The sequence below is a fragment of the Pelobates fuscus genome, chromosome 1, assembly GCF_036172605.1.
Source record: "Pelobates fuscus isolate aPelFus1 chromosome 1, aPelFus1.pri, whole genome shotgun sequence".
Classification (NCBI taxonomy): Eukaryota; Metazoa; Chordata; class Amphibia; order Anura; family Pelobatidae; genus Pelobates; species Pelobates fuscus.
The window spans coordinates 36463071-36751428 of record NC_086317.1 but is presented as its reverse complement, the minus strand read 5'-3'; the positions used below and the strand labels follow the sequence as shown (position 1 = coordinate 36751428).

The 288358-nt window shown below is 42.1% G+C and overlaps 2 protein-coding genes across 2 annotated transcripts; both read left to right on the top strand.

Annotated features, from left to right (window-relative positions):
* Positions 1-182895: 182895 nt before the first annotated feature.
* Positions 182896-186185, top strand: OLIG2 (oligodendrocyte transcription factor 2). The gene is made up of 2 exons (XM_063442766.1): positions 182896-182957; positions 184754-186185. Exon 2 carries the CDS (start codon positions 184769-184771, stop codon positions 185654-185656), a length of 888 nt encoding a protein of 295 aa, XP_063298836.1. The 5' UTR covers positions 182896-182957; positions 184754-184768; the 3' UTR covers positions 185657-186185.
* A 78829-nt stretch (positions 186186-265014) lies between these two features.
* On the top strand, positions 265015-267314 carry OLIG1 (oligodendrocyte transcription factor 1). Its single transcript, XM_063447848.1, has one exon. It carries the CDS (start codon positions 265147-265149, stop codon positions 265711-265713), a length of 567 nt encoding a protein of 188 aa, XP_063303918.1. The 5' UTR covers positions 265015-265146; the 3' UTR covers positions 265714-267314.
* Positions 267315-288358: the final 21044 nt, after the last annotated feature.

The following is a 288358-nucleotide window of genomic DNA, read 5'->3' as shown; positions in this document are numbered from 1 at the left end:
GCGGCGCAGCACTGCTGCATGGAGGGCGGCCGGGTTTGTGACCGGCAGGAGGGAAGCGCAGAGCGCTCCCTCCTGCCGGTCTCTCCATGTAGCGTGGCCGGGCGGCGCGGAACGCGAGACAGGAACCTTTGTTTCCTGTACCCGGCCGCCGACGGAATGACAGGAAGTGCTCACTCAGTGAGCATTTCCTGTCATTCCGCCGGCGGCCGGGTACAGGAAACAGAGGTTCCTGTCCCGCGTTCCGCGCCGCCCGGCCACGCTACATGGGCAGGAGGGGAGGGTAAGGACCACTAAGGGAGGGGGGGGGGTTAAGGACCACTAAGGGAGAGAGGGGTTAAGGACCACTAAGGGAGGGGGAGGGGGGGTTAAGGACCACTAAGGGAGAGGGGGGGGGGTTTAAAGGACCACTAAGGGAGAGGGGGGCCTATAAGGACCACTAAGGGAGGAGGGGTGGTTTAAGGACCACTAAGGGAGGGGGGGGGGTATAAGGACCACTAAGGGAGGGGGGTTAAGGACCACTAAGGGAGGGGGGTTAAGGACCACTAAGGGGGGGGGGGGGGTTAAGGACCACTAAGGGAGAGGGGGGGGGGGTTAAGGACCACTAAGGGAGAGGGGGGGTATAAGGACCACTAAGGGAGGAGGGGTGGTTTAAGGACCACTAAGGGAGGGGGGTATAAGGACCACTAAGGGAGGGGGGGGGTATAAGGACCACTAAGGGAGAGGGGGGGGGGGTATAAGGACCACTAAGGGAGAGGGGGGGTTAAGGACCACTAAGGGAGGGGGGGGTATAAGGACCACTAAGGGAGGGGGGTATAAGGACCACTAGGGGAGGGGGGGTATAAGGACCACTAGGGGAGGGGGGGTATAAGGACCACTAGGGGAGGGATGGGGGGATAAGGACCACTAGGGGAGGGATGGGGGGATAAGGACCACTAGGGGAGGGATGGGGGGATAAGGACCACTAGGGGAGGGATGGGGGGGATAAGGACCACTATGGGAGGGATGGGGGGGATAAGGACCACTATGGGAGGGAGGGGGGATAAGGACCACTATGGGAGGGAGGGGGGGATAAGGACCACTATGGGAGGGAGGGGGGGATAAGGACCACTATGGGAGGTTGGGGGGGATAAGGACCACTATGGGAGGTTGGGGGGGATAAGGACCACTATGGGAGGTTGGGGGGGATAAGGACCACTAGGGGAGGGGGACAAGGACCACTAGGGGAGGGAGGGAGGGGGGACAAGGACCACTAGGGGAGGGGGGGGGGATAAGGACCACTAGGGGAGGGGGGATAAGGACCACTAAGGGGGGGAAGGACCACCAAAGGGGGGTAAGGAGGGAGGACTACTAAGGAGAGGGGAGGAGGGTGATTACCACTAAGGGGGTGGGGGGAGTAGGGGAAGGACCACTAAGGGGTTTGTGAGAGGGAGGACCACTAAGGGGGGAGGGGGGAGTGAGAAGACCACCAAGGGGGACTGCAGAGGGACAGGGGGCTAAGAGAGAGCACTAAGTGACAGAAGGGGAGAACACGGAGGGACAGAAGGGAAGGGGAAATCAATAATTGAGGGGAGAGCACTATGACTTTTTTAAAAAAAAAGAAAGAGCTGTTCCCATCTCAGTCCCTATCCTACCCCACAAACCCTCTCTTTTACACTACACACATACACAATGCACCCCCCCCACACACACAGAAACATACAATGCATTCCTACTCACACACAGACACACCCGAAACACACAATTCATCCCTTACGTTCTCTTACATAATTAATGCACCCCTTACAGACACACACTGCATTCAATTACATACACAGAAACAAACCTTGCACCCCTTACACACACACACACACACACAGAAACATACAATGCATTCCTTACACGCAAACACACACTACATCCCCTATAAACACACTACATCCCTTACACAAATTGCACACATAAAACATCCCCAACTCATGGATGGGCCATGTAGGTGGATTTATGGGTGGGCATTGTAGGCGTATGCCCCCTGGGGGCCCAGACCTTGAGCTGTGTAAGGGGCCCTAAAAAATGGAGCTGCTTCCTGTTCGTTAATTGTTGTGAGCACTGTTAAAAACAGTCTCCAGAGAGCCTCTTCTACACCAGACCTGTGGAGCCAGACTGAGCCCATCATCAGCCTCTTGTCCTCATCTGGTGGTAAGTAGGCAATCCAATATATTATTAGTGGCACTAATCTCTAATTTACCTCACATTAAATGGATACTATAGTCACCAGAAGCACTACAGCATAATGTAGTGGTTCTGGTGTCTATAGCCTGTGCATGTAGGCTTTTTAATGTAAACACACTGTCTTTTCAGATAAGACACTTTGTGAAGACTGGCGTTGGCCCATATGGCAGAGCATATGGGCGGGGCATTGTGATGTCACATGGTGGGCTGGACATATGGGGGGGGCGGCAAATTTTTTTTTGCCTAGGGCGGCAAAAATCCTTGCACCGGCCCTGGATATGCAAAGCAAATTCCAACCAGAATTAGTATAGTAAAAGGGTACGAAATGAGCCTGTACTGTACTGCAATATATGCATATATACATAAAGATATGATGTATGTATTTAGTAATACAGCGATAGACATTGTCATGCATTGTTGGCCTTTGATGATACATATATCATTTTACATGATGTTGTGTATAGCGTGACAAACACATTTTAAATAATCAACAAAATGTAGTAATTATGCATTTTATATTATTTTTTTTTAAATTCCTGTGATGTTCCCTGTGTTTTTCTTATAATTACAAGTGACACAGTTTAGAAATGTTTGCTTAAAATGCATCAACAATTGACATTATTTTATGATTATCTTTATTATTATAATTTTTTTTTAACTGTAACTTTTTAAATTTAAGTCATGCATTCAGACATCTATTATTATAGTTTCTTTTTTTTTTTAGATAAAAAAATGAAACCAGTTTGGTTGCCTTTGTCATGCAAAGACTAAATATAAAATATACATTGACACGTCCTACATCTTGGAATTGGCTTTGATGTCGAAAGCAGCCAAGGACCCTAGAAATAAAGCGCGTTTCTTCAACGAAGGTGTCACAAAGGAATCTGAGACATATGTCACCAGTGGTCATTAAGAGTAAGGCTTGAAAATGTGTCCCCCGCTTTCTGACCATTTCATCTCAAGGACACTTGTGGAAGGAATTCTTCTGTGAAGTACACTGAGGAGGGGTATCCTTGAACGATGGACAAAAGATATCTGGAGGTGTCAAATGGAATCAAGAATAAGGAGCCTAGAGGAGAAATCCATTGTCCCCGGCCAGCTCTATGAAACACGGGATTGAAAGACGAAGCCGTCACCCAGCTCACTGGCTCCATTCAAGAGAAGCATGCTCTAAAAAACTTTGGAAGGGGTGATTCTATTCTTCTTCTCTAACTGAAATCACAACCCCACAAAGAGACTTCAGAAGGTTAATTAAAATCAGGTATTGGAAGGAATCAAGTGCTAGCACTTCAACATTGCAACCATGGCCAAGCGGAAAGAAATTGGGGAAAAATAATTATTTGGTTTACAACCTGTGATATATTTTCTGTAAATCAAACTATGCTTAAAAGCAACAGCATAGGAACTCTCAAAAAACTTGAGGTGACATCCTTTTATGAAGTAATCTTAATGACTTATTTTATAGCATTCACAAAACACATAGTTTGGTGCAGACAGAAATCATTTACTACCACTGAGGAGGTTGTAAGCAGCATATTAAGGGAAACAGCAAGGCATGTTTTTGCATGTACCTGGTCTGAGGTGAGAATACTGTTTTTGTATTAAAGGGTTACTCCAACCACCATGGCCACTTCTGCTTTTATAAGTGTCCATAGAAGTATGAGTCTTTGTGTGCAGTATTTCTGTTTGGATATGTGTGCACTTTTGTCCCGGGGGCCTAGTTGCACCCCTGGCACATGTGATGTTGGCAGGCCAGAACTTTTTTACTGGCTGCGTAATATCCATTCTGTGGAAAAAATACATCTATCGTTAGCACGTGCTGGTGACAGATGTGGCCTGATTCTCCCTTTGGAACCGAGGGGAGGCTTGCTCTAACCTTTCTCCCTCCCTGCCTCTCTCCATTTTGCAGAGTGTATTTTATTCTATACAAATGGATCCCTTCTCCCCCACCTCTGTCCACCCTCCAATTCCTCCCTCCCCTCACTGGTTCCAAGTGCTCAAATGCACTCAGAGCCAGTAAATATGGTCCGATCAAGTCCTGTATTGTATTGATACCGAAACACTTACTATACACATTTTGTCTAATCAAAATAATGTACTTTTTCCGTTGCTGACTTCAAATATAATTTTTTTTAAATGGTCCAATCAAATGCTTCTCTTTAAGAAACATTTGATTGAATCGCACAAGAGAGCCTGTAACATAGAGGCATGGGACCTTCACCTGGTACTGGATGTCAGAAAAGTTTAACTTTTTCTTTGCTGATTTTTAAGGAATGACCCCATATGAACAATAGGGCATGCTTTGAAAAAAAACAAAAAAAAAAAAAACAAAGAGTTGGAGTAACGCTTTAGGTTTTTCAGAGTTTTTGCCTTTTTTCAGTTTTCCCAAACTATTTAAATGTCATTCTGCACTGCAAGCTTACCAGATGTTGGGTGCGTGAATGCAGGGTTGAAATGCACATATGGATTGTTTTGAGTGCAAAATGTTACTTTACAGAAGACAACCTCACAGAAAAAGCAGTAACAAACAAAAAGAATATTAACTGGCCTCAGACAGCTATAGTTACCACAGCCTTAAACCATCACTATACAGCGGAAACATCCCACGAGAGTGTGACAAACGCTCCTTACCCTGGACATTTGTAACGAGCTCCTGGAGGAGCCTGCTAGCTAGCCTCCTGCCTCCTAAATAAGGACTATGGGCCGTATCTAAAGACCCCGTTTGGGAGTTAAACCTCCCCAGCCACCATTAGAAGCTTTCCCTGGGTGCCCCAGTTCGGCACTTTCCCTTCATTCGAATAGAACCGAACACTAGCTCCCTGGCGGCCGGTCGCATGAAGAAACCCACAAATTGTCCTCAACGGTACTTAGCCGCGATCTTTATAGAACTAATTTCGGCATGAGTACTTTGTGGATTCCCGGTCACCTCAGTGGGACTTAGCCGCAAATGCTTTGGAACTGTTTTATGCATGAAGTGACTGTGCGGCTCCTGGACAACTTGGTCCAGGGTTTTAAACGACTTTGAAATCTGCCAGGAGAGCGCTTTTTGGTAGCTGAGACTAAGGGGAATAAACGCTAACTGAGACTCAGGCGGAGCACCCCATTTGCGGTCATAGGAACTCCCGAAAGTTAAAGTCAGAACTTTAACACGTTGGCGTTTCCCCTACAATGCATGGATCTGAGCGCTATTTGGAGAACTTGGGCGCTCAGATCAGGGCTATTTGGGGATATATTATTTGTGGGGTTATTATACATTTTTATGATGTTTTTGAGTATTTTTACGTTTTATATTTTTATGTTTGCCTATCTGTTCTTGGTCTTTAACACATTTATCACACAGATAAGATTTTTGGGAGGGGCTTGCATTGTATTGCGTGGAGACCCCCTGCTGGGGGTTGTGTATAAAAGGAGGCAACTTGGCCATAATAAAGCAGTTCATTTGTACCCTTCATCAAGTCTAGGCTGATGTTTGGGGTAGCTGAGAGTTATAATCACTGCTTCACTTCGGGACCTTGGGAGAACTACAGCAGATATACTCAGTCGGACTATAGGGGATCCGTTACAGAGAGCTCTAAATTTAATCTTTTCTGTGCTACATCAAAGCACAGTCCTCCTCTTCAAAAATTTTGTTTTGCCCCAGTGGATCGTAATTCTGGTTACAGTAAGCAAAATGAGTAAAAAAAATGCAAATTTTAAGAAAAAAAAACGAAATCTCATGTAAAGTTTACTTCATTCCGTGTGAACTTTTGTGCTTCCATGTGTCTCACTACAGACTCTAAATTCTAAGATTACTTTCCAGTGGTTTAGGAATATTTCCATCTGAGTTTGTACATTTGGGATTTTGTCAGATTGTTTTACTTGGCTCATTTAAGGCAGTATACCAATTAAAATTATACAATGCAAAGGTATCTGTAGTTCAGAAAACACTTTAGGCATTGTATCCTGAGACATTTCATGTGCCCATTCCACCACAACCTTTAATTGTGCTAGTGGCTTTCAAGCACTGGTTGTGTAGCAGTGTAGAGAAATGTCCTCATTTATGTTCAGGTTCATCCCATGAATACGGACACATTCTCTGCACATATATGTTCATCATATGTTTTCTACATTGCAGGCGCAACTTTAAGGAATTCTATAGTGTAAGAAACATAGAATGTGACAGCAGATAAGAACCATTCGGCCCATCTAGTCTGCCCAATTTTCTAAATACTTTCATTAGTCCCTGGCCTTATCTTATAGTTAGGACAGCCTTATGTCTATCCCACGCATGCTTAAACTCCTTCACTGAGTTAACCTCTACCACTTCAGCTGGAAGGCTATTCCATGCATCCACTACCCTCTCAGTAAAGTAATACTTCCTGATATTATTTGTAAACCTTTTCCCCTCTAATTTAAGACTAAGGTATTTGTAAGAAATATAAATCTGCATTCCTTACACTAAAGAGCCTTCTGCCCCCTCTCTCCTCCCCCCCCCCCTCGGGTTGCTAAAGGGGTAAAAAAATCCTTTACTCACTTACCCAATTTCAGCGCCGATGTCTCTTGATGCTCCGCCTCCTCCTCTGACGTCATCTGACGGGAGGAGCTAATGCGCATGTGCGACGCACTCTGCGAGCGCATAAGGCCCTTTCCGTTACTTCAATGGGAATGGGAATTTTACTGAGGTGGGATGTCCTTGTGCAGAGCTTGAGGACGCCCAGAGCCAGTTAGACGATGTATTATAATCACTATCCATGGGTTCTGAAAGAGTTTGGACTTTTGATACTGATGTTTAGTTCCATATTGAGGAATTCATCTTGTGTTCTGCTTTATTGTTCAAAAGCTGTAGAAAATCACGCAGGGTTATTCACTAACCTCGAAATTGGACCAAATTAAAACCTTTCTAGACAAACACAGGAAATGTTACTGTTTATATTTCATTAAAATATAGTCAAGCTTTGAATTGTGTTCAGTAGGTAGTATGTTGTGGTTTACATGATGGTGCAATCAGGGATCCAAATTTCAAGTCCTAGGCTACTAGACAGACCTAAACTCTACCGATCGAGTGCTTCAATTATCTATAATTCTATATATTATATAAGGGTTTAGCAGGAATTCCATTTTACGAAATTTAAAAATGATTTTCTGTCTAAATCTTGACTGTCTAAAACCATAGTAAAGTATTTATTTTTTTGATTCACTTAATTATTTTCAAAAATAATAAAAATTACAATTAGATTGGGTAATCTGTCCAAATGCGTTACCCACAAACCATGGGCAATTAGTAGACAGTTTGAAACGAATGATGGGGTGGACACACGTGCACGTTAACTGTCATTAATTTTGTTTGTCCAAAAGCCAAAACTCAATATATGGTAGTAAATATAGCTTAACCAATTAGGACATATGTGAGTGTCCCTTTAAATCATTCATCACACTACAAATTGCCATTTGACTTATTTAGCAAATAATCAGCAATACATTCTTTCTTTGTGTTTCCTATACTTACTCTTTGTGTATGAAAATCCTTAACATTTTGACCTTAATAAATTGTCCTTTTCTGATTCTGACCAGTGGTCTGCGACAGCAACACACTTATACCAAAACGCATGCCCCAATGCGCCTCAACCTCTTTTTTGTAGTTTCCAATCTCTCTGTGGTAGAGATGAACTATCTGTTGCATGGACACAGTTTGTATTAGATCTAAGGCTCGAAATTGTTCACATAAATAGGATTAGTCATACTTGTGAGGAAATAGAATGACAGGCCAAATGAAACTAAGTCCATATGGTTTAATGCATCTTTTAACATTGATTAACCACTTCCTTGTAAAACAGGCATTTCATGGATTGACCCTTACTAAATAATTGTTTTATTCAGCAATTTGTCATGGTGATTATACTTAAAGGAGAAAAACGTTTCATTCAATTGTTCTTTGGGAGACTGTGTCATTGTAATCCAGTTAAGGCATCGTTTTTTTTCTGTGCTCAGCTATGAGGAGTTAGATACTCTGATCTGAAAGACTTTAAAAATGAAATCACAATTTATTTATATATATATATATATATATATATATATATCATGATGAAGGCAACGTAGAAGAACTCTGACTTAAGCTTCAATTTAATATTTTCGGATAAGCTTTTTAAATTATCGCAATCTGTTCACAAAAAATTCAAACAATTTATTTAGAAAAAGTGCCATAAACGTGAATGGTGACTTCTATAGATAAATCATTTGAAAGTTTTTTCTAACAAATTGTGATCATTTGAACAGCTTATTCAAAGTATTGAATTGAGGCCTTAATTTTAAATATAATAAAAAAATTAAAGTAAAATGTTGGGTTTTCTAAGAGTCAATTGTAAATCTTTACATCAAATCAATTTAATATTATTATAAATATTATTATTATTAAATCTACTATAATTATAATCATATTTATTTCACCATATGCTGTTTAATAAAAGGGAGAGACATTAAATACCATTATTTAATACATCGTCAACAAGATATTTATTTTTATTTGTCAACCTAAAATGTACTTAAGCTTACATGTATTTTTTAATCCACATTTATAATACTTACTTGCATTAAAAACTGCATTGTATAACTGTCACATTACAAATTGTGATGCAATGTTTCATTTGTAAAATAACATTTATAAATAAATCATTTTAAAAATATACAATATTTAGTTAACAGTGGAACTGTACACGTAGTAACCTACAGGGTATTTCTGCTTGTAGTGTCCCTTTGAGCCACTGTTTTAAAATCCACCACTAGATGGCATCTTAACACCAAAGTGGTGAAAGCCATATTGCGTTTTATATAATTAAAATAATTTCCTGTAGTTAAAATTCATGATTTAGATTATCCGAATTTTGTTTCTGTTTAAATGACACAGAACAAACAAGCTTCCACCCCTGGCCCCCCCTACACAATGAGATTTAGCGCTGAGGTCTAAAGACAAACATGAATCCCTTTTGTTTGTGTTACTGCTTATAAACAACTTTGTGATGGAATAAAATCTTGTTTATGTTGTTGATCATAATTAAGCGTGTATTTAGAATCTTTCTTTGAAATAATACGTTTTAGAATTTTATTTTTTTAAATTAACATTTTTAATTAAAACAACTTACTTTCATTTGCAATCCGTAGTGTTATATAGTGTTTATGTACAACTTTTTTTTTTGTATCCAAAACTAGTATTGAATTAGCAAACACACACATATATTAAAACTCTGATTTTTTTTTTTTTTATTGTTTTGTTTTATTATGTATAGCGAATTTAAATTGGAAATATTTGCCAACTCTGCCATAGTCACAAAAATGGCTATTTTTTTTTTTTATCCCATTTGCTCTATGGTTTCCAATACTTTCAGTTTGGAAATAACCCCAGTATGAATGTCTATCTTGCCTCCATAATGCTAGACTCTCTTACAAAACACCTGCGAAATGTAACATTCCAAACGCAACACAGAAATTCCTAAAACATTTTCGTAAACAGAAGAATATGATAAATATATGGAACTATATGTTGAGTTTGTTTTAGTAACACACAGGGGAAGATTAATGGTCTGTTATCAGCCATTTGATAATTACATACATGGACAAACCAACAGACAAACGTGGCCAGTGGGATTCACACTGAGAAGTCATTTCATAGTAAAGTAAAGGCCAAAATAGTCAAACTAAAAAACAGAATTTTTCTAATCTGCTAATTTGTTCTAGATTTTGACATTCTCTTTCAATTCACTTTGATTTCCTCACATTTCTTACTTTAGTGAATAACCTGATGTGTAAAACTAGATCACATTTTAAAAATCTCTCAGTCTGTCGTTTTCAAACTGATTGGTAGTTTAATTCTAAGTTAGATCTTAAGTGTTTAATGACTTCTGTTTATCTATCTATCTTTATTATTATTATTATTGGTATTTCTATCTATCTATCTATCTATCTATCTATCGTTCTATCTATCTATCTATCTATCTATCTATCGTTCTATCTATCTATTGATTGTTCTATCTCTCTCTCTATCTCTCTATCTTTATTATTATTATTGGTATTTTATCTATCTATCTATCTATCTATCTATCTATCAATTGTTCTATCTATCTACCTATCATTCTATTGTTCTATCTATCTATCTATCTACCTATCGTTCTATTGTTCTATCTATCTATCCAATATATCTAATTTATCTAATTTATCTATCTATCTATCTATCTATCTATCTATCTATCGATTGTTCTATCTATCATTCTATCTATCTATCTATCTATCTATCTATCGGTCTATCTATCTATCTATCTATCTATCTATCGATTGTTCTATCTATCATTCTATCTATCTATATATCATTCTATCTATCTATCATTCTATCTATCTATCTATCTATCTATCTATCTATCATTCTATCTATCTATCATTCTATCTATCTATATATCATTCTATCTATCTATCTATCTATCTATCTATCTATCATTATATCGATCTATCTATCTATCTATCTATCTATCTATCTATCTATCTATCTATCATTATATCTATCTATCTATCTATCTATCTATCTATCTATCTATCTATCTATCTATCTATCTATTCCTTCATGCTACAATAGTGCATTGAATAATTTAAATCAAATGCTCATTAAAATGACAGATTGCTGTTAAATGCAAACATCATAGCAGTTTTAAAGCAGTTAACAGAGAAAGGTATGTACACAAGATGATATTTCTAACTTTCATCCATTTTACCCCAGAAAAAAAAAACGCCTGTTCTATCTCTGAAAGTAATACGAAAACAATTCTTAGAGGACGCGCTGAAAATCCGAGATGTGAGAACAATTTGTCAGGCATCGGTTCTTTACATTTTCTTTATTTCTGGAATATGTTACGAAGACACAAGATAAACAATTAGCACCTGACAAATGAAACAGCGGCGATGACGTATTAAAGGGAATTTTATCTGTGAACATCTGTTTTAAACAATAATTTCTAAAGATTTAAACTCGTCTTTCAGGTTTGTTGCATTATGAATATTTTATTTTATCTATCATTTCCAAACATAATAATAGATTTATTTTAAAGGCCACTTGCATATTGTCCTAATATTACCATTATTAAAAAAATATACACTCACAAAATAGTAGACTATTATTGTGTCTTGAAATATATATTTTTTGTCCTATGTGTCATATTTATGGATTTATGACACAGTCTCTATAATACAAAATACTTAAGGATGGTACCTACGTTGGCAATCATGAGTCTTGCAGGACTCGCTAAAGCCAAACCTTAAAGTAGTTTTGCACCACAATATTTACAAGAAAACAGTATGAGCTTCCAAAGAGTCCCAGAAACATGTTAGCAACCACATCTGGTCAACTACAGAGTCAGGGGTGGAGTAGAGATAGGAGAGAATAGTTTGGAGAGAAAAAAAAGTGTGTTGAAGAGTCGGTAGTAAACCTCAGAATCCTCATTATAAAAGGGAGGGATGAACGATCCCTCTATGATATCACTCTGAAAACCAGTCTCCCCATGCCTCTGAAAAACGTCTAAAGTTTCCTGAGAGTTTAAGTTACATCTCCTCATATCTCCTAGTGGTTCGGAGTTTTGTATGAATTGCGTGAGTGGTAGGTAGTTGTGGTTTTTATTTTTTTTCAACCTTGAGTTATAGGGATGATTGCTGCTGTTATGATATATAATGCCAAAGCTTTTCCCGACCCCCATACATTGAAATCAAACATGTTTAATAACAAGACTGAGTACTTGCAGGGTGTAGAAGCGTCAGTGCCCAGAGTGTGCTGGGGTGGGTCAAGAACACAGTTGAAATTGCCATATAATACTGTTGCGATTCCAATTTCCTTGGCATTTTCCTATAAATGCTATTTGTGTGAGTGAGGAGCATACAAGTTTGCAGCAGTGAGTAGCTCATTGTTTAATGTGCCCACCACAATAACTAATCTGCTATCCTTGTCTGCGTATTCCTTCTTAAGGGAGAATGCTAAGTCTTTATGGAATAAGATGGCCGCCCCTTTAACCCCTTAAGGACACATGACATATGTGACATGTCATGATTCCCTTTTATTCCAGAAGTTTGGTCCTTAAGGGGTTAAACTTGGATTCAGCAGAGATATTACAAACCAAAGGGTATTTGTTAGATTTAAACATGGGCGGGTTCCATTTTAGTATCGAGGGCTTTGACGCTGCTACTGTGTGGAAGAGAAGCCTCCACTAACAAGGAGAGTTCAAGCCCTTTACATTATGACAGTATACAGAGCAAGTTGTATTCTGTGCCATAGTGACAGAATAAGGTATATCAGCAGGTCTTAACCAGCCCCAAGCCACCACCCACAGAAACCGAGGCACAACACCCGATTCCCCAGAGTATGCGGATCAGCTACAGTGGGGCAGAGGGATCTCAAACAGACATGTATATATGTACATGTAGTATGGAAGTAGGATGAAAGGGAAGTGAGACACACATGAGAGTGTATGAAGAAAAGGTATTAAGAGAGAACTCTGTAACAGCATATTGTAAATAAAAAGGAATATAGATCACATTTCCGATGTGCTGGAGTAACAAGTCTGAAACTTAAGAACAAACAAGGATAGGAAAACATCGCCAGAGTAGAAAAAAGCACTACCCCTCACACTGTACGCTTGGGGGATGTACAAGAAATGGATTTAGCATGTAATACAGGCACTTCGGTATCATAAAAGAAAATATAAAAGATACTATCCCTCTTTTTTTCTTTTCAGTTTCTTTTTCTCACATCCAATTTATATTATGCTATGTTTGATTTGTACCCTCTATTTTATATAGCCCATCCTGAACATACTGAAATGGCAACAGTCCTCTTATATCTAACTTATACAATAACATAAAATATAGCTTAAACACCCTGTTATGTTGGCAGCAGATCAGCTTTTCGTAGGATAAGTATAACTAACAATGTACTGTCTTCCATATTGCTCTGTACACTATTTACGATTCTATACTCCAGATTACTCAGTTACAATTTTATTTTCAAAGTGGGATAGGATGTACCTCTAAACAAGGTAATATACAATATACAATATACAATATAAATTGTTAGCACCGGTCTTTGGTCGACCATCCAAGGGTCATACTGTAAGCTATGTGTACTTCAATGCAAAGGTGACCCACTAACTGCTGTCTATGAACAATAATATGGTAACAAAACCTTATAGAAACACAAACTGGGATTAATGGAGCATACAACTGAATACTCCAGAAACTATGATCACGGAAAAGCGATCCCAGGTTGACAGTCTTAGTTCAACGGGACTCTCTGTGCTGGAACAGCCAGATCAGGAGACCTCTGCAGATGGGTGATGATGTCTTGCTTGAAATTTACCTTGGATGTTGCAGAGGAAGGCAACCAATCTGGCGCCATTTTCCTAGGGGTGTGTATGATCTTTTGGCCCTCCACCGGTGAAGATATGAAATGCATTGATCCTTTCCACCATAATAAAATAATATATTTAGACAAATGGAGGTCATTTAGTTACTCCTATTGCCATTGGAGGGAATGCCCGCCTGCCAACGTCAAGGCAGACCCCCCTAAGCGCATCCTAAAAGACCTCCATTTGTCTAAATATACATTAAGGCATTAAGGAAAGAGCGCAGGTAATTTTTTTTCCCTTTGGTTTTTACTATATATTGGGGCTGATGTGTACTGTGGTCGTTGCTGCCGCCCAGGAGTGATAAGAGTGAGCTCAGGACTTATCTTTTTCTATTTATAAAAAATAATATGGTTGAATAACCCAAGCGGTATGATATTGCCTGCTATCCGAGGCATTTAGTGACTTTAGAGAAACCTCTCCTCTATATAGCCAATAGATCAGCATAAATAGAGAGCTTGGCATATAGTTCAGGGAGTGACCTCTGCTTTCTAGTCATTGCCATCAATAACTCCTTAGTTTGATGATAGTGTAAATGGAAAATCGTGTCCTTAGGAGCTCCATTGGTTAAGCCCCTAGGCCACCGAAGCCTATGGAGTCTGTCAGCTCGCAAATCCTCCATAGTGCCTGAAGCATATCCATCACATAAATAGGCAGTCCCTCATTCGTGATGGAGTCAGGGACGCCGTGGATTATCACGTTATTGCAGCGGGCCATGTCCTCTATGTCTGCAAGTTTCAGCCACGACTTGGCCTGATCCTCCTCCACTGTCTTGAAGCGATCAATGAGCACAGAAAGGGTGACACATAACTCTTCCAAATGTCCCACCACATGTGTTCTGCAGTCACCTAGATCTTAAAGCTCCTTATAAAGGTTTGCTGTTGTGGACTTAAAGCCTGCAGGGATTGAAGCATTTCATTGAGTTTGCATTCTGAAATGGGGGAGCCATCAGACAGGTGAGTTCACCATCTTGTCTAATAGTAGTAGTGCGTCCTGATAGCCAGAAAGTATGTCTATCAAAGACTGAGTAAGAGGGAATAGGACAATGAGTGAGTAGATAAAAGCTCAGAAACTGGAAAAAGTGGGGTTCCACCAAATCCCAAAGTAGTAGACAAATATAGAAGTAAAGTAATCCAGGAGTTTAAAAGTAGAATGTTAGAAAATAATAAATAGTATAGTTATAAATTATCAGACAAATACTGTAATATAGATCATTAGAAATGTCAACATAAACACAGAATATAAAACAACGGCTGAAAAACTCTTGCAAGATAACAAGAGTAATCAAAATATCAAGCCTCAGTCCTGTGTAGCAGCACTGTATGGAAATCTAAATGTGAAGTCCAGATAATGAATAAATCAGTCCAGGCATATAAGCAGATAAATATTGCACATCTTGTCTGTTGGTCCCTTTGCATTTCCCTGATACACATGTGGGGCCTTGTTCCCCTGCGGTTTTGAGAGGCTTCTGTGGGGACATCAAGGGACTGATGGGTGAGTAAGTGGTGGTGGCGAAGGATGCCTCTGGATTAGGATGCTTGGCCTTATCTATGAGCTGAGAAGGCCCTGTCTACGAGCTGAGATCTAGCCATTGAAACTCTTTTATACATAGTTCTTAGTTTACAATCTAGAGGATGCATGAATTCCAATTATGAATTGCGATATATGGGTTAAAGAGGCACTCTTAGCACCATAAGCACTGCAGCTTCATAAAGGGATTATGGTAAATAAAGAGACTTTGGGTGCCACCGCTTTTGAGTAGTTTGACAAACTCATGGCTCTCCGTGCACCAAATGCTCGGCCTGTTGCCTGCCACTCATGGGCAGACTACAAACAAGTTGTAAGCCATTCTCATCCCTCGCAGACTTAGTTTCAGGGGTCAGGGTTTTCGGTGCCTGGAGAGCACCCACAGGTTTTTGCACATTTACCACTACATTGAGTCATAGTGTCTTCTTAGAGTGCCCCTTTAGAACAACAGCAGGACAGAAAAGAGATGTCTAGTCAAGGAACACTGTAGCGTTAGCAATATATATCTGTATTCCTAACGCTACTGTCCTGATGTGGCTGTTTAGTTTATGTTCCCCTCCCTCCAGGTAAAAAACAAACAAAAGAATCCCGAAATAAATTAAAATAAAATGAATTAAATTTTCTCCAGCGCTGAGCCTCTCTCCCCGAGTGCCTCCAAAATTAACATCCAAATGGAACTCCTTTAAAAGATGCCATCTTCCGTACCTCATCAAACAAATCTCCATACGTTCAGCATTCATTGTATTTACTATAATTGAAATTTGTTCATTAATAAAAAGGTTATTGACTCCTCAATCCCGACCCTAAATTTTGTTCCACCCTGTACATAGAGCGAGTGGCAGAAGACATTAATTGGTCCCATTGGACAGCAGCAAAATTGGGCTTTAAGACTAATAGCAGCGTTGGCCAAGTCCAATGCTGCTATTACTCTGAAAGCCCAACTCCGTTGCTGTCCAATGGGACCAATTAATGTCTCCTGCCTCTGTCTCTCTTCATATATTTACACTTTAACAAAATAAAGTTATTTAAAAATTCCATTAAAAAATATATATTCTATTTGTTATGGTATTGGTGTTAGTGGCGATTTAACTCCTAAATGGCAGAGAATTGAGCAGTGAGATTGCAGGATATGATCTATACTCTAAAACTGCTTAATTAATATAAAGTTGTGTTGGTGTCTATTGTGTCCCTTTAACTTTCACCACTGAACCCATTCTGTAGAATTAGAGAGGGCTTTATGGGTGCAGCAAATGTTACTGGGAGTTGTGCTTCATTTACAACCATCAGAAACCAAAATGTAGACATCTTGCACAGTAGTAATTGTAATGAATATAAGATAATCAGTGCAGGTTGGCAGGAAAGGGCATGAATTCATAATTATTTAAAATTAAATAAAATAATAAAAAAAAACTCTCAGCATAACTAACTGTACCATACTGTACATCAAGCATGTCAAACCTGCGGCCAACAGTGGATATATTTGCGGTCTGCCTGCCCTGGGGCCACTTTGTGTTTTGGCTGTTACCAGCCGCAAGACATGAAAGATATTTCCTGTCTGATTCTTTTCTTCCCTCCCACGGCCAATCGCATGCTCCTGCAAGTCAATCACTCCCCCTTCCCTCCCACTGCTGATCGCGTGCCCCTGCACGCCAGCCACTCCCACTTCCCTTCCACAGCCGATCGCGTGCTCCTGCACGCCAGCCACTCCCCATTACCTCCCACGGCCGATCGCATGCTCCTAAAGGCCAGCTACTCCCCCTTCCTTCCCACTTCCGATCGCATGCTCCTGAAGGCCAGCTACTCCCCCTTATCTCCCACGGCCGATCACATGCTCCTGCAGGCCAGCTGCTCCCCCTTACCACCTACGGCCAATCGCATTCTTCTGCAGGCCAGCCACTCCCTCTTCCTTCCCACGGCTGATCGCATGCTCCCGCAGGCCAGCCACTCCCCCTTCCCTACCAGGGAGGAGGGGAAGTGTTTTAGATTCAGGGTTATTGTATTAAAATGGGTGGAGGGGGCAATGCATTAAAGTGGAGGGGGCAGTGTATTGGATTTAGGGGCAATGTATTGGATTTGTGGGCAGTAGGGGCAGGGGGCAGTGTATTAGATTGGGTCTGCATGGAGGCGCTGAAAGCTCCCCATGGAGAGGCTGTTTGGCCGTGCACCTTTTTGCCACACATGCACAATAACCTCCCAATGCTTTCCTATGGGAAAACATTGCATTGGCTGAGATCATCAAGTTTGATGATCTCAGCCAAAGTGAAGAACACACTCATAGGACTTCAAATTTAACAAGATAATGTCATTTATTTTTTACAGCTGTGCAACAGCATACATTCACCATTTCAGACCCATTACCAAACTTTTCTTAATATGTCTAAGTAGTTGGAATGAAACATTGGTTATATACAAATGCGTCTCCTTAAAAAAATAATTGTTCTTTTGTTAACTTTGAAGCCCTCGTAGCGTGAGGACATCCAGTGTCATTTAGGCAACTTTTTTAATACTGTACTTTTCTAACTAAGCCTAGGTTTCTATAAAAACGTAAGTTTTTGTTTTTTGCGGCCCACATAAACGTAAACATTGTTTATTTGGCCTGTGCTAGCCTTTGAGTTTGACATGCTTGCTTTACATATTGCATCGTGTTGGTGCCTTGAGTTCCCCGTTAATGATGGGATGTTCTCCAATAGTGCTGCATGTATAGAAGTAAGAGGATCTTGATTTACTATTTTGCTACATTTGCTGCCCTAAGTCCTCTTATTAATTGTAGTCAGAGAGGGGGCAGAGAGCATGGTGGGAAACATGTTCCAGCTATCTTTGCATATTTAGTGCTTCCCTCACTGGTTTCTATAAGAGGTGGAGAATAGGCTGAGATATCAAAGACACTTTCTGGTTAAATTAGACTTCAGAGAATCGAGATCGACATCCAGGGTGAATCTGCAATAGAAAAAACATCCATTAGAGTGCGCAAACATGGCATTTATCTTTACTTTGACCTTTATTGTAGTTTCTATTAATCAAACAAGCTAATAGTTGAATTAAACAAGCAAACAAAAAATAACACTAATTTAAATCTAAAAGTAAACAACTGTTTACTCATTATTTTAAATTGGCACGTAACGTACGTGCAGTAAGGCCAAAGTAACCGTACTGGAAGCCAAGCTGAATTGAGGTGTTTTACAGTTTTACACGTTAAATTCACAGTAAATGACTGATAATTCTCACTTTAGTGGATGATCCTGCTGGTGTTTAGTGATTTGTATATACTTTGAGCAAAATTAAACATTGGTGACATTTCGACACAGTATAAGGTAGGTTTTTTTTTATTTTATTTTTTCTGATTTTTTTTTTTTTAGATTCTATATTTGTGAAAAAGAAGTCCACTTGAAGCTCTGATACACGCGTTAACACAATTTGAAGTACAGTATTTTAATGATTGTATGTTATTGTAGACTCCCCAAGTCTACTCTGCAGTCATTTTCAGCATTCTTCTAATGTTTAAAAATGTATTTATTTATTTACAGGTCAATGTTTTAGCATTAACAATTTGTCTAGAATTTGGCAACTTAAAGGAACACCCTAAACACCAGAAGCACTTTAGCTTGCTGAAATGCTTTGTGTGAAAAGTGTGTGCTATTTTTTTATTTAACAAAAAAGCGCTGATTTTAATAGAAATTGTCCCTTTTATAAAGTTACCTTGTAACACCCCTCAGGCTGTCAATAAGACATTATGAATTGTTACTTCCTGGTTGTTTAGTTCAGTGGAAGGGACACTGTAGGCATTTTTTCTGCTTAATCTCATTAGTCTAGAGTCCCCTGCTACTGTCATTTCATTCAGCATTAAACAGTTTTTAATATGTTATGCTAAACGAGAGTCCGCGGCAACCAATCCCCTCTGTGCTGCTTTGGCCAATGAAGAAGTATTAGCCTGAGAATTAATTGGCAGCTGTGATTGGCTGAGATTGTAAGCTCTCTGCTTTTAGCCAATCAGAGCTCCAACTGGTGGTATGAACGGGTATGACTACAAGGAAATGTGTAATCACTGCCTTAGCCACACCCCCAGAATTTTTGAGAAACTAAGACAGCCTCTAGAGAAGAAGTGGTGAATCCTTTGAAACAAGGTGGTCCCGTGTTGAAACTCTGGAGGAACAGAGATAGATCCCTGTCTAGAACTAGGAACACATAAGGAGGGGGGAGAGGGATATATACAAAGGAAGGGTAAAGGGATGAAAACGGCTGTGGAAAAAAACACAGACAAGGAGTAACTCCACACTAGGATGTCCCTGCCTGGAAAAGAAAACTTATATAAACTAAGGAATAAACTAATAAAGCATGGTGATATCAAAGTGCTACCAAGTAAAAAAATGAAGACAGCTCGACACGCATTTCGTCGTGTCTACACGCCGTCGCCAGACAGGGACATTTTGGTCTAGGTAGGTACTAGTGGATTTATCCACAGTACTGAAGTATTTTTAGGGTCAGCTTCTTGTTATTTAGCCTGCCCCTAGGATACCAGCATCGTTTTAGGGGATTGCCTCTCTTTGGGGGGTTTGTGTTTGTGCTTAGGAGGTCATATTATTATTTTTAGGGTCTAGTGTGTAGTTACTCCTTACAAATAACTGTGATAATACAATTACCACATCAATACCACACCCAATGTGACCTAATGTGGGTGTGGTATTGATGTGGTAATTGAATTATCACGGTTATTTGTTATTTGTATTTTTAAGGTGATTGGGAACACCTATATATACATACACCCTACATATCACCTGAAGCGCCTATACACCTTCTAACTCTTTCAGTGTTTGTTTTGTACTTGGAGTTACTCCTTGTCTGTGTTTTTTTCCACAGCCGTTTTCATCCCTTTACCCTTCCTTTGTATATATCCCTCTCCCCCTCCTTATGTGTTTCTAGTTTCTGGCTACTGTGTAGATCCCTCCCTTGTTTCAAGGGATTCCCGACTTCTTCTCTATATTTTACCTAGGGTTACCCCCTTTTTGCAACCCTGGTATAGGCTGCATTAGGACCTAGTTATAGACTCCCACTGTCTCCCACTGTCTCTTTGGGTATCTAGACTTGGTCCTTAATTTTTAAGACAGCCTCTAGTGTCTACCAGACAGCCACTAGAGGTGCTTCCGGGAGTTTAACCTTTAGCTGTTTAGTTTTCTTGTGATGCTTCTTTTTGTTTTAAATGAAAATCAGAAATTAGGAAATTTCTATTAAAATCACATTCCACTTTAGACTATAAACGACCAAGGTACACAAAGTGAATTCAAATGAAATTTCAGATTTGAGGCCAGAATAGCTGAACTCAAAGCAGAACTGACTGACAGTTAATTTTTAACATAAAGGGACAGTACAGGAACCATAACTACATCAGAATAAAGTTGTTATAATGCGAGTAGGTCCTTGGCTTACCTCAAGGTAATGACTGGTTTACCGTCAAAATCTTCAGTTTGGCCTCCATTAGCTCTGCCAGTTCACTTCCTTTCTTCGCCCGAGGCTTCAAACTAGAATCCCTGGGATCCCTATTCACAAAATCGTATTGGCCTGGAATAAAGAATATATAAAAGGGCATCACGGCCTGACCGCCATGCAGACAAGTCGCACGTGAAGGGAGCTCCTGCAAAGGGAAAGCAAACTAATTGAAAAATACGACTTCTCACCCGAGAAACAGGGCTCTTTTCCGACTATAACCACTCTGCAACTCTAAGAGACACCTTGTAAGACGTCCCGTCACTCGACAGGTGGTCGGAACCCGAAGCTTCCCTTGGGACCTGCATGCGGGCACAGCGGAGGAGATACGGCCGGTCTCCCTGCAACCAGCAGCGCGGCACTAGGGAGGTGGAAGGGGCTCCGGTACCCCCCCTTTTTTGCCAGTGAGGGAAATCACGGCACCCACACACAGACAAAAGCTTCCCACCAAGAGGGTCTTTAACACAAGCGACCTGGATTTCGAGGCCTACCTGGGCACACCGATCAAAATGGTGGACGCCAAGAACGACTCCCCACGAGACCCGCTGGACATCGACGGGGGCCATCCTGGTCCCCACATGCAAAGCAGATTGCGGCAGCAGACGACACACTCACCGGCGTCTCCACCCGCGGGAAAACCGCGCCTTCAAGGCCCGGCCAAGATGGCGGCTCAACAGCATCCCAACTCAAAAGCCAAACACACCAGGTCAAGAGCCGGGTCCCAGGACACTTTTGAGCAGCTCTGTGAGAGCTTCTGGGCACTACTCTGTCAACGGGGGCTAACCCACGACCAAGCAGTGAGAACGGTGGCCACCTGGATCCGCCCCACAACCCGGCGCAGCCACTATAGGCCCCTGCCACGAGCCCACAAAGCCGCCACCCGGCAGGGCAAAAGGCGGCAACCAAGCACCCGCTCCCACGTCTTTGCAAGCGGGAACACCGGGCAGCCACAAAGCCCCAGCAATGCAACGAAACACAGCATCTTTGGCCAGCAAGCCAAAACTCTGCAATCCAGAGCTAACGAATCCTACCAAGGTACAGCAGACTACCAGGAGAACCTACGCCGGAGAGGGGCCCATAACCTCGCCAGTCACAGAGACTATCCATCCCAAGTGGCCCATGTGTGGGGTCGGCTGATCGGGGACAGGAGCTGATACCACCGTAAGGGGCTAGGCGGACATTCCAGTTCAAAGAGTGGACTCAAACTGTTACATTTTCTTTTTTTTTTTGCTTTTTTTTGTCCGCACTAATTGCCTATTAATACCCCATTGCTGGATGGCCCATCACCACGCCACCACGTCCCTGCCACTGTAAGGGATTTTGCCCCACATTGGTATAGCACCGCAAGATTAACTCATAACAACGTTATTTTCAACAGCATAAATGTGTTCAAGCACACCTCTCCAGGTCTCACTAATCGCAAGCTCCCACACTGTAAGCGTATAATTTCTGCTCTAACTCCTAGCTCATAATCTAGACGGAGTCACTCACATAAGGCTTACTTAAACTAGTATGACATGTCAGCACTAAGATATAGCTAGGGGTACGAGTCCACTGTCTGTTAAGTAACTCTGTTAGCCTATCGACCCCTGCATTACTTTAGCTGAGTAAAATTCTGTGGCTAGCATCTCGTTTAACTGTTAGTCGGCTCTATTTAGCCTGTACATGGTTACTAGCCATCTCCTACATTGTTGAAAGCATGCTTATCTTTTATTCTTGTTCTTCTATCGCTCTATGTGCATATTCTGCCTAAGCATACCTCATACATCTCATAGCTATGACCAGTGGCGTACTAAGGGGGGGGCGGGGGGGGCGGCCCGCCCCGGGTGCCACTGACTAGGGGGGTGCCATGACGTCCGGTGTCATGTGTCACCCCCCGGCCCCCATCATTACGCTGCGCACAGCCGCAGCACCTTTGCGGCCCGGCAGGACTTACTACAAGGATGAGAAGGGGAGGAGTGTTGCGGGCCGCGGCGTCGCGCAACGTGATGACGTCGTGCGCAGCGCCGTCAGCCCGCCTTCACGGATCTTCAGCGGAAGGATCCGGGCGGTGAGGCACCCAGTCGTCAAGGCATCAATAAAATGTAAGTAGTAATTTTATGTGATGGGGCTAAATTAATTAAGGGGGGGGGGGGTGGATAATGGATTAAAGAATTAAAGGGGAGGGAGGTTTAATTAAGGGGGGGGTGTATTAATTAAGGGGGGTGTATTAATTAAGGGGGCTGTATTAATTAAGGGGGCTGTATTAATTAAGGGGGAGTGAGTATTAATTAAGGGGGTATATTAATTAAGGGGGTGTATTAATTAAGGGGGGTGTATTAAGGTTTCAGTGAGTATTAATTAAGGGGGGTGTATTAATTAAGGGGGGTGTATTAATTAAGGTTTGAGTGAGTATTAATTAAGGGGGTGTATTAATTAAGGGGGGTGTATTAATTAAGGGGGGGTATTGATTAATTAAGGGGGAGGATTAATTAAGGTTTGAGTGAGTATTAATTAAGGGGGTGTATTAATTAAGGGGGGTGTATTAATTAAGGGGGGAGTGAGTATTAAGGGGGGTGTATTAATTAAGGGGGTGTATTAATTAAGGGGTGTATTAATTAAGGGGGGTGTATTGATTAATTAAGGGGGAGTATTAATTAAGGGGGGGAGTGAGTATTAATTAAGGGGGGTGTACTAAGGGGGTGTGGGTTAATTAAGGGGGTGTATTAATTAAGGGGGTGTGGATTAATTAAGGGGGTGTGGATTAATTAAGGGGAGAGTGAGTATTAATTAAGGGTGGTGTATTAAGGGGGAGTGAGGATTAATTAAGGGGTGATTTGATTAATTAAGGGGTGAGTGGATTAATTAAGGGGTGTAATAATTAAGGGGTGTGTGGATTAATTAAGGGGGGTGTATTAAGGGGGAGTGAGGATTAATTAAGGGGTGAGTGAATTAATTAAGGGGTGAGTGGATTAATTAAGGGGGTGTAATAATTAAGGGGTGTGTGGATTAATTAAGGGGGGTGTATTAATTAAGGGGGTGTGGATTAATTAAGGGGGTGTGGATTAATTAAGTGGGGTGTATTAAGGGGGAGTGAGAATTAATTAAGGGGGTGTATTAATTAAGGGGTGTGTGGATTAATTAAGGGGGGTGTATTAATTAAGGGGTGTGTTGATTGATTAAGGGGGTGTATTAATTAAGGGGGAGTGAGGATTAATTAAGGGGGTGTATTAATTAAGGGGGGGTGAGGATTTATTAAGGGGGGTGTATTAATTAAGGGGGGTGTGGATTAATTAAAGGGGGCTGTGGATTAAAGAATTAAAGGGGGAGGTTTAAATAATGGGGGTGCAGGGTTTTTTTGATTAAGGGGGTTGCAGTATTCTATTTATTAAGGGAGGATGTGCACTGCAGATTTTTGTTTTTTTGTTAAGGGGGTGTGCAGGGTTTTTATAAGGGGAGTGTGCAGGTTTTTGTTATTAAGAGGGGTTGTGCACGTTTTTGTTTTTTATTAAGGGGGTGTGCAGGGTTTTTTATTAAGGGGGTGTGCAGGATTTTTATGTGTAGGGAGTGAATGAAATTTATGTGATCGGGGTGCAGGGTTTTTATATGAAGGGCGAGACCAGGGGCTTTGTAGAAAGGGGCAGGGCAGGAGTTTTCTAGAAGGTTCTCACCAGCCCTTTTCTACAAAAGCACTGGTATTGAAAATATTGAAAAAATATGTGGGTGTTTTTTTACATTTTTATTATGGGGGGGGGGGGGTGCCACACTCAGGGTCCGCCCCGGGTGCCAAATGCTCTAGGTACGCCCCTGGCTATGACCCATCCAAAGTACGATTTCACGTAAACTGACATACTCAACATCAGCATGTGAACCATTTAAAATGAAGAATGCTTAGTCTAACTTGTCTATATTAACTATAAAATGTGCAGCCTTGTTTAAAACAACCATGAAAATTTAATGCTTATCCTTGTTCGTGCTATCGTGGCACACCATGCATGATTGTAATTCCCTGCACGCTATAAATAAAGAATTAAAAAAAAAAGGGCATCACGACATGGGTTGTCAGTCATCACAACACACCTTGTCAATCATTTCCAGTGTCCAGTAAGGACATGGCAGGGGCTGGCCAGTATCTCAATAAGGGTCTGGGCTTGGGCTATATATTGTTATGCATAAAATGCACACTTCCTCTTCCTACCTCTTTTTTTCTGTCTTGTGCGCAGGGGTCCCCGAGATTTGGTTCCAGTGCAGGGGTTGTCCGTCATGGTGTATGGCCAACTCAGGTGGCAGTAGCTGTGACAGCTATCTGCACGGGCTCCCCATGGGCTCGTCCCTGGGAGGGTGAAGTACAGCTACTGAGCAAAATATCAATGCCAGTAGCTGCAAGGACATGGATTACACCTATGTTACGCCTTATATTACTTAAATATATTTATCATTATATGTTACTGATACCTGGTTGTTATATAAAGTTTTGGTTTATATACTATTACCTATTCATGTTTACAGCTTTTTTAAATTGTTAGTTTTATGTTGCAGCATTTTTCTAATAAATAAACACTGCGACCCTTCTAGCCACTCCTGTGTCTGTGTAATTTATTGGTGTGGGGGATGTTATATCTGTCATATCACTGAGAAAGGCACTTATAGATTACTAACAGCACCACAAGAATTTAATCCCAGCGAAGTTGTTATGGTGCCCAGAGTGTTCATTTAAATTTGAAATTCACTTTGAACTTACTTTAGTAAATAGCCAATGTGTCTCACTATACTCTCTCTGCTGACTTCCAGGTACAATAATTGTCAAAGAGCCGTTCCAGGATAGAGGAACACACAGCAGTGTGTATTTCTAAATTTCTCTAAATTTTTTAAAACCTCATTTACATAAGTATTCAATAACATACATGTAGCTGACTTCTTTCCCTTGTATTAGGTTGTCCGTACCCCCTTGTTTGTCTCCCGAATGACTGGTGTGTGGTCCCCCTTTTTATACCTCAGCGAACACCGACCTCCCCTGGCTGTTAAACACAAATTAATAACTTGACACATTAGCTCTAGTGCTTTCCCTGGGTGGCCAACATAGGCAGCAGTTGTTGAGCGCCTGGAACTATTTTCGGCCACGCTAGTCCGCGAATCTGGGCGGACTTCGTACTGCTACCCATTCCATGCCCCGACCACCTAGACGAACAACATTTGGGAGATATGATTGGGGAGAGCATTCGTCAGTGTTCGCACAGGAATCCCCGAAAGCCGACCTGCCGTCCTGACCAAATTTCTGGAACTGTTTAGAGCCATCACCTCGTGGCTGTTCCGTTAGAACTTTACCCGAATAGCAATTCCGTTCTACCGTACTGATCTGAGTGCTTTATGGATTTGGTGGGCACTCAGATCAGAGCTATTCGGGGATATGATTTTTGTGGGATTACTACATTATTTTAATGTATTTTGGGGGTATTTTATACAATGTGTATAAGTTTCTGTATTTGAGAGATAATTGAGTTATCCTAATTTGAGCTCAACTATCTCTCAAAGACAAAGGCTCTTGGTAAGAAACCCCTGTATTCTTGCTATGTAGACCCCATGCTAGGGGTCAGTGCATAAAAGCCATGTGTGGCAGAATAAAGTTCAGTTGTACTCCCAGAACTGTGTGTCGTCCAGTTACTGGGGAGGAAGTTGGCTATTCTCTTGGCAGTGTCTTGTTCCTGAGTTCCAGTATTGAGGATCCAGAGGAGGAACGTCCGGGTCTGGGCTAGTGCTCCACCACAATACATAATATCAAAACTCCTGTGGCAGTGACTAAAGTCACCCAGGCCATTTTATCGCAATGTCTTTTAACCAGGCAATGTAATGTGTTTTTTATATAGAAACTGCAATGTTTACATTGCAGAGTTAGATCCACCTTTAGTGACAGTCTTTCTGATAGCCACTAGAGGTGCTTCTGCAGCTCAGACTGAGTAGAACCGAGTCACATAGCGCAGGAGCCCCCATAGGAAGGTATTGATTCAAGGTGTTAAGATGTAGGTATTATGAATGACTTTTTGAAATACAGTACTGCTCAGTCCTGGTAACCAGAGGATCACCGTGCAGAGGGGAAACAAAGTTTTAATTTGTTGGCTAGTGTGTAACTATTTGTCAGATCAGTTCTGCAAAAAGTTTCACAGCTAAATGTGTAACTAAACTCAATCACTTTAGGAAATGATTGATTTGGAGTGTGAGAAGTTAATAAAATCACTCTGTACCAGTTAATTAACCTGGGAATAGTTTTAAGCAGATCACAGTTTTGCTCAGTCTATGACGATTATCCATTGCTAACCAAAACTCTCTCCTTGATCAATATTTGTAGAGATGGGTCTATATAATTGCTAGGCTATTGCCTGCTCCTCTTCATTCTGTGTCCACGTGGCTTCTATAATTCCACGATCTCAAATTGATTTCCTTTAACGTAGACACTGAAAGAGATACAGCTTGTAATTATGTCTGCTAATGTGTCTTCTCGCACTGAATGTACAGATATCTGGCTCTGTTCCGTGTGCATCATTTAGGTTTTACTTCAACTTCGAGAAAATATTTAAAAAGTATTAAATATACTATCTCTGGTTGTTTAATTTTTTTTTTTCAAGGAACGTTTATTTCCCTTTATTTCCCTGATGATCAATATATAGCATAAACAATATTTATGAGGTATCGTGACAGTCAATTAATACGTTTTGCCAACAGTTTTTTTAATCGCTGGTACAGTTAACACTTCTTTACAGAGTGGCCACATCAACACCAATAAATTTAGTTCTCAAATATATATATCCATTTATTTGAGATATGGAAAGCACATTTAAACTTTGTTTGTGGTGTTAGGGGGGTAGTATTCCATTGTTACCGGTACTTATTTTATAATATGTATATGTATGAGTTATGTTTTAAGCTGCAATTGTCCTGATGAAAGTTTTTAGTTAAAACTGAAATGCTGACAATACAAGTTATGTTAGAATGTGTGAAGACCCAGGAGTTCTGTCCATATTGGGTGGGATTCTGTCTCCAGTCTGCTGGATTTAAGCACTGGGCATAGAGACTTGTTTAGTCCTTGAGTCAAGGAGCTTGGGGACTTTTATATAATAAACAGCTATATTTGTTTGAGATCTGTGCATACAATGGGCTTCTCTGCTATTGAGAGCTCTACCACCACTGCCTGGGGGGCTGGGGAGGGGACACAAAGATCCTCCCCTTTAATATTTAATAGCTCCCACCCGCTGTCCACCAGTACAGGCAGGGAGGTGGACAGAAGGGGCACAGGGTTAACTATGTCCCCCCATTATATCCCAGGTCCCATGCCCATGTGATGAGGCTTTTATAGTGACCTGGCAGCAATGGCTGACAGTCGCTTGTTTAACATATTTAGTCAAAATGCCACACCTGTCACATGGCAGATGGGGGTATAGGGAGTTTAAACCTTTCATACAGTAATATTGGGGACTTTTTGAACCCCATAGGGCAATTTATTTATTTTATTTTATTTTTTAATGAGGGTAATGGCTATAAAGCTCTCCAGACGCCACATAATTACTGGCTGCTAGTGCTGTTAGCGGGCAAATAGTTGCATAAAAGCAAGTGAGCAATAATTTTTGTATAGGATTTGTATGTCAAAGCACCGATTTTTGCATCTGGGTTATTCATCAGGTTTCTTTGTCAGGGATTCAATACAAGTCAAGCAGTAAATGGACATTTGCAGATATATTACCCTAGGAGATGGTGTATTTGATTGGTGACACTGTTTGTGTTTTAGTCTCTAAAACCATCATAACGACTACAGCCTGGACTGGCTCCCTGGTAATAAGGCCAACCATTGGTCACTTTTGCAGCTCTGCAGTAGCCGGGTGGTGAGGCCATCTTAATTCATTGGCTGAGCAAAATAGCTGTTAATAAATACGTGCTGTTGAGTTAAAAACAGCAAATATGATACTTTTAGTGTTATTTAGTGACTGTCACTCTGTTCAGACGCCGGCACACCGGCAGCGAAGCCCGCGTGTCAGCATCATTGGCAGGTTTACCATGCTTGGGGAAGTGCTCCCAAGCTGGGCAAATAAACGAAGGGCAGAGGAGGAGTGATAAATCCGGGCGGGCCGGGTAATGTCAACCGCTGGTCTTGACATTACCCACATCATTTCTATATCAACTTTTTAAACAGGGGGCCAGTTCACTGTCCATCAGACACTGTTGGGGGCCGGACTATAGTTTGAAAAAAAATATTAACGAATTCCTATGCACACTGCAGATATTTTATTTGTAGTGCACAAAAAACAGGAAAAACAATGCAATATTTAAAATGAAGAACAATTTTAATCAACATAAACGTATAATATTTCAATGGGAAGTATGAGTCTGCTTTTGGCTAATGAGATGGTCAATATCCTCTTCCATATTTGTCACTACTATTCGTAGCAAGTGATGCAAGTGTTCATCAGTTAGTCTGGATCTGGTTGGAGATTTCAGATGTTTCATTTGGGAAAAACTCTGCTCACAGACATAGGTGCTGCCAAAGATGGTTGCAATTTTGAGTGCATGGTTCCTGAGATTAAGATATATCTCAGAGGAGAGAGATGCATAGAAATTAGTAAGGCTGCTTGATTTGAATGCTTCTTTCAGAGAGTCACAATTCTGTAGTTCATCCAATTCTAATTGGTAAATCGGATTAACAATTTTAATATCAACAGAAAATGGGTTCCGGAAAAGCTGTATGTCCTGTTCATGGAGATGGAGCTCTTTACATCTAATTAGAAACTCCTTTTGCAACATTTCTAGTAAATCCACATATTTTGTCTAGGAATGCAACTGTTGATTTTTCCGTCAACAGGTTTTGAGCTGTGGGGTAGTGATATACCAAACTGTTCGCCAGCGAATAGTTCCCGGCGAACATAGCGTGTTCGCGTTCGCCACGGTGAGCGAACACATGCGCGGTTCGATCCGCCCCCTATTCGTCATCATTGACTAAACTTTGACCGTGTGCCTCACAGTCAGCAGACACATTCCAGCCAATCAGCAGCAGACCCTCCCTTCCAGACCCTCCCACCTCCTTTACAGCATTCATTTTAGATTCATTCTGAAGCTGCATTCTTAGATAGAGGAGGGAAAGTGTAGCTGCTGCTCATTTGATAGGGAAATGTATAGCTAGGCTAATGTATTCAATGTCCACTACAGTCCTGAAGGACTGATCTGATCTCTGCTGTAAGGACAGCACCCCAAAAAGCCCTTTTTAGGGCTAGAACATCAGTTTGCTTTTTTTTTTCTTTGTGTAATCTAATTGCAGTTGCCTGCCTGCCTGCCAGCTTCTGTGTCAGGCTCACAGTGGATACTGTGCCCACTTGCCCAGTGCCACCACTCATATCTGGTGTCACAATAGCTTGCATTTAAAAACAAAAACATTTTTTTCACTGTAGTAGATTAATTAGCAGTTAGTTGTCTGCAAGCGTCTGTGTGTCAGGCCAACAGCGTGTACTCTGCCAGTGCACAGTGCCACTCATATCTGGTGGCACAATAGCGTGCATTTAAAAACCCCAAAACTTTTTTTCACTGTAATAGATTGAATAGCAGTTAGTTGTCTGCAAGCGTCTGTGTGTCAGGCTCACAGTGGATACTGTGCCCACTTGCCCAGTGCCACCACTCATATCTGGTGTCACAATAGCTTGCATTTAAAAACAAAAATTTTTTTTTTACTGTAATAGATTAATTAGCAGTTAGTTGTCTGCAAGCGTCTGTGTGTCAGGCCAACAGCGTGTACTCTGCCAGTGCACAGTGCCACTCATATCTGGTGGCACAAGGGGGCGGGGCCTGACTGCCGAGCAGACTGGTCGCACTGAACCAGCGCTCCGCGAGAAAACTGGCAAAAAGCGACATTTAATTATAATCACCTATCTGAACCCTCTAAAACACAGCAGTGGAGCTGTGGGGTGATCCCCGAGACTCCACATGCCGGATCGATACCCTCGAAGAGGCGACCAGAAGCAGACTGAGGATTGCGGCCTACCAACGCATGCAGGCGCGAGAGAGGCGGCCGACCTCCGCACCAGCAGACCAACGAGACAACGCTACAGTCCTCAAGACCCCGTCTCCCCCCCGTGGCCGGTGAGGGATATCCCGGCTACACCAAGCGACAGGCACAATCCTCACATACCTGACCCAGGCAAACTGAAGATATGGGCGAGAAACACCGACCGCGCAACTCACAAACTAGACAGGGCCTCAGGGGTCCAGCTAAGATGGCGGCTCCGGCGCGATCGGCGCCAAACTACAACCTCACCAAGCCACCTGAACGGATCGGGGAATTCCTTGACCGTCTCTGCACTCATATGCAGACTAAACTTCTCATTAGAGGACGGTCCCTACACGTGGCGATAAGAGGACTGGCGGCATGGATACATCCGGCATTCTGGCACCGCCTGGGCAGACACCTACCCTATCCCCAGAGCAGCCTCGGACCCGAAAAACCGCAGGAGTCCCAGACCTGCCTATCAACAAGCGGTCCCAGCAACAGCCGCACCGCAAAGCGCAACCAGACACGGTAGACCTAGCAGAACGGACAGCACAAAAACTTGCCCTGCGGCAGCGTTGGTGACTGACCGGGAGCACACGTACCGGCGATCAACTGGAACGAGAGCACCAAGGAGGCAGGTGAATAACCGCAACAACACGACTACCGTCACCCCACTTAACGAGCAAACCGACCTAGGACACCAGCCCTGCACGTGGCTCACCCACCCAGCCTCCAGAGTCGGCATCGGATAACCAGCACAGCCTACGCTGACAGTGGACTTTGCTCCTGCACGGAGGAAAAGCTCAGTCCTCTCGAACGAACTGTAAATATTATCCTTTCACTACATAAGCATGGCTTGAACATTCTACCTAGTATTCATAGTTCCACGTTCACATAACGCCCTCAAGAGACAAGCATGTAGGCCTAGCACATGATATGTTTAAGCATTCTGCAATAATCCTGCACCACACAGGCACAAAATGTATCCGATAGCTGCTTAGGTCTCTCACATAATGTACCCACTTATCGCTTTGTTCAGGGGTTGGCTATTATTACTCCTAAAGCATATAGTTCCTAACTGCCTCCCTACCTGGCCTGTTTAGTACCACTCATACTGTTATTAATATACACAGCACAGTCGAGGTATTATAGCCATTCTCAGAATCAGTTTGTCATGCATACTGTAACCTTGCCAAGTCAATCACTCTTGTTACCCTTAACATTTAATGTTTGCCTGTTCAGCAAGTACTTGTTTTATCGTCTTATTTTATACTTATAAGCAATGGTGTAGCTTATGTTTAACGTAAAATTTTAAAAAATTGAGGCATCAATATTCTGAAACTGTACTGTTCTGACAATACCGATGTAACTACCCTTTGATGTAACTCTCTGGTACGTTTCCCATATTTTTCCTTCTGTACCCCATCATATATGCCTTAAATAAAAGAAAGATTGACCATATCTGGTGGCACAATAGCGTGCATTTAAAAACAAAAAACAGTTTTCACTGTTATAGATTGAATAGCAGTCATAGGCGTGCGCAGCCTATTGCATTAGGGTGTGCACCCTAAAGCACAAGCACACGCCGCATGTGTATGTGTGTGTATATATATATATATATATATATATACACACACTGCTGTGTGTGTGTGTGTGCTGTTAGTGTGCTGTGTGTAAGGGTGCTGCTGTGTGTGTGTTTGTTAGGGTCCTGTTAGTGTGCTGTGTGTGTGTGAGGGTGCTATTTGTGTGATGTGTGTGTGATGTGTGTGTGATGGTGCTGTGTGTGTTATGTGTGTGGGTGTCGTGTATTTGTGAGGGTGCTGTTAGTGTGCTGTGTGTGAGGGTGTTGTGTGTTTGTGAAAGTGTGGTTAGTGTACTGTGTGTGAGCGTGCTGTGTGTGGGTGCTGTATGTGTACTGTATGTGTATGGGTGATGTGTGTGTGCTGTTTGTGTGAGGGTGCTGTATTTCTGTAGGTGCTGTTTGTGTGTGGGTGCTGTATGTGTGTGTGTTCTGTATGTTTGGAGGGATTGTGGAGGTGGGGGCAGATTAGTAAATATCCCCCCTCCCTTCGTACCTTATGTAGGGAGGGGGATCCTTGCTGCTATGTGCCATCCCTGGTGGTCCAGTGGAGAGTTAACTCTAGCCTGCGGGGCTAGAGTTAACTCTCGCGAGATCTGAGCGTTGCCATGGCAACGCTAAGATATCGCGAGAGGAACCTGGCGGAGCTGCTGTCTGGAGTTCCCCGGGTCCTCTCCTGCCTCCCTCCATGCTGCTGTGGGCCGGTGAGGTAGATCTTTGATATCCCCGCCGGCCCATGGAGGCTTAGAGCAGAGCCGGCACTCAGATAGCGCCGGTTCTGTGTGAGCCGACAGGGGAGAATAAAGTCCTGGGGAATAAAGTGTGGGAACTCTCCCAAGATTCCCCCCACCCAAAAAAATAATATACACTCCAATGTGTTTGTGTGTGTGTGTATATATATATATATATATATATATGTGCACACACACACACTGACACGCATACTCAGACACACACACATTCAGACACACACACTCATACATTCACAGACAAACATACACACACACACATTCACATACACTGACACACACTCATACATTCACAGACACCCATACATACATTCACAGACACACATATACACACACATTCATATACACACACACACATTCACAGACACATACACTGACACACACTCATACATTCACAGACACACATATAAACACACATTCATATACACACACATTCACAGACACATACACTGACACACACTCATACATTCACAGACACCCATACATACATTCACAGACACACATATACACACATATTCACAGACACTGACACACACTCATACATTCACAGACACCCATACATACATTCACAGACACACATTCATATACACACACACATTCACAGACACATACACTGACACACACTCATACATTCACAGACACCCATACATACATTCACAGACACACATATACACACACATTCATATACACACATACACACAAATTATTATTTTTTTATTAAAAACTGTCCACCCAGCCTCCCTACCTGGAGTGCTGGCGTGGACTTGTCCCTGGGGTCCAGTGGGTCGGGCGCCTGTCTTTATCTCAGCCGCGGCGAGGGAGCTGTGTGCTCTCTGCTCCCTCTCACCGCGCAGGCTGTCTGCTGTAGCTGGGAGCCGGAATATGACGTCATATTCCGGCTCCGGCATCAGCAAACGGCGCGCGGCGAGAGGAAGCAGAGAGCACACAGCTCCCTCGCCGCGGCTGAGATAAAGACAGGCGCCCGACCGGGGGGGGGGGGGGGGGGGGTTTGGGGTCCATCACCTCTTGCCCCCCCATGACAGGTGGAGGAAGGGGGGCATTTGGGGGCGCTGAGTGCCTGCAGGAACGGTGTTCCTGCTCATAAAAAGTGCAGGAACTCCGTTCCTGCAGGACTTAATCCATAGGCGTGCCGCGGGGATTAGGGTGTGCCCAGGCACACCCGGCACACCCCGTGCGCACGCCTATGATAGCAGTTAGTTGTCTTCAAGCGGGTGTGTCAGGCCAACAGCGTGTACTCTGCCAACCTCTGCCAGTGCACATTGCCACTCATATCTGGTGTCACAATAGCATGCATTTAAAACCAAAAAACTTTTTCCACTGTTATAGATTGAATAGCAGTTAGTTGTCTTCAAGCGGGTGTGTCAGGCCTACAGCGTGTACTCTGCCAATCTCTGCAAGTGCACATTGCCACTCATATCTGGTGTCACAATAGCGTGCATTTAAAACCCAAAAACTTTTTCCACTGTTATAGACTGAATAGCAGTTAGTTGTCTTCAAGCGGGTGTCAGGCCTACAGCGTGTACTTTGCCAACCTCAGCCAGTGCACATTGCCACTCATATCTGGTGTCACAATAGCGTGCATTTAAAACCCAAAAACTTTTTTCACTGTTATAGATTGAATAGCAGTTAGTTGTCTTCAAGCGGGTGTGTCAGGCCTACAGCGTGTACTCTGCCAACCTCTGCAAGTGCACATTGCCACTCATATCTGGTGTCACAATAGCGTGCATTTAAAACCCAAAAACTTTTTTCACTGTTATAGATTGAATAGCAGTTAGTTGTCTTCAAGCGGGTGCATCAGGCCTACAGCGTGTACTCTGCCAACCTCTGCAAGTGCACATTGCCACTCATATCTGGTGTCACAATAGCGTGCATTTAAAACCCCAAAACTTTTTTCACTGTTATAGATTGAATAGCAGTTAGTTGTCTTCAAGCGGGTGTGTCAGGCCTACAGCGTGTACTCTGCCAACCTCTGCAAGTGCACATTGCCACTCATAGCTGGTGTCACAATAGTGTGCATTTAAAACCAAAAAACTTTTTTCACTGTTATAGATTGAATAGCAGTTAGTTGTCCTCAAGCGGGTGTGTCAGGCCTACAGCGTGTACTCTGCCAACCTCTGCATGTGCACATTGCCACTCATAGCTGGTGTCACAATAGCTTGCATTTAAAAACAAAAAATTTGTTTTCACTGTAATAGATTAATTAGCAGTTAGTTGTCTGCAAGCGTCTGTGTGTCAGGCCAACAGCGTGTACTCTGCCAGTGCACATTGCCACTCATATCTGGTGGCACAATAGCGTGCATTTAAAAACCCAAAATCTTTTTTTCACTGTAATAGATTGAATAGCAGTTAGTTGTCTGCAAGCATCTGTGTGTCAGGCTCACAGTGGATGCTGTGCCCACTTGCCCAGTGCCACCACTCATATCTGGTGTCACAATAGCTTGCATTTAAAAACAAAAAAAAATTTTTCACTGTAGAAGATTAATTAGCAGTTAGTTGTCTGCAAGCGTCTGTGTGTCAGGCCAACATCGTGTACTCTGCCAGTGCCCGGTGCCACTCATATCTGGTAGCACAATAGCGTGCATTTAAAAACCCCAAAACTTTTTTCACTGTAATAGATTGAATAGCAGTTAGTTGTCTGCAAGCGTCTGTGTGTCAGGCTCACAGTGGATGCTGTGCCCACTTGCCCAGTGCCACCACTCATATCTGGTGTCACAATAGCTTGCATTTAAAAACAAAAAAATATTTTTCACTGTAGAAGATTAATTAGCAGTTAGTTGTCTGCAAGCGTCTGTGTGTCAGGCCAACATCGTGTACTCTGCCAGTGCCCAGTGCCACTCATATCTGGTGGCACAATAGCGTGCATTTAAAAACCCCAAAACTTTTTTCACTGTAATAGATTGAATAGCAGTTAGTTGTCTGCAAGCGTCTGTGTGTCAGGCTCACAGTGGATACTGTGCCCACTTGCCCAGTGCCACCACTCATATCTGGTGTCACAATAGCTTGCATTTAAAAACAAAAAAATGTTTTCACTGTAATAGATTGAATAGCAGTTAGTTGTCTGCAAGCGTCTGTGTGTCAGGCCAACAGCGTGTACTCTGCCAGTGCACATTGCCACTCATATCTGGTGGCACAATAGCGTGCATTTAAAAACCCAAAATCTTTTTTTCACTGTAATAGATTGAATAGCAGTTAGTTGTCTGCAAGCGTCTGTGTGTCAGGCCAACAGCTTTTACTCTGCCAACCTCTGCCAGTGCACATTGCCACTTATATCTGGTGTCACAATAGCGTGCATATAAAAACCCAAAATCTTTTTTTTCACTGTAATAGATTGAATAGTAGTTAGTTGTCTGCAAGCGTCTGTGTGTCAGGCTCACAGTGGATACTGTGCCCACTTGCCCAGTGCCACCACTCATATCTGGTGTCACAATAGCTTGCATTTAAAAACAAAACATTTTTTTTCACTGTAATAGATTAATGAGCAGTTAGTTGTCTGCAAGCGTCTGTGTGTCAGGCCAACAGCGTGTACTCTGCCAGTGCACAGTGCCACTCATATCTGGTGGCACAATAGCGTGCATTTAAAAACAAAAAACAGTTTTCACTGTTATAGATTGAATAGCAGTTAGTTGTCTTCAAGCGGGTGTGTCAGGCCTACAGCGTGTACTCTGCCAACCTCTGCAAGTGCACATTGCCACTCATATCTGGTGTCACAATAGCGTGCATTTAAAACCCCAAAACTTTTTTCACTGTTATAGATTGAATAGCAGTTAGTTGTCTTCAAGCGGGTGTGTCAGGCCTACAGCGTGTACTCTGCCAACCTCTGCAAGTGCACATTGCCACTCATAGCTGGTGTCACAATAGTGTGCATTTAAAACCAAAAAACTTTTTTCACTGTTATAGATTGAATAGCAGTTAGTTGTCCTCAAGCGGGTGTGTCAGGCCTACAGCGTGTACTCTGCCAACCTCTGCATGTGCACATTGCCACTCATAGCTGGTGTCACAATAGCTTGCATTTAAAAACAAAAAATTTGTTTTCACTGTAATAGATTAATTAGCAGTTAGTTGTCTGCAAGCGTCTGTGTGTCAGGCCAACAGCGTGTACTCTGCCAGTGCACATTGCCACTCATATCTGGTGGCACAATAGCGTGCATTTAAAAACCCAAAATCTTTTTTTCACTGTAATAGATTGAATAGCAGTTAGTTGTCTGCAAGCATCTGTGTGTCAGGCTCACAGTGGATGCTGTGCCCACTTGCCCAGTGCCACCACTCATATCTGGTGTCACAATAGCTTGCATTTAAAAACAAAAAATTTTTTTTCACTGTAGAAGATTAATTAGCAGTTAGTTGTCTGCAAGCGTCTGTGTGTCAGGCCAACATCGTGTACTCTGCCAGTGCCCGGTGCCACTCATATCTGGTAGCACAATAGCGTGCATTTAAAAACCCCAAAACTTTTTTCACTGTAATAGATTGAATAGCAGTTAGTTGTCTGCAAGCGTCTGTGTGTCAGGCTCACAGTGGATGCTGTGCCCACTTGCCCAGTGCCACCACTCATATCTGGTGTCACAATAGCTTGCATTTAAAAACAAAAAAATATTTTTCACTGTAGAAGATTAATTAGCAGTTAGTTGTCTGCAAGCGTCTGTGTGTCAGGCCAACATCGTGTACTCTGCCAGTGCCCAGTGCCACTCATATCTGGTGGCACAATAGCGTGCATTTAAAAACCCCAAAACTTTTTTCACTGTAATAGATTGAATAGCAGTTAGTTGTCTGCAAGCGTCTGTGTGTCAGGCTCACAGTGGATACTGTGCCCACTTGCCCAGTGCCACCACTCATATCTGGTGTCACAATAGCTTGCATTTAAAAACAAAACATTTTTTTGCACTGTAATAGATTAATGAGCAGTTAGTTGTCTGCAAGCGTCTGTGTGTCAGGCCAACAGCGTGTACTCTGCCAGTGCACAGTGCCACTCATATCTGGTGGCACAATAGCGTGCATTTAAAAACAAAAAACTGTTTTCACTGTTATAGATTGAATAGCAGTTAGTTGTCTTCAAGCGGGTGTGTCAGGCCAACAGCGTGTACTCTGCCAACCTATGCCAGTGCACATTGCCACTCAAATCTGGTGTTACAATAGCGTGCATTTAAAACCCAAAAACTTTTTCTAGTGTTATAGATTGAATAACAGTTAGTTGTCTTCAAGCGGGTGTCAGGCCTACAGCGTGTACTCTGCCAACCTCAGCCAGTGCAAATTGCCACTCATATCTGGTGTCACAATAGCGTGCATTTAAAACCCAAAAACTTTTTTCACTGTTATAGATTGAATAGCAGTTAGTTGTCTTCAAGCGGGTGTGTCAGGCCTACAGCGTGTACTCTGCCAACCTCTGCAAGTGCACATTGCCACTCATATCTGGTGTCACAATAGCGTGCATTTAAAACCCAAAAACTGTTTTCACTGTTATAGATTGAATAGCAGTTAGTTGTCCTCAAGCGGGTGTGTCAGGCCTACAGCGCGTACTCTGCCAACCTCTGCATGTGCACATTGCCACTCATAGCTGGTGTCACAATAGCGTGCATTTAAAACCAAAAAACTTTTTTCACTGTTATAGATTGAATAGCAGTTAGTTGTCCTCAAGCGGGTGTGTCAGGCCTACAGCGTGTACTCTGCCAACCTCTGCATGTGCACATTCCCACTCATAGCTGGTGTCACAATAGCGTGCATTTAAAAACAAAAAAAATTTTTTTTCACTGTAATAGATTAATTAGCAGTTAGTTGTCTGCAAGCGTCTGTGTGTCAGGCCAACAGCGTGTACTCTGCCAACCTCTGCAAGTGCACATTGCCACTCATATCTGGTGTCACAATACCGTGCATTTAAAACCAAAAAACTTTTTTCACTGTTATAGATTGAATAGCAGTTAGTTGTCTTCAAGCGGGTGTGTCAGGCCTACAGCGTGTACTCTGCCAACCTCTGCAAGTGCACATTGCCACTAATATCTGGTGTCACAATAGGGTGCATTTAAAACCAAAAAACTTTTTCACTGTTATAGATTGAATAGCAGTTACTTGTCTTCAAGCAGGTGTGTCAGGCCTACAGCGTGTACTCTGTCAACCTCTGCCTGTGCACATTGCCACTCATATCTGGTCTCACAGTAGCTTGCACGCATAGTACCACTAATCCCAAAAAAAATGACAGGCAGAGGCAAGCCACCCCGCAGGGGCCGTCGTGGTCGTGGTGCTGTGATTCCCTTTTGCCCTAGAATAATGCCCAATTTTCAGAGGCCACGTACCCTGAACTTGAAAAGTTCTGAGGACATAGTTGACTGGCTAACACAGGACACCCAATCTTCTACAGCTTCCGCTCGGAACCTTGACGCACCATCCTCCTCCAGCTTAGCTTCGGGCACCTCTCAAGATACCACTCACCCGCCTGCCGCCACCACCAACATTAGCACCACAGCCGCTTCACTTTATCTGTCAGAGGAGTTATTTACACATCCGTTTGAAGAAATGAGTGATGCGCAACCATTATTGCCAGAGGATGTAGAGAACAGGGATATGTCTCAGTCAGGCAGCATTACACACATGGACGTACGGTGTGATGATGATGATGTTGTACCCGCTGCTGCTTCCTTTGCCGAGTTGTCAGATACAAGTGAAGCGGTTGATGATGACGATGCGTCCATGGATGTCAGGTGGGTGCCCGCTCAGCAACAAGAAGAACAGGGCGAAAGTTCAGATGGGGAGACAGAGAGGAGGAGGAGACGAGTTGGAAGAAAGGGGAGGTCGTCGCAAGGAGCTAGTGGCACAGTCAGACAGCATGCATCGGCACCCGGGGTCAGCCCGACAGCACGCCAATCAAGGCATGCTGTGTCCACCACCAGAATGCCGTCATTGCAGAGCTCAGCACTGTGGCATTTTTTTTGTGTGTCTGCCTCTGACAACAGCTATGCCATTTGCAACCTGTGCCAAAAGAAACCGAGTCGTGGGAAGTCCAACACCCACCTAGGTACAACTGCTTTGCGTAGGCACATGATCGCACATCACAAACGCCTATGGGATAAATACATGAGTACAAGCAGCACACAAACTCAAAGCCGCCATCCTCCTCCTGGTCCAGCATCTTCAGCCACGTCAACCACTGCTGTCCTCCTTGCCCCCTCTCAACCATCCGCCACTCCGTCTCTCGCCTTGAGCAGTTCCCGCTCTTCTGCCCACAGTCAGGTGTCTGTCAAGGACATGTTTGAGCGTAAGAAGCCAATGTCAGAAAGTCACCCCCTTGCCCAGCGCCTGACAGCTGGCGTGTCTGAACTATTAGCCCGCCAGCTTTTACCATACAAGCTGGTGGAGTCTGAGGCGTTCAAAAAATTTGTGGCTATTGGGATACCGCAGTGGAAGGTACCCGGACGAAATTTCTTTGCACAAAAGGCAATCCCCAACCTGTACTCGATTGTGCAAAAGGAAGTAATGGCATGTCTGGCACACAGTGTTGTGGCAAGGGTCCATCTGACCACTGATACCTGATCTGCAAAGCATGGTCAGGGCAGGTATATCACCTACACTGCGCATTGGGTAAACCTGCTGACGGCTGCCAAGCATGGAATGCGTGGCTCTGCAGAGGAGTTGGTGACACCGCTACGACTTGCAGGCAGGCCTGCTGCCACCTCCTCTACTCCTCCTACTCCATCCTCTTCCATAACCTCCTTGGCTGAGTCCTCTTCTGCTGCTGTGTCTTGCTCCTCATCAACGGCACCCCCCCAGCTCCCCAGGTACTATTCCACATCCCGGATACGGCAGTGTCACACCGTGTTGGGTTTGACTTGCTTGAAAGCAGAGAGTCACACCGGACAAGCACTCCTGTCCGCCCTGAACGCACAGGTGGAAAAGTGGCTGACTCCGCAGCAACTGGATATCGGCAAAGTGGTTTGTGACAACGGAACAAATTTGTTGGCGGCATTGAAGTTGGGCAAGTTAACACATGTGCCGTGCATGGCAGATGTGTGTAATCTGATTGTACAGCGCTTTGTGCATAAGTACACAGGCTTACAGGATGTCCTGAAGCAGGCCAGGAAGGTGTGTGGCCATTTCAGGCGTTCCTACTCGGCCATGGTGAACTTTGCAGATATCCAGCGGCGAAACAACATGCCAGTGAGGCGCTTGATTTGCGACAGCCCGACACGTTGGAATTCAACACTCCTAATGTTCGACCGCCTGCTCCAACAAAAAAAGCCGTTAATGAATATTTGTATGACCGGGGTGCTAGGACAGCCTCTGGGGAGCTGGGAATTTTTTTGCCACGTTACTGGACGCTCATGCGCAATGCCTGTAGGCTCATGCGTCCTTTTGAGGAGGTGACAAACCTAGTCAGTCGCACCGAAGGCACCATCAGCAACATCATACCATTTGTTTTCTTCCTGGAGCGTGCCCTGCGAAGAGTGCTGGATCAGGCCGTAGATGAGCATGAAGAGGAAGAGGAAGAGTTGTGGTCACCAATACCACGAGAAACAGCCTTATCAGCATCGCTTGCTGGACCTGCGGCAGCGCTGGAAGAGGATTGTGAGGAAGAGGAGTCAGAGGAGGAATGTGGCTTTGAGGAGGAGGTGGAAGACCAACCACAACAGGCATCCCAGGGTGCTCGTTGTCACCTATCTGGTACCCGTGGTGTTGTACGTGGCTGGGGGGAAGAACATACCTTCATTGAGATCACTGAGGAGGAGGAACGTGAAATGAGTAGCTCGGCATCCAACCTTGTGCAGATGGGGTCTTTCATGCTGTCGTGCCTGTTGAGGGACCCTTGTATAAAAAGGCTGAAGGAGAACGACCTGTACTGGGTGCCCATGCTACTAGACCCCCGGTATAAGCAGAAAGTGGCTGAAATGTTACCAAATTACAACAAGTCGGAAAGGATGCAGAATTTGCAAAATAAATGAAAACGTATGCTTTACACAGCGTATAAGGGTGATGTCACAGCACAACGAGAATCTAACAGGGGAAGAGGTGAAAGTAATCCTCCTCCTCCCACGACCACGCCGGCAAGGACAGGACGCTTTAAAGACGTGTTGTTGATGGAGGACATGCAGAGCTTTTTAAGTCCTACGCATCGCCACAGCCCTTTGGGATCCACCCTCAGAGAACGACTCGACCGACAGGTAGCAGACTACCTCGCCATAACTGCAGATATCGACACTCTGAGGAGCGATGAACCCCTTGACTACTGGGTGTACAGGCTTGACCTGTGGCCTGAGCTATCCCAATTTGCGATAGAACTTCTGGCCTGCCCCGCTTCAAGTGTCCTGTCAGAAAGGACCTTCAGTGCAGCAGGAGGTATTGTCACTGAGAAAAGAAGTCGCCTAGGTCAAAAAAGTCTAGATTACCTCACCTTTATTAAGATGAATGAGGGATGGATCTCAAAGGGACTGACACTGGGCGATACATTCGACTAAAAAAGGCCTGATGAGATGAGCTGCCTTGGGCTAAAAATGGTGACCCTATGTAGGAGGAACAGTCCCTATTTTGCTCTGTGTCAGTGTGTATAAGGGTTTCTGAGGACAGGTGTCAATCCATACCTGCCAAGTGACCCTATGTAGGGGGAACAGTCCCTATTCTGCTCTGTGTCAGTGTGTATCAGGGTCCCTGAGGACAGGTGCCAATCCATATCTGCCAAGTGACCCTATGTAGGGGGAACAGTCCCTATTCTGCTCTGTGTCAGTGTGTATCAGGGTCTCTGAGAACAGGTGTCAATCCATATGTCAAGGTGTCAATATGTCATATGTCAGGTGTCAATCCATATCCATTGTGATTTAGGAATGTTAGGTGATTTATGCCCTTTATGGATTAAAACCAGACTCTGCATCAACTGTGTAATTTTCCATGGGAGTTTTGCCATGGATCCCCCTCCGGCATGCCACAGTCCAGGTGTCAGTCCCCTTGAAACAACTTTTCCATCACTATTGTGGCCAGAAAGAGTCCCTGTGGGTTTTAAAATTCGCCTGCCTATTAAAGTTTATGGCGGTTCGCCCGGTTCGCCGGTTCGCAAACGTTTTGCGGAAGTTCGCGTTCGCCGTTCGCGAACCGAAAATTTTATATTCGCGACATCACTTTTGTGGGGAGATGGCAGAAGTTCTCCTCCTTCACTTTTTTAATGAGGATGTCTAATGTAAATGCATATCACAGATGAGCTTCCCCTTTCCTTGAAGTTGAACATTGAAACTGTTGATTAGCTCTGTTACATCTTTTAGAAAGGCAAGGTTCCATTTCCATTCTGTATCTTTGAGCTCTGGTACTTCTTTGTTTTTCGAAAGCATAAAAGCAGAAACCTGTGGAAGTAAGTCATAAAAACGTTTCAAAACTCTCCCTCGACTCAGCCAACAGAAGTCTGTGTGGTAAAGAATATCTTCATATGCAACATTTAGCCCAGACAGAAATTCCTGAAACTGTCTGTGGTTTAGCGCATGAGCTCTAATAAAACACAAGATACCACAATTTTCATTTCATGAGTCCAACTTCAGTGATTTACAACACAGTGCTTGTTGGTGGATGAGGCAGTGTGTGGCTATTGGATGTGAATGCTTGTGTTTGTCCATCTCTTTGTTAATGCGTGCAACGTCTCCTTTCATAGACCCCACCATGCTAGGAGCATTATCAGTTGTCACACTGGCTAGTTTAGCCCAGTCCAGCTCCATGTCATTCACAGTTTGGCAAACCTTTTCATAGATATTGTCATGATCTGCTCTGCTCTATTCTGATGTCTGGACTTGGCTTCTGCTATCCAGTACTCTTTTTGCTATTCTTGCTTAGTTTTCCTTGTTTTTTTGGTTTTCTTTATGCTGGGATTTCTGGGTTCATTCCTATAGTTCGTCCCAGGATTTCCCAGTCTCCAGGTTTCCTTTAAATGTTTGTTTTATGTTGTTATGTTGCTGTTTCAGAGTCCTGCAGGCAGCTGCTCAAAGCTTCTGCCCTTTCTTGCAGGTAAGTGCTATATATGTCTACTTAGGATGTTTTAGTATACATTAGGCAGTGTAGGACCTGCCAGATAGGGGGTACATTGGCGTTGTTGGCAGGCTTATGCAATGTATGATCATATAGTGTGACTAAATCCCCATAATTTCCATATGTAGTACTTAGTTATTTCTCCTCTTGTTTTGCCTATGTTATCCTGTCTTGTTTTAGTTTGTATACCCAGTCCATGTCAGTCCTGTCCAGTCATGCCCATGTTATGTTCATGTTTTCCTCATGTCTTGTGTATATGTTCTGGGTTTAGCTTACTATCCTTCTCTGGTTCTGGGTTCTATTAGTTCTGTTTTGTTTTCATGTTTGGTGCCTATCTCTAGTCTTGCCTTGTTTCTAGTACTGGATACAATCCTGCTGCAGAGCCTCCCTATTAAGCTCCTGGGAGGTCTGCTTAATTTCCAAGCTCCTAGTTCCTGTTATCCGCATAAGCTGAATCAGGGTCTTGGTATGTGGCTGCACAAACGCTGGTACTCAACACCAGGGGGCGTGCGGTTACCCTGCACCAGACCCTGCTAATCCACCTCCACGCTGAAGACTCCCACTTAACATCAGGCATATTGGGTCCCGGTCCACGCACCGCCGCCTGGACACTGTCTGGGTTCCCGGCACCGGACTGCCACCCTGACAGATATCCTCTCCTGTTGTTGTTCCTTTGATGCTTTGCAGTGCAGCAAGCTCCTCTGTGACTTTGAAAGAATCATTTGTCCCACGAATGAAAATTAGAAGTTGTGCAGAATCACGAACATCATTGCTTTCGTCGAGTGTCAATGAAAAATGAAAAAACTTTTTTTGAGGAGTTTTGCAAATGCAGATGCAAATTTTCCCCCATTTCTTCAATCCTTCGTGTAATTGTAGGTCCTGAAAGACTCACTGTACTAAATAAATCGCCCTTCTCTGGACACACCTCTTAGGTAAAGAAAGAAGGCATTCTTTAACAAATTCTCCTTCTACGAATGGTCAGTGCGCGCTATGAACTTGGCAACTTGAAAACTTGCTTGCAATGATGATATATTTAGCTGCTTTTGCTTCCCAAAAGTATTTCGCTGAGTTGTCAATCCATTTTTCAGTTTTAAAATTTTTACTTCTACCTGTACTTCAACATGCAGACAGGGCAGCTCAGCTCAGTTGGAGGGAAGGGATGCCACCACTGTGCAGCCGCCGGATATGACGTCACGTCGTCATATGCCTCTCACATCCAGCAGCTGGTGTAGGAAAAATCTTTGCACTCTTCTGACCATCAGCCGCAGAAGGACTAACAGGAAAAAAATATTTTCTTGTCTTGTGGCTGAGTGCAGCCACATCTCAAAGTGGCACCAGGGCCAGTGGCCTACCGGGAAATATCCCGGTATCCCAGTAGGCCAGTCTGTCCCTGCTATTGTGGCAAAACAGCGGTGGGTTCTGCAATCGCCGGGCAGGCCGGGTTCAGGACACTGGCAGGCCGGATCTGGCCCGCAGGTCGTAGTTTGAGGACCCCTGCCTTAGATTTAGAGTGTGACGGGTTTCTATAGATCTGTCTACATTTTGGGGCTATTATTTTTTTGGGATGGGGATGGGGTAATCATATTGACTCATGTTTATTTATTTATATAGATTATCTAAAATGATTTGGCAGATTCTAAAAGCTTAGTTTAAAAAACATAGAAATGCATTTTAATTTATTATTTTACTCCAATCGTAACCATTCCTTCACCCAGGGTTTAGAAATATGAAGGATAATATGTATATGGCTGGCCCCAGTGCCCCTTATCCTTATACACATGAAAGGACTAATGGACAACCAGTGTGTAAGTGCCATGAGGTTTTTCTCAGTACATAAGGTAGGATTAACTGATACCCAGTCCAATACATAACAAATACCACCAGGCCCCAAAATTACAATAATTAATTACATTTCTATCCATTCCTTTTTTTTCTAGGAAAATGGGGGTCTTACTTAACTATGACTTAAATTAAAAATAAAAATGTGAAAATATTTTGTATGATAAACACGTGAAATTTGGATCAAAATAACCCTTTGGAATTTTTACTGTCTGATGCATTTTCATTAATACAAAATTAATTTGTAAGAATCATTTTCCAAGTACTTTTTTTTTTTTTTTTTTTATTAGTTTCTCAAATACTTGTCACCAAGTATTCCAGCTTTAATTAGTCTGATCCTGATTTAATAGCACCCTCCAGTGATAAATCACTGATAAACAAAAGCTGTTTTCCACAGCTTATAAAACTCAAACTGTTTTCTATTTCATCAAGTGTGTAATTATCAGATGGCTGATTACAGAACACTAATCTTTCATTGTTAGTGATTAAAACAAATTAGACACCTTTTTTTTTTTTTTTTTTACCGTAAACATGCAATTATATATGTGATTGTGTATTTATATTTCTAAATATCCATCTACTCACTCATAATTTGTCTGTCTCTCTTTCTGTCAATCTAACTTTCTATACATCCGTCTATTGTACAAATTCTTTGCTAGTATATCTTTCTGTCTGTACATACACACACACACACACACACACACACACTACACACACACACACACACACACACATATTCTGTGGTGTAACGTCAGCAAAGAAGGAAGGATTGCTATGAAAATAACTCAAATCTAGCACATCATACTTAATGTGTTAATGTGTTGCTAGTCAACAAAATGCAAAACTACTTTAGATTTTTCGGGGCTGCATAAAACATATAAGAAAAAGCAAGTTAGTTCCGTTTCTTATCCATATCACGATTGAGTTGCTACAATGTATAGACACCTTAGAATGGAGAATCATTTTACTTTTTCTTATTGTCACTGCATAAATAAATTAGTTTTGTACCTTTATTTAAATTGATAGCGAATATAATAAACATACAATTGATTAATTTCCTGATTAGAATAGAACAATCAAATGTCAAACTCTCTTTAGTCCTGATGTCTTTGAGAAAGAACAGATGAAGCCTAGACTACATTTATTTAGTTTCTTTTACAAACATATTCAGAGCTGGTCAATTTGTACTTACAAATCTATTGCTTTAGGAAAATGAGGGTAGCAAATCCACATGCACACAAACAGTAACTGTTTGTATGCCAAGCTGTTTGTCAGCCTGATATTCACAGTGTCGGCTTATTAAGTCCTTTGTCAACCGATAGCCTAAAAATGTTAACCTGCCTACAGCTTGGGATGTGGGAGTTTGAAATCTTACTTGCTACAATAGTATAATGAACAGACTGTTTCATTAAAGGGACAATTCTCTCAGCAAATCCAGCCCAAACAACTTATTTCCCAATTTGGGAGCAGTATTGAGTTTGAGAGGGGGGTTGATTTAGGAAAGGAGGGGAGGATAGGAAGAGAGAATGGGAAACTGGGTAGGTGAGTGGCTTACAATGTGCAAAGGGATCAACACAAGTGGTCCAGTCAAATTCATCAGAAGCTGTGGGCAAGACTATCAGCATGCAGATCAGAGGATTAGGGGGTCCACGACATAGGGTCAAGTGTCCAGAGGCTAGCTGATAAACACCCCAGATCTGAGAACAGATTTTTCTCTCTTTCTTGCAGCACTTGTTAAGTGTCGGAGCAAATCTTGTGAATGGCAATGAAGTTTACATAGTGTTCTTTTCAACGAGAAGTGACTCTATCCCATTTTCTGTATCTTGAATGCATTCGTCATGCATTTCTTCGACAATTTTTTTTCTCTTTAACATCTTAACCATAGTCTTTGTTTCAAGGTGTGTGAACCAGGAAGAAAATGCACAGCGAGAGAAGCTTAGTTTTTGCTTTAAAAGCCTTAGATCTGATGCAAATTAAGAACGTTTGAAATAATTTGTTCAATTAATTGTTTTGTTTTTTTTGTTGGGGGGGGAGGCAATAATTACACTTTATGTGAAAGCAGCTGTCACTGTGTAAGCCGAAAACCTAAAACAATGCCTTTCCAAATGAAACAACCAAAAGTAGAAATTACGAAAATAAGTATAGACTTAGGAATGAGATGTTAGTTTTTTCTCATGTGTAACGTGTTAATCTATCAGTCATTAAGTGGCTACCCTGTGTGTGGTCAGTATCTTAGTGAAAATACCAACAAGGTTGGAAACCAGGTTGGATACAAACTATCGCCTGATAATGGTAACCCTATATATTTAAAGGGACACTATAGTCACCAGAGCAACTACAGCTTAATGTATATGTTCTAGTGAGTAGTGAATCCCTGCAGGCATTTTCATGCAAACACTTTCTTTTCAGAGAAAAGGCGGTGTTTACATTGACCTCTAGGGACACCTCCAGTGACCACTGCTCAGATAGCTATTAGAGATGCTTCCTGGGGCAGTGCTGCACAGTGTGACTGGCATTCAGTGTCTACACGCATGGAGATGCTGTATTTTCCTCATAGAGATGCATTGATTCAATGCATCTCTATGAGGAGGTGATGATAAGCCAAGCCAGTGTTTGGCCCTGCCCAGTCCAGCCTCCTTGCTAATATCAGTCAATCCCTATGGGAAAGCATTGGCTTGGCTAAAAATCTTAAATTCTGATGATGTCAACAAGGAGGCAGATTGGGGGAAGGGCCATCGCCGGCTGACCTGCACTGCACTGGAAATAAGGTGAGTTGTATTACCTTTTAAGGAGCCCCCTAAATGGTGGTTTTAACACTATAAGGTCAGGAATACATGTTTGTGTTCCTGACCCTATAGTGTACCTTTAATAGTATGTAGTTTGATATCCTTTTACCAATTAACTCTTAACTTTATTACTCTTTTATGTTGCCCTTATCTTAAACAGGATTAAACAGCTAAACCCAGATATGTGGCCACTCGTTCTGAGTGCACTGGTCCAGTATTAAGAAAAACTAAGACCTACGGAACCAGATCTGGACCTTTAATAGGAAGGAATCTGTTAGCAGGCTTCATCTTACATTGGTGCAAACCTAAAGGCTTGTTGTTTATTTTATAATTTATTACCATTGTCGCTTACTTTCTTATTTATAGTGATGCTTGGAAAAATCACATCACAATCATGTCACAGTCCAGAAAGGAGTACATATCTGTAACATGATGCTCCTAGATATGTGGCAATGTGTAAATGATTACAGTAAAAAAAAAAAAACCAAAAAAAACCCTGGGGCATCACCACCCGTGAGCGTCATATAAAGATGGCGTGTGAATGAACTAAACTCTAACACTAGTCACCTCTGCTTGAACTTGGCAGCCATGCTCAGTAGAGAAGGAAATAGCTCAGTTAGGTACCATGGCAAAGGCACTGAAGATAATCACTAAGTAATATATAGCTGGGTATAGTTCCTGCACTTTAACGCTCACACCAGACAATCGTGACGCTTTATAATTTAACAAAAAATCGACTGTAAGTGATATGCATTATAGAATATATAACAACAACCCAATACAATGACTAGTATGTTGCCTTGCATACAGCATAGAGAAATAGTTGCTTGTAAATGAATTTCGCATAATGACATTGTTCAATTCTATAAATGTATTTGACATAGATTTATACTATGGGATCGCTTTATGCTTGGCCATCATTAATATTTCCTGTCCTGGGGGCGGGGCCGGGCCGCCAAGCCGAGCGGTCGCAGGGAAGAATAGCTCCTGCACAATCAGCCCCATATACGCCATAATCTGCAATTTTATTAAACATCCAGCGACCAACAACCCTGACCCGCAACGTATGCGGGCTACCGGAGCCGGGGAGAGGCTCGCTCTTGAAGTTCCAGTCCCCCGGAGGTGGGATCCCTGCAATACCAGCGGGACCCGACCTGGCGGTGAGCGAGGCGGACGGCCGCCGCTTCGCTATCCCGCCCGAAGGAGCCGAACATGCAAGTGCTACATCGGCTGGCCCGGTCCTGTTCCCCCCCCACCGGACCGGGGGGGTGATCCCGGTCCATGTCCCACGACAAACTCCCTGGGGCTCAGAACGCTGAGACAAAACCGAGCCTAGCGACATTATCAAACTGCGATGCGGCCCAGGCGCGTCAATCAAAATGGCAGATGCCAGGAGAACGTGCAGCAAGCAAGGTGGCACCCGGGCACAAGACGGCTCGATGCCTGCCACCGCAAACAACATGCACTCATCCAGACAAGCTGCCTACCCCTCCAGACACAACGCAAGACCGCGGCTCCAAAACAGGAGCAGGCCCAAAGCGGAAGGATGGGTCGGAGGCACAGCAGGCCAGAGCGTACATCAAAACACAGGCTACAGATACCCAAAAAACGATTTACCCTCAAGATGCAGTGGGGAGCAGGATCCTCAAGCGAGATACAGCACTGTCCACGTGGGATGCCTATTGCCGACAAAGCACACAGCGACATCCTCTCCAAAATGGAGGGACACTTCTCTGACTTCTGGCAGAAATTAACATGCCTCTTGCTCCAGCCCTCTCTACCGCATAAAGAAGCCTACTTACCCAAAAGCTCTCCACCTAAGCACACATCCCCGGCTGCGCGATTCCCATCATGGCGGCGGAGAAGGAGAAGATCAGTACCGAGCCTCAAAATGGCGTCGAAGAAATCACCCAAGCGCACTCAAGCAGGACCACAACCACGACCTAAAGCGCTGAACAGCGCGACATACAAGCTACGAACCCCAACCTACCGGAGCATATCGTGGCAAGATGACAGGCAGTGGGCCCCTGCACTAAGAGACTGTGTTGTGTCCCCTGCTGGCACTGCTGTCCCTGAGACGGATCCGCGAGGGGTAAATCCTGAGTAGCACACCGCAGCGGACCAGCTAACAGACTGTAATGTTATGCACACATATTTAATAGCCTGTGTGGTTAATACACATGATCCGTATTCAATAGTCTCTTTGCCCACTGGCCCTCATGGCGTTATTTTACTTATCATTTCGTTTGCATTTTTATTAAGCGTTATTTTACTTATTCTGTGAAACGTTAACCCAGAGGCAGACTAGGAGAGATCCCCTCTAGCGCAAAATCACAGCAACTGCTTAGCTAAATATCCTTAGAGCAGTTAGCTCGACCCCAGTAGTTTGCAAAACTACTCTTGTCTCCTCAGAATGCCACTAGACAACTAATATTTCAAGCTTAACAAATAACATAACACCGAACAGCAACTAAATAACCAACCACAGCAGTGACTTAGCTTGCATGTAACTTAACGTATGGTTCATCCCTAAGCAGTCATATCCGTGTTATACCCATTTATCTGGTCTATGCATGTTTGTCGTGGCACTATATATAATCGACAATACATTGAGAATAAGCCTATAAAACTGTATATTAAACATAAAATTGTGCACGCAAGAACATAACCCTTACTGTTATAAATGTATGAAAAGCATGAGGAACGCCGTTGGGGTACCCCATGCACGTTGTTGTATCATATGCACTACAAAAATAAAGAATTAAAAAAAAAAATATTTCCTGTCCTTAGTCACTTATACATTATTAACGGTACACTCTAGGCACTATAACCATCTCATCTCATTAAATTGGTTATAGTGCCTTAAGGCACTCGGCGCTGTCTCTCCATTTAGTGGTAAACCATTTTGGAGCTGTTTGTTACTAAATAAATGTTTAAAACTGATTGTGCCAGGGTATTAGATTGATGAAGCAGTTACAGTGCCTACAAAGGTCCATATGCAGGTATTCGATGTATGGTCTTTGACGTAGGCATAATTATTTGACCACAGTGAGTGAGCATAACTAACTGCAAAATTAACTTCTTTCCTAAATGACAGTGTCATCGATTCTGCCCTCCATAGACCTTGTCATTATAATGCACATTACCCTCATGTTAAATATTGCTAAAATGTAGCAAATATTACTTATGACACCTACCATACTTTACATGGATAAATGTTCACTGTTAACTTAAATCTCCTTCTGTTTTGGGGAGAAAAAATATTACCTTGGTCAAATATTTTTTCTCTTGGAGAAAACCCAAAACTATAAACACACACACTTAGTAGAACAATGTAACATCATGTGCAGAACCACTGAAAGCAGCCCAATATTGAAGATCATAATTCAATTTGCTGTCATCTTAATGAATTATAACATACCGAAATGTGTCTAATTGTTCAGATTGCCACCATTACATATTCCATTTTATATTTGAATTAATCTTTTGTTAATAAATACCAAAGTTCGTTGCTGGGATTACTTTTTCAGCAATCAAAGTGTTTCGGATTAATTGGGAAAGTGTATCTATTCCAGTATTCTGTGCAATCGCACCAAAATAAAGATGCAGATTTGGGTTTACATTTTTACATATCTTCCCAACAATGCGTGATTTAAGGTAGAAATTCATCCCTATTATCCCGATCACAGCTGCATAGTGTTCAGTAATGTGTGGGTGATTGAAGGAACAATGGTGGGAGGGAGAAAGGGGGTAGGGAGGATGAGTTAAAAAAAGAGCACAAGAGGGCTTTAAATTCTCACAAGTGTAACTGCCTGCCCACTGCTTGTATGCTGTCAAAAGGACTTGGAGTCCAAGTCTCTGACCTTACCACCAGAGCCTCGTAAAGCAAGATTTACTGCTTAATGACCTGAGACCCAGGTCCTTGCACCAGGCCCAAACCTAGGACATGAAGCAGTAAATCTTGTTTTAGGAGGCAACCATCGAGGTCAGCGAAAAGGACCTCCCTGACTTATTTGACATCTAAACATGTAATGGGTGGGCAAATACCCTGTATCACGACTTTACCATTATTAGCAGCATTGATAAAGCCCCTTCTTATTCATTCAAAGACCCTCCTTTTCCTATTCATTACACAGCCCATATACACGGCTCTGCTGAATGTCCCAGTTCAAATAAAATACATTGAAGACCAAAAAGACTTCCTCTGACCATTCAGCTCAAGATCCACCTCCTCTCAATATCTCATCTAATGACGAGAGGTTGCATGGATTTTAATGCATAACTCATTTCAGATACTTTTGTCGAAAGTGATTCTGACATCAAAAAATGTGTCTGTGTGTTTCATGATTATTGATGGGTCCATGCACATTTCTTGGTGGTGGGTAGGGCACATGGTTTTGGGACTGCATGTGATTACATACACAATGAAAGAGCAAACAAAAAAAATTATAGAATATATTTCATTCCAAAAATTCAACAAAATATTGAAGTTTTTCACAGTACATCAAGAGGTCGATTTACAAACAAAATGTTAACTGCTCAGTCAGACCACACTAGATAGCCTGACTTTCATTATGTGTTTAGTGGGAGCCCATACTTGGTCCTATTAGGAGTAAAACAAAGACATTTTTTACATAATTCTCCTGGGATATCTAAGCCTTTAATTCAACACCTCTTTCCAGTTCTTCATGTAATAAGGAAATACTCGGGGATATAAGAATAACCGTTGGTAGATCATACTGTTGGTACAATATATATTTACAGTTATTACTGGATTTAAAGGGCTATAATACTTCAAAGTTCCAGTTTACACTTAAATATAGTTCTAAAACAAAGCAAAACAAAACTTACATCCTAACATAAGAAGACCAGAGATTGTATTACTTTAATTTATTAATGATAGTAAAACTTCTCAATTGGGGCTATTCTTTTCTGACGTGAAGGGCATGCATTAGAATCACTAGATAACCAGCTGAATAAGATATATAAACTTCATAATGGGATACTTAATAACACGTCATAAAGGGAATCAACACAGTAAAGGAGGAGACTATATTTAAAAGAAGAAAAACTACCACAAGTCTTAAATTAGAGGGGCAAAGGTTTAAAAATAATATCCGGAAGTATTACATTACTGAGAGGGTAGTGGATGCATGGAATAGCCTTCCAGCTGAAGTGGTAGAGGTTAACACAGTAAAGGAGTTTAAGCATGCGTGGGATAGGCATAAGGCTACCCTAGCTATAAGATAAGGCCAGGGACTAATTAAAAGTATTTCGAAAATTGGGCAAACTAGATGGGCCGAATGGTTCTTATCTGCCGTCACATTCTATGTTTCTGCACTAATGAGTTTTAAGGTCAGCTCATATAGAAGGTTTTAGGAAGAACCAATGATCATTGGCCAGCCTTTACGTGAGTGGGTGGTTAGCCCCATGATTCTTCATCACATATATGGCTGAAGTCCAATCACCAAAGTTGATTGATGAGGCCAATATGTTATCTTCATCAACTTAAAGGCATATGATAAGAAGCAAAATATTTCTAAGTGGGTCATTTTTACATGGGTATTTAATCTGATTACAGAGGATGTTAGGTATCTATCAGAGCAGTGTATGACCACAGATGTTCTAGAGATAGCTCTAGAAATGTAGGTAACAAAAAATAAATAATTGAGTAACATTAACCCTTGCTGTTTACAAGGAATGTGCTGTGCATTCCCCTACTGCTCAGTGCTTATGGAGAATGCTAAAAAATGTATGTATCCCTTTAAATGTATGGAATATATGACCACTAGTCCTTCCTGCCTGGCATGTGTTCTATGTTTAGTTACTGTTTCCTATTTATGTTACTGTGCCTGATAATGTTCACTTTTCTTCTTACCATTATTATAATCAATTGTTACAATTTAATAATTTATGTAGTCCTAAAATGTCCTAAAATGTTTTACAAGGCAAATTGAGTCTTTTGCAAACTTGTAAAATTCGATGTATTTCAGCTTAATTCAATTCAATTACAATTCAGTTTTATCCTACATTTATTTGCTAGCTCTGCATCTTATTTAAAAATAAATTAAATATTAGTCTAACCATGTTTTAAATAGCACTTGGTTGTGAAGGGGTTAAACTGATGGTTTAACCCCACCCATGACTCCGTGCCTGGGAGGACTGCTATGGCTGCTTTTGGCCCTGTGCTTAGAGGGTGCCCACAAGCATAGGAGCCATGATTGCATCTCTGGGAGCTGGACAGTAGACAAACAGATGAATAATGAAGAAAATGGATGAGCCGTTTTGTTCGTTTCGAAATTCGTAGTTGCGTCTGTGGTACCAAAAAAAAGAGATGATTCATGGAGGAAAAAAATATGATTATTATTTACGGTGATCAAGTGAGAACTGACCAATAGAGGGGAAAATAGGAGGGGCAGTAAAAATATATATTTATATGTTATATAATAATTTGTATAATATATAAATGTAGATTTTTTTTTTTTACTGCTCCGATTCCCCCATCTTTTGACACTTGTCACTCAATCTGACTGTGAAACAAATTGTGAGAAAATGCTCCTATCATTGCAATGCTAAATATATACATAATATTTAGTTTGTTTGCATGGTCAGCATTCGTCAGAATCAAATGCCACATGGTAAGATTTCGGACATGAAGTCATGTCACTGCACATGCCAATGTATGTGTTATGGTGTGTGATCAGTTCCTAATTGGTGTATGTGACAAGTTATGCATGGATAATTGTATGCCTGTGTGTCTAATTAAATTTAGCAATTGGCTACTTATATATGTTATATAATCAAGCACAGCCTGGTGTTGGATACAAATCCAAATGTATTAATGGTGGAGGTTCTGGGTGGGTCCATTTTGATTTTTTTTTTTTAATTCTTTATTTTTATCTCAGGTCAAAGCTCTGATATAAAACATTTCACGATAACATCATGTGTGAGACAGTTTAAACAATTGGTGTTGCAGTACAAACAGGTCGGCTGACACACTTAATCGATGAACCACAAGGTTTTTTTATAATGAGGGTGCTACCGCTTCGTCTGGGACCTCTCTCACCTGGGTTATGGTATTGTAGCAGATGGCTCAATTATAGTGGGTGTGCTATAGGTGAGGAGGTTGGGGCGCTAGTGGTAGAGAATATTCATGGTCGGATAACCATAAACTGCTAGACAAAGTGTCGGCTTTGGATGAGGTATGTAGACTGTGAACTTAAGTGGTGAAAGAGTACCCCATGACCCTGGGGGAGGGGGCAGTAGGGCCTATCAGGGCCTGGTATGTGTAGAGCAACTGAATCTCTTAGCCAATAAGATATAGGGCCTGGATATGCACTCTGCACTTTCCGCCCATGCAGAGGGAGGGTAAGCAGGATGCAGCCTGTGGTTCCTAATACTGAGAAAATATGTAAAATTATATAGTAGAACATACAAAATAAATCTTATTTTAGCGCTGGCTAAAAACATCATGTAATGCACATTTTTTTAAACTTTAAACTGTGGAACTTTTGGTGTCCTCGTGCAAGAACAGCTGGGAATAGCCCTTGAAACAGGAGGTCTAGGAAGAGGTGAACTTGGCCTCTCTTGCTGTTAGAGTCCCTTAAAGTCATGACTGCTGCACAGTTTTCCATCACTGGCCGTTGTGGGACAAACGGGATGACTGTTGCAGGGTCCCAGATACTGGATGGTGCAGAGGTGGCACACAGTCCCGTCGGAGGCAGGGAGTCTTCCCGAAGCCCCAAGATGGTAAACGATTAGTCGCCATGATGTACCAGCAATGTGTGATGTCCCCTCCACCTATATTTGATATTGTTGATATTATTCAGAGGAGGCATGTGCAGGGGTGGAGTGAGCATCGCCAGGCCAATGTGGTCTCGGACAGGTCTGTGTAGATCGATAACGACATGTTCTCAAATAGATAAGGTGAGTGATTTTGTGTTGCGTTTATCATTGCTGTTTTGTCCCTGTGACTCAGGAAGCGCACCAGGAGATCCCTTGGCAGTGTGGCCGGAGCCTTGGCAGGTCTTGGGAGACGGAACATCCCCTCCATGGTCACTTGTTTTGCATGCATGCGAGATAGGAGGGCGATCAGGAGTCGCCTCACAAGGTGTGGTATTTCTGCCTCAGGTATCTCCTCAGTGATCCCCCTGATCTTGATATTTAGGTTTCGCCTCTGATCTTCTATAGCTGCAAACCACTGGGCATACTTAAGATTTTGCTACTGCAGGTCTTGTACTGCTTGCTGCAGGTGCTTCGTTTGTTGTGCATTTTTGCTGGAGTTTTGCTCCAGGACGCTCATGCGGCCTGTCAGACCTTATAGGTCTTTGGGGATTTGAGCCATGTCAGTCTATATGGTAAGTTGTAACCCAGCCAGCAATTCTTTCATAATCGCCATGGTAACTGGGGAGGAATCCGGCTGTGGATGAGTCAACTGAGGGGCCTGTGAGGCAGGAGGGTGCTCCATCTCTATGCCTGGTGTGAAATCACCTGAGATATCGGAGCATGCGTTTGTAAAGTCGCCAATATTCATGTTTTGCCGTGGCTTGTCTGGTTTGGGCTTCTTTGTCTTTCGACCCATATTGCAGCCAGCAGCCTGGGGATCAGTGTGATATCCAGTAAAAGGGGTAATATTGGCTGTTTGGGACAGAGCTCATTCGACATGCGGCCATTTCAATAAAAATACACTTAAAATGGGTGATAAAAACTATTTGCATTGTCCCTTCCAGGCAGTCAGTGGTGTTTTACGCGCTTCTCATGCAAGCATGTATCACATCTTCACTCATAACTCCCTAAATGTACTGTCATAGGATGCTTATGTTGAACGATATTTGCCTTAGATGCCAGACCATGCCAGCACTCCCTAATATTTGATACGAATCCATCTAGCATGTAAGCTCATCGAGCAGGGCCCTCAACCCCCTCTGTTCATGTACGTCCAGAGGTCTGATCTCAATTATGTGTCTGTTAGTCCACCCATTGTACAGCGCTACGGAATTTGTTGGCGCTATATAAATAATAAAATAATAATAATAATAATAAAAGAGGTTTTGTAAAAACGAAACAAACTATTATTAAATGTTACTCAGCTATTACAATGTGCCATTCCATCAAGGTGAGAGATACTCTTAAATTATTTACAGTGTTATCCACTAAAGTGAGAATTCAAAGTGAATTTCACATTTAAGGCCAAAGTAGCCGAACGGAAAGCATTCCAAACGGAACTCATCTGAACATATTGCCATTAAAGGACCATTAAAGTCACCAAGGCCTCTACATCTCAATGAAGTAGTCTGGGTGCAGTGCTCCTGTCCTTTTAACCATCTAAGTGAAACGTTGCCATTTCGTTTTGCAGAAATGGCAACGTTTACCTTGAAGGTTTAAACTTTCCACTGGAGGCACTTCCACTGCAACAACAAGTTAAAAAATGTCATTTTAATAATAAGCCCAATAGGAAAGCACATAATACAATGCTTTAGTATTGTGAAGCTTGGATGTATGTGGGGCACTCGGCTCGCGTGTCCATCTGGTTCCCAATGACGTTAAGAGTGGAGGAAAGGCGAGCAGTACTGAGTGAGCCTCAGCTGGAAAAATGTGAGTAAAAAGCTTTATTTTATAATTTTTATTGCAAATTGGGGAGGAGGGTCCACTATTACTACTATTAACCCTATACCGGGATCTCCCCCACCAGTCCATGGGGAGGGGGGGGGGGAGTGTTTCATTGTCGCTTGCGGCTGTTTGCACTCGGCGTGGAAGCGGCCGTCTTCTCTCGCCACCTCCCAAGGTAGGCCCCATGCTGCCGTTTTGGTGTCCGGTCTTCCCGGTCATCGGGTTTGGTCTCACCGGGTTCCAGTAGGTGACCCCCATGTCATGGGCTCCTTTGTAGGAGTATTGTGGCATTACAGCTCGAGTAATTGGCAGATTTTTGGTTCTTGTGGCAGGAGCTCCTATAGAGCACGTCCAGCCAGCTTGCCAGTCAGGCTCCGCCCCCTTGTTGTTATTTTTATTGCCATAGCTCTCTAGATACAGTTTGATCACCTGCTAAGTTCCAAGTCAAGACAGACAGGTGGCATTAGTATGTCAAAAGCTTAATTTGCATAATGTGTGATGTCACCAATATTTTACGTCTAATAACTGAAAAGTGCCTCAGTTTGAGGTTTACTTTTAATAAATCTGTTAGACGTTTTATAATCATCTACAAAATGCTGGCGGGAAATTATGACAGCGGGAAACCACAATGGGTCCATTGTGAAATAATACTAGTACCAAGGGGCCATAAGGTTTTTAATGAGTTATATTTAAAAATGGGTAAAAAACAATCACTATAGATTGCTCTTTTATGTAACCGTTATTTCAAATGAATTCAATCAATCAATTTAATTATTTTCATAAAACTTTCACAGTAAAATAATCCCATCCTGATTATTTTATTTAATAATATCCTCCATGGATTTTTTTTAATTATATCACATTTTACTACTTTCATACCTTATTTGTATTGGACTATTAACTCCCAATTGTGGAGATTAAATACAGAGTGTGGTCATGTGACAAGAACAATTGGCCCTTATAGGGCGAAATAAATGATAAGCCTCAGGAATATTTTCCTAGACATTATATGGTTGTTTTATCTGTTAAATCCTAATGAAGTATTTCCCATTATTAAAAAACTAGTAAGAAGCCCTCATTGTTTAAGTACGGTCTTTATGAAGTCTACTGCAGGAACATCTTAGAAGAATCCCTATAAGTAATTGATACATTTTTAATGAAAATATCATTTTTAATGAAAGTAAAATGTACACTATAACTTTGTTTTACTATGTTTAATGTGTGTTTAATGGGTTTTATTATTAGGAAGAAACTATTATGTAACATTTAGAAAAAGACCATCTTAATCATAGGCTTTACCTGTGTGCGTATAGATAGATATAGATGTATAAAATATAATATGGCTGTGTAGTGTTGCACTGTCTCAGCAGTTGAAGGGGTTAATGAGGGACCATTACTTTTATCCTTCTGTATACCTTCCTCTTTTATTACGTTTGTCAATGGGTCTGCGTGTCTATTGAAGGCCGTTCTTCTTCTAGGAAGCAATTATTCAGAGGTGTGGCTTATTCCAGTCATTTAATCTCTGCTGAATGGGAGCTGTGTTACCCATTTTCTTGTTGTGTTTAGAGCAGAGATCGCAGGCAGCTGGTCAGTGGGAACTAACAATGACCATGAGGGTAGAATAGGGGCAAGTGCTTGTCTGCAGATGCCAGCATCCCTCTGCCATTGACCTGTGTTTTTTCCCCTTCACAGGGTGCCGTTTTTCTCCCAACAGGAAGCCAGCTTTCTTAACTGGTTCTTTTGTAAGTAGGGGAGAGACTACCTGAGGATCCTTTGTCTTAGCTTAGTAACATTTGGACCTGATAGACAGGCTTCACAAGGGAAGCGGGCTTGGGCCAATATGTAGGAGCCCAGAGAAAGCAAAACATCTAAACATAGACCTTCATTTTGTGGATAGGATTTCGAATGGTGATTAGCCTGTTACATGGTGTGCTACAGACGTATGGCGGGGCCCTGGCCTTCTCATTGCTGAATGCCTCCATATTTTGACTGACTGGGTATTTGACGTTTCATTGAAGCTGTTCTCTGAGGATTTTTAATCTATTCAAAACTTTTTTCCAGAACCTTTCTCAGGAGGATAATGATTTCTCCTATTTCCACAGACCTTCCAGAATGTATGCGTTTTAAAATGTATTTCCGTTTGACGTCAAACAACCAGTTGCATATAAAGAGCAATTCTATGTCAACATTCTAAAAGTAGAGCAATTGGCGGGCACATTCCGATAGTTTCCTTGTTCATTGCTCCACATTTGCAACTAATCCCTAGAATTACTCTTTTTACATAGCCACCGTCATATTTTCCTAGCTCACTCGCCTGAGCAAGATAAAAACCTACAGTACATGAATCAGAAGGAATTAGATACCCAGCTTGGGTACAAATAAAAATGATACAGTGCATCAAACCTAAAGATGCCATGACTAAAGCAAATACAGCAGAAAAACAAGGGTGATCAATCCTATGTTTCAATATCTCATATATCACTTCAAATATCACTAGACAAACAACAACATCACAACATTTAAAGGAAACATATAAAGGTACTGATGACTGAAATATGTGTCATATAGCACATCAGCTATACCATGATAATATCAATACTCTCATAACATTGCCAGCACAGATATGGTTCTACTATGAATACTACATTATATGTGGGGCATGTTCACTATTCGAATAGATTGACCAGTCAAGGCTGAGGACCAAGCCCTACAGCATCTTGGAGAAGACAGATAATGTCTAAGAAGTGTGCTTTTCAAAAAATCATAAAGTAAATCTAATACACCATTGTTGCATCATTAAAAGGAAAGAGAAGGACAGCCATACCTCTGAAGAACTCGAGAAACTACTCTGGATTCCCACCAATTGCACATCTTTTGACATCTTCAATGTCACCACCATGGCACCTTCTTTTCTAAATTTCTACCATAGTCCAGAGAGCACTCCACTACACTGTATCTCCATAATATAAGTGGACCACTGTATCTCCATAATATAAGTACCTTCCAGCTCTTGTGAGGGTTAAGTGAATGAAAAAAAACAAAGTGAGACAGATCACTGGCAATCCATGGTGTGGAGCTCTGGAACACCCCAAAGAACATTCCCTATCAGCAATAAACTCTTTTTTTAATCCTCATTCTTATTTTCCTTTATCTTTCCAGTGCTTTTCTCTGTAACACTGCTGACAAGGACCTAGCACATAGAAACAGTATCTGCTCTGTTTTTGTACAATACAAAGACTTGCATAGACAAATAGCAATTCTTACATAATATAACCAATTCAATGACAAAATTACCACAGTTGATAAGAATCCTTTGTTGGTAAATTCCAGACTGCACATATAGGTAAAGGTCAAGTTCCTGAACAAGGTCATCTCTTCTCCCCTACTCAAGTGGTTCCCAACCTGGTACTCAAGGCACACCAACGGTCCAGATTTGGACAGTATCCATGTTGGAACAGAATTGAGATCTTTTGAATTCCTGGAACGTGGATGTGCCTTGAGGACTGCAACTGGAAGTATATTCTATTCTGTGTATTAAATATGAGTGAGAAGAATAAAACATGAGTAGATCACAGGAGGCCATTAAACTATGCTTGTCCAAGACATTTACCCATCTCATCCATGGCACATCATGCAAGGAGGAAGCAAAGGACAAACAAGCTTAGGCATATGAAGGTCATTTGATCCTAATTCAATTCCACAATGTAGGGGATGGGGTAAGAGTGGATTGACAGCCAGGTTGAATTTATTAATGAAGGGAATCCATAATTTTATGGGTAGAAAGGCTTGGTTTAAAGAACCCATAAAGATATTTTACACACAATATTTTTTTAGAATCGGTTTACATCAGACTGATCTACCTGTATAATTCTTAGTAGTAAAGCCTTTTTGTCAGTCATAGGGTTTTATTGTAGGTGACTATGCAGACAAAATAATGTATTCAATAAAATAATTCATATAAAAAAAAAAACATTTTGCGGTGGCAATAGATCAATAAAGCAGCTGTTACTGTACCACTACCGCTGTCTGCTTACAAAGCAATATGGCACTACATGTGATAGTAATTTACAGGATTATTCAGTAAATTGAGAATGCTAAATGAATTCAAAGTATATTTCAAAAATAAGGCAAAAGTAGCTAACATTGTGGCCTTAATTTTGAAATTTGCTTTGGATTTTCACTTTAGTGAATAACAATGTTTTTATTTATAAATCATTTACATATTAGAGTACATTATAATAAGTATGGGATAGATTTTTGGCTTTTGCCCATAACTGCTATATAACAGCCTTGATTTAACCACAAAGACTATGAAGTGAATTTTCTGTTACAGCTGGGAAGAATTAACTTAATCTGGGATTAATTCTGGATTCAATTTATAAGACATTTGGTTATTTTCTACACATGTCAAATGTATTCTCATAATTTGGATTAATGTAAGCTATCAAAACCATTGTTAGTCTGTTTATCAAAAGACCCTGCGGAATAATGATATGGGATAAAGCAAACAATTAATGTGATATGGAAATATGTAGCATGTCCCATGATACCAGATAGAGAGAGAGAGATAGACAGACAGACAGACAGATCAATATAAATATAGACAGACAGATAGAAAGGTGAGTAAATAGATAGATAGACAAATGGTTTTATAGAATATAGGACAGACAGTCCGAAGTATGGAAGAATTGATGGATAGTGAATGGAAACATGGATTAATAAATGGATATTTGTATAAAAGAAGGATACAGAAAGATAGACAGAGAAACATAAAGATTTATAGATGGAAGGATAGATGGACAGACAGATGGATGGTAGCTGTATAGGTTAATAGTAACTGGAAATCACGGAGCCCTGGTGCTAAAATTGCCGTGGCCCCTTCCAGCCCTTCAATGTGTCCCATTCACTTCCCCCAGCCTCTCCATGTGTCTCATTTCCTCTCTCCCCAGTCCCTCTATGTGTTCCCTTCCCCCAGCCCATCCATGTGTATCCATTCCCTCTCCCCTCCAGCTACTCCTTGTGTCTCCATTCCATCTCCCCCCTCCCCTTCTGTACCTTTCAGTCGAAGCGAGGTACTACTACTGACAGGAAGTGCTCTCTCAGAGAGCACTTCCTGTCAGATGCCGTCCACTCAGTAGACACAGCGGTAGGAGGGAAGCAGCACAGCGCTTCCCTCCTGCCATTAACATGGCAACTGCGTGCCCTCGGCCAGTCCAGCTGTGCACCGGCTCTGAAAGTATGCTGGTGGACATAGGCTCAGGGATGCAGCTGCAGCCGGGCCACCTGGAGTGACGGCACTGTTGCAGCTGCAACCCCTACGACCATGGTATGTACGCCACTAGATACAATGAATAGGAAAATGGCTAAATGGACAAATATGGAAGGTGATTGGATAGATAAAAATAAATATATTTAATCCACTTTGATAAACTAAATTGAACAATTTAGCATCCATAACCATACATGTATATATGTTTGGTGACCTGAGAAGACCCACCAAAGTGAATTTTTAAATTTGCTTCAAAAAAATGAATTTGGAATTCTCAAATAGGACAAAGAGGCTGGCAACGTGTATTCCAGGTAGACGTGCCAATTGTTTCATTCTGAATAAAATTTCGCAATTTGGAAAGCAGCTGGACTTCGGTATTGCCAAAAGTAAATGAAAATTACAGGATACGTAACTAATCAAATTAATTTATTTCAGATCCAGTCGTTTTGATAAGGATAGCAAATAGGGAATTATCTACTAAACAACTGAAATATCCAAAATTAAGAAGAAGGCTTTTCTTAATATTGATCATTCAGCTATTTACTAGAATTTGCCCTAATTTGGTATCCTTAAAGGACCACTCTAGGCACCCAGACGACTTCAGCTTAATGAAGTGGTCTGGGTGCCAGGTACCTCTAGGATTAACCCTTTTTTTTATAAACATAGCAGTTTCAGAGAAACTGCTATGTTTATAATGAGGGTTAATCCAGCCTCCAAATCCTCTAGTGGCTGTCTCATTGACAGCCGCTAGAGGCGCTTGCGTGCTTCTCACTGTGAAAATCACAGTGAGAGCACGCAAGCGTCCATAGGAAAGCATTGTAAATGCTTTCCTATGCGACCGGCTGAATGCGAGCGCGGCTCCTGCCGCGCATGCGCATTCAGCCGATGACGTCGCGATCAAGATGGGGAGGAGGAGGAAAGCTCCCCGCCCGGCGCTAGAAAAAGAGGTAAGTTTAACCCCTTCCTCTCTCCAGAGCCCGGCGGGAGGGGGTCCCTGAGGGTGGGGGCACCCTCAGGGTACTCTAGTGCCAGGAAAACAAGTATGTTTTCCTGGCACTAGAGTGGTCCTTTAATATGACATTCCCATGTAAGGATAGCAAATAATCTACTAAACAACGGAAAGTTCAAAATTAAGAAAAGGGATTTTCGTATTTTTCATCTTTCCGCTGTATAGTACACAGTTACCTAATTTGATATCCTAAAAGGAATTACAAAAAACACGCAACTTGGGTCCGACAGTGTTTGAAAATTGATAGTCTCTATGGTCTTTACTGCTTCACTCCCAGCACAAACACAGGAAAGACCATAGAGACTAACTGTAAGATCTCAAGCACTGTCTGAGCAAAGGTGTATGTAAATGGCTGAATAATCCTTTTATATACTAAATGTAGGGATGAGCTTTTCTAATTTAATACATTATACGCCATACATCATTAATAAAATGTATTTCCTTCCACTCCACACCCTAGAGCCCTTTGTATCCGTAATTGGAGGTACAAAGGGTAAACCGCTACACCACTAGCACTATCCAATTGGTATTCACTCATCCATCTTGACAATCATTGTTATTCTTTGTTATTATTTATTCTATCTGTATAATAATCTGTTTTATGTAATGTCCAATACTACACATACTACAAACTCTGGCCCTCCCGATGTTGGCCCTCCCGATGTTGCTGAACTACAACTCCCATGATTCTATGAATGAAATAGATAGGCTGAGCATCATGGGAGTTGTAGTTCAGCAACATCTGGAGGGCCGGAGTTTGGGGTAGCCTGGCCTAGACTAACTGCAAAGTTTTCTCTCATGTAATTTATATGTCCGGATGGTTGCTTGACGTGTGATACAACAATGTACTCAAAATGGACCTTGTATTGTGTATCATCAATATATTTATACTCTGTAATTTGACACTGTACTAAATGTGTTCATTGTGTATTACCCGCGCAAAAAATCTAATAAAAATGAGATATTGGAAAAAAAAATGTATTTCCTTTCAAAATTTCATGTAAGGACTCATTAATTAAAACATCGCTTTGAGGTGATATTTTGTTTTTTTAATAAATACTTGCATTTTATATACTTTGGCACCCCCTATATATATATATATATATATATATATATATATATATATATATATATATATATATATATATATATATATATATATTTCTTTACTATATCTACAAAGTTTCCTATATTTAGTGCTGTGGAAGCCAGAATTGTTTATTTTATATTTTCTGTTTACTATCGACTTGTTTGTAATTTTATATTTGCAGATATTTAAATGAACAGAAATCACGAGTTAATACTCTGGAAACATTAGTCCCAATGTGCGTGTTTTTTTTCATTATTTTACATGTACTTCATTTAAAAAAAAAATTGTAATTTAGAGTGAATTTTTAAATTTAAGGTCAAAGCAGACGTACGAGAAGCATAGCTAACGTCGATAATTTTTCCAAATAAGCTATTTTGACCTTAAGTATGAAATTCACTTTGAATTCTCACGTTAGTGAATAACCCTGTAAATGCAAGTTAGAAGTGACCGGTTGAAGGAAAAAATGATACAGAAAAAAATCCCGATATATTATATAGTCAAGAAATATATAATTTATAAATATAGATTTATGTTTTTTTACTGCACCTCCTTTACATCCCTCTATTGGTTACTTGATCTGTGAACTGATTGGTGGGAAAATGCACCTATCACTGTAATGAAAAATATATACATTATATTGTAAATATATTTTGTACTATGCCATTCCTGGCTCATCCAAATAGTTTTTCCCAAATCATTGCATGGGTGAAATTAAAACGACACACGGACAAAGCTGAACCGCAAAACTCATTTTTTTAAAATAAAAAATTGACAAATCGAATCAGCCAAACCAAATTTTTCCACTGTGCACACGTCTATTTAAAAGTTTCTAATCTCCCCAATTTTATACCGTTAACAAAAATCTTCATACAGTTAATTTTTCTTGGTGTTAAAGACATATTTTAATCACAGTCAGAAGACAGTGGATGTAAACGTTTGTTTTTTAATTATTCCTTGTCTTATCTCCCAATTACAATACAATAATCTGACCAAGCATGGAGAAGTATTTTAGAACACACGGGAAAGACTGGTTGGACTCCACTAGAGACATTAAATCCCACCATTGTGTTCACCCTTGACATATGCTCTGTCACTGACAGTCTGATCGGAAAGATAGGTGCAAACTGATAAAGTCATCTTGAATGGATTCTGGGTCCCTGGGGCCACATTGTATCTTTACTTAAACAGAGATTCTGACGGCTAAGTGCATGACATCAGTCACAGGTCAATGTAAAGGCACAAGTCTGTGCTATAACCCTTGGGAGAATATTGGGTTTTCATATGCCATAACGTTATCTAGTACATCACAGATACCCTCCTGCCAACATGTTTTTAGTAACAAGTACAAAATGTTGGTGTAAATAGCTGTCATGGGTTTTTCTGACAATGACTGATTACAGGCTCTGTACATATAGATTTCCAGATCTTATTTCTAAAGCTATTGCTGGTTTCAGGTCACAGGCTAAAGAGAGAGTCATTCGTCATCTGAAGGATATAAAAATGTGATGTTTTGTCAGCGTGGATTGTGATTCTGACACACAGACAATGCGTAAAACAATTTATCCGATTAAAAAATAAATGATGAATCTGCATAGCTGTTCTAACACTTTTTCAGAAATAAATGGCAGATTTTCATATATACTAGAAAATATGCAAACATGCAGTTGCACAGGTTTTTTTTTTCCTATTTCAGTCTGACTTTTGTTCAAATCACTCAACAGTTATCTTGAAAGAGAATTTATTGAGCTGTTTCCCTTGACTTTTCCAAAGCTTTTCTGCCTGTTGATGATTGTATCCTGTTAAAAAAAACCTGAAGAAATTAGGAAAACTAAACTGGTTTTGATCATATTTTATTTTGTAGTGGTTATAGTACCCTGGTGCCATCCTATGGAATGTAGTCAATCTATATTTGTATAGTTTGACAGCACCTCATACTTGAAGCTGGAGAAGCTATTTGTCTTTACAGAATAAAACACAGTCAATCTAGAGCGCTCGGCAGACAGCATTCCTGCATGGTCATGTTTGGCTCTTCTGCTCAGATAGGGTCTGCTCTGACGCCCTATGGACCCAAGGTAAGTTGTCAGACTGTACCGTGGAACTGCGCCAGAGCACTCCATAACCACTAATGTGGATTAGGTGAGACTAGGTGTTAGGTAGTTCCTGCCTTTACCCAGGGCTGGCGCAAGGATTTTCCTTGTTTTCCTGACACTAAAGCATCCCCCTCTGTCAATCGCCCCTATCTCGTGATGCAAAAGCGGTAAAAAAAAAACGTCCGTCACTTACCCGGGTCCAGCGTTGATGTCCCTCGGTTCTGGCTCGGTTGAACCTTCACTCCTCAATGGCCGCATTAGGATTTCGCCATAGGAAAGTATTATACAATGTATATAGAGAGGAGCCATGTTTACACTGTATATAGAGGGGAGCCATGTTACTCTGTATATAGAGGGAGCCATGTTATTCTGTATATAGAGGGAGCCATGTTTACTCTGTATATAGAGGGAGCCATGTTACTCTGTATATAGAGAGGAGCCATGTTTACACTGTATATAGAGGGAGCCATGTTACTCTGTATATAGAGAGGAGCCATGTTTACACTGTATATAGAGGGGAGCCATGTTACTCTGTATATAGAGGGAGCCATGTTATTCTGTATATAGAGGGAGCCATGTTTACTCTGTATATAGAGGGAGCCATGTTACTATCTGAGCTGGTTAACTATGATTGGCCCTGGCATGTTTGTTAGTCTGGCCTGCATGGTTGTCTGGCATGAATAAAAGTAGCATGTTTCAACTATATCAGTAGTTAGACTAGTTTGCACTAAAACATGTGCAAATGGGGAGTTTGCGGTTCTGCAAATGGACTGTTTGCGGTTGTTTGCGGTGCGTTAAACAGGGAGTTTGGTCTGTCACTGTGAAGCGGGCGTAACTCTTACACTACCTGATCGATACAACATCATACCTGAAGCACGTTATTCCAAACAATTTAGGAATGTTAGGTGATTTATGCCCTTTATGGATTAAAACCAGACTCTGCATCAACTATGTAATTTTCCATGGGAGTTTTGCCATGGATCCCCCTCCGGCATGCCACATGCCACAGTCCAGGTGTTAGTCCCCTTGAAACAACTTTTCCATCACTATTGTGGCCAGAGAGAGTCCCTGTGGGTTTTAAAAATCGCCTGCCCATTGAAGTCTATGGCGGTTCGCCTGGTTCGCCCGTTCGCGAACATTTGCGGAAGTTCGCGTTCGCCGTTCGCGAACCGAAAATTTTATGTTCGTGACATCACTATCACTGACATACACACACAGTGTCACTTGCACACTCTCACTAACACACACACAGTGTTAATTGCACACTCTCACTAACCCACACAGTGTCACTTACACACTCTCACTAACACACCCAAACTGTCTCTTACACTTTGGCACTTTGGAGATACAGAATTTAGACACCACAGATCGGCCTCGATTTGGACAAATTGCAATTTTGCTGAATCCGAATACACGCGTTAAGATTTGAACAAGTAGGGGAACACTCTAATTTTAGCAGAGTGTTACATTCAGGGGGTGGTGTACAGTCCAGGTATTGGAAAACGTATAACAATAGCAAGAATGTAAGACATTTATATTGTAAGGCACTTCTGCAAATATTTTCTGAAAAATGCTATGCCTATCACTCTCAGCCAGCTTCCAAGTGGTATAAATTTTAGTTAGACAAGTGCTCTGTGAACACAAGCTGTGTTTTTTCCTACTGAAAATCCATAGGCCCATACAACAGTGCTGTGCATGAATTAAGATAGCCTAAGAAATGTTCAGGGTTCTCTTTATGGGAGAGCCTTATTAACCCCTTAAGGACCAAACTTCTGGAATAAAAGGGAATCATGACATTTCACACATGTCCTGTGTCCTTAAGGGGTTAAATCTTACTTGCAGATATTGTAGGGTGTGTTTACTAAACAGTGAATAGCAGGAGTTGAAATTCATATTGGAAAATTCACTCTAAAAAAAGACAAACTATTACTATACTCGAGTCAGAGAATTTTTACAAATCACTTATTTTTGCCTAAATGTTGCATTTCGGTTTTATATTCACTGCAATTCAGTATTTAGTAAATAAACCCCAGATAATAAAAACATATACTTTAAAATATAAAATATACTTGTATACAATGTAATTAATGCTCTTTAACTGCAATTAATCATCAGCAGAAAAATAATATAAAATGATCTTTATTTTGTAAGCACCATTTGTATTGTAGCCTATTTTAACAGATCGCCAACGTATTCCACAACGTTGTACAATTGGTAAACAAAACAAACATTTCATTGTAATAAAACATGATTGACATACTGTAACAGTAACGTAAGAGGGTCCTGCTCAATCAAGTTTACAATCTAAAGGGAATTTGAGTCAATAAAGGTATTCAGCATTGTTGCTGACCAAATATGTTTCAGGTTTAACCCCTTAAGGACACATGACATGTGTTACATGTCATGATTCCCTTTTATTCCAGAAGTTTGGTCCTTAAGGGGTTAAGGGTATAATTAACGAGGGTTTAAATGGACTAAAAGATATTCCTATTTGTCATCTTTCTAGAAAGTGTCTGATAGTATGCGAGATATACAGAACAGCCTATGTCAAGTACAGCCCAGTCATTATTTATATTAACACATTTACCATGATGGTAACATACAATGTATTCATCACATTATATGGCAAGAAGTTTAGTTATCATGATAATCTCAGTTCCTTAGCTCAGCCTGAACAGATGTCAAGGATATTGAACTATGTTAGTTAATGATTATCTTATCGGCTCTGTCAGATAGTCCGCCAAAGATTAATGATGTATCTCCTGATTTTCCTCTTTTTTTTTTCAATTACCCAGGGAAAAGGAAACCACTGGCCTTCTGCCATTACCTTTGAAATGTAGGGGGGTATATTTGAGGGGGGCTAGATGTGCTAGCACAGACAAAAAGACTGTTCTCCCGGAGGACTAGAAGTTACTACAAAGAAATGTAAGTGATCTTAATTGACCTGCACTGTGCCTGGCTTGCAACAAAAAACGTCTTAAAAGGGGAATACTAACATATCGGTCCAGGAGCGTCAGTCTCTTCGGCCAGCCTTATTTCATAGTCATATGGCTCAAGCCATGTTCATTTTCCAGACCATATTTGAAAATGAGATGTAAATCATGGTGGCCTTTTTAAGGCTAGAAAAAAAAATGAAAAAAAATTATTATGTTGCTGCTATGACAGAAAAGAAAAAAAAATATTTTTTTTCTAAATTATAAGGATTGACAGAAGGGAAACAACTAATGTTGGATCTTTGGAATTTCATGATTTCCATTGTAAAATCAGTCTATGGATACAAAACTGATATTGTAATATAAGCAGCGACAATAAACGTTGGATCAGATTAGGAATTTTATAACATGACAGGAGGCTTCCTATTTTGCATTAACTCTCTTTACTAAACTCCACAGCAGTAAAGAAAAAACGTAAAGTAACAAGTAAATCACTGAGCAGCACAGTATATAAGGGTCATACAGTCTGCATAACTTCCTCTTTCTTTACTGCTCCATCGCAGACAGGTCAGACCTTTTGCTCCCCTGGAGCTTTATTTACTTTATTTACTTATTGTACATTAACCCCTTCAGGACCGGCCTGTTTTTGCGATGTTTGTACGTTAAGGACCAGAGCAGTTTTAACACTTTTGTGGTGTTTGTGTTTAGCTGTAATTTTCCGCTCTCTCATTTACGGTTCCCATACAAGTTATATATTGTTTTTTTCACGACAAGAAGGGCTTTCTTTACATACCAGTATTTATATTATGTCATATATTGTATTTAAAAAAAATAATAAAATATGGTGAAAAATAAAAAAAAAAACATGTTTTTGGACTTTTACTTGAAAAATCTTTTACTTATCTACAAAAGCTAATGAAAAAAACTGCTAAATAGATTCAAAATTTTGTCCCGAGTTTAAAAACACCCAGTGTTTACATGCTTTATTGCTTTTTTTTGCAAGTTATAGGCCTATAAATACAAGTAGGAAATTGCTGTTTCAATATATATATATTTTAAATGTATCAATAGTGACATTGTTACACCGTTATCTGTCATAAATCCCCGAAACACACCTAACATGTACATATTTTTTAAAGTAGACAACACAGGGTATTTAAAATGGGGTATGTCCAGTCTTTTTTAGTAGCCACCTAGTCACAAACACTGGCCAAAGTTAGCATTTATATTTGTTTGTGTGTTAAAAATTCAAAAAACGCTAACTTTGGCCGGTGTTTGTGACTAAGTGGCTACTAAAAAAGGCTGAACATACCCCATTTGCAATACCTTGGGTTGTCTTCTTTTGCAAATGGTATGCCATCATGGGGCTAATTCTCATTCCTTGGCTACCATACGCTCTCAAAGGCAACCTAACCAATCTGACAAATTTCAATAAAAAAAAAAAAGTAAAATCAAGCCTTATATTTGACCCTGTAACTTTCACAAACACTATAAAACCTCTACATGTGGGGTACTGTTATACTCAGGAGACTTCGCTGAACACAAATATTAGTGTATCAGAACAGTAAAATATATCACAGCAATAATATCCTCAGTGAAAGAGCTGTTTGTGTGTGAAAAATGCAAAAAACTTCACTTTCACTGACAATATCATCGCTGTGATATGTTTTACTGTTTTGAAACACTAATATTTGTGTTCAGCGAAGTCTCCCGAGTAAAACAGTACCCCCATGTACAGGATTTAGGGTGTCATAGAAAGTTACAGGGTTAAGCACAGTGCTAGCAAATTAAATTATCTGGACTTTTGGCCTGGGTTGGCAGGCAGGTCCCTCAAATTGCAATCATTAAAATTACTTAATTAGGTAAAAATATTACATAAATATGCACGTAGAATTTTAATATATATACATATTTATATATTTGACGTCTACGTGTATATTTATGAAATTATTAATGTAATTTTGTATGTGGACATATGTATATTTCGTATTATTTTTATTTATTTATTTATACATAGATATATATATCATTACATTCTAAGTGTATTTTGATATAAATATATATATATCAATATCAAAATACTGTTAGAATAAAATTGAATATATATATATAATTTTTTTTTAATTATTACAAATTATTTTTATTTTTTGTTATTTATTTTTATTAACATATTATTTGTATTTTATAATAATATATATATACCATATATATAGTTATTATATATATTGTATATATTCGTGTGTAATTTAAATATAAGTGTATTTTTATATTAATATACGTATATATAAATATAAAAATACACTTAGTGTGACATTATATATATGATATATATACATATATTATATATAGGTATATATAGATATAATACATGTATATATATCATATATATATATACACATATTATAATTTTTTTTACACTGATTTTTTTGTTTTACACTTTATTTTATGATTTTTCACTTGCAGGGAGACTGCCTGTCAGCACAGACAGTCCCCCTGCAGGCAGATACAAAGACCCCTATTGCGGTCATGTGATCGAGTGATCACATGGCCGTGGGGTCCTGATCTGCCGAGGGGGGACTGCCCGGGCAGACAGGCAGTCCCCCTGGACCGGGAGGAGAGCTGATCGCCGCCGTGGGACCGACGGCGATCAGGTAAGTTGCCCAAAACCGTTATGACGGTTCAGGACCGTCAGCGGTCCAAACGCACGTTTTACCGCTGACGGTCCTGAACCGTCAGCGGTCCTTAAGGGGTTAATCATGTTATTATTCTACTATTATCCTTGTTTGCTTTGATTATTATTATTATTGCTTTCTTTTACCTGTTTTTGTTCTGGGCTGTGGGACTAGGGGCTCTCTGTGGGTTTCCACCCTTCTTTCCTGCCCCTATAGTCTTTCTGGGACCCCCCTTGGCTTCCCCTCGGTTTCCCCAGGTCCCCCCACTGCCCTCCTAGCCTGGAGTGCCCTCCTGGGCTTCCTCCTTGCGGCCGAAACCATTCGCGGCCGTTTTCGCGCCAGCCCGCTTCCAAACGCGGCCGGCCTCCAAAATTTAGTCCCCGGCTTGCGGCCTACACTCGCGGCCGCCATTTTGGATCGCGGACATCGCGAGATTTCGCGGCCATCTTCATTTTACCTCGTGCATCTCATTGGGGACTCAGTGTTACTGTGCTAACTTGCTGTTACCCCTACATTGCTGGTTTTTCACCTCCTTTGTGTCTGGCACCCCTGTGCCTGTCTAGGATTACCTGCTCAGCATTCCATCTGCTTCTAACAGACTGCTATTCAGTGTGACTGTCCAGGATTACCTGCTCAGCATTCCATCTGCTTCAAACAGACTGCTACTCATATCAAGCTCTATCCTGTGGCTGGGTCAGTCAGGTCAGTGCTGCTGCCTGTTTATTATTATGACCTGCACTTAAGGGTTCCAACCCTGTGCAACCGGGGTGAGCCCCCATTACTAATACGCTGCTTACTGGGAGACTGCTGTTGCAGTTCTCTCTAACTGGGTGAGCCCCAGTTTATAAGGTCACTATCATACCCTGCTGGGGTTATTCTGGGTTTGTTCCCACCATCATACTAAATCTGACCCTACGCCTACTACTATTGTTATAAGACCTGGGTGCCCGTTTATTGCTGTGCCTCCAGTGACATACTTGCCTACCCTTAACATGGAAGAATCCCAGAACCTCCCTGTGGACTTCCAGGCCATGATTAACGCAGCTGTCGCTGCCTCTGTGGAGAAGGCACTCTCCAAGACCCGAGCCGCGGCTCCTGACGTGCCCAAACGCAGACGTCCCCGCCACGAATCGGAATCTGAATTGTCCGACCACCATTCAAGGGATGACTCCCGCCCTAGAAAGCGCCATGACAAAGGCGAAGATTTCACACCTAAACCGACTAAGGGTAAGGCACCTGCCAAACGCAAGCCCTCAAAGTCACACACCCCGGCCCCGCGTCAGGAATACTCTTCGGAGGAAGAGCAGGACCCTGCACAGTCCATGTCGGTCCTGGATGAGTGGCAAGCTGATGCTTCTGACTCGGACTACGACGCATGGGGCTCGGATGAGAAGTCTGTCTCCGCTTTCATGCGAGAGACCCTTCTGGGTGCTGCCCAGTCTGGAGGTATCGAGGACACTGCGGACGCAGAACCTCGTGACTCAGACACTATATTGGACCCCTCGGGTCAAGCAATGTACGGCACCCCAGATCGGGTGATTGGTCGCCTCCAGAACACCTTGCCAGGTTCATGCACCTGTGGCTTCGCAAACCTCTTGAGAAAGAGGTCCGCAGCCGACTCAGGTCTGAATGCCCACGCCCTTCCCTGCCGGATAAAGTCGCTCAGACCCCGGAATTCGATAAGGTCATGTCGACCTTCATGATGCGTAGTGGTAGAGACCCCCGCCGTGGGTTGGAGAAAGGCCTATGGGGTGCCCAAGATAACCTGCTGGATTCCGTAGGCCCCCTGGCACGCATTATGTATCTGGCGGATGACGCCTACGCAAAAGCTGACTCCTTCTCTTCCGAGGACATCAGGGAATGGGCACATGATGTTCGTGAATGGGCACAACGGTGTTTTTGTTTCATCGGAAACACCAATGTTACGCTCTCTTCGGAGAGGCGAAAAGCAGCGTTGTACCGTATTAACGGCAAACTGGCAGACCTTGGCACAAAGGAGATTGGGCCCCAAGCACAAGGAAAACTTTTCGGTGAACCGTTCCTCAAGGAACTCAATAAACACGTGAACGTGTTCACCTCCCTCAATAAGGCGCAGTCATCCATGCGCAAAGTTTTCCGAAGCAACCCCACCAGAGGGGTTTTTGGAAGGGCTGGCCGGCAACGGGGCCGTGCCGCCAGCCGATTTTGGCCTTCAGGCCCCCGCATCCAGCCAACACCATTTTACCCGACAAGGGACTACCGGCAACAACCCTTCTCAAGAGGCTCAGATAGGGGTCGTGGACCCCGCGGACGCGGACGTTCCCGCTTTGCCGCAGGTAAGGACCCATATTCCTCCACTGTTACCTTGTACCCGCACTGCGGGCCGTATTTCCCTTTCTTTCCAGAATTGGGCCGCCCTTTGCTCAGACACATGGATTCTACAGACTGTACAGGGTTATATCATAGACCTAGCGGGGACTCCCTTTCAGGTTCAGCCCCCTCGCCCCATCCACATGTCAGCCTCCGACCACAACCTTGTCAACGCGGAGCTACGCGAGCTCCGAGACAAAGGGGCTATCCAGCCGGCCCACGACAGGGGTGGCTTCTTCAGCAACATCTTCCTGGTTCGGAAGAAGTCAGGAGAATACCGCCCCGTCATCAATCTACGCGCCCTCAACGCATATGTGGTCTACCGCCACTTCAAGATGGAAGGCATCCACCTCCTACGAGACCTCCTTCGAAGTCACGACTGGTTCACCAGGCTCGATCTAAAAGACGCCTACCTGTCAGTCCCGGTACACCCGAACTGTCGAGCACTCCTGCGTTTCCTCTGGCACGGGCGCCCTTGGCAGTTCACTTGCCTCCCTTTCGGGCTCAGCTCAGCCCCGTGGTGCTTCACCAAACTCCTGAAGCCTGTGGTGGCCCACCTAAGATCCAGAGGCGTGAGATGCATCATCTATTTAGACGACCTTCTCCTCTTTTGCTCCGACGAACACAGGCTACGCCAACACACTCGCCTGTCAGTATCCCTCCTGGAATCGTTGGGTTTCGTGGTAAACCAACAGAAGTCGGAGCTGACCCCTGCCCAAACTATACAATTCCTCGGCTTCGAGATCGACTCGACGACTTGCACTCTGAGACTACCAGCCTCAAAGATCACAGCCATTCGCAAGGAGATTTGCAGGGTTCTCCGACTCGACTCCATTCCACTACGCAACCTGGCCAGGATTGTGGGTCTCCTATCCGCCTCCATCCAGGCCATATTTCCGGGTCCCCTGCACTACAGGGCCATGCAACGTCTCAAGACCAAGTACCTACGCCACAGGCCTACCTACGACCAACCCGTCCCGGTGACGACGGAGGTTCGCGAGGAACTCTCATGGTGGCTGGACAGCATGCAAGCCTGGAACGGCAAGGCCATATTCGGAGACACCCCAGACTTCGTATTGGAATCGGATGCCAGTCTGTGGGGGTGGGGTGCCACCAACGGATCCATCTCCACGGGAGGAACGTGGACGGCGCAAGAGCTCTCCATGCACATCAACTGCCTCGAGCTCTTGGCAGGATCATTCGCGATCCGCAGCTTAGCCCGGGAAAGCACCAACTGTTGCATCCTCCTACGCATGGACAACGTGTCCGCAGTCCAGTACATCAACCGCCTGGGAGGCGCTCGCTCACGCCTGCTGTCGGATATCACGAGGGACATCTTCGAATACTGCCTTCCTCGCAACATCACTCTACAAGCGGAATACTTACCGGGAGAGATCAATCTCACAGCCGACTGGTTCTCTCGCCACTGGAGAGACGTCAGCGACTGGAAGCTGAACACGAGAGTTTTCAGGGCCCTGGCAGCCCAGAGGGGTCCATTTCACCTGGATCTGTTCGCTTCTCGCAACAATCACCAGACGCCGGAATTCTTCAGCTGGCTCCCGGACCCGGAGAGCAAGGCGACGGACGCCTTTCTCCAACAATGGCCGACGACGGGAGCCTACGCCTTTCCCCCTTTCTCCATGATTGCGAGAACACTACACCAGATGCGGACGCAACGGATCAAGCTGGTTGTCATAACACCCTTGTGGCAGAGCCAACCATGGTTCCCGGACCTCCTGGCCTCCTCCTACAGGGACCCTCTCCTCCTACCATCCTTCCCGGACCTTCTCACGGATCCCAAAGGGTATTTCCACCCTCTCCTCCTGGAAGACCGGCTACCCCTGGTGGCCTGGTCTCTTTCCGGGGTTCCTGGCGAGTCAGCGGACTATCGCAGGCAGCTAGGGACCTCTTATGGGACTCATGGGCCCCGGGAACTAGACGCTGCTACCTTTCAGCTTGGGCCTCCTGGTCTACTTGGTGCATGGAACGGGACTCCGATCCATTTACAGCACCTATTCCGATGATTCTTAATTTTCTCTCCTCCTTGTTCTTAGCTGGCCGCTCCTACCGTTCGGTCAACGTCGTTCGTTCCGCGATTTCGGCGGCTCACACCCCCGTCGGGGATCTCCCGGTCGGCAAAGACCCTCTGGTCTGCCGTCTACTCCGCGGTATGCGGCTCCGCCGCCCCCCGGCCCCCAAATACCCTCACCTATGGGATGTGGGTCTAGTCCTTCGTTTTCTCAGGGATTGGCTTCCAAATGACCGCCTCTCCCTACGCCAACTATCCGCTAAGTTTGCTTTTCTCCTTTGCCTAGTGTCCTTTCGACGGGTTTCCGATGTTCGGGCCTTCGATGTCGACGCCTTCGAGGTGGCCCCTGAAGGGGTCACTTTCCGCATTTCTCGTCGCACTAAGTCGGGATCGACTTCGGTTTTTTACCCATCCTTCCCCGACGATCCGCAGCTCTGCGTCGTGTCCACCCTCCGCAGGTATGTTTCGGTCACCTCCTCTCTCCGCCCCTCTACGTCGGGTCAACTCCTAGTCTCCTACGTACGCCCCCATGCACCAGTCTCGGTCACCACACTGGCCCGATGGATCCGCTGGATCCTTTCCCTTGCAGGTATAGACCCCGTTTTCGGCGCCCACTCCGTCCGCGGTGCGGCGGCATCATCAGCCTTCACGGCAGGGGCGTCCCTTTCGGATATTCTCCGGACAGCGGACTGGTCTCGGGAATCCACCTTCCGTACATTTTATTTTCGCACTCCCCCTTCTGCTGGGATGTCTCTTCTTCAGCGTTAAAATTGCAAAATAGGAAGCCTCCTGTCATGTTATAAAATTTAAGATTATGCTAGCTTTAGTGTACTAATAATCTTAATTTTAATAAGGACAGGAGGCGAGTATTTTCCCTCCCTTCTGTTCCCTACCCTGACTCTTCGGGGGAGTGGATCTGAAGGTGACGGATATTGGGAGTTATTTAGTGATTACTTACCAACTAGACACTTTCAGTATCAGACACTCTAGTCGTACAACATACTTACATCTCACACCCCTTCTTTACTCTGTAATCAGTTTACTATCAGTCTTTATTGAATTGACTTACTCCATTCTGTTACAACACACAGGTGTGAACAGTTACGGTTCAGTACCTAACCGATTTTATACTCTCCTTTCAGTGTAACCCTCTTCAGGACCTCCACTGATCGCTGGTTGATTAACCTCACGACTCCGTAAGATGGGATGACGACTTCGTTTTGGTCTTATCTCCTACCTCGTTATCAGGAGTCTACTCAAGTTCCGCTCGCCAGAGACCACTGTTACAGTTTCGTTGAGTTTCTGGACGTTCGAGCTTCTATCTGGACTTGGATGTCGCTTCAAGAAAGAGGAAGTTATGCAGACTGTATGACCCTTATATACTGTGCTGCTCAGTGATTTACTTGTTACTTTACGTTTTTTCTTTACTGCTGTGGAGTTTAGTAAAGAGAGTTAATGCAAAATACTCGCCTCCTGTCCTTATTAAAATTAAGATTATTAGTACACTAAAGCTAGCATAATCTTAAATTGTTGGCTACCATCCAGCAAACTGGATTCTAAATCTACCAGGGGAGGGCACGATATGTCACCATAATATACTTACTAGTGAACAGGACTTCACACTCAGTACTTTACTTGAAACATTGATTTAAAAAATAAGTGAAAGTTGCTTATGCAAGCTATTTTAATGAATTTATTCTTTTTAATGGTTAATAAACCATGAGCAAAAATTTATTTGATATTTTTTTTTTGTTATCCATAAACCTTTGCTTTCTGGAAGTTGCAAGAAACAAATAGTGCTCACATATTAAAGAGTAAATCTATGCACCAAAACCACTTCTGCTTAAGTGTCACACTAAGCACCAGCACAACTTTAGCCTAATGAAGCAGTCTTGGTGTACAGATCATGCTCCATGCAGTCTCACTGCTCAATTCTCTGCCATTTAGGAGTTAAATCACTTTGTTTCTGCAGCCCTAGGCACACCTCCCCTGCACATGGCTTACACAGTAATTTTTAAACTTCTAGCATATACCTATTATGCTGTAAGATCTGATAAAATAAAACATTTTTAATGTTGGCTGTGTGAGTCACAGTCAGGAGAGAGACCAGCGGGGGAGGCCTAATTCACATGCTTGGCAATAGCCGCGCGTGTGCATTAGACCTCCCCATAGGAAAGCATTATTAAATGCTTTTATATAAGGATTCCGGCGACGCTGGAGGTCCTCATGCATAGCGTGAGGACGTCCAGCATCGTTTAAGCGACCAAAAATTTGTTTAAGAACTCGGAGCGTGGGAGGATCCTGACCTCGCTCCGAGGGACATCGGCACTGGATTCAGGTAAGTGTATGAAGGTGTTTTAACCCCTTCAGCAACATGGGATGGGGGGCAGGAGGGAGGGGGGCACTGTAGGATTCTCAAGTGCCAAAAAAATGGGTTTGTTTTCCTGGCACTGGAGAGTCCCTTTAGTAATGTTTTTACTAAAATCTATTTTTTTTTTTTTTTAATTTTGTCAACAAATATGAAGTGGGACTCGCAGATCCCCAACAAATGGAAAGAGTCAAGGAGACACGCAGATCTCGACTGAAGTGTTATATAGTACATAATTGAAACAATTCTGTCAGCGTGCCGTTTATCCATAGCTCGTGCGTGTACCGTGCCCCCTGTCTCCAGAGATCCCCCTGTGTAGAACAGGCTGTTTGCTCCAAGCTCTTACCCTCCACCAATGTAAGTGTTTGTTGACCAGCATCCCTGTGTCTGTGGGGAATTAAGTAAGGAACCGGCGATGATTGTATGTGCACTTTTTTTTTCTGCACTGCCCAGCATGTAGGTCGATAGGGAAGTGGGGAAGAGAGCATGGCAGTATAAGAAAGGAAGGTGGAGAAAAGAAAAGAAGAAGAAGAAGAAAAAAACACCTCCATAGCCGCAAGCGCCCCCATGCTTCAGGTGTCTACCCCTGCAACCCATCAGTCTCCTTAATGTGTTGGTTGTGAAACTTGGGGGACAGAGCTGTAGCTAGCCATGGCGCCCATATATCTGTGAATTATTATTATTATTATTGCCATTTATATAGCGCCAACAGATTCCGTAGCGCTATATTAAATGCTATATTGAATACCTGTGTCCTATCCTGTGTGGTGTGCCAGAGCTCCTCCAGAACCCTCAGTTTATCCATATTTGTGATCCATAGTGTTAGCAATGCAGGAGTATCAGTTGTTTGCCAATTTTTAGGATGCGAACGGTCAGGGAGTGTTTTTATATGGTTTGCGAGTGTGGTACTATGGTGGGGCAGATAGCGGCTGGGTGGCAGTGAGGAGGTTTATCATTAAACTTGTTAACAATGGACGCGATGCATTTCCAAAACCGTGCTATTAACGGGCATTCCCACCAAGTGTGGAGGAAAGAGCCCAGAGACCAATTGTAGTGGGCAAAAAGGGGGCGGGTCATCACACCTACAGAGACACTTTCTAAAAGCAGTTCAGAAAAGGAATTAAAAAAAAAAAATAATGATCATATATATATATATTATTATTATTAACTGCATTTTTTTATACTCAGGCCATCCTGTGCTCCCATAGAGAGATCTTCCTGGTTGTCAATCAATGACTGACATTTCAAATTTTGGGGCAAAATAGTTCCTCTGACTGGGAGACCTGTTCTAATCTTGCTATTTAAACATTTGAATTTTACTTTTGATTTATTGACAATTCACACTTTAGTGACTAACCCTGATAGTGAAACACTGATCATGTTAATGTTATTATGCATTGCATATAGTCATTATATTACTGATACTCTTCAAGATACCCTACTGGGCCGGCAAGGGAATAGGCTTTCAGCTTGCCGTAAGGCACATTACACAGTCATGTTCCCGGAGATTTCGGTCATGTAAGACAAACACTACTGAGCAGCACACATAAATACTGTTTTCACATGTATGTTTGCATTAACCATAAAATCTGGAATAAATAGAGCGGAGCTGTTGACAGAGGGGGGTTGTAACAGGAGAACGCAGAAGGAGTAATTGGTGACCACAGGCCACCGTGCAGGTATCATTTATCTCCAATCTATTGTTTCTTGTTACCCACTTGTTATGTGGTTAAAAATGACAGTTTGGACTTCGTGAAACACCTGTCTAGCTCTGCAAGGAAAAATGTTAATGAAATTATTATTATGTTTTCTTCTGGATTTAACCCCTTAATGACCTAAGTACTACTCGTAAAGGAAGATTGATTAAAAGACATCTACCTTTTCATTGTGGCTACTGGCCAATATTTGAGATAGTCACTGACAGCTGACTTGAGCTGATTGACGTCTTTTCACACCTGTTCTACATCATTCCAGGATTTTACATCCCTACAGTGTTAGTAAGGTGCAATCTTGACATTTCATCTGATACTATGTATCAATGGAGATTCAGGACTATAATGACACAGGTTTGGACCAGTTCTGCATGAAAGAAAAAAAAAACAACAGATGCTGACTGAGCATGGTTAGAGTTGTGTAGTCCACAGCAGTCTGTGTGTAAAACCGTTTTCTGTGCCTCTGCCAAGTGATAAAGTAAACACAGACTTAAAATAAGGATGCACCCATTCAAACCCATGAACACCATTGTACATGGATATTAAAATATGGATTGCCCTGTGTGGGATCAATACATAGAAACATAAAATGTGACGGCAGGTAAGAACCATTTGGCCCATCTAGTCTTCCCAATTTTCTAAATACTTTCATTAGTCCCTGGCCTTATCTTATAGTTAGGATAGCCTTATGCCTATCCCATGGACTCACTGTGTTAACCTCTACCACATCAGCTGGAAGGCTATTCCATGCATCCACTACCCTCTCAGTAAAGTAATACTTCCTGATATTATTTCTAAACCTTTGCCCATCTAAATATCTGGCATAGTGTTACTTTGTCACTTTTCATTTGTTAATATGAGGTATGAGGGATTCTATTCATCATAATAATTCTCTTTAGGATGTCGCCAATTATCTCTATAATGTATATATTTAATACATATCATAGGTCCGATTTCATTCCTAATTTCTTTAATAGTTGTTGTATGGGGAGAATGAAAATTGAACATGTCTTTTTGCTGTTTTTGTACATAACATCTAATGTAAAAAAACACTTTTTCTTTGTTCTCAGCTTTTAACTTTGCATTATAATCATATTCACTCATGTTAATTAAATGTCACTTTTGTTTGGGTGTCTCATTTTTAAATATGGGACAACAAGGGGTTGGCTGCACTCACCAAGTGAGTAGCTCATTTAGTAGACAGTTTGGTTGTAAGAGTAGGACCTGCCAAAGATGGGGTACATTGACGTTGTGGCAGGCTTATGTTTTTAATAAAACTAGCAAAATCTGTCAGCACCAGTAGTAGATAAAGGAGTGCGCTGGATTTTCATTCATTTTTTCATTTTGAAATATGGACTGTTTTGAAGATACGAAACTCACTGAAACACAATAAGAGAAGTGATGTGCATAGCTATGGTCCTGAACCTTTAATTTGATATGCTGATACATAATTTATTTTTTTGAATAATGTTACAAACTAACGTTAAACATTAGTATTTTTTTTTGTTTTGCAACATCTTTTTTCAACAATAAGTGCAACTTGTTTCAGCAATATTGAAATATTCTTTCCAGCAATAAACACATGTGTAATGCGGCACCTCAATTGCACATTATCTCTCTTCCAATAATACACATTTATGCAAAAGCAATAGAATACCTTTCCTTACAATGAGCTTTAGAAAATATAAGCAGATTTAACAATAAAGCTCTTATAAATATACACACTTATATTTAACAATGTACTGCTAAAAATGTTCCAAACTTAAGACATCATATCAATGCAATAACTGACTCGGTAATATTGGAACAGGGAGCTGGATATTACATAGGAACTTCTGTTCTGGGAACTACTCTCCAGTGCATAATACTGATTCACTCCGATATTTATCTTAGTTCCTATTCATTCATTACTTACGCAACGATGTTAGTGTTCACATCATCAAGCAGCCACGTTGTGGACATACTCAGAGTATATATCTCCAACGCTCTCCAATTTCATTCATGTTGAGAAAGCACCAGGGGGGTGCGAAACGCGTCTACGGTTACACTCTCTCATTTTTGGACGTGTAGTGGTGATAATGGTCTCCCTCATGTTTGACAACTACAAGGTATTATCTAGGGGGTGGAAGGGGTTAAATCTTACCTGTTTTCCCCCGCCAGGCTCCCTCGGTGCGGGGAACTCTCTTCCTCCTTTTTGCCATCATCGGCTGAATGAGCACGCACAGCAAGAGCCGCGCGCTCATTCAGCCAGTCCATAGGAAAGCATTCTCAATGGTTTCCTATGGACACTGGCGTCTTCTCACTGTGAAAATCAATAAGAAAGCCACTTGAGGCTGGATTAACCCATAGGTAAACATAGCAGTTTCTCTGAAACTGCAATGTTTACAGAAAAAAGGGTTAAACCTAGCTGGACCTGGCACCCAGACCACTTCATTAAGCTGAAGTGGTCTGGGTGCCTATAGTGGTCCTTTAAGTGCATCCATACTTACATTATTGTTTAAAGGAGAAATATGACTTTCTTTTAATACCATCTATATGTATATGTATCCTAATAAATCCTAATAAAATATTAGCAAATGGGGGGGGGGGGGGGGGGGAATCCACAGTTTTTACATTTAATACATTCTACACACCAAGTGCAAATAAAGAAAGCTTCTCGAAATAGATTCACAATTATTCCTGACTGTTAAAATGCCTGTTATGTCTAAGATTTCAATAACATTTTAGACGTTAAAACTTTGCAAAATGCAGCATGCTGAGATTACAACTTCAATAGCAGGACCAGATTTACAGTCAGGTGCCTGATAGTCTCCCTGACACAGAACGTGGACAGTGACATGCTTGGGGGTGGGGGGCGACTAGCATGCCACAGCATTTAAATCCCTTTAAAGAGCTATGAGCAGGCTCACTTTGAGCTCTGTTTATAGATCTCCTGTAAGTCTGGAGCCATTAAGTGTGACCCCAGCTGACGGAGGGGACCCTCAGGTATCGAAAGATACTGGCATGACATGGTACGAGCAGGTACTTAACCCCTTCTGGTACCTTTACTGCATGACAATCTATGCCCCAACAGGAGTTAAAACCCTGTCCTGCATGACGGCATAGAACGTCATGTGGTTCTTAAGTTGTTAGTCACATTCATTCCTTTAAGAAAACACAAAGAAAAGAGTTACTTGCGCAAATCCTTATGCATATTTAAATAAATTGAGGTTTTCAGTTTCACTCCAATGGATGTAAGACCTCCTGCCATGTCAAGGCAAACCTCTTAGGTGAGTCCTACACAAACTATTCACCTTGCTTCCTTCAGCTTCAGGTAAAACATATCTCTAATGAGAGAGAGATGGGTATTTTTCTAAACCCCTACATACTTATTAACCCTTTATAGGGAACACAAGGGGTGGGCGGCAGCATTGTAAAATGGCTGTGTAATACAAATATACAATGACAAGTCCTGCGCTTAAACTCCCACTACTCCTGGGCAGCAGCAATGACTATAGTACTCATCAGCCCCAATATATACAATAAAACCAAAGAAAAGCATAACTTGCGCAATGCACACTATCCCAAACCCCTATGCATAGTTAAATAACTGGAGGTTGTTAGTATCACTCCAATGGCCATTAGGTAGAAGCCCACCTGCCACAAATGACTGATCTGATTCCCTATTGAATAAATTACACCCAAAAAATAATTAGTAAAGGATTTATAGATGATATATGTAATAAAATGACACAAAGTGCAAGAGGTAGCTCAAGCTATGAATTATAACATCTATACGCAATGATACACTGCACCTTAACAATTACCAATCTCTCGATCCTATCAGAAAACACCAAACTAGAAGCAAACAATTCCCTCAATTTAATATAGGCGGACGTTAGAATTTTATAGCAAGTGGCAAAAGTTCAGAGAAAATGGCATTCGCTAACACCCAAACGTAGTTTTGCTGGCATAGAAAACTCTCAGAGCGAGTTGAAAAGCTCCCGTAGAGAAACATAGGAATAGCAATGTGAATGGTATTTATTAGACTAAGTAACCTACGCGTGAAAATTGGATACATTTACACCAGGAATCCTATGTCTGCCCTGGGCAGGAATAAGGCTGGCGCATCTCAATAAAATCTGCCAACGTTATCAAATAGCAACAGGGAGTTACTAGAAGCTGCTACGAAAAGGCCAGTCACAATCAACTCCCATTATTGTCTATGGGAAGAACTTAGACATTGGTTCCAACTCTGTCACTATGTTTACCCACTGTCGAAAAGCCTCCAAATTATTCATTAATAATATGTGTATATGTAGTGATGGTGGATTGTCACTTTGATCAGAATAGAGTCGGTTTTGGAGTATCTAATATCATTGCTAGTTTTAAGGCTATACGCCAGAGCTGTACATTTTACAGTACTTTCCGATACTGCGAGCCAGACTAGCGAATCACACACTCTGGCAGGCAGGCAACTGCAATTAGCCAGGAGCAGCTACTTCCCGGCAGGAGCTCCGTTACCCCCCCCCCCCTCGGACCGGTGGGGGTTATCCCGGTCCACCCCTGAGAGGCTGCCTTTACCTTAACCGTTCATGTATTATGTTATTCACTAGTCTCATTTTATGGGGCGACTCACACTTGATTTATAACTAGTGGTGGAGCTGCTGATATAAATACACAGTTGATAACGTGCAAGCTACACCCTAAACATGACAGCCATCTTTCACAACAATGTACTGCTATATACTCATACCCTAAGTGCAACTAGCCATGATATACGCACGTTCAGCCTAGCATGCTCAAATATAACACACTTCTGTCTAAAAAAAAAAAAAAAGAATGCAGCTTCCGATTGGCTGGAATGTGTCTGCTGACTGTGAGGTACAGGGTCAAAGTTTACTCAATGATGACGAATAGGGGGCGGACCGAACATTGCATATGTTCGCCATCCGTGGCGAACGTGAACAAGCTATGTTCACCAGGAACGATTCGCCAGCGAACTATTCGGGACATCTCTATCCCCAGGCTCATATATCGAACATTCTAGGGATGTGCATGGGCAAAAAATTTGGTTTGGTTCGGCACTTTGGAATTTCTGGACTTTGGCAATTCCCTAACCCTACGTCTAACTCTAGGTATAGTATACACTGCAATCATATAACAGACTATTATTCGCTGTACAAAAAAGAAGAAATAAAAACAAGATAGTGTAAACTGTATGAAGCCAATAAACTAATAAATGAATATTAGTGTCAACTCATGTGTAGAACAAGCCTGTCCTCTAATAGAGCAGTTAAAAAAGAGGGATTCCCTTTGCTGTATGTACATTTCTTATATTTTTGCACTGTCCAGTTTCGACACAATTACCTGTAATTTTTTTTTTCTGGCTTTTGTATTGTGTAAAGGGTTTAAGAAACGTGTAGGACGTATATTTGTCAGTAAAGATATTATAATATCACTGATTGCAACCAAGTAAATTGATGCTAATGGATCGAAGTGTTTTCAGCACTAGTTGCAGCCTGATATGCCCTGCTTAGAGGAGGGGCATTGACCTGCGCTTACTAAATTTGGGTTTTCCCACTGGTTTCTTGTGTCTGGAATGAAACACCCTCTGTATTAAAATAAAGGGCTATGTCTATAAACTGTTAAACTGTAAAATAATGTATAATGTTCCAAAAGAGAGCCCCCCAAAAAACAACAGACTAAAGTCAATTTTAAAATACATAATTTGATCTTTAATTTAAAAATCTAATCTGTAAATGCTGATTAACTGTTCTATCAATTTTTTTTTTGGTTCTCTAAGAGCCTGGGTCTGCAGTACCTCTTAATTCTTTGACTTATCATAGTGTCTCTCTGTGTACATTATACGTAATTCTGATAAATGTAGAACATAATCCAGTATATTATGTTTTGGCCGTAATCCTGAAATTAGAGAAGATTAGCTAAAGCGAGCAATGCTGCCAACTCTGGTTGATGTTGGCCATATTTCAAATCTTACATATGCTTCTTTCTCTAATTGCTATCCAAGATCATACCACTTGGTGATTGTTTTGATTTCACTGAAATTAGTTTTTTTTCCACCCAGTTAGAAACCATAATTAATTTATGAAAATAACATTTTCATTTTCAATTAATATTTCATCTTTAAATGGTCTATTGCACAGAACACCTTTACTGGTTTTAAACTCTTCAAAGGTTATTTACTAAGTTCAACAAGTATCTATAAATCACACATTTTACAAATAATGTATAAATGTGTTCAAAATTGCAATACAGTTAGTGACTATTTGGAGAGTAAATTAAATTCTGCTTCAGAATGGTTTAGCATCTTCAAATTTTTTTTTTTTAATTCCAAATATTAGAGTATGGACTTTTACAACTGAATTTGTCAGATTATTAGATTTCATTACATAATTAGGGGCAGTCATATTTGGGAAAATCATACAAATATAAAGAAAGTCTTTAGGACTGGGTATATTACAACAAAGCTCTGTTTAATTCATGATCAGCAGAATATGGGTAATGCCAAGAGGCAAAACTCCCATGCGTCAATTCATGTTTCTTTTAATAAATGCGCTGTTAAAGGGTTATTCCAAACTCCATTACTGCTTCAGTGATGTAGTCCTGGTGCCTGGAGTCTGTATATGCAGTGTTTTGCTATAAAACGCTGCACTGACAGATTTGAACCCCTTTGATGAAGTTAAACATCTAGTAACACCTGGGGTCTCATTAGCCAGTCCGTTATAAGAGGTCAAGGCTGGCTAAAGGTGCTAATATATCTACTGCAGAAGCCGGATGCACATCACAACATCACATGCTGCCCACGTGCAGTGCAGACCACGTAAGATGGCAAATCTTCCCACAATGGTTTTACCCATTAACGGAAAACTGGGCCAGGGCACTCCTGACACCAAACCACTCTAGGGGGCTGTAGTGGTTAAAATGCGTGGAATAATCATTTAAGATTATGATCCTCTTACTTGCTGTAGACCCTGGATTTTATAAGCATAAAAAAATATTTTGTACTAGCCATAAGAATTAGACACTCCCACATCTGATAAATGCGGCACGTAGCCTTATTCCGACATACTGGAAAAATACTTTAGTCCCAACGATTAGTGACTGAATAAACAGAGTCGAAGATATCAAAGGCATAAACGAGCTGATCATAGTGGCGGCTGGTAAGAGCCAAACATACCAGAAGATTTGGTTCGATTGGCTCCAATGGCTATCAGCTAGGTGAATGCACATTGGGCCTGAACTGCTACTGCCTGTTCCATAGGCGTGCGCAGCCTATTGCATTAGGGTGTGCACCCTAAGGCACAAGCACACGCCGCATATATATATGTATGTATGTATGTATATATATATATGTATATATACATATCCACATATATACACACACACACACACACATACACTGCTGTGTGTGTGCTGTTAGTGTGATGTGTGTGTAAGGGTGCTGGTAGTGTACTATGTAGGTGAGGGTGTTTGTGTGTGCGCCCTTGTGAGGGTGCTGTTAATGTACTGTGTGTGAGGGTACTGGTAGTGTGCTCTGTGTGTTTGTTAGGGTCCTGTTTGTGTTTGTGAGGGTACTGTTTGTGTGCTGTGTGTTAGGGTGCTGTTTGTGTAATGTGTGTAAGGGTGCTGTGTGTTTTTGTGAGGGTGCTGTATGTGTGGGTGCTGTATGTGTGTAGGTGCTGTGTATGTCTGTGGGTGCTGTATGTGTGTAAGTGCTGTGTATGTCTGTGGGTGCTGTATGTCTGTAGGTGCTGTATGTCTGTGGGTGCTGTGTATGTCTGTGGGTGCTGTGTATGTCTGTGGGTGCTGTATGTGTGTATGTGCTGTGTATGTCTGTGGGTGCTGTATGTGTGTTGGTGCTGTATGTGTGTGGGTGCTGTATGTGTGTGGGTGCTGTGTATGTCTGTGGGTGCTGTATGTGTGTGGGTGCTGTATGTGTGTGGGTGCTGTATGTGTGTGGGTGCTGTATGTGTGTGGGTGCTGTGTGGGTGCTGTATGTGTGTGTGGATGCTGTGTATGTCTGTGGGTGCTGTATGTGTGTAGATGCTTTATGTGTGTGGGTGATTGGGGGGGGGGTGGAGGTGGGGGTACATTACTCAATATCCCCCCTCCCTTCTTACTTTATGTGGGGAGGGGGGATTCTTGTTCCTTGTCCCTGGTGGTCCAGTGGAGGTGGGGGCAGATCAGTTAATATCCCCCCTCCCTTGTTACCTTATGCCTGGGAGGGGGGATCCTTGTTCTGCTGCTGCCATCCCTGGTGGTCCAGTGGAGAGTGAACTCTAGCCCCGCAGGGCTAGAGTTCACTCACGCGAGATCTGAGCGTTGCCGCGGCAACGCTCAGATCTCGCGAGAGGAACCCGGCGGAGCTGCTGGCAATAGCTCCGCCGGCCCTCTCCTGCCTCCCTCACTGCCTGTGAGCCGGTGAGGGGAGGCTGAGAGCAGAGCCGGCGTTTGGATAGCGCCGGCTCTGCATGAGCCGACAGGGGGGATCCTGAGATCTCCCCTGCCGGTCTCAATACATAGGCGTGCCGCGGGGATTAGGGTGTGCCCAGGCACACCCGGACACCCCGTGCGCACGCCTATGGCCTGTTCTAAAGGAAACAAGACCATGCCTGCAAACCCTAGCTGGTTCAACTCTTTCTCTGATGAGCCTAATGACCACTGGGGAGGGCATTGGAGGGGTGGATGAGCCGTCTTTTCTTGTCTGCCCCAATTCTACCCTTTGTATGCATGGTTGTGTGGCAGTTTGTAAAGGGGTGGCTTTTTTTGTTTTGCTTTTTCTTTCCTCTCCCTCTCCTGCTCTTCCCTACCTCCCTCCTCTTCTGTCTATTCTCCGTCTTCTCTACTATCTTCTACGTCCCACTTTCTCTTGCTCTTCTAATAGGTGGATACAGCTGCCACAAAGTACTCACTGAGGGGGACATCTGATTCTCACTACTAAACTTCCTAAGAGCAAATGCCCCATTTGAAAAATTGAACTGGTTCCTTAGTGACTATGACTAATTGTTACGACCATGTAGCTGACCACCCGACTGGTTACCTCCACTAATTCCTTCTCTCAGCCAGACTGGAACCATTGACACAAGCAGACATCCACTCCCCCAGTAACCAGACAAAACATAGTTCTGGGAGTCAACTGATTTATTTCAGGCCACACTCGGGTTTTATGCACAGACCCCTAAATCGGGTCTCCAACACAAGAACACAGGGTTTTCATTCTCAGGATCCTTTGAGCCTGAGAGATAATTGCGTGAGAAAAACCTATAATTCAATTATTTCTTAGGTACAAAAAATATATACAAAATATACAGTACCCCACAAGTTCCCCCACCATAACTAGAAACCCCACAAAAAGTATCTCCCCGATCTGAGTATATAACATATCCAAAGATCACTCAGATTGGTTCGGTGGAACTGGAATGCCACCAAGGTAAAGTTTTGACCAAGGGATTCTCTTAATTTCAGGGTACAAATGCTCCCCCTGTTCGGTAGTTCCCATCTCATGAACAACGTTCGCATTTTTGGTCAGGAAGTAGAACGGGCAGCAGTCTAATCTTTACCGGAGTTCATCTGAGTGCCTAGCCGAAAAGTGTTCCAGGCACTTGACGACCAAGTACCGCTGCCCACGCTCGGGAGACAAAATGGCTGCCATTCTTTTGTCGACCACGTGCATTCGGTGATACGAAATGGCTGCCACCCAGTGGAAGGATTCATTAATTACTTCCCTTGTGGTTTCCCACTTATATTACTAGGTGAGAACATTCTAATGGGGTACCAGGGTGGTCCTCGTTCAGGAGTTAAATGCAAAGTGTTCGTATATTATAACTGCCGAAAAATATAAAACATACGAATCCATACGAATTTGACAGTAGATTCCGCCACAGACCACTGTTATACTATCTGTAATTTGACTTATCCGTAACTCATCTTTCATTGTTTGTTCTCTCATCTAACTGATACTCATGAGATGTTCCATGTATACTGATACACAAAGATATGTACCTTTACAGTATACAGCAATTTCATGCCAATAAACATGGTCCAGCCATGCCCATATGTATTTAGGGGCTGTTGTGTAAGTTGTAAAAATATGAAGCCCATGGAGCAGCGCAGTGGGGGAGTGGGCCTTGACAGGGCCAGAGAGTGGGCAGGTGAAGTTAGGGTCAAGGGGTGTGGAAAAAATTTATATTTAGTTTGGGGGGAGGAGAGTAGGGGTTTAAATAAAGTGGCCATCTTAATCAAAAACCTCACTTACTTGTAGCAGGTCTGTGTGGTTTGTTCTTTCTCTTTCAGGTATGGCTTCTTCTGAAGAGATCCTGGCTGATGTCCAAAGAATGGTGGAGGAGAAGGGGATGTCTTGGCTGCAGGACCAATTGGGGATCCCGAGCACGTCTGATACCCTCCCCCCCCCGCGGTGATGGAGAAGAGGCTGAAGAGAAGGGCACGACCGCCCCAATGGCTCAACCCAGGAGCAGCAACTACGGCGCGGAGGTGCTGAAGTCCGTCGTCGGGCGGGCCAGGAAGGGAGGCCCAGGTGGATGGACGGGCCGTGGGAGTGAGAGCGCGCCGGTTGGGCGCTGGTCAGGCGCGGAGGCCTGCAACGTGGAAGGCGCCTCGCCGCAGGTCCGCGGACGGGAGAGCACACCGGGATTCTGGATCCGGCCCGGCAGAGGAGGTGGCTGGACAGCATGGCGGTGGGGGACCAGATAAGCAGCGCCCCAGTGAGTCCGCCCCCGGTGGCGATGCTGGAGGGCAGGGAGAGGGGACGCAGGCAGACAGCTCTGCGCTAGCGCCCCTGCAGGTGGCAGGGGGGGATGCAGATGACAGGGCATGGACAGGTTAACCCTTGCAGGGACCAGGCACAGAGGTGAAGACAGGGATGAGGTTCAGGGGAGGGGCGCTCAGGAGACTAGTGGATCAGCGGTGGGGGGGGAAATCATAGCCCCCAGGAGGTCGTCAGGGGATCCAGTATGGACACAGCAGGAGACAGGAGGATGGGTACAGGGGACGTGGAAGGGATGCAGAGTCCGAGGAGGAGGGAACACGGCAGGGGAAGCAGAGACGAGCGGGAGCCCCCCCAGGGGTTGCTCCCAGGGACAGTGGGTCTGGAGCAGGAGGTGGAGAGAGAGTGGAGAACAGTGCAGTGACAGCGACAAGTGCAACATACAGAGAAGGTCAGCGGAGGGAGGGAGACACAGGAGCAGGAGCCGGTCCAGGAGTCAGTGGGGGAGGCGGAGGTCCAGCACCAGAGAAAGGAGGGGGAGATTTCGACGCAGTGCATCAGTGTCGTCAGACAGTTCACGGGGAGGGCAGAGGAGCGCATACGGCCGGGATAGTCAGGTGGCAAAACAACGAAGGGACGGGGACCACAGAAGGGAACGCAGGGAGGATGGGCGGGTAGGGCAGCATGTGGGCAGAATACCCAGGTTATCTTCTCCCAGCAGGTCAAGGCAAGTCTCACCTACGGCCTCGAGGAGGGGCCAGGCAGACAGGAGCCAGCGACAACAGGATTTTCCAGAGCCTAGCAAGGCGGACGGATGGACGGACAGCAACCCCGCAGCCGGCCACGGTCGGGGGCACTGGTGAGTCACGACTTACACCACATACTGGGAGTTTACTGGGTTTGCTTGAAAACGTTCTTAGAGTCATGGACGGGTGAAGAGGGGTCATCTCCGCGGTTTGTAAGGGTATGGTCACCAGAGGGCGGAAAAGAAAAGGAGCAAGGGGCAGTGTGAGGTGGCAGTGGCGCGCAGGTTGAGCATAGGCGAAGTAGATGAGGGGGCGGCAATAGCCGTGAGAGTGGAAGGGTTGGGAGACCAAGTAGTAGGGCGTGGCGAGATAGCGGACGTGGCGTGGCAAAACGTGCACGTGTCTTTTGCCGGGCCGCTGGGGTGTCACTTGAAAGCTGAAGTAAAAGATAAAATTTGGAGAGGTGAATTCATGGAAATCTTCTCCTCGCTCCCACTCGAGGAATTCCTCGATATAAAGGAGGAGGATAAGAAAGACGCCAAGAAAGAAGAGGAGGAGAAAAAGCGGCGGTATCGAAAGATACCAAAGACTTTTGGGAATTGGCTCAGGGCTTTTTGTATTTTGGCGAGCGTAATCGGAGAAAAGTCCCTAGACCGATGCTCGCAGCTCTTTTGCTATCTAGATGGGATAGGTGACACTTACAGGACTTATGGTGGTTTGACATGGTGGCGGTATGATGAACAGTTCCGCCAGCGGTTAGCAGCAAACCCTAGCATGAGGTGGGACCAAATGGACCTACCGTTATGGATGAAACTAATGATGGCGCAGAAAAATGCACCCTTTCAGGGGACGGCCAGTACGGCCTCAGGAAGCGCTGTGTCGGCCGGACAGAAAAAAGGGTTCTGCTGGCTCTACAACGAGGGGCAGTGTAAGTGGGGGGCTTTGTGTAGATTTAAACATGAATGTTCTGGATGCGGGGGCAATCACGGAGTCAACAGGTGCTTTAAGAAAGGGAAAGCTAACTTCGGGGGTACAGAAGGGTCAACAGCTGCGGCGGTTGCACCTTGGAATGTCGCCGGTGAAGGCTATACGGTAACCAGGAAGACGCATGATTGTTGTGGCAAGGGTTTACGGAAGGCTTCATTATCCCATTTAGGGTTAAGGGACCGGGAACCATGTGCGCAAGCCTTACATCAGTCCAGGAACACCCGGGGATAGTGCAGGAGAAATTAATGAAGGAAGTCCAATTGGGGAGGATGGCGGGGCCATTTCTGTTCCCACCATTAGACGATTTGCGAGTGTCTCCGCTAGGGGTAGTCCCAAAAAAGGAGGCGGGCAAATTTCACTTGATACATCACTTATCGCACCCACAAAGGGCTTCGGTGAATGATGATGGCCCTGTGTTCTGTATCCTATGCATCATTCGACCAGGCAGTCGAGTTGGTTCGGAAAGCAGGACACAGGTCATTGATGGCGAAGGTGTATGTGGAAGCAGCATTTCGGCTGCTTCCCATACATCCGGAATGTCACCACCTACTATGGTGTTACTTCGAAGGGGGTTTCTTCGTAGACCTGTGTTTACCTTTCCATAGCACTTTTTTGGAATGGGTGGTGCGGTGAGAGTCGACCGGGGGGCCAATCGTGCATTAACTCGACGATTTCTTGTGCGTGGGGACGGCGGGAGTGTGGTCAGTAGTGATGTAGCGAACATAAAATTTTCGGTTCGCGAACGCGAACTTCCGCAAACGTTCGCGAACCAGCGAACCGGGCGAACCGCCATAGACTAAAATGGGCAGGCGAATTTTAAAACCCACAGGGACTCTTTCTGGCCACAATAGTGATGGAAAAGTTGTTTCAAGGAGACTAACACCTGGACTGTGGCATGCCGGAGGGGGATCCATGGCAAAACTCCCATGGAAAATTACACAGTTGATGCAGAGTCTGGTTTTAATCCATAAAGGGCATAAATCACCTAACATTCCTAAATCACAATGGATATGGATTGACACCTGACATATGACATATTGACACCTTGACTATGGATTGTCCTCAGAGACCCTGATACACACTGACACAGAGCAGAATAGGGACTGTTCCCCCTACATAGGGTCACTTGGCAGATATGGATTGACACCTATCCTAAGGATTACTGATACACACTGACAAAGAGCTGAATAGAGACTGTTCCCCCTACATAGGGTCACTTGGCAGATATGGATTGACACCTGTCCTCAGGGACCCTGATACACACTGACTCAGAGCAGAATAGGGACTGTTCCCCCTACATAGGGTAACTTGGCAGATATGTATTGACACCTGTCCTCAGAGACCCTGATACACACGGACACAGAGCAGAATAGGGGCTGTTCCCCCTACATAGGGTCACTTGGCAGATATGGATTGACACCTGTCCTCAGGGACCCTGATACACACTGACACAGAGCAGAATAGGGACTGTTTCCCCTACATAGGGTCACTTGGCAGATATAGATTGACACCTATCCTAAGGATCCCTGATACACACTGACACAGAGCAGAATAGGGACTGTTCCACCTACATAGGGTCACTTGGCAGATATGGATTGACACCTATCCTAAGGATCCCTGATACACACTGACACAGAGCAGAATAGGGACTGTTCCCCCTACATAGGGTCACTTGGCAGATATGGATTGACACCTATCCTAAGGATCCCTGATACACACTGACACAGAGCAGAATAGGGACTGTTCCCCCTACATAGGGTGGAGGGGGCCATAAATCACTACTGTCCTCCCCCCGCCCCTGCGTGTGGCTGGGGGCCATAAGAGTATCTGCAGTAACACAGAGTGTCTGGAGGGAGTATCTGCAGTAACACAGAGTGTCTGGGGGGAGTATCTGCAGTAACACCGGGTGTCTGGAGGGAGTATCTGCAGTAACACCAGGTGTCTGGAGGGAGTATCTGCAGTAACACAGAGTGTCTGGGGGGAGTATCTGCAGTAACAAAGAGTGTCTGGAGGGAGTATCTGCAGTAACACAGAGTGTCTGGAGGGAGTATCTGCAGTAACACAGAGTGTCTGGGGGGGGAGTACCTGCAGTAACACAGAGTGTCTGGAGGGAGTATCTGCAGTAACACGGAGTATCTGCAGTAACAGTGTCTGGGGGGAGTATCTGCAGTAATACAGAGTGTCTGGTGGGAGTATCTGCTTGTAACATTTATATGCACTGAAAAAAAAAAATAATAATAAATTGAAAAAAAAAATGAATGCAGCTTCTGAATGAATCTTAAATGGATGCTGTCCAGGAGGTGGGAGGGTCTGGAAGGGAGGGTCTGCTGCTGATTGGCTGGAATGTGTCTGCTGAATGTGAGGTACAGGGTCAAAGTTTACTCAATGATGACAAATAGGGGGCGGACTGAACATCGCATATCTTCGCCTGCTGCCGCGAACGCGAACACGCTATGTTCGCCAGGAACTATTCTCCAGCGAACCGTCCGGGACATCACTAGTGGTCAGATATTGTAGGTATTTCAATGGGTGGCACACTCTTTTGGGTTTCCACTGGCAGGGGATAAGACGGTCGGCCTCACCTCATGCCTCAGTTTCCTTGGTTTGGAGATTGACTCGGTGAAAGGGGAATGTAGACTGCCCGCGTAGACGTACGCTTTGTTAGCTAGTAGACACAGTGAAGGGTGCGAGAAAGGTGACCTTACGGGGCTGCAGTCCCTATTGGGGAGCCTAATTTTTGCTTGCCGGGTGATCCCTATGGGCAGAGTTTTTTGCAGGCAGCTAGCTCGGGCGACTCATTACGTTAAGGTTTCGGCGGATATGAGAGCGGATCTGGAAGTATGGGGCAGGTTTCTGAGGGATTTTAACGGTACAGTGTTTTTTAGGGAGCCAGGGGTATCGTCTGAGGACATAGGCCTTTTCACGGACGCTTCGGGTAGCGTAGGTTTCGGGGCTTATTTGTCGGGACAATGGTGCGCCGAAGAGTGGCCGGCGGAATGGAAAGCGATCAGGAATCTAGCGTTCAGGAATCTAGCGTTCCCGGTGGAAGTTGCAATGGCATTATGGGGGAGGCAGCTCACGAACAGAAAAATAGTCTTTTATTCAGATAATATGGCAATAGTCCAGGCTATCAACGGATTGTTGGCACCATCGCCGGTAGTGATACTGGTATTAAGGCATTTGGTACTGCTCTGTATGTCTAGCAATATCGTGTTTAGGGCAAGGCATGTACCGGGGTTCTTGAACATAGTGGCTGACGCACTGTCTCGTTCACAGTGGGAACGTTTTCGGGAAGCGGCTCCAGAAGCAGAGGAGGAGGGTCTGGCATGTCCGGAGGAAATGTGGCAGCTCGGGACATCATGCTTGGGGAGTTCGTAAGGAGTTCCTTGGCACCGGGCACTTGGGCGGCATATGAAAAGGTTTGGCACGAGTGGGATGAGACAGTGGCACAAGTTGGAGGGGACCTTTCGGCAGGTCATCGGCTAGATGTGTTGTTATGGGTACTGTGTCGACTATTCGCTAAAAAGGTGTCTCCAGCTATGATAGACAGGCACATGTCAGCGCTGGCTTTCCTATTCAAGTTTAACGGATGGGAGGACATAACCAAACACTTTATGGTGAGGCAAGCAGTACGTGGTTTTCGGAGGGACACAAAAACAGTGGATACGAGGAGGCCGGTGTCATTTGCAGTGCTGCAAGGGCTAGTGGAGGCGCTACCTACCTTATATTCCTCAACCTACGAGGTGGTGTTATTTTCCGGGGCGTTTGCTTGGGCCTTCTTCAGGGCTTTCCGAATCGGCAAATTAATCAGCATCAGCAAAGTGGGGGTCGATGGTCTGCAGTGGGGGGACGTGGTAGTCAGCGAGGACAGGGTGCTGATTAAGTTAGGTCATTCAAAAACGGACATTTTGGGGAAAGGATGCTCGGTGACATTGTTCGATCTGCCAGGGTCCAAGGTTTGCCCAGTGGCTTGTGGGGCCAGGTTCTTGGAAATCCGCCCCAAAAAGGAAGGCTGTTTTTTCATCCATGCGGATGGGATGGCGTTATTCCGTTTTCAGTTTGTTAGGATATTTCGCTCGGGCCTACTTAAGTTGGGCCTGGACCCAGCGCAGTTCGGGACATATTCTTTTCGAATTGGGGCAGTGACGGAGGCGGCACGCCTAGGTTTGGGTGACGAGCAGATTAAGCGAATTGGGAGGTGGGAATCTATTCGGTTCCACTCATATGTGAGGCCTGATAGGTTGGTGTGATGGGGGGCTGGGGCTTTTTTCTGTTTCATATTACTCTGCTGTTCACTGTTCTATTTATTTCAGGTCAATTGGTATGGCTGATCGGACATTCATATGTGTATTGGGCACAGAAGGCGGCCGCAGTGAGAAGAAACGGAACGCAACTGGGCTTTCTTAGGGAAACGGTGGTTCTATCTTGGTTTGGATTCAGGGGTTTCAGCTGGCAGAGTATCAGTATGGAATTTTTTGCAGGATAGGTAAGGGGTTAATCCCAAATGTAGTATTGGTTCACGGTGGGGGGAATGACTTAGGTTTAATCCCTCAGCGCGAACTGTTGAGGAGGATGAAGAAAGATTTGGATCGGCTGCGGGAGCTGGTCCCTGGAGTGGTAGTTGTATGTTCGGAAATGGTGCCTCGTTTTACTTGGAGACACGCCAGGGATCCAGCTGCTGTAGCGCGATGTAGGGGCAAGGTCAATAAGACCATGGCGGTTTTCGTTAGAACGATAGGTGGCGTGGTTGTGCGGCCCCGAGAGTTGAAGGGCATGCTGCCCGGGTATTTTAGGAAGGATGGGGTGCATTTGTCGGACGTGGGCTCTGATTTGCTTAATTTGGGTTTCCAGGATGGTATTACCCAAGCCCTATTTATGTGTGGTGGGGGTCGCACATGAGCTTAAGGGGGTCATGTCATGTGCTGTAACGGAATAGGGCATGGGTTAAATAGGATTAAGGTGGACTAGGAAGGGGGTAGGCCAATGTCTAGGCTGGAGTAGGCCGGAGTGGAAAAGTGGTTGGTAGGTTCTAGCTTGTTGGTTTCTACGAACCTGGGGTGTAGGGGTGTCTGGGTACACACCTACAGTTAAACATATGGTTATAGGGCCTCTTTGGTAGGCCATGTGTAAAACGTTATGCATTATTGGAATGTTCATTATTGATATTTGGTAGGGTCATTGTCAGGGGTATTGGGCATGAAGGTCGGAAGTAATTATTACTTGTGACAATGACCCTAAATTGTTAAATTATATATATTTATAATTAATAAAGCTGTGGACTTTATACTCCAACAGAAATTGGTGTCCGAGTGTCATTTAATCAAGGAGTTAGCACATGCCGAATAACCACTGTGCACATGTCAAGATATTTGTTTGTTTATTGACCATATGACAACTCAATGCCCAGGAGGATTTATAAATATTTAGTGGGGAGGAGGATGTATGGGTGGGATTACTGTGATTCCATGTTGCAAAAAAAAGTAAAACACAATTTTTAAAGAAAAAATACCTACATTCCAATACACTCCAAAGACTGTATGTGAATCAAATTTGCCCAATATATGCAATTAGGGTTAAGGACAAACAAGACAAACACTTGTTTTTTTCAGACATATTTAGATTATTTTTAATATTTTGTCTCACAGTTATCCATACTATCCTTCTAGAGTAGACTGTAAGCTTGTTTGAGCAGGGTCCTTATCTACCTATTCTTCCTGTAAAAGTTTGTAATTGTCTAATTTATTGCTGTATTTTCCCCTTCATAACATTGTAAAGTTGACGCTGTATAAATACCAATATGCATCCGTATGTCATCTGTCACAGACAATGCTAGTTAAAAAGAGGTCCCGGGGATCGAAGAATAACTTAATTATCACTTCTTCCTACTGCACAGACTGGGGAGAAGAAGTGCTCATAAAGCTTTGCTTGATTTGACATTATTTTGACATGGATTTTAGAGATGCTAGACTGTAAAAAAAAAATTACCACCATTTTGGATGCAGTCACAACTTTACACCACAAATTCTCAATGCATAACTAATTTAAAATATAGTTTCTCAATATTTTTAGAACACTTAAGGGATCCTTTGGTAGTGTCCTGGTATTTAGGTAACAGCAAAGAGTTTCCAGGATCCCGCTAGTATGGCTATAACAGCACTTTGGTGTTTTGGTGTTGCTATAGCAAGTCTACCAGAACATTATAAATATGTAGGTGTTGCCATAACTACACTAGGACACCCTAAACGTTATAGTGTCATAGGGTAAACATACTATGGCTATATATATATATTTATAGTATGCTGGTAGACTATCAATGGAATCACTAACGCGTTTTGGTGTTGCCATAGCAGACAACCATGTTATACACATGTGGGTGTTGCCATTGCAGTTTTTTCAACACACTATAAACAAGTAGGCATTGCCATAGCAAATCTACCTGGACACTATAAACATGTAGATGTAGCCTTAGCAACTCTACAAGGACACTATCCATATGTCGGTGTTGCCACCAGAACAATATAAACTGTTAGTGTCCTGGTAAAAATGGCTATGGCCTCACAAACACATATATAGTATCTTCGCAGAGTTGCTATGGCAATACCAACGTTTTGATGTTGCCATGGCATATCTACTAGGAGACTGTAAACATTGAGGTGTTGCCTTGACAACTTTACAAGGACACAGAAAATATGTTGATGTTTCCATAGAAACTCTACTAGGTCAATATAAACTCATATAGTGTCCTGATAAAGTTGTTATGGTAATTTTTGCTTGCCGGGTGATCCCTATGGGCAGAGTTTTTTGCAGGCAGCTAGCTCGGGCGACTCATTACGTTAAGGTTTCGGCGGATATGAGAGCGGATCTCCTGGTAGTGTTTGTGATGAAAGCACCTTCGTCCCTGGGATTTAGAGAGGCCTGCTTGCCAGCCTCTTGCCCCAAGGCTATGGGCCCTGCAAAAAGACAGGCTAAAAAATTACTTCCATGGGAAAATGTGCCTCTTCCCCTCCCCCTTTTTCCTATTGTTCTCCAGCAGGGCGTTGTCCCGGGGACACTGCCAGACCAGTTAAAACTGGTTGCTTTGTCCCTCCTCAATCTCTCATCAGCCCTTGCTATTGTTTAACCCCATGGCGATCCAACTGTATTCGTGAGATCTGAGCGCTTTTCAGACCCAAGCTATCTGGGGATATGTTGGACATATAGCTTAAACATTGTATTATAAGAGTTATGTATTTTTATGTGGTTTTTGTAACAGTTTTTGGACTTAGAGATATTTCCTGTACCTGGAGATAATTGGCTTACCACAGCCACTTAAACCAATTATCTCCAGGATAGAGGAGAAGGTAGACCGGTACAGATGTCGCGAACATAACATTTTCCGTTCGCGAATGGCGAACGAGAATTTCCGCAAATGTTCGCGAACAGGCGAACCGCCATAGACTTCAATGGGCAGGCGAATTCTAAAACCCACAGGGACTCTTTCTGGCCACAATAGTGATGGAAAAGTTGTTTCAAGGGGACTAACACCTGGACTGTGGCATGCCGGAGGGGGATCCATGGCAAAACTCCCATGGAAAATTACATAGTTGATGCAGAGTCTGGTTTTAATCCATGAAGGGCATAAATCACCTAACATTCCTAAATTGTTTGTAATAACATGCTTTAAAACATCAGGTATGATGTTGTATTGATCAGGTAGTGTAAGGGTTACACCCGCTTCACAGTGACAGACCAAACTCCCCGTTTAACGCACCGCAAACACCGCAAACACCGCAAACTGTTGTCAGAGGCAGACACACCCAAAAAATGCCACACTGCTGAGCTCTGCGATGACGGCATTCTGGTGGTGGCAACAGCATGCGTTGATTGGCGTGCTGTCTGGCTGACCCCGGGTTCCAATGCATGCTGTCTGACTGTGCCACTAGCTCCTTGCGACGACCTCCCCCTGCTTCCAACTCGTCTCCTCCTCCTCTCTGTCTCCCCATCTGAACTCTCCCCCTGTTCTTCTTCTCTTCTAGCGGGCATCCACGTGACATCCACGGACGCATCGTCATCATCAACCGCTTCACTTGTATCTGACAACTCAGCAAAGGAAGCAGCAGCGGGTACAACATCATCATCATCACACCGTATGTCCATGTGTGTAATGCTGCCTGACTGAGACATATCCCTGTTATCTACATCCTCTGGCAATAATGGTTGCGCATCACTCATTTCTTCTAACTGATGTGTAAATAACTCCTCTGACAGATCAAGTGAAGCGGCTGTGGGGCTAGTGTTGGTGGTGGCGGCAGGCGGGCGAGTGGTAACTTGAGAGGAGCCCGAAGCTAAGCTGGAGGAGTATGGTGCGTCAAGGTTCCGAGCGGAAGCTGTAGAAGATTGGGTGTCCTGTATTAGCCAGTCAACTATGCCCTCAGAACTTTTCGAGTTCAGGGTACGTGACCTCTGAACACTGGGCATTATTCTAGGGCCAAAGGGAATCACAGTACCACGACCACGACGGCCCCTGCGGGGTGGCCTGCCTCTGCCTGTCATTTTTTTTTTTTCGATTAGTGGTACTATGCGTGCAAGCTACTGTGACAACAGATATGAGTGGCACTGTGCACTGGCAGAAGTTGGCAGAGTAGACGCTGTAGGCCTGACACACACGCTTGCAGACAACTAACTGCTATTCAATCTATTACAGTCAAAAAAATTTTTTTAAATGTACACTACTGTTACACCAGATATGAGTTGCACTGGTGTGACACTGTGCTCTGGCAGGCCCTGAAACGCACACGTGTGAAGGAAACTGACTGCTATTATTTCACAGTCAAATTTCTAGTTTTTTTTTAATGTACACTACTGTTACACCAGATATGAGTTGCACTGGTGTGACACTGTGCCCTGGCAGGCCCTGAAACGCACACGTGTGAAGGAAACTGACTGCTATTATTTCACAGTCAAATTTCTAGTTTTTTTTTAATGTACACTACTGTTACACCAGATATGAGTTGCACTGGTGTGACACTGTGCCCTGGCAGGCCCTGAAACGCACACGTGTGAAGGAAACTGACTGCTATTATATTACAGTCAAAAAAGTTTTTTGTTTTTTTTTAAATGCAAGCTATTGTGACACCAGATATGGTGGCACTGGGCAAGTGGGCACAGTATACGCTGTAAGCCTGACACACACGCTGGCAGGCAGGCAACTGCAATTAGATTACATAGGAAAAAAAAAAAAGCAGACTTATGTTCTCGCCCTAAAAAGGGCTTTTTGGGGTGCTGTCCTTACAGCAGAGATCAGATGAGTCCTTCAGGACTGTAGTGGACACTGAATACACTAACCTAGCTATCTGTCTTTCAGCAAGTGTTTTTGTCTGTCAGTGTGCCTGTCTGTCAGTGTGTGTGTGTGTGTTTGTCAGTGTGTGTGTGTGGTTTGTCAGTGTGTGTGTGTGTGTGTGTGTCTGTCACTGTATGTGTATCTGAGAGTGTGTGTCTGTCAGGTAGTGGGTGTGTTGGTTATACAGTGTGTGCCAATGACTGTGTATCAGTTAGTGAGTGTATGTCAGTGCATGTGTCCGTGAGAACGTGTGTCTGTCAAAGTGTGTGTTGGTCTTAAATAGGAAGGGGTGGCAAAATTAGATTAGGGGGGTGCCCTTGTTTAGTCCTGCCTAGGACAGCACAAATTCAGGATACACAAGGGGGGGCACTGCATGATGTAGGACGGGGCTATGGTACCCTCTGCCCTCTCCCCCTCCCCCCCCCAGCGACACCACTGCCAGTCTGTAATTCTGACTCCTGTTCGTCAACCAGACCCGGCTTGTTCATCTACCTGTTCCAGTCTGTAATCCTAAATTTGGCCTGTTACAGTATGCTTGTTCCTATACTAGCCTGTATTTTTGCCCCCTGGTACACAGTTTTATTTATTCTCTGTTTATTTACGTTCCTCTCAGGTATGAGCTATTTGTCTAGTTATGTCCTGTTATTTCCTGAGTCCTGCTTTACAGTAGTAAAAACCAAAGAAAAAAAGTGACCTGCACTCTTTCCACATCCCTATGTATTTTTAAACAAATGGAGGTTTTTAGTTACCTCCAATGGCCATGAGAGGGTATGCCCACCTGCCACATCAAGGCAGACCTCTTAGGTGGGCCCCACACACACAGACTGACCCATACACACACACACACAGAGACTGAACCCACACACACAGACTGACCCATACACAGACTGAGCCCCCCATACACACAGACTGACCCCCACACACAGACTGATCCATACACACACATACACACACACGCACACACTGACTCACACCAGCAGCTTCCTGGATGCCTCTGTGGAGTGGGGGTGATTTATTTCGCTCTTAACAAAAAATATTCTTGTTAATCTGTGATTTGCACAATTATTACCACACTTGAACCAACTGTTATCAACAAGTTCTTTTTTTGCGTGGAGACCAAAATTGTTCATGTCACTCTGTAAAGAGAAATGAAGCTTATAGGAAGCTCAGGTGACCATTTTAGAATGTCATTGCTATTTGTGCCTTGTGTAATTTATAGGTAAGTAGGACTGTGAGCTGTAAAGACTTACTCTGTGGCCAAGTATTTTATACAAAAAAAAGATACCTTTTTAATCTGATGCTTTATTTTACCCACAAGATTGTCAAAGGGACACTATAGTCACCAAAAGAACTTTAGATTAATGAAGCAATCTGTGTGTATAGATCATGCTCCTGCAGTCTCACTGCTCAATTCTCTGCTACTTAGCAGTTAAGTCACTTTTGGTTCTGTTTATGCAGCCTTTGCCACATCTTCCCTGGCTGTGACTGACACAGCCTGCATGAAAAAAAATGGATGTTTACTTGCTCTAGAACATGGGTCCTCAAATAGCAGGCTATTTACAGTGCAGGAAATAAGAAATTTTAAATTAAACAGACTGTGCAATAAAGGAAGTTTAAACATTAGATCTCAATTTACAGGAAGTGTTTAGGAAAGCTGTGTAAGTCACCTGCAGAGAGGTGTGCCTGGGGTTCCATAAAGAGAGTGATCTAACTCCTAAATGGCAGAGAATTGAGCAGTGAGACTGCAGTGACATGGTCTATACTCTAAAACTGCTTAATTAAGCTAAAATTGTTTTGGTGACTAGAGTGTTATTTTAAATAGAAACATACTCCACTGAATACTGTGGACTAAAAAGCCCATCATGTTTCTCCAATCAATATTTGTCTGAGCATGATAGGGATTGTATTTCCTAGAAGCTGAAGTGATAGAGGTTACTTGCCCTGTTAGAAATGAGACCATCACACTTGAAAAAAATTCCCTTCAGGTAGTTTGAAAGAATCAATTAACACAATCCCATTACCTTCATCATTGAAGTAAAGGAATACCCAGCCAACATTGAGACTAGGGTTAAGTACAGTTCAATGGACCAAGATATCAACATCCTAAAAACACATATAAATATGACATCTACAAGCTTGATGTTCAAGCCTGGTAAACACAGTACACTAGCCCTTCTCATACTGTCATAGCCCTTGGAAAGAAGCTGAAAAAATCATATCCAGTTAGGTTTGAAAGCCAGCCTAAGTCTGACAGTAAATTATTCCTATACTAATATGTTTAATTTTATGATTAAAACAAAAAGGCATGTAGAGTATCTGTTTTTGTAACAGGGCACCCTAATAAAAAAAATCCTCCCCCATCGTTATAGTAAATCCTCCCCCCAATAAACCCATGTGGTTGTAAAAATCATTCAATGTTATACTGAAGACATTTCGCTCTTGCGAAACATTCTTCTGCAATTTATTACAAACTTACAGACCTCCGTCTCTAATTCAGAATTTGTTTAAATAATTAGCCTGACATTCAAATAATTGAGTCCTAGACTATATCTCGGCCACAAGCCTCTTGCATTAAAGGTACATTATCTCTGCTTCGCCTTATTAGAGCTGAGCCTCACAACACAAAGGTTAATGGTCTCTGACGGGTGGAAATAAACTGCTGTTTTTTGGGTGGAGGGGGGATTCTCTGACATTACCACGGAACATTTGCAGTTCCCGTGTGTGAGCTATTCCTCTCCCCACCTAGACATATTGTGGGCTGCTGAAGGCTCTTAAAGGAATTGATATAAACTGGTCTCCAGCTTTGCTCTCCCTCCCTGCTGTGCTGCAACCGTCCACAAAGAATCCAAAATGCATAAGAACATAAGAGTTAACTTTGCATTTTTTAAACCTCCTTTCCAATATCCCCTCTCGTTCCTGCATAAAATCCCCATGTCCAGACATCAAATCAGCAAACCCTGTTGCCTGTCAGAGAATACAATGTCAAGCCATTAATATGTTAATAAGTCTAGAGGGTGACAGGTGGCCTACTAGACAGCTCAATTAAGCTGCTCATTAAACACAAGCTAACGAACAGCCAAGACAGGGCCTGAACAGCACCATTCTGTAATGACATGATGTCAGAGCGAACAAATGAGGAAAAATAACAAAAACATTACAGCAATGACAGACGCCACTAATAAGGGACCCTTTGCACTACATCAGCCCGCAAATCAATGAGTATCAGGGATCAAAAAGGTCGACCTAACATTCTCAAGGAACTCGACGCTGCAGGCTGTATTTTTTTTTTTTTTTTCTGGTCATGTTTTTTTTCAACAAAAATTACTGGAGAATGCAACAAATTAACAGTAGAAAAAAAACAAAAAAAAAACCAACAGTCCTGGCGTTTATAGTTTACACATGTACTGGCAGAACCGCCTCACACCGCGATGATCGCCTGTGTGCTCAGGATGAATGCGGTTCATTATTTGATGGGATAGTCATTGCACTCGTGATTGGCAGTTTTTACTTTCTTTTTGAAGTCTACAAGTTGGAATGGTTTGTCGGCTCAGCCTATCCCATATGGCGTGCGGTTTAAGTAGCATAAACTGTGTGTTCATTTTATCAGCAGAGGGTTTTTAAAAAAATAAAAAAAAAATGTCTTCTCCCGTGCAGAAGCCATTATTTGAGCGGAGCGTTAGCAGCTGGGTAGGAGTTCTGACATTCGTAAATTAGGGGGTTTATCCATAATGACTTAATACATTCAAGTAATGGGAAGCAGGTGAAATACTAACACGATACAACACTACACGTAGGTCATGACATTAGGAGATAAGATATTTTTATCTCCAAATTCCTCCATAGATTGCCACTGGAAATATTGAGCTGTAAATACGTGATACATTTTGACACATTGCAAGGTTTTGTTTATTGAAGTGTCATATTGGCCAAGAGATGTGATAATTTACTTGTACCAACCCAACAATTACCTCCTCGGAATTCAATAAAGTCTTCTTGTGCCCACATCGGCTCCCGACTTTCTAAAAGAACTGAGTTTATTAGCAATCGTGTTGTGAATGGATCTGAGGTTATGAGCTTTGGAAGTGCTTGTGTTTGCTGCCTAAGTCAAAATGTTATTGTCAGTGGGACGTCAATGGGAAATAAGTTAAGAGCACAACCCAAGTTGCATTATATCTGAATTAAATTTATGATAATTAATTAGTTTAGTTAATATGGTATCAAAATCCCATGTAAGTAAGGCACAGATGGAAAAGTATAAGATTTTATTTTTTCCATCATGCAAATGTTTGGGTCCTGGCCTTATAAGTATAATTAGAGGTATTTGTATCTAAATTTCTGCTTCCCTATATTATTGTGTTATCATTAACCCACCTATTTTGCAGTAAGAACACATGTTAATATGTAATAATAGAGCTAACTCTAAACACATGTAGTGACAGTTAGCTAGTAAAGGCATCTCCCTTATTGCCTCTTCCAGTCTTTGGTGTCAGTTTAATTCCTCTATTACTTGTTTGTTTCTTTATCTACCGAGTCAAAAATAAAAAACTCAAACAGTATTTATTTAATTCCGAGATACTAGACTTTCTGATCTAAGTTCTTAATCACTACTATAGAGTATTGACGCTGGCTGTTGGTTCCGTGCTTCACCCATTTGGTCCTGGGTTACCTTAGAGTCCTTGCCTAGATAACTCCAGCAAGGTCTTATTGCTAAAATTGTCTCAAGTGCTCCAGGTTGAAATGTACCCATAGTAAGTCGACCCAAGTTGCACCAGTACTAACATAGCAATTAACCTCCATAATTACACTTTAGGAACCAGATAAGCATAACTAAGAGTTTGGTCTCTGACATTCTTGGGCTGAGCTGTCAATATTGGGGTTCCAAATCAGAGAAATTTAGGTGGTCCAGACCATTTGTCCATCAGTGTTCATTGATTTTACCATAAGATAAACTTGAACCAACTTGAGGTTGAGGGAATTAACCACAGAGGGAAAACAGGACAAATAAGGGAAATATTTAACAAAGTTAAACCCTGTTAGTCTAAATGACACTAACAAGAATAGTATCAATCCACCATTCATACATAGACCAGTTCCATCTTCATATAATTAAATGTCTTTAAACGGTGACAACAATTAGCTAGAGAGAAAGTTCTCACTCTTTCTAATCAATAAACTCTTATTATGTAGGGAGGCAAGAAAATGTAAACCAAATTAGTAAAGACAGAATGCACACGAATTACACATTATGTTACTTAGTTACTACATGTTTAATTGTCATAATCAAGCTGTGTTCAAATTGGTGCCTATTCAATGGGAATTGCTTCAGCTCCACCTATAACTTCTTGACCTTTGTAATTCAGCTGAAATTCTCACCCTACATGTGAATAGCGAGCTTCCACTGCAAGTTATGCATGAGGCTTGTGTGTCAGCATGAGGCCATGTCTGCAAGGTTCCAGAGCTCATTCTGAGTTCTAGTTAGAATTCCATTGTACAACATTGTAGAATAGGATCGAGCATTAAAAAAAGGCAATAATATCACAATGCTTATAATGAAAACAATTTTTATTGTATATAAATTGTACAAAGCAGTAACACATAATTAAAGAAAAATATTAACAAATGTCAAAAATTTATAATAATAATAATTACAAAAGATAAAATTGAAATATAACTGAGAAGAGAATAGAAATGACCAGTGGAAGAGGTTGGTTGGTTAGTTAGTTATTATTTAAAATGCCCCAAGCTTGGCCCTTCAGTTACTGACCTGCTCATTTCTGAGTTCTCTGCCAGCCAATGGGCAATGTAACATGACCACAATAGAAGACCCAACGTTGGGCATCAGATTTGTACTATGGCGAAATAGATACAAATTGCAGCAATTATTATCAGTCTAATGACTGTAGCTTGAAACATTGCGTCAGTTATCACATAGTGAATATTTTCTGCTAATGGTGTCGTAAAAATGTTAATGTTTTACAAACAGCCATACCAGGGGTAAGTGATAACATATCAAATTGTGCATGTGGTACTATATTATCAAATAGCGCAAGTTAGTACATTATCAGTTAGCATGAACCTGTGTTTACAGGAAATTAATAGGCAGTCTAAGAACCATAACTTCTACAGTTCAGTAGAGGACACACAGTTTTAAAACAGTTTAGCAGAAACTGGTGCTCCACCCAACACCCTTTAACCTACCCCCTCTCCAGCTGCATTTATAATGTGGAATTTATACTTTCACCTTACCAACATCAATTCCATCCAACCTGGACAGCATTGATTGGCTGAGCGGGCTGGACTTGAGTTATCCCACCAATCTACTTTTCTATTCTCTACCCTTACCGTTTGTGTCACTTTACCCCACTCCCTCTAGCATGTAAGCTCATTGAGCAGGGCCCTCAACCCCTCTGTTCCTGTGTGTCCAACTTGTCTGGTTACAACTACATATCTGTTCGTCCACCCACTGTAAAGCGCTGCAGAATTTGTTGGCGCTATATAAATAATAACATGATAATAATGTAAATCTGTACATTTACATAATGCTGGTATTCATATTATCGCAACCAAATAAGTAGTTAAATGTATATGTTATTGCTTTTTATTGTATTTGCAAAAGTTACTTGTATTATATATCTCATGTATTATTTAAAATCGGTTGTTCTGTATATTTGAATTTTAAATGGTTTTCACCACATGCTTAGGGACAAGTCACCAACGATTAGACCTCCAAAATAAAGAGTTCCAAGCGGGATTTATGTGTTCTGTCTGGTTTGTTCAGGGATTCCAGTATCAGAGTTTTCGGATCTGCTTGCTGTCTGCACTAGTCCCTGGTCCTCGGGACATGTAAAATAAGAGCTAGGCTTGAGAGACGCAAGGGCCTTTGCAAAGGCAGAGGTTTGAAGCAGGACAGGCAGAGGGATCAATGCCTGTCTGGAAGAAACAGGACATGCGTAAGGGGGCCATACCTGCCTGGGAGGACAAGTACTTCTCGGAGGTCAGCCTAGCTGGGGTAGCTGTGGCTGCTAACTTCTAACTCTCGGTAGACCCACAATAAACATCATCACAATAAACTCCAAAATCACATAAATATATAGATATAACAATTAAAATACATTCATCCATATATCAATCACATAATACACAACATATGTGTAATGGGGGCTTCCCACAACGTCACTCAGTTTTTTTCCCTGGTGACAATATTTAAAAAAATATATCCAATGTAAAGCATGCATAGGTCTTCGAGATAAAATATAAATTCATACAGTCATGATGTAACAGCATACAGTCAACATTTCAGTCCCATTACCAGACCTTCTTTTCAAGAAGTCAAGGCTGAAACATTAACTGTATACTGCTATACATGTCTGGTTGAAATAAATCAGTTCTTTTGTTCATTTTGAAATCCTGGTAGTTCGCATTAGAGAAAATTTTTGCATTTTAAGGTCTTTATCCGCCTATATAACTGCACACTATTTTGACGCAGTTCATTATAAGGCTGGTAAAAATTCCAGGGGAGCCTCCCAAAAATTATTGTTATGCGCCTCTTTGTCCATTAGTTCTTCTACAACTCCTGGAGAAGAGCTTCTGGTATAAGATCATCCCTTGTAGGTTAGAGAGAAGAAGGAGTATGTCTTTAAGTACAGCTAGCCTCTTTTTATGCAAAACCAAAAAGGATTAGTGGACCTTCTTACAACAAAAAATTTGTAGCATACACTACAACAGGGATAGGCAACCTTCAGCACTCCAGATGTTGTGGACTACATCCCCCATAATGCTCTCGTCCCCCATAATGCTGGCAAAGCATCATAGGAGGTGTAGTCCAAAACATCTGCGGTGCCGAAGGTTGCTCGTGCCTGCACTATGACATCATTGCAAATACAAAGGTGAGATGTTAAATCCAATATGACAGAGTAAAAGGGTGAGTCGAAAACTAAAAAGAGAAAATTGCGTCCTAGCAGAATTTGAGCAATTCTGAGATCAATTTGTGATGGACTAGATTACGTTAAGAACAAAATGTAGGTCTGCTGAAATCTGAAATGGATGTTAGTTATTGATGATCAAGAAATTGTTGATTATTTAGCAAGATAAATCCAATAATTGTAGATATGAAAATCAGTCACTGCTACAAAACTCCTGCAACAAACAAGTGCTTGGTTAACAGAGGCTAAACCGCAACAGCCATTTAAAAAAAGTTAAAGTAAATAAAGTCCCATGGCTCGTTTTCATCGTGGCTGTTTTTAATCTTCTAGGAATCTTTCCTTTCTGGAATTATGAAAAAAAAAAAAAAGAATTGGTGTAAAACAGATTTTCTATTTAAAATCGGATGCTTGTAAACACTACAGTTTCTGCAACCTTTGCAAGCCCTCCCCTTATAACCACGTCCAGACTTTCTGTGACTCCGTGGCGTCACGGGGCGGTGGGGGGGAGGGGCGGGCTACATCAATTGGAATTGAAGTCGGGAGCACTGCATCTCCCTACATAAGCTGCAGCAGCACTGTCACTGCCCTTTATCCATGTGGGACCAGAGAGGGCACTGTGCTGGGAGGACTTCCTCCTGGGTCATAGAGAGCAGCGCAGGGGAGAGACAGGGAGAGGAAGCTCAGCTCTGCACAGAGACATCCAGGCAGCTGCTGGTAAGTGGGAGTCAGTGTGTGTGTGGTTCAGTCTGTGTGTGTGGGGGGGAGGGTCAGTCTGTGTGTGTGAGGGGGGGAGGGTCAGTCTGAGGGTGGGTATGGGGTGGGTCAGTCTGTGTGTGGGGAGGGTCAGTCTTTGTGTGTGTGTGTGGGTCAGTCTGTGTGTGTGTGTGGAGGGTCAGTCTGTGTGTGTGTGTGTGTGTGTGTGGGTCAGTCTGTGTGTGTGTGGGGGGTGGGTCAGTCTGAGGGTGTGTGTGGGGAGGGTCAGTCTGTGTGTGTGTGTGGGGGGGGTCAGTCTGTGTGTGTGTGGGGAGGGTCAGTCTGTGTGTGGGTCAGTCTGTGTGTGTTTGGGGAGGGTCAGTCTGTGTGTGTGTGTGTGTGTGTGTGGGTCAGTCTGTGTGTGGGGGGGGTCAGTCTGAGGGTGGGTATGGGGTGGGTCAGTCTGTGTGTGGGGAGGGTCAGTCTGTGTGTGTGTGTGGGTCAGTCTGTGTGTGTGTGGGGAGGGTCAGTCTGTGTGTGTGTGGGGGGGGAGGGTCAGTCTGTGTGTGTGTATGGGTCAGTCTGTGTGTGTATGGGTCAGTCTGTGTGTGTGTATGGGTCAGTCTGTGTGTGTTTGGGGAGGGTCAGTCTGTGTGTGTGTGTGTGTATGGGTCAGTCTGTGTATGTGTATGGGTCAGTCTGTGTGTGTGTGGGCAGGGTCAGTCAGTGTGTGTGTGTGTGGGTCAGTCTTTGTGTGTGTTGGGAGGGTCAGTCTGTGTGTGTGTATGGGTCAGTCTGTGTGTGTGGGGGAGGGTCAGTCTGTGTGTGTGTATGGGTCAGTCTGTGTGTGTTGGAAGGGTCAGTCTGTATGTGTGTATGGGTCAGTCTGTGTGTGTGTGTATGGGTCAGTCTGTGTATGTGTATGGGTCAGTCTGTGTGTGGGGGGGAGGGCCAGTCTGTGTGTGTGTGTGTGTGTGTGTGTGGGGGGAGGGTCAGTCTGAGGGTGGGTATGGGGGCGTCAGTCTGTGTATGTGTCAGTGTGTGTGTATGGGTCAGTCTGTGCGTGGGGGGTTTAGTATGTGTGTGGGGGGTCAATCTGTGTGTGTGTGTGGGAAGGGTCAGTCTGTGTGTGTGTATGGGTCAGTCTGTGTGTGTGTATGGGTCAGTCTGTGTGTGTGGGGGGAGGGTCAGTCCGTGTGTGTGTATGGGTCAGTCTGTGTATGTGTATGGGTCAGTCTGTGGGTGTGTGGGCCGGGTCAGTCAGTGTGTGTGTGTGTGTGTGGGGGGGTCAGTCTGTGTTGGGAGGGTCAGTCTGTGTGTGTGTATGGGTCAGTATTTGTGTGTGTATGGGTCAGTCTGTGTGTGTGTGTGGGGGGGGAGGGTCAGTCTGATGGTGGGTATGGGGGGTCAGTCAGTGTGTGTCAGTGTGTGTGTCGGTCAGTCTGTGTGGGGGTTCAGTATGTGTGTGGGGGGTCAGTTTGTGTGGGGGGGTCATTCTGTGTGTGGGGGTCAGTCTGTGTGTGTGGGGGGTCAGTTTGTGTGTGTGGGGGTCAGTTTGTGTGTATGGATCAGTCTGTGTGGGTGGGGGTCAGTTTGTGTGTGTGGGGGTCAGCTTGTGTGTGGGGGTCAGACTGTGTGGGGGGTCAGTCAGTATGTGAGGGGTCAGTCTGTGTGTGGGGGGGTCAATCTGTGTGTGTATGGGGATCTGTCTGTGTGTGTGGGGGTCAGTTTGTGTGTGTGGGGGTCAGTTTGTGTGTATGGGTCAGTCTGTGTGTGTATGGGGATCAGTCTGTGTGTGTGGGTGGGGGGGTCAGTCTGTGTATGTATGGGTCAGTCTGTGTGGGGGAGCAGTCTGTGTATGTGTATGGGTCAGTCTGTGGGTTTGTGTGTGTGTGTGTGTGTATGGGTCAGTCTGTGGGTTTGTGTGTCTGTGTATGGGTCAGTCTGTGGGTTTGTATGGGTCAGTCTGTGTATGGTCAGTCTGTGTAAGCTTGAGCTCCAATAGAGATAACTCTCATCTCGTGACCTCCCTTGTACCCGATGGATAGGGAGCCTTCTCAACCACCACGGATCTGATTGTGCCACCCCCTCCCTGCAAGGTAAGTTCAGGTAGATGGGAATATTCTTTTTTGTTTTTAAACAATTATTAAAGTACAAATTGTAAAGCTCTTCCCTATCCCACTCTCTACACCCCCTGAACACAGTACGCCCTCACAGACAGTGATCCCCCCACATACAGTACACTCCCACCAACACAGAGTACATCTTTGCATACACACACAGTGCACCCCTCACACACATCATCTCTTCACCAACCTACACACTTCTTCCCCAAATACCTTCACCCCCACACACACACATACATATATACATACTCCACCCCACTACACAAATATATATAATATCTACAGCTCCTTTGATAAGCAAACAATGCAACCCCAATACACATACACTCACAATGCAGCCCCTAGATGCACACGCACACACTTTACAAGCCCTTTCAGTACACACACATGTTTTCTCTCACACACACAAATTGCTATTTTTATTTTTATTTAAATCCGCCCAGCCTTTGGAAGAGCTGATTGGATCTTTCCCTGGCGTCCAGTGTGTCTCCTCTCAGTCTTCCTGCAGTTTATCTCTGCTCCTCTGCGCGCTTTCTGTAGTGATGCCGTGGCCGGAGTGACTTCATGTCACTAAACAGCGCACAAGGGAGCAGAGAGGAACTGCAGGAAGGTTACTGCTTCCTCACACGCCGCCTCCATGCTCCTGTGCTTTAATGTTTCTTGTGCGGCTTAGCAAAGGGCTGACAAATGGCAGGCACCAGGGCGAAATGTCTAGTCGCCATGGCAACCTGGCGAATGGAATTTGTCGAGCCCTGTGTATGTATGTATGTATATACACACACACACACATATATATACACACATTTTATAACTGCCCCCCTATTTTTGTCCCTGGCCCCTTATGTGCCCCCCCCCAAGTATGAATCCTGGAGACGCCGCTGCTGTGGCTGTCCAATCACAGGCTTCCTACTGCAGCTCAGTGAGAAGTATTTGCAAGGCAGGTGATCTGGGTTTTTGCTGCCTTTTGGGTTTAGCTCCACTGAGATAACTAAACCAGGAAGTAACATGATTGGATGTCTCATTGACAGCCTGGGGTGTAACAAGGTTATTATTATTATTATTATTATTATTATTGCCATTTAAATAGCGCCAACAGATTCCGTAGCGCTTTACAATATTATGAGAGGGGATTTAACTATAAATAGGACAATTACAAATAAACTTACAGGAACAATAGGTTGAAGACGACCCTGCTCAATCAAGCTTACATTCTATAGTTAATTTATACATGTGCCAATTTCTATTTGTAAAATGAAAAAAGTGGACACACTCCTCACACATAAAGCACTTCAGCAAGCTAATGGGCTTTACGGATCTGGAGAGTCCATTGAATACAGGATTGTATTAATAAATATGTTATGAACAATTCAATACTAGTGTAGCTTGCAGGCATAGAAACAAAAAAAAGAAACAAACCAAAAATACCATAGCTGCTAGGAATGCAACCTATCAATATGAACACATTTGCATAATAATTGTAATACATATAATGATTACATTGTTTTTAGCAAGTTTTGACAATGACAAATCTACCTGTGGCCTGAAATGTGCCTGCAGTGTCCTTGTAAATACTAAGTTTGCGTCTAATGATAAACAGCGGTATTGTTATGGCAGTGCTGAAAGAGTTAAAATTGATTTAGCCCATCAGATCTCTGCTAATCCATGTAAATATTTACTTAAAGTGAAACCTCTGCATTATCACTTTGGGAAAAGATCTTGATAGATATACCAGTTATTCTGTTTGGAGCGTCCCTTTAAAAAAAAAATTAATCTCAGATTATTCATACAAAACTGAAACAATTTCTAAAAAATAATACCAAGGTGACAAAAAAATATGTTATTTCTTTTTATGTATTGTTCCTATGTATTCTCCTATAAAATTATTCTTTATTTTTTTTAATGTAGTTTTAAGCAGAAAATTAAAGTCATAATTTTCTCAGTATTTAAATAACAGATGTATTCATGTTCACTGTGTCTCTATTTATATATCACAGCAATAACGTATACATTCTGCCCAATATGTTTTTTTATTATTAAATTATTTCACCCTTTCAATTTAAAACACTGAAAATGTGGGAGAGGTCATATTTCTGCTCCAGTTTCTGAAAGAGGTGTTTCACAGGTCACGGTTTGGCAGATAATTCCAAGCAGAGAATTATTGATAGAAACGCGGAGTACAACGTAAGTCGCTTGATGCTAAAGAAATGTCACGGCTTCTGAACCCGAGCTGACCATAAGAACGTGGATTCTGAGTCACGACAGAGGATTATAAAAAATAAGAAGTAAAAGAACGAAGAAATGCATAACAGCAGGTTTTCTTGTTCTTATATCATTATATAAAAAAATTTTTAAATGTACTTTATTTTGTATCCTTAAGAAAAAGTAAGGACATGTAGAGCATAATTTTTTGGCAATCTTTGGCAATGGGCAGAACGTAAGCAAAGTTCACTTTTAGTTGCCATGGTAATCCAACAATCACAAGAATCCAACAAAAGAACATCATAGACAGAGACGAACAAAATGATGGAGATCTGATATTGAGAATAGATATGAAATACATGTAATTAGAATAAATCAATAAGTAGAAAACTTAACAAAGCAAAAAAATTAAATAATAATAATTAGCATATTCTCCTAAAAAATACATTTAAAAAAATTAAAACTATTGAGAGTTGATCATTGGGTAGGGTTGCTGGCATAGCAGTAGACAGGGAATTTGGTGTCAAGTCCTCCTGTTATATGTTAGGAAGAAGCAGGGTCCAATGACGTCGCTTCTGCTTTATAAGTGTTCTAGAGTATTGAAAGAAGGGGCAGTGATCGCTGCTTATTATTAATTTGTTAGGGTCTTGGGGAAGCCCAGATATGGTTTTAATATTTTTCTTAGCTGGTGGTCTGCAAAATGATTTCCCCAGTTATCAAGCTGCCAAAATGTAATACTCTGAAAAAAAAAAAAAAACTAAAGTCGAAACTGTCATAAATAAGCAATTAATTTGGTAAAATTATTCTGCGCAAATTGTAATAGATTCTAAAGGGTTTACCCACTGATTTGTTGGAACTATTTATATGTCTAAGACTACTCTCAAATACACATTAGGAAAACCAACAAAAACATTTCCATTTCTCTGTTATGTAATATTATTATCTGTTTTATGATATTTCAGAGTTTAGATTGTTGCATTTTTGGTCCGATAGCATTGTGTGACTCTAAATGGTTCATTTTGCTTCACATCACATTCTGATGACAAATAATTCAAATTCTAGAAGAACAATACAACATGTTTTTAAACTATACGTACGATGTGTAGAATGTTGTAATGTAGAAAAAAAAAAAGTTATAATATATTGTTAGTTTAATTTTTTTTCCTCCGAATAACAAATTTAAACCAAATAACAAGTGTCTATAATTCCTAAATCCAAAGAGCTGCCTTCATTTCCTCTTTTTCATACAGAAGGAAAGCCGCCTGTTTGAAAAACAACATCGTCCTGGTTATACTCTCTTCTGCGTCTGTTTCATTCGAGCTATTAAGCAAAGAATGGAAGTGGCTTCTTGTGATATTTATGTTTGATGTGGGTGATCTCGCGTCGTTTGGTTCCCTTGGAGGAGGTACAGAACCGGAAATAAGTCAGACAGAATATTAAAAAGGCAACTTCCAATCCTTCGAAAAGACACTTAATGCACCGAAATGCCAGTTTGTTTTTTGATTTTCCACGGTCCAGACCTGTGTTTAGCACAAAAAGGCACTAATAACCACTATTAAATAATAACACAGAGAAGCACACGCCTTGTCTGGCATTTGTTTTGTCCATGAAAGGCAAGTTGTGCTGTGAGTGTTCTGTTAACACTATTGTTGTGTTTGTTTATTGCACGGCTGTAATTCCCAATGAGATAGATCCTTGTTCACAAAGCTCTAAACCAACATGTCTTTCACTTCTGCAGTGAACGGATTCTGAGATTTTTTACTGCATAGTGCATAGTGAAAATATCCTGTGTTCAACGATATCTTATCGAAAATGACTTTAATTACTTATTCAGGTGTCAAAATCATAGCTGTCAATTACTTGGTATAGTATAATAAACAATACAAAACAAAACCCCATAAATATGCAAAACTAGAAAGGCAGGTAGACAAACAAAAATGTTTATGAAAAACAAGGAGAAATGTTCACAGGGATATAAATGGTTATCTCGAAAGACAGAGATGGGTGGATAGTCAAATGGATGGACAGACGGATGGAGGGATCATGGGGTTCCACTGCTGGTAATTTACACGAAGTCCGAAGAATCCTGTGTACTCACAGAATTCCTATGATTATTTTATTAAGGAATATTTGAAACTAGCACACTTTAAATATCCCTGAATCAAAGCTATGCGTGCACTGTTTAACATAGAAACATAGAATGTGACGGCTGATAAGAACCATTCGACCCATCTAGTCTGCCCAATTTAAAAAAAAACAAATCTTAGTTGCTAAATATGTTTCTCTTTTTTTCTCTATGTGTCTTGTACGCTCTGTTTATGTATATTTCTGTCTCAAAATCTGTCGTAACAATAAGCCATCAGAGATATGTCAGATCAGGAATTCCTCGTATTATTAGTTAATTATTAGTTAACGTGCAGCATATGATCTTCAGTTCATTTTTATTGTTGGGGTGTCTCAGGCCCAGAGCCGTCTGGGAACATTCAGACAGTGTTAGTCCCAAACAATGATTCTAAAATGACGTTATAATAAGAAATAGAAAGCTCAGTGATCTGATTCACGCTTACAAATACTATTTAAATGTTTATGCTTTTTGTCCTCTTTGCTTTCACTTTTCTAATCTTTACATTACAATATATCATACTTTATTCACGCATCCCTATGATATTCCATTCTATGCGTGCCAGTGTATTTTAGGTTACAGTCAGTGAATAGAAAGCACACACCTTAACTATTTATCTGCCAGAGTGTTTGTGCGACACAAATCACTGACAATGCTTCGCTAAAACAATTTTCATCTTCGTACGGAAACAGAATGTCAGCTGTTAATAGCATAAACCCATTAAACATGTAAATCTATATCAGCTATCGGTTCAATTACATTCTCTGCTGTTTGCAATGTGTTCCAAAAAATAAAGACTTTTTTCTTTCCTTTTTTTTTTCTACCAAAATACATCCCATTCTGGGATTAGAGAGACTGAAGCCCACCATCAAGTTCTTAGTGCCGTTCGACCATCATTAGCCTAAATCCGTCATCATTCCAGATTCATTTTTCCCATATTCATCTGTCTAACTAATTCCTGCTGCATTCAGCAGGCTTACATTTTAATCTTTTCTGTTACATAGAGAATACATTATGAAAAGCTGAATTTTCTGGGTACATGCACACATTTGGAGTGGTTGAACCATAGGCGAATGGACATACAATGCTGAATAGAATCTGAATGGTATCCAGTGCTAAAAACAGTGTGGGCCCCAAGAACAGAAACTAAGGAACAAGGGCTCAGTGCTGAGTCCTGCTAGATCTAACAACAGGGGATTCTACACTAAAACATGGGTATAATCTCACTGTTTTCACTCATACAAGCTGTGGGAACAGAGTTACCATCTGATGTTTGATTGTGCTGTTATATATTTTTTGGCAGCGGCCTTGTATTCCTTATTGAAGAGTGAAAGAAAAAAAAAAGATAAAACAAAAAAAGATTTAAAAAAAAAAAAAAAAAGAGGAAGAAAAGGAAAGCTACGCTGCCGTGTCAGATCCGGCGCCTGGCAGCGAGTCTCGGGGGCAAGCGATGAAAGTGATAGAATTTTTTTTTCCCCCAATGGGATGAGATGCGACAGAAGCATATATTACAAGTTCGAGAGACAATCTTTTTTTTTTCCAAATACGCTTTGAATTCACTAGTTTAGAAAAAGAGAGACATTCACAATACCATAAATGTGAGGGACACATTGTTTCAGATTAAGTCCTTAAGGACCAAACTTCTGGAATAAAAGGGAATCATAACATGTCACACATGTCATGTGTCCTTAAGGGGTTAAAGGAATATTTAAAGTGGTATGGAGAGACAACGACTTGGAAAATGTAAAATTAGATGAGTTGTAATATTTCTGCAAATCAGCTAAGGGGAATTATGTTTTCAAAATCTGCTATTTTGACCTAATTTGTGCAGTTGATTATCAGCTCACAAGAATTAACTGTTTAGTAAACAAATCCACTGAAGCAAGGCTTAGGAAATGAAAGAGAGAGAGAGATAGAAAGAGTGAAAGGGCAGAGGGTAAAAGAGGAAATGAAAGAGAGGGACTGAGCTCATGTGATGGTTATAGAGAAACCTGGACAGGAAACAGGATTAAACCTTTTATAGGATCTTGTCCTGAGAAAAATTTAAAGAAGACAATTTTGTAAAAGGTTTTTTTTTTTTTTTTTAAATGCATTTGTCGATTATGCTCTCAGTTTAGCTACTTTGGCCTTAAAGGGACACCATATTCACCAAAACAACTTTAGCCTAGTGAAGCAGTTTTGGTGTATAGATCATGCCCCTGTAGAATAACTGCTCAATTCTCTGCCATTTCCAACTTTAACCACTTTGTTTGCAGCCTTAGTCACACCTCCCTGCATGTGGCTTACACAGCCTTCATAAACACTTCCTGTAAATAGAGATATAATGTTTATACTTCCTTTATTGTACAGTCTGTTTCATTTAGAATGTTGTATCTCCTGCTCTGTGAATAGTTTGCTAGACCTTGCAGGAACCTCCTGTGTGTGATTAAAATTCAGTTTACAGAGCAGGAGATAAAAACTTCCAAAGTAAGTAAACATCTGGGGAGGTGCAGCTAGAGCTGCATGGACAGCAACAAACATGACGAGGCATGATCTATACAGAAAAGCTGCTTCATTAGGCTTTGGTGACAATAGCGTTGTTTTAAATTTTAAATTCACTTTGAAATGTATACTTTTCTCTCCGCTCCATGGGAAGCGACAAGGAAGTGTCAGAGCAATTTCAGCCAATCAGAGCTCGTCCATACATACACATGGAACTTGCAATGACCATGAGCCAAGTTCAATGCAGCTGATGTCAGCATAGTTAAAGTGAATGAGCTTTTGTAATATTTGCATACGTGCATATACTTTCTTTTATTGTAATGCAGCCAAAATGAAACATTTGTAGAATAATTACATATATATATATACTTAAAAAATATACATACACTTCATAACTACTACACTTACTGTACCTCCCTCTACTGTAACATAACCTGCAAAGTTCTAAGAAATAACTATAGAAATATAGAAATAAATAACAATACATAAATAAAAATAGAGACTGTAACTTCATGCTGTTACCTCCCCTCTGCTGCATTACATACAGGGGAGGTTAAGATCTTTTAAATGTCTTGTAGCAGATGGATACCCTGGTGTCATCACTGTATACACCTGATGGCAATGTCCGTTAAAATGTTACTTCAATCCTACTCAGATGCCTATTGTATGTCATCCTTGTCATCACATCCTTAGCAGCTATCAGATACGCATGAGCGTTCTCTGTAATGCAAGACATGGGAGGGGCCCAACACTTCAGCTATGTCAATATGAAGCCAATAAATACAATAGGAAAATACAGGAAGACTAGGAGAGAGATCATTGAACTTTGCAGTAACTTTGAAGTTCAATAACACCTCTGCAGGTGCAAAATACATTTCGGTATAGGGCGGGGGCAGACTCAGGAAAACATCTAAAACTAAAAGTTTTTTAAAGCCATCATGTCCTCATGCACTTTGCACAAACCCTTTGTGATTAAAGGGATACGATAGGCACCCAGCCCACTTCAGCCCATTGAAGTGGTCTGTGGGTACTGTCTATCCGACAGCCAATAAAGTCACTTCTTGGAGCTTACTGGATGCCAGACCCTAAAAATCATGGATCACCAACAGTCCAGGATTTATGTATTTCCCTGTTTTATTCCAATCAAGAAAATGACAAAACCTGGACTGGTGGTGGTCCATGAGGACTGGGTTAGGGAACTACTGCCCTAAATGATGCCTCACACTCTGCATGAGGACATCCAGCATCAGTGAAGACCCCATAGGAATGCATTAAAGCAATTTTTTTATGGGGAGGGCCTACTACGCTCGCAGTGCTCACCGCACATTCGCCTTAGGTCACCCAAGCGGATGACATTGGAAGAGGCGGAGTGCAAACCAGCGCTGATGTCCATCAAGTCGGGTGAGTACATAAAGTTTTTTTTTAACCCTTTATATGCTGCAAGAGGAACCTGGGAGGGAGGGGGGACCAGAGGGCACTATAGTGTTAGGAATACAAATTTGAAGGATCCCTTTAAGTAAAATAAAAATGGCAGATTGTGTAAAAATATTAATAAATGAAACGAAAAGTGAAAGGATAGGGAAAGGTATGTTCCCTTTGCTTACGGCTTAGAGACCATCTTTTTCTCAGAATTTGGCCTTGATAACAATCTAGGTCCAACATTTGATAAATAATGTTTCCTGAGCTTCGCTCAAGTTTGTGTGAGTGTTTTCATTTGCAAACACAACCTAATAATGCTGTTGAAATAAAATTTAAAAAAAAAAACGTTATCAACCTAAAACCAAGTTCAAGTTTTGTCATCGTAATTAATAATGGAATCTCAAGCTTCAAGATAAACTTCACAGGTTGAAGATTATAGAGTCTAGACAGCAATTGTGATATTATCACCTTTTGTGTTCCAAATTGATGTTGATGTGTGTGCTTGTTTTGTAATGTTTTTCGAAGCAGACATTCAGGGTATAGTACATGTGGTTTTTGTTGTGTTATTAATTGGAATTCGATTTTAAGTAATTTTACTGTGACAGAGCTTATTTGTACTATATTTGCTTTAATTGATCATGCCGGGATCATTAGAATAAATCAGCTTACATTGCTTCAAAACTAATCAACTCAGGGAAATGTTTGTTCTTCCCGTGCACAAAAACAGTTTGCTAATTGTGGGTTTTTTGACTAATTAACTTAAAAGTGTTTTGTGTGATTTATCAAGTCCTTTTTTCCTATTAAATTCGATAACGGTAAAATGGTTCTGTTTCGATAAATCTTATTTAACATGTCAATAATGATCTAATGACAGTTTGTGATTGTACCCAATATTTTAATGAATAATAAAATTCTAGAGCTTTGATGATACAATATTCACATTTTTTTTCTTCTGCTGAATGCTCTTTAACAGACCATTTTAAACATATGATTTGTGGAAATGTTCCTGACCTTTAAGGCAAATTATTTAATTTCAGCTTAAACCTCTAATTTTTTACATGATAATGTGAAGATGAATTTTAATTGAATACATTATAGCACCAAGAAATGAAATCTGCCTTGCAATTAGCTTAATTAGCACAGTTGCCAAGCCAAATGGCATATGTGCTCATTAAATAATTTGTCACTTGATTGTTTAACCAACAAAAACAGGCACTTTGTATTGTAAACCACAGCAGCACAGTGACCCGAGAGCAGAAAAGACAAAAACAGACTATCTGCTAGCACTTCCCTGCCAAAGACTGTAATGCAGAGGAAGCAAGTTATCAAGTTTAATAAAGATTCATTAGTAGTCTGGCCACTAGCTGTTGTTTCTAAAGGCTGTGTTGGACGATCTAGAGCATGGGTGTCCAACCTTTTGGCTTCCCTGGGCCACATTGAGCGCAGAGAGATTGTCTTGGGCCACGCAGGAAAACTCAAATATAATTAATTTATATAATTAACATTTAAAAACACCTTTAATTAATTTTGTTTAGTAGATAACTCCCTTATTTGTTATCCTTATGTAGAATTACCATATTTAAGGATACCAAATTAGGGAGCTATCTACTAAATACATACACATGTATATGCATATGCACACATAACCACAGATATACACACACACACACACAATCACAAACCTATACACACATAACCACAGACACACAGATACAGTCACAGACCTATGTGCACAATAACAAATGTACACACATAATCACAGATCCACACACAAACACACAATCACAAACCTATACACAGTCACATATGCACACATAATCACAGATGTACACACACAGACATACACATACAATCACAGACCTATACACATAATCACACACACACACACACAAACATACACACACACAATCACAGACCCACGCACATCCAATCATGTAACTATACACACAATTACAAATAAACACAAACACACACACACAATTACATATTTACATACAAACAAAGATACACAACCCAATCACAGACCCACACACATACAATCATGTACCTATACACACAATTACAAATATACACAAACACACACAGAATCATAGATTTCCATACACACACAATCAGATCCCCACACGCACACATACAATCACATACATACACAAACAATCACAGACCCACATAGCCACACACAATCGCAGACACACACACACAATCACAGTCCTATATGCACAATCGCATACATGCACACACAATCAGACCCACGCACACATGTAATCACCTACCTATACACACAACCACTTACATTCACACACATAATCCCAAATATACATACAATCACAGATGCATACACACATAGTGAGAAATCTATACACACAATCACATACCTACAAACACATAATCATACACACACACACACACACAAACACAGAGATATACACACACAATCACAGACCCACACACATAATCACTGACTTACACAAACACAATCACAGACATACACACAATCACTGACACATCATACACAAAAATTACATTCATCACTGTGCCATGTAGTTTGTGTGTGTGTGTATATATATATATATATATATATATATATATATATATATATATATACATACCAATAAAGTTGTGATGGGAAAAAAGTGTGGATGATGTGCACTACAGACAAGCTCACTGACACGCAAACATACAAGCTCACTCACTAGCAAGTACATACACACAAAGTCACTGACATGCGGGTGTGGAGCATCGACCCGGAATTGCCTGAAAAATGTGAAGGGAGCCTCACAGTGCTCCCTCTGGCCGCCAGCACCCTAAACGTAGCTGCAGCAGCCCCAGCCCCCAATTCATTAATCCCCTCAAACAGTCCAAGGGGAAAATTATTTAAATAGTATTTTTTAACATTTTTAGAGCTGTCTGCCTGGGTGGGCCAATCCCTCTCCACCCAGACTAGAACCGGGCGACACTGCTAGTCGGTCTGTGCTGCATGTTGCCCGCAGGCCGTGGGTTGGGCAACCCTGATCTAGAGCCAGATTACATAAATTCAATTTAGCACTAATGAACAGCTTTGCAGACTTCAGCAATAAAGGTTTTATTCTAGCGTGATCGATACATTTTATAACTTTTTCTAGAGTCAGTTTACAGAGCAGAGATATGTTACCCTTTCATGAGTTTCCTGGATTTTTTTTCAAGTTTTGGTGGGTGGTATTAATTTTGAACCATGTTTCCCCTTCCCATTGCCTGCCATGGCTGATCGTTTGCTGAGAGCGCAGTGCTTGCGACAGACTTCTAAAGCTCTATTTGGCCTTCACATTTCTCAGTGGAAAACTATAGTCACCCAGATTGCTTTATCTCAATAATGTGGTCTCGGCGCAGTGGTCTGGTCAGTTTAAGCCTGCAATGTAAACCACTACAGTTTTTTTTTTTTTTTTCATAATTGGCAATGCTTACATTGCAGGGTTAAATCCAGTTCTAGAGGTTGTCTTCCTGAAAACCACTAGAGGTTCTTTATCTCAAGACCAAGTTAAAATTGGCCTGGAAATTAAATCCTGCAAAACAGGTGACATCGGGCCAACACAGTGTTTCTGTGCATGTAGGGCAATCACTGTGCTCATCCTATATAATGCTTCTCATAGTGAAGAACTAAATCCAATGCTTCTCATAGAGAAGAACTAAATCCAATGCTTTTCATAGAGAAGAACTGAATCAAATGCTTCTCATAGAGAAGCACTGAGGACCTATTGTGCATGCAGGGCAATCACTGTGCCCAGCCTACCCAATGCTTCTCATAGAGAAGAACTAAATCCAATGCTTCTCATAGAGAAAGACAAAATCCAATGCGTCTCATAGTTAAGAACTAAATCCAACGCTTCTCATTTGGAAGAACTAAATCCAATACAGAAGCATTAAAGGGACACATCCAGACCACTTCAGCTAATTGAAGTGGTCTGAGTGCATGGCCCTTTTGCACTTCCATAGAAAATGCAAAGTTTACATTGCAGCTCTAAGTCTGCCCTACCAGACAGCCACTAGAGGGTTTCCTGAATTGAAACGGACCTTTGATCTGGTACCTAACACTGGACGTCCTCACACTCTGCATGAAGACCTCCAGCATTAGATTTTTCCCCACAGGAAAGCATTGATTCAATAGTTTCCTATGGTGAGGTCTAATACGTGCATTTGCCACGCATGTGCATTAGACCCCGCTCGTCATGGGACGGAGGAGGGGCAGAGCATCAATCTAGTGCTGAGGGACACCGGCACTGGGAAAAGGTAAGTAAATAATAGGTTTTTAGGCCTTTATTTAACTAGGAGGGCAGGAAAGGGATGTGAGGGAGGCAAGGGGAGTGATAGTGCCAGGAATACAGCTTTATATTCCTGGCTCTATAGTATCCCTTTAACAGTGTTCTGCATCATCATGCTAAAACTTTAACCCCTTAAGGACCAAACTTCTGGAATAAAAGGGAATCATGACGTGTCACACACGTCATGTGTCCTTAAGGGGTTAAGGGGTTAAAGGCATCTTTTTTTTTTTTTTTTTTTTTACTTTTTCTTAAAATAATGTTTTATTGTTGCGGTGTGTTACAGTGATTTTTTTTTTATTTTGTGCAAAAACTAAATTACTGAAGATTTTGTCACAAAAAGTATAATATTGTGTGCACCCTAAATACAGATAATAGTATGTATGGGTGAGAAATCAGTTCATTTATTTATTTGTTTTCAATTTTGAATTCTGCAGTAATCTTCGAAGTACATTATCTTTCATAACGTGCATGTATTAACCTTTTCCCTATTGTTAAATTACCCGGAACAGAGAAAGACAGTCCTTTTCTTAAAATTAGGTTAAATGTCATCTCCTATAATTATACATAAAAAAATGTTGGTTAAGGAAGACAGATTTCTATGCATTGCATACCGTGTGATATGTTTCCGTTTTAGTAAATGGCTTATACGTACATTGAAAAAAAACAGTTTGCTGTGCTTCTAAAAGTCTGTCTGGTTTTGATAATATAATTCTTTGTTAAGCTGGCTGTAGAGACCTACCTTGTATTATGCCGTGCCATGGCTAAATAGGGAATGAACAGAACAACATGACAATAATACCGGAAGTTATAGTTTGTTTATCGATAGTCCATACAGCTGAATTAATACAAGGGTGTTGGACCATTGCACACAACATGTGTGTTGGACCATTTCACAGACCTCTCTTCTTGTTAAGAGAGGATCCCGGGGATCCCTTCCAGCTATATTATTATTATTATTATTATTATTATTATTATGGTATTTATATAGCGCCATCAAATTCCGCAGCGCTTTACAATGGGTGGACGAACAGACATGTAGTTATAACCAGGCAAGTTGGACACACAGGAACAGAGGGGTTTAGGGCCCTGCTCAATGAGCTTACATGCTAGCATTGGCGGATCCAGGGGGGGGGCAACGGGGCAATTGCCCCCCCCGAGATTCTCCCCTGCCGGCTAGTGCAGGGCTGGCATTGCCCAAGTGCCAGCCCTGCAATGTGCCTGCGGACCGGGGAGGGAAATCAGTGATCTCCCTCCCCGGTGCGCAGGCACATTACTGACAGCCGACCGGAAGGGGAGGGAGAGAGGACCCGGGAGCTGTTACCAGCAGCTCCTCCGGGTCCTCCTCTCGCGAGATTTGGAGCGTTGCCGCGGTTACCACGGCAACGCTCCAAATCTCGCGAGAGTGAACTCTAGCCCTGGAGCGCGGGCTAGAGTTCACTGGAACCACTGGACCACCAGGGATTCCCCACTGGGACCACCAGGGATCCATAAATGTCCCCCCTCCTCCTCAATAAAGGTAAGAAGGGAGGGGGGACATAAATATATTTTATTAAATACATTTTTTTTTTTTTAATTAAAAAGCCTCCCTTCCCTCCTCCCCTTCCCCCCATACACACTGCCCCACATACACTGCCCCCATACACACACTGACCCCATACACACACTGACCCCATACACACACTGACCCCATACACACACTACACACACTGACCCCATACACACTCTAAACACACTGACCCCATACACACACTGACCCCATACACACACTGACCCCATACACACACTGATCCCATACACACACTGACCCCATACACACACTGACCCCATACACACACTGACCCCATACACACACTACACACACTGACCCCATACACACACTGACCCCATACACACACTACACACACTGACCCCATACACACACTACACACACTGACCCCATACACACACTACACACACTGACCCCATACACACACTGACCCCATACACACACTAAACACACTGACCCCATACACACACTGTCCCCATATAAACACTGTCCCATACACACACTTCCCCCTTACACACACTGACCCCATACACACACTGACCCACAAACACTGCCCCACATACAAACACTACACACACTGACCCCATACACACACTGACCCCATACACACACTGACCCCATACACACACTGACCCCATGCACACACTGACCCCATACACACACTGACCCCATACACACACTGACCCCATACACACACTGACCCCATACACACACTGACCCCATACACACACTGACCCCATGCACACACTGACCCCATACACACACTGACCCCATACACACACTACACACACTGACCCCATACACACTCTAAACACACTGACCCCATACACACACTGACCCCATACACACACTGACCCCATACACACACTGACCCCATACACACACTACACACACTGACCCCATACACACACTACACACACTGACCCCATACACACACTGACCCCATACACACACTGACCCCATACACACACTGACCCACAAACACTGCCCCACATACAAACACTACACACACTGACCCCATACACACACTGACCCCATACACACACTGACCCCATGCACACACTGACCCCATACACACACTGACCCCATACACACACTGACCCCATACACACACTGACCCCATACACACACTGACCCCATACACACACTGACCCCATGCACACACTGACCCCATACACACACTGACCCCATACACACACTACACACACTGACCCCATACACACTCTAAACACACTGACCCCATACACACACTGACCCCATACACACACTGACCCCATACACACACTGACCCCATACACACACTGACCCCATACACACACTGACCCCATACACACACTACACACACTGACCCCATACACACACTACACACACTGACCCCATACACACACTGACCCCATACACACACTAAACACACTGACCCCATACACACACTGTCCCCATATAAACACTGTCCCATACACACACTTCCCCCTTACACACACTGACCCCATACACACACTGACCCACAAACACTGCCCCACATACAAACACTACACACACTGACCCCATACACACACTGCCCCCATACACACACAGCCCCCACATACAAACACTGCCCCCCATACACACACTGCCCCACAAACACTGCCCCCATACACACACTGCCCCACAAACACTGTCCCACAAACACTGTCCCCATACACACACTGCCCCACAAACACTGCCCCCATACACACACTGCCCCACAAACACTGTCCCACAAACACTGTCCCCATACAACACTGTCCCACAAACACTGTCCCCATACACACTGCCCCACAAACACTGCCCCATACACATACTGCCCCGCACACACTGCACACCTATACACACACAGTGCCCTACACACACTGCTGCCCCCCCATACACACATTGCCCCAAACACACACACACGACCCCCCCATACACACAGTGCCCCCCATACACACACTGCCCCACACATACATACAGTGCCCCCCATACACACACTGCCCCACACAGACATACAGTGCCCCCATACACACACTGCCACCCTTACGCACTCACACTCACTTCACCGCTCACACACACACTGCACCTTTCACACACACTTCACCCCTAACACACACCACTTCTCCTATGCCCTATATCCCAGCAGACCCCAGGTAAGTTGTCAAACTGTTCTTAAACGGTATGACTACTTACTCTGGGGTGGGATCCTGGCACTACTGGCACCATAACTACTACACTGAGCTGTAGTGGTTATTGTGCTAGGATTATTTTTTTAAAATAATCTACAAGTGCCCCTCCCGAGATCAGGCTCTGGATCCGCCACTGCATGCTAGAGGGAGTGGGGTAAAATGACACAAAAAGGTAAGGATAGTATTAGACTAGTGACAGTTGCAGAAGAGGAATCAGTCAGGAGCTATTAACAGTTTAATTGATACGCTTTTATGAAGAAGTGGGTTTTTAACAATTTTTTGAAGGAGTGGAGACTGGGTGAGGGAAGCGAGTTCCACAGGAACAGTGCAGCCCTCGAGAAATCTTGAAGGCGAGCATCAGAGGTGGGAGTACGGACAGAAGATAGATGTAAGTCTTCAGCAGATCGTAAGGGCCTAGAGGGGACATACTTGTGTATAAGGGAGGATAGATAGGTGGGAGCAGCATTATGTAGAGATTTGGAAGCAAGAACCAGAATTTTAAATTGAGCTCTATATTTTATAGGAAGCCAATGTAGGGACTGACAGAAGGGTGAGGCATGGGAGGTGCGGGCGGACAGGAAGATGAGCCTCGCCGCCGCATTCATTATGGACTGTAACGGCGCAAGTTGGGAGCACGTAAGACCACTGAGAAGCGGATTACAGTAGTCAAGGCGAGAAAGGACAGTGGAATGGACCAACACCTTAGTCGCATCTTTCGTTAAGTAGTGGCGTATGCGCGCAATGTTTTTGAGATGGAAATGACAGGATTTGGCAATAGATTGAAGATGAGGCTTGAAGGAGAGGTCGGAGTCAAAGAGAACACTTAGGCAGCGAGCCTGCGTGGTGGAGCTGATGGTAGCACTGTTGACTTGGAGGGAGACAGACACAGGAGTAACAACACTTGAGGGAGGAAAGACCAGAATTTCAGTTTTGGTCAAGTTTAGTTTAAGGAAGTGGGCAGCCATCCAGTTAGAAACAGCAGAGAGGCAGTCAGAGACACTAGTCAAGAGGGACAGGGAGAGATCAGGAGAGGACAGGTAGATTTGTGTGTCATCTGCATAGAAATGATATTGGAAGCCAAAGGAGCTAATGAGTTTACCAAGGGAGGCAGTATAGATGGAGAACAGTAGTGGACCAAGGACTGAACCTTGGGGACACCAACAGAGAGGAGTTGGGGAGAAGAAGCAGAGCCAGAGAAAGAAACATTAAAAGAGCACTGGGAGAGGTAGGAGGAGCACCAGGAGAGAGCAATATCTTGTAGACCGATATTGCGGAGGATGAGAAGAAGCTGTTGATGATCAACAGTGTTAAAAGTTGCAGACAGGTCAAGGAGAATTAGGATAGAGTAGTGACCACGAGATTTTGCAGTGAGTAGATCATTACTATATTACCCAGAGTTCACAGGACATGTGTTCTAGGAATATAAAGAAGACCAGGAGTCCCTTCTGGTTTACAGGGGATCCTGGGTACCCCAGACTTTCATAAGGCCACCAAATGATTGGCCATATTTGGTCTATAATTCTCCATCCTTTAAATACGGAACTTTTTATTAACATTCATTCATTGTATGTTTTGAGAATGTTGCCATAGAAGAATGGATTGTAGAAGCCATCAAGAAGAAAAATCCATCGACAAAAGGCACTTGTTTTTTTGTTCTAAAGAAAGAAGATGGTCTAATAATGTGTATTCACTCCAGGGAGCAGAAACATTAATTGCCAAGGTCAAGGAGGTACATTTAATTGAAAAGAGATTCCATGATTCCATGATTTGGGAAGATTCGTATAGAAATTACAGCAGAACGGTCCTAGTTTAAAATTGAATCACTGGATGTTTGCTGAATATAGCTGGACATACTAACTCCACATAGGATCCACAGGAAAGAGTTTTCAACTGATCTCAGCAGCTTCCAAAACAGGAAACCCAGGTTAAAAAATACCATCCAACATTAGGAAGTATAAAAAAGGGATGAGTGGGCGGGCCTTCAATGACGAAACTTGCATCACTGGTGACACCCATAAATGAGTACGGCATGTCTGGGAGATGATGGTCTGAACCAACTGACGCACAGCTTCCTGTCCAGCCCCCGACATACAAAACGCTCAGAGAGCACTGCTGGAGCACACCCCAAAATCGGGACAGTCACGCTGAAAGCAGCACAGTTGTGAGTTTTGGCTTAAAAGAACTCTCAAACCACCATAACCACGACAGAGCAGTACAAAGTGTGGACAGATGGGAATTCAAAGTGATGTAAAAGTGAATTTCAAACTTTTGGAAGCAATAGTTTTTATAGTTTTCAGTTTGGCAATTATGACCCAATTTTTTTAATTGATTTTAAATTAGTACCTAAAATTTCACATTTTTGATTTTAAATTCCTAACAATTTTCCCTTTAGTGAATAATCCAGTGAAAATAAATAGATTATTTTAAACTCATGTTTTTCGTATTCTGTATATAATGCGGCTGGTTCTATATAGGGTCCTCACGAACATTACCTTTTGTACCTTTGTTCGTTTTATGTATAATAATTCTCAATGCAATTAAATGTTCTTATTGCACAGACAGAAAACAAATTAAGGCATCCATTCAATATTGTTGAGTTGTAGATCGTAAAGGTGAAAAATGTATTCCAACAGTCATTCTTTAAGCAGGACAGTCCAATATTGGGGTCCTCCATCCTTGTTTAGTTCCTGGGTATGTTAGTCATGTCAGTGGGGTCAAGATCACACCTTTCTGAAGTTTCTCAACAACACTTTTGACATTATGAATTCAGCACGCAAGAGTGCTTTGAATTACTATAAGTGGCTTAAGTTATCACAACAACTTCACCAGCTAGGGCACAGTGACAAAGTATTATTCAGTAACGAGATAACCTTATCTTATCTGATAGAATATAGCCCAAAGTGTTATTTAATTGGAATATTTTCCTTGCTATGAAAAAGAAAAAAGAGAAAAGTTGCTTATTTTTAATTCTGATCTATTGCCATTAAAACCCCTTGTTATCATCATCAAGCCTCTGTAGACAGCTGTTTTCTAATTTGTATCGTTTTCTTTGGACCAAGTTCACTTCTTTTTAAAGTTTTCACAATTTGACTTTTTTCCCCCATAAATATGCACAAGAACACCCCAAAGAAAAATGTAGCACTAAGTTATTGAATCTGTCATCTTGATTGGCAAAAAAAATCCGCCCATTCCAATCGGGCTGAACTCGTCTTGCTCCTCGCCCACTCATCCTAAATGAAATGCCTAGGTGGCCAAATGGGGCTTCACTGACCCTTTATATCCTGTTTCTTTCTGTATGCTTTTCTGCCAGATTCCCTAATGAAAGGAGAGAGTGAGAGATAATTAACAAAAAAACATGGGCTCACCACAATACATCCAATGGCCTTAGACAGCCAGAAATGTATCCTGATTTTCTAGGTGAACTTTGGCTCATCAATCTTTCCTTTTAACCTCCAAGTTGGTGGAAGCAATAGGAACACCCCTTCACTCCCCTGAGCAAATGCTTTCTTTTCACCGAACAAAACAACCAGGGGATCGTAGCTTTTCGGAGATAAAAATCTGGGTGGTATAGTGCTTCTTAGAACAATGCCAGCAGTGTTTAACTGGAAATAGCTTGTGTTTTACAACAGGGGAGGCTTGGCTCTGAATAGACTGATGATGTGAAACATTGTTAACAGATTCAGGCCTACAGACCCATCTTCTGTTCCTTAGGGAGTTAAGATAAAAAGAGAGAAAGAGAGAGACAGAAGAAAGGAAAAGAATGAAAACGTAAATGGGTTAATCTAGAAATCTTCTCTCATCCAGGAAAACACTTCTCTCTATGTCCCTGATCCAACTTCGAATTTTATTGCAGTAGGCTTTAAGATATTGACAGAGCTTAAGAGATGCGTGAAGAAAAAGCTCTCTGTGTCTTTGTCTGAAGGATTGAGTTTTACAATAGTTTTGTTGGTGATTGGATCTCACAAGCTGTACTATCTCTCTCCTCTCTCTCTGAAACCCAATGTAGCTGTAAAAATGATTGTCGGCGTGACTGGAAGAGCGTGTGACAATATGCGACCACTTCAGATCCCCCTTAAGAGGGTATTATAAGCAGCGAAAATATTTGTGTTGTGTGGATGACACTCTAAATTTAGTTAATGGCTCTCATCTGCTTCAAATAATCACCCCAAATGCACAGCTCTTACTTCTGAACTGTTCTCCAATTAACTGGGCCTCGCAAAAAAGCATCCTTTTAATGTTTGTGCGACATTGACACTGACACTTTACCTACAGTAAAAGTTAGGCAACAGGAACAGAAGGTGGAGAGTATCACAGCAAAAGCTATAAAGTGTATAATAAAAAGTTGCCGAGAAAACATTCTGGACGTGGAAACCTCAAAGTGAAATTTACCACTAGCAGCTTGACCTTAATGGATAAACAAGGGAAGTTAAAGCTTGTTTGTTTGTTTCTGGTTTATTCCTTCAAATGATGAAATTCATGTGTATATAATGTGGGTTTTTAAATAAGATGTGTATTAAAAAAAAAGTAAAATTTTTGCCAGTGCAAATAAAATCAACTTGGCTTTGCAAGATAGGTAATGTGCATTGCGACATCGTTGGTACTTATTGGAATTAGTGAGGGTGTTACAATTCTTTTATTTTTTTATCTGTTTTATTGTTGCTTTTTTCTGCATCAGGCTTATCTTTAAAATTGGGAAACATCTAAATCAATTAAATAGTTTTCAAATGAGAGTGAAAAGATTTTTATATCCATATACAAAGCCGACCTTTTCTGCACCATTGGGGATTGCCCTTTCTGATTGTTGCCGATGTCACTTGACAACTATTTTCCTTAGCAATTCAATTGACCATTTTCCTTATTAGAGGAATGAAAGGTAAGATTTTTTGATATTTATGGACACTAGTGCACAAGGGACTGGGTTTGTGTTATTATTGTGTTGTCACACTAGGACTGAATTAGGGTGGGATTTAAGTCACAAATATGCCAGTGAGACTGGGCAACTGCCTGGCACCATAACTACCCGGGGGGTGCACACCTGCAAAGTTAGGGGAGTCCCTGTTACTATATTTAGGAAAGGTTTGGCACATCTAATGGCCCAGGGGATTTGACACCATCTTACCACCCAGGGTGGGGATATGTTTGATGGATCCCATACATATTGTTTTCATTCTCTGTCTCAGAAGCCAAGGGATGGAAGGAGGAGCAAAGGCACACACATGGTTCTCAATCTTATACTAACTATCCAGAGGAATAGCAACCGTTACATAGTGACAGTTCAGCACAGGCTTCCCTAAACTCTGGCCCTCCAGATGTTGCTGAACTACAACTTCCATGATTCTATGAATGAAATTGATAGGCTGAGAATCATGGGAGTTGCAGTTCAGCAACATCTGTAGGGCCCGAGTTTGGGGAAGCCTGGTTTAGCGTATCTTGCAGATGTTTTTGCTTGATGCAGAGACACATAGGTCTTGATTACAATCCAGCCAAAAACATTTATCAACTCCCGATAAACTTTTTATTGGTTCAGATCTATTCGATTCCTACAGTGAAAGGCTTAGTGGAAGCTGATAAATATTGCTTTTAATAATATCATTTTTTAACAAAAATATCACATAAAAAAAAATCTGTTGACAAATTATTTTTTACTATTTGCCATTGGGACTTCTAGCAGTTAGCAGGCAAATATTTTTTTTAAAAGCCTGTGCGGTCAATATGACATTCACATTAGTACAAGGGAGGTTTAACATTTCCCCCATGCTCCTAGTCTCCATGAGTGGGGTCATGCCCACTAAACAACGAGCAGCCAGTGGCTGTTCTCTGTAATAAAAGACTATTGACTCAGCATTTTCCCATTTGGTTCACAGATGAAGTGACAAAAAGTAACCAAAAGAGGGAAAAAGAGAAGGAGCAGTAAAATGATTAATAAATATATAATAAATAAATATAGATTTTTTTTTTTTTTTACTACTTCTCCTTTTTCTCCCCCCTATTTATCACTTTTCCCTTGATCTGAAAGCAAAGTCAACCTTTAGAGGCTGCCCCCTAATCATCAATCATCTCTTTTTTGGCACCATGGGCAGAACTCCGAATCCTGAAGCAAATGAACATGCTCGTCCATTTCCCTGGTTATATGTCCGTATGGAGCTTCCGAGATAAAGATTGTGGCCGAACCAGCAATCAGCCTAAAATTGGACAAATTGCCATTTCAGCTGCAACTGTCGTACTGGAGTGTAAACATTACATTTTACCAAGTGAGCCAAATACAACTGCACCAGATCAGTCCCAATAGATAATTACACTTCCCCAGAAGCAACATCACAAATGGAATGTTTTAACCTATATTGCATAAAATGGAAATATCGTAATCATTAGGGAGTCATCCAACCCCCACTACGTCTGTCAATTTAGAAAAAAAACATAGTGATTCCACTGGGATATCAAAATACCGTGGATAACAGAAGCAGAGTACAGGAAACAGATCGTTATCACAGGTATCTCTGGCAAGTCAAAGAGAAAAAAAATGATGCTACAAATAAAGACTACAACAACATAGTAATGCATCTTAAAGGCAGACTGTATTGGTTTACGAGCTGCTGGGGGAAAAAAATCAATTGATGACTTAAATAAAAATGTAAAATTACGAGTTTTAAAAACCAAAATAGTCGATTCTAATCTCTTTCCAATGTTGTCAGAAAATGTTATGTTCCTTTCTGGTTTTTATAGTTATTATATCTAAATATAAACATTTATATGAATTGATCAGTGAAGCTATAGGAGTAAAATAAATTGTTCGGTTCTGGTTCTTAGGATTATGTGGTTCCCAAACCGGTCCTCATGGCCCACCAACAGTCCAGGATTTATGTATTTCCCTGTTTTATTCCAATGGAGATACTAACAAAACCTGGACTGTTGGTGGGTCTTGAGGACTGGTTTGGGAAACGCTGCATCAATCTTAGAACAGCGTATATATACAGGGCAGACTAGAAGTTATACTCCTGGGCATGTGTTCTTAAATCCTTCACTGCCAAACACTTTTTGATTGAAAATAATATTAGCACACCATTATTTAGATGCAAAGATAGCATATAAACTTATCTTCACACAGCAATTTTGTGTTTAGATTTGCTTTGCAGACAAACTCAAAAATTTAAATTAACAAAACTTGTATTTGTCACCTATTCGTTAATCCTTTATAAAAAATATTCCGAAAATTAAAAGCTTTAGACACAATACCGTGTCCTTTTATCTTGCATTATGTGACACAGGGTCTGAAATGTTTGTATAAAAGCAAAAATGCATAACACTCAGAATGACAGGCGGATGCGTATTAGGGACTTTAACTTGTGGCTTGGTGAATGGTGTCGGGAGCAAGGATTTGGCTTTATTGCTCATGGTAGCTCTGTTTGGAACGGAAATAAACTGTACAAAAAAGATGGTTTGCATCTTTCTCAAAAGGGAACAAATGTTCTCAGTGAGCAGTTCAGAGGTTTTGCTAAGATGTATTTAAACTAGGAGGGGGGGGCAAAAGGGTGATAAAACATCAATCCAATTGTCCCCCAAAACAAGGACAGAAGGTGCCTGTAGCAAGTGTGTTAAAAAATGATAAGCTTAGAGTCATGTCTACAAATGCTCACAGTTTAGGGAATAAGATCCATGAACTTGTGGCAATAATGGCAACTGATAGTGTAGATTTAGTCGCTGTTACTGAGACATGGTATAATGAAAAAAATGACTGGGACATAGCAATACCAGGGTACTCTTTATATAGAAAAGACAGGGAAGGCAAGAAAGGGGGAGGGGTGGCCCTGTATGTGAAGGATAGCATAAAATCTAGCCTAATAAAGGTTAGTGAGACGAACATAGAGTCCATTTGGGTTACGTTAGAATTTGGTAATCACACAGTAGTTCGTGTAGGTGTGATTTATAGGCCCCCAGGACAAATTGAAGAGTTAGATAATCTACTAGTTGAAGAAATAACTAAAATGACAATGAAGGGGGAAGTTATCACCATGGGTGACTTTAATCTTCCTGATGTGAATTGGAAAACAAAAATAGCTACTTGTGCCAGAAGCACAGAAATTCTAAACTCCCTACTGGGATTGTCTCTAAAACAAGTCGTTGAGGAGCCAACTCGTAAAGAGGCCATACTAGATTTAGTGTTAACAAATGGAGATTTGGTATCAGATATTACTGTAGGTGAAAGTTTAGGATCCAGTGATCATCAGTCAGTGTGGTTTAATATAAGAACAGTGACTGAGTCACACCACACAAAAACAAAAGTTTTAGACTTTAGAAAAACAGACTTTTCTAAAATTAGAATATGTGTAAAGGAGTCATTATCAGACTGGAGCAACTTAAATGGAGTCCAAAATAAATGGGATTATTTAAAAGCTGCACTACTGAAGGCAACAGAAAATTGCATTAGGCTTGTCAGTAAAAGCAAAAAATTCAAGAAACCACTGTGGTACTCCGCAGATGTGGCCAAAATAGTAAAAAACAAAAAGTTAGCTTTTAGTAATTATAAAAAAAACCAGAGTGAGGAAGACAGAATGACCTATAAGATTAGGCAGAAAGAGGCTAAGCAATTTATAAGAGCTTCCAAATCACACACAGAAGAGAAAATAGCACAGTCAGTAAAAAAGGGGGACAAAACTTTTTTTAGATACATAAATGAGAAAAGAAAAGTAAAACAAGGATTAGTTAGATTAAAAACAAAAGAAGGAAGGTATGTAGATGAGGATAAAGGTCTAGCTGACTGCCTCAATGAATATTTTTGTTCGGTATTTACAGCTGAAAATGAAGGAAAGGGACCTCTGTTAAAAAAAAGGATAAATGAGTCATTTATTACACGTGAGTTTACAGAGGAAGAGGTTCTATTTCAACTGTCAAAAGTAAAGACAAATAAGTCAATGGGACCTGATGGAATACACCCAAAGCTATTAAAAGAGCTTAGTGGTGTACTAGCAAAACCATTAACAGATTTATTTAACCAATCATTGTTAACAGGAGTAGTCCCAGAAGATTGGAAGTTAGCGAATGTTGTGCCCATTCACAAGAAAGGTAATAGGGAGGAGTCGGGCAACTATAGGCCAGTAAGCCTTACTTCAGTAGTGGGGAAAGTGATGGAAACCATGTTAAAGGATAGGATTGTTAAACATCTAAAAACACATGGATTTCAAGATCAGAGACAACATGGGTTTACTTCAGGGAGATCATGCCAAACTAATCTTATTGATTTTTTTGATTGGGTAACTAAAATTATAGATCAGGGTGGTGCAGTAGACATTGCTTACCTAGATTTCAGTAAGGCTTTTGACACTGTTGCACATAGAAGGCTTATCAATAAACTGCAATCTTTGAGTTTGGATTCCAATATTGTTGAATGGGTAAGGCAGTGGCTGAGTGACAGGCAACAGAGGGTTGTAGTCAATGGAGTATATTCGAAGCTTGGGCTTGTCACCAGTGGGGTACCTCAGGGATCTGTACTTGGACCCATTCTCTTTAATATTTTTATTAGTGATATTGCAGAAGGTCTTGATGGTAAGGTGTGTCTTTTTGCGGATGATACTAAGATATGTAGCAGGGTTGATGTTCCAGGAGGGATAAGCCAAATGGCAAATGATTTAGGTAAACTAGAAAAATGGTCAGAGTTGTGGCAACTGACATTTAATGTGGATAAGTGCAAGATAATGCATCTTGGACGTAAAAACCCAAGGGCAGAGTACAGAATATTTGATAGAGTCCTAACCTCAACATCTGAGGAAAGGGATTTAGGGGTGATTATTTCTGAGGACTTAAAGGTAGGCAGACAATGTAATAGAGCAGCAGGAAATGCTAGCAGAATGCTTGGTTGTATAGGGAGAGGTATTAGCAGTAGAAAGAGGGAAGTGCTCATGCCATTGTACAGAACACTGGTGAGACCTCACTTGGAGTACTGTACACAGTACTGGAGACCATATCTTCAGAAGGATATTGATACCTTAGAGAGAGTTCAAAGAAGGGCTACTAAACTGGTTCATGGATTGCAGGATAAAACTTACCAGGAAAGGTTAAAGGATCTTAACATGTATAGCTTGGTGGAAAGACGAGACAGGGGGAATATGATAGAAACCTTTAAATACATAAAGGGAATCGACACAGTAAAAGAGGAGACTATATTTAAAAGAAGAAAAACTACCACAACCAGAGGACATAGTCTTAAATTAGAAGGACAAAGGTTTAAAAATAATATCAGGAAGTATTACTTTACTGAGAGGGTAGTGGATGCATGGAATAGCCTTCCAGCTGAAGTGGTAGAGGTTAACACAGTAAAGGAGTTTAAGCATGCGTGGGATAGGCATAAGGCTATCCTAACTATAAGATAATGCCAGGGACTAATGAAAGTATTTAGAAAACTGGGCAGACTAGATGGGCCGAATGGTTCTTATCTGCCGTCACATTCTATGTTTCTATGTTTCTATGTCCTACCTAACCCATTCATGCATTTCTCTGAAATCGATTCTTATATTTCCTTTACAACTAAAATGATTTTTCCTCTTGATCCAGATGCTTTACCTTGCTATCATTCAATCTCTCCTCTTTCCTCTGCCTCCAAGCTCTTTGAAAGACTTCTTTATACAGACCATCTGAACTCCAATTCTTTCTTTACGTGTCCCACTTTAGTTTGGCTTCTGTTATCAACATTAAAATGAGACCGTCCTAACCACAATGACTAATGGCATCTCCTCTTCATCTTTTGAGACCTTGGCTTTGGTGACACAATCTTTCCTGGTTCTCCTTCTTCTTCTCTGACCACTCTTTAAGTGTTCCTACTTTGATTCCCCCTACTCTTCTGTACCTCTCTTTGTTGGAGTTCCTCGGGGCTGTGTACTAGGTATTCCTCATTTATCAATTTACACTACCTTACTTGGTGAGCTAATATCATCATATGGCTCTCAATATCACCTGTACACTGATGATACCTGGATCTACCTCTTCCCACCTAATCTTTCTCCCAGTCTACTGCGCCTTGTCACTATCTGCCTATCACCAGTTTCTGGACTGAATGATCCCTAAAACCCAACTTCTCCAACACCAATTTCCTTTTTGTTTCTGCCTCAAAGCTTATGTTTGTCACTTCAGTTAAACAGAGATATTATAATCTCTTCCCTGCAGGTGTGTTGTTTTGGTGTGCTCTTTGACTGTGACCTTTCCTTCACACCTTATATAAAAGCTATCACCAAAAAAAAAAAAAAAATTTTGTTTATTTTGTTCACCACTTTCTCACTCAGAATGTGACAAACTTGCTTGTTCATGCTCTTCCTGTTTCTTTCATTATTGTAACCCTCTGCTTTTTAGCGTGGAAAAGGCTCAGATCGTCCCTCTATAGTCCGTTATGACTGCCTCTGCCAGACCTTACATTCCATAACTCTCAAACCTCCTCCCTCTCTCTACACTGACATCCAGTTCTCTTCCATACCTTCCTGTCCTTCAATGTTTTCAAAAATTGTTATCCGGCTTATTTCTCCTCTCCTGTAAGCATGCAACATAGCCTCTTCACTCCACCTACGTGTTACTATCCCGTTTTCACACCTGCACCTCAGATTCTCGTTTGCAGAACTTTTTCAGGGTTGCTCCCGCTTTACAGAATGCCCACCCACGGGACTCTCCCCCGTCTCTGCAGTCCTTAAGTAAACAAAATTTCTAATAACACACTTCTTTAGAGAAGCCGAGCAGCTCGCCACTTAACTCTTCACCCCCTTACAACCTTCCTCTGCTGTCTCCCATCTATTGTAACCCCTTCTCCCAATCACCTAACCTCGGATATATCCAAACCATTTGATTCATTCACCTCCCTCTTTGTATTTGTCCCTCATCCTTTCAGATTGTGAGTTGGTTTGGGCTGGTTCCTCTTCATCTACTGTTCTTATATGTCGTATGTGTTTTTTCATAATTAAGTTTTTGTCTAGATTTTTCTATTGTACAGCATTGGAATATGTTGGCGCTACATAAATAATTGCAATGTATTCCTGTTTCTACCTGTCTATTTATTTCCATGGATGTACACCTGATTATTTGTTAATTATGATCTGTCTGTCTATTTAATCTTTCGAGTTGCTGAGTCCATGACATTCAGTGGGTAATTTGCTTTTGACTTTGGGCATGGTGCAAAGGTTGGATTATGGGTCTAATACCCATTGTGAGAGCTTAGTAAGCATTCCCATTTAAATTGAATCCTGATCTATTTTGCAATAAACCCTTTCAAGAGCAAAGAGTGTGTATAAGCCTCATTATTCACTTCTGGATTGATGAGATTGACACTAACTACTCATCCAAACAGACCTTGCCTCTATAAAGCACAAGCAAGTTTCATTGTGAGTTGAGCAATGTAAGCATAGTAACATATTGAACTGGATGATGAACTAAGAATGTGGGTCATTCTAATATTTGCCAGGATCTAAGATGGAAAAGGTTCCAAAACCTTCATTATCAAGAAAATCAAGTTATTGATAGAGCAACATAATGTCAGCTATGAACAGTGTGATATAGAGGGAGAAAAATAACAAACCTACTAAAAAAAATACTATCAAGCAGATAAGAAAGAGTAGGGCTGATCTTTGCCTCCAGAGCATTGGACACAGTGGATCCTTCTTGTAGTGGAGCTGAATACTGCATCTAGTGTGATACCACTTTAATCTTTTAAAAGAAGGACCTTCAGGTTTTTGAGGTATGAATGAGGTGGAAAATTATTTTACATACTGTGCTATGAAATATCCCACAAAATTACAATAATGTGGGGGGCGTGGCCTGGACGCTAATGGCAATGGATATGTAAGCTCCGGCGTACTAGGGAGACACACAGTGTGCTCACAACAAGTATGAACAAGTATCACAGCGAAACACTGAAATTGAGTGGATATCTCCATTCCACCGAGCATGAAAAACTGCTCCTCGAAAAAGCACAAGGGAGCAACTACCTTCTTACAAGTCACTGCTCTCACATTCTCAGCAGAGGCGATTTGAGATGAAGCTCCATCTTTATCAGCAGGTAGCAATGACACTTGCATCTCCTAGCGAGACACAATCCATGCCACAGATCTATCAGTGAGGAACATGCTGACTGAAATGCAGGCCTCAAGTAAAGCTGACCTCACACTTCCACAGAAGTTAAAGCTGAGATTCAAACTTTAGGTTGTTGCATAGCACATTTAGAGGAGATATGGAGGAAATAATAGAAACTCATAAATCTGGCGTGGATTCGAAGAATCCAATTAGAGCAAAAAATGGCAGACCATGAGGAGAGAAAAAAGCATAACATGTGCACATTCACGGCATCGGAAAAGAGATGAGACTTTAAGAACTAGCAGAATATTTCACAGAGATGTTCCAGCCTATACTAACAGAGGCCTTCACACAAGATCGCCACCTAGATCACACTCATCGGCTGATGAAACCACAACACCTTCCATCTACCGTACCAAGACACCATCAGAAGACACCACTATTATGCTGTTAAAAAGAAACTCATGCAACAGGCCACACACTCTGACCTCCTCAAGACCCTCTTCCCACCCATCCATCTAGTTATTTACAGACCTTTCGCCTGACACCAAGATAAAGCGAAGGGTGTTTGGTGCAATCACCAAAACCCTTAGAGAAGCTAACATCCCCTATTAATGTGGATTACCCACTAATCTAATCATCAAGAGAAATAGAGTGGAGAAATCACTGTTAACCCCGGAGGATGGCTTAAGGATGCTGGGGCAATGGCAGCTTCCCACCCCTCAACTCTACCAGCCGCAAAACCTGTGTAACCTGCCAAAAGGACACTTGAAACAATGATGTATGTTGTCTTAAAGTACCTCCTCCTCGAGAATTAGATGAAAGATGTATGCTTCTGGTTACCGAATGGGCGACCTTGGAATACCTATTGATACCATTTGGTTGTTATATTATTGTCACGTTCTGTTACAGTCTGCGGATCATTTCTGGCCATGGCTTCTGATATCCAGTACTCATTTTACAATTCTTGTTTAGTTTTTCTTGTTTTTTCTGGTTATCTATTCTATGTCTGATTTTCTTTATGCTGGCTTTTCTGGGTTCATTCCTTTATTCACAGTCTCCTGGATTCCTTTAAATGTTTGTTTTTTGTTGCCACACCCGTTCCTTTGCCATTTATCCTTTTGTTTCATTGTGTTCCTGTCTCATTCGTCTGCTTCTTTCCCTGCCGGTAAGTACTGTGTGTTTTTTTTTATTATTGTACTTTTAGTCATGCATATCTAGGCAGTAAGGACCCACTGTAATTGGAGTACTTTGGCGCAGTGGTGGGCTGCATACATCTTGGCCATTTATGTAAGTCTAAATCTCCAATGTTTATTACATATATAGTACTTAGTTATTTCTCCTCTTGTTTTGCCTTGTATCTCTTGTCTTGTTTTGTTTTGTCTTGTATTCCCAGTTAAGTACAGTTCTGTCCTGACCTGTCCATGTCCTGTTCTTGTTTCACTCATGTCTTGTGTACATTTTCTAAGTTCTGCTTTCTGTCCTGCTCTGGTTCTGGGTTGTTCTAGTCTTGTCTTGTTATCTTGTTTGGTGCCTGTTCTAGTCTTACCTTGTTTCTAGTACTGGATACATATCTGCATAATATCAAGCTCCTGGGATCCGCAGAAGCTGCATCAGGGCCCTGGTATGTAGCCCCACAAACCCTGGTGCTTAACACCAGGGGGCGTGTGGTTACCCTGCACCAGACCCTGATAATTCATTTCCACGCTGTGACTCCTATCATCATCAGGAATACAGGGGTCCCGGTCTTTGGAGTGCCACCCGTGACAATTACATAACTTATTTAAAATGGTTTTGTACCTTATATTACCTATTTATTCAACTACCCACTGCCCCACGGGGCACTAAAAGTTGAGGCTGCTGAGCCTGTTTTATCACAAATCATATATACACGTATTTCATACTTGCTGGTTTAACGTTTGAATATTGTTCCCCCGAATTAGCAGAGATATTATATTCTTTGCCCCGATAAACCTCACTTTAAACCTCAACGCTCCTCGGAACTGAGGCCAACCTGCGCTATGCTGCGCGATGACCTGGATATTCTTGAACCATTCTCTGTTCTGTATAGAAGAAAAATCAATAAACTTCAAGATAGATGACTACCCACTCCATTATAGATCCTTCCCCATGTTTGGGAGTTAGAAAGAAACATTGTAGAGTGAAGACATCCTTTGACATAAGGATGGAGAAAATATGATGGAAGACAACTCAAACGATATTGCGTTTTCCCGTAGCTCTTGTTACGTTGTGTCACTTGTCTTTGTTTGTTGGCCTTGGATACCAGAGGCTTTCAAATAGCCAACTTGCCATAAATTCCAGCTGTATAAGTTTTATTTAGACTGGGCCACAGAGGGATATGAGGCTTTTTTTGACAGATGTTGCTTAAAAACCACACATACCAAAGTGGTGATTGTCGAAATATTGCTATACTGACATATATGCTAAAAAAAAACTTACTAATATCACTCACCTCTGCAGCCACTTTGTAATTATGAATTAGTTACTTTAAATGACTTTAAATTTGTACCAACCTTCACAAAATAAGATGTTTTACTATCTCTTTCTGATTGAAAAAAAATCTATTACACCCTATTGTGTTGCACTATGTTATGTTCTCATTGTATCTATGAGTTGCATGTACCTCCCTCTATGCATTAAGCCAACCCAATCATCATTAATCACAGATGTTTGTATCATGGGATGCCCTTAGGGGCAATGATTCACAAATAAATGTAAGAATATGAGATTTGATCACTAAAACTGTACAAATTTAGGGTAAAGTATGTGAGTTATTCCAAAATTTATATCTATCGGACAAAGTTTTAAAGGTTATGTTGAACTGACCACAGTTCCTTTTTAGTTATAACATACCTTAGTTTTATCACAAATTACCTCTAGAATATTTTTTTTACCATTTAGTACAAAAAAAATATTAGTGACATTTTATTTTAAATGTATCAATATCAATAGATATGATAAAGCTATTGAATCACATACTCTGTTTTCAACGAAAAGAGATATACCACAGTATTTTACGTGGAGCTGTGCCTGTATTTTTAACATGTTTAGATCGATTAAACAGAAGAAATAAAACATACAAAGTAAAAAAAAGAAAAAAAAAATAACATAAAATTGTTATACTTTATTGTACAATTAAAATAAAGCATTATAATTCTATAAATATTCAACACTTTTGTATTGCAGAGAGTATGTATTACAAAATATATGTACTTGATAATACAGCAATGTAACTCTAAAGCTAGTTCATTTAACTTTAACAATATCTCGACAATTGTGCTGAAAATATTTTATTAGATTCTTTAGATATAATATAAAATGAAATGCGTTCATGAAAAATAAAAATGATGATTATATACAGCCTTCAATGAACTGCATTTTATTGTCAGCTTTTAATTTACGGTAAAGCAGATTAAGGGATAAAATCCTAATCTCAAATGAAATAATAAAGAACCAATCTTACTAATTATCAAATGCAAAGCTTTAAATTGTAATCACTGTGTGTTGAGCAATTACGAACGATTAAACTATAAAATAAAGATTTGTTTTTATGCAAACTTAATTTTTTTTCCACTTTTGCATATATTTAGTCTCAATGTTCTATTTGAAATATTTTTTGTATATTTACATTTCATGCGAACACAAGATTCTACAAATCCATCAATAAGTGTTTCTTTACTAAATATTAGAACATACTAAGTATTATTTTTTTAAGCAAGTGTCACAACTGGCATAGAATTCATTGCAGGCCGTGGAAGGGTTAAGGGTCATTGTTTGCATGGTGGCATATGCTAGTAGCCTGTGTTTATTTCATCAGTTTATTCACCAAATGATAGACATATGCAGTCTTTTGGCCAAAGCTGAATGATTTCATTAGCTCTCGTTTTCCCTTACGGGGAGCCGTTCTTCTCAAAGAACTACAGTCCTCGTGCAAGCGCACAAGTCATACGAACAATGTCTCAGCTAATGAGATGAAGTAAAAGAAAGCAAGAAAAAAAAATGGCTCGCTCACCAATGGAGACTGAGAACGCGTGGTTTCAATCTATGAGGATGGTGATTTTTATTGATACTTTATATTCCCATGAGTTTGAAATCTGTCCTCCATCAGGCCTGCACAGGGAGAGAATAGTTTTAGAATCCTTGTGTTGGTACCCAGTCCTGACATGCACTGGTCATCGAATATCTCACAAAATATGTGACCAACACTCCTATATTTAAACATCACATCTCATATGTAATTAATTTTTTAAAATGCATTTTTGATGGATATGGGAAATATGTAGACCAACAAAACATGATGACTAATCACAAAACATGTTTTGTGTGTACAAGGGTGTGCAAATCTAATGCAGGGCCAAATTGTCATCCTCATCCATTGGTTAGCTCTCTTTGTGTGCATTTGCGTTAGTGTTGTGTAGTTTGTTATGTTTTCAAAGAAAAGAATGTGGACATCTGTGTATGCATGGGGTTTTGGTTACTGGAGCAAAATTATGTATGTTGTACCTTTTTTGTTAAATGTGTATTTTTTAAGTATAGATGCTGATTTTTTTTTTTTTTTTTTTTTATAAGTGCACACCCTAACGCAATGTGTGAGAGTAAAAGAAACCCAATTAAAACGTAAATATCTAAAACACATCGCCACGTGGAGATAATTAACTAAAATAACTCTAGAACACACACACACACTCAGTTGCAATAGGTCCAATGGCACTTTAAGGGTTAAAGCCGAAAAATAAGAGAAAAAAAAAGCAAGAACTTTCTATTCACCCTGTCTAATCAATTTCAAAGGCGTTCGGGGACGGTTTACCATTGTACATTTCGTGATTGTATGTCACAACTAATTACTGGCTAATAGTGGTTGCACAGACAAAGCTCCCAGTTTAAAGAAAGAATTCCATCCCTTCTAGAATTCAGGCATAATCTGACCCTGAATGGTGGAGATTACATGAGGTAATACAGTAAGTAGTTCTTTTTACCTGCTGTATATCATAAGCTCCCACTCCAGCTGTGGTAAGTCTCCTTTCACTTTTTTTTTTTCTCCCAAAAGATTGTCATTAAAATTCTCAGTAGCTTTTTTTTTTTTTTTTCTAAATTGGATGTTGCCTACATTTTCAGAATTTTTTTTTTTTTTTTTGAAGGAAGATTAGCAGGATTAGAAAAGTTTCACATATGTTCATCTCGACTATTGGTATTCAAGACGTCGCGGCTTTCTCGCCACCCAGGAAGCTGAGGAAATCTGTGTAGAGCAGGGAGACGGAGGAAGAATTTTTGGCATCTACGCACTCACTAGTCCCTCTGAAACACGGGTCAATTTTGTATTACCTGTCAAAAATATGTGGCGCTTTTTATTTTTTGTTTTATCGTTATTTTTATATTTATTGTAGTGTATTGGCAAATTATAAAACTTCAAACTGTTTGATATATTTATCATCAGTGAATAAAATTTGGCTCACAGTACAAGTTTTATTATACATTTTTAATACTGTACTATCATAAATTAAATTATTTTCACATTTTTATTCTTTTATTTTTTTTAACTGGACTCATCGTAATACTAGTAAAGATTATAGTAAAATAATGTATAGGTTACTATTTATCTCAGATTTATATAATATATTTATAAAAATATATTTATATATATTATTATTGCCGAAAAGTTGACTTTTGGAGATGTGTAAGAAGTAGTTTGTTAACATATAAGAAAATTGGGAATGTATATAACTTTTGTTAATATAATTTATTAATTTACGAACATAGCTTGTTCGCGGTCACCGCGGCAGGCGAACATATGCGATGTTCGGTCCGCCCCCTATTCGTCATGAAGGTAGGAGGGTCTGGGAGGGATGGTCTGCTACTGATTGGCTGGAATGTGTCTGCTGACTGTGAGGTACAGGGTCAAAGTTTACTCAATGATGATGAATAGGGGGCAGACCGAACATCGCATATGTTCGCCCACCGCGGCGACCGCAAACAAACTATGTTCGCTGGCGAATTGTTCCTGGCGAACTGTTCGAGACATCTCTAATTCTGTCTGTTGTATCAGTTGGTCCCAGCATCATCCTTATAATGTCTGCATGTTTAGGTGAGTACAGCTCTTGTTACTGTGTCTCTCAATGTGTGCTCAGTGATAAGCTGAGGGAGTCAGCTGACACTCTCAACCAATCAGTGCATCTCTGGGTAACCCTTCCACAGATTGTAGGAAACTGGGGAGGCAGAAGGGACAGGCGCCCCGAGCCCAAGCTTTAGCGGTAAATTATTGCCAAATGGTTTAAGCCTTAACAGCAACGAGGCGCCCAGACACTCCTGCTACCATAACAACTTAAATTAGTTTATTGTTATTGGGCTGGGAGTGTTCTTAACTGTGGGGTAGCTTTTATCATTAACCACAGTTCTCAAAGGGTTAATGCTGGAATCTCACAGATACCAAATGTCCTTTATTTTTCTTATTTGGACTTATTTTGCCATTTCAGCACCGCGGCGGCAAGCAGCGCAATGTGCTGCGTACCTCCACTGTGGCATTGAAAGGGTTCATTTTGGGGACACACATATCCAGAATTTTACCAGATCAACATAAACATTTTGCATAAAATTTCCTATTCAGATTTCAATTCAGCGAGAGCTAGTATACCTTAACGCTCCCGTTATAGAAACAAATAATGGTATCCATTTAATATATATTATATAATATGAGAGGTGCAGGAATAAGATTGCACACAATGTGGAGGTTTAATAAATAAAGCCATTGCATTGTCTAGGACTGATTTGGTCTTAAAATACATGTAGCCAGTTTGATCCACTATGATCCATCATATTTCCATGGGAGCGTCATATAGTGAGTATCGTGTGAAGCTTCTGAAATGCACGCCATTTTTCCTAGGAAGGAAATCTGACTGAGAATGTTGAATTTCCATAAATGGTAACAGTGACAAAATGTAACATTTCATAGTCTTTACACTCTGGCCCCTATACCCTAACATGGGTTATCCTGTTTATTTAGATTTGCTTTCTCAATGCATCCTTGCAGTCATTAACTGAATGGGACATTCCATTTTGTAATTGGATCCAACAGGACAGATTGTTCTGGCAGCATACGATGTCTTCAGTCCATATTGGGTTAATCATTTTAAAATAAGACAGTCTGTTCCGCTTGAGATACACCAAGCCCAAAATCTGTAGGACTGAACCGGCAATGTGTTTACCTACCCCTGTCTCAGGCTTATAGCTCCTACTAATGAAATGCTCTTCTGAGTCATTGTGTCTTTTGTGAGTAACATCAGAGCACCTTGTGCCACATTATCATCTCACAAGGAACTGACATTAATCCTCCGGGAGCAGAAATGGCTAAACCTCGCCTAATGGTGACAAACACAGCACCCTCCTTACGTCCGACAGCTAGTCAGATTAACTAAAAAAAAAAAACCCACCTGGGTCACTCATTGGACTGGTACCCAGAAACACTGTACAAAGCAAAATGCAGGTCTTAAAATAAAGTTAGTTTAAATGGGGACTCACAGATCGACTATGCTGTAGAAAAATTCATAGAAATACTCTGTGTAACGCAGGTATTAATCCAGTCTTTCTCTTATCGATTTTCTCTGATCCCAAATTTAGTAAATAACCCTCCCTCCCCTCCCCCTATGGCATTGTTTGAAATAGGCAGATTTAATCTTTCTGCTGTCTTTAGTAAATTAAATCCACTTTCATACTCTTCACAAGTTCAAGAACAATTTATCTCATTATTATTATTATTATTATTATTATTATATAGGAATAACAAATTCCGCAGCGCTTTACAATGGATGGACTAACAAATATGTAATTAAAGGACCACTATAGTGCCAGGAAAACATACTCGTTTTCCTGGCGCTATAGGGTCTCTAGGTCCCCCCCTACCCTTAGGGTCCCCCTCCTGCCGGGCTCTAGGGTGAGGAAGGGGTTAAACACTCACCTTTTCTCCACCGCAGGGCTCCCTCGGCGGTGGGGACTCTCCGCCTTCTTTCCCCGTCATCGGCTGAATGCGCATGCGCGGCACGAGCCACGCATGCATTCTGCCAGTCTCATAGGAAAGCATTCTCAATGCTTTCCTATGGATGCTGGCATCTTCTCACTGTGAAAATCACAGTGAGAAGCGCAGAAGCGCCTCTAGTGGCTGTCAATGAGACAGCCACTAGAGGCTGGATTAACCCTCTCTGAAACTGCTATGTTTACAGAAGGCAGGGTTAATCCCAGATGGACCTGGCACCCAGACGACTTCATTGAGCTGAAGTGGTCTGGGTCCCTATATAATCTACAAGAGTTAGTCTAGTAAAATGTTACCTTTTATTTTGGATACAATATATAGATAATGCATTCTAAAATATAGTGAAACAGTGAAATAAAAAAACATATAAAAGTTACATACTTTTGAAAAAAAAATTAATTCTTTATTTTGGTCCACACTGCGTGTAAGGTATACAAAACATGTCAAAATGAAAATGTCATCACAGATATACACCCTTTAGGGTGACATAGCATCAAACAGTAAGCAACATGTAGTGTGAGTTTTTATGTATCATGAATGATCCAACTATTCCGATATTCTTTGTAGAAAATGACAACCTTAAGTGCTATCAGTTAAATAGTCTAAACTTTGTTTTAAGATACCTACACAGCCGTCCAACCTCACCGTCTATCTTGCAGCACCCATCTTCGCTCTGACTCTTAATGTATGGCTGTGAGGTGACTATAGCCATCATTACTGGGGACTCTCATTCACTCTTTTAATTTCATTTGATCTACATGAGGTAGTGACTCTCTCCCTGTTGTAATCTCAAGGGTACCTCTGTGCAGCTGTAGGCAGACACAAATGAAACCAGGATAAGGTGCTCCAACCAGGAGTATCTCCTTCCGGACTATTGGGTCTTATCTTATTCCACAAACACCTGCACAGCAGACGTTTTTGGGATAAGTAGCTGAGCCTCTACTGACAGTTACAATGATCACATAGGATGATTGGAACTGCTCAATAAAAGCATAAATTAGAAAAATGGTCAGAGCTGTGGCAACTGACATTTAATGTGGATAAATTAGCTAATTTCCAATCTACTGGGACTACTCCTGCTAACAATGATTGGTTAAACTGATTTATTTAACCAATCATTGTTAACAGGAGTAGTCCCAGACGATTGGAAGTTGGCGAATGTTGTGCCCAATCACAAGAAAGGTAATAGGGAGAAGTCGGGCAACTATAGGCCAGTAAGCCTTACTTCAGTAGTGGGGAAAGTGATGGAAACCATGTTAAAGGATAGGATTGTTGAACATCTTAAATCACATGGATTTCAAGATCAGAGACAACATGGGTTTACTTCAGGGAGATCATGCCAAACTAATCTTATTGATTTTGACTTTTTATTGGGTAACTCAAATTATACATCACTGTGGTGCAGTAGACATTGCTTACCTCGATTTCAGTAAGGCTTTTGACACTGTTGCACATAGAAGGCTCATCAATAAACTGCAATCTTTAAGTTTGGATTCCAATATTGTTGAATGGATAAGGCAGTGGTTGAGTGACAAGCAACAGAGGGTTGTAGTCAATGTAGTATATTCAAAGCAAGGTCTAGTTACCAGTGGGGTACCTCAGGGATTGGTACTTGAACCCTTTCTCTTTAATATTTTTATTAGTGATATTGCAGAAGGTCTTGATGGTAAGGTATGTCTTTTTGCTGATCATACTAAAATTAGCAACAGGGTTGATGTTCCAGGAGGGATAAGTCAAATGGCAAATTATTTATAAAAAATTTAAAAATGGTCAGAGTTGTGGCAACTGACATTTAATGTGGATAAGTGCAAGATAATGCACCTTGGACGTAAAAACTCAAGGGCAGAGGGATTTAGAAGTAATTATTTCTGATGACTTAAAGGTAGGCAGACAATGTAATAGAGCAGCAGGGTTTAAGCATGCGTGGGATAGGCACAAGGCTATCCTAGCTATAAGATAAGGCCAGGGACTAATTAAAAGTATTTTTAAATATTGGGCAGACTAGATGGGCCAAATGGTTCTTATCTGCCGTCACATTCTATGTTTCTATAACAAAGCGCTTTGTTTTGCTATCTGGAGAAATGTGGGCTCACTCTCTGTAGGGGGAACCTTCCCTATAAAGCATGCGGTGAGCATGCTGCCACATTGTACGGACAAATTTATATAATTCAGGGATCTAAGTTATATGAAGTGCTTATGGTGCTTAAGTTGACCTTTAAGTCTGTCTTAGCATGATTATATTTTTTCAATGAATGAAAGCAGAACTGTTTCAAAAAGGTGCACCACTAAAAGATTCTCTTCATAGGGAACGCCATGCAAGGGCTGGATTATTCCCACAAACCATTTTGCAGAGGATTATGGGTAATGCATACCGCAACTTTTCTAACGGTTTTATCTCGCTCTTTGTGTTAGCTATGGTCAGAGCCTTTCAGTTGTATCTAAAGCAACAGACTAAGATGTGTTTGACACGTACATCACCTTTCATCCATAAATGGGTTGAAATAAAATTTCTACAAACATGTAATATTCGGGGGCAAACTGTTCCATCACGATACTGTCCATTTACAAATAATATGTATAGTAACTTTCTAATAGCAATGGCTAGCCTTTACTCAGGAGATATTATGCAATTCCAATGTTAGTCATCACTGCCTTATAATAACTAATTGAGGTATGCTTATACAGAATCCATACTTAGCATTAGTATCTTTATGTTCCATTGGCCATGACTAGATCCAGAAAGATGTCACTCACCGGGGTCAACGAAATGTAACAAAGACGCAACCAATATGAAAGAGAAGTGGTTGGACCTCAAAATGTCTAAATACTTTGTAATCTGTCAGTTAATAGCCCTATTCTAATGAATGAGAAGGAACTACCCATTATTCTACTGAATAGGAATTAGCATTAGAACACATTTTGTATAATGCTAAACCGCACTAAAACGAGTCTGACAGTTTTCTCTAATTGGGCCTTTACATCCCAAGAAAGCTTTCTGCCTGCTTGCGGCTACAGAAAGTTTTAATGCAAATAAATCCTTTTCAGAATAAAGTTATAAATGTTACCACATTAGAAATTGGTCTTTGGGGGTCATTATATCAAAACAAAACTAAACAACAAAACACAAAAAAAATGTGTAAAAGTTTTATAAGGAAGGTTTTGGTTTGTTTTTTTTCTGGAGTGATAATGAGTTAAATTATAATTAATGAGAAATCAGCTGCTAACTTCTTAAAGAAGAAAAAGTACTTATTTTTCTTTGTGAATTGGAGAGCTGTCACTTGGGTGTATTAATTTACAATTGCAAGCTCTTCAAACAAACAATTACGTATGGTAATATTATAAGCCTTTCCCTGAGAACTTGCTGCTATGTCACATTTATATACCATGAAGTGGCCCCATGAAGGGAGGCAATGAGGTCTTGTGTTCAGCACTATGTTAGGGGATAACTATGAGTGGTCCAGTGAATTGTGGAAGTCTCTGGCAATACAGAAGTCACCAGAGACAGGCTCTGGTTTCCATGACAATTGTTCCTTACTTGTCATTTTGCCACCAAGAAGGCTTGATTGCCTTGATACAGTTCACCTAATCTCTAGATCTCTAGGGTTTTAGACACATCTGTCTTCACTTAGACACATCTTTCTTCAAGTAAGCAGTAGTGCTAACCCATGCAATATGACAATGCTGCATTACATGTTAATTGGCTATCCCTTAAAAAAAAAAAAAGTGGTACAGGTTGGTTTGAGGAACACTGAGGGTGAGTTTGGTTTCAGGAACACTGATAATCAGGTTGGTTTGATGATCATTGAGAATCAGGTTGGTTGGAGGAATATTGAGGACCAGATTGGTTTGAGGAACACTGGCAACCAGGATGGTTTCAGGAAAAGTGAGTGCCAGGTGGGTTAAAGGAACACTGAGGGTCAGGTTGGTTGGAAGAACAATGAGAGCTAGGATGATACAAGAACATTAAAGAGCAGGTTTCTTCAATTAACCCTGAGGGCCAGGTTTTTTTTTTAATGAATACTGAGGACCAGATTGGTTGGAGGACCACTAAGAGCTGGGTTGGTTCGACAAACAATGAGGATAGGTTTGTTTCATGGAACACTCAGAATCAGGTTGATTTGAGGAACACTGAGGGCCAGGTTTGTTGACAGTACACCAAGGACTAGGTTGGTTCAAGGAACACTGTGGGCCAGGTTGGTTGAAGGGACACTGAGGGCTAGGTTGGTTTGAGGAACACTGTGAGCCCAATTTGGTTTAAGGAACACTGAGGACCTGGTTGCTTCCAAGAACAGAGAGGACCAGGTTTGTTTGATTAACAAAGAGGGTCAGGTTGGTTTGCGTAACTATGAGGACCTGGTTGGTTTGACACCTTGGTTTATAGTAAACCTGTCATGCCAAGTTCAACTTTTTTTAATGCTATGTGTTGTGACATTCTCTGATGGGTATCATCATTCTTGTTTTATGGCTAGTTCCCCTTCCTTCCTAACACCCACCCACTGTCTGTTTGATTAAACTTATATCTGAAGCACTATAGTAAAGTATAATAACTGAAACACCTCTGCCTAAAACTCCATACAATCAATACAAATATACACACATACGCATTCTGTTTATATGTATCTTTTTAAAAACACCAAAACCTTTGAGAGTTGATCAGCACTCAGACCAGAATCCAAATTCACATGAAGCCTTGCCAAAGGTTTGGTTTCACTGTATTCACCCCTTAACCCCTTAAGGACACATGGCATGTGTGACACGTCATGATTCCCTTTTATTCCAGAAGTTGGGTCCTTAAGGGGTTAAATAAATCCTAAAATACATATCAGACATCATGAACATTATAAAATGCTAGTAATAAAATTATTATTTTGAACTCTGGCAAAAAATGTAAAAGTGAGGGGAAAGAAGAAAAAAACATGGAAAATTGATGGATGTTTGACATTTAAGTGGTCGGTTTTCTCTTTGTTTTGTAATGCAATGAGCACAACTCTGGCGCTGAAATTACCTAAAATCAAACTCCACGGAGAATACACACAAGGTTTCTTACAATGGATTAACAACATGGGCATCTTGATGTTCTCTTTTGCACTGATTGTGCAAGAAGCGAGTCTAAAAATTATTTCCATGTATTTTTAAGTATGAAATCCAATCCTTGAAAAAGCCTCACCCGCGTTTATACTCTAGGAATGATTACCAGCCAGAATCCACCAGTCACTGATAAAATGAATTTAAGGTTGCTAAAAATGTCTGCTCATCGCCTGCTTTTAAATAGTACAGGATGTTTCCATTGGTGATATCATTCCTACAGTCACGGAGGTCCAGAAATGGACCATTTCACTGTCAGAATTACATTAGTGTAAAATAGAGTTATAAAGATTGATTTAACAGTTTTGCATTTACTGTATAAGGCCAGTAAGCTGTATTACTAGTAATGCGTCCTTGCAGACACCTATAACCATAAGTGAAAACTAAAAATGGAATAAATTTAAATAATTGTTATTTTTGCATTTGTTTCCAAAGCAATGTATACACAAAATTACTGTTTTATGGTTTGTTTCTATGCTAGCTATGCATCCCTTGCTTCGAGTAAATATTTTGCAAAGATTTTTTTAAATCAAAAAGTGCTCAGTATTTCACTGGATTGTTTCTTTTCCATATTTATAGTTCTCACAACGGCACTTTTTAAAATTGGCATAAATTACAACTTGAAGTGTTAGCCACTAACATCTTAAGGACAGCTGGAGAATTGCAGAAGTTGGTGAAGTTGGTTGCGTCTTGAGGTCAAAAAGTCCTACATCATTTCAAGTTCTTTAAAAGGGTTTCAAGAAAAAAAGCCTCTACTCTTATCTCATCTTCAGTTTACCAGACACTACTCAAACTTCGTATGGGATTGGAAACCAAAATAGCACCTTTTGGCAGTAAACATCAGAGGTGGGTTTGGTGCACACAGATAGGTAGCCATATGGAAAAGTACCTCATGCCCACGGTTAAATATGGTGGTTGCAATGTTTTGGTGCTGGACATTTTGGTAGGATACATGTCATTATGGCCTCTTTCAAATATCAATAGATATTAAATGTACACCTGACTGCCTCTGCCAGAAAGCTTAAATGGTCCATGGTTGCATCTTCAAGCAGGACAATGATCCAAAACATACTTCAAAATCAACATGACATTGGTTTACTGACCACTAAATCAAGGTCCCTCAATTGCCATCCCAGTCCCCTGACTTGAACCCCATAGAAAACCTGCGGGGTGAACCGAAGAGAAGAGTCCACCAGAGTCGACCAACCACATTAGGTATTATAGGGGAAAAGGGATGTAGCGAAAAGTATTGACTAAAAGGGTGCCAGTAATTGCAACACACATATATTTAACAAAACTATTTTTGTTTAGAAATCTGTGTTGTGTTTGCAATTGTTCGATATCCACAAGAGCTATTTTCTGTGTGTAGTTTTTGAACAAAAAGTTGAGGTTAAACAATGAAGACAATTTTCCACAGCCTTTTTTGCTCTTATTTTCCGAGGGTGCCAATACCAGTGGAGGGAACTGTATGGGCAGATCTGTATGTGGGGCAATAGTTCCAGCAGATGGCCTAAAAAAACACGCAACTCAATCTGGCAGACAGAGCTGCAGAAATAAAATGTTTCTCTGGACTAATAGAAAGACTTAAGAAAAACAAACAAATGGAAATGGAAGATTTGAGATTAAAAAATATAGAAGGTATACTCTGGAATACGAAACCATTAGAGAAGATGAGGATTGATATTAAAAATAATATTATATGGGCTCAACTGCAGCCCGTTTGGGAAGAAATTAAAAAGAAAATGGGTCTTAAATATACAATTTTAGATACAGCAAATCTGCGCGTAATTGAAGTCAATATGAGTGATCTGTGTTTGGACAGCTGGCGTACTCATGGAATACACAAAGTCTCGCAGATATTAGGTTCAGTCAATATATTGTCTTTTGATATTATTTTACAAAAGTTTCATTTATCGCAGCGAGAGGCATTTACTTATTTGAGACTTAAACATTTTTTGCAAAAACATCTTAATAAAGATTCCGGAAAAGCTCCCATAATGATAAAACGTATATTCTCACATCAGAACGTACTGAAAGTTCTATCCAAAGCAATAGAGGTGGTAAGAAATATCAATGAGGTAGTTAGTTTTCCTCAGAAGATCAAGTGGGAAATGGATCTGAAATGTCTTCTAGAACAAGAGGAATGGTGTAAAGCTATAAATAATACCTGTCGACAGGTGCAATGTCTAAATTTGATAGAATGTTACTATAAGGTCATCTATAGATGGTATTTAGTTCCCAATAAGCTATCCCTGATGTATCCAGGGGTCTCTCCTAAGTGCTGGAGATGTGACAAAGAGGTGGGCTCATTTATCCACATTTGGTGGAGTTGTCCAAACATCCAGAGTCCTATCAAGACTATGCTAAGATTTATAAAAGCTAATACTGGGATAGATCTAGATATGAAAGCAGAGGTAGTTCTGTTACATATGCATTGGCCAAAGATGTCATATAGCAACAGTTGCTTTATTATTCACTGTTTTATAGACTACCTCCCAGTGCCCGACCTTGCAGTTAACGGTGTAATTGTGTTTATGTATTGTAATTGTGTGGACTATGTATAGTATGTACTGGACATGTCTGGTCCTACTGTTATATGTATTTTTGTAAAAAAACGAAATAAAGAAAAAGTAAAAAAAAAAAAAAAAAAGAAAAACAAACAAAAAAATCATGCAAATCTCGGGATAAGGAGATAAGATAAAAAGTATATAAGGCTTTTACATATTTACCTTGTGCGGATCTAATTTCCATATCTACTCTAGCTGTAGTGTGAGTGAGCCTGCATCCCTCCTTCTGTTTGTATGTTTACTTGTGCTAAATAGCTTAGGATAATCAGGTATATAAATTCATGCAACTGTTATTACGGCATTTTAATCAGAGAGTCTACCACTGCTGCAAGCCTTCATTAGAATTCCCCTAATCTCACTTGTTAGTGTAACAAACAGCAATAAATGCCGAAGGAACTTGGATTAAGTCTGAGACACTGAGACATTAAAGGAGAAATATGGAAATGTCTAAAAATGTTTGCATTATTTATCTAAATGTCACATAAACAGTTCAGGGATATCCTGCTCATTATAAGAATAGGAATCAGGGAAGTCTAAAACAAAAAAGTAATTAGTTGTTCTATCGTCTGCTCCAACAATATGTTCCTCGTAGAAAACAGAGCAACATTAAGAAGAAATCGGGGAGAATGTGCACGAATAGCCGCTAATAATTTAATATATAGCTTGTCGTATCGTTTAAGCGGTCATATTAAACAGGGGTTGGTAATGGCAGAGGCAAGCAAGATCTTCATGTATTCTTCATCGCTTCTCGGAATTATTGGAATTAATTGATCATCAAATTTAACTTTTTACTGAAGTTCTTACCCCAAAATCAAGGTGTATCGGACGATTAAAGGTACCTTACATGGAACAAAAATTATAGATCAAAAAAATCAACAACAAGGAAAACTATAGAACTGCAGATATTTGTTTTTTTTTTAGAAATGTGCTCACTTGTCAATCTATTGTTGACACGACATAAGCCAATAACTGAGTGACAGGGGAAAGCAGACAAAGCAATTCTCCTGCTCTCCATCACAGAACCTACGTGCAATGTAGATGCTGTGATATTGCTCTAAAAAGGTGTGTGTTCCGAATCCTAGTGGAATACAGGCAGGGCCGGCCTTAGGCATTTAGACGCCCTGGGCGAAAAATCTTCACAGCGCCCCCCCGTCATCCATGTATGCTGTAATGTTTGTGTTGTCTGTGTATGTGATAGTAGGTGTGATGACTGTGTGTGATATGTATGCTATGTGTGATATTTGTAATGGGTGTATTAACAGTGTGTGATATGCGTGTATTGGTTGTATGTGACACACACACACACACACAGAGTCAGATGGCCATACACACACACAGGAAGACATACACACACACAGGCAGACAGTCATACACACACACACAGATACACAAAGGCAGACAGTCACACACACACACAGTTACACACAGGCAGACAATCAGTCATACACACAGTAATACACACAGACACACACAGAGGCAGACAGTAATACACACAGACACACACACAGTCATACACACAGACGCACACAGAGGCAGACAGTCATACACACAGACACAGACACAGTCATACACACAGACACACAGAGGCAGACAGTCATACACACAGACACACACACAGTCATACACACAGACACACACAGAGGCAGACAGTCATACACACACACACACAGACAGTCATACACACAGACACACACAGGCAGACAGTCATACACACAGACACACAGAGCCAGACAGTCATACACACAGACACACAGAGGCAGACAGTCCTAAACACAGACACACAGAGGCAGACAGTCATACACACACAGTCATACACACAGAGGCAGACAGTAACACACACAGACACACACACAGAGGCAGACAGTAATACACACAGACACACAGTGGCAGACAGTCATACACACACACACACAGGCAGACAGTCATACACACACACACAGACACACACAGGCAGACAGTCATACATACACACACACACACACACAGGCAGACAGTCATACACACACACACACACAGGCAGACAGTCATACACACAGACACACAGAGGCAGACAGTCATACACACACACACAGACAGTAATACACACAGGCAGACGTCAGACACACAGACACACAGAGGTAGACAGTCATACACACACACACACAGACAGTAATACACACAGGCAGACAGTCATACACACACACACAGGCAGACAGTCATACACACACACACATACACAGATACACACAGGCAGACAGTCATACACACAGACACACAGAGGCAGACAGTCATACACACACACACACAGACAGTAATACACACAGGCAGACAGTCAGACAAACAGAGGTAGACAGTCATACACACACACACACAGACAGTAATACACGCAGGCAGACAGTCATACACAAACACACAGGCAGTCATACACACACACACAGACACACACAGGCAGACAGTCATACACACAGAAACACAGAGGCAGACAGTCATACACACACACACACACACACAGACAGTAATACACACAGGCAGACAGTCATACACACAGACACACAGAGGCAGACAGTCATACACACACACACACACACACACAGACATTAATACACACAGGCAGACAGTCATACACACACACACACACAGACATTAATACACACAGGCAGACAGTAATACACACACACACAGACAGTAATACACACAGGCAAACAGTCATAAACACACACAGACACACACAGGCAGACAGTCATACACACAGACACACAGAGGCAGACAGTCATACACACACACACACACACACAGACAGTAATACACACAGGCAGACAGTCATACACACAGACACACAGAGGCAGACAGTCATACACACACACACACACACACACAGACATTAATACACACAGGCAGACAGTCATACACACACACAGACATTAATACACACAGGCAGACAGTCATACACACAGACACACAGAGGCAGACAGTCATACACACACAGTCATACACACAGAGGCAGACAGTAATACACACAAACACACACACAGAGACAGACAGTAATACACACAGACACACAGTGGCAGAAGTCATACACACACACACACACACACAGGCAGACAGTCATACACACACACAGGCAGACAGTCACACACACACACACACAGGCAGACAGTCATACACACACACACACAGGCAGATAGTCATACACACACACACACACACACACACACACAGACACACACAGGCAGACAGTCATACACACACACACACAGTAATACACACAGGCAGACAGTCAGACACACAGAGGTAGACAGTCATACACACACACACAGACAGTAATACACACAGGCAGACAGTCATACACACACACACAGGCAGACAGTCATACACACACACAGACACAGGCAGACAGTCATACACACAGACACACAGAGGCAGACAGTCATACACACACACACACACAGTAATACACACAGGCAGACAGTCATACACACAGACACACAGAGGCAGACAGTCATACACACACACACACACACACAGACATTAATACACACAGGCAGACAGTCATACACACACACACACACACACACACAGACATTAATACACACAGGCAGACAGTCATACACACAGACACACAGAGGCAGACAGTCATACACACACACAGACAGCAATACACACAGGCAGACAGTCATACACACACACACACACACAGACAGTCATACACACAGACACACAGAGGCAGACAGTCATACACACACACAGACAGTAATACACACAGGCAGACAGTCATACACACAGACACACAGAGGCAGACAGTCATACACACACACACACACACACACACAGACAGTAATACACACAGGCAGAGAGTCACACTCACCTGACAATCACACAGTTACCTGTGGAGTTCATTGTGGAGGCAGTGCAGCTCCTGGTGACTGTTTGGTGGGGAAGCAGGGACTCCTTCCTGCTTCCCCTGCAGCAGTTTTCCGGCGCTTTTAGCTCCGCCCCCGCCGCAAATTTAAAAAAAAAAACATTTTTTTTTTATTCCGGCCGGCTGTGCTCCATGGCGCCCTGTGCGGCCGCACAGCTCGCACACCCCTAAGGCCGGCCCTGAATACAGGAGCAGTGTCAAATGTTGCTCCGTTCTGACGCCAATGCATTGGCAATGATATTAATGTGTCAGCAAAATGACTGAAGAATGGAAGATCAGCAAAAAGGGAATTGTGGTGAATTTCAAAAGGGAATTGGACATGTAAGTAAAAATAGTCAAGCCAAAAAAAAATCACACATCTCAGCTATTTATTTATTTAAAGGAACACAATAGTGTCAGGAATACAAACATGTATTTCTGATCCTATAGTGTTAAACCACCATCTAGCCCCCCTGACTCCCTCTTGCCTCCCTAAATATAATCTAACCTTACTTGTATTCAAGTCTACAGCATCTGGCTCTGTGCCTGATCTGCCTGCTTGGCTGACATCATCAGAAGTGATTCTCTGAGCCAATCACAATGGCTTTCACATAGGATTGGCTGAGACAAGTCAATGAGGCAGATCAGGGGCAGAGCCAGCACAAGTCAAACACAGCCCTGGCCAATTAGCATCTCCTCATAGAGATGTATTGAATCAATGCATCTCTATGAGGAAAGATCAGTGTCTCCATGCAGATAGTGAACAGAGTTAAAAAAATGTTCTGTTGTGTTCTGTCATGAACTTTTTGCACCAACATTTACATAACTGCAAATGGCTGTTTAGTATATCAGCCCCACATGTAAAAACCCCATAGATTTTTAGTGATATGCATCTAACATTACAGGATACAAGCAGCCTAATAAGTGATGAATTTATATAAAAGAAGTATGCAGGGGCAGGCTTGAGCTCCTTGACAATTTTGACCTAAATGTCAATTAAGGGCTATAATAATCAAGGCCAATCAACTTCAGTCTACTGGCACCTGAGTCTAGTACCTACTCGGCATCCTTAGTGTGTGTTCCAGCTCTCACAAAATCTGCTGTAGGAAAGCTGCAGTCTCCAGTTTATTGCGGCTTGGTGTATTGCCTTGACTGGGGAAGTGCCCGATCTCTATGATTGGGACTTTTCTGGCTTTTCTGCTCAGCTTTTAAACCCCACACTTCCCCCCTCTGGGCTGGTGGGGGTTATCCTGGTTCCCACTAATCAAGATCTTACCTTTCAATCGCTCCTGGGTGAAATCGGTGATGACGGCTCCCACACGGTCTCACTAAAAAGGCACATGGCTGTGCTGCTGTTATGCATGCAGAGAATGCGTCTGCCCGGCGGTGGGAAGAGGGCTTTCTGATAGTATTCAAAGCCCTCTGCCAGTGGTTCCGTAAAAGCCTGAAGGATTGGGTGAATCAGTCTAACCCACCTACTATGCTACCACTTAAAGGCAGAGCTTCAGTTCATTCGGGGTTACCCTGCTAAGTGGGGAACAAAGAAGGTTCATACGACCAAGCACAGCCTACGTACCTGGTGATACATTGCAGCCCAGGAAATTTTCAAGGCTTTACCCTGGTTATGGGGGATGGGGCTTGTGGACATTGGGTGTGGGTTCTTCTCAATGCCTGGGGCTCGATTTGTGCAGTTTAATGGCAACACGGCATCATGGACTGCTCCTTTATACTTTATACCTGTCTGGAAACTATTTGACAATTTTTACAAGCACAGGAATAGAGTGAATGGATTGAATTCATAGGGTCACAAGTTCATGGGGTCATGACTGAGTAGCCAGGCGATAGCCTTTAGTTTCTTAACACTATATGTACTACTATATAGCCGATGATTGATATTTCCTTTATGCTTTATTTCTTTTAAGTCATGGCTGCCACCTTGAGCCCAGCAAATAGTCTACTTGGTGGTTTTCTTACTCTAAAAGCATTGTTATATGTCGCTGTTACTTATCTCTTAAAAACTAAATGTAAAGTCCATTATACAATAAACAAATTAAACAAAAACAATTAAAGTGGCTCAACACAACGAAAACTTGGTCTCCCCAAATTCAACTGAAAATGCAACGTATAACGGCTTTTCCAGTCTCAAAATTGTTTAACCCCCTAAATAGAATCCATCACAACAGCACAAATATGCAAAACAGGTGTTGTCTCAAGCTCATCTGATGCAACTAATCAAGGACTTGTTGCTCTGGGACTGCTTTTCTTCCTCTGGCACTGGAAACCTGCATTGTGTTGAAGGTAAGATGGATTCATTGAACTATCAGCAAATCCTAGGAGAAAATGTTATGCCGTCTGTGAGGAAGCTGAAGCTTGGACCTTCCAACGAGACAATGTTTCCAAGCATACCTCAAATTCCACCCAGGCTTGGTTGCAGAAGAAGTCCTGGAAAATTCTACAGTTGCCATCACAGTCACCTGAGTCGAATCCAATTAAAAATCTCTGGTGGGTTCTTAACGAAGGTGGTTGCAGCACACAAACCCAAGAATATTACTGAACTGGGGGCCATTGCTCATAAGCAATAGGATAAGAATCCTCAATGTCTTGCTATGCATCTTGTTTGCAGGGTGCATTACTAAGTACTAACGGTGCTTGCCATGAAGGTGTTGAATAATTTTTAGAATGAAGAAGTCATTATAAGTTGCATTTTCAGTTAAATTTGGGAAGCCACTTGATGCGTTCGTTGTGTTGAGCTATTTCAATTAATTGTGCATGATTTGTTCATTGCAAACAGCTGAAAGTCTGTAAATTTTCACAATAAACCTGATTTTCAATGGGGGTTGAGTAACGGGACACTGTAGGCACCCAGACCACTTCAGATAATTGAAGTTGTCTGTATGCTGTGTCCCTTTTCCACTTAGTGCTGCTATGTAAAACATCTCAGTTCCAGAGAAACTGCAATGTTCACATTGTAGCTCTAAGCCTGCCTCCAGTGACTGTCTACCAGACAGCTACTAGAGGGCTTCCTGGATTGAAACAGATCTTTGGTCCGATATCTGACGCTGGACGTCCTGACGCTCTGCATGAGGACATCCAGTGTCAGAAAGCATTGATTCAATACTTTCCTATGGGAAAGTCTAATGCAACCATGGCATTTGCCACGCATATGCATTGGAGCCCACTCATCGCAGGACATCGGAAGGGGTAGGGCATCAAGTGCTTGGCACCAATTGATAAATGCATGCCACAAAAACAGTCACAAAAAGCACAAAGAATCAGAAACCTCAGTCCTCACAGGCCTCAGAGCACACATCAAGATCGCAGACAAGCCAGCATGTTCCTTCCTTTCTGTGGGGTTCAGAAGATCTAATGTCTAATGAAGATAGATACCAGACAGGTATAATCCAAACTATCTGAAGTTAAGATACTACCTAGGCCAAGGAAATAAAGCGGAACAAGCGGGAGGTGAAAGACAAGATTCATGCCTTTGGCACAAGAACAGCACAACTCGAACAGAAGTTGGAAAAGGTGGTAGTGGTTCATTATGTGGTGATGGAACATACCAACTTCCCTTTAAGATGGTGGGATTTAAGGGTGGTAGAGGATACACGGTACTACCTGAAGAGGATCCACAAACATTTCTGCAGGATTTGTGAGTGACAATTCCTGAACAGGTTCCTCTCCCATGGAATGAGGCCTTTGCACTGCTGACACGTCCAGGTGACTGGCAGTCGGTGGGTACACCGCAGCATGACACATATTTCTCTAGAGAGCGTTACACCCTCAAAAAAAACAAAAATGGCCCAGCAGTTATCAGGTCTGGTATTGAGGGGACAGGATCATCTGCGGACTGCTGATGACTATTGAGGGGATGAATGGGTACAGGATTCATGCTAGCTATCGGTACCAGCAGTCAATTTTTTACGCCACTGCTACCTTTTCACTAGATGCTGGTGAGGGGAGCTGGCTGTGCCCCAATGACATGGATCTCCATGTTGCTTGTCCTTCCTGTCTTTGGGGGAGGTGAGGTAAGAGGATTGCTTCAAATGCTTGTATTTCAGGGTTGGAAATTGCTTCAATGCAAAGCTGGCAACAACATCGTTTGGGGTGTAGAGGGCTTGGGATTGCTGCAAAGACACTAGCCATGGTTGCATCGTTGTATGTGTTTTTGATTTCTATTATTATTTATGTTCAACCAATGTATATAGTTACCTTTTTGTCAATGCTTGTTATATATTAGCCATTTATCGGAGTCGGAGATCCTGGAGTCTAGATTTAAGGGTCTTGGTAGGGACAGGTAGCCTAAAGAGGTGGGGACCTGAAAACCAGAGATGGTCTGGAAGTGAGGTTTTTTTCTTCCCCAGAGTATAACTCTAGAGACTTGAGCCTCTATTACTTATGAAATAGAATACCAAATGTTACACCACAAAGCTAACTACAGACTTTTTATTTTGATACTTGTATATAGTTACCTTAAATTTTTTCCGCTCAAGTTACGAATATGCTCTTGTCCTTTGCCAAAATCTGGCTTACTTGGGAAAAAATTTCAAGACAATAAGTTTTTTAAGTCAGCTCTTTTTTTAAATTCCTTTTCCTATCCTAAACCCTTTTTTAATGTTCTTCCGTATGTGAAGCTATTAATATGTGCGGGATTGTGACGGAGCTTATGTACTCCAACTGAGCACCTCCGCCCAGTCCGCTTCCTATCTGCTGTTTAGGACCTTTAAATGCCTCAGTCCGAAGCTTCATGGGAGTATCTCTGGAGCTCTTTCCTTCCAGACAGGTATTGTCCCCTCTGCCTATTCCTCTGCAGCTTTCCTTCCAGGCAGGTATCCACCTCTGCCTGCAATGTGATAGCTTTTGTCTTTATAAAGATACACGTAGCTCTCAGGCCTAGCTCTGTTTCGACTTGTCCCCAGGGTAAAGCGATCGTGAGGCCAGCCAACAGGTGCTAAGACTTTGTTACTGAGATACCTTAAAATTCACATAGGACACACTGTTCCAAAAGGAACTAACATACTCGTCTTTATTTTACTTGTGACTAGCCCATATGATCATTACATGTAACTCATGGTGACTACTCAATAAAAATACAAACAATCAAATCATATCAGACAATATACAGGAACTTATAATAACATAATTACATATTTTAAAAATGGCATGGAAGGAAATAATTAACACAAAATATCACTCCTGCCTGCAGAATTAGCAATATGTAAACCTGCCTGAATATGCAAATTAACAAGACCTTTAGACATTTTAAAGACATTTAGAAGATGGACAAAAGACATCACAAAACGTGGGATAAAGTCTCAAAAGGATAAAAAGAATGACAAACAGGGGGATGTAATTTGCAAAAAAGGAGAAAAAACAAACAAAAAGGCAGCAAGATGCACAAAGGGGGAAAAAGGCTGGGTAAGATGGGAAATAGGGGGGTTAATAGACACACACGTGCAGACAAACGTTGGGGGCGGCAAAATGCGTATTCGACTGTGTAGACAAAAATCCTTGCACCGGCCCTGTGAACACCATGCTGCTCACGATCTCTCTTATCTCCATGAAATCATTACAGTAACAAATACAAGCTGCACAGGCAGGGACAGAGTGATTCCACCACGCTACCTAACTAATAGAGCTACCAGGATGCCATGACACTCTCCCCTACATAGCCTGACAAAGCACTATACGACTTACGTCTTTCTTTTTATCGTAGGAAGCTTAGAAAACCCCAAAAAAACGTAAACACTCTTGTCTCCTCCACCAAGTGTAGACCTCTAAGGCTGAGGAGTCCTATATCTGGAGCTTTAAGCCCCGAAATCCCTCCCTAGCAATGCCTAAGGCACTTACCATGTAATCTTCCATTATTCTAGTCCCCACATCCTATGTCCTTCTTTATTCAACCTCCCACTAGATTGTAAATTCACAAAACCTTCTTCTGTATCATTCATCCTCTAAAGTGGATAATCAAGATTCTTGCTAAGGCATGCCACTCATGTGCCCACAGTGCTGGAGATATACAAGTGGTATGGGTACACACATGTGGGCTGATGCAGGCACCTTTGAACAAAGCTGTTCCTATACCTCTGGTGCTCCCTAAACATTTTCCCAGTCAGAATAAGTGCGATTGTGCCATTTCGTCTTAGCTTTAGTCTTCAGTCTCAGCCAAATATTGGAAATCTCTGAATCAGCACTATACACCCTGTTCCAAATTATTATGCAAATGATATTTTTCTAATTTACCTAAATAATTGATGTAAATAACAGTCAGCATAATTCTCATGTTATCAACTATTATGAGTACAATTCAAATTTTATTGAACAAACCTCCTAATGATAACAGTATTTTTTTTTTTAAACACTTACAATGCACTGTTCCAAATTATTACGCACAGTAAGTTTCAAAACACTTTATAGGTTGCAAAGAACTGAAAATTGTCATTTGTTGTGTTTGCAGCATATTTACTGAAATCAAAAGCTATTTCAATCAAACTTATAACAACATTTTAACTTTTTAAACATTTTAACAGGTCACGTTACATTTTAACATAGGACCCCTTATTTGATAGCAGCTTCACAAGTCTTGCATCCCTTGAACTTGTGAGTTTTTGGACAGTTTCTGCTTGAATTTGTTTGCAAGATGTCAGAATAGCCTCCCAGAGCTGCTGTTTGGATGTAAGCTGCCTCCCACCCTCATAGATCTTTTGCCTGAGGATGATCCAAAGGTGCTCAATAGGATTGAGGTCAGGGGAGGATGGAGGCCACACCATGACTTTCTCTCCTTTTATCCCCATAGCAGCCATTGATGCAGAGGTATTCTTTGCAGCATGAGATGGTGCATTGTCATGCATGAAGAGGATTTTATTACGGAAAGCATAGTTCTTCCTTCTGTACCAGGGAAGAAAGTGGTCAGTCAGAAACCCTACTTTGCAGAGGTCATCTTTACACCTTCGGGGACCCTAAAGGAGCCGACCAGCTATCTTCCCATGATTCCTGCCCAAAACATGACTCCACCACCGCCTTGCTGACATCGCAGCCTTGTTGGAACAGGGTGGCCGTCCACCAACCATCCACTACTCCATCCATCTGGACCATCCAGGGTTGCACGGCACTCATCTGCGAACAGGACTGTTTGAAAATGAGTCTTCATGTATTTTTCTGCCCAATGCAGCTGTTTCTGCTTGTGAGCATTGGTTAGTGGTGGCCGAATAAAAGGTTTATGCACAGTTGCAAGACTCTGGAGGACTACACCTTGATGTCCGTGGGACTCCAGAGGCACCAGCAGCTTCAAATATCTGTTTGCTGCTATGTAATGGTATTTTAGCAGCTGCTCTCTTGATCCGATGCATGGATCTGGCAGAAATCTTCCTCAATGTGCCTTTATCTGCACAAACCCGTCTGTGCTCTGAATCAGCCACAAATCTCTTAATAGTGCGATGATCACGCCTAAGTTTTCGTGAAATATCTAATGTTTTCATACCTCGTCCAAGGCATTGAACTATTTCATTCTTTTCGGCAGCAGAGATATTCTTTTTCTTCCCCATATTGCATGAAAATGGTGCTCTGCTTAATAATGTGGAACACTCTCCTTTAGTAGTTTTTCCTTAAATTGGGCTCACCTGGCAACCTAATTATCACAGGTGTCCGAGATTGTTTTCAGTGATCAAAAGAGCCCTGAGACATAATGCCATCCATGAGTTAAACTGAAAAACACAATATTTAATCTTTGTGATACTTAAATAGAATTTGCATAATAATTTGGAACAGGGTGTATATTAGAGGGTTGGATCTCCTATGAGTGAATTATTTGTAGTACATATATTGCCCTCACTGCATACTCTCACATTTGGAAATTCTAATTTATGTATTGATCTTACTGTTAGGATATCTTGGAACACAAATATATCTTGTTTTGTGGTGTAACCAAATATACAAATATATATATAAATTTATGCTGCGCTCCTACAGCATGGCTCTTTCCTCTGCAAAAGTAAACTACTTCAAAACCCTCATAAGCACACTGTCCCAATAACCCAAACACCTGTTTCACACTTTTGATGCTCTTCTTCGCCCTGTGACTCCCCCTCCTTCCACCACCTTGTCCGCCACAAACTTTGCATCTCATTTCACTGAGAAGATCTCTACAATCAGGAAAGAGATCTCTAATCTCTCTCCTACCCTTATCATTACATCACCCAACCCCACTCCCCCTGCCATCCTATGCACATTTGCACCTGCTACACCTGAAGAGGTTTCTGCTCTGCTCCTGTCCTCCCGCCCCACCACCTGCTCCCTCGATCCTATTCTCTCGCATCTCATCCGCACTTTGTCTCCCTCTCTTGCTCTTCCTCTCGCTAGCATTTTCAATCTCTCCCTTTCCTCTGGCACATTTCCCTCACCCTTCAAACATGCAACCGTAACCCCAGTTCTGAAAAAGCCCAACCTTGACCCCAACTCCCCATCCAACTACCGCCCTATCTCACTACTGCCATTTGCCTCCAAGATCCTCGAGAGAGTTGTGTACGCCAGATTGACAGACTTTCTCGAATCCAACTCTCTGCTTGACCCCCTTCAGTCTGGATTCCGCGGTGGTCACTCTGTCGAAACTGCTGTGACCAAAGTATCCAACAATTTAATTGCTGCTAAATCTCACGGCCAATACTCTATCCTAATCCTCCTTGATCTTTCTGCCGCATTTGACACTGTTGATCATCAACAGCTTCTTCACATTCTTCGTAACTTTGGTCTACGGGATACTGCTCTCTCCTGGTGTTTCTTTCTCTGGCTCTGCCTCTTCTCCCCAACCCCTCTCTGTCGGCGTCCCCCAAGGTTCTGTCCTCGGCCCCCTATTGTTCTCTATCTATACTGCCTCCCTTGGTAAACTCATCAGCTCCTTTGGTTTCCAATATCATTTATATGCAGATGACACGCAAATCTACCTGTCCTCCCCTGATCTCTCTCCGCCCACCTTGACTCGTGTTTCTGACTGCCTCTCTGCTATTTCCAATTGGATGGCTGCTCACTTCCTTAAACTCAACATGTCCAAAGCAGAACTTCTAGTTTTTCCTCCCTCAAGTGCTGCTACTCCTGTGTCTGTCTCCATCCAAGTCAATGGCGCTACTATCACCTCTACCTCGCAGGCTCGCTGCCTAGGGGTTCTTTTCGATTCTGACCTCTCTTTTACTCCCCATGTCCAATCGATAGTCAAATCCTGTAGCTTCCAACTCAAGCACATAGCACGCATCTGCCCATATCTAACGCTGGACATGGCGAAGATACTGGTTCATGCTGTTGTTCTCTCTCGCCTCGACTACTGCAATCCCCTTCTCACCGGTCTTACATGTTCCTAGCTTGCACCGCTGCAATCTATAATGAATGCGGCTGCGAGGCTTATTTTCCTGTCCAGTTGCACCTCCCACGCCTCCACGCTCTGTCAGTCCCTGCATTGGCTTCCAGTTAGATATAGGGCCCAATTCAAAATTCTGGCGTTTGCTTACAAATCCCTACATAATGCTGCTCCAACATACCTATCCTTCCTCTTACACAAGTATGTCCCGTCGAGACCCCTGCGCTCATCCCAAGACCTATGCCTATCCTCTGCCCGGATCCCCACCTCTGACGCTCGCCTTCAAGACTTCTCTGGGGCTGCACCTATTCTGTGGAACTCCCTTCCCTCCTCAATCAGACTTTCACCCAGCCTCCACTCCTTCAAAAAATCTTTGAAAACTCACTTCTTCATTAAAGCGTATCAATTAAACTGTCAGCAGGCTTCTCATCCCCCACCCCATGACTCCTTTCCTGCAACTGTCAAAAATGACCTACCAAGCACTCAATAAACCCTTCTCTAACAAACTATTTAATTCCCCTACTCTAACCCTTTGTGTCACTATACCCCACTCCCTCTAGCATGTAAGCTCATTGAGCAGGGCCCTCAACCCCCTCTGTTCCTGTATGTCCAATGGTCTGATCTCAATTATGTGTCTGTTAGTCCACCCATTGTACAGCGCTACGGAATTTGTTGGCGCTATATAAATAATAAAATAATAATAATACATTTATATTTATATATGTTTCCTTCTACAATCTAAGATTGTTGTTCCTTTATTTGCCACAAGATGGCACAAGACTTCATTCAAAAAAGTAATGTAATGGAACAGTAATATTACTACCAGATGGATTAACACTTTTCCAGTGTTAGGGTGTGCTTTGCCATCCTAAAAAAGAAGGGCTTTAACACTGTTAGGGAGGCATAGCAAGACCTAACAATAGAGCCCTCCCTCCGGCTGGCATCCTCACCCTCCACGGCGGTCAAATCGGGTGACCTGCCTGGGTTGTCACACAAATCCCTCAATATATAATCCCCAAACAAATTATACATACAATAAAAAAGTACACTTAGAATATATATATATATATATATATATTTATATATATATTATTTATTTATTTTTTAGTACATTTATTTTTTACACATATATATATATATATATATATATATTTTTTTTTTTTAAATCTTTATTTTTCCAGAGCGTGGGGATGAGCTAAGGTCTGGTGGTCGTGGGGTGTCCAGTCACACTCTATGTATTGTGTTTGGTAACTCCTAACCGAGGGAGTAGCGGGGGGGGGGGGGGGGAGGTGTGCAAGAAGGTTCAGGGTTGCCCCAGGTTCTGTGCGCAGTGGATGGGTAACGATCCCTATTGTGAGGAGATTTGTCGTTACTGGGTCCCTAACCCTAGATGTTGTGCTTGGTAGCTGGCATTGCCCCACTGTTTGTGTGAATTAAGTACAAAATCGCAAAAGTAACAGTCCACAGAGCCTCCGCATGAGTGGGTTGGGGCTGTGCGGGCCGTTGGAACATAGTCCCGATATCCCTGTGCTCCGTCGCCGTCGTTTTCTGCAAGCGGCGGCCCATAGCTGGCATGTAGACTGGGCTGTCGGGTAAGGTTTGAGGATAGTCGTTGCTCACTTGCCGCGTGAGTAGCGCCTCCAGGCCCGGGAGGGACAATGCGGGGTATGCCCCGGTTTTCCGTTTCCATCTTGGCTGGGTCTTTTGTTTAAAAAAGGCCATCTATAGCCTCGGGAGACGTTGATAGTTGTAGCTGGTAGCCTTTGGGGTCAGGATGGGTTTTTACTTTGTTTTATTTGCGTTTTTTTGTGTTTGTGTGGAGGAGCTCACAAGCATGGCATCTGTGCAGGCTGGTGGTCAAGCTCCGCCTACATATATATTTTTATATATAGTTATTTTATTAATAATATTTTGAGGGACGTATCTGACAACCCAGGCAAAAAAAGTCCTGAGAAATTCCTTTACAAGCCCCATATTTGACCTTGTAACTTTCCAAAACACCATAAAACCTGTACATGTAGGGTACTGTTGTACTCGTGAGATGTGGCTGAACACAAATAAAACAAATATGTGTTTTAGAGCAGTTGATATCATCGGTGAAAGTGCAGTTTTTGTGTGAAAAATGCAAAAAACAAAACCAAATACGAAGACTAACTTTACCCAGGGGCTGTGCCTAAGTATGTCCACACAAAAAAAACTGGACATACACCAAAAACTGGACATACACCCCAATCGCCTCTATTGGGTGCAGATCACTTTAAGAGCTCCTTCTCGTCATCTGGCACTTCTCAATGGCAGTCAGCACTCAGAGTTATTGACAAAGGGCCAGACTGTAAGGGAGCTCTTAAAGTGATTTGCACCAGACCACCAGGGTCTATACACCTCTCCTGCCCTAAGCTAAACTGGAAAGGTGGTGAGAAACCTCCCCCAAGCTCCAGACAGAACACAGCACAGCCTCCCCTGACACACACACACAACACTCAGCCACACACTTCCACACACAAAACCCACCACACAAACTCATCACTAAAGCCAGGGGGTCCAGTCAGCCTCCCCCTACATACAGCTCTAAGACACTTCCACACACAACACTCAGCCACCACGCAGATTCTCACATACAAAACACTCAGCCACTACACACTCACATACACAACAAACACAGAACAGAACCCAGGGCTCTAGGAGGGGGGCACAATCTGGCAACATGTCTAGGGTCTGACTCCTGGGCAATCTTAATCTGGCTCTGCGTTGGTAAGGAAAAGGTCAGATGTGAAATCAAGGAAAGCGTTACAACTCCTGACTGGCTCTGGTTACCAACATGCACCCTACATCAGGATTGTACTAATACCCAAATTTATCAGATACCTCTATACGAAAAGTGATGGAAATAAAGATTTTTCCATTTGGTCACAACAGCTTTATTAACCTTTTCACAATTCACTGAAACAATGTACAAACTTAAGTTGATTTGAAGCCTTTCAGTGTCTCCTTTTCTAATGATACCTCCTCCCCTTGCCCTGTCTCAGTTGGAGTCCCCCAAGGCTCTGTCCTTGGTCCCCTTCTATTTTCTCTTTATACTGCCTCTCTTGGCAAACATATTACCTCTTTTGGATTCCACTACCACCTGTACGCTGATGACACCCAGCTATATCTCTCCTCCCCAGACCTCTCCCCTGCCGTCCTGCAACGTGTCACTGCTTGCCTTTCTTCCATCTCTGACTGGATGTCCTCCCGCTTTCTGAAACTCAATCTCTCAAAAACTGAGCTCCTTGTCTTTCCTCCTCCTAATACTGATCCTCCTCTTTCGCTCTCCCTTCAAGTTTGTGGTACCAACATCAGTCCATCCTTGCAAGCGCGCTGTCTTGGCGTCATACTTGACTCTGGTCTCACCTTTGAGTCTCACATCCAGCATGTTGCCAAATTCTGTAGATTCCATCTTAAAAACATAGCCCGCATCCGCCCCTTTCTTGCACCAGATACTACCAAGGAGCTTGTCCATGCTCTAGTAATTTCCCGCATGGATTATTGTAACCCTCTCCTGATTGGTCTTCCCAATAGCCGTACTGCACCCCTACAGTCCGTAATGAACGCTGCTGCTAGATTGATTTTCCTCTCTAGTCGTTTCTCTCACACCTCACCCCTCTGCCAGTCCTTACATTGGCTTCCTGTATGCTATAGGAGTCAATTCAAAGTACTAACTCACACCTATAAAGCACTGAACAACTCTAGCCCCTCTTATATCTCCTCACAGATCCATAGGTATGTCCCTTCTCGGTCTCTCCGCTCTGCCCGTGACCACCTCCTGTCCGTTGTCCGCACTCGTACGGCCAACTCGCGCTTGCAGGACTTCTCACGGGCGGCTCCCTTCCTATGGAATAGCCTGCCTACCGCCATCAGACTCTCCCCTAGTCTTGCATCTTTTAAGAAGTGCCTTAAAACCCATCTCTTTAGGAAAGCTTATGGCCTCCAAGACTAACCAATACCTCACATACCTGTCTCTTGCCCTCTCCTAAAGGGCAGCCCACCTTATTTGATTGCAAATTCCTGTCCTAATGTGTTTTACACCCCACCTCCTATAGAATGTAAGCTCGATTGAGCAGGGTCCTCTTCAACCTATTGTTCCTGTAAGTTTATTTGTAATTGTCCTATTTATAGTTAAATCCCCTCTCATAATATTGTAAAGCGCTACGGAATCTGTTGGTGCTATATAAATGGCAATAATAATAATAATAATAATAATAAAGCCAGTTATTGCCCTCTCGTACTGAGAGCCCTGTTATTTGTTGAATAAAAGATAATCCTGCCCTAATGGGGTCTGTCGGATAGATGAGTTAATAAAACATATTGGAGTTCCCAACGCCCTCTATGTCTCTGACCCCACATTAGGTACAGTGCCAGGGGGCATAGACTGGTGGCAAAAATAACACCCACGATCATGCCATAGGTGCAGAGGGCACAAACAATTACCAATTCTACTTTTATCCTTTACTGAGCGACATAAGCGTGAATGGCAAAGTTACCTCCACACTGTGTGACATTTATCCATATACAGGCAACTGTGCAAGGAGTGACCTAAATTGGGGGCAACAAGGAAAACACACAGCTGGGTATCTTAGGGTTCATGGGAGTGACATAAAAGAGACAAAAGACAAATAAAGTACAGTTCTAAATAGGAGAGTGTAGCAAAAGAAGTACAGAGAATATAATTGTACAGAGGAATGAGGGCAGAAAATACATATTACAAACAGGGCCGGCGCGTCCTATAGGTCCTAGGCTGTCGTCTAGGGTGCACCGGCCTGGGGGGTGCAAGTTTTTAGTAACCCAGCAGGAGGGAAGCGCACAGCGCTCCATCCTACCTGTCACTCAGTGTAGCGTGGCTGTGCGGCGCTAGGCCGGACTGACAAGAAGTGAGAGCACTTCCTGTCAGTCCGGCCAGGTACAGGAAACAGAAGCTCCTGTACCGCGGTCCGCCACCCGCGCTGCCTGGCCACACTATAGGTAGGAGGCATGGGGGGAGAGAACCACTGAGAGGGGAGGGAGATGACCACCAAGAAGGGGGGAGGTAGCATCACTAAGGGGGGGAAGGAGGTAGAGGTATGACCACTAAAGGGGAGGGGGGAGATAGGTAGGACCACTAAAGGGGAGGGGGGAGAGAGACAGGGCCACTAAAGGGGAGGGGGAGACAGACAAGGTCACTAAAGGGGAGGGGGAGACAGGACCACTAAAGGGCGGGGGGAGGGAGAGAGAGACAGGACCACTAAAGGGGAGGGGGGAGAGAGACAGGACCACCAAAGGGGAGGGGGTGAGAGAGTCCGGACCACTAAAGGGGAGGGGAGTGAGAGAGACAGGACCACTAAAGGGGAGGGGAATGAGAGAAACAAGACCAATTAAGAGGAGGGGGGTGAGAGAGACAGGACCACTGAAGGGGAGGAGGGGTGAGAGAGACAGGACCACTAAAGGGGAGGAGGGGAGAGAGACAGGACCACTAAGAGGGGGGAGAGAGAGGACTGCTAAGGTGGTGGGGGGGAGAGAGAGGACCACTAAGGGGGGAGGGACCACTAAGGGACAGGGAGGGGAGGGGAGAGGAACGCTTAGGGAGGGGAAGAGAGAGCACTAAGGGACAGGGGAGATCACAGGAGATGAGACCACTAAGGGATGGGAGGAGTGAAAGAGATCATTAAGGGGAGGGGGGGTGTAAGACAAACAGAGAGGTGGAGGAAGGGGTGAAAGTGAAGCACAGAGGGACTGAGACAGACACTCAAAGGGGCTTAGGAGAGAAACGCACAGAGTCACTTGTGAGGGAGACACACAGAGGAGCCTGGGGGGAAAAGAGACACACAAAAGAGCTGGGTGGAGTAAGACATACAAAGGGGGGGTAAGAGACACACAAGGGGCTTGTAAGAGATAAACTAAAGTGGGGGGGGTGTAAGACACAAAACTTAAAGAAAAAATATACAAAAAAAGTATATTGACAAAATAAATATAATAATAAAAATAAAGAGCTGCTTTCCTCTCAGCTCCTATCCTACCTCACAAACCTTCTCTTTCACACTACACACATACACAATGCATCCTGACACATACACAGAAACTCACAGTGCATCCCTACACACACACATGCACAGAAACATACAATGCATCCCTACTCACACACAGACACACCGAAACATACAATGCATCCTACACTCACACAGAAAAACACAATTAATCCATTACACACACACAATGCATCCTTTACGAACACACACACTGCTTCTCTTACACACACACTGAAACAAAACGCATCTCTTACACACACTCAATGCACCCCTTACAGGCACATACACTGCATTACATTATATACACAGAAACACACCTTGCATTATTTACACATACAAACACAGATTCACACAATGCATCCCTTACACACAAACATAAACATACAATGCATTCCTTACACACAAACACACACTACATCCCTTACACAAATTGGTATCCCTATACACTACATTCCATAAGAAAACACACACATTACATCCTCTACAGTAATACACAACACATCCCCTACACACATACACTTCACTCCCTGTGAGCGAACTCATGGGTGGGCCATGTAGGTGGACATACGGGCGGGCCTTGTAGGCATACTCAGGGTCAGGCCGTCAGGCCCTGGGGGCCTAAACATTGAGCTGTGTAAAGGGCCCAAAAAAATGGAGCTGCTTCCTGTTTGTTGATTTTTGTGAGCACTGCTACAAACAACCTCCAGAGAGCCTGTTTTAACACCAGACCAGTGGAGCCGGACTGCAGACTGAGCCCATCATCATCCTATTGTCGTCTTCTGGTAAGTAGGCAATCCAGTATATTATTAGTGGCACTAATCTCTAACTTACCTCACAGCTTTAAGTAGTGGTTCTGGTGTCTACAGCCTGTCCCTGAGGCTTTTTAATGTAAATACACTGCCGTTTCAGGGAAAAGACACTGTGTGCAGCACTGGCGTTGGCTCATATGGCAGGTCATATGGGTGGGGCATTGTGATGTCACATGGTGGGCAGAGCATATGGGGGGGGGCAGGGGGAGCAAATATTTGTTGGCCTAGTGTGGCAAAAATCCTTGCACCGGCCCTGATTACAAACAGGAGAGAAGGAGACTCTCACATAGCTCACATGACATTTAAAGAGAAGAAAAGAATAGAAACATCACCTGGCCCTGGACCACAAACAGGACAGGTATGGGGAGTAATAAATACATTACTTTATTGGAATTAACTGGTTGAAATTGAGATTGTGTAGAAAAAAACACTTGGTTTATTTACTAATGATAATAATTACAGTGAAGTCAAAATCTAATTTAATAAAAACCAAAACTAGTAAAAAAAAAAAAAAAAAAACTGAAAAAAAAAAAAATTCATTTCCCCTAAATTTCCGAAGTGGGTTTTTTAGTCTAAATTTTATAATTGTGGGAGGTTTTTTTTCAGAGTACCCCAACACCCTTTTAGTAACAAAATCCTGGATGTTTGTGTTTTGTTTTTCTTTCTTTTTTTTTTTTTAATTAAATATTAGTTACGGTCTAGTAAAGATTAGTTGTTAATTTAAATGAAAATTGTCATAATTTATATTGCGACACCTTCAAAAGCCCCTAATATCACATTTGTGAACAGCCGATAACTTTAGGTTACCTGCATTGGTCCTGCTTCTGAGAGGCTTCAAAAATGGCTGCCTCCATGGGTCAAAGATAAGTTAGGAGATGCTTTGGTATGTATTATTTAATTATATATATTTTTATTTACACAGATGTTGCAGTATATGCAAGCTTTCATTTTAAATGAATCAAGTTTATTACAATGTTACTCTACATAATTAAGTTCAATTATATTTTAGTTTGTGTTGCAAATAAAAAAAGAACAATTTATAAACTACTGTTCAATAAAAGTTCAAATGTTTCCTTTTATAAAAATAAAAAAAAAAATGTTCGCACACCCAAATAAAATATGCTCAAAATGACAATAAGCCCAAATTTTTGCAAAATCTCAGAAATGTTCTTTTGAATTTAAAGACATTAAACAATAGATTAGAGTAGGATTTGACTAGCACAATTTGAAATGTCAATTACCCTTATACACATAGGACACTTTTAGTAACATGCTCATAAAATGTAACAAATAATGCACTCTATCCAGTATACATATTCTTTACTATGATTTCACAAACACATTTACTTACCCAGAATATAACTTTATATATATATATATATATATATATATATATATATATATATATATATATATATATATCAATGTACTGAGTTTACATATATATTAAAAATGTGAAAAATGTTTAAAAAGAAGAACTCTTTCCCCTAACAAAGCATTCCTGAACAGATTGTTTTTTCATGTCTCCCAGAATGCAATGCAAAATATGCAAATAAGCATGAAGCACCTTTTTCACGTTTTAAATCCAGGTTTCTGTAAGCTGTGTTTGCAATGGCCTGTTTTTTTTAAAAGAAAGCCTTACCTGATCATCTATAGATGGTGTGTGTCAGTGACTTTAAAATCAGTCTTCAAATTATTGAGTGGGTTCTGGGTAGTATTTCTTATTTGTATTGTCTTTTTATTTATCTCAGTTAAGAGCAGAATATGATTGACTCACACACTTACAGTAGAATGTGACTTTCAGAGTCAAATATGATTGACACAGCAGAATGTAACTTATACACACAGCACAAAGTATCACAGCAGTATCTGACTGACACATACACTTAGAGCAGAATATGACTGACATACACAAACTTAGCGTAGAATGTAACTCACACACACACACTCCCAGCACAATATGATCAGCACACTCCTCTGACGGAGCAGACTGTCAGCAGTCAGCCTGAGTCCTGATTGAGACAGATTTCACTAATTGAGCTGCTGCTATGGATCCTTATAACCGTTAGGAAACACATTAACACGCTTCAATACTTAACGTTTTAAATACATATTTAACGGGTGATTGAGGCTTGCAGAGACAGCTGGATATCACATGGCTGCAGAGAAACCTAACAAAAGAAGCTAGATGGCTAGTGTGGGGGGCAGCAAGCAGAATTACCCCCCCTCCTTCCCTCCAGTCACTCACTCACCAAGTTACAAAATCCACTGACAAAACTAATAAACGAATTACTTTATATAGTACACTATATATCAATATCTGTGTAGAGAGGGGAGAGTATAAATATATATTATTATTTTATTATCATTATTATTAATAATACTATTATTATTATTACTACTACTAATATTATTTACATACACACACTGGGTATAATTTTACTGTAGGTTAAATAAACGAATTGTGCAATATAAAGTCATCGCATAAATATATATTTGATAAATCCACATGATTATTAATTATTTAAAATTTCATAAATCAATTAATATTTAGTAATGCTCTCAATTGTATTTATGGAAAGCAGTCTGGAACGAATCCCATGTTAATGCTTATATTCAATAACAATCTGTGTATTTCTTAAGTACAAATCGGATGGTTAATATTATTAATTTTTAAATGTATTATTCTCCATTATTGCATTGGCTCTATATACATGATATTTCGTTTTACATATAAATAAGCTTTTAAAACAAACTATTTAGCTCTATGGAATAGAATTTAAATTGGAACAAAAATCAATGATTTTAATATGCACCCATTCGTTTTAATGCCATTGAAATGCATTGGGACTTATTGAATTATATAACATGGATTAGATCCATATTTCATGCATTGCATTCGATGACCTTAGAGCATTTGTAATTGGGATTCATTCACTAAACAGTGACTTGCAGTGAATTGAAAAGTAGATTGCAAAATTCAGGTTGTGACTATAACTCATTTTCTCAAAATCTAATATAAAGTGCAATATATTTTTCTCCAAATCATCTCTTTCTACCTCAATCTTACAATTTGGTTTTCAAATCCCTGCAGTTCCCAATTTAGTGAATAAATCCCCTGAATTGTCCTCTCTGTAGGAGAGCCATGCAATATCCCAACACATTGTTTTTGTGAGCCCCTCTTTCTTAATTTTTCTGTAATAATATACTTGGCTTGTTTCCTTACACAGCAATAAAACTGCAGAGCTAAGTGGATAAGTGAGTGAGCATTGTGCCTAGTGAGTGTTTGCTCAGTGGCAAGAAAGTCACTGTGTTTGTACAATCTATTAAACCTTTCCAATGGTAAGAAGCCACCAGTATCTTTTTTTTCTTTTTTTTTTTTTTTATCGTTTGTTTCTTTTCAAAAAATGTTATTGTTATACAGAAGCCTGAGGTTTTGTTTGGTCTGTCCCCCTTTTTTCAACAGCTGTCACTGTATTTTGTCATTTTTCCACAAAGCTCAGTGAACCCAGTGACGTCACGGTGACAACATTCTCTGATTGGTGCAAAGCAGACCCATGCTTACACAATGACATTGTTCTCAGGGACTGGCTATATAACGAGAGGGCTCAGTGCAAGGTGCTTAATACTGTCACAGGCACTTGGAGCTGGTTCACAGCACTCAGAGTATCCAGGAGCCCCAGCACTTAGCAAACAGTAAGTCTTACAGCCACAGACTTCTAGAATGCATGATGGATACATTGTATAAACCTGGTTAGCTAACTTCATGGATTGAGCATGTTCTAATTATCAGCAATCTGATGTGTGTATTTTCTTCACTGGCCCAAGGCATTGCTTGGCAATGAAGAGGTTAATAGTAGCTTTTTCTATGGATGGTATATTGGAGATAATAGTTCCCAGTTTAAAAAAAGGACCAGATGTTAAATAAATGTTTCGAGGGAAGTTAGTTGGAATACAGGTGTGTTTTAAATTGCAAGTGGCTTTCAAATTCTGAGAGTTATCTATACAGGGAGATTTTATGTTATTATGGGTTATAATAATCTGAGATATATATACAGGTAGATTTTATGTTATTATGGGTTATAATAATCTGAGATATATATACAGGGAGACTGTATGTTATTATGGGTTAGATAATCTGAGATATATCTATACAGGTAGACTGTATGTTATTATGTGTTATAATAATCTGAGATATATATACAGGTAGATTTTATGTTATTATGGGTTATAATAATCTGAGATATATCTATACAGGTAGACTGTATGTTATTATGGGTTATAATAATCTGAGATATATATACAGGGAGATTGTATGTTATTATGGGTTATAATAATCTGAGATATATCTATACAGGTAGACTGTATGTTATTATGGGTTATAATAATCTGAGATATATATACAGGGAGATTGTATGTTATTATGGGTTATAATAATCTGAGATATATCTATACAGGGAGACTGTATGTTATTATGGGTTATAATAATCTGAGATATATCTATACAGGTAGACTGTATGTTATTATGGGTTATAATAATCTGAGATATATATACAGGGAGATTGTATGTTATTATGGGTTATAATAATCTGAGATATATCTATACAGGTAGACTGTATGTTATTATGGGTTATAATAATCTGAGATATATATACAGGTAGACTGTATGTTATTATGGGTTATAATAATCTGAGATATATATACAGGTAGACTGTATGTTATTATGGGTTATGATAATCTGAGATATCTATACAGGTAGACTGTATGTTATTATGGGTTATAATAATCTGAGATATATCTATACAGGTAGATTTTATGTTATTATGGGTTATAATAATGGGTTATGTGATGTGCATTATATATACTTTTAGTTGGATTATGGGCTATCGGATAGACATTCTGAGATTCTGAGTTTTGGACAATGTATTAAACTTGCTATGTTATACAGACATCAGATATAAACTGTCATTGTCATCATAGTGCATCTTTGGTATTCAACTTCTAGTTTAATATTTTCTGATTATGTTTAAGAATAAAAGGCATCCCCCCCCTCCCCCCCCAAAAAAAAAAAAAATAATAATAATAATAATAATAATAATATATTGCTTTATGAGAGACGATGAGAGGCTATTTACTAATAATTACTTACTCGGTCGTGACCGTTAATACCCTCATAAACATAAACAGATCATATCATGCAATATGTATTAAACGATATCATGAAGAGCAAAACGATAGAGAGATATAGATAGATAGACAGACAGAGAGACAGACAGACAGACAGATAGTTAGATAGATAGGTAGATAGATACGGTTTGGTGGATCTGTCTATTGTGTTCAATGCAACTGTTGGCAGAAGAGCTTGCACTCAAAATGTCTCCTAGAAAGTTTGGCATTTCAAAATTAGAAGATTGTATTGAAACATGCCTCCCCATGGCCTCTGTGACATGACCCCCACAGCTGACTCTTCTTCCCCTCTGTCCTCCCTCTAGGTCGCCGACCGATCCATGGACTCCGACGCCAGCCTGGGCTCCAGCCGAGCCTCCTCCCCGGAGGTGGATGACCTATTCCTGCACTCGCGGAGAGGGGGCGGTGGGTTCTCGGCTGCCGTGTCCTCGTCCACCATGAGCGACTCCCCCGCGGAGCTGAGCGCGGAGCTCCGCAATGCTATGGCCATGGCGGCCGCCGCGGGGGACAAGCTGGGGGCTTTTAAAGCGGCAGCGGCGGCGGCGGCGGCAGCCAAGAAGGACAAGAAGCAGATGAGCGAACCCGAGCTGCAGCAACTGAGGCTGAAAATCAACAGCCGGGAGCGCAAGAGAATGCACGACCTGAACATCGCCATGGACGGCCTGAGGGAGGTCATGCCCTATGCCCACGGCCCCTCTGTCCGCAAGCTCTCCAAGATCGCCACCTTGCTGCTCGCCCGCAACTACATCCTCATGCTGACCAACTCCCTGGAGGAGATGAAGCGGCTGGTCAGTGAGATCTATGGGGGCCACCACCACCATGCAGCAGCGGCAGCCGCAGCAGCAGCGGCAGCCTATCACCCAACAGCATGCGGGGGCATGAGCCATGGGGGGCCCCTACCTGGACACCCGGTGGGACACCCTGTCCACCACCCATTACTGCCATCCCCAGCAGCCTCCCTGACTTCTGGCATCTCTGGGGTGAGGTCAGCCCCACCACCCCCTCCACCACCAACAGGTCCACCTTCATCACACCCAGCTTCTCATGGGCTTCTCAAGTCTCCCAGTCCAGGTGCCGGGCCCCTGGGTGGGGGGTTTCCACACTGGAGTGGGATGCCCTGCCCCTGTAGCATGTGCCAGGTCCCCTCTGCAGCCCACCATCACGTGAGTGGGACCACCTTGTCCAGGCTCAGCACAGACTCCAAGTGACTATATATGCATGGGAGGTATCCCGAGCTCCCTCCACACAGACATAGATAATGGTGACTTCTAGCTCCCAGGCAGAGAAGCTGGGTATGTTCAATGCTGAGATGCCTTTCAGTGAACTAGCACATCAGATCTGTTTTTTGCACAGGCCTAAGAGAGCCTCAGAGGTCTCTTCTTTGATGGTGATGCTTGAAGCAGGACCAGTGGTAAATGGAACAGGAATAAAAAGGCTTCCTGGGATAAATTGTTGGTCCACTAAAAGATATCACAGTCTATACATCAGACACAGGGAACTAGTAAAGGCATGTATCCCTATGTTGTGGGTGTGATGTGATTGATGGGGGCTGCTCTGATTCTTTTTATTGCATATTGTGGTGCATCTCTTTGTTTTGCTGAAGAATTAGACAAAGGGGTCGTGGGCCATTCAAGTCATTCTAGAGACAGATCACACGCTTCTTCCCAGGGATGTTACAGGTGTCTCTTTAATTGATGTGTGCTCTCACACACATTACTGCAGGTCTAGAGAGAGAGAGGAATAAATAAATAAATAACTTGGCATTTTCTGGCTGTGGGCTACTACTCCTGTCAGACTCGGGCAGTGAAAATGACCGCAATCGTGATGGGAGTTGCAATCCACAGCCAGAGAGATGCAAGGTGACTCTGAGAGGACACATTTACCATTACCTTCTACCTGCTACAAGCTGGATCACGTGATTCTGTACTGTTGCAACATTGTTGCAAACTCAGCCGACTCAACGTTCTATCGAAGTGACGTAATACTTTTACCAGCAGTGGTTTTAGAATTGACTGGCAACGAACGTGTTAAATGACAGAAACGATGGGTTAGCATTGCTGTCAAGAAACGGTGCAAAAAACTTCTACTTTGTGATTAATAGGGATAGGTTTCCACTAACAGCACTGAACGAGTTAAGCTTTACTTGTGGCTTGTTAAGCAGTAACAGTAGCTGCAATTTTCCTGTTAACCCCTAAAAAATAATTAATGGGATATTTCATTATGTTTTTTTAGATTAAATTGTTTTCCATTGATAGATAAAGTCCTGCTGGATTATGCAGATTTGTTGGATCCCACGTTGCATTCAGAAAATATTAGCTGAACAGATTTTTATCCCAAAGATCAATTCATCTGAAAGAAAATTAAATACTTCCAACGTTTGCTAAATCCAACCTTTCACAAATCAGAAATTACTCGATACATTTTTTGAGGAGTTTAACCCCTTAAGGACACATGACATGTGTGACATGTCATGATTCCCTTTTATTCCAGACGTTTGGTCCTTAAGGGGTTAACCCCTTAAGGACCAAACTTCTGGAATAAAAGGGAATCATGACATGTCACACATGGCATGTGTCCTTAAGGGGTTAAAGCACTCTCATTTCATATCCCAGCAAAAACAATCAAAGTGTCTATTCATTAAAGGCGAGTTATTCTGGGCTCAAAAATTGACACTCCATAGTAAAAATAGCAAAGTTACATTCAGCTCTGTGGAATATTATTTTTGCCAATGTTAACCTAAATCTATTAATGTGGTCAGCAACCCACCACAAATCACTGCTTAGTGAATAAATCTCACAGATAGAAAATATTTTAAACAAATGCATTATCTGTTTAATGCCCCAAAAATCCTGGAACCAAATTCAACTTATTTGGAAGGAAGATCTTTCTTTGTTTCAAATTTATTTCAATCTCATATTAATTTATTTGAAAAAGCGCCGACATGCATTGTAGCGCTGTACCATGCTCTTACAAAGACACCTCGTTAGATCTATACTTATTGCGATTTTATTTTTTATTAATATGTTTAACCTACTTTGCCCTAACAATCTTCAAGAGATTTATAAGAATTTTAGATGTGATTACCAGATTCTAACCTGCATTTCAACTATTTATCTTGTCCCCATAGTGAGTAATTATACAGAAAGGGTTAATTTACTGCCAGACTAAATCTATTAATATGGTTTATTCACAAGTAATTTTACTGCCATGTGCTACATTGTTATTTCAAAGGGAATTATCTGTATGAATTGCAAATACTGAGATATTTCGTTTATATTTTCCAATGCATAATAGAACATTTTCTAAAATAATGTAATTTTATAAAATTGACCCTAACGGCAGAGTTCATAATTTTTAAATTAACTTTGTGCATTTTTAAAACATTTTTTTTTCAAAAATATGACATTTTTTTTTTTGCATTTAAAAATATGAACCAAAAAAAGTTTAACCCATTGAATGACAGTTATTTTGAGCACTCCAGACACTTAGAAGGTTTAAAATAAAATGTGTCTGGGGACTTGAGGGATGCTCTGATAAAGAAATACAGTGTAGCACAGACTTGTAATTTGGATTCAACGTGTTTGAGATTATCAGTCAATAGCAGCAGCCCTGGTACTGTAATCGCTTTGATAAATGGCCCCCTTGAGAGATCCTGATTGCCCAGACCTCGCTGACAATGCTTCCCAGAAAACAATGCAATTGAGTAAAGTTGAGTTTCCAGTGGAGAAGTTCAGGGGACACAATGTGTCACAGGCAGCTGCAGGGAGGCTATGGGCCATTTTCCTAGCAGTTTCTGAAATTAAATAAAGACACATCAAAGGGTTTCTAGAAAAAAATGGCCAATGCAGGGGGATCAGCTGAGGTTGGGGCTCACAATGAAAGATTCAGTGTGGCCACCCAGACATATATTCACCAGAGTGAAGTGAACTAAGTGGGGAGAATCACTTCCAAACTCCAGATAAGTACAAACTGTGAATGAACTATTGTGATCTGCAAATTACACCTTCCCTGCCAAAACCATATCTCCAGCCATTGAGATTGTTATAGTATCTCTTCAAAAGCAGGTCTGATCTACATGTCATATAGCATAATAAATTAACTTTATAGGACATAGGGTTTATTATAGTACCAACCTCTCTAGATTAATCAAGAGAATGTGTGATATATATATATAAATATATATAAAGCCTTACAATTACTTAGTATTAGTTTCCTTTAACAGTTAATTTGTGCTTTGGTTCTAAAACAAGGGTATTTTATTAAAATTAATTAATTTGTGTGAACAGAATATACTTTTATGTTTGTTTGTTTGTTTTAGAATGTTTGTACAAAATTGATGTAAACAGAGTTACTGGGAGGTAGTTTGGGCATAAACATATGGTTTGTGCACTTGTATTTAAAAACAATAATTATTCTGTTTATTGTGGGTTTTTTTTCTGTATAAAAAGGTGTTTTATGAAAAAAAACAAAAAACTGCCATTATACTGTTTTCTAGCCGACGTCCCCCTGCTCATTGCTACAAGTTTACTTTAAACTTATCACTGCCTGCTTTTTGCAAAAACAAAGATCTGTCTGCGTTTATTGCGTTATTTTTCATTCACCGTCTAGCAGATAGCCTGTCATCTGTTTATTTTTGTATAAAAGAAAAAAGAGAAAAGTGCTAAAATATTTATTACCTTATTTGATTTTCAAAGAAAAAAAATGATTGATTATGAAATAAATGATTTTAATTAAGAAATGGTTTTGATGTGTTTTTTTATTTTATTTTTTTCTACATTCGAGCGAACGTTTTTGTTTTAATTAAAACACAAGTGTTCATTTGTTGAATAAAAATACAAAAATCTTAAATTTAATTTTGTAAAACGAAAAAAAGACTAAGGTTTTTAAATTTTTTTTTAAAAAAAAATAATAATAATAATTACGCCCCTTATAACTTTGTAATTTCTTGATAAGATTATTGTTTTTATATTACAGAAATCAAAACGTATTTTTTTTATATCGTTGCAAGTCCATAAAGATGATGTAATTCTATTGAAAGACCAAATATGGGACTTATTAAAGCGTGCCACTAATAGACACATTCTTTGAGTAATTCGTGTATTGAAGATTTAAATAGTTGCCATTTTAAAAAAAAAATACATAAATTATTATAGTAAAATTTTTAGTGTTTATTTGAAGAAAAAAAAATACAATGTCATAAAATGCCTAATCTTCGAATTGTAGCGAGTTAAAAACCGATTTAGGCAAAACGGTGCTGATTTGGTGAGCTTCTACAAGTCAGCTATACTCACATATTTTAGACTCAATTTTAGTGAATTAACCCCATTAATGTAGATTTTATTTATGTACAGTAAATAGAGGCAGCAATAACTGCTATGATCAAGAGGCTTCCTTGAAAATTCAATATATAACCCAGAGTTCTAGAACATAGAAAAAAGGGTTTAAGCCCCCTCTAAATAATGTACCCCTTATCTAGATCAGGGGTTAAGCAAATCCCTTATAGCCAACTACGTAACATGCGTGGCTGAATGCTTTGAGAATACCTTAATCTAAGTCTCCCAGAGGAATCCCCAGTACAAACTGTTACCTATTCACCTGATAAAAAAAATACAAAAATATGAAACTGTATTTTCTGCATGGACTGGGGGGTCCAGACATGGCCCTATAGCTGATGTCAGGCTGCCTGTCCAATAATTGTATTTTGAGTGGATAATAGGGATGGTAGTCGTGTCACAACAAGGAAGCTATGACTGGCCTCCTCATGCTTAGATTAATTGCTCAAAAAGTTACAAATTTCATATATTCTGACTGACTACTGAGTTCTAGCTGACGTATGGTTTGAGTTCCATAGGGCTGAGCAAAGCTGAGGCCACCCAGTTGGTAATTAAATGGTTAACTAATGGAATAAAAAAATAAAAAAAGACCCTTATTTGTTTCACTGGCAGACATTGGGTTGACCCCACCCTCCCCTCCTTGCCCTGTGCACCCTTCCCCAAAGCCCCCCTAATCCTTTAAGTAGTGTGGAACAAACCCCCATTACATTTCGAATGATCTGCAGCTTCACAGAGAATTAGCTAAAACCAGTAAAGGAGAGAATGAAGGTGCCAACCCATCTGTGCTCTGTTTTGACATTCAAATTCACTATAAATTCACTATTCATGATCAGATCTGCTTCTACCAAATACATCTGCGGTTTCTATGTGGAAGAAATATCAATAAATCTGTTTTACAAACAGTAATAATTCATTGTAAAACAATACATGTATCTCACACTTCCTTGTGTCTCCAGCACTGCTAGTGTTACAATATAAAAATCACAATACAATAATAATAATAATATATTATTTAATGATTCGATATAATGTATTATTTAACATTTGCATATAATATCTCTGCTCTCAATATTGAAGACAAACACCTAAATAATATAAGAAATCTATTTTTTAAGGCGTGTATTGTGTCTGTACATTTATTTATATACATATATTTATGATATATTACAGTATATTTATTTTATTTATGAACACACCCTATACTAAATTTGTACCTTTGCCTTTTGTTTTCTTTTATTTAATTATGTATTTGTCTGTTTGTCTGTTTATTCATTTCACACATAATGGGGTGCACATTTTTCCAGATCTGTTATTTTCGTTTGAATTCGGTAATTCGTTTTTTCCCCCCAATTCATTGCAGTTAGGTTTCCTGTGAGTACCTGCATTATTGTTGTTTAAAATCCCAAGTGATTGCGGGCTGTTTGTGTATTTATACCTGGACGGTGTTAAATATAGTCCTTCCTCAGAGTCTCTGTGAGAGCTACAAAATATTGATCTTTTTTTGATAAGGTGATATTTTATGATTTTGTAATATTCTTTTTGAAGAACTTGATTTTGAAATAAGAGGATTGTACAAAATATCACTCAGAATTCGCCTCAAAGTCTCACCTTGGTAAATAACCCTGCTGACGTTTTTATTCGTCATAGTTGTAACATAATATATATTGAGCTGATATTTCCACACTATGCACATATTTTATTTATATTGCAGCTAGGAATAGGTTTATTTAATGTTTCATAATATTTATCAGACTGTATAATCATTTCTTAAATTAATTCCATCTGATTTTCATTATTAAGCTATTATAAAATCCATGTTAATAATTGTTAAGTATATGAATACATTGAAACCTCCTGTACAGTTAGCTTAGATGGAAATAGCTCCTTGAACCTCTGTCCTTGTGACTCTTGTTGATTTGGGGACTCTATACATTGACTCTCGAAGTTCCACCACTGAAAAATCATTTAAAATCATCTATGACTTCTGTTAACCTTCTCTCTCAGGTGATTCTCCATTGTCCTTTAAACGTAAATTAAAGATTGAGCAGCTGAGATCACAATCCAGTCTAATCCTGGCCCAGCCAGGCCACACATTGCATTGGACTGGGGGAAATTGAAACATTGTTTCATAGTAAATTATTCCATTTACTTTGTTCAAGCACAGAAGAGGGCAAAGATTATAACAGAGACAAGGAACCAAAATGGGGGCAATCACTTCTCTTTATTTAATGTAATTATTCAGACCTTGTTAAATAAAGGGGATAACTAGACATCAAGCTAAAATAATGGGAATTGACTGCCCTCAATTTCTTCTAAGTTATATCTTAACGTTGAAATGCACAATGCACCCACAATGCACTGCACATTTAAAGAGCCACCTCCTCTATTGCAGAGTGGTTCTGTTGACATTTAGCAGTCTGATTCCCCCATCTGTGGGGAGGAGAAACAAGAAAGAGGATTCACCAATTAGCACTTCTTTAGCGAGGCTGCAGTGCTCAAGCAAACGGACAGGATCAGGTGAGAATTAGGGGCACTAATTAGGAAATGTTCTTTGTCTCTATTAAAGTCAATAATTAGCACCCTGACAGCAGCAACACATCAGCCAGGAGCTGGAAGACACACACAGCTGGCTCACTGCTTGCACACTTTTGCCCTGAGGACTGGGGGCTTCCATAATATTAACAGGTGGAGAAAGGGAGGGCAAATCACTCTGTAATCCTATTGTAGTGAGACAGGCTTTGCAGGTACTTCTGATGCATTAGCTGGTTTCATTACCAATCCCTTCCTCATAATGCTAAGGGAGATTAACACTTGGGAAACCAGAGAAGGATGCCAGGATTCTGTTCTGGGTGTGGGAAGGGTTAATCTGCGAACTGATACTGTGATGGGCTACTGCTACACTTACTCTGGGTGCTGGGAGTGAAGGAGCCACGTGTGTGGGCTCAGCTTCTGCAGAACCTCTTTGGGGGTTTAAATCTGAAATCGTTTTCATTAAGATGAAAGTGATTTTAATTGTATGTCTGACAGCATCTTGTATAATTAATGAATCCCAATTACTGTGGTGTAATGGAATTTACTATTGTATTGGGATAATGAGTATATTAACATACTCTAAGCAGGGCTGCTACAGATTGAAGGCTGTGGACTCCAACTCCTATGATGTCCAGACAGCTAGAATAAAGCATCCTCTTTATTGGAAAGCCCTGCGGAATAAACTGGCACTATATAAATACCAATAATAATAATCCAATCCTCTAGATTGGACTCCATAGACTAATGTTGCATTTAATAAAGTATCATTATGATCCCTGATCTACCAACTGTTTTAGAGACTGACTCCCAGAAGCAGTTTTATGCAATTCAGTTGGTCCACTTCTCTAAAACTGTCGAAAAGAGAGAACCAAAAGCTAGTTGCCTGGGGCAACCAGCCTATGAGTGTGCCTGGGGAAACCTGGGGGAAAGGGGGTAACCCTTACATACGTAATAGGAGAAAAGAACAAGGGAGGAAGATCTAGAGAGAGATAGGAAACTCCTAATCTCTATTAAGATCGACCAAGGTAGGAAACCCCTTCCTAGTAGTAATGCTAAAACTTAACCTTTAATGGAAATATAATAAAACAATATAAACACAAATAATGAAAATAACGAAGAAAACAAAAATAAAGATAAAAATAAAAATGGAGTGGTTCCTAAATAACTGTGGTAATGGACAATAGAAATCGTGGAAAAATCAGCTGTCGTCCTTGAAAACCACCTATAGATAGAGAACTAAAGTCCAAACTGATCCCAAATAAGGGGAGGTGTAGAGAGGTAAAGGGAGAAAGTCAGAGTTATACTATGTTAGCCCTTTAACCTCCCTGGCGGTATGATTATGTCAGGAATTTTGTACCAAAAGCGGTACCATTTTTTTGCATGGAAATTTGGTGTTATGTATTGTAGGCCAGTAATTACTTTCTTAAACCTGACCAAAAGTACTCTCAGATGTGATAAAGTTCGAAACATAAAATCATGAATTATAATCTAATAAATAATATAATTTTATTCAATAATGTAATAAATAATGAAATTTGTCAAACAAAGAAAATTCAGTAAACATCCTGGGTGTGGTAAATTTTGAAACATGGGACTGCACATAGACCGACATCACAATCAGGGCAATGGAATCTGGTTTTCTTTCGGATTTTTTTTCCATTGCTATCTCGCTTTGAGCAGCAAACTACGCACATCCTTGTAGGTGCTGCCTTTTTTGCGGTTGGCGGGATGTAATCCATAAAGTGACGACCAGTCAGGCGTTCTGGGTTGACAACGTCAACAGCACGACGTCCAGATCTGTTCACGGCCACTGATGCCGTTTGGTAGTTCACAAAAATCCGCTCCGCCACCTTCCAGATAAAGTCAGAATGAACAAGAGGCATGTCACTCTTTCCTCTGTGCAGTATATAGGCATTCCAGAGGCATTGTTCCAGTAGATGCCTGAAGATTTTTTTGTAATATTTTTTTTGTTGTTTCCGCATAGCCGGATAAAATGTCATCGCCTGATCAGCTCTATCGACTCCTCCCATGGTGTTGTTGTAGTCAATCACAAGTTGTGGCTTCATGACATTTTTCCCACCTCTTGTGTGGACCATGGCAGTGGAGGTGTTATGCACTGTACTCATTAGGCATACGTCTTTTTTGTCACGCCAACGCATTGCCATCATCTTTCCTTTCTGCCAGGCAACCATTTCTCCTGTTTTCAGTTTTTTCTTGGCAAACATAGATGGCAGGTCACGTCGGTTGGCCCTAACGGTTCCATATCCATCAGTCTTGTGTTTTATCAGAAACTCGTACAGCTCAGGCGATGTGTAAAAGTTGTCCGTTGTCACACAATACCCCTGATTCAGCAATGGCTCAAGCAGTGTAAGGACTGATGACGTTGCCATCCCATAGCCGCTGTACCTGGGGTTGAATTGTGTTCCTTTACCTGTGTATATGACGGAATTCCATATATAGCCAGTGGCACACTCGCAGAGCATATAGGATTTTCTTCCAAACCGTGCTCTCTTGGATGCGATGTATTGAAGGCGTCCCTTGTAAGCCATCAGACTTTCATCAATGCTGATGTCTCTATCTGGCACATAGGCCTGCTGGAAATTTTTTAGGATCATTTGGTATACTTCCCAGATCTTCTTGAGTTTTGGCGCTGTATGTGTGGCTTCGTCAAATTCCTCGTTGTTGGTGAAGTGCAAATTCTTCATTATGAGGGAAAATCGGTACTCGGACACGATGGTGCCAAAAAATGGGGTTGCCAGCCATTTATTGGTAGTCCAGTACCATTTCTGCTGGGGTTTCCCCACCACCCCCTGAAGAAGTATTAGCCCCAGAAACTTCCAGATGTCCTCTTTAGTCACCGGTTTCCATTTTCTGTTCCTGGAAAACTTGCTATGCAGAGTAGCTGATTGCTGCTCGTTGTAGCGATTTGTCTCCGTGACAATCTTTTCAATGACGTCATCTGTGAGAAATAATTTTAGGTATGCCAAAGGATCATTGTGCTCAACGTCTACCTTCATCCCAGGTGATCCAGTAAACGGAAATCTTGGCGGCGGTACCTCATCCATACCACAATCAATAAGGCACCAAGTGCGCACATCACTGAGCTCGGGTGCAGAATCGTCGCTGTCGCCACTACTCTGGTCACTGTCAGAGTCGGATGACGAATCTTGCCACGAATCGCTATCGCCGTCGCTCAATTCTGCGAGGGGCTCTGTGTCGCTGCCGCTGTCACTCATCTGATCCAAACCCGCTTTGGAGATGCTAAAGTGACGCTTTGATGCCATGGTAAAAAAATTATTTTATGGGCAGAAATTACAGCAAAAAGGGCAGGCAGGGCAGTGTAGGATGATCTGAGGTGATACTGTGTCAAATCTGAGGTGATACAATGTAATCTGACAGGATTTCACTGTATCACCTAACTTTGTGTGTGTGTTACTTTTAAACTTTTATGCATTTGAATTACCCGCCCAGTTCCGCCCCCATGAGCCTCTGCGGCTCACAGAGACGGATCCGGGAGGGCAGATGGAGGCATCCGCCGGGGCTCTCACCGGCAATCACAGCGGGGACATCGCTGGATCGCAAGGAGAAGGTAAGGAGACTCGGAGTTATCTACCCCGAGCGTGACTCGGGGTTACCGCTTCTGGCAGCGAAAATTAACCCCGAGTCACGCTCGGGAATACCGCTAGGGAGGTTAAAACTCTTTAATGGAAAGGTTAGCAACTCTAGAAAAACTTATGCATACTAGCTAACAAGTGAGTACTAAAAAAATGGTACTGTGAAATAAATACTTGTAGCAAAACCCTAGATCCTTAATGGAAAGGTTGGCAACTCTAGAAAAACTGTTGCATATTAGCTAACAAGTGGGTACTATAAAAAAGTAGCACTGTAAAATATACACTTGTAGCAAAACCCTAAATCCTATGGAGCTCCCATGCATTGTACATACAGGGGACCACCCACATAGAGCAAAGGAAGTGTGTCTAAACTCAGTAGACTAAATCGCCAGCTGAACCTCAAAACTTCCAGTAAAAACTCGGCTAACTATTTAGCCAACAGAGACTCTCAACCCCTGGAACCCCTCTTAGTAAACCTCAAGTGTTCCGATAAAAGAACAAACAGTCTGGCTAGACTAAAGACTCAAAGTCTGGAAACCACTCCTGACTAGCTACCTAACGCGCGTTTCAGCGCTTCTAAATGCGCCTTCGTCAGAGGTACAAGCGTCGTGCTGTCCTTCTGACGGCTCTTTTATACCTAGAGAGCCGGCAACATAAGGAGGGAGTGGAGGATTCGTTCGCGCCAAAAAACGGCGTTTCAATCAGTTCCGCCCATCTGATTACGTCATGGGCTGATTGACAGGATATGCAAATGCATGTCAAACCACCTAAAAAGACCCCAATTGTATGCTTATGAAGAATCAATAAAGAAGGGATGAAACACTCCTATAAACTAGAGGGATGCAGCAAAATTATGACTCAGTCATATTACACTGGTGTGCATCCATAATTATAGAAAAATAATAATGAAATAATAGTAATGATAATTCAAAATAAAATAAAACATATAGGAACGGGTCTAATAATAATTTTAATTTGTCTTAAAAAAGGCAGTATCAAAGACTTGTATGTCTTGATGATGACAGCATCCATCTGACAGCATCCCAGCTCTTAAAGGGACAGGTATATGTAATCCAAGTTATTCAAAATATAACAAAAGTATTTACAGAAATTTATGAAATATATACAGATTAAAGATAAAAGCATTACTGATGGTATAAGATAATGCTCTCAGTGTAATTCATTTTTCAATGAAGGGAGTGAACGTGAAACTGTCTTCTTCACTTCTCTAAAACTGTCTACTTAAAAATATCTTCATCCCCCCCCACCCCATCCTTTTTTCTTCTGTACCCCCTCCCCCACCCAATACCAATCTTATGCTATTAAAACTAAATAAACTTCAAATTACAAAAAATATATATATATATATATATCTTCATGCTGTTTCATAGTGTACAAGTCTCTAAGCATAGTGGGAAAAAAACCCATTCTAGAATTAAATATCATTATAACATATCTAATATTATTTGGAATATTATCAAGGCAGCAGTTCTATTCCGGGACCAAGGGCCAAATTATCACCAATCACCATGGACACAAAAAGAATGTCTTTCAACGTTTGACAGTTTACCCCAGAATAGCACTTTGCCATGATTATTATTCATAAAGCGCCAACAAATTCTGCAGCGCTGTACAATGGGTGGACTAACCGACAAGTGTTTGTAACCAGACGAGCGTTGTTGCTATCAGTGGGGGACAAGGCGCATTATATTCTGAAATTAAAAGAACACTATTGCATTAGGAATACAAACCTATCTTCTTAACACTATACTGCCCTAGTTTTAGACAGCCGCCCTAATTCCCCCTTTTACTTACCTTTTTCCAGTGCTGAAACTCCCCCAGTGCTGCGGACCTCTCTGTCACCCACAACGTCACTGAGATGGCTTTTCTTCCTCCATTGCTGGTTCAATTTACTGCTCCATATTGGGGATCTGTTGCTCATGCACAGCAAGTGCATCCAGTGCTTCTCATAGATATGCATTGAATTAATTGCTTTCCTATGAGTTGTAAAGTTTTTTTGTAACTTAGTTTTACTCTATCGTTGCAGAGGAAGAGTTTCTTCAAAATTGCAAAGTTTAAAAAAAATAAAAATAAAAATGCAGGGTTAAAATGTCAGGACCACTGCACCCAGACCATTTTATTCAGATGAAGTGATCTGGGTGACTATAGTGGTCCTTTATTTAAAGGAACAGTAAAATATCCTTTTTTTGCAAACAGATGAAAGGGTAAGGGTATCCTGTTGCACTTAAAATGTACAATTACAACATTTCAAAGTAAAGCTAGGCAGGGATATTTGTGATATATTTTAAATTCCCGAATCACAAGCCGAAATGTAGCCGAAACATGTAATGCCGAACGTGTTCGCTTTGGTTTGTGATCCTGGATTATGCCCATTGCACAAAAAGAAGAAATGGTTGATGGCTTGGAAACAATAAGTACATTTCGATTTTTTTTCACAGAACAAGTAAGAAGTGAGCAATACAGAGGAAAAAAGTATGAGCAGTAAAACAGAAGCTATATTTATTGATTTATTATACATTTAATAAACATATGCCATTTTTGTTGTTCTTTTGATTTGGTTACCGAATGCGAAGCTCAGTTCTGAAATTCTGCTGAAGAGAAATTTGGACGAAATTCAGGTGTCCTGTAATATGTTCTAATTTAGCAAAAAAATGGTTCGGTCGAGCCAAATTTTCTTGCCATGCACAAGTTCAATTAGCACCACCTAGAAAACTCTTTGGGTGAGCTCCAATACATAAAAAACACAAGTTTGCTTTATTCAATGCATATTACGTAATTTATTTTATGAATATCATCCATTCAATTAATATGATTTAATTATTTTTTAATCTGTTTAACCCTTTACTTGCTGGCTGGTTGTGCTGTCTGGGAATTTCTGTAGGTTCGCTTTCATAAGGACAGTGAATCTATTTAGAGAATTAGCTTGTTACCGGGGTGAATCTAACTGAAATGCATACTTCCCTGAATAACATTTTATGTAATGGGGCAAAAAGCGACACATCAGTCTCTGCCGAACTGTGGCTTCACAGCCCAAAATGTACCAATCTAAGTATGCAGCAGCTCACTCACTGGCCTTCATCACAATAACAAAACAATCACAGCCTCATGCTCTTTAGCAGTGGTTCCCATCCCAGTCCTCAAGTACCCTCTATCAGTCCAGGATTTAGGGATTACCTAGTTGTTTCTAAGGTGTTTTTAGAAAGAACAAAAATGCTTTAGACACAGCAGGGTAGGGATGTGCATGGGCAAAAATTTGGCTCGGTTCGGAAATTCGGGTAAGTAAAAAAAATAAAAAATTGTCTGGTTTGGATCAATGGCATGCGGTTCGGTTCGGCACTTCCGAACTTTGGCATTTCGGAACTTCGACTCTGCGGACATTCGTAAGCATCCGAATGTCTGAATTGCTTGAAACAAATTGCACATGTCTAGTAAGTTGTTGCAGTGTCAATCCTGGGTAACCCTAACCCTCTCTTGTTTTGCCACTTTTCAGAAATCTGAAGCAATTCGGAACTTCAGCAATTCGGCTCAGTTCGGCACTTCCGAACTGCCGAACTTCGGCACTTTGGACATTCATAAGCATCCCAATGTCCGAATTTCACGAAATTCGTCCGAATGTACATTCGGAACTAAACAAATTACACATGTCTACAGCAGGGTAATCCCTAAATCCTGGACTGGTAGGGGTACTTGAGGACTGGGTTGGAAACCCCTGCTCTATAGCAATCCTGCAGTGACTTGTTAGTTGGTTGTACTTGTTAATGTGCATACAATTACCAAGATTTTCTAGTCAGTCCCTGATACATATATTATATATATATCTCCATGTAATCTTATAGATATTTGTTATTTAATAATAAATACACAAAAATAAGTCCTGCGCTCAGACTCCCACTACTCCTGGGCAGCAGCAATGACCATAGTACACATCAGCCATAGTACACAATAAAAACCAAAGGAAAAGGTTATCTGCGCACTACCCAAAATCTCTTTGGATATTTAGACAAATTGAGTTTTTTTGTTGTTAGTCTGTACCTAAATTATTAAAAGCATTGTGAAATGTGTTTTATGTAATAATTGTCAAACCGTTTGGAAGCAGTTTGACCAAATCTGGTCTCTCCACAGTACCTGGAGATCACCCCTTCCTCAGCAGTGTTGATAATGAAGAATGACAATTTTTGTCTCATCTAGATGGCAATGATTGGCTGAAAGGTGTGGGGGTGGCATAGCCTTACTTATGTTGTGAAGTGTCACTTGAGGGGTAACAGGAATTTAAAAGTGGTGTTGAATCTGCGGTCAGCTTTCAATAAATATTATTCTAACGGCAAATAAATCAGCCATAGTAATATGTATGTAAGCAATGTTTTGATTATTAATGTTTCTCCTTCATTGTATCCAAAATGATTCCCGGTGTTTTAGTAATGTTGTGCTCCTGCCATTGATCCTAATTACAAAGATATTAAATTAACTGAAATTGTAATTGGAAAATATTGTATTAACCATAAATACAAGTGCTGTTATGCTTTTTGATACACTTGTACACACCAAACTGTAAACTTAATTCACTAAACTGTACTGAAATTAAAAACCATTTGCAAACTTTTAGGCCAAACTGTCAAACTAACTTAATTGCAGACTTAAAACACAATAATTTTGTCCTATGTAAACTTTTCAGTAAGCAATTTAGTGAATAAACACAAAGGGAGGTTTGTTGTGGAGGTCTAGTATTCCTACATTCAGAAAGTTACTAAAAATTATATGGATGTGGTGGTCCACCCCCTAAGTCACACCTCCCTCTTTTGCAAAAGGTTTTCCTGTTTATAATGTACACCGTTAACTCAGCCAACGAGAGATTAATATGAGCTTAACTGCTGACATGAGTCTGCCTCATAGCCAGTCATTGCCCTCCTACTATCTGTGTAGCATTTCTAGGCTGTGACAAGGGAAATGATGCAGATACAAAATGGAAGGTGATTGGCTGTGGGGCAGAGTCATCTTATACTAATCTCTCATGGGCCGAGTTGTGTATTTATTTCTATGTTCTTCAAATAAATATGTTTCATTTTGAAAGGTGTGAGTTTTATTGTTTTAGAGCTTTCTTTTGCACCCATGTACATTTTACAATGTTGTAGTATAAGAATTTTATATCATGACAGGAGGCTTCATATTTGCTTAAGTCTCTCTTTACTAGAACTCCACAGCAGCACATTAACATAGAGAGAAAAACACCAAAGACAAAAACATAAGGCATCTATAAAAGGCTCCTCCTAACCAACCATTTCCTCTTTCTTTGCTGCTCCGCAGACAGTACAGGTCAGAGTACCACTGCCTCCTGGTTTTTCTGGGTGGCTGTGGGTTTTTATATGTGACATTTTGGAAATTTATTCATGTGTATAATTTATTCCTCCATTCTACTGAATTGTATTTGTCCGATTTTATTGCTTGGTTTCAATTTTTCTGCATTCCGTTTTATGCTTTAGGTCCTTCATATGTATTTTTGTCCCTCCGCTTTTCTGTTTTTCTTTTACTGCCTTTGAGTTTTCCCTTTGTTTTTTTCCTGTGTGCTTGTTTGCTTTACGGTCGCCGGGAAGCGGTCTTCCGACCGCCTCCCGTGCCGACCGTCGGGACCGCGGAGAAAGACTCCGGCGGTCCCTCGTGCGCCGTGTATCGATTCCCGCCCGCCGGCTTCGTCCGCCGGGTCGGGAATCCCCTACCTGCTTCCCTGTCCCTCCCTCGCATCCTGGCTATTCACGGGCGGCGTGGGGAGGGTACAGGGAGCCTCACTGTTGCCGCAGGATGCGGCTTCCGTGCGCCCTCTCCCCCGTGACCGCATGGTCGGATGCAGGGGTGCGCGGCTCTCGGCTGTCCCTGCCGCGTGTGCGCCCTGCACTTAAAGGCGCAGGGCCTCCTTTTCTTTCAGTTACATTTTGCTCAGTTCACATCCCTGGGGTCTATTTTCCCTGGTGTTTAGAGGGTTAGACCATGAGTATTTTTCATAAAGGCTTGTGTAAAGTGTTCCTGGTAGCTTTTTTCTTTCTGCTGGGGATTAGAAACGTTTATTCTACCTTCCAGGTATCCCTGTATCGATCAGTTATCCCTTTCTGCACCCATTCTGTGTTACCCATATACTCTGCTATACTGGGTTAAATATGTTCTTTTTTGGTTTTCCCTGTCTCTATAACAGGTCTGTCTGTTTGTAACTCTATTAACTGCAGTCACACTCAGTCATGGATTCTGTGCCTATTCTGCTTTCTCTATGCATGCTGCCTGGACTAAGTGAAGATTGATTTCTGCTCTGCATCTGCATGTTTCCTACATGGGACCCTGCTTGGGGGCATTATCCCCGCACTGGCCTGGGCATGACCTGGGGACCTGGTACATCTACCCTGCACACCCTATATCAAGGTTTACCTGCATGTCAGCTATTGGGATTTACTTCCCTGCCTCCATTTGTCACTGCCGGTTCAACCCATGCCCATATACTGGCCAGCCTTGTCTGTGCCCTTATGATTGGCCTGTTTTATCAGTGCCCCTTGATTGGCCTGCTTTCTCTGTGCCCCATGATTTGGCCTGCGTTGTCTGTGCCTTATTACGCATGCTACTGGCCTGGCGGACCCATTCCTGGCCCCCTGTTATTGAGCCTGCATGCGTTAATACTTGCCTCTGCCAATTATAGGGGTGCAGCCCCTACTGCCTGCTAGGGATACCTGTTATCTATTTCCTACAATCATCTCGGACATTATGGAGGCCTCTGCACAGGAGCAGATTTTGCAGGCGTTGATTAATGCGGCGGTGCCCGCCACTGTGGAGAAAGCCCTGACTAGGGCCCTCCCGCAATCACGATTGGACAGGGGTGCGAGAGGATCCCCCTGCTTGGCAGACGACTCGGCTGAGTCAGACTCTCACGAAAGAGAGCAGGCAAGTGCGCAAATGCGCTATTGGAAGGGTGAAGGCCCTGAACCACGCTCCCGGAAGGACAAGGCTCCGGCGAAGCGACATGGTTCGAGGTTATCGAACCTCACCGGCCAGGCGCCGCCATTTTTCGGGCGCAGGGGAGGTGGCCTCCCTACCCCCCCTACATTGGCCTGCTGGAGGAGTGGCGTTAAACTCCTTTTGAGTGGTTGGAGCTCATTGATACAGTTTATGCACCAAACACTCTGAGTTCATGGAATAGACGGACATCAGAGGTGTAAGAGGGATACAGACAGTAGAGCAGCTTTTGTAAAAACTGGCAGATAAAAGGGAACACCACAATTATATATTACAGAAAACCACTGAACGGAGCTCTGTGCGTTTTCCTACAAACCACGGGGACAGCTCCCGGCCATACACATTTCTCGCTTCTTTACTAAACTACAAGTTATTCACTAAAATGTGAGTTGTCAGGACTCAAAGTAGACTTAAACAGGGTTATTCACTAACTTCAAGTATGTCTTTAATTTGGTCATTTTGGCCTAGGGTTTGAAACACTTTGATTTCCTGTCAATCCCTACATCACATGCGATGGTTTATAATAAATGATGCTGCTTTCTGATTCACTCTACCCGAATGGTGTGCAATTCACTGCTTTATAAAGGGTTAATAGAGGAATGACAATGACTGCACCTGTGGTTGCCAGTATTACGCAGTATTTGTAATGAGCCATCTGGAAGATGTTTCCCTTGCACCCACTCTAGTAACGTACAATTTGTGGCGAGAAAGGGAATTACTTGATACGTACGTTTGGGGATATCGATTTTCAAACCTTTCACATTCCCCGGCATTACCTCTTTCCCTCCATTTTTATTTAGTGTTTAACAAAAAAAAGCCTTCAGACGTGAGGTTGTAGAAAATCCCAGAATGATTAATATTTAATTTAAATCCAATTAATGCACTACGTGCACGGAAAAGTTTAAACAAACCCTCTTAATAATCTGAAAAGAAGGTTGAAAATTTAGTGATCTATTTATTATATCGACTGGGTTTTCATCAACTAAGGTTTGAATTATTGCGCATTCAAAGTGAATTTAACATTTTAAAGCATGGTCTGATATTTTTTTTTTTCTTCCAGTTTGGCTATTGTGATCTCGAATTTAAAAACTCACTTTGGGGATGATTCGCTAAACAACAAAGTGTTGTGAATTGAAAATCGAATTACAAAATGTAGGCACAAAGTGCTGATTTGACAGGATTTTTCAAATTCATTTTCCAATTCGTTACAATTTGAGGTTCAGTGATTAAACTTTGAATTTGAGCCGATTCCCCCATTAGCACAAAGCACTAATAGTTTGTTTCCACTTAAACAGAAGTTGTGGATAATTGTCAAGAGAATTGTACATTTTACACAAAAATTGGAATATTGATCCAACTCTCCTAAAAGCTCTTCTTATTTGACCTAAAATGTGCAAAATCCTTCCAATTTCTCTGTGATTTCCAGTTTAAAGGACCACTATAGTGCCAGGAAAACAAACTAGTTTTCCTGGCACTATAGTGCCCTGAGGGTGCCTCCACCCTCAGGGTTCCACTCTCGCTCGAACTGAAGGGGGAGGAAGGGGTTAAAATCTTACCTTTCTCCAGCGCCGGGCTCCCTCGGCGCTGGGAACTCTCCTCCTCCTTCGGTCGTCATCGGCTGAATGCGCATGCGCGGCAAAAGCCGCGCGCGCATTCAGCCAGTCCATAGGAAAGCATTCTCAATGCTTTCTTTCCTATGGACGCTGTCTACTTCTCACTGTGAAAATCAATGAGACAGCCACTAGAGGCTGGATTAACCCATATGTAAGCATAGCAGTTTCTCTGAAACTTATGTTTACAGCAGGCAGGGTTAATCCTAGATGGACCTGGCACCCAGACAACTTCATTAAGCTGAAGTGGTCTGGGTGCCTATAGTGGTCCTTTAATGAATAAACTGCAGGATATTTGCAGATCTAACCGCTACCATATAGTGAGAGAGAGAACCGTATTTATACAATCACCATAGAGACACTAATTAAAACCACAAGGGTTTGTTTAAAGTAAGTATGGTAAATATCCCCAGCTATTGTAGAACTTCAACTCCTATGACTCACTGTAAACATTTTTAACCCTTTACAGGGTACAGGAAAGGAACACAGTATTTATTTATTTTTATCTCTTTACATTGGACCTTCCACGAGTAGTTCAGAAATCATATTGTGCAGTAACGGAACAGCAGTTTGTAGCTAGCGCTATCTGATACATTAAAGACAAAATTTAGCTTCTTCAATTTAGATGATGGTGAAACTTGTGAATTTCCCCTCACTTTAAACTTTCTAATCCTATTGCATGACTTTACTTGAACTTTCTAATTTTTTTATTTCGACCTTAATATATATATATGATTTCGACCCCCCTGAGTACAAACAGGGCTATTCACTAACGTGTGAGCTGTCAATAATTCAAAGTGAATTTCACAGAATTTTTTAGGTGAAGATTGCCAGATTGGAATAATTCTTCAAGTCACCTGTTTTCCATTTCGCTGTTTGACCTAAAGTTTAAAATTTCTCTGAACTGATTTCGTATTCCTGTCAATTTACACTTTTGTGAATAACCCTGTTTGGGAATAAACGCTCACATTGTATAGCCAATGCCCCAGTTTTGTCCCATCAACACGTCAACATATCTCCCTTAAATTTCTGTTTTGCTGTTGATCCAGTCCTCTATATAGGGCTCCGTAGAGTGTGTTGTACAAGAAAACTGGTATATATCTGGTTCATTGAATGGACTCCCCTATCCCGCAGAGCGGACATGAACTGAAATGAAATATGTAGCTTTACATTTAAATAAACTCGCCATTCCTACAGGGATACAGTATATTTAACATTGCTAAGTGATCGCTTTGAACAGCAGTGTTACCCATCACTTGAAATAGGATCATAATCTGTTGTTTTAGTAATCAGAGATTGGTAGAGAGTCTTCCATGGACGGCAGATGTGCACACTTTTTCTTTCTCCGGGGACTAGGCTTGGGGGGGGGGGGGGGGGAGACTGGGTTTTCTGTAAATAACTTATTGTTCGTCTGTATACAAAACGTCTCACATTGACACATCAACAGCAATGAAGAGCTGCTCTGTCTATAGAATCTTCTCTCCATCTTCAAAGACTCACTGTAACAGTTTTCATTGGGGATTATCCCCACAAATCGGAGACACAATCTGCATATACATTCATGACCGGGATAACAATCGCGAATTAACCACGAAGTAAGCAAACAGAGGCCTCACTGCACTAAAGACTACTGCACACGACCGGCTGAATACAGCTCTGAATTTTGTTAGTTCTGTGGTCCAGTTCCCATAGGCATCCACTCTCAGATCTAAGATTCAACACTTTCAGAAGGCAAATTAATCTCTTAATGTTATTAAAGGGAAAGTATCTGTAACATTCCATTCCTTTTCTCTTATGTAGTGACAGACGTGAAATGATGCTGGGTGGTAAAAAAAGATTCAATATTATACTTTCAAAATCTATGGCTTACACCATCGCTCTGTTTGTCTTTTCTCTTTCTTCCATAGTTTTCGTTTTTATCTCTTTCACGTTGTACAAATGAACATAAAAGATCTATAATTTATTAAATGACTGTGTTATGATTGTATTGCAAAAATATAAAAGAAATGCTAATAATCACAGCAAATCCTGTGTATATTAAATATTCACATAGCATTAATTGGCACAAAATTTAAATCTCAAGTCTTTACGTAATAGTTCAAATGTGGTTTAAATGCACATACCGTACATGTCCCATAAGTTGATAGAGATATGAACGACCTGTCTTGTGTTTTGAAAGTAGTTCATGAAAAAAAGTAATAAAAGAATATTTAAAGTTAAAACCACAGGTCGACCCCACCCAGACTACTTCATTGAGATACCGTAGGTTGGTCTGGGTGTGGTGGGCCTGTAGTTTTAGTAAAACTGTGCAGTTTTAGCCTTCTTAAAACCTCTAGTAGAGCTTCCTTGTTGAGACAGGAGTCCAAACTCGGTTCTCAATCAAATGCTCCTCCTAGAGCAGCATTTGATTGGCGCAGCGCAATGATGGAGACCTAAACAGCTACAGGACACTAAAGCATTCGGAATACAAGTTTGTATTCCTTACTCTATCGTGTGCCTTTAAACCCTCAGTAACTGTTACCTCGAAAAGTGTAGTAAATGTGATTTCAACAGCCATTGCTCCCAGCATTCAACTGTGTACGTGGAAGGTGAAATAGTTTGTTAAAGTAAGCTACAACTCTATGGCTAGAGTAGATTAGTTGAAAAAAGAAGTGCAAGATTCTGTCCAGTTTAACTACATTGGACAGCAATTTGTTCCAGCAATTCAGTTTAGTAAATAGCTCTGATAGTACCTTCTACCTATAGCTTCAGGTAGATGTACAACTCCATAGTTTATATAATGTCATAGTGATTATAAAGTACATTCGTTTTACTTACATTTGATTGGTACTGAGAGAGGACATCTTCTTTTATGTCCCTGTGACTGACGTAACTGTGGCAAAGTATACAGAAAGGTAAAAAAAAAAGGGAATTACAATTTGTCAACCTTGAGGGCATTGACTAATCTGTGTCTTTTTAGTAAATAAGTAAATGGCCTTCTGTTAACGTAGAATCAATTTGTGGGCCTGTTCTTCAAAAAGGTATAGAAATACTTAACGGCTATAAGGGGCGACCATTCTGAAACAGATATACATGGTCTCCTACGGAAACTATGATGGGATGCTTTAAATAACAACAATGGTAAAGTAAAGATACAGTTAGAATATGCAGAGCCAGACTAAAGGCTCATACAAATGCATTGCCCAGGGAAAGATGTGAGATGATGGTAGGATAGTATAGACAGAAAATGGATACATTCAAATATATCAGATTGTCCATGACTTTTACATAATAAATGCATGGACTTTGCTCGGTGTAGCAGTGTATTTGTTGCTATGCATTAAATCATTAAGACTCTTCATTAGTGATTTATCTATTTTGTCACTTGCACATTGGTGGAGAATGTATTTATGATGCACCAGCTAGTATTCTAATCCTTAGGCAAATACAGTTTGTTATTTTTTGTAGTTTTCCAATTCCGTGTTCCGTTTCGTGTGTGTTCTATAATTTATTTTTTTTTAGCTTGAACTCTTGGCATCAATATTTATTAAATGAGCAGTCCAAGAACCATAACCACTTCAGCAAGATGGTGATAGGGCTAGGAGAGCCATAGTACCACCCCCCCCCCCCCCAAATAAAGTAGTACATTTGTTTACTAGAAGTGTGACTTTTTTTTTGGGGGGGGGGGGGGAGGGGGGGAGGGGGGGAGGGAACCAGGGTACTCCTGGCACTTTAATCACTCCTGTAGTGTGTAGTGAATATGGTGCTCTGATGACAGTCATTATCACTGGGAGCATATGTCTGAAACTTCATGTAGGTGCCTGGAAGACTTTTATCTTTAAGTCACCCTGGGCCCATTATAGGTGCAGGGTGAGTATCGTACTGACTGTTTTTTGGGGAATGTCAATACCCAATACCTGAATAGCAAGGCTAGTTAATTTGCATATTCAGGATTATTTGCATATTATGGTTTATGCAGGCAGGGGACATATTGCTTGTTAGTCTTCCCCAACCCTTTATTAATGCTGTGTTGTATTATTAGGAGTGCCTGTATGATTCCGCATATGATTTCGTAATTTCATATTGGATTGAGTGTCTCATCATAAGTTTAATGCAATGCGGATAGGGGCTAGCCATGAGTGTAAATAAAGTATTGTGTAGTAGTTCCATTGGGAACTGTGTGTCCTGTCTGGTTTGTTCAGGGAATCCAGTAGCAGAGTTTTCGGTCCTGCTATCCAGTGCCAGAATGGGGATACAAAGCAGCCCTGGAAAACAAATCTATGACAGCCCCATAAGTCAATGCGCCATATATTGTCGCATGTAATATGTAAGGCTAAGTCTTGCCACCCCAGATGATTGAGTAATATGTATATATATATATATATATCAAATATATATTGCTTTTTCTAATATAAAATATTGGTCCTTTCATAGTAAAACATTTAATTATACAATAAGCATACTCACATGCAGACACAGGCAATCTCACTGACATCTCACTGACACACACAAGTTCATTGATACACAGCCTCATAGACAAACAATCTCACTGATATACATCAGCTCATTGACATAGAAACACAAGCTCACTCACTAGCAGGCACACACACACATGCAAGCAAGCTCACTCACTAGCAGGCGCACACACAGCTTAACGTAGTGGTTCTAGTGTCTATAGCATGTTCCTGCAGGCTTTTTAATGTAAACACTGACTTTTCAGTGAAAAGGCAGTGTTTACATTGCTTCCAAGTGACACCTCTAGTGACAGACACTCAGACGGCTACTAGAGGTGCTTCCTGTGTCAGTGCTGCACAGTGTGCAGCACCTACATTCAGGGCCTCCACGCTCTGGAGGCGCTGAACGTTCCCCATAGAGATACATTGATTTAATGCATCTTTATGAGGAGATGCTGATTGGTGTAACATTTTTCAGCCAATCCTATGGCAAAGCATTGGATTGGCTGAGACAGACAGAGACACACACACACACACACACACCATGACAGACAGACAGACACACACCATGACACAGACACACACATACCATGACAGACAAACACACACCTTGACAGACACACACACACCATGACACACACAGACCATGACACACACACACACACACACACCATGACACAGACACACCATGATAGACACACACACACCATGACACAGACAGACACACACACACATACACTCACACTGACAGACTGACACACATAATTGATACCTGTGGGCGACCAGCCAGTGGTTGTGCATCATAGCTCCCCCTGCGGCCGCCAGCACAGACAGCTGTCTGCCCAGCCCCAGGTGGAGGGCTCGATACGTGCCTGGGAGAAATAGGAATGGCAGAGGGCTCGATGCCTGCCTGGGAGAAATAGGAATGGCAGAGGGGTCGGTACCTGCCTGAGAGAAACAGGAAAGGCAGAGAGGTCGGTACCTGCCTAGGAGAAATAGGAAAGGAAGAGGGGTCGATACGTGCCTGGGAGAAATAGGAATGGTAGAGGGCTCGATACGTGCCTGGCAGAAATAGGAAAGGCAGAGGGCTCGATACGTGCCTGGGAGAAATAGGAAAGGCAGAGGGGTCGATACCTGCCTGGGAGAAATAGGAATGGCCGAGGGCTCGATACGTGCCTGGGAGAAATAGGAAAGGCAGAGGGCTCGATACGTGCCTGAGAGAAATAGGAAAGGCAGAGGGGTTGATACCTGCCTGAGAGAAATAGGAAAGGCAGAGAGGTTGATACCTACCTGAGAGAAATAGGAAAGGCAGAGGGGTTGATACCTACCTGAGAGAAATAGGAAAGGCAGAGGGGTTGATACCTACGTGAGAGAAATAGGAAAGGCAGAGGGGTTGATACCTACCTGAGAGAAATAGGAATGGCAGAGGGGTTGATACCTACCTGGGAGAAATAGGAAAGGCAGAGGGGTTGATACCTGCCTGAGAGAAATAGGAAAGGCAGAGGGGTTGATACCTACCTGGGAGAAATAGGAATGGCAGAGGGGTTGATACCTGCCTGAGAGAAATAGGAATGGCAGAGGGGTTGATACCTACCTGGGAGAAATAGGAAAGGCAGAGGGGTTGATACCTACCTGGGAGAAATAGGAATGGCAGAGGGGTTGATACCTGCCTGAGAGAAATAGGAAAGGCAGAGGGGTTGATACCTACCTGGGAGAAATAGGAAAGGCAGAGGGGTTGATACCTACCTGGGAGAAATAGGAATGGCAGAGGGGTTGATACCTGCCTGAGAGAAATAGGAAAGGCAGAGGGGTTGATACCTACCTGGGAGAAATAGGAAAGGCAGAGGGGTTGATACCTACCTGGGAGAAATAGGAAAGGCAGAGGGGTTGATACCTGCCTGAGAGAAATAGGAAAGGCAGAGAGGTTGATACCTACCTGAGAGAAATAGGAAAGGCAGAGGGGTTGATACCTACGTGAGAGAAATAGGAAAGGCAGAGGGGTTGATACCTACCTGAGAGAAATAGGAATGGCAGAGGGGTTGATACCTACCTGGGAGAAATAGGAAAGGCAGAGGGGTTGATACCTACCTGAGAGAAATAGGAAAGGCAGAGGGGTTGATACCTACCTGAGAGAAATAGGAAAGGCAGAGGGGTTGATACCTACCTGGGAGAAATAGGAATGGCAGAGGGGTTGATACCTGCCTGAGAGAAATAGGAATGGCAGAGGGGTTGATACCTACCTGGGAGAAATAGGAAAGGCAGAGGGGTTGATACCTACCTGAGAGAAATAGGAAAGGCAGAGGGGTTGATACCTACCTGAGAGAAATAGGAAAGGCAGAGGGGTTGATACCTACCTGGGAGAAATAGGAATGGCAGAGGGGTTGATACCTGCCTGAGAGAAATAGGAATGGCAGAGGGGTTGATACCTACCTGGGAGAAATAGGAAAGGCAGAGGGGTTGATACCTGCCTGAGAGAAATAGGAATGGCAGAGGGGTTGATACCTGCCTGAGAGAAATAGGAAAGGCAGAGGGGTTGATACCTACCTGAGAGAAATAGGAAAGGCAGAGGGGTTGATACCTGCCTGAGAGAAATAGGAAAGGCAGAGGGGTTGATACCTACCTGGGAGAAATAGGAAAGGCAGAGGGGTTGATACCTACCTGGGAGAAATAGGAAAGGCAGAGGGGTTGATACCTACCTGGGAGAAATAGGAAAGGCAGAGGGGTTGATACCTACCTGGGAGAAATAGGAAAGGCAGAGGGGTTGATACCTACCTGGGAGAAATAGGAAAGGCAGAGGGGTTGATACCTGCCTGAGAGAAATAGGAAAGGCAGAGGGGTTGATACCTACCTGAGAGAAATAGGAATGGCAGAGGGGTTGATACCTACCTGGGAGAAATAGGAATGGCAGAGGGGTTGATACCTACCTGGGAGAAATAGGAAAGGCAGAGGGGTTGATACCTGCCTGAGAGAAATAGGAAAGGCAGAGGGGTTGATACCTACCTGAGAGAAATAGGAATGGCAGAGGGGTTGATACCTACCTGGGAGAAATAGGAAAGGCAGAGGGGTTGATACCTACCTGAGAGAAATAGGAATGGCAGAGGGGTTGATACCTACCTGGGAGAAATAGGAAAGGCAGAGGGGTTGATACCTACCTGAGAGAAATAGGAATGGCAGAGGGGTTGATACCTACCTGAGAGAAATAGGAAAGGCAGAGGGGTTGATACCTGCCTGAGAGAAATTGGAAAGGCAGAGGGGTTGATACCTACCTGGGAGAAATAGGAAAGGTAGAGGGCTCGATACCTGCCTGGGAGAAATAGGAATGGCAGAGGGGTTGATACCTGCCTGAGAGAAATAGGAAAGGCAGAGGGGTTGATACCTACCTGGGAGAAATAGGAAAGGCAGAGGGGTTGATACCTACCTGGGAGAAATAGGAAAGGCAGAGGGGTTGATAACTACGTGAGAGAAATAGGAAAGGCAGAGGGGTTGATACCTGCCTGAGAGAAATAGGAAAGGCAGAGGGGTTGATACCTACCTGAGAGAAATAGGAAAGGCAGAGGGGTTGATACCTACCTGGGAGAAATAGGAAAGGCAGAGGGGTTGATACCTACCTTGGAGAAATAGGAAAGGCAGAGGGGTTGATACCTACCTGAGAGAAATAGGAAAGGCAGAGGGGTTGATAACTACGTGAGAGAAATAGGAAAGGCAGAGGGGTTGATACCTACCTGAGAGAAATAGGAAAGGCAGAGGGGTTGATACCTACCTGAGAGAAATAGGAAAGGCAGAGGGGTTGATACCTACCTGAGAGAAATAGGAAAGGCAGAGGGGTTGATACCTACCTGGGAGAAATAGGAAAGGCAGAGGGGTTGATACCTGCCTGAGAGAAATAGGAATGGCAGAGGGGTTGATACCTACCTGAGAGAAATAGGAAAGGCAGAGGGGTTGATACCTACCTGGGAGAAATAGGAAAGGCAGAGGGGTTGATACCTACCTGAGAGAAATAGGAATGGCAGAGGGGTTGATACCTACCTGGGAGAAATAGGAAAGGCAGAGGGGTTGATACCTACCTGAGAGAAATAGGAAAGGCAGAGGGGTTGATACCTACCTGAGAGAAATAGGAAAGGCAGAGGGGTTGATACCTACCTGAGAGAAATAGGAAAGGCAGAGGGGTTGATACCTACCTGAGAGAAATAGGAAAGGCAGAGGGGTTGATACCTACCTGAGAGAAATAGGAATGGCAGAGGGGTTGATACCTACCTGGGAGAAATAGGAAAGGCAGAGGGGTCGATACCTACCTGGGAGAAATAGGAAAGGCAGAGGGGTTGATACCTACCTGAGAGAAATAGGAATGGCAGAGGGGTTGATACCTACCTGAGAGAAATAGGAAAGGCAGAGGGGTCGATACCTACCTGGGAGAAATAGGAAAGGCAGAGGGGTTGATACCTACCTGAGAGAAATAGGAATGGCAGAGGGGTTGATACCTACCTGAGAGAAATAGGAAAGGCAGAGGGGTTGATACCTACCTGAGAGAAATAGGAATGGCAGAGGGGTTGATACCTACCTGAGAGAAATAGGAAAGGCAGAGGGGTTGATACCTACCTGAGAGAAATAGGAATGGCAGAGGGGTTGATACCTACCTGAGAGAAATAGGAAAGGCAGAGGGGTTGATACCTACGTGAGAGAAATAGGAAAGGCAGAGGGGTTGATACCTACCTGAGAGAAATAGGAAAGGCAGAGGGGTTGATACCTACCTGAGAGAAATAGGAATGGCAGAGGGGTTGATACCTACGTGAGAGAAATAGGAAAGGCAGAGGGGTTGATACCTACCTGAGAGAAATAGGAAAGGCAGAGGGGTTGATACCTACCTGAGAGAAATAGGAATGGCAGAGGGGTTGATACCTACCTGAGAGAAATAGGAAAGGCAGAGGGGTTGATAACTACGTGAGAGAAATAGGAAAGGCAGAGGGGTTGATACCTACCTGAGAGAAATAGGAATGGCAGAGGGGTTGATACCTACCTGAGAGAAATAGGAAAGGCAGAGGGGTTGATACCTACCTGAGAGAAATAGGAATGGCAGAGGGGTTGATACCTACCTGGGAGAAATAGGAAAGGCAGAGGGGTTGATACCTACCTGGGAGAAATAGGAAAGGCAGAGGGGTTGATACCTGCCTGAGAGAAATAGGAAAGGCAGAGGGGTCGATACCTACCTGGGAGAAATAGGAAAGGCAGAGGGGTTGATACCTACCTGAGAGAAATAGGAATGGCAGAGGGGTTGATACCTACCTGAGAGAAATAGGAAAGGCAGAGGGGTTGATACCTACCTGAGAGAAATAGGAAAGGCAGAGGGGTTGATACCTACCTGAGAGAAATAGGAATGGCAGAGGGGTTGATACCTACCTGAGAGAAATAGGAAAGGCAGAGGGGTCGATACCTGCCTGAGAGAAATAGGAAAGGCAGAGGGGTTGATACCTACCTGAGAGAAATAGGAAAGGCAGAGGGGTTGATACCTACGTGAGAGAAATAGGAAAGGCAGAGGGGTTGATACCTACCTGAGAGAAATAGGAATGGCAGAGGGGTTGATACCTACCTGAGAGAAATAGGAATGGCAGAGGGGTTGATACCTACCTGGGAGAAATAGGAATGGCAGAGGGGTTGATACCTACCTGAGAGAAATAGGAAAGGCAGAGGGGTTGATACCTACCTGAGAGAAATAGGAATGGCAGAGGGGTTGATACCTACCTGAGAGAAATAGGAAAGGCAGAGGGCTCGATACCTGCCTGAGAGAAATAGGAATGGCAGAGGGGTTGATACCTACATGAGAGAAATAGGAAAGGCAGAGGGGTTGATACCTACCTGAGAGAAATAGGAATGGCAGAGGGGTTGATACCTACCTGAGAGAAATAGGAAAGGCAGAGGGGTTGATACCTGCCTGAGAGAAATAGGAAAGGCAGAGGGGTTGATACCTATCTGAGAGAAATAGGAATGGCAGAGGGGTTGATACCTACCTGAGAGAAATAGGAATGGCAGAGGGGTTGATACCTACCTGAGAGAAATAGGAATGGCAGAGGGGTTGATACCTACCTGAGAGAAATAGGAAAGGCAGAGGGGTTGATACCTACCTGGGAGAAATAGGAAAGGCAGAGGGGTTGATACCTGCCTGAGAGAAATAGGAAAGGCAGAGGGGTTGATACCTACCTGGGAGAAATAGGAAAGGCAGAGGGGTTGATACCTACCTGAGAGAAATAGGAATGGCAGAGGGGTTGATACCTGCCTGAGAGAAATAGGAAAGGCAGAGGGGTTGATACCTGCCTGAGAGAAATAGGAATGGCAGAGGGGTTGATACCTACCTGGGAGAAATAGGAAAGGCAGAGGGGTTGATACCTGCCTGAGAGAAATAGGAATGGCAGAGGGGTTGATACCTACCTGGGAGAAATAGGAAAGGCAGAGGGGTTGATACCTGCCTGAGAGAAATAGGAAAGGCAGAGGGGTTGATACCTACCTGGGAGAAATAGGAAAGGCAGAGGGGTTGATACCTACCTGGGAGAAATAGGAAAGGCAGAGGGGTTGATACCTGCCTGAGAGAAATAGGAATGGCAGAGGGGTTGATACCTACCTGGGAGAAATAGGAAAGGCAGAGGGGTTGATACCTACCTGAGAGAAATAGGAATGGCAGAGGGGTTGATACCTACCTGAGAGAAATAGGAATGGCAGAGGGGTTGATACCTGCCTGAGAGAAATAGGAATGGCAGAGGGGTTGATACCTACCTGGGAGAAATAGGAATGGCAGAGGGGTTGATACCTGCCTGAGAGAAATAGGAATGGCAGAGGGGTTGATACCTGCCTGAGAGAAATAGGAAAGGCAGAGGGGTTGATACCTACCTGGGAGAAATAGGAAAGGCAGAGGGGTTGATACCTGCCTGAGAGAAATAGGAATGGCAGAGGGGTTGATACCTACCTGGGAGAAATAGGAAAGGCAGAGGGGTTGATACCTACCTGGGAGAAATAGGAAAGGCAGAGGGGTTGATACCTACCTGAGAGAAATAGGAATGGCAGAGGGGTTGATACCTGCCTGAGAGAAATAGGAAAGGCAGAGGGGTTGATACCTACCTGAGAGAAATAGGAATGGCAGAGGGCTCGATACCTGCCTGGGAGAAATAGGAAAGGCAGAGGGGTTGATACCTACCTGGGAGAAATAGGAAAGGCAGAGGGGTTGATACCTACCTGAGAGAAATAGGAAAGGCAGAGGGGTTGATACCTGCCTGAGAGAAATAGGAAAGGCAGAGGGGTTGATACCTACCTGAGAGAAATAGGAATGGCAGAGGGGTTGATACCTGCCTGAGAGAAATAGGAAAGGCAGAGGGGTTGATACCTACCTGAGAGAAATAGGAATGGCAGAGGGGTTGATACCTACCTGGGAGAAATAGGAAAGGCAGAGGGGTTGATACCTGCCTGAGAGAAATAGGAATGGCAGAGGGGTTGATACCTACCTGGGAGAAATAGGAAAGGCAGAGAGGTTGATACCTACCTGGGAGAAATAGGAAAGGCAGAGGGGTTGATACCTACCTGGGAGAAATAGGAAAGGCAGAGAGGTTGATACCTACCTGGGAGAAATAGGAAAGGCAGAGGGGTTGATACCTACCTGGGAGAAATAGGAATGGCAGAGGGGTTGATACCTGCCTGAGAGAAATAGGAATGGCAGAGGGGTTGATACCTACCTGGGAGAAATAGGAATGGCAGAGGGGTTGATACCTGCCTGAGAGAAATAGGAATGGCAGAGGGGTTGATACCTGCCTGAGAGAAATAGGAAAGGCAGAGGGGTTGATACCTACCTGGGAGAAATAGGAATGGCAGAGGGGTTGATACCTGCCTGAGAGAAATAGGAATGGCAGAGGGGTTGATACCTACCTGGGAGAAATAGGAATGGCAGAGGGGTTGATACCTGCCTGAGAGAAATAGGAATGGCAGAGGGGTTGATACCTGCCTGAGAGAAATAGGAAAGGCAGAGGGGTTTATACCTACCTGGGAGAAATAGGAATGGCAGAGGGCTCGATACCTGCCTGGGAGAAATAGGAATGGCAGAGGGGTTGATACCTACCTGGGAGAAATAGGAATGGCAGAGGGGTTGATACCTGCCTGAGAGAAATAGGAAAGGCAGAGGGGTTGATACCTATCTGAGAGAAATAGGAATGGCAGAGGGGTTGATACCTACCTGAGAGAAATAGGAATGGCAGAGGGGTTGATACCTACCTGAGAGAAATAGGAATGGCAGAGGGGTTGATACCTACCTGAGAGAAATAGGAAAGGCAGAGGGGTTGATACCTACCTGGGAGAAATAGGAAAGGCAGAGGGGTTGATACCTGCCTGAGAGAAATAGGAAAGGCAGAGGGGTTGATACCTACCTGGGAGAAATAGGAAAGGCAGAGGGGTTGATACCTACCTGAGAGAAATAGGAATGGCAGAGGGGTTGATACCTGCCTGAGAGAAATAGGAAAGGCAGAGGGGTTGATACCTGCCTGAGAGAAATAGGAATGGCAGAGGGGTTGATACCTACCTGGGAGAAATAGGAAAGGCAGAGGGGTTGATACCTGCCTGAGAGAAATAGGAATGGCAGAGGGGTTGATACCTACCTGGGAGAAATAGGAAAGGCAGAGGGGTTGATACCTGCCTGAGAGAAATAGGAAAGGCAGAGGGGTTGATACCTACCTGGGAGAAATAGGAAAGGCAGAGGGGTTGATACCTACCTGGGAGAAATAGGAAAGGCAGAGGGGTTGATACCTGCCTGAGAGAAATAGGAATGGCAGAGGGGTTGATACCTACCTGGGAGAAATAGGAAAGGCAGAGGGGTTGATACCTACCTGAGAGAAATAGGAATGGCAGAGGGGTTGATACCTACCTGGGAGAAATAGGAAAGGCAGAGGGGTTGATACCTACCTGAGAGAAATAGGAATGGCAGAGGGGTTGATACCTGCCTGAGAGAAATAGGAAAGGCAGAGGGGTTGATACCTACCTGAGAGAAATAGGAATGGCAGAGGGCTCGATACCTGCCTGGGAGAAATAGGAAAGGCAGAGGGGTTGATACCTACCTGGGAGAAATAGGAAAGGCAGAGGGGTTGATACCTACCTGAGAGAAATAGGAAAGGCAGAGGGGTTGATACCTGCCTGAGAGAAATAGGAAAGGCAGAGGGGTTGATACCTACCTGAGAGAAATAGGAATGGCAGAGGGGTTGATACCTGCCTGAGAGAAATAGGAAAGGCAGAGGGGTTGATACCTACCTGAGAGAAATAGGAATGGCAGAGGGGTTGATACCTACCTGGGAGAAATAGGAAAGGCAGAGGGGTTGATACCTGCCTGAGAGAAATAGGAATGGCAGAGGGGTTGATACCTACCTGGGAGAAATAGGAAAGGCAGAGAGGTTGATACCTACCTGGGAGAAATAGGAAAGGCAGAGGGGTTGATACCTACCTGGGAGAAATAGGAAAGGCAGAGAGGTTGATACCTACCTGGGAGAAATAGGAAAGGCAGAGGGGTTGATACCTACCTGGGAGAAATAGGAATGGCAGAGGGGTTGATACCTGCCTGAGAGAAATAGGAATGGCAGAAGGGTTGATACCTACCTGGGAGAAATAGGAATGGCAGAGGGGTTGATACCTGCCTGAGAGAAATAGGAATGGCAGAGGGGTTGATACCTGCCTGAGAGAAATAGGAAAGGCAGAGGGGTTGATACCTACCTGGGAGAAATAGGAATGGCAGAGGGGTTGATACCTGCCTGAGAGAAATAGGAATGGCAGAGGGGTTGATACCTACCTGGGAGAAATAGGAATGGCAGAGGGGTTGATACCTGCCTGAGAGAAATAGGAATGGCAGAGGGGTTGATACCTGCCTGAGAGAAATAGGAAAGGCAGAGGGGTTGATACCTACCTGGGAGAAATAGGAATGGCAGAGGGCTCGATACCTGCCTGGGAGAAATAGGAATGGCAGAGGGGTTAATACCTACCTGGGAGAAATAGGAATGGCAGAGGGGTTGATACCTGCCTGAGAGAAATAGGAATGGCAGAGGGGTTGATACCTGCCTGAGAGAAATAGGAAAGGCAGAGGGGTTGATACCTACCTGGGAGAAATAGGAATGGCAGAGGGGTTGATACCTGCCTGAGAGAAATAGGAAAGGCAGAGGGGTTGATACCTACCTGGGAGAAATAGGAAAGGCAGAGGGGTTGATACCTACCTGAGAGAAATAGGAAAGGCAGAGGGGTTGATACCTGCCTGAGAGAAATAGGAATGGCAGAGGGGTTGATACCTACCTGAGAGAAATAGGAATGGCAGAGGGGTTGATACCTGCCTGAGAGAAATAGGAATGGCAGAGGGGTTGATACCTACCTGGGAGAAATAGGAAAGGCAGAGGGGTTGATACCTACCTGAGAGAAATAGGAAAGGCAGAGGGGTTGATACCTACCTGAGAGAAATAGGAAAGGCAGAGGGGTTGATACCTACCTGAGAGAAATAGGAAAGGCAGAGGGGTTGATACCTGCCTGAGAGAAATAGGAAAGGCAGAGGGGTTGATACCTGCCTGAGAGAAATAGGAAAGGCAGAGGGGTTGATACCTACCTGGGAGAAATAGGAATGGCAGAGGGCTCGATACCTACCTGGGAGAAATAGGAAAGGCAGAGGGGTTGATACCTGCCTGAGAGAAATAGGAAAGGCAGAGGGGTTGATACCTACCTGAGAGAAATAGGAATGGCAGAGGGGTTGATACCTACCTGGGAGAAATAGGAAAGGCAGAGGGGTTGATACCTACCTGGGAGAAATAGGAAAGGCAGAGGGGTTGATACCTACCTGAGAGAAATAGGAATGGCAGAGGGGTTGATACCTGCCTGAGAGAAATAGGAATGGCAGAGGGGTTGATACCTACCTGGGAGAAATAGGAAAGGCAGAGGGGTTGATACCTACCTGAGAGAAATAGGAATGGCAGAGGGGTTGATACCTACCTGGGAGAAATAGGAATGGCAGAGGGGTTGATACCTGCCTGAGAGAAATAGGAAAGGCAGAGGGGTTGATACCTACCTGAGAGAAATAGGAATGGCAGAGGGGTTGATACCTACCTGGGAGAAATAGGAAAGGCAGAGGGGTTGATACCTACCTGAGAGAAATAGGAATGGCAGAGGGGTTGATACCTACCTGGGAGAAATAGGAATGGCAGAGGGGTTGATACCTGCCTGAGAGAAATAGGAATGGCAGAGGGGTTGATACCTACCTGGGAGAAATAGGAAAGGCAGAGGGGTTGATACCTACCTGGGAGAAATAGGAAAGGCAGAGGGGTTGATACCTACCTGAGAGAAATAGGAATGGCAGAGGGGTTGATACCTACCTGAGAGAAATAGGAAAGGCAGAGGGGTTGATACCTACCTGAGAGAAATAGGAATGGCAGAGGGGTTGATACCTACCTGGGAGAAATAGGAATGGTAGAGGGCTCGATACCTGCCTGAGAGAAATAGGAAAGGCAGAGGGGTCGATACCTGCCTGGGAGAAATAGGAATGGCAGAGGGGTTGATACCTGCCTGAGAGAAATAGGAAAGGCAGAGGGGTTGATACCTGCCTGGGAGAAATAGGAAAGGCAGAGGGGTTGATACCTACCTGAGAGAAATAGGAATGGTAGAGGGCTCGATACCTGCCTGAGAGAAATAGGAAAGGCAGAGGGGTCGATACCTGCCTGAGAGAAATAGGAAAGGCAGAGGGGTCGATACCTGCCTGGGAGAAATAGGAATGGCAGAGGGGTTGATACCTGCCTGGGAGAAATAGGAAAGGCAGAGGGGTTGATACCTGCCTGAGAGAAATAGGAAAGGCAGAGGGGTTGATACCTGCCTGGGAGAAATAGGAAAGGCAGAGGAGTTGATACCTACCTGGGAGAAATAGGAAAGGCAGAGGGGTTGATACCTACCTGGGAGAAATAGGAAAGGCAGAGGGGTTGATACCTACCTGAGAGAAATAGGAATGGCAGAGGGGTTGATACCTACCTGGGAGAAATAGGAAAGGCAGAGGGGTTGATACCTACCTGGGAGAAATAGGAATGGCAGAGGGCTCGATACCTGCCTGGGAGAAATAGGAAAGGCAGAGGGGTTGATACCTGCCTGAGAGAAATAGGAATGGCAGAGGGGTTGATACCTACCTGGGAGAAATAGGAAAGGCAGATGGGTTGATACCTACCTGGGAGAAATAGGAAAGGCAGAGGGGTTGATACCTACCTGAGAGAAATAGGAAAGGCAGAGGGGTTGATACCTGCCTGAGAGAAATAGGAAAGGCAGAGGGGTTGATACCTACCTGGGAGGTCAGCACAGCTGGGAAAGCAGTAGCTACTGGCTTCACCTCCGGACTTGGTAATGGTCTTTGCTGGTAAACCTACATCCCCGTTGCGTTTCATCACAGGTCTCACAATGTTCCTTCTTTGCTAAACAGTTGTGAGGAGTTGAAACCAGCCTGAAAATTTAGGCAAACATAGATGAATTGGAAAATGTATTCAGTACAGATATTTACAGAAGAAACACTTTAGTTACTACAGCATCCTGTGCAGAAATCAATCTTTTGCTATACCCTTTGGTGCGTACACGTCTCACCTCCCCACTCTGAGCCATAGATGGACTCATATTTCAGTAAAATTGGTTCTCCTTACACTTACAGCTTCACCAGTCACACAACTGCAAGAGTGGCTGGCTCAATGTGTGATATAAATAGATTTGCTTTTTAATATAACACAATAATAAACTTTTTTTATTTCATGAAAAATACTTGTAGTCGTACACAATATTTTGTATCTAAAATTACAAAACAAAGTAAGCAAGAGAATTTAATAGCTCTGTAGTGAAGCCACCAGCTGGTATAAAAGTGCTTGTAACAAAACCAATACCGTTAAAGTCCCCTCCAAATCAAATTAAACCAATTACTCAGATATTTCCACTCCCTGCTCATATGCTTCCTAGGTGCTGCACTACGTTAAATCACTTGCTCCCATATGTTCTCTTAAACGTCTTTCCACTGTCTTACCCCATAGGACCATCGTCTATTAAATTTGTTGTATATAAAGTATGACCTACGATGATATAATGTTACACATTTAGACTTATCAGTTTTGCCCATATGTTTACATATATGCCTGATTAGTTTTAGGTTACCTATTCATCTGATATTTGCATGATCTGATTGTGTATGTATGCTTGCAGAGGTGAGATTTTATATAATCTGACGTACCTTGTCAAAGGCCTAGAATAGATTGTCTATGTTAAGTTAATGTATGTATTTCCCTTGTAAAATATCTGACGTAGAAGCATTAAATGGTACATTGCTTATTGAAATGTAATGTCATTGAAATTAATCTAAACAGTAGCTTTATAAAGCATAAATAAGTTATATACACATTAAAAAAACAAAACAAAACTATATTAAAATTAATAAACAGAAACAAGCCTATAAACTGGGGCTTATAAAATAAAGAAAACATATAGCACAGGTATGCCATTTACTTAATATATTTTAAATATGAGATACGTAGCTAGCACATACAATTACATTTAATTGCCTTAATACTCAGGCAAACATAATTTTTTACATATGTAAAATTATAAAGTTTGCGTTTTTATTTATTCATTCCAGATATTGGGGGCTGGTATAAAGAATCAGAGAATACAGTTTGCTCACAGCCCACCATTGTCATGAAACATCTGTATTATCACTGTATTATCACTGCGGAGAGGTTAAGATTAGGTTTTCTGAGAGAAATGGCTTGTGTCAAACCACTTAACCCCTTCACAACCGAGCACTTTTTGACTGGAAAAAATTATGCATAGCTGGCATATAAACATATCATAACACAGTAAATACAGTTAAATAATATATTTATAAAATAAAGGTGCGCAAACCTGCTATAGCAATCATTATCAATCTCTAGACTGCTAATGTAAGCCTAACAGTGAAATGGAGTCCATTCACTCTGCCCCTTCCTGACTGCAGGAATGATATGACTCATTGAAGCTTCCTTTACCATTTGAAAAAAAAAGGGGTAAGTTTACATTTTCACCAACTTTACTTTCAGTATATCAATGGCTAGTTGCTTCTGGCAGAGAAATGTGTTCCTCTACAGACTGGTAATCATAACTAGCGATGTGCATGGGCAAAGATTTTGGTTCGCTTTGGAAATTTGGGTAAGTAAACAAATTTGTCTGCTTCGACAATTTGGACCAATGGAATTCGGTTCAGTTCAGCACTACGGCAATTTGGAACTTCGGTAATTAAGAACTTCGGCACTTCGTAAGCATCCGAATCTCCGAATTGCATGAAACGAATTGCACGTCTAGTAAGTGGTTGTGGTAGCAGTTCGGGCACTGGGAGCCCTACAGATGTGTAAGTGGTTGTAATGGCAATCCTGGCACTTGGAGCCCTACAGATGTGTAAGTGGTTGTGGTGGCATTCCAGGCACTGGGAGCCGTATAGATGTGTAAGTGGTTGTGGTGGCAGTCTGGGCAAATGTACATTCGAAACGAAACAAATTGCACATGTCTAATCATAACTAGAGTATACATGAGGGTGAGTGAGGCTTTATGAACTCAATTTATACTGCAAAAAAAACAAGCAAACAAAAACGTTTATATTCAATTCTATGAAATTGGGTTAAATGGACAATGTAGACATCAGAACACATCAATATTAAATGTTTTACTCGCTGTTTAGCATTGATAATCAATAATTTGTCGTCTGAACCCGAAATACAAAATGGCAGAGGGGAGATAATTACCAAGTTTTCCATCCACCCCCTTGGCATCAGCCTAGCCAGTGAGGGAGAGCTTTGAGGGATCTCCCCTATCAGCCTTAACCCATGGCTATTGGCGCCCCCCAACAGGCATTTGTCCTATTTTCCCAATACATGCAAGCGTGGGAGAGCTAGTACATTTTCGGAAATCCTAATTTCATGCACAAACGTTTGGAATCTCGAACATTCACTCTAAACTGGCATTTACTTACATGGATCAATTACATTAAAATGCACTGAGCTTATAATACATGCAATCTTGTATTTTATTGTATTTTGACAAATGGAGGATGTGTTTGGTTTGGCTTTTTATCCTATAACTGTTTTTCTATATCGTCAAGCAAAGAGTGTCTTCTGGTTAACACTATGTCAGCAGATGTCACTTCAATTAATATGCTGCTACTGAAATGGGGTTTCACCAGAAAATGGGGTAACCTTAAGAACAAGTGATCAAAAAGAAAAGGGGCCAACACCTGAGTCTCTGGCCATTTGGTTCCAGAAACAGGTAATGTATGGAGGAAAAAGTGTAAAAAAAAAATAAAAATATTTAGGTATCACAAGGTAAAATGAAAAGTAAAAACTAAACCCACCCAATCACAGTGAAAATACACAACAAAACTGCTACCTTAAGGGGTACAGTACAATGCTATCACTAGCCACTTATTTACACTACCAGCCTCAAAATATTGTACAATAGCTATTTCTGCTACCCATTAAGGTAGCAGTGTAAGTTTTGCTGTGTGTTTACACTGCGATCCCGATTCCGATTTATTTTAATACCTTTTTCTCCATACTTTATTTATTGAGAAATTATAATTTAATACATTTTTTTTACTCCGGTTACGTCATTGGAAACAATTCTTTTTTTTTTTCTTTCCTTTAACCTTTTGCAAAAACGATGTTCCCTAATTACCAAGAACACAGATCAGATAAGGCATTAATATCAATATGCGTTGATAACAACTGGCACTGTGTTGTTTTTCCGCAATAATCCACCTTTAATTAGGGGTTTAACTGAACATAGAAAAGAAAAAAAACCTCAGATAAAAAAAAAAAAAAGCCACTTTTTTTCCTACAACAGTTGAAGCTGTAATGTAATACAACCCAATTGCCAACTGATGATCGTAGCATATAAAACCACTTTTGGACACTTTTCATAGTCCCTTGGTAGGGAGGATATCCCTTTGGGGATAAAAGGTACAGAAACTGAAAAGCAAAATAAGGTCCAGGTAAATATGGCTTGTAGGTTATGATGAATTTAAAGAGAATGTCTTTTTATTCAGAAAATGTAAGAATCAATCCAGAATACTCAGAATTCTATCTGAGTTTGGGAGGTAAATGTTTTAACAACTCAAATGATATTTGTCACATATTTAAAATAAACTTGGCTCTGACTGTGTAAAAATGTCATGTTTTTTTAGGTATAGAAAACTGTGGTCAAGTTGTCTCAGCCCTGTCAATGAAAAGTGATCTAACACTATTTATTTTATTTATTTATATTCGGCACTTAAAATTCAAAGACAAAGCTTTACTCATAGGAATGGTACAATGTGCCATGCCAGGATTAAATTAAATCGTAAAACCAGTCCTACCCTGGAAAAGTATTTGTTTGTTTTTTCCATTTTGACAAAATTAATGAAAGTTTTTTTTATTTATTTACATCTGAAAGATATAGAAAAATCTCTGTCTGACCTATAAATCTTCCAACTACATCATGAGACGATCGACCTCCAGATACACAAAAACAGGAAAAGGTTTTTTACCCAATTTTCCCCCCCATTTATTAAATGACCAAGTATTCTGATATATGTCAGGATGCCACCCAGAAGGTAAATAAAAGGCTCTATAAGCAGATATCCACTATCCATACAGACCATACAAACATACCTATCCCAGTTATTTTTAAGGTGATTGGTTATTATATTGTCCGATCGCATAGTATTGCCCAATGATAAAATGTTGAGTAGTAGTTACATAGATAGTTCAACCTTCTGTTCTTGTCTTATCTCTGTCAATGTGTCCTTTCCAGGTTTCATCCATTTCTTCACCTCACTCCATCAAACACCCTAGGCCGGATTAACATAGAGGCTTATAGAGCTTTAGCTCCAGGCCCATACCCATGGAATGGGTCTATTGATCCAAGAAGATTTCCTCGTATGCTCTTGCGCTATGATGTACAGAGGGAACTATGTATGGGAACTTAAGATGAATGCAGGATGGGGAACATAGCTTGTATGGACTTGCTAGATATAAAATAGTTAATGTCAAGTTGACTGTGTGCTCTCTATAAATGTTCCTGCTCCTTCTATCTCTCTAACAGCCCAACATCCCCCTGTCATCATGTGGTCGTGTGGCATGTCCCCTTCATTGCCACACTCACTACATCCACCACTTTCTATGTATTGGGCTGTATACCATTTATGGGTTGTATACCATTTATGGGCTGTATACCATTTATGGGTTGTATACCATTTATGGGCTGTATACCAGGATCAAGCTTCAAGCAAGTAAGACAGGGAGAAGAGGGGTGGAAAAAATGAATCCTGATAGAGACGATTCTGAGCTTGTGATCAGTGAGAGAGAGAGGAGATGATAGCTGTGGGGTCTGTTAGATGGACAGATAGACTAAGCAGAGAGATGGAAGAGACAGGTTGGCATGGGGTATGTGTATTCTTAAAAATGCATTCTGCGAGTGTCCCTCCAGCACCACCTCCCCAGATACAAGATACCCAGGAGGTATGGCTGTTATAGTGCTTTCTTTTAGAAAGATCTAATAATTAGGCCCATTATAATTGTCAGCATGAACCCAATAGACCCAATCCAGCCCTCATCACTGCCATGTGATATCTCACTTTACCTGAGCTTCTTACTGTGACTGTGAGTATCAATCAGATTCCCATCCAGTTCAGTGGACATTCATTTTGCACAGGACCATCTTACTCCTCTGTTACAGTCTCATCAGAGGTGTCTTCCCAGGTGGGAAAGATGAACAAGTGATAGAAGTTGGCCATGTTTAGAAATTGTAAAAGAAAAAAAAATACCTCTAAAAATTATATTTTTAGTTTGGCAATCAGCTTCTAAAGCAAATAAAATGGACAAAATCTTTAGCTTTACTGAGCAAGGAATTATTCACCCTGGATGTATAGAAGCCTTTGTAGGGAATAAAGTCCCTAGTACATTTTAGGGTTTTCACCGAAAGTGATCTTCATTCCTGCTTAATCAACAAATCTGAAATGGTATTATTTTCTAATTTACTGAATTAGGAAAAGGTGATGGTATAAATTTATTTTCACCATTAGAGTTTCTCTATCAGACTCAGTATAATGTTATAACTAAGGCTGCATCTGATCCAGGATTTACAAATTAACAATCTCATCTGTGTCTGCCTCATACTTTTTTTTACAGATAAATGTCTATTCAACCTGGCTATTTTTCAGTGATTAACCCTCCATATTTCACATTGTATGTTATTTATTTGTCATAAATACATGTAGAGGAACTAAGCGGTCGCATGCCTGCAAGGCTCCGAGAGCCAAATACTATTAATAGCGACTTTTACTACTCCAACCCAAATCTTACGAACCCCAACTGGATCCACCGACGGCCCCCGATACCATGGGCAGAAAAAACAAAAAACTAAAAGCTGACAAGCCGAAAATGGGGATGGACATAGGCGAAATGTGGCGGCAGGCACATGGCGGATCACTGTCCAAGATGGCCTCCTATCTGGGAGAGAGCTCCGATTTCTCGGATGATCAAGCTCTGGAGCCTGAAATCCATAACCTACCAACACCGCGAAACCTACCTCCACCGCAACCACCCGTGGTCACCAACCCGGATCCGATATGCGGGAGATGCTGGCGGGCCTCCGGAGGGACATCCACACAGATATGGCCACGTTCCGCAAGGACCTGCAGGGCCTAACAACACGCACAGGCGTTTTGGAAGAAAACTCCCGCAACGCCAAGGCACAAATCACCCACCTGCAGAGGGAAATAACCGTGCTCCACCAGCAACAAACCGCAATGGAACAGAGGTTCGCAATACTGGAGGACTCCAGGCGTAGCAGGAACCTAAAGATCAGAAGAGTAGCAGAGGCAATACCCGACGAGGAGCTACCGCACTTTCTAAGGCGGCTGCTCGGCGCACTACTCACTCCAAAACAAGCCAAGTCAATCACAACGACGGGACTCTTCCGGATCCCACGACCACCCAAAGCTCCCGCCACGGCCCCACGGGACGTGATAGTGAAATTCCAAAATGGGCAAGATAAGGCAGCGGTGTTGGGCGCACTCAGGGGAAATTCCCTATACAGTTTTGAAGGCTCCTCACTCTCATTTTATGCCGACCTCTCGGGGAGCACCCTCGCCTGGAGAAAATCGTTACAGCCACTCACGGAGGTATTGCGAGCTCACAGCGTCACTTACCGCTGGAAGACCTACCGTACACTGGTAGTCCACAAGGGTGACACCTCCTACCCGATTAGGAACCTTGCCGGAGCAGAGACCATCCTGGAACCCCTAGGTCTCCCAAAAGAAATCCTTAACCGCAAGGGTCCAGCCACGACCGGTACACATGTCTGGGACCCTGCACACACAGCCCCGTTTGTCCCACGGAGAACCTCAACAGATACCTACGAGGCAGCCACATCCTGAACTCCCACGGCTAAAAAGCGGACTAGTCCTTACACCTCTGACAGAACTCTCCAGAGTTCTATAGACCTATCAGGTCCACTCCGACACCCACCCCACACAACATTACATGAGAACTCGGGGGATACTCTAGCTACCCGCTCTCCTCATCTACACGTCCACACAAATAGCCCTCATTACCTACCATAACGTGTCGCCCTTCGATTAACGCCATTCCCCTATACCAAACACACAAAAGGGCGCAATATTCTGAAGCCACGTAATTATATGTTACTGCCTCCGCTCAGAACGCACCAGCCGAAGCGGCGATGCTTAATATCGACATTACACAAACTAACAAGTTAATGATATGGAAGGAGAGCACATAGCGATCCCCCACAGCTAGGCCAGGCACAGAATAGTCACTTAACCCCCCTCGGCATATGCCCTGACCAACCTCATAATGCCGATTAACCCCCCCCTATGTACAACATGGATGCAGGGTTGGTCGGCTGTAACTTACAGCAACCTACTGTGCAAGCTCCACCAACTATGATTAGGTTTATTTCTGTTGATAATGTTTGTCCTTGTTAGCAACATAGCCGACCGGACCTAGTTGATAGGCTCACAGGACCTATACTGGCTGCTCAAGAGGTTACCTAGCTAGTTAATCTTAAAATGTATGAAAACTCAAGCCACTAATTAACCCCCACGCGACTGCAGATCTGCACTGTTGTGGCATCCTGACGAAACTATTGTGGCTAACACATATGAGCTACACTCTAATGTATATTTTTACCTGGTTAACAATGTGCGAACCCTTAATGCCACTGTTAACTCTATGTTGACATATGTATGCATGCTGTTGTGGCGTAAGACTGCGCTTTGTTATCACCTGCACGACTAAAATAAAGAATGAAAAAAAAAAAAATAGTTTGGCCCTAAAGGGATAAATTTATTTAAAATATATGTAGAAATTAAAATATATAAAAACAGTTATATTGACGAATACCTATGTTCGTCTTCAGGCAAAAACAAAAAAAGGAGCCAAACCCTCAAACAGAAGAGCAGAGATCTGTCTAAAACAGGTAGGAAGTCATTTAGATTGAAATCCTTTAGCATGAACTCATGGGAGGTAAATGACCCATTTCTCCAGAGGGGAAGGAAAAAACACCTCCTTTGTAATGTGAAAGAAACGTTGTACATCCATGCAATTAGCAACATGTCCCTTAAAGCCCGCAGCTATTGCTGTGGATAAACAAAATTACAAATCAATTGGCGGACAAAAAAAAAAAAATCAAATGTCGTTTCAAGTTTGCCTTTTTGTTATTTTTTAGGTTGGATAACTAGCGCTTTGTCTGTGATGTACAATAGAAAATATAAAAGTGATCAACAAGTCTGAAACCATGACAGACTCACCTTTCCAAGGTGTGAACTGAGGGTCACTTGGTGCTTTGCTAATGAGAAGTCTGGCATTTCTCCCTGACTAGGACCATACTCTTATTTTTTTTTTTTATCCGTAATATTATTTGCTATCAGTAACATGCAAATGTAATGTTTTAAAAGAAAACATGTAAATTATGTTTCTGCCCTTTAAAACTGCAGTTTTTCAAGTGACTTCCAATGCCCATTTTTTGCATCATATTTGGCTGTTATCAATATCATTTCTATAAAAAAATGTTTAACCCCTTAAGGACCAAACTTCTGGAATAATAGAGAATCATGACATGTCACACATGTCATGTGTCCTTAAAGGGTTAAAGCAGATCTGTCACCTGATCATATTTTTGTGTCATTAAAGGAACACACCAAGCACCATGTAGTGGTTATGGTGCCAAGAGTGCTCTAGCACCCACCCAGAGATCCACCCTCACTGGCTCTTTGTTCCTCTGTAGCCAGAGGCTAATTGAAGGAGCTTCCATTAGCTCCTCTGGGCAGCTCTGTCAGCTGAGAGCTCTCAGCCTCCTTGCACCGCCAGACATAGCTCAGTGATGGGAGATTCCAGGCTGCAGAGATAAAGAGATCAGCCTTAACCCATGGCTATTGGCGCCCCCAACAGGCATTTGTCCTATTTTCCCAATACATGCAAGCGTGGGAGAGCTAGTACATTTTCGGAAATCCTAATTTCATGCACAAACGTTTGGAATCTCGAACATTCACTGTAAACTGGCATTTATTTGCATGGATCAATTACATTACAATGCACTGAGCTTATAATACATGCAATCTTTTATTTTATTGTATTTTGACAAATGGAGGATGTGTTTGGTTTGGCTTTTTATCCTATAACTGTTTTTCTATATCGTCAAGCAAAGAGTGTCTTATGGTAAACACTATGTCAGCAGATGTCACTTCAATTAATATGCTGCTACTGAAATGGGGTTTCACCAGAAGATGGGGTAACCTTAAGAACAACAAGTGACCAGAAAGAAAAGGGGCCAACACCTGAGTCTCTGGCCATTTGGTTCCAGAACCAGGTAATGTATGGAGGAAAAAGTGTAAAAATTAAATATTTAGGTATCACAAGGTAAAATGAAAAGTAAAAACTAAACCCATGTTATTAGCCAGCAGGTAGCCAGCAAGACCCAGATTTGTAGTTAGACTGTTCTTAAATTGTTTGACTACTTACACTGGCATGGGGCCAGGACATTCCTGGCACCATAAACACTACAGCGTACTGTAGTGGTTATGGTGCATGGAGTGGTCTTGTAAGTTTCTGTCCACTATAACAATTTTAGCTATATTAATTGGCTTTCCTTTTACCTCCACTGTATGTGTAGCCAGAAGCATGACGTTCTTGGGGAAACTGTCGGACATGAGGATTTTGCAAACAGGGAATAAAGTGTCCATTGTACCCCTTTCAGCAGAGATTTGCCTTGCGAAGCAAATTCCTTATGATTAACATGTTGTACTACCTGCTTCTGAAGCTTCTAGAACAAATATCTGAAACTCTGCAAACCCCCCGGAGCTGAAGGCCTACAACTCCCAGAATTCTTTGAATGCAACAGATGACCAGGAAATATCGGTCTGAATTATACGTTTTTAGCCACTTTTTGCACACCAACATTTGGGATGTGCAACAATAGCTGCTATTGATTAGTCCAAACCGGTTCAGTTGAATTCGGATCCTCACAGTCTTATGAGACGTGAATCCTGGTCAATGAGTGCATGTGTTCAAGGCCTTGCATTTTATTTGACAAAGACAGCATCACGTTGCACAAAGTTAACAAGGTTACACAGTAACATTCATTACTTATGAGTAAATCAATAGGGATAAACACTGTCCCATTAAAGTGTTACACATTCTCAGCACTAAAAGGATCAGATGTGTTAGTAATATCTCTGCCCTAAAGATTAAAGGGACGGAGTTCGAATCCCTTTGGGACTATACATGTTGGGAAACACTTCATAAAGATGTACATATTATTGGGAATATCTTATATAGAAATATAAAATATAACAAAACTAAACTAGCCTTTAGGAAAATTATCCAAAGTGAAATACTGCACATGGTCCATTATATTGGAAAATGCCAAGTATCATTTGTAACAAAAGATTAATCAGATCTCTCAGTCTTTTTTTTTTGCGGGATGGATAAAAACTGGAAAAGACTCAAGTGAATTTTGAACTGTGAAGCATCTGTTACTTCTGCAATTTATTTAACACTTCGAGGAGCTGTTGGATTCCCTAACTGGATTTACTGTAAATCGCTGCAGAATTTGATGGCGCTATATAAATAATATAATAATAATAATAATAATAATAATAATAATATTAGTAAGATACAGTTAAACTTGCAGTGCCACGACAGCAGCAACAGCGTGAAACACAAAATAATAGATCTGGACTAGGCATGCTATAATTCTGCACATTTTTTTTAGAATAGGAAGTAAACAGGCTAAGCAAACATGGCTAGATGATCGTATTGCTGATAAATGATAGGTACTGATTGGAAACATGTTTTGATGAGGAATACAGTAGAGTATACTACCCCAGATAGCCCCCAGTGCACATGAGTAACACACTATAGGAATGGCAGTGTGATAAATTGCATTATCCCTTGTGATATGTTGCATAAGGGTAAGGGACAACGCTATTATATTAAAGGTAGAGCAAATAGGAAGTCCAATGGGAACATTATATTGAGTGAGATATAACTTGGGGTTAAAGACTCATCTTTTTGGTCATCCTATCCTGTTACCGGAAAGTTAGTTTACCAGATTGTCTGGCTTCTCAGGCTTTCAGCAAAGGGTAACTGCTGCAGGTCTCCGGTCGGCAGGTGCTCCTCTCTCATCTCTCCGGCCCTGCGTGTTTCCCTCTTCGGTGTGCTGGAGTTGTACTGCCTCAGAGCTTGGCAGCGGGATGCTTTTTCAGCTGTGCGCCGTTTAGGCCATCTCTGCCACCTCGAGTATGCTGGGCCCGTTGTGTTTGCTGTAGGTTGCTTTGGGGAGCAGGGGGGTGGTTCATGAGAAGCCTCGAAGGTATCAGTAGGGGTCAGCCTGCTCTCCAGCTTCCTCCAAAAGGCATCGAAGATAGCTTGTAGGCGTTTTGGTGGGTCGCGTGTATCTCCCTGTCAGGAGTCTGGGTGCATGTGTCCGCCATCTTAGGTGGTGTTCCACCTTGTTCTCTGAGTATTGCGGCTCCGCCACGGCTCCCCGATGGGGCTTGGGAGCTATCAGGGTGGGGACCGGGATCACCCCCGACGGACCGGGGGGAGGGGGGTGTTGCGGGGTGTCCACTTGTAGCTGTTGGGCACCAGGTAGCTCCAGTCTGGGAGATCGGCCGCCTCTCTCATTCGGCACACGCCAGGCCGCATGCTCTTGCGGGTATGTCTGGCTGACTGTTGTCCGTTTATGGGCCGCATCACCAGTACACTGTGAGGACTGAGGGCTGGTAAGTCGCTTAAAATCTTTTGTTGGGGTTGTTTGTGGTCAAGAAATGCCTTATTAGCCATGCTTATTGAGGAGCTCCAGCAAGGCACATCTTCCCTCCATGACAATCATGCCCGCCCCTTCACGTTGTGAAAATTTTAACAAACTGTATTTTAATAAAGGTATTTTGGCCACTTTCTTTGTTGTGAGTCAGCCATTTTATCTTTTTTACCATTTTTATTATTTTACTACCTGGCATGTTAGTTTTACTTGTTCCAGAGAGATACTACTCCAAAGCATCCTTGGTGGGGATTATACCACTTACGCCCTATCATTGAGCAGTGCGTCTGCCCAATCAAATGTGAGTAATCATTTGGTAGTTTTATACACTCTTCTGGTTTTATCACAGTGAGCACTATTGTTGTTTTTTATGTTACATATGGTCCCCATCTGATGAGATATCTACTTACAACACTCCCTCACGTATCCCATAAGTGGGGATTATACCACTGTACGCTGTTTATACTAAAACTAGTTTTTAGCTCTCAAAAACGTGAACAGGACCATATAGACCTTTTTTATTGGCTGCTACCTATTTGGGTTTTATTGCACTATTAGATTTTCTTTTCTCTTTCATACAGATCCCACGAACCCTTTGATCTCACTACTCCATAGACGTCTCTACCTGTGATTGACTCTCATCCCAAGGTCTTACTGAACTCTTTTTGCACTGCTCTTTATATATAAATATACATATTATTTGTTTTTATATTTCTCTCTCTGTATTATATATCATTGTTTACTTCTATATTATTACTTGCTTATATTTAATTGTACATATTATCTCTGTTGCGACACCTTTTTCTACTTCCTTATACCTATATACCTGATGATACACTTATTAATTTGTATAATATGTATTATTCTATTTCATTATATAATTAAATATTTTTATGTGCAATATGTATTTCTGTGCTTTGGGTTTATGTACAGATTTTCCATTAGGCAGAGTAGGTATCTGCCTACAGGTGCCTGTCCAGAAGGGGTTCCTATTTTCAGCGCTTATATAATAGGGTGGAAAGAGAAAAATACGATGAGCCTTGCCCAGTGTCCTCTTTAGCGTAGTTCAATCAGCCATAATAGCAGACCTGTAGGCAGGGCCGGTGCAAGCATTTTTGCCGCCATAGGCAAAAGCAAATTTGCCGTCCCATTTACTCCAACCATTCATGCAGACTAACACACATACTGATTCAAGTAGACACACACGGACCCATGCAAACTCATACACACGCACTAAACCATGTAGACTGACACACACGGACCCATATACACACACTGATCCATGCAGACTTACACATACAGACACACTGACCCATGCAGACACACACACATAGAGACACACTGACCCATGCAGACACACACATATAGACACACTGACCCATGCAGACACACACACTGACCCATGCAAACTGACACACACGCACTAACCCATGTAGACTGACACACACTGACCTATATACACACACTGATCAATGCAGACGCACACATACAGACACACTGACCCATGCAGACACATACACATATACACACACTGATCCATGCAGACACACACATGCAGAGACACACTAACCCATGCAGTCACACGCACTAACCCATGTAGACTGACACTCACGGACCCATACACACACACTGATCCATGCAGACACACACATACAGACACACTGACCCATGCAGACACACACATACAGTCAGATACACACTGGCACATACAGCCAGATACACAAACTGACACACACACATCCAGAAATACACACACTGACACACAGCCAGATACACACTGACTCAGACACATATTTAAATATCAATTTACATAGTTTAGCCATCCTCCTGTCTCCTTACCTTTACAGAAGGGTGGCTTCCCTAGGGTCCAGTGGGAGCTGGATGACTGAGGTTGACTTCCTCCCAACAGGCAGTAAGACAGGGGATCAGTGCGGAGCACTTTTAAAGGGCCAGGGCCCTGATTACTTCACCTGCTACAGCCCACTGGGAAATTTCTGAGTATTCCGGTGGGCTGTGTTGTCCTGGTTGCAGGCAAGGGGCCCACGGGCCAGCTGCTTGGGCCCACCAGGAGTAACTGGGTCCAGGGCAGCTGCCCCGTTTGCCATGCGTTAAAGACAGCCCTGACACACATTCACTGACAGACACAAACACTCACTTACAGACACACACATACACTGACAGACACAAATTATCTCACATACTCACAAATTATTATTTTAGTTCAAGTCCACCCAGCCTCCCTACCTTTGGGAGAGCTGGACTAAATTCTTTCCCTGGGATCCAGTGGGGCTGCTGTCCCTTGGGTCAAGTATAATCGGCTGCTCAGCAGGCGCTCTATAGAGGCGGCAAGGGAGCTGTAATCCTTTTGCTCTGCATCCTAGTGCATCTAGTGATGCCGGAGTGACGTCATATTCCAGCTCCCAGCATCATAGCAGGATGCCCGGCTGCAAATTCAGGCCGCCCGCCTCGCCCTAAAAGGTACCTAATGTGGCCAATAGGCCAACTCTTGGGCTCTTCATTACACAAGGCAAACAAGGCATCTGCCGGGGGTTTTGGCGGTGGGATTTTTTTTGCTACCCTCTTGGCTCCCAAGGAAAATGCTGCACAAATGCCTTGTTAGCCTTGTGGAAAATACAGCGCTGGGTACATTGCAAGTTTACCTTGATTGTAAAAATAACCCCGCTTTTTGCAGATTTTAGGCTTGTTTGAGAGGGCAGCTAATACCGTATGCCACAATTTGTTTGTCATGTCTTGTTTGTATTTTTATTTTGCCCGTTGTACAGATCTGCAGAAAATGTTAGGATTTTAAAAGTGAAACAATGGTTTGTTAATCTGCGAAAACAGCAAACAGTGCAACAGATGGTTGGAAGTCCTCCTCTGTTTCAGTTAGTGTGTTGGATTTTAGTGTCTTCCTTCCTTATCCTACTAATGGGATAGATCATTGCCCTAGGGGATTTAGGCCTTGTGCATCTTCCCCTTAAACCTACCTGGCTTCTGATCATAATGAAGGGCCTTATGTTAACTCCTTCCTTCCCTGCAGCAAATGTCTTAATCCTGGGCCACATGTGAGCTATATGTACGTACTTATTACCTATGTCAGATAATACCAGAAGCAAAAGGATTAAAGGATCATCTCATGTATAAAGCTGGCCCACCAATGAAAGCCAATACTTCAGCCAAACAGTATCTTACTCTGGCAGCTTGCAACCCGAACTAATGTCTTAAAGATACATATGCTTAAATAATAAATAACTGGTCAGGTGAGTCTGATCATTCGTAAACCTCAGAAAGAAATCCAGAGTTGCACTAAAGCAGAGCTTGTATGTGTATGTGATGCACACACACACACACACACACACACACACACACACACTACATCTTATGTAAGTAAATCCTCATAATTGTATCTAATAGAGGTGTTTATATTTTATGTAACATTAGTATAAATTTATATCTAGTTCTGTAGTTCTGTATATTGTGTTGGTCTTTTAGAATACATGACTTTTGCAGTGAATGCTTCCTTTCAATTGTGTATGTATAATGCCCTCCACTAATATTTGCACCCTTGGTAAATAGGAGCAAAGAAGGATGTAAAAAATTGTCTTTATTGATTAACTTTTTGAAATGTATTTCATAAAATACACCGAAATATTCTGCTCTCATGGATATCAAACTATTGCAAACACAACACAGGTTTATCCAAATAAATAAATTAAACAATTTCCATAATTCATGCTTTGTAACCAATGTGTTTTCGAATGTTTTACGTTAGCATGTTTACCGATTACCTTAATTTCGAGACCTGTGTGTCTCAATAGATTCCATCCTCTACCAGGACCGGATTAACATAGGAGATGATTGAGCTGCAGCACCACCTCCACCAGATACATGATGCTTGGGAAGTATGACTGTTTTATTGTTCTCTGTCAATAAGATTCTGTAATTAGGCCCATCATATTGTCAGCACCAGGCCCACTGGGCTCTTAATCTGGCCCTGTCCTCCACTGCTATTTTCAATTGAAAGTCGAATAAAAAAGATATTTAAAAAAACAAATGTTCACAATCGACTTTGCTCATATTTAGCAAGGGTGCCAATATTAGTGGAGAGCACTGTATATGTACGTGTAGACACACATTCTGCTGTGCATCTTGGTGCTTCTATCAAAAAAATCTCCAATCGTCAACAAACACCCAACTGTTATGTATTATTTTAGCTTATGTATCTTTGAGACCCTCCGAGGGGTTGCAAAAGTTGCAGAAGTAGGGTACTGCTTTTCTGACCTATTGGCTGTCATTGGTGGGCCAACTTTATACACAACATCATCCTTTAATCCGATTGCTTCTGGTATTATTTGACAAAGGTCACAAATAAGTTGAAGTTGCTCACACTAACTGGTGACATTTAACCCTGTATGAAAAAATGGGAATATCAGGCTTACAGAGCCAAAGTAGATTGGCATGCCCAACTACACCATGGATTCAATCTGCTCACTACACTTTCTACAAAATGGTGGGACAAGCACTCATCCCAGTACCAGGTGCCTTTTTGAAAGGACTTGTGAATATCATAATATGTCAGGGAGTCCCAAAGAATTGGCAATTTGGAGGTCAACCCTGGCAAAAAAATAAAATCAGTTGAGACAAGTGTGCAACGGTAAGCCTACTCATTGTGAGGATCCTGAGTGCTCTTTGAAAGCAGCAGTTTCTTAGCAGTGGCTTCACTAATATCCGTGGACATCAAAAATGAAATTAAACATAAGAGAGAGGCATTGACAGTTCTCTGTAGAACTGTAGGCTCTGTAGAGATTCTAGAAATCAGTCAGTAAGCCACCAGTCCAAGCACAACATCATGCAAAGAGTACATCAAATGTTGCAACAAACATCCTGGATATCTGTCAAAAAGACGGTTTCAGATCTGTAGGGGAAAGAGATCACCAGTAAGTTGGTATCTTCTACTCCTCGTATATGTAGGTATGTAGGAACACTTTATTTCAGATGTGATGTCACATTAGTAGAGGGCTTCTACTCACGCAGCTGCCATGTCCATTCCTAGAGGTAGACCATGTAGTAGTCATAGTAGCAGTAGGAGGTATGCTGTCATGAGTAACGTTTAGCCCTGCTAGTAGAAGTTCTGCAGTTTTGGACTTTCGATATTCCTCCTTTTGTCATAAATGGTCATCAAGTCTTGGACTTTTTTATTTCAATTTTTTTTCCCACTTGATTGCAGGGTGTAGTTTTAATTTTTTTATATTTTTAAAGGAAAAATAGGCTTGAATAACTAGGAAGGCTAATACACCATCTATTCCAATCTCTTTCTAATCTCTTTTGCTATTACTCATTTTAGAGTGAAATGAATTTCCGTTACAAAATGACTTCATTCATATCATATTTTTTAGGCAGATGGATAGAAGACATTGTACTGTAAATGTAATCACCTATGCTGCACTCAACACTGATCACTTCTGTTTGGACTTAGTGTTTGTTTGTATTTTTTTAATATCATGAGTTAAATCTCTGAGATGGTAAATCAAAACGCACAGAACAAGAGTTTTTATTTATTTATGATGTAATCACACATTTTTTTTTTACATGAGGTAACTGATCAAGATATATATATATATATATATATATATATATATTACAGTTTTTTTTTATAGCATTGGGAAAGAAAGCGAAAATGAAATGAAAAGTAATGCTGAATAATAGGAGAGAAAAGTGGATAAATACAGAAATAGATTATAAGAAATTAACAGAAAGGGAAAGGAGGACGAAAAAAGCAAAAAAAAAAAATAAGCACGAAAAATTAATATAAAACAATACTGTAAACGTAATTTTTAACATTCACTGAACAAAAGAGGCATAAACATGTTTTCGCTAAACTAATATAAGAGGAGAAATTTGTACTAACAGTTTATGTAGGCATTCTTTACTAATTGTAGACCGGTTATATCTCCTGGGCTGACAATACCACTATCACGCTAACATTACTACTCTCTTACACCTCAACATTTTTTTTAAGTAATACTTCAAGCACCATACACACTACAGCTCACTGTAGGACCTAGCCCAGGTAAAACGTAATTCAAAATCAGTTTGACTTCTTACAATGGGAGGGTTGCCATTTCTTGGAGTGTACAGTGAGCTGCAGTGGTTATAGTGCGTGGAGTGTTGTAGTGAGATTAACATCTTTAATGTGAATTGTTTATTTGAATGAACAATTTGTAAACCAGCTAACGTTGGCAACATTTTGGTGGCAAGGTGCTTGTTTGTAACACTTACAGATTTGGAAACTAAACGGTTTTCGCACCTTCGTTATTTATTTAGTTTATTATTAGCTTGAGAGCTAAATATACGGGTACTGATTTTAAACTGCCCTCATACAATCCTTACACATTAAGGATTCGGATGTGCTTTATTTAATCGCATGTATTTAAACCGAGCTCGATAACAATGACATCCTTAGAACAAATCCATGAATTGGGAATTTTAAATACCATGAAATGAGTATACAAAATTATTCTCTCAATTCCAGATGGCGTGACCCTAACAATATCCCCGTCGTACTTAGATCTTGAATTTGGAGTACACAAAGCAAGCAACAGCTAAGATTTAAACTTCATAGGGTTAATCTCGAAATTATAAGGAACACATAGTTAATTTAAACTTTTAGGCTAGAGTAACCAAATTTGACAAAACATCTCCAGCTTGGCAGTTTTTTCAGTTTGCCTGTTTTTACACCCAAGTGAAAAGTCGTAAAGAATAGGTAATAATGAATCGCTAGATCAATAGATCAACAGACTGGTACCATCAGATATATTGGTCGACAGGTAGATTGACAGATAGACATGTTATTTGAATTACTGTCTGCAGTAAAAAATTATAATCATAAAATATGTAGTGTATGTGTGTGCACGTACATTTGTGTGCGCAATGTGTTAATAATACAATTTGTGGATTCTCATGGATAAATAAACAGGCAATTCATTCAGTATACATAACATGGCGTAAAGAGCATTTATGCGGTCTTGAGAGCATATCAATGTCTTGTTTGAAACAGCCCTGGGGTATATTCATCATTCCAAATGCTTAATTACATATTCAAAGTCTAAGTGTGAGCGACATATGTCTTTTTCACCATAACAAACCACAGATCCTGCCGCATCCTTAAAGGGTATTTTATTTGCTCTATGGAAATAAACTCGGACCAAGTGTAAGATCTCCCAGGGACCTGCAGACCTTGAACAGCATGAACTCTGTCACATTGCCTTGACCAATTGGTCACAGTTTATTAGAAACCGATAAACTTCTCATCTGCTCGGGGGGACTCGATGTTAATGGGACTTGTTATAACTGTCACCTGCAACTGCTAGAATGTAGAGATCAGGCCGCAAAATAATAGCTAAATCTGTGTAATCTGTTCTTTCAAGTGCTAAACAGCTATTCTTTAAACATTAAACAATGGATGAGCCTTTGCTGCCTGAAAAGAGAATTCTGTCTGACCGTGGCAGTCAAACATAACATGTACATGATGGTTGCTGGGAAAATGAACATGAGGTATCACTTTTCGAACGTCACTGTTGCATATGTTTTCTGCTACAGAGAACTTGATATGAACATCTATGATATTTTATGATCAGGGTTATTTAATAAAGTGATAATTCAAGGTGTATTCAAAGTGAATTTCAAATTTAAGTTCAAAATAGCCGAACTGGAAAAATTCTCTAACCAAGCTATGCTTTCAGTTCAACTACTTAGGCCTTAAATTTGAAATTCACTTTGGAATCACTTGGAATGTTCAGCTAGTGAATAACATTGACAATGTATCAAGTCAATAAGGAACACAATCTGAAATTCACTTGGAATTCTCACTTTAGTGAATGACCCTGACAATGTATCAAGTCAATAGGGAACAAAATCTGAAATTCACTTGGAATTCTCACTTTAGTGAATGACCCTGACAATGTATCAAGTCAATAGGGAAGAATAGATTTCTGCTTCAGAAAATCTGAAATTCACTTGGAATTCTCACTTTAGTGAATGACCCCGTAGACCTACAGAAATATTTGATATATTGATGCATGCCGGTATAGCTGCCTTAGATTTAGGTTAAAAAAAAAAAAAATAGAGCTCTTACTAACTCCAAGATTTTTTAGGCTATTTTGCCTCAAATAACAGCATTAGAAATTTTGAAATGATTATTTATTACATTATGATCTCCTCTTATCCCAGAGGATATGACCATTCGACCAGCACGATGCCAACTGCTAGAATCATCACACGCACTCAGAGCTCAGTCCTGTGGCACATTTAAAAATCCTTATCCAAAGAACACGATGTACCCGTTTACTCCACTAGGAGGCACTTTCAACTATGATCACTGTTCATTCACCTTAAAACAAATACCAAAAAAGAGTGCGATTTCATAATCACAACTGACCATGCAAAAAAAAGTTATTGTATTATTTTACTGCAAATATTAAACACCTGACTTAAATTGAGCAGTTTAGGGGTTAATCTGGACCAAGTCATGAATATAATATAAATGATATTTATATATATTGCCTTTTGGTTCTTGTATACACATAGGGCCCTTTTACTGAATATCAAAGTTTGCTTGATCTAGTCTATATATTGAAGACGTAAACATTAATCCGTAATTTATTTACCGAGTTGGTTAAATTATGGCTCTTTGTCCTATACATTGAACTCACTGTATGACAGTCACTGTGCTACCTTTTTTTGCTTAGAGATATCTATCATTTTTATTTGAAGTTACCTAGAGATTGTTCTCATTATTTTCTAATCCTTGAGTTTTTATTTTGAAATAATTTATTTTTACTTTTATTTTTTCACACCATCACGAGTGTTAGCCGCAGTTTTTATTTACCACATATGTATTAATTATTGCTGTGAGGGTCTTTAAATATCATTGGAGCCTTAAACACACACACACACTTACTAACAGACACACACACACTAACAGACACACACACTAACAGACAGACAGACACACACACACACACACTCACATTAACACTTTTTTTTTAGTTAACCTTCCCCCCCAGCCTCCTTACCTTTGGGAATGCTGGGGGGGGGGGGGTTCGCTTTCTCCCTGGTGGTCCAGTGGCTGCTGGGTGGGTGGGCGGGCAGCCGGCGAGGGAGCACTTCCCCTGAGCACTCTGCTCAGCTCCCTCGCACGCCGGCTCCCAGCCTCACTCTGCGGCGCACGCCCGCCCGACCGGCAGCCAGTCTGGCATGTCTGTTAGCTGCAAGGCTAACAAGGCATTTGCCCTGGGCATTTGGGGGGCGGCGTTTTTTGCCGCCCCCTGGAAAATGCCGCCCAAGGCAAATGCCTTGTTTGCCTCGCGGCTAAAACGTCCCTGGCTGTAGTAGGGAATAAGGGATATAGTGGGAAGGATGTGTAGTAGGGGAGTAATGGGTGGCACAGGGACTGTAGGGGGGCACAGGGGCTGTAGGGACAGGGGCTGAGGAGGTTGGCACAAGGGCAGTGGAGTGGGCACAGGGGCTATAGAAGGGGGGACGAGTTTATAGAGGTTGGCACAGGGGCTGTAGAGGGGGGCCAGGGGGTGCTTAAAAAAAATCTAAAGTGTTTTCCTCCTACCTGTGGCTTACCTTGGGCCAGGGAGGGGAGAAACTGGGACAGGAGCTGGAGCCTGCAGGTCAGGTCCGCTGGGGAGTCTGGAGACATCACTACTAAGCTGCTGTGTGCTGGCTGCTTGCTAGCTGGAACAGTGAGGTATGTTGCTGTAATTTGAAAAATCTGAGTCCCCGGCCATAGGCAGGAGATTTAGATTTTTGCCCCCCATGCTCTGGCATCCTAAGGCAGGTGTCTGTGCTGCCTTATGGATGTGCTGGCCCTGATAACCTTAGGGGAAGAAAGAGACACACAGAGGTACTATGGGGGCAGAGAGGGGAGACACATAAAAGTTTCTTGGGGGAGATATAGACACACAGAGGGGCTGGCAAATGGGAGAAAAAGACACAGAGGAAAAGGGTCACACAGATGGGCTGGGGTGAAGAAAGAGACACACAGAGGAGCTGGGGAAAGGGAAGAGACACACAGAGGCATTAGGGCAGGAGAGAAAGAGACACACAGAAATGAAAGAGACACACAGATGGGCTGGGGATAAAGAGACACACAAGGGGTGGGGGAAGAGACACACAAAGGGGTTGGGGAGAGAAAAAGACACAGAGTGGCTGGGGAAGGGGGATAAGAGACACACAGAGCAAAGGGAAAGAAATAGACACACAGAGGGTCTGTGGGGAAAGAGACAAACAGAGGAGAAAGTGTCATAAAGAGGGGCCGAGGAGGAGATAGAGGCACACAGAAGGATGGGAGGGAATAAGACACATGAAGGGGCTGGGGAATGGGAAAAGAGACACACAGAGGAGTTGTGAAAAGGAAAAAAGACAAACATAGAGGTGCTGGGGCAGAGACAAGATGCTTGGGAAAGAAACACATAGAGCGGCTAGGCAAGTGGAGAAAGAGACACACAAAGCGACTGTGGCAAAGAGACACACAAAAGAAGCTGGGGTAGAAAGAGACACACAAAAGGGTCTGGAGAAAAAAAAATCCCCTCTCAGGCGCCGTTTTTCCAAACTAAAGAGATTTAAATGTTTTAACCTTTCTTCGTAACTAAAATGCTCTATTCCTTTTATCAATTTTGTAGCTCGTCTCTGCACTTTTTCCAGTGCCATAATATTCTTTTTTAGAACAGGTGCCCAAAATTGCCCAGCATATTCAAGGTGTGGTCTAACCAGCGATTTATAAAGAGGCAAAATTATATGCCTCTTTTTATACATGAGACAACCGTACTGGCCATAGCAACTGCAGATTGACATTGCATATTGCTGCCTAATTCCCAAATCCTTATCTTGTGTGGTGTCAGGATCGGGTCAGGGATCCAACACGCAGAGTACAAAGAGTAGCAGATACGTATACCGGACCTTAGAATAGCCGGACTTAACGTAAAACTACGTATAGAATGGTCAGTGACAAGCCGAGGTCGAGGGAACGAGAAGACAGGTAAGCGAGAGACAAGCCGGGTCAAGGATAACCGAAAGACAGGTAAGTAAATAACAAAGCCGGGTCAGAACCAAAAGACAAGAGAATAACAGAGCACTGTGTGACTAGGCAGACTAGAACCACGACAGGGCAATGAGTAAATGAGAGAGACACTGTTAAATACCCTGGTTAGGGAGAGAAGACACGCCTCCGGCGAGTCCTGATTCGTCTCCACAGATTTGAGTGACAGGACGTTCCGGGTTGGCGTCATGACGTCGACCTCCGGACCTCCTGCTATAAAAGGAAGTGACTCCCTCGCGGCCGGCGTTTGCAAGACCGGGTGAACCGCAAGGAACCGGGGAGACATGCCGTCTGGACGGATAAACTTCTAAGTCTCTACCTCTCTCCGAGGTAGAGGCTTCAGTTACCCTGACAGTACCCCCCCTCTCAGATACGCCCACCGGGCGGAAGGAGCCGGGGCGAGATGGAAAGCGGAAGTGAAATGCCCTGCGAAGGCGAGGAGCATGAACATCCTCTTGAGGCACCCAACTCCTCTCCTCAGGACCATAACCCTTCCAGTCAACCAAATATTGTACTCTCCCCCGGGAGACACGAGAATCAATAATGGAGTTAACCTCATACTCCTCCTGACCCTCCACCTGAACAGAGCGAGGAGGAGCGATTGTGGAGGAGAATCTGTTACAGACTAGAGGTTTCAGCAATGACACGTGAAAGGAGTTCGGGATGCGTAAAGCAGCTGGGAGAGCTAGACGATACGCCACAGGGTTAATTCGAGTCAAGATCCTGTAGGGACCAATATAACGAGGAGCGAATTTCAAGGAAGGAACTTTAAGCCGAATATTCCTAGTACTTAACCAAACTCTATCGCCTGGAACAAAATTCGGAGCCGCCCTTCTACGTTTGTCAGCATGTTTCTTAACCAGCATAGAATTGTGTAGAAGAATTTGTCGAGTCTGATCCCACAATTTCCTCAAATTGGCAACATGGACATCAACCGACGGCACTCCTTGGGAAGGAGAAACCGAGGGAAGAATAGATGGATGAAAGTTGGTACGTTCGGCAGCTCCGTTAGACTGAGGATGATAGGCGGAAGAAAAATTCAATTTGATGCCTAATTGAGAACAGAATGATCTCCAGAAACGTGAAACAAATTGGGAGCCTCTATCAGAAGTGATTTCCGAAGGTATCCCATGCAAGCGAAAAATCTCTTTAGCAAATATCTCCGCCAATTCAGGAGAAGTCGGAAGTTTAGGTAAAGGTACGCAATGTGCCATCTTGGTAAACCTATCAACTACGGTGAGGATAACAGTGTGCCTTTTAGAAACAGGCAAATCCACAATAAAGTCCATCGCCACACAGGACCAAGGTTTGTCAGGAACTTCCAGAGGCTGTAGAAGGCCACAAGGAAGCGAATGTGGTAGTTTAGTTTTAGTACAGACCTCACAGGCTCCGATAAAATCCTTGATATCCCTCCGTAAAGAAGGCCACCAGAAATCCTTGGAGATCAAAGAATAAGTTTTGCGGACACCCGGATGACCAGCCACCTTACTCTCGTGAAGACACTGTAAGAGCTCCAGTTGGAGTTCAGGAGGAACGAAAAGTCTAGAAGCAGGAGTCAGTCTAGGTGCCAGATGTTGCAAGCTCCTTATCTGATCAAGCAGCGGAGAGTGGATTTTGAGAGTGGTATTAGCGATAATGTTACACTTGGGTACTATAGAGGACAAAACCGGCTCAGATATGGCAGCAGGTTCATATTGGCGAGACAAGGCATCGGCTTTAGAATTCTTAGAACCAGGCCTATATGTGAGTATGTAGTTGAAGTGAGTGAGGAATATGGACCAACGAGCCTGTCTAGATGATAGTCGTTTAGCTTCTCCAATATAGGATAAGTTTTTATGATCTGTCAAAATAGTAACAGGATGCAAAGTCCCCTCCAATAAATGTCTCCACTCCTTTAAGGCCATGATAACCGCTAGGAGTTCCCTGTCGCCAATGTCATATCTGCTTTCAGTACCTGACAATTTTTTGGAAAAGTATCCACAAGGATGTAATGGTTTATCTACACCCAACCTTTGGGACAGAACGGCACCTATACCTGTCTCCGAAGCGTCAACTTCGAGTAGGAAAGGTAGTGTAGTATCAGGGTGAACTAAAATTGGTGCGGAAGCAAACAGCTCCTTAAGTGTCTTAAAAGCCAGAAGTGCTTCAGTAGACCAATTCTTAGTATCAGCCCCTTGTTTGGTCATATTGGTGATGGGAGCAATGATAGAGGAGTATCCCTTAATGAAACGTCTGTAGTAATTGGAGAAACCAATAAATCTCTGAATAGCCTTGAGACCCTTAGGTAAAGGCCAATCTAATATGGATTGGAGCTTCTCTGGGTCCATTTTAAACCCCTCTCCAGAAATCACGTAACCAAGAAAGGTAGTTTGGGATTGGTCAAAGCTGCATTTCTATAATTTGCAGTACAAGCCATGCTGAAGAAGTTTGTGTAAAACCCTTCTGACTTGTCCGTGGTGAGTTTCAATATCCCTGGAATGTATAAGTATATCATCTAGGTATACAATAACACAGTCATCTTGAAACTCCCTAAGAACCTCATTAATAAGATCCTGAAATACCGCCGGGGCATTGCAGAGACCAAAAGGCATTACAGTATACTCATAGTGCCCATATCGAGTATTGAACTCAGTTTTCCACTCGTCTCCGTCGTGAATTCTCACCAAATTATAAGCACCTCTAAGGTCTAACTTAGTGAAAATCTTAGAACTCTTTAATCGATCAAAAAGCTCGGTGATCAAGGGAATAGGATATGCATTTCTAATGGTTATCTTGTTAAGACCTCGGTAGTCAATGCAGGGTCTTAAAGAACCATCCTTCTTTTTAACAAAAAAAAATCCAGCCCCAGCAGGAGAGGAGGATCTCCTTATGAACCCCTTGTCTAGGTTTTCACGAATATACTCCTCTAGAACTAAGTTCTCATTCGTAGACAAAGGGTATACATGACCCCTGGGAGGCATAGTACCAGAAAGTAAATTAATTTTGCAATCAAAAGGCCTATGTGGTGGTAAGGTATCAGCCTTTCCTTTGTCAAATACTGCCTTTAAATCTTGATACAAGGACGGTATCTGTACTTTGGTAGAGTCGGTAGCGTTATTAAGTGCGTTAACACTACAGAGAGGTGACACTTTCTTTAAACAATTCTCTTGACAATCCTGACCCCATGAAACTATTTCCCCTGATCTCCAATCTATAACGGGGTTATGTCTCTTAAGCCAGGAGTATCCCAGGACTATGGGAACAGAAGGAGATGAAATGAGTAGTAGGGATATCTCCTCCTTGTGTAGAATACCAGTAGTTAAGTTAAGGGGTGTGGTTTCCCGGAAAATCACAGGCTCAACTAAAGGTCTACCATCAATGGCTTCGACAGCCAAGGGTGTCTTCCTTAACTGGGATGGGATAGTGTGTTTGGTGAGAAAATTTTGGTCGATAAAACTCTCAGCAGCCCCGGAGTCTATCAATGCCATAGTCTCTAAGGTTCCCTTCTCCCAAGTTAAAGAAACAGGTAATAGGAGTCTATGTTCTTTGTAGTTATGAGTAGAGGACAAAATCGAAACACCCAAGGTCTGTCCTCTAGAGAAACTTAGGTGCGAGCGTTTCCCGGACGACTGGGACAGCTCAAACGTACATGACCTCTGGCTCCACAATACATACACAGTCCCTCCCTTCTCCTGTACTGTCTCTCCTCCTCTGACAGGCGAGTAAGGCCTAACTGCATAGGTTCTGAAAACTGTGGAGTTTTGGTTTCAGAACTTTGAAATGATGGTGCTAGTCTAAAGGAAGATCTACCGGTACTATCTCGAGTATTCTGCCTCTCCCTTAGACGTTCATCAATGCGAGAGATAAAGGAAATTAAGTCCTCCAAGTTCTCGGGAAGCTCTCTTGTCGCTACCTCGTCAAGTATTACATCGGATAATCCATTTAAAATTACGTCTATATAGGCCTGTTCATTCCATTTTACCTCTGCCGCCAAAGACCTGAACTCTAGTGCGTAATCCACAAGTGTTCGGTTGTCTTGTCTAAGGCGCAACAGTAATCTGGCTGCATTGACCTTCCTGCCAGGGGGATCAAAAGTTCTTTTAAAAGCAGCTACAAAGGCATTATAGTTATAGACTAATGGATTATCATTCTCCCACAACGGATTAGCCCATCTCAGAGCCTTCTCAATGAGTAAGGTGATAATAAATCCCACTTTTGCCCTATCAGTAGGGTAGGAACGAGGCTGTAACTCGAAATGGATACTGATCTGGTTCAAAAACCCACGACACCTCTCAGGAGAACCAGCATAACGTACAGGTGGGGTAACTCGGGAAGAAGCACCTACAGTAGCTACCTCTAGCCCTGGACCCACAGAAGGGGCAGACGTATTACGCATCTCCTCAGGTGGACTCGTAGGACGTGATAGCAGGGCCTGTAGTGCTAGAGCCATCTGATCCATCCTATGCTCCATGGCGTCAAACCTAGGATCAGGAGAACCTAGCTGACAATTTGTACCTGCAGGATCCATGGCCCTGTCGTAATGTCAGGATCAGGTCAGGGATCCAACACGCAGAGTACAAAGAGTAGCAGATACGTATACCGGACCTTAGAATGGCCGGACTTAACGTAAAACTACGTATAGAATGGTCAGTGACAAGCCGAGGTCGAGGGAACGAGAAGACAGGTAAGCGAGAGACAAGCCGGGTCAAGGATAACCGAAAGACAGGTAAGTAAATAACAAAGCCGGGTCAGAACCAAAAGACAAGAGAATAACAGAGCACTGTGTGACTTGGCAGACTAGAACCACGACAGGGCAATGAGTAAATGAGAGAGACACTGTTAAATAACCTGGTTAGGGAGAGAAGACACGCCTCCGGCGAGTCCTGATTCGTCTCCACAGATTTGAGTGACAGGACGTTCCGGGTTGGCGTCATGACGTCGACCTCCGGACCTCCTGCTATAAAAGGAAGTGACTCCCTCGCGGCCGGCGTTTGCAAGACCGGGTGAACCGCGAGGAACCGGGGAGACATGCCGTCCGGACGGATAAACTTCTAAGTCTCTACCTCTCTCCGAGGTAGAGGCTTCAGGTACCCTGACATGTGGTTATTCTTATAACATGATAATGACCAGTTTAAGAGGAGACTTCCCTCACTCCCTTGATGGCGACATGTGTTTTGTTTTTGCATATTTATTTTTATTTTTGTTATCATACCTTGTCATCTTCAGAAAAATCTATAAAAAGAGCAGAAAAAAAGAAAAAAGAAATTGTGAATAGATTAGAAAGAGATCCCTGAATATGTAATTTGTAGCAAACACATGGGTCAGTTGGTGTGTGTGTTTGATAGAAACTGTTATAAAACAGACAAGAAAATGAAGAGCACATCTGGGTGTCAGCATTCTTCAGTTTAGACGAAGGACAAAGCGACAAAGTGGCAAAATGAATCACACCGAGAGTTACGTTTCTATTGTTGAGAGGGATTTACGGGACAAATGGAAGTGCTACAACTTGGTCTTCAGTGAGTGTCACTGGTATTTATTGCACAGCCCATTGAAATTAATTACATTTATTTACTGTACAATACAAACAGGCTATATCGCTATAGTAAATTAGCTTAGACACTATTTTACGTCTTTTGAAGTGACAAAGAATAGATTTATTACAGGTACCTCCAAATATGATTGATCACTTACTAGTCCTACCTAGGGAGTGCGATGCTACTATCATTCAATCCAGATGCCCACTACAGGGACCCATCTAGATTTGAGTGACATTTCTCTGTAGCAGAACAAATGGTACAATGTTCCCTAGAAACCTGTCTTTCACTCTTCCTTTTAGCACAAGTGACACAAAAATCACAATAACGTTTATACTGAAAACACACTATAATAGAGTAATGGGTGTCACCTAAGGGAAAATTTAGGAATTAACAAATTTTGGTATGGGATTGGATTAGTATCAAACCAAAAAAAGAAAGTGTGCTGTGCCTTTAAGAATTGTGCCAATAATTTATCATGCAATAAACACAATATTGCAGATGAAAATTGTGCCCCAAAAATATCATGCAATACAATAACCTCAATATTGCAAAAAAAATCTGTGCTAAAACACTGTGCCAATATTACAGAAAAAAGCGGTTCAATATAAAGTGCAATAACTCATATACATGTGTAAATAGCCAATTAAAGTGCTTATTGTGCCAATACACAGTGAAAGTATTAAAATATTAAACTTGCAAATTTGCAGAGTTCAACATGAAAGAGAAAACAAAAAATATATAGTGTAATAGTGTTAAACACCAAATAGATATAAAGAACCAGATGTTTACATAGTACTCACAAACGTGGAGCAGGTAAAGTCCTGCTCACACTAAATGCACTTTGAATAATTATCCCAGCTTTTTGCAGTAAAACGATGGACAATCGAACTCCAATGTGAACAAACTTTATTCTTAAAATCAATAACACTTGTCACAGGATACCTAGTTTCACCCTCTCTGCAAGTGTACTTGCTCAAAGTCCCGAGTACTACCAGTAGCCGGCACTTCTGGCTTCCCAGGTTTCAGCTTCATACCGGTGGGCGGAGTTTAATGAAGTCCTCAGTGTATGTGATGTGTCATCTTTGTATACATCCATCAGACACAATTTGGGGTGCAATATAGTTAAGAAATGCTTAGAGGAATCTAAAACATATTCCATAGAATAGATAGATTTTCTCATGGTTGGGATTTATTGGATTTTAACAAATAATTATTTTATTTTTAATTCCCAGTTTTATTTGCAAGAACAAGGTGCGGCTATGGGGGCCAGGTTTGCCCCCAGCTATGCAAATGTACTTATGTCAGGTTGGGAGAAAGCATTTATATATGACAGCCCTGAATGGTGAGCAAACCTGGTCTCCTACCGTAGGTATATAAATGACCTCATTTTTTTTTTTGGTAAATATATTTTTATTGAGTATTTTTCAACATTGTGATGAAAGAGAGAAAGCATCAGCGTGGACTCGCAGGTCCCATCAGTTGATCAAGTCATCTAGAATAACAGTAAGAGTAGCTATCTTAAGTGCAAGCATTGGTGACGCGCAGGTCACTCAGTTACGTATTGGGTATTCACATGTTGGACTCGCAGGTCCCGTATCATATATGCCTCAGGTGATAACCCAAAATATTCGTTGGAGTCCCCCTTTCACCTTAGCAATGACGGGCTAGTGTGACTTATGTGACTCTTATGGGGAAGCTGTAAACATAGTAGTGGTTGTGTCACCCAGTGCCCAGGGAATCATATAGGGCGGGTGCCAGGTTTGGAATATGCTTTTCCCCGTGGAAGGGGTTTCCGTTCCCTGGGCCCTGGGTGTGTATCAGCTTACCCCTGTAAGGTTTGCTGGCCCCGCTGTTACGGGGGATCTCCGTTCTGTGTTCCTGTCTTTGATTATCCTATGCTGTAAACCTTATCGTTTGTGTATGCATCAATACGAAATACCTTTAAACTATCAAGGTGTGTCCGTGGTGGGCTTGTAAGCATGAGTGGAGTTCCCTCTCCTGTTTCTCCTCCCTTCAACCTTGTGCGTGGTAAATCCTATGTTCTGTGCTTGAATCAGCCTATCTATAGTGCCGTGTCCAGCGCTCCCAGCTATCGCGCGTCCTCGCCCTCTGGCCCACGGGGGGGAGGGAGGGGGTGAGGGAGAGGGGTGGGGGGGCGGGGGGGTGTCGTACCCTGTCGAGTCCGTGAATAGTCTGGGCCTTGTCGTCATGGTCAGTGGAGTATGGCTTGGAAGTCCGGGCGTTTAGTGTCCATATCGTCAAATAAGTCTGCGATTTCCCTTCTGCCAGCAGGGATAGCTCCTCTAGTGTTCTGAGTTCCTCCATGCGTTGGTACCAAGTGTCTATGGGTGGCGCAGTTTGTTTTTTCCAGTAGATGGGGATGAGGCTTTTAGCCACATTGAGTATTCGAATTGTGACGGATTTTTTATAGATAGATGTCTTTGTCTTGGTGTGGTGTATGAGGAATGTTGCAGGGTCCTTTGGTGGAGGGGTGTCAGTGAATCTCTTGATGATTTGGTATATGGTCTCCCAGTAGGGTCGTGAACTTCTAGGAGAGGCTGTTGTGGAAATGACCTCATTTTTATCTGGGATTGGTCTGAAGATTCATTAGGATCGTTTTTAATTAGGTTAAATGAAAATAATTGGGGCATTTTAGCCAATACACAACGAGCCAAAACAGCAAAATTACTGCACTCTATCTAGACTTAGAGATATATAGAGAATAATGAAGTTAGGACTAAGATTTTTTTTTTTTTAAAGGTGGTTGTATGTGTTGTATACAAGGGAATTATACACCATGGCTTTGCAATATACAAAAGGCCAGTTCCAGAGGATCAGGAGAAATTGCAAAAATATAGAAGTATATGAAGAGCAATCAGAAAATATAGCGAAGAAAATTCGCACAACATCCCGTTGGGGAGTGCAGACCCGGTCCGTAAGAGATTACCCTTCAAGTGGAGTGAGTCAGCAATCAAATACCTCGGCGTGTGGCTCACGGGGGGTCTGGCCCGTTTGTACCACGCTAACTCCCAGTTGACACTCCCCAAGACTGGGGTAGGACTGGCATCCCCGACCTTAAGTTATATTACCAGGCAAGCCACTTACTCTGAGTGGTGAGTGGGAGAAGGCAGGGACTATGTTAGCAAGATCCCACATCAACCTGACATACTCAGAGACCATACTTCATTTGAACTCACCTGTCAGAATCCTGACCCCTTGCCCCACGACATTTCCTTCCTATACACTACTCTCCAACAACAGCACAAACCCCCCCCCCCTAATTTTTCTCCAAATGGGAACTAGCTTTAAAGGAGACATACACAGACGCACAATGGTTCAAAATATGTGACATGATGCAACACTGTGCCATAGCCAGTAAGACCCAAGAAAAGGCCTACAAGATCCTTTCTTGGTGGTATGTGACACCAGACCACCTCCAGAAGATAAACCCTGAACTAGATGGCAAAGGATCCTTCCTCCACATATGGTGGGCGAGCCCAATCATAGCAAGGTTCTGGAGACGCATTGCCTCAATAGTTAGTCAATTCACCGACAAACCACCACCCTTTCATCCAGCCACTTATCTTCTACACCTCACAAGCACACCCACATCTCAATACAAACGATCTTTGACTATTCGCATTCTTTCAGTAGCCAAACATACATAGTCATACCCCTGCATTGGAAAAGGGACATAATGCCACCAATGTCATTTTGGTTTGCAAGGATGGAGGAACTGAGGACATTGAAGGACTTGTGGTTCACCACGGAGGACAGGACACAGACATATACAGACATCTGGACACCATGGCTCACCCCCGAATTTACCAACACATCAAGGAACCAGCCGCAATATAAAATTAGCACTAAGCGACTGGTTTGCTGGCCAGCATAGACCCATGAACCTAGGGGGCAAGGAGCCTTGGCACACCGGAGGTGGGTCACTGGGAACAGCCTCTCCTCCCCCCCTTTTTTTTTATTTTACTTTTTTCCAACTCCCTCCTCCTCACCTACATCACATTACCACACCCCCTCCTGCTCTTCCCTGACCTCAACCCACCCCAGATCAATCCTGTTTCGGAGGAACACTTGCACCTTTTAAAGAAAGATAAGGAATTACAGGCACAGCTACCAGATAAACATTTTATAACTTTTAGGGGGGGCTACAAATTTTTAAAGTATGTTAAGCCATAACCAACTCTAGGAAATAATATGAATTTCCTAACAGAAAGAAAAGGGTTTTACTTGTGTAATCAATGTATGTGCTGTATATGCTGCGAAAACAAAACCTTAACCCCTTAAGGACGGCGGGCATGCTATGCTGTCCATGGGGACCCGGCTCTAAATGCCGGCGGACGGCATAGTACGTCCACGCCGTCCTTCCCACTTACCTGCTCGCAGGTGATCCCCCTTCGGCGTTCGCGATCGGGGGACTTACCTGGCAAAAAGTTTGTTAACAGGGTGGCTGTAAATATAAAAATTATAATTTTATGTATGTCAGATGGTGTGTACATTTGAGTGTGTATGTCAGTGTGTGTGTGTCTGTGTGCGTGCATCTGTGTGTCAAGGTGTGTATATATCAGTGTGTGTATCTGTGTGTCAGGGTGTGTGAATGTGTCAATGTATGTGTGGGTCAGGGTTTCTATGTGTGTGTGCATATGTGTGTCAGGTTGTGCATATGTGTGTATGTACTTCAATATGTGTATCTGTGTGTTAGGGTACATGCATGTGTCAGTGTGTGTATATGTGTGTCACAGTGTACATCTGTGTGTGTGTGCATATGTCTATCTGAGTGTCATAGAATGTGCATGCGTCAGTGTGTGTATATTTCAGTGTGTAACTGAATTTGTGTGTATGTGTCAGTGTGTTTATATGTGTGCATCCGTCTGTTAATGTGTATGTATGTATGTGGCAGTGTATGTGTGCATGTGCATTACATACAAACACAACCCTGTATTAAAACACTTATTATATAGGCATTGTGCGGCCTAGGACCAAGCATGAAATGCTGCACCCCTCCAGCAAAACCACACCAAAACATGACTACATCCATTATGTTATGCAGTGTGTGTAGTGGAAGCAGTGTGTGTATTGTGTGCAGTGTGTGTAGTGGATGCAGTGTGTTTATTGTGTGCAGTGTGTGTGTATAATGGATGCACAGTGTTTGTGTGTATAGTGGATGCAGTGTGTGTGTATAGTGGATGTACGGTAGTGTGTGTGTGTGTAGTAGATGCAGTGTGTGTTTGTAGTGGATGCAGTGTGTGTGTGTATAGTAAATGCAGTGTGTGTGTGTGTATAGTGGATGCAGTGACTGTGTTAGTGAAGTGCAAGCATTGTGTGTTTGTATTGATAAGTAAATCTGTGGGGGTGAGCAGTTTTTCATATTTTATTTTTAACTTATTCCGCCCCCTCCCTGCACTTACTTATTCCCCCTCCCTGCGCTTACTTATTCCCCCCTCCCTGCACTTATTCCCCCCTCAGGGGCCCCTCTTCACTATACACACCAGCAGGGCCCGGAACAGCACACATATATATAACAGTATTCGCTATGTATATGTGCAAATAGGCGGCCCAGGGCCTGCTCCAGATTTCTTAAAGATACAGGGGCAGCAAAATACCGTCCCTGTCACAGTGCCGCCTGGAGCCATTGCCCCACTGGGGCCAATGGATGGGCCGGCTCTGCAAGCTCCCCTTCAATCAAACACAAACACTACACACAAGTACACGACTGCCTTCCAATGGCAACAGTACATACAAATATACCCCTACGTGCACACACATATACTCTATACAAACACACAAACACTGCTCACAAATACTACCCTGCAAGGATGGGAAAATGGTAAAACCCCAGCTAGCCTAGCATTGTTGTACGACATATAAACAACCTTTCTTCACCAGGGCCCTCTCTACATTACTTCCACCACTGACTAGCACTGACACTGACAGCTTTGTAATCCTAGCACTATCGTATTTCTTTAAACACCAAAATGTAGTGTATCCAAACTCTGAATTTCACATTGTAAACCAAATTGCTTGTTTGGAATAATTCTCCCACTTGACTATAGTCACAGCCATTTTTAAACTCAGCAGAATCCATTATCCATTATCTCAGATATATCTTTTTTATTTTTTTATTTAACTAATAATTATTGGTATTCAATGAATGTGCTAATACCTAACTCTTGCCATGATTTATTTCCCACGTTAGAAGACAGAAGCGAGTTTCAGTTGATTTGCTATAATTATAACTCCAAACCAGTTTGCAGTATTTTCCAGATTGCGTTATTCCATTTTACTAGTTTACTTGACTTCTGCTCGCTCACTGGATTCACCTATTGTAACGGAATGCAGTATATTACTCCGCGATATCCGTTGGTATTCTCAGGAAATCCACAGTCAGAATAGAAAGCACGGCAATATTCCCCATCCTCCCAATAACCGGACGAAACACAGTTTGGGAGTCAACTAACTCAGTTTATTTGCAAGCTGGCATATTTAAGCAGTTCCCCATGCAAGGGGTTTCCTTACAGATAATCCAGGGGATTTCTCCCAACATGCATTGTTACTTTCCCAACAGGCATTGCTGCACGAGAAGGATACTCCCACTAAAATGGACGATTAAGTGGATTATCCCCTCGTGCAGCAAAACTGACAATTCACTTTAAATTACATATTTCACACAATATTCGGTACTTTGAGATGACTGAACGTTCGGTAGATAGCTGGGGTCGGAGCGCACACTTCGTGGGAATACCGCTCTGATCCCAGCTGAATTGACCGAACGCCGCACAGAATACATTCAAACATTGAGTTCGGTTTAAAAGTACCGAACAAGTATGGGGAACATAATGTACCGAACGCGGAACTCCCGAACGCTCTGGAAGTCCAGCGGTGTTCGGATCATTGAGTAGCCGTTTTCAGTTCCAGGCTCTCGACGACCGAACACCGCTGCAGAGACAAAGGATCCAAGATGGCCGACCGCCGCATGGTCGGTAGCCGAACGGCGGCAACCTAGGAGAGCCCTTAATTACCGATTGCAACATTGTTGCAATCGGTTAATTGGTGCCACACGACTTGTGAATGTGTGGTCTACCTGGGGAGCCCGCATTCGTATGGCGAACGGCCGGGATAGCCGTGTTTCATCAAACGAATGCTTGGTATGCTGGCAGCGTACGGCTGCCAGCATGCGAACGGCCATAACACAGCACATATACAGCAAAAGACACACATTATGCGTTCAGCCTATGGACAACCTAAAATAACTATAGTCCAGAAGTGGCTAGGTTTGCCACAATGCTCCCCCAGAACCAAGCCGGCATACACAGTCTGATCCCAACGGATCGGCTTGGGGATGTCCGGGAGAGTACTCACAGATCACTTCTCGAGTTCAATCTGTCTGGATAACCCGTCAGCGTTACCGTTTTGTTTTCCTGGCCGGTAATGGATGGTAAAATCAAAGGGCTGCAGCGCCAAACTCCAGCGCAGCAGCCTGGCATTGTCCCCAGACACACGGTTTAGCCACACCAACGGGTTGTGATCTGTGAGTAGTGAAAAAGGTTGTCCATACAAATACGGCTGTAACTTTTTAAGGGCCCACACCACGGCCAGGCATTCTTTCTCAATGGCGGCGTAGCTCACTTCACGGGGCAACAACTTGCGGCTTAAGTAGGCTACGGGATGTTCTCCGCCATCGGCTTCCACTTGACTCAGCACTGCCCCAATCCAAACATTGAAGCGTCTGTGTGGACAAGAAATCTTTTAGTTGGATCAGGAGCAGTTAACACAGGAGCATTAGTTAGGGCTGTCTTGAGTTGTTGGAATGCCTGCTCACACTCTGGGGCCCAGACAACCAGTCGGGGAAGGTTCTTTTTGGTCAGGTCCGTCAGGGGTTTGGCCAGGGTACTGTAGTCGGGTACAAATTTCCTATAATACCCTGCAGTCCCTAGAAAAGCTAGCACCTGGGTTTTGGTCCTTGGGGTAGGCCACTTAGCTACGGCCTCAATCTTGGCTGGTTCGGGTCTCTGCTGCCCACACCCTACTCGGTGTCCCAGATACTGCACCTCGGCCATACCTGCGTGGCACTTACTAGGTTTTAAAGTTAATCCGGCTTCCCCAATACGGTCTAAGATTGCTCCTATATGGTGTAGGTGGTCTTCCCAGGTCTGGCTGAAGATGGCTATATCATCCAAATAGGCACAGGCATACTCCTGGAAGCCGTCCAGTAGCCGATCTACCATCCGCTGAAAAGTAGCCGGAGCGTTTTTCATTCCGAAGGGCATGACCTTAAACTGGTACAGGCCAAACGGAGTGACAAACGCCGACTTGGGGATGGCATCATCGGCTAGAGGAATTTGCCAGTATCCCTTACATAAGTCAATGGTAGTGAGATACTGACCCCGTGCCATCTTATCTAGCAGCTCGTCTATCCGAGGCATCGGGTAGGCATCAGACACTGTCTTGTCATTCAGCCTCCGGTAGTCAACGCAGAATCGGGTAGTGCCGTCCTTTTTAGGCACCAGGACTACCGGTGATGCCCAGGGACTATCTGAGGGTTCGATAACCCCTAGCTGCAACATTTCATCCAACTCGGCCTGATTCCGGGACCCTATATGGAGCCTGTCGCATAGGTAGCTGTCCCGGGGTTTCGATTCGGTGGGTGGCTAGCGGAGTGTACCCAGGTAAATTGGAGAAGGTAGCCCCTTTAGCTACGATCAGCGCCTGTACCTGGGCACGCTCGAGAGGGCTTAGCCGCTCCCCCAGCTGAACCCCCCGGGAGGGCTCTATCGGTTCTTCCGGTTCTAGTAGATCAGGTAGGGGCAAGTTCTCCTGATCTTCTAAGGCAGAGGCACAGATTGCCGTCACATCCTCTATCCTCTCATGGTAGGGTTTGAGCATGTTTACATGGAGCATGCGTCTCTTCCCTACCCCTGAGCAGGGGCCGATCACATAGGTAGTGTCGCATCGCTGCTCTACTACCTGGTATGGGCCTTGCCAGATGGCCTGCAGCTTGTCCGTGCGGACAGGTTTTAAAATCAAAACCTTCTGTCCCACTTGAAAGCTGCGGTCCCTGGCTCCTCTATCGTACCAGCGCCGCCTGGAGGTTGGTGTGCACAGCCTGAGTTAGCGCCTCCAGACGGTCTCTGAACTCCAGTACATATGATACGATAGGGGTTTCGCTAGCCGTACTTTCCCCCTCCCAGTGTTCCCTAATCAAGTTTAAGGGTCCCCGTACCCTTCTCCCGAACAATAGTTCGAATGGGGAGAATCCGGTCGATTCTTGGGGGACCTCTCTATACGCAAAGAGCAAGTGAGGCAGGAACCTCTCCCAGTCTTTGTGGGTTTCCCCGAACGTCCGAAGCATCTGCTTCAGCGTCCCATTGAATCTCTCACATAGTCCATTGGACTGGGGGTGGTAGGCGGAATTGACTATTGGCTTAATGCCACATACCTTCCACATATGCTGGGTGACCTCGGCAGTAAATTGGGTGCCCCAGTCGGATATGATTTCTTGGGGGAACCCTACCCTGGAAAACACTTTCATTAATGCTTCAGCTACGGTTTCAGCATGAATGTTAGTGAGAGCCACGGCTTCGGGGTACCTGGTGGCGTAGTCCACCACAGTTAAAATATACTTTTTGCCAGAGGGACTGGGTTTTGGCAGGGGCCCTACTATGTCTACCGCTACCCTGATGAAGGGTTCGGCAATAATGGGTAGGGGGCATAACTTGGCCTTGTGGCAATCCCCTCGTTTACCTACTCGCGGGCAAACGTCGCAGGAGGTGCAATACTGTCGCACATCCTGGGAGATTCCGGGCCAGAAAAACGCATGCGTCAGGCGGTATCTGGTGCGGGTCATCCCTAGGTGTCCTGACAAGGGGATATCATGAGCAATTCTAAGCAGCTCCTGCCTATATTTCTGCGGTACCACTAACTGTTTGTTAGTCAAGGTGACAGACCCCCCCACGTCCTTGGCCGTGACACGGTACAATAACCCTTTCTCCCACGTGTAATGCTCCCCCTCTAGCCCTGTCTGGTCAGCTTGTGCCCGGTCCCTATAGACTTGTAAAGTGGGATCGGTCTGTACTTCAGTGACAAAGGTAGTCGGGGTATCCCAGGACATGGGAGTCGGGTGGGGGTCATGGTCTCTTACCTGAGCCTCAGAGTGGATCGGTGTAGCCGTGGTGCGAGCCTGCTGCCGTGTGGTTACTGGATGGGCTTCCTGGTAGGGAGCCTGCGGAACAAAGGCAGAGGTCATCTGCCCCAAATCATTCCCTAACACAACATCTGCGGGTAAGTTCTGCATTAGCCCCACTTCTACTGTCCCCTCTCCCGCACCCCAGTTCAAATGTACTTTCGCCGTGGGTAGTCGGTATACAGCTCCCCCGGCTACCCGGACGGCCACAGATCCGCCAGTATGCGTGCCCTCCGATACCAAATGGGGTGCTATCAGGGTTAAGGTAGCTCCCGAATCCCGCAGTCCCTGAACCTCGTTCCCCTCAAGCGTTACCAGCTGCCGGTGATGCTGCCGGTTATCGGTGGCTCGGACCGACATTACCTCGTGTAAGATACCCAGGGGTTCCTCTGCATGAACACTCCACAAATCCTGAGTGGCTGGTTCCCTCTGGTAATGGTGAGCAGCCGCCCTGGGTACGGGGCTTGGACGCCCCTGATTCCAGGTGGGCCTGCCACGATTCTGTGTGCATTCTCGGGCCATATGCCCCCATTGTTTACAGGAATGGCACTGGATGTCGGCCCGCCCGTTGTACCTGGAAGGGGGCGGTACATGTCCTTGCGAGGGACGGAACGGGGTGGCTGTGGGCGCTAGAGGTGGTGTAGCGCTAGGTAGTCCTGTGGGTCGGGAGTAGCTTTTGGCTACAGGTCCCTGGTGCCTCCGTGCATCAAAGTGTTGATCAGCCAATCTAGCTGCTTCAGTTAGGGTGAGGGGTTTCCTGTCCCGTACCCATTCTTGAGTCTCCGGGTATAATCCATTAAAAAATTGCTCCAGCAACATCATCTGACGCAATTCCTCCATGGTGGTGGCGTTGCTGGCCTGTATCCACCCTTGGGAGGCTTGATCCAGTTTATGTGCCCACTCTGCGTGTGAATCCCTCTCTGGTTTGCGTAAGTGTCTGAACTTGCGCCGGTATGCCTCTGGGGTAACGGCATACCTCTCCAAGATTGCGCGCTTTACTTTTTCGTAATCTTTGCTGTCCTCACTGGGCACAGCACGGTAAGCTTCGGCTGCCCGACCTGCTAGTTTGCTTGCTAGCAGTTGCACCCATACTGACCGTTCTAACTCATGTAGGTCACACAGTCTTTCAAAGTCCTGCAAGTACCCATCGATCTCGTCCTTTTCTTCGCAAAAGGCTCTGAAGGCCTGATACGGGATCTTGGGCTTTACCGGGTTGTAAAGAGATCCTGGGTTGGACTCGGTTCGAGTCAAGGTGTGTTGTGGGCTGTGTGCCATAACATATTCCTGTACATTTGCCATTACCATATTCAACATGGCCTCCGATATAGGCTGCGGCAAAAATGCTAGCCTGGTCCTCATCTCTCTTTCATAGAGCGTTTCTTCCATAACTACTGGGGGTGTAGCGCTGCGGGCTTGGTCTCCCTCCATCAGCTCGGCAATTAGTACCGCTTTGGTTTTGCTGCTGGCTACTTTCCCTCTGGCTTCCAGTAGTTCTTTTAAAGTCTGTCGTTTCAGTATGGTATAATCAATCTCCATACGAATTGCCCTTGCTTTCCTTGTTCGGTAGTTCCAGTTACACGAATTCTGCTTTCGGCTGTAAGGTTCGGATCCCGTCGCTTGCCACCAATTGTAACGGAATGCAGTATATTACTCCGCGATATCCGTTGGTATTCTCAGGAAATCCACAGTCAGAATAGAAAGCACGGCAATATTCCCCATCCTCCCAATAACCGGACGAAACACAGTTTGGGAGTCAACTAACTCAGTTTATTTGCAAGCTGGCATATTTAAGCAGTTCCCCATGCAAGGGGTTTCCTTACAGATAATCCAGGGGATTTCTCCCAACATGCATTGTTACTTTCCCAACAGGCATTGCTGCACGAGAAGGATACTCCCACTAAAATGGACGATTAAGTGGATTATCCCCTCGTGCAGCAAAACTGACAATTCACTTTAAATTACATATTTCACACAATATTCGGTACTTTGAGATGACTGAACGTTCGGTAGATAGCTGGGGTCGGAGCGCACACTTCGTGGGAATACCGCTCTGATCCCAGCTGAATTGACCGAACGCCGCACAGAATACATTCAAACATTGAGTTCGGTTTAAAAGTACCGAACAAGTATGGGGAACATAATGTACCGAACGCGGAACTCCCGAACGCTCTGGAAGTCCAGCGGTGTTCGGATCATTGAGTAGCCGTTTTCAGTTCCAGGCTCTCGACGACCGAACACCGCTGCAGAGACAAAGGATCCAAGATGGCCGACCGCCGCATGGTCGGTAGCCGAACGGCGGCCACCTAGGAGAGCCCTTAATTACCGATTGCAACATTGTTGCAATCGGTTAATTGGTGCCACACGACTTGTGAATGTGTGGTCTACCTGGGGAGCCCGCATTCGTATGGCGAACGGCCGGGATAGCCGTGTTTCGTCAAACGAATGCTTGGTATGCTGGCAGCGTACGGCTGCCAGCATGCGAACGGCCATAACACAGCACATATACAGCAAAAGACACACATTATGCGTTCAGCCTATGGACAACCTAAAATAACTATAGTCCAGAAGTGGCTAGGTTTGCCACACCTATTGCCTCTGCCACCTCACCAGACCTTCCTTTCTAATGCACGCACTGACCTTCAGGACCCTGACCTGACATCACTGCTTGCCTTCTGTGTGCATCTAAACTGAGCCACCTCTGAACTGTCTGTTTTGTGTCTCTTATTGCTTCCTTCCGATGGCTCCTTGCATCCGCACAATAGTGACACTTAAAGCCCAATATGCACTTGGTAAGAATGACTCCTAGCACCCGACTTTACACCACCCGACTCCACTCTACCAGCGACCTACAGCTTTCTTCTTATGTTTAATACCCATTCCCAGAGTAACGATAAGCACACCTGAGATGGCTACCTAGGGCGGTAGAGCTAGACAGGGCATGGGAGCCACGGAGACAGTTGGCTAAGCGGGCCCCATTCAACCTCACAATAGTGAGTGGGTCCGGTGGGCTTTTAATTCTTCTCTGCTGCTAATGCAAACGCCATGGTGAAACACACAAACCTAGTATACAGTTCCTTTCTCATATCATAACTATAGCAGTTTGTAGCAGTTTGTACAGATGCTTATTCTCTTAAGAAGGCTTCATTTCAGTCAATGGCACGTAATCTCCGTTCTATATATTCCTTCACACATATATAATGCATGCTCCCACCCTTACCCTCTTTCCAGAAGTATGAAGCTATGTAGCAGCTATGTAGCAGTGTCCATTGTATCTCACTGAATGTGATGCTATAATAATGGCACAGTTTTCCATTATTATAGCATCAGTCTGGAATCTGCTCGATGTATCCTCCACAGTGTATCCCTGTATTTGAGACGCAGCAGATATGCTGACTCACAAAGCTCTCTCTTTTCATTTGCAGGTGTCCCAGCGACTTGCCAGCAGTAACTCAATAAGACACATTTATTACCTTATCCACTTTGTATATTGATCATTGTCAAATTCTCTCTAAAAAGAAGGCATAATGGCCAAGGCAAAAACCATTCACATCCATTTGCCCCTTTCTCTCATTCGTACTCCATGCCAAAGCATTTGCCCTATTTGTTCCATTATGGTTGATTTTCCTGTTACACTTTGCCCATTCATTTGAGACATAGGCCACCGGATGGCCTAATTTATACCATGGAAATGACTTCAGTGGAGCTTTTGTTATCCCTTTCCCTTACGTCTTTGAACGGCATTGGCCATGTGTCAGGATGAAAGCATCCATTTTATGTATTTGGAGCCAAAATGTCCAACGGCCAGAGTCTCTTACTTCTTTTCAAGTTGAGTGAAGCACTACGCAAAGCTGCCAATTTTTTTTTTACTTCTTCTAAAACTAACCACCACAGTTTGCACTGTGTTCTAAATGAAACAAGCACATTGTGGCTTTTTTTTTTTTTTTAATAACTCTAAGCTTTTACGTCCTTTGGCAACTGTTAATGACTCAAGAATATTTATATGTAAGCATAAGACTTAAGCATAAGAGGCATTTATATTATTTTTACAAGTATACAGATCCAGTCGTGCCATTATCGCAAACTGCAAGAAGCAATCAAGCATGGTAAAATAATGAATGTTTTATTAATATGCATTAAATGTTTGACACAAAAGACACTGAGAGGCTTCATGTCTGTAGGAAGAAGGGTTTCCCAATGGTTAACATATGTTTTGCAATAGATAATTAACAAAGGAGCAAGATATTAATATATAAACAATTAGCTGGCAATTCTTATCTTACGATACTAGTTATATGATATTATTTGAGCTTAGAAAATGGTGTGGGAGGAAACTTTATTGTAATCTTAATGCAGAAGAATTTACATAAACAGAATTCTACATTATATTAATACTAAATGGTTATTCCTGTATTAGTCCCATAGCTTAGCGTATGAATAAAAATATATCTAAGGAAATCCATAAAATTAAGCAAAATGTAAGCAATGAAGTTCAGTAAAAAGCATCAATTTCTACATTATGATATCCAGGATTGCAGCTTATATAATTCAGTATAATGTGTTAATTAGTTAATTTGTAATGATTATTTTTACATTTGACAGTGTTCTAGAATCTGTACTTTTCCCCCCTCTGGCACTAAAAAAAGGTTAAATTGGGCATGGGGAAGGTTGCAGCCAATGGCAATCTTTGAAAGTATTCCTTTTCATCATTAATTTGGAAATTGGAACTTTCTAAAGTAGTCGTGTGTTTTTTTTTGGTTTGTGTGTGCTGTGTGTTTTAAGCCAATGAAACGTATTGAGTAAGACAGAGATTGAATATGGGATGGGCTGTCTCAACCACTAGTTCAACTGCAAACTCAGAGCAAAAAAAGCCAAGCAGATTTGGGTTGTCACACTTGCAAGTTTTGTAGCATTCGGTTTGTATCCCGAATTCTAACATAATGATTCTTTCTGTTTAGGGTCCCGAAGCTCCAGCCAAGCTCTCAGTAGAAACGAGAATATTATGCAGATCTGCAAAGAGAAGCTCATCTCCTCTATTAACATGCATGGATGTGGAAGGAACCACGGTGATCTGAAGGACGAGCAACAACAGCTAAGGAAAAAGATAAACAGCAGGGAAAGGAAAAGGATGCAGGATCTCAATCTAGCAATGGATGCCTTGAGGGAAGTCATCATGCCATACTCCGCAACCCATTGCCAGAGCTCACCTGGAAGAAAACTTTCCAAGATTGCAACACTTCTCCTGGCCAGGAATTATATACTGTTACTTGGAAGTTCTCTCCAAGAATTAAGGAGGATCATTGGGGACATGAGTGGCCCAGGGCCTAAGTTGCTTCTAGCTGGCTTGCCCCTGTTTGCGTCTCCAGGATCTGTGTTTTTAACCCCCGGGGCCAGCAATAACCCAGACCTCCAGCACTCTAATAAATATCATTCACTAGCCCTGGAAGACCAACCATGCTCTGCCTTTAACTTACCAGGAGGTGCCAGTCTGTGCCCCTGTACAATATGCCGATTTGCTCACTTTATCCCAGCTAGCCTTAGCATAAAATCCATACAGTTATCTAAATAATCCTTGCAGTGATACTCCTGCATTCAATAGACTATGAACATTTGCCTAATGGACATCAATTTAAAGGTACTTCTTCCAGGCATACTGGCATGGGAAGTGTGGATTTCGACCATACAAATCTCATGGAACGCGGACATTTACTGCGCATGATAGACACATCAATGGACATGCCACATTGAAATGGACAATGGACCTTGAAGTAGTCTTCAGCCCCCAGAATGTTCCAGGTGTATCGAATCAGTCCAAGTACAAACTATGTGCAATTCTAGAGGGAAACATTAAAAAAAAACTGAAAACCCCTTAGAAGGTTTATAAATTCTCAAACGTTTGTCAAATGTGAAGTTGAAACTTGTTACTTTTAAAAGAATTGTGTATATATGCAATATCCGGGGGTGACATTGCTAACTGTGTGTTTACTCATACTTACAAATGTACAGACATAAGCAAATGTTTTCTTTGTAAATAATAGTCCAACAGATGGAGAATTAATGATTTACTAATTTAGTTTTTTTGTTTCAATGTATGAACATTATAGTTGAATGAGATTAATATAAACACCAGGAACGAAATACTCAAATGAGAAAGTTGGCATTTCTCTCTCTCTCTCTCCCATCCCATATTATTTTATTAGAACCTGTAGATGCACAATGGACCTTTCTATAGAGCTTCTGATACAGTAATTGCAAATTGAGTTGTCAATCCAAAATATTTAATGTCATGCCTGGTTTTCTGAACAATATTTAATCCATGGTTGATGTTAGTCATTTGATTTATAACACTTCAATTTAAGTACAGACACCAGGTAGCTGCTATTGGTTGCCTATAGCCTGAAAAATGTGTTGTAGAACTACAACTCCCAGAATACCTTGCTGGTAGGCTTTAGTTGTTCGACAGCCAAGGCATCATGACAGCAGTAGTTGTACACCACTTCAGTGACAGATGGAGGAACTACCTGCTGGCTATTCCTTACTTAGATAATCACAATGACTTTGACAGGATTACATTATTCAACGAGTTAGCTTGATGCCCTTACCGAAATACTTTGTGATGGCACAGAGGGGGGTGCAGTATGAGTCAGTGAGCACAATAGATGCACAGACACTTGTTGCAAGACTAATATGCTTTCAACCCTGACAACAGTTTGTCACACACACACGAATGGCTATCCATTAACTCTTTAAATGCTAGACGTTTGGCAATTGTGGGTTTAGGGGAGAAAAAATAGTATATAGTGGCAGGTTTGAAAAAAATAGCTAAATCGATGATATTTTCTAATCTTGCTATTTTGATACTTATTTAGTATTTGTCATCGCCGCAAAAAAACTATTTAGCTAATACATTACCGTAACTCATAGATATTTCTCACTAAACAGTCGAAAGTTGCAAAGTGTGGGCAAAAAGTGATAATTTTGAAAAATGTTACACGCAGTCACAATTTGCTCCTCTGAAAATATTTTTTCACAAGGAGTTTAATATTCACTACAATTCTGTGTTTAGTGAATATATCCCAGATTATTTTACACCAGACTCATTACTCCTGAAAAATACACCTTTTTGTCTGTGCAGTTATATTAATGTAAATATAGACTGGATTATTTACTTGTTAAATACATTGAAATTCTTGTGATTTTGTATGTAGTTTTGAAGAATAAAATATTTTTTTTGTTTTGTAATGTATAACAATAATTTAACTGTAGCAGAACTATAGTAACTCAAATCTGTTAATGTCTTACCAAGATTAGAATTGTTAGTATGAATCTTAATGCTCTCTGGTTGGTTCTTCCATAAACTATTGTCTATTTTCTCTGGTTGGTTCTTCCATAAACTATTGTCTATTTTCATAGAAATAAAAGCAAAAAGGAACAATGAATTTGTGGTTGCGGTATATTTACTTTAGTTTGTCTCTAATAATAAAAGGTACAAAAAAAACAAAAACAGTAATTATGTTTGCTTAACAATATATTTTAAACAAAGTGCCGCATGCAGTGTTACAGAATATAAGGCACAATAAAGAAATAATATATTATGGGGTGTAGTAGCTGTGTGTCTTTTATATCTATTCTTGCCGAGCATTTAGCCAGAGTGCTAGGGCCAGGGATATTTGCAGTTTTTTTTAGAACAAACTACAGTAGGCTTCAATGTAAACAACAAATGTATTGGATTCTACTTAACCCCTTAAGGAATCAACTTCTGGAATAAAAGGGAATCATGACGGAATATTTCCGTCATGTGTCCCTAAGGGTTAATGAATATCTAATTTGTAACTGGAAAAATCAATACAAACTACAATATATATTTTTTAAAAGAACATACTATGGTGTATCTATTAAAGTGAAAATTAAAAGTGAATTTCAAATTTAAGGAAAAAGCAGCTGAACAGGAAAAATTCAGCTTTGCCTTCTGTTCACCTACTCTGGCCTTAAATTTAAATTTGAATTTGAATTATTCCTTTAGTGAATAGTACGTAGTATATTATAGAGCTCATGTATCAGTATACAGTCCATGAAATAAAGTATCATTGTTATACACAGAGCATCATGGGGAGACGGGCGAGTGTCTCCAAATGGTCACATGTGACATGGCAGTAACCTTGGATTCTTGGATGATGTTGACTCCCCATTAGTTGGTAGAAAGATTGTTCTTTTATTCAAATATTTTTTATTACATTTTTCTAAAAACATTTTTAGGGCATGAACAACAATGGGAAAGATTGTTTTTCTGATGACTGGATTTGAATAAGTTGGTTGGTGCCTTATTGCCTCCATATCTCTGCTTTAAGGGATGTATAAATTAAGCAATTCTTAGTTCTTACTCACTGCAAACAGGTGAAGTAGTCACTCTTAAATACTGAGTCAAATATTTACATATTGCATATCTCTAGCATCCATACTATGTATAAAAATCATATGTTTGTGCTAGAATCAAAGGGACACTCTACTGACTGAAACTCAAGAAAATCATTGTTTAGTAGATATACCCAAATAAAAACATGCATGCATTTAATTATGCATTTTTCCATTGTGGGTAAATTTAAAAGGTTGTTAAACATGCAGTTCTCTTGTCTGTAGTCTTTGTAATCCCTCCCCTTCTAACCCCGCCCAGACTTTCTGTGGCTGTCCAATCACAGACTTCCCAATGCAGCTCAATGAGAAGTCTTTGCAAGGCAGGTACTCTGAGCAATTGCTGCCCCTTGAGTTTATCTCCACTAGGCTAACCAAACCAGGAAGCAACAGGATCAATTGTCTAATTAACAGCTGGGAGTGTACCAAGGTTAAAATCTGCCCTTTTTGCAAAATGAAAAAAGACTTCTAAAGCATTGCAGCAAACTAAAGCACTTTAGGGGTCTGAAATTAACTTTTTTTTTTTTTTTACTAAAAACAGCTGTCCAGACTTACAGGGGATTTCCTAGGGACATATATAGCCACTTATAGAGTTACAATCACTACGGTGTACTATGGTATGAGCTTACTCACTAATCGCGGCTGGGATCTTCTGATGGCGACATATAGCCGGAGCTCAGACACCATGGTCTTAAGGGGGACATTGAGGGTCATGGCGGGGGATAGCATAAGGCGGCACAGGTGGCTGCTTTAAGGCACACTGGCCCTAAGGGCGCATGATCCTGCAGAGTGGCAGGAGGAGAGCGTACAGTACAGGAGGAAAAAGTGACACACAAAAGGTGCTGGGGGGAGAAAGAGATGCACAGGAAGGATGGTGGACGGGTACAAAAGACACAGAGGTGATGGGAAAGGGGCAAAAGATAAAGACAGGGGCTGGGGAGGGGGTAAAATACACAAAAGGGTCTGTGGGGAGAAAGAGACATAAAGAGGATGGGGAAGGGGAAAAAGTCATACACAAAAGGGGCTGGGGGGAGAGGAACACAGAAAGGCTGGGAAAGGTGAGAAAGAGACACACAAAGGGGCCAGGGGGAGAATGCAATCTTACAACAATCAACAAGTATTAATTTCCAGAGTCTGTAAACTAGATCCTTTAACGCCTTTCTCTTTTTTTTCTCCTTTTTAGGGAGTGTCCATTTCTGGCAAACCTATATCGATGGCAGAGTTTCCTTAAAAACGTTAAATGGTCTGTCCACAATATATACCCCCCACCCCAGTGCAGCTCTGCCTGCTGAAGCTTAGCTCCATGGCAGGAGCGGCAGAAGAGGGGACACGTGCTCAACAGGACCCAAGTAAGTAGTCAAACTCTTCTTACACGACTGCTTACTGAGAGCTCCTGGCCACAATGGCACCAGACCCACTGCTGCTGACTGTAGTGGTTTTCGTTGGTTGCTCACTTAATTATACATAGAATGAAGAACTTAATGCCTGTATTAAGATATTAAAAGAGATACACACTAGTGACATCAAACATCTCCCTCTTCTGTATGGTACCACATTGATCCATAAAGCTGAATCGTAAAACTTTCCTAATCTGTAATTCATTTGTTGAATAAAAGCCTTTTTATAACGCATTTTACCTTTTTTATGCTACAAAACATTATTACTATTCTACATATTCTGCAGCACTTTACAATAACACACTGGCAATATAAAATAACACAACATACACATTTTAAATAGACAAGAGCTGAAGAGGGCCCTCGTCAAATGAGCTCACAATTTAAAAGTGTTTCTAACACAAGTTTTTTCCAGCTCTGTAAAACCTTCTGCCTGTTGATGAAAAACTTAAAACCTACTGAATAAATATTGCTTTAACGGACAATTCCAGTCTGTGCATTTGAAAAGAATTGCTCAAAAAAAAAAAAACGTTTTAAAAAATGTAAATTGGGGAAAAAAAAACAACCATTTACATAAAGGCTGCTCTTCGTTGTTTCTGCTCACTCAGTCAGCCAATCAATGCTCTCACATAGAAACATATTTGGGAGTATATGGACGATTGACGTTAAATGCCTGAACATATGACATTTGCACATGACACTTAAAGGGACACTATAGTCAACCAGACAACTTCATCTCATTGAAGTGGTCTGGGTGCAGTGTCCCCGCCCCTCTTGGTCCTGCAATTTAAATAACTGCATAATTTTTTTTCGTTTAAGTTTACATTTTATTTGTGCTGTGACATGCCATTAATACATTGCAAGTTTGAGAATAAACAGAATAACAAGACAATGAATCGCTTTTGATTACAGATAAGTAGTTTCAATGTATATTATGCTATTCCATAGAGATGTCAATGTTACTCACAAACACCAAGTTTTGGGTACACCTGGTGTGGGGCTAATTGCAGTTTTTGAGAAACTGCAATAATTACATTGCAGGAATAAAAATGCCTCTAGTGGCTGTCAATCAGACAGCCACTAGAGTCATTTCCTGGTGGCCAACCACTTTTGGTTGCTCTACATGAGGACAACCAGCATCAGTAAAATCCCGATAGGAAAGCATTGAAGCATTGCTTTCCTATTGGGAGGGCCTAATGCGCTTGCAACGATCGCCTCAATTACCCATTAGTTCCCCCGTTGGATGAAGTCGAAGCAGGAGGAGCGCCGAACCAGTGCCAATGCACATTCCTCTGGAATCAGGTAAGTGACTCAAGTGTTTTTTTAACCTTTTAGCTGCCAGGGGAGGGGGCGGCCAGGGTGAGGAAGGGGGGTCAGAGGGTTCTGTAATGTTAGGAATATCATAAGACATTAAGGTTGCATATGTTGTAGATTTTAATGATTACCCATGGAAAGCATTGAGACTCTCGCACTCTGGGTTGTCAAGCAAACTTGTCAATCTAAGGTTTTCCAAAAAAAAGGGTGCAGGTCTTTTTAAAATTGGTGCATTTAATTTTTATTTATTTTTTGTCAAATATTTTTGCAAATATTTATTTGTGTTGCATTGTCTAGATAAATTTATCAAACACTGGGTTTATTTCCAGACCGGAATTTTTGGCCAGGGTGTTTAATAAATGCAATGTCCCCAGCAGTGTTAATAAGGGTGGGCTGAATTAGAGAGTACACAGCTCTGAATGAGTTAATGACAGCTCAAAGGCTATTCTAACAAAATTCCTTACTTGGTTCTAAAGGATTCCTAGCACTCTCCAGTGAGCAGATAATTGTTTACAAGACTCTATTGTGTTGTGTTGCATTGTGAGACGTTTTTTATGATATGGTAAAACTTGTAAAAGGAGAATAGTGATCAATAGACACATTATCAAATGTTTAATAGCAACAGCACAGGTGGAAACAGATCGGCTGTTTCAATAAATTGGCCGACGGTTGCCATTCTGGGTTGCAGTATTAAGCACCAGAGGCTGTCTGCGAGGCGGATAAAACAAAGGTTTAGGATGAGTTTTAAACCCAAGCTGTAAAATTTCATTTCAAAACCTTTTGGATAGACATTTTTATCTTTTCCCTGCTACGATCGAAAAAGTGAACCTTGGTTTTCAGCGCATCGCAATTCACAATCTGGTGAATTCTTAGACTTTTTAGAACTCATTTTTTTTATGCTTAAGTTCACGGGGCAAATAATTACCCATTTCAGATTTGGCTATTAAATCTTTCACTACCTAACACATTTAATTGAAAAACTATTAGCATAGCATTTATTTGAAGCAAGGGATGCATTGCTTGCATTTAGACATATAACATACATTGTGTGTATAGGATGCTTTGCAGACAAATGTAAAAAATAAAACTATGTCTTTTTACCCAGTTTTTATTTTTCACTTATTCGTTTAGCCTTTATATAAATATTTGGGAAATTAAAAGCTTTAGACAGTATACGGTGCCCTTTATCTTGCAATATTTCACATAGGGTCTGAAATGTTAGTGTAAAAGCTAAAATGCGATTTTCCCCACCAACAATGCATTCAGAAAGTATTCACGCCCAGTATACAATTCATTTTTTTTCATAATTTTATGGTGCAGCCTAATGCTACAATAGATTTTTTTTTTCAATCTACACTCAAAAACTGAATTTAGAAAACTTTACAAAATTCTAAAAAAAAAAAAATACACAACTGAAATAGCTTTCAAACCCTTTGTTATGACACTTATAGCTTGGATAGCTCCCATTTTTCTGTATCATCTTTGAGATGTTTCTACACTTTGATTGAATGGGCATGATTTGGAAAGGCGCACACCTGTCTATATAAGGTCTCACAGCTGTAAATGCATATCAGGGAAAAAATAAGTCATCAGGGCAAAATAACATCATGCAGAGCTCAGAGATAGGATTGCGTCAAGGCTCAGATCTAGGGAAGGCTGCAAAAACTATTTGGCTGCATTGAAGGTTCTCAGGTGCACAGTGGTCTTGATAATTCTGAAATGGAAAAAGTTGGGAACAACAATTCTTCCTAGAGCTGGATAAGCTGATCAATCAGGGGAGAAGGGTCTTGATAAGAGAAGTTACCAATAACCTGATGGTCACTCTGGATGAGCTTCTGAGATCATGTGTGGAGATGGGAGAAACTAGGGGAAGGCCAACTATTACTGCAACACTCCACTGACTGGCCTTTATGACAGACTGACCAGACGAAAGGCCTTACCTCACTGCAATACCTAGTTACATGGGCTGAAAAGAGACATGCATTCATCAAGTTCAGCCTTTCTCAAATCAGTTTTTCTGTTCCAAAAGAAGGCAAAAAAATCTCGTTTTAAGCACTTTCCAATTTTGCAACAAACTAGGAAAAAAATTCTTCTTGACCCCAGAGTGACAGTCAGATCTATCCTTGGATCAAGAAGCTATTGCCCCAGAAATTAAAAATGATATCCCCAGACATCCCAACTCTCCCGTACGATCCAGGAGTCTCCCACATTTTAATTGCGGCTCCCGGATGCCTGCAAATTCTGTACAATATCCTGGTAATAGATTTATTTTTAGAGCGAGAGAGAGTTTAATGGTCATTTATAATAATTAGAAATTGCCATTGAATTCTCTCTTGCTCTAAAAGAACATCGATATTCAGGATATTACAGTGTGGTACTGTAAGGGAACCACACTCAGTACATTAGCAAGGGGGCGCTTAGTGCGTTAGAGCGCCAGGTGTCATGTGACTACACGGCGCACATTCTGACACATTGCACCGCCAGACATAGAGAGGCGCTCCTCCCCTGCCTTGACAGGTAAAACAGCAAGGAGAGGAGTACCAACCTGTAGGTGTGCAGAGCCAGCACTAACTTTGTCTAGGGTGCCGGCTTTGTAAGAGAGGCAGCTAACTATTGCTTGTGCAGGAGGGAGGGAGATAGAGATATGGATGGAAAGGGGGTGTTGGAGACATAGGGGGGAGAGAAATGGAAGGAAGAGGGGAGGGATACATGGATGGAAGGGGAAGGGATACATTGATGGAAGGGGGATGAAGACATGGGGTAGAGACATGGTGGAAGGTGCAGAGGGAGAAATGAAAAGGGAGAGACATGGATGGAAGGGGAGGGAGATATGGTGGGGAGAGACATGGATGGAAGTGGAAGGGAGACATGGATGGAAGGGGAAAGGGATACAAGGATGGAAGGGGGTGGGCATGGGGAGAGACATGCATGGAAGGTGTGGAGGGAGAAATAGGGTAGAGAAACGCGGATGGAAGGGGGAGTGAGACATGGAGGGCAGAAGACATGGATACAAGTGGAGGCATAGATGGAAAGAGGGGTACTTGGATGGAAGGGGGGAACAGGGAGGAGAGACATGGATGGAAGGGAAGGATACATGGGGGAGATAAATGGATGGAAGGGGAAAGAGTGACATTAATGGAAGGGGGTAGGGGGGAGGTGACATGAATGGAATGGGGGAAGGATACATTGATGGAAGGTAATAGAGAGACATGGGAGGAATGACATGGATTGAAGGAGGGAAACATGGGGGGAGAGAAATTGATGGAAGGGTGGAGAGAGACAGGGATGGAAGTGGAGGGAAACATGCGTGAGAGGCATGAATGCAAGGGGGAGAGGCATGGATGGAAGGGGGAATAGAATCTAAAGCTCATCTCATTTCTGTACTATCTCCACTTTGTAGGTTTCTGTGTCCCTCCCCTTCTAGTACTAGTTTAAAATCTCCTCCAATCTTCTAGCCATCCTGTCCCCGAGCACAGCAGACCCTTTTCTGTTTAGGTGCAATCCATCGTGGCTATAAAGATTGTTCACAAGCACAAAATCATCCCAGTGTTCTAAAGAGCCAAACCCTTCCTTCCTACGCCATGACTTTAGCCACACATTATCCTCCCTAATCTCCCGCTGCCTTTCTACTGTAGCTTGTGGCACAGGTAATATTTCTGAAAGATACATGAAAACCTGCTTGGAATTTGCATTAATGCTCCTAATGGACTCTCAGACTATGACAAAACAAGAATCCTCTGGTCTGATGAAGCGGAGATTGTACTGTTTGGCCTCAATTCAAAGCATCATGTATGGAGGAAACAAAGCATCATTCTTCTCCTGGAATACCTTCCCAACGGTGAAGCATGGTGGTGGTAGCTTCATGCTTTGGAGGTTCTTCAACCAAGTACTGAGTAAAGGGTCAATGTGATATTTCAGTTATTTTGTTTAATATATTTGTAGTGATGTCAGGAATCTCAATGAGGCTTTGTCATTATGAGATATTGAATATAGATCGATGTGATAAAAAACAACTCAATTAAGCAGTTGTAGTGTAAGGTTGTGACCATAAAAAATTTTTGAAAAAAATTCTGAATGCTTTTTAAATGTACTGTACAGTAGATGTGACAAGAATAGATAAATTAAAATGGTCAAATATTCTGTTTATATGTATTTGTAAGGCATTAGTAACAGTAGAGCTTGCTAAAAATGGTAACAAAATGCAGGACTCCCAAATGTCCCAATTTTGATTGGACAGTCCCTAGTTTATGGTCCGGTCCTGCCGTCCTGACTTTATTCCCTGGCATCCAGCTTTTGGTGACACCAGGGAACTCTCCCCAGAAACCATAGTGCAAGCACATTTTATGCTATGCTCAGAGCACTAAAGCCTGGCAGACAACATTGAAACAGCACTCTCTACAATCCACCCCTTAGTGGAGCACTTCACTACTGAAATAGAATATGAACATCTTTATTTTCATTTTATTATGAAATTTATCCAATAAAGCTTCACTTACCCTCATTTATACTCTAGTTATAAAACAATAAAATCAAAAAAGCGCCAAAAAAATGAAATAAATACACAACTATATATCAACATTAGAAGGTGCAAGCTGCTGTGCATGAAAGGTGATACCTAAAACCTTAAAATCGAATGTGATAGAAAAAGTGTCAGTGCTAAAGGTTCAGCCCCTGAATATTTTACAAAAGGGGAATATGGGAAACAAAGTTCTTCACTGCAAAGTCTGTTTCCCACCTCCACAGTGGTGGATATAAAATATTAGGGTAAATCACAGTATCTATGATGTTATTACCAGGATGAGATTGTATTGTGTATCCACAACTTATCATTGAGTTATTGTCCCATTAAAAGGATACTGCAAGTGGGATATGGTAAAACAGCAGTTTAATCAACTCTATAAAAGACTACGCACATATAAAGAAGGTGGTTAAAATGTTTTAATAACCACTGTAAAGTCCAGTACAAGCAGGTAGGCAGTGTATGGATGAAAAAGTTTACCACTCCGTCGGAGCAGCTGAATCGGTCTGAAATCCCTTCCTCAAGGCGCAGTATTGGAAGCCGGAACGGAGGGACGCTGTAACTTAACACCACTGAAGTATTCTGCTGATACCGGTAAGTTATCCTTAGCGCACCAACGCATTTCACCCGTACTAGGCAGGCTTTCTTAAGATAGTGAGTTAGCCTTCTGTTGTGGTATATATACCTTGATCAATTGCAATACCGGTAAATTTTTCTTAAAGTTACACATCCCCTTCTTTGGCAGGGCATTTCATGTAAAGACCACCAAAGACATATAAAAACAGAAAATTCAAATAAAAATCTAGGTACAAATGATCAAATTTCGAGTACAATTTTTGTGTTGTATACTCTTGTACATCAATATTAAAAACAACATAAAATAGAACATACTGTTGTACAAGTAAACATGGTGAGATGAATACAAGTAGAATTTTTAGCATCAGTTGATATAGTTCTAAAATTATTTCAAAATAGTTTGCAACAGTCATTAGGTAAGGGAAAATAACAACAATTAATGTAACACCTCTTTATTTATTGTGTTGTAATCAAAAGCCACTGCATTCTTAGAAATAGACTTCTATTGTATCTAACAAAATCTAAGAGAAAACATAATTTGATTATCTGATGATGGCCGTTATATGTTGGTTCAGGTCACATGATTTTGGACCGTGCGTGATGTAATTGTGATGACATACACTCGTCTGCAACATTTTCCCAACTAAGACTAAGTCCTTTTAAATACCCAAGGTGCGCAGCAGCCAGTGTCATACATTATGCCAGCCATGAGCGCAACAGAGGGAGGTAAAGAAGCCACCGGAGTTCCTGGCAGCCGCGCGTGTTTGCACCGAGGGTAAACACAACCTGTGTGCGGCATACCCTGTGGCCATTATGCTGAAATGCAGACTTTCATTTTACATTCTGTTGCCATTTTTAGTAAGCTTTACTGCTAGTAATACCTCCAGGGTCCTTATAAATAATAATAGGTATTTGACCATTTTTATTTATCGAATTTTGTCACATCTGGTCATCTACTGCATTATATACTATCTAAAGCACTCATTTCAATTCCAAAGTATTTTTAAAAAGGATGAAAAATAAGTGAAAAATACAAGTTGTATACATTTACATAATTTAAATCTTTACAAATGTTTAATGACTTTTGACATTGTTAATTTCTTATATACCACTTACAATTATTTAGGTCTGCGAAATCTAGGTAAAATTATGTAAAAAAAAAATAAAATCTGATTTAGTAGAATTTTGTTCACTCCGCTGTGATGGCCCAAATTAAGTCCATTGCGAAATCACTTAAACTCACTTTTCAGGGAATAGATCCATGAGATCATTTGTGCAGATAGATATCTTCAATGAAACCTTTAGTCTTGTCGCCACGAACATCTGTGTAGAAACAATGAAACCAGAGAACCTCACACTTCTCACTTGAGATTAAATATTCAGCTGTATTAAGTAGTATTCTAATTTCAGGGTTTTTTGAGTGGCAAAAGCAGGCTCCTTAATCATCTAACTCACAGGGCAAATAGATTTTGGTGTTTAGGGGGTCAGCAAAGAATTTAATTTACCATTCTACAATACGCCCACATGCTCAGAAAATACGGACAGCCGGATCAGGTTCACTGAGCCAAAAACAGAGGGGCAAAACAGGGCATTAATGTATAGAGTAAGAAAGACAGCAATCACATATCCAGAGAAGCTCAGAGATGAAGCAATTACCAAGCATTGCGGATTAATAGTTGGGTCTGAATGCCAAGCTGTATATGTTAGGTGCAGAATATGTTGCCTATAGAACTCAACAAAGAGTGTTTCATAGTATTAAGTGAGATTAAACGTAATGGCCTGATTTAATCACAAAAGAAGAATTAAATTCAGATTCAACTTCAAAGTGGACACATCCACATTGCCCATTGCATTGCATTTACATATAGCTGGAATGGATCTAACATGTGAAACAGGACAAACTTTCACTGGCCACTTCAACAATTTACTGATCTTATACTTTCTCTTAACATTGACTGTATTCATCTCCAAATTGCTTCTGGTTTGAACAAGAAAAAAACTTAACACAGTATTAAGAATTTGATTTATTCATGGGAACCATACTTTTAAAATTATCTCCAGTTGACAAGCAGCAGTTGAGGGTCAACAAGATAAGAACATTTGTAATCAGATAGCCACATAAAATTCGGTGATGAGCTGACTTTCGAAAAAGAACTGTGAGTTAGTTAAACCCAAGTTAGTATTTTTTTTGACTTGCAGCTTCAAAAGCTTGGCAGTCAGTTTATGATCTGCTTGAAAATACCTAGAATCACATTATACACTAAATATATTTTTCCTGCATAGTATGACCTTTGACCAGATTTTGGGTTGAGCAACCCACCCCATCGCACACATGGGTCCCCCATAGTATGTAACTTGAAACCTGTCATCCTAATGCTATACTCCCCCCTGTATCTAGTTATATACAGGTCCTTCCTTTTTCAATAAAATGTATTTTAAAAAAGCTTTTTACTTGCCTTTTTCCAGCGCCGAACGCTACAGACCACTCGGCCTTCTTCGGCTTCCTCCAGCGATGGTCCAAATTAATAATCCTCATAGCAGACCTGATTCATATTAAAAACGTTTACAGCAGTCTATAAACCCCAGTATTGTGACTTAAAGGTGTATTCACTAAAGTGAGAATTCAAAATAATGTTTATATTAAAGGTCAAAATAATCAAATAGAATTTTTTTTCTAAATCAGCTATTTTTCAGGGCAGCTATTGTGGACTTAAATTCAAAAATTCCCTTTGAATTCTTATTTTAGTAAATTACCTTGGTAATATAGTGAGATACTGGTTACATATTCCTAGTGTTTCAACGTGTTGTTTTACATAATTTTTTTAAACGTATCCTTTAAAGCAGATTTAGAAATCATAGTCAAAGTCTTATCAGGTAGCGTTAATAAGTAGTTCTTTAAATGTTTGGAATGTTAGTAATCTGTGTCATTGATAAAGCAAAGGACAAAGGGAATGGGGAAAAAAAGGTTTGTGTCTCTATACAAATTGATGAGTAATTCATTTTCATTCCTCGATGAGTTCCAACTTCTTGAAGAGGTTGCTTAAGGCTGATAACATAATTAGAAAGTAAACCATGACAATCAATAGGCATGTTCTATTATCTTGAAGATGGCAAATGCTGGAACAATGTCGGGTTAACTCATGGACCAGATCAAAACGTTCCCCAAAAAAAGAAAAACCCAACTTATTTGGCCTCGAATAATGATGGTAAGAAGGACACTTAAGAACCAAAATAAGATTGGAAGGTGGAGCTCAAAATAGTCTCATCTAATCTGTCTACTTTACTTTCATCCTGCACTTATTTTCAAGTGGAAATGAATCCCTCCATGACATCTTACACTATGCAGTTCAGGGAAGGGGACAGCTCCAGAGTCACAATCAAAATCCCCTCACTTCAAGACGAGCAAGACCAATTTCACGGGACAAAAGCTTGGAGTGTTAATGGGAAAGGTCAGTAAACAATATCGGCTATTGCTCGGGACAGCGTCTTTCAAAGAAGTCCAGGCCTTCGAGAAGCCTTCATTGTCACGGAGTGCAAACATTTTGTGCTGTGTCTTATAAGGCTAACATTTCACGCACAAAGCAGAGAGAATATTGGCACATTATGGTTAAAACATTATGTCAGTCTATCGTTAGATAAAAACCTCTTTTGATGGTTTACTTATAATAATCAATCAAGTTCAAACACTTAGAAGCAATATATTAAAAATGACCTACATTTTAATGTCAAACAAAACTAATAATCAAAATGGTTTGCCGAGAAGGATACATTGTGATTTCGCTCGCTTCTAAGATTTTCCCGGTGGGTAGATGCTTTTATTAGCCAACTCAATGGTTATTTTATTAACATCGGAAGAGTGAAAGTTTGAGATGACTGTTCTCTGGTTAAAACCTGAGATCCTGATAATAGAATGCGTTCTAATGTTGGTGCATTTATTAACTGGCTTATTTTAATTAATTAATTAATAAATAATGATGTTAGATATGTCTGAGAGACAGTGCTTATATCTCTATAAAATCTAGTATTCCCGTCTTGAGAAAAATGAACTTTTGGTAGTTAATTGTCTAATTATATTAATTGCTTAATTAGGTGATATTCACATTTTAAACAGCAAAAGGACTAGCGTATTGGTGGTGAAACGATAGAACATCAGATGCTGCAGAATTCAATGCTGCTTTTGCTTTAAAAGCTTTATGGTTCGCAAAGCAGTATGGGAGTTGTATTTCTGCACCACTTCCTGCCCCCTTGGGACTAGTGCATTCCTACCAGCACCAGGCTAGTCAAGGACTTTATGTTTATATATGTATTGTTAAGTAAGGTGACAGTGAGTTAGAGGTTTATAAATTATAAACTTACTGGATGAAAATGTAGCAGTAAGAATACATACAACTTTGTACTAAACCCGACTCTCTGAAACGAGTGGCATCTCATATTTAGGGGGACACATGGTGGGCCAGGGACAAAAGTAGTGTGTGTGTGTGTGTATATATATATACACACACACACACACACACACACTCCCTTAATCCCTCTGCAAAGTGCAATCTCAGCCAGGTAGGTAATGTGTTTCACCTTAGATGTAGCCGCACTGTCCGTTCAGCTAGCATCTACCCCATGAATTAAAGAATCCATGTCTTTTCTGCACCATCAATCCATGTCTCTGTTCCCTACCCTTTCGTGTCTTTCCTTCTCTTTCTTCCATGTCGTGGATGTAGTGTGTATTGTATGCAGTGTGTGTATTGAATACATTGTGTGTGTGTGTGTGTGTGTGTGTGTAGTGGATGCAATGTCTGTGTGTGTGTGTGTGTGTGTGTGTAGTGGATGCAGTGTCTGTGTTTGTGTAGTGAATGCAGTGTGTATAGTGTATCTAGTGTTTTGTGGTGGATGCAGTGTGTCTAGTGGATGCAGTGTCTGTGTAGTGGATGTAGTGTCTGTGTAGTGGATTTAGTAGTGTCTGTGTAGTGCATGTAGTGTTGGATAAGTGCTGGGGGGTGAGCCGTTTAAATTAAATTGTGCTTATCCCCCCCTCCCTGCCTCTTGCCTGTGGGCTTGAAGGGGGGGACAGTGTGTAGGAAGGTGACAGTATAAGAGGACAGTGTGTAGGGAGGTGACATTGTGGGGGGCAGTGTGTAGGAAGGGGACAGTATAGGGAGACAGTTTGTAGGAAGGCATCAGTATAGCCAGGCAGTGTGTAGAAATGTGACATGGTGGGGGGCTGTGTGTAAGTAGGTGACAGTATGGGGTGCAGTGTGGAAGAAGGTGACACATTCACTGACACACTCACTGACAGACACACACCTACTGGCAGATACACACTGACCGTCACACACATATTCAATGACAAACACACAGACGTCACTGACAGACACAGACTCTCACCGATTTGACATACACACATTCACTGACAGACACACACACACACACACACACATGTTCACTGACAGGCACACAAACACTCAATGACAAACACAGACTCTCACTGATGTGACAGAAACTCACAGACAGACAGGGCCAGCCCTAGGCCTTTTTTTTTTTTTTTTAAATCCTGGCCAGCCATGTGTGAGCAGTGTCGGCCGCATGGCGCCCCCTGCTCCATGGCACCCTGTGCGGCCGCACAGCTCGCACACACCCCTAAGGCCGGTCCTGCAGACAGACACATACCAATTCACTGATAGACACACACTCACACATTCACTGACAGACAGACACACACACACACACATTAACTAACAGATACACATACATTCTCTCACACACACTCACAAATTACTAATATTATTATTTCAATTTGTCCATCCAGCCTCCCTACTTTTGATAGAGCTGGAGTTGATCTGTCCCTGGGTGTATGCAAAAAAATCATACACACAGTCTTACAGTCACACACACAGGCAGACAGTCTCACACACACACACACACACACACACACACACACACAGAGTCAGACAGACACACACACACAGGCAGTCAGTCACACACACAGAGGCAGATAGTCACACAGAGGCAGACAGCCACACACACACACACACACACACACACAGGCAGACAGCCACACACACAGAGGCAGAAAGCTACACACACACAGGCGTACAGTCACACACACACACAGGCAGACAACCACACACACAGAGGAAGATAGCCACACACACACACAGGCAGACAGCCGCACACACAGAGACAGAAAGCCACCTACACAGAGGCAGACAGCCACACACATACACAGTTACAGTCACACACACAGTTACTGTCAGACACACACAGGCAGACACACACGCATAGGCAGACACAGTCACACACACACAGACAGAAAGCCACATACACAGAGGCAGACAGCCACACACATACATAGTTACAGTCACACACACAGTTACTGTCAGACACACACAGGCAGATCAGGCAGATCAGGGGCAGAGCAAGCACCAGCAGACTGAAATAAAGGTATGATTTTACTATATATAGGGTGCAGGGAGGCTAGATAGTGTTTTTTAACACTATAGGGTCAGGAATACATGTTTGCGTTCCTGACCCTATAGTGTTCCTTTAAGTAAACAAAGTAATCTTTAAGTTTTGTACTTATACTTTGTATAAATATATATGATAAATATTATTGTAAATGAGACGGTTTTGGTAATAATTATACCAAGCAGCAATGTACATTGTCACCCAGTGCCATCAGAGATTAGTGAGGCTTAAAAATGTGAATAGATTCAGGGAATGAAAACTGAATTTTTACATCTTTAAAAATAAATGGTAATAACCCCTACTAGTTATGCATCGAAATTGTAGGCTTTAGTTGTTAAATGGACATTACAAAACAGGTACAGAGTTTAAAAAAAAAGCTATAAAAGGGCTATTAAAATTGCACAAGACACTATTGTCAGGCTTGAGGGGTTAGGATAACATTATAAGAATAAAAATAATCCTCATAAAAGTGGCTGTCATAAAATCATCAACGTGACTGTACAAAGGCACAAAGTTATCTACTGGAACTGGGAGGTGATAAAATTAAAAGGACGGCGAATTCAAATAGCTAATTGCAAATTGTTTGTGGAGATTTCTGCGGTTTCGCCGAATCCTATATAGACATCAGTGTTGTACTCTTTCGCTTGCCAAGAGCTGAGGAGGGTCCCCGGTGGCAGCTGCAAGGGACAGTTTTAGGTGAGTAAAATCTATCCTGCATCCTGTGGCTACCACACACCACGCGGTGATGTCACCATTGGGGGTCTTTCCAAAATATGTAAAAGTTGAAAGACCTGTTTTGCCCAGTTTAGCCCTAGCTTGTCTTTTCAAATCTTGTCTATATCCAGTTTGATTTTAGCCGTGCAAATCCCCCTACCCTACCTATTAATCCTACCCATTCCTAATTAATTCTATCCTAACAATGTAAGATCCACTAAATGCAAATGATACAAAAAATTCGAACCAGTGAAGAGATGGAGCATTATACCAATTCTACCTCTATCTGTCCTAAACAGCCCTTTCCAGACTGTATCTATCCACCTTCTTCCTAAACGTTGTCTTGGCTTTCACAAGCTTTGCTATCACGCTCAGTCAGACTACTCCTACACATTCTATACAGCCTGAATGCCAGGGGGTATGTCTGTTACCAGCAAAGTCACCAGGTGTCTGAGGACTTTACCTGAAAACTTTGGACAATAAGGCCATTAACTTTGGCAAAAAAAAATACCATGGATCTGCTTCACATGGTGCATTGTACCGCGGTCTGCTCTGCTCGGCCATGCTATAAGAGAGGTAATGAGGCACACCAGGGACGGAGGGGAGCAATAAAGAACAGGGTGAGGAGGGAAACACTTGGGGGGTGGGGGCAGAGAGTGGAGGGGAGAGGAACACTAAGGGACAGGTAGGGGAGAGGTACACTAAGGGACAGGGAAGGGAGGGGAGGGAAGAGGAACACAAAATATACTTGAAAACATAAAACAAATCTGACTGGCATGTATATTTTGTGCATTTACCGCTTAAAACAAATAAAATAAATAATACACATGTTCAGGTAACAGTAGATTTGTGTAGAAATTGTTTATTTTTTCAAAACAGTAAATGTACAGAATATCGGTATTGGTAAGTTATCGGCTATCGGCCTGAAAGTTCACAGATAGAGTTGAGCGGACACCTGGATGTTCGGGTTCGCCGGGTTCGGCAAAAAGTTCGAGTTCGGGACTCGAACTTGACCCGAACTTGACCCCGAACCCCATTGAAGTCAATGGGGACCAGAACTTTTGGGCTCTAAAATAGCCCCCACCCGCCGCACAGGGGTGGGGGCCCTACATAACAATGAGGGGGGGACCTACTGTCCTTCCCCCTGGCCCACACCCTTGTGTGGTGGGTGGGGGCCCTACATAACAATGAGGGGGGGGAACCTGCTGTCCTCCCCCCTGCCCCCACCCCTGAGCGGTGGGTGGGGGCCCTAAATAAAAATGACGGGGGGGACCTACTGTCCTCCCCCCGGCCCCCACCCCTGTTCCAAAGAACTTTCCCACGCTGTGTAAAATGACAAAGAGCACTCTGATTGACTTAAACCAACCAATCAGAGTGTTCTTAGCCTAATTGCAGGGCGGGGAAAGGCTTTATAAGCCTCCCCCCGCCCTGCAGAGCTTAGTCTGTGAGGAGCCCTCCATGGGTGAAGATGGATTATTTTTTTAGCGTCGGGTTTTATCCTTTTTCCGCTGGTTTTTTTTTGCACTCTGATTTTTTATTTTATTTTAATTCCGACGGGTATGATGGTTTTTTATTTGGCCTTTTTTGGGGGCTGAAAAATTAAGATTTTAGAAGAAAGAAGACATCAAATGGTAAGTTTTATTTTTATTTACAGGTTAGTTATTTTATTCCCCCCTCACTATTTTTAGGGTGAGGGGGGTAGGTAGGGGATAGATTTTTATTTGGGTGCGGGGAGGTGACTAGGGGCTTGGGGACCCCTAGTCACCTTGGAGGGGGGGATTTTCATTAAGGGCCCCCACCCACCGCTCAGGGGTGGGGGCTAGGGGGGGAGGACAGTAGGTCCCCCTCCTCCTTGTTATGTAGGGCCCCCACCCGCCGCGCAGGGGTGGGGGCCGGGGGGGAGAACTGTAGGTCCCCCTCATTGTTATGTAGGGCCCCCACCTGCTGCACAAAGTTGGGGGCCGGGGGGGAGGACAGTAGGTCCTCCCCATGATTGTTTTTAGGGCCCCCACCAACCGCTTAGGGGTGGGGATCGGGGGGAGGACAGTAGGTCCCCCCCCATTGTTATGTAGGGCCCCCACCCGCCGCGCAGAGGTGGGGGCCGGGGAGGAGGACAGTAGGTCGCCCCCCCTCATTCTTATTTAGGGACCCCACCCACCGGTCAGGGGGGGAGGACAGTATGTCCCCCCCCTCATTGTTATGTAGGGCCCCCACCAGCGACGCAGGGGTGGGGGCCCGGGGGGAGGACAGTAGGTCCCCCTCCTCATTGTTATGTAGGGCCCCCACCCGCCACGCAGGGTTTGGGGCCGGGGGAGACAGTAAGCCCCCCATTGTTATTTAGGGCCCCCACCCACTGCGCAGGGGTGGGGGCCGTGGGGGAGGACAATAGGTCCCCCCCTTATTTTACTTTAGGGCCCCCACCTGCCGTTCAGGGGTGAGGGCCAATAGGTTTTTTTTTTTTTCTAGTGAGCATTTATTATTTCTTTACTTAGTATTAGTAAATGTGGCTGAAAGACCAATTTAGGTCTTTCAGCCTTTTGGTAGATAGCTCACATGCTGCACTGGCCAATCACAGCCATGCCATTAGTAGGCATGGCTGTGATGACTTCTAAGGGCACACGAGTCAAACGCTTGTTGATTGGCTGCCCTGCATCTTTTCAAAATGCGCCATTAAATCGCCAAACACCGAACTCGAACCCGAACTGTTACTGAAATGTCCGGGTTCGGGTTCAGGGTCAAAAAACTTAATGTTCGGTACGAACCCAAACTTTACAGTTCGGGTTCGCTCAACTCTATTCACAGATTATCAGTATTGGCTCTAAAAAAAAAATATTGGTCGATCCCTACTAAAATACTCTAAATGAAACAACACTATTTATAACATTGATAAATGTTCTATACTCATATAAAAATATAAAATGTGACATTATTCAGGATCACATAGAAGTATATTGTTGTGCCACGAAACCTAGTAAGATTAACTATAGTAGTCTTAAGTAAAGAATAATATTAACATGAAAACCATATTAAAATTTATTCAGTATAGACTATAGAGAAAAAACATAGTCAGTCTTTCAATTCTTCCTTGTTATCACTTGGTCGCTACAGTCTGATAACTATCCTAGTACTGGTCTTGTTTGTTTGACTTGGAGTGTTTTCCATCACACACTGTAACAATCTGGGTTGTTAATGATTGACACTTGGACTCTTTCTTGCATAGGTGAATGCACTATTTTTGTACATATTTATTTATTCGTTTGTGTATTTAATTTTTGTTCTCTTTTTTAATTTTTTTTTCTCTTTTTGTTTTTATTTTTATTCCCAGTATCATGGTTGAGGATCCAGGCAGGTACCTAACGCCATAACGTTAGGTAGTAAGTCTTCCCAAATGGCGTAGCGCTAAGGACACAAAACGTTTCCTCTTCGTTAATTTATCCATTCCAAAAAATGGCTAATTGCTTCAACTGAAGGTGTCGCCAATGCCATATACTGCTGGAGCTAATACTGAGACAATCAGTATTGATTGTCATTACACTTCGGTTATCAAACCTCTAACAACCTTTCCTCCCAGGTTATGGTGTGCAATGTGAAAGGACACTAAATAAACAAAAACAATTATTGTCTCTTTTTTTTTTTATTTATAAAAAAAATATGTCCAAACAGCTTGCAATCTAAATATCTGTAGCTAAGTTTTTGGTAATTTTTTAAAGTAAAAAATATATAACAAAGAACCCGTTGTCTTCTTGTGTTGAATATTATTTAAGGTTGGTTGAGATTTGTAACCATTCTTCGTACTATGTGCAACATAGTGGGATAAGACAGAAAAATGATTACAAATGTGCCTTGAAAATCCATTTGATATAAATGGCGCCACATAGTTTACATAAACATTCAGCCTTTTAAGAAAACAAAATCCAGAATACCCTCTTCACATCCTGAGCACATGGCATACTTTAGCCATGTGTTCTCTTCTTGTGTTCTCCATATAGGTCCTCAATAAAGCGTGCACTAAAAAAAGTCTCCAGTTTTCCTCCATATGTCCGAAGAAGAGCCATCTGGGTTTCAGAAGGTTCTGAATTTCCCAGGACTTAGACCCATATGCTTAAGGGCCTTCTTCATCCCGTGCTGCTCAGTATTTCTGGGAAATGGCCTCATTGTTATTCAGGTGGGATGGCCTGGTCATGAACTGCACTAATCAAAAAACAAACTGCACCAAATCACTGGGCCTCGCACACTGGCCTAGTCCTCCCACTGACCCCTGCTCACTAGCAACTTCCAATAGAGGGGATGCAGGTTGTTTTTCTGGGACTTTGCACCTACCACGGTAACCACAGACATCTGGGTTAGCTCCCATCCTCCTTGTGTTGGGCATTAGGGTCAGTGACGTTGAACAATTCAACGTGGGAAGTCTCCCAGAGGACGTACAAGGCCATAAATTTGGTAAAACAAGAGCCATCTATCAAGCATGGTGTTGTTAACATGCCTTTTTACCTTTTGACTTTGTCAGTACGAGAATAATGCGCAGTGTATTTAACTTTGGCAGTTAAATGGTGTACGATGCACTCTGTCTAATTGCAGGAAATGTCACTCAGCGACTTACATACATTTTATCTCTCTGGATCTGAAAGAATAATTAGCCTCCATTTGTAAATCTACACATAAATCAATATTTTACTTTAAATGTAACATCAATGGATCAATGGAAGCAACATACGAAAAAACATGCATGGTCATTTGAGGTGCACATATATATATATATTATTTTTATATACTTTTATAACAATTTCCTTATTTAACAATAATGAGTAATTTTGCCCTAAATTGTT

Bases quoted from the DNA above. Each gene is read 5' to 3' on its own strand.
- OLIG1 (XM_063447848.1), top strand. From the start codon at position 265,147: ATGCAGATCTGCAAAGAGAAGCTCATCTCCTCTATTAACATGCATGGA.
- OLIG2 (XM_063442766.1), top strand. From the start codon at position 184,769: ATGGACTCCGACGCCAGCCTGGGCTCCAGCCGAGCCTCCTCCCCGGAG.